This window comes from Hyperolius riggenbachi, chromosome 10, assembly GCF_040937935.1.
Source record: "Hyperolius riggenbachi isolate aHypRig1 chromosome 10, aHypRig1.pri, whole genome shotgun sequence".
Lineage (NCBI taxonomy): Eukaryota > Metazoa > Chordata > Amphibia > Anura > Hyperoliidae > Hyperolius > Hyperolius riggenbachi.
The window spans coordinates 291,880,422-292,168,779 of record NC_090655.1 but is presented as its reverse complement, the minus strand read 5'-3'; the positions used below and the strand labels follow the sequence as shown (position 1 = coordinate 292,168,779).

Below are 288,358 nucleotides of genomic sequence, written 5' to 3'. Positions count from 1 at the left end.
AGAGCAGAGGTCGGGGTGGACATACTTGTTATATATTGGGCAGAGCAGAGGTCGGGGTGGACATACTTGTTATATATTGGGCAGAGCAGAGGTCGGGGTGGACATACTTGTTATATATTGGGCAGAGCAGAGGTCGGGGTGGACATACTTGTTATATATTGGGCAGAGCAGAGGTCAGGGTGGACATACTTGTTATATATTGAGCAGAGCAGAGGTCGGGTGGACATACTTGTTATATATTGGGCAGAGCAGAGGTCAGGGTGGACATACTTGTTATATATTGGGCAGAGCAGAGGTCGGGGTGGACATACTTGTTATATATTGGGCAGAGCAGAGGTCGGGGTGGTCATACTTGTTATATATTGGGCAGAGCAGAGGTCGGGGTGGTCATACTTGTTATATATTGGGCAGAGCAGAGGTCGGGGTGGACATACTTGTTATATATTGGGCAGAGCAGAGGTTGGGGTGGGCATACTTGTTATATATTGGGCAGAGCAGAGGGCGGGGTGGGCATACTTGTTATATATTGGGCAGAGCAGAGGTCGGGGGGGACATACTTGTTATATATTGGGCAGAGCAGAGGTCGGGTGGACATACTTGTTATATATTGGGCAGAGCAGAGGTCGGGGTGGACATACTTGTTATATATTGGGCAGAGCAGAGGTCGGGGTGGACATACTTGTTATATATTGGGCAGGGCAGAGGTCGGGGTGGTCATACTTGTTATATATTGGGCAGAGCAGAGGTCGGGGTGGACATGCTTGTTATATATTGGGCAGAGCAGAGGTCGGGGTGGACATACTTGTTATATATTGAGCAGAGCAGAGGTCGGGTGGACATACTTGTTATATATTGGGCAGAGCAGAGGTCAGGGTGGACATACTTGTTATATATTGGGCGGAGCAGAGGTCGGGGTGGACATACTTGTTATATATTGGGCAGAGCAGAGGTCGGGGTGGTCATACTTGTTATATATTGGGCAGAGCAGAGGTCGGGGTGGTCATACTTGTTATATATTGGGCAGAGCAGAGGTCAGGGTGGTCATACTTGTTATATATTGGGCAGAGCAGAGGTCGGGGGGGACATACTTGTTATATATTGGGCAGAGCAGAGGTCGGGTGGACATACTTGTTATATATTGGGCAGAGCAGAGGTCGGGGTGGACATGCTTGTTATATATTGGGCAGAGCAGAGGTCGGGGTGGACATACTTGTTATATATTGGGCAGAGCAGAGGTCGGGGTGGACATACTTGTTATATATTGGGCAGGGCAGAGGTCGGGGGGGGGGACATACTTGTTATATATTGGGCAGAGCAGAGGTCAGGGTGGACATACTTGTTATATATTGGGCAGAGCAGAGGTCGGGGTGGACATGCTTGTTATATATTGGGCAGAGCAGAGGTCGGGGTGGACATGCTTGTTATATATTGGGCAGAGCAGAGGTCGGGGTGGACATACTTGTTATATATTGGGCAGAGCAGAGGTCGGGGTGGACATACTTGTTATATATTGGGCAGAGCAGAGGTCGGGGAGGACATACTTGTTATATATTGGGCAGAGCAGAGGTCAGGGTGGACATACTTGTTATATATTGGGCAGAGCAGAGGTCGGGGTGGACATGCTTGTTATATATTGGGCAGAGCAGAGGTCGGGGTGGACATACTTGTTATATATTGGGCAGAGCAGAGGTCGGGGTGGACATACTTGTTATATATTGGGCAGAGCAGAGGTCGGGGAGGACATACTTGTTATATATTGGGCAGAGCAGAGGTCGGGGTGGACATACTTGTTATATATTGGGCAGAGCAGAGGTCGGGGTGGACATACTTGTTATATATTGGGCAGAGCAGATGTCGGGGTGGACATACTTGTTATATATTGGGCAGAGCAGAGGTCGGGGTGGACATACATGTTATATATTGGGCAGAGCAGAGGTCGGGGTGGACATACTTGTTATATATTGGGCAGAGCAGAGGTCGGGGTGGACATACATGTTATATATTGGGCAGAGCAGAGGTCGGGGTGGACATACTTGTTATATATTGGGCCGAGCAGAGGTCGGGGTGGACATACTTGTTATATATTGGGCAGAGCAGAGGTTGGGGTGGGCATGCTTGTGATATATTGGGCAGAGCAGAGGTCGGGGTGGACATACTTGTTATATATTGGGCAGAGCAGAGGTCGGGGTAGACATACTTGTTGTATATTGGGCGGAGCAGAGGTCGGGGTGGACATACTTGTTATATATTGGGCAGGGCAGAGGTCGGGGTGGACATACTTGTTATATATTGGGCAGAGCAGAGGTCGGGGTGGACATACCTGTTATATATAGGGCAGAGCAGAGGTCGGGGTGGACATACTTGTTATATATTGGGCAGAGCAGAGGTCGGGGTGGTCATACTTGTTATATATTGGGCGGAGCAGAGGTCGGGGTGGACATACTTGTTATATATTGTGCAGAGCAGAGGTCGGGGTGGTCATACTTGTTATATATTGGGCAGGGCAGAGGTCGGGGTGGACCTACTTGTTATATATTGGGCAGAGCAGAGGTCGGGGTGGACATACTTGTTATATATTGGGCAGAGCAGAGGTCGGGGTGGGCGTACTTGTTATATTGGGCAGAGCAGAGGTCGGGGTGGACATACTTGTTATATATTGGGCAGGGCAGAGGTCGGGGTGGTCATACTTGTTATATATTGGGCAGGGCAGAGGTCGGGGTAGTCATACATGTTATATATTGGGCAGAGCAGAGGTCGGGGTGGACATACTTGTTATATATTAGGCAGAGCAGAGGTCGGGGTGGACATACTTGTTATATATTGGGCAGAGCAGAGGTCGGGGTGGTCATACATGTTATATATTGGGCAGGGCAGAGGTCGGGGTGGTCATACTTGTTATATATTGGGCAGAGCAGAGGTCGGGGTGGACCTACTTGTTATATATTGGGCAGAGCAGAGGTCGGGGTGGACATACTTGTTATATATTGGGCAGAGCAGAGGTCGGGGTGGTCATACATGTTATATATTGGGCAGGGCAGAGGTCGGGGTGGTCATACTTGTTATATATTGGGCAGAGCAGAGGTCGGGGTGGACATACTTGTTATATATTGGGCAGAGCAGAGGTCGGGGTGGACATTCTTGTTATATATTGGGCAGAGCAGAGGTCGGGGTGGTCATACATGTTATATATTGGGCAGGGCAGAGGTCGGGGTGGTCATACTTGTTATATATTGGGCAGAGCAGAGGTCGGGGTGGACATACTTGTTATATATTGGGCAGAGCAGAGGTCAGGGTGGTCATACTTGTTATATATTGGGCAGAGCAGAGGTCGGGGTGGACATACTTGTTGTATATTGGGCAGAGCAGAAGTCGGGGTGGACATACTTGTTATATATTGGGCAGAGCAGAGGTCGGGGTGGCCATACTTGTTATATATTGGGCAGAGCAGAGGTCGGGGTGGACATACTTGTTATATATTGGGCAGAGCAGAGGTCGGGGTGGACGTACTTGTTATATATTGGGCAGAGCAGAGGTCGGGGTGGACATACTTGTTATATATTGGGCAGAGCAGAGGTCGGGGTGGACATACTTGTTATATGTTGGGCAGAGCAGAGGTCGGGGTGGACATACCTGTTATATATTGGGCAGAGCAGAGGTCGGGGTGGACATACTTGTTATATATTGGGCAGAGCAGAGATTGGGGTGGGCATACTTGTTATATATTGGGCAGAGCAGAGGTCGGGGTGGACACACTTATTATATATTGGGCAGAGCAGAGGTCGGGGAGGACATACTTGTTATATATTGGGCAGGGCAGAGGTCGGGGTGGTCATACTTGTTATATATTGGGCAGGGGTCGGGGTGGACATACTTGTTATATATTGGGCAGAGCAGAGGTCGGGGTGGACATACTTGTTATATATTGGGCAGAGCAGAGGTCGGGGTGGACATACTTGTTATATATTGGGCAGAGCAGAGGCAGGGGTGGGCATACTTGTTATATATTGGGCAGAGCAGAGGTCGGGGTGGACATACTTGTTATATATCGGGCAGAGCAGAGGTCGGGGTGGACATACTTGTTATATATTGGGCGGAGCAGAGGTCGGGGTGGACATACTTGTTATATATTGGGCAGAGCAGAGGTCGGGGTGGACATACTTGTTATATATTGGGCAGAGCAGAGGTCGGGGTGGTCATACTTGTTATATATTGGGCAGAGCAGAGGTCGGGGTGGTCATACTTGTTATATATTGGGCAGAGCAGAGGTCAGGGTGGTCATACTTGTTATATATTGGGCAGAGCAGAGGTCGGGGTAGTCATACTTGTTATATATTGGGCAGAGCAGAGGTCAGGGTGGACATACTTGTTATATATTGGGCTGGGCAGAGGTCGGGGTGGACATACTTGTTATATATTGGGCAGAGCAGAGGTCGGGGTGGTCATACTTGTTATATATTGGGCAGAGCAGAGGTCGGGGTGGACATACTTGTTATATATTGGGCAGGGCAGAGGTCGGGGTGGACATACTTGTTATATATTGGGCAGAGCAGAGGTCGGGGGGGACATACTTGTTATATATTGGGCAGAGCAGAGGTCGGGGTGGACAAACTTGTTATATATTGTGCAGAGCAGAGGTCGGGGTGGACATACTTGTTATATATTGTGCAGAGCAGAGGTCGGGGTGGACATACTTGTTATATATTGTGCAGAGCAGAGGTCGGGGTGGACATACTTGTTATATATTGGGCAGAGCAGAGGTCGGGGTGGACATACATGTTATATATCGGGCAGAGCAGAGGTCAGGGTGGACATACTTGTTATATATTGGGCAGAGCAGAGGTCGTGGTGGACATACTTGTTATATATTGGGCAGAGCAGAGGTCGGGGAGGACATACTTGTTATATATTGGGCAGAGCAGAGGTCGGGGTGGTCATACTTGTTATATATTGGGCAGAGCAGAGGTCGGGGTGGACATACTTGTTATATATTGGGCAGAGCAGAGGTCGGAGTGGACATACTTGTTATATATTGGGCAGGGCAGAGGTCGGGGTGGGCATACTTGTTATATATTGGGCAGAGCAGAGGTCGGGGTGGACATACATGTTATATATCGGGCAGAGCAGAGGTCGGGGTGGACATACTTGTTATATATCGGGCAGAGCAGAGGTCAGGTGGTCATACTTGTTATATATTGGGCAGAGCAGAGGTCGGGGTGGTCATACATGTTATATATTGGGCAGAGCAGAGGTCGGGGTGGTCATACATGTTATATATTGAGCAGGGCAGAGGTCGGGGTGGACATACTTGTTATGTATTGGGCAGAGCAGAGGTCGGGGTGGACATACTTGTTATATATTGGGCAGAGCAGAGGTCGGGGTGGACATACTTGTTATATATTGGGCAGGGCAGAGGTCGGGGTGGACATACTTGTTATATATTGGGCAGAGCAGAGGTCGGGGTGGTCATACTTGTTATATATTGGGCAGAGCAGAGGTCGGGGTGGACATACTTGTTATATATTGGGCAGAGCAGAGGTCGGGGTGGACATACTTGTTATATATTGGGCAGAGCAGAGGTCGGGGTGGACATACTTGTTATATATTGGGCAGAGCAGAGGTCGGGGTGGACATACTTGTTATATATTGGGCAGAGCAGAGGTCGGGGTGGACATACTTGTTATATATTGGGCAGAGCAGAGGTCGGGGAGGACATACTTGTTATATATTGGGCAGAGCAGAGGTCGGGGTGGGCATACTTGTTATGTATTGGGCAGAGCAGAGGTCGGGGTGGACATACTTGTTATATATTGGGCAGAGCAGAGGTCGGGGTGGACATACTTGTTATGTATTGGGCAGAGCAGAGGTCGGGGGTGGACATACTTTGTTACAGAGGAGGTCAGTGTGGAGCTGTGATTGGCTGATCTTGTATGCCATGGAATACTGAGCCCATAAGATCCTCGTGGAGCAGCTCCCACCTCCAGCTGGTGCCTCACACATATGCACACTCTGTATTACCTTATCTCTGGATTTCTATTACTTCTTATACTATAAATCATTCATCTAAATACACCTGTTATCATCTGGGGTTATTACTACAGTCACAGGAGTTTTTATGTCCCGCAGTGGGAGAGGGTGGAGTCTGCACAAAGATGATGGCCGGTGGGTCACAGCTAAGGGGTGGAGCCAGGTAACAAGGGGCGTGGCTGGTAGGACAGTCAGAGAAGATGGAGGCTGCAGAAAGATGATGGCTGGTGGGTCACAGCTAGGGGGTGGAGCCAGGTAACTAGGGGCGTGGCTGGTAGGACAGGCAGAGAAGATGTAGGCTGCAGCTGGAGAGGGGTTGGGTGGCCTCTGCTGCTTTGGTCCTGGTATTGGCACTGTCCCAGCTGGGAGGGTTGTTGCTATGGCTCTTGGAGGGTTTGGGGTTAGTAGGTGATGGACAGGTGGGCTCAGGTATGGTCAGGATATTGAGCTGCAGTCCCCCTGCCTAGTTCATCAGGTGCCAGAGCTGTAAGTAATGATAATTTATAGCTAATTAGCTGCAGGCCTCTGCTCCTATCTCCCTCTGTCTCCAGCTGTTCTCTCCTCACATCCTCATCCATCTACCACTGCCGGCACTGCTGTACCCTCCCAGGAATGTGTGCATGGAGAGGAGGAGAGAAGCACCAGATGATGAGCAAGGCACACAGGAGAGAGGACTGTGGTACTGAATGTGCAGGAGACCACAGCTTATGGGAGATTATCACCCCTAGCAAATTATGTGCTTCTCTGTGCTCTGTGTATTACTGCTAATATCTCACTGCTATAATCTGTTATCCTTTACAGGACTGAGATCTGAGCTCAGAGAGCAAGAGAGGAGTGATCAGCAGTCTATGGAGGAGGGAGACATGATGAGGACATGTAAAGAGTAGGAAGAAGAGACGTATGTGAGGAGTGATCAGCAGTCTATGGGGGAAGGTGACATGAGGAGGACAAGTAAAGAGGAAGAAGAAGAGACGTATGTGAGGGGTGATCAGCAGTCTATGAAGGAGGGTGACATGATGAGGACAAGTAAAGAGGAAGAAGAGGAGACGTATGTGAGGAGTGATCAGCAATCTATGGAGGAGGGTGACATGATGAGGACAAGTAAAGAGGAAGAAGAAGAGACATATGTGAGGAGTGATCAGCAGTCTATGGAGGAGGGTGACATGATGAGGACAAGTAAAGAGGAAGAAGAAGAGATGTATGTGAGGAGTGATCAGCAGTCTATGGAGGAGGGTGACATGAAGAGGACAAGTAAAGAGGAAGAAGAAGAGACGTATGTGAGGAGTGATCAGCAGACTATGGAGGAGGGTGACATGATGAGGACAAGTAAAGATGAAGAAGAAGAGACGTATGTGAGGAGTGATCAGCAGTCTATGGAGGAGGGTGACATGATGAGGACATGTAAAGAGGAAGAAGAAGAGACATATGTGAGGAGGGATCAGCAGTCTATGGAGGAGGGTGACATGATCAGGACAATTAAAGAGGAAGAAGAAGAGACGTATGTGAGGAGTGATCAGCAGTCTATGGAGGAGGGAGACATGATGAGGACAAGTAAAGAGGAAGAAGAAGAGACACATGTGAGGAGTGATCGGCAGTCTATGGAGGAGAGTGACATGATGAGGACAAGTAAAGAGGAAGAAGAGGAGACGTATGTGAGGAGTGATCAGCAGTCTATGGAGGAGGGAGACATGATAAGGACAAGTAAAGAGGAAGAAGAAGAGACGTATGTGAGGAGTGATCAGCAATCTATGGAGGATGGAGACATGATAAGGACAAGTAAAGAGGAAGAAGAAGAGACGTATGTGAGGAGTGATCAGCAGTCTCTGGAGGAGGGAGACATGATAAGGACAAGTAAAGAGGAAGAAGAAGAGACGTATGTGAGGAGTGATCAGCAGTCTATGGAGGAGGGTGACATGATGAGGACAAGTAAAGAGGAGGACAATGTTACAGTGGGCAGAACAGGTGAGTAATCATTAAATGTTGAATATGTTTCTACACAGACTGGCCTATTTCGGGAATTGTCCTATGTACTTATGTTAATTTTTTGTCACCTAAATCTGTCATTTTTTGTTGTATTTGCTGAAAGTTTGCTTACAATAACAGTACAGACACCCTGATTGGAATTCCCTGTTCTGTTCTGTGGAGAGGGGAGGGGGTGATGGAGGGAGGAGCATCCGGCTACATCTCACAGCAGCAATACAGTGCTGATCAGCCGCAGGGCTTTCCAACTCTGAGAATCAGTCACTAAATTGTATTTATACCTCATTACACACCCCTATTACTTCTCACATTCCCCGTGTACATAGTGTGTTTATACCTCATTACAGGCACACTGTGCAGTCACATTACACATCACACCCCTATTACTTCTCACATTCCCTGTGTACATAGTGTGTTTATACCTCATTACAGGCACACTGTGCAGTCACATTACACACATCACACCCCTATTACTTCTCACATTCCCCGTGTACATAGTGTGTTTATACCTCATTACAGGCACACTGTGCAGTCACATTACACACATCACACCCCTATTACTTCTCACATTCCCCGTGTACATAGTGTGTTTATACCTCATTACAGGCACACTGTGCAGTCACATCACACACATCACACCCCTATTACTCCTCACATTCCCTGTGTACATAGTGTGTTTATACCTCATTACAGGCACACTGTGCAGTCACATTACACATCACACCCCTATTACTCCTCACATTCCCTGTGTACATAGTGTGTTTATACCTCATTACAGGCACACTGTGCAGTCACATTACACACATCACACCCCTATTACTCCTCACATTCCCTGTGTACATAGTGTGTTTATACCTCATTACAGGCACACTGTGCAGTCACATTACACACATCACACCCTATTACGTCTCACATTCCCTGTGTACATAGTGTGTTTATACCTCATTACAGGCACGCTGTGCAGTCACATTACACACATCACACCCCTATTACTTCTCACATTCCCTGTGTACATAGTGTGTTTATACCTCATTACAGGCACACTGTGCAGCCACATTACACATCACACCCCTATTACTTCTCACATTCCCTGTGTACATAGTGTGTTTATGCCATATTACAGGCATACCACAGGAAAGGGTTAAAGGACAACTGAAGAGAGAGGGATATGCAGACTGCCATATTTATTTCCTTTATAAACAATACCAGTTGCCTGGCAGCCCTGCTGGACTATTTGACTGCTGTAGTGTTTAATCTCACACCAGAAACAAGCTATCAATTGGAGGGGAGAAGTCAATGCACAGGACCATGACGTGGGGACGTTTGGAGTGCTGTAGCCCAATTAGTAGTCCATACATGTATTCAAAGAGGAAGAGTGGAGACGCACATCCAATGCAAAAAGCCATTTATTTCCACCGCTTAAAATAACAATTAAGCTACAGTACAATTTGCAGGAGACGAGTACGAGTCAGGAAGGGGGGGGGGGGGGGTCCTACTGACTTGTACTTCTCTCCTGTAAACTGTACCGTAGCCTAATTGTTATTTTAAGCGGTGGAAATAAATGGCTTTTTGCATTGGATGTGCGTCCCCACTCTTCCTCTTTGAATACATCACACCAGAAACTAGCATGCAGCTAATCTTATCAGATCTGACAATAATGTCTGAAACGCCTGATCTGCTGCATGCTTGTTCAGGGTCTATGGCTAATAGTATTAGAGGCAGAGGATGAGCAGGGCTGCCAGGCAACTAGTATTGCTTAAAAAGCAGATAAATATGGCAGCCTCCATATCCCTCTGACTTTAGGTTTCCTTTAAGGACCGGGCTCTTTTTGCCTGATCTGTGCAGCGCGGGTTCTCCAGCCAACAGCACAGATCAGGTTTGCAGCATTGCGATCAGACTTCCCCCCCCCCCTTTTTTCCCCACTAGGGGGATGTCCTGCTGGGGGGGTCTGATCGCCGCCGGCTGCCTGTGATTTCCGGGGGGAGGGCTCCTCAAAGCCCCCCTCCGCAGCGATTTCCGCCCTCTCTGCACTTACCTGCTTCTCGCACAGGCTATGGGCTGTGCAGGACTGATCTCCATCCTGCGCCGTCTAGGATAGTCTTCAGCCTATCAGATGCCGGCGATCCCCGGCCAATCAGAGGCCGGGGATCGCCGATCTCCTTTACGGCGCTGCCACGCAGCAGCGCCGTATGATGTAAAAAGCGGGGATTTGTTCCCCGCGTGTTTACATTTAGCCTGCGAGCCGCGATCGGCTCACAGACTGTTCACGGAGACACCCTCTGTGAACTGACATGGAACGGCCACTCGAACGAGCAGCCGGTTCCACGTAAAACCACTTACGACCAGCCGCCACCTATCGGCGTTAGGCGGTCGTTTAGTGGTTCCTTTCCAGTAACCACTTTCCACAGAACACAGAGATAATAAGCACAGTTCTCAGCAAATGGTCTTCCTGAGATCACCAGCACCCTGCTGACTAGAAACATCAGAAACTGTGGAAGGCCACTGGTCACTGTACATTACTGTACACAGATTGGTCACAGTAGGGGTGAGGTAGTGTTACCGGCCTGTAATAAGCTGATAATGGTCACTGTACATTACTGTACACAGATTGGTCACATTAGGGGTGACTTAGTGTTACCAGCCTGTAATAAGCTGATAATGGTCACTGTACATTACTGTACACAGATTGGTCACAGTAGGGGTGACTTAGTGTTACCGGCCTGTAATAAGCTGATAATTGTCACTGTACATTACTGTACACAGGTTGGTCACAGTAGAGGTGACTTAGTGTTACTGGCCTGTAATAAGCTGGTACTGGTTACTGTACATTACTGTACACAGATTGGTCACAGTAGGGGTGACTTAGTGTTACTGGCCTGTAATAAGCTGATAATGGTCACTGTACATTACTGTACACAGATTGGTCACAGTAGGTATGACTTAGTGTTACCGGCCTGTAATAAGCTGATAATGGTCACTGTACATTACTGTACACAGATTGGTCACAGTAGGGGTGACTTAGTGTTACTGGCCTGTAATAAGCTGATAATGGTCACTGTACATTACTGTACACAGATTGGCCACAGTAGGGGTGACTTAGTGTTACCGGCCTGTAATAATCTGATAATGGTCACTGTACATTACTGTACACAGATTGGTCACAGTAGGGGGTGACTTAGTGTTACTGGCCTGTAATAAGCTGATAATTGTCACTGTACATTACTGTACACAGATTGGTCACAGTAGGAGCTGACTTAGTGTTACCGGCCTGTAATAAACTGATAATGGTCACTGTACATTACTGTACACAGATTGGCCACAGTAGGGGTGACTTAGTGTTACCGGCCTGTAATAAGCTGATAATGGTCACTGTACATTACTGTACACAGATTGGCCACAGTAGGGGGTGACTTAGTGTTACCGGCCTGTAATAAGCTGATAATGGTCACTGTACATTACTGTACACAGATTGGTCACAGTAGGGGTGACTTAGTGTTACTGGCCTGTAATAAGCTGATAATGGTTACTGTACATTACTGTACACAGATTGGTCACAGTAGGGGTGACTTAGTGTTACCGGTCTGTAATAAGCTGATAATGGTCACTGTACATTACTGTACACAGATTGGTCACAGTAGGGGTGACTTAGTGTTACTGGCCTGTAATAAGCTGATAAAGGTTACTGTAAACAGATTGGTCACAGTAGGGGTAACTTAGTGTTACTGGCCTGTAATAAGCTGATAATGGTTACTGTACATTACTGTACACAGATTGGTCACAGTAGGGGTGACTTAGTGTTACTGGCCTGTAATAAGCTGATAATGGTCACTGTACATTACTGTACACAGATTGTTCACTGTAGGAGTGACTTAGTGTTACTGGCCTGTAATAAGCTGATAATGGTTACTGTACATTACTGTACACAGATTGGTCACAGTAGGGGTGACTTAGTGTTACCGGCCTGTAATAAGCTGATAATGGTCACTGTACATTACTGTACACAGATTGGTCACAGTAGGGGTGACTTAGTGTTACTGGCCTGTAATAAGCTGATAATGGTTACTGTACATTACTGTATACAGATTGGTCACGGTAGGGGTGACTTAATGTTACTGGCCTGTAAAAAGCTGATAATGGTCACTGTACATTACTGTACACAGATTGGTCACAGTAGGTATGACTTAGTGTTACCGGCCAGTAATAAGCTGATAATGGTCACTGTACATTACTGTACACAGATTGGTCCCAGTAGGAGCTGACTTAGTGTTACCGGCCTGTAATAAGCTGATAATGGTCACTGTACATTACTGTACACAGATTGGCCACAGTAGGGGGTGACTTAGTCTTACCGGCCTGTAATAAGCTGATAATGGTCACTGTACATTACTGTACACAGATTGGTCACAGTAGGGGTGACTTAGTGTTACCAGCCTGCAATAAGCTGATAATGGTCACTGTACATTACTGTACACAGATTGGTCACAGTAGGGGTGACTTAGTGTTACCAGCCTGCAATAAGCTGATAATGGTCACTGTACATTACTGTACACAGATTGGTCACAGTAGGGGTGACTTAGTGTTTCCAGCCTCCAATAAGCTGATAATGGTCACTGTACGTTACTGTACACAAATTGGTCACAGTAGGGGTGACTTAGTGTTACCAGCCTGTAATAAGCTGATAATGGTCACTGTACATTACTGTACACAGATTAGTCACAGTAGGGGTGACTTAGTGTTACCGGCCTGTAATAAGCTGATAATGGTCGCTGTACATTACTGTACACAGATTGGTCACAGTAGGGGTGACTTAGTGTTACTGGCCTGTAATAAGCTGATAATGGTCACTGTACATTACTGTACACAGATTGGTCACAGTAGGGGTGACTTAGTGTTACCGGCCTGTAATAAGCTGATAATGGTCACTGTACATTACCGTACACAGATTGGTCACAGTAGGGGTGACTTATGTGTTAGATTATATATATATATATGTATGTACATCCAGCTACAGAAGTATTAGTGGTTTGGGATCTCCGTGACATAAATGGATAATTCCTCCACCTCGCAGCTCCTATAATTTAGTGTTGTGTAACGTCACAATATCTTTATTTGCACAATTGGGGACAAGAGAGAGATAAAGGGACATTACAAGGGGCATATGAGTGACACGAGGATACAATGGTAATAAGAATGTGTAAGTGACACCACATTGCTCTACAAACATAACACAGATGTCTTGCTATAAGTACATAGAGGTCTGTTATCACAGGAGTAACACATTGCTGCCATTGTCTCATCAAGCTCTACAATGTACTGCTTTCCATGTATGGCCAATGCTTTAGCTGTAGGGAGGGTCAGTGACATGCAAATAACTCTGAGATGGTGCAAATTGTATGCAAACCTCTGCAGCTGCTGCATTTGGTCCATTTCCAATCTGCATAAACTTTGCATCAACTTGGAATTATCAGCAGCTCACTGACCCTCCCTAATGATAATTGTTCCTCCCCTCATAATTGTCTAACAGGAAGTGATGATCTTTCTCTATTTGCAGCGCGGAGTCCCGGCATCAGGAACCTCTCAGAGACTCGTCTCTCTGTATCCACGGACTGTACAGCGGATGATGATGTCACTGGACAAGAGTCTCCTGCAGATATCCTGGTGACCTCAAATATCCCCCCAGACTCTCCTCACCTGTCTAACCCCGAGGGGCCTCATACCCAGCACAGCTCTCCCTCTGCTGGAGGGTCTTATTCTTGTTCCATGTGTGGGAAATGTTTCGCATATAAATCATATCTTGTTATACATAAGAGATCTCACACTGGAGAGAAGCCCTATTTATGTGCTGAGTGTGGGAAATGTTTTGTACGGAAATTGCATCTTGTCATACATGAGAGATCTCACACTGGTAAAAAGCCCTATTCATGTGCTGAGTGTGGGAAATGTTTTGTGCAGAAAACACATCTTGTCAGTCATGAGAGATCTCACACTGGTGAGAAGCCATATTTATGTACAGAGTGTGGGAAATGTTTTGTACAGAAATCTCATCTTGTCATACACAAGAGATCTCACACTGGGGAGAAGCCCTATTCATGTGCGGAGTGTGGAAAATGTTTTGCGCATAAATCATATCTTGTCAGTCATGAGAAATCTCACACTGGTGAGAAGCCATATACATGTGCTGAGTGTGGGAAATGTTTTGCATGGAAATCACAGCTTGTCATACATGAGAGATGTCACACTGGTGAGAAGCCCTATTCATGTGCTGAGTGTGGGAAATGTTTTGTACATAAATTACAGCTTGTTAGACATGAGAGATCTCACACTGGTGGTAAGTAAGGGTCAGTGATAGCTTTGCCTTCAGTGAACCTGAAGTGGCCACAGCATACTGCTCTCCATCTCCCCAGCATAGCAGGCAGTAGGGAGGGGGGGTAGGGTGCAGCAGCCAATAACAGGCTTGTTCAGTTCCGCTCATCCCTCTCTCATCACTGGGAGAAGCTCTATTACTGCACTGAGTGTGGGAAATGTTCTGGCCATCAGTGTTGCTTGTATCTCTTGCTAGATACACATGGCAGCCTATTTACACACAATCCTGCTCAGTGCATTGGTTTGTAAAGCATTTTTTTTGTGCAATAATTTTTATAAAATGTTGTTTTCAAATATTAACCAACAATGTAATGACTGTGCATACACAAAAATAAAGCAATGCCTCACAACATTGCTAGAGTCGTTTGTGTAATAGTGTAACACAGTTGTCGTAAAAACAAAGTAAATAACACAAATGAATGAGGTCGCTTTGCAGCATGAAACAACAAGGGTTGCTGAAAGATATTGCAGGAACAGATTAGTATCTATAATAAAGGGGATATAGATCTAATTAATCACAGTAATTCTCACTCCTTGTGACAATAAAGAAGTTCAGCTTCCAGCTAATTTATTACATTTGTGAGAGTCTAATCTTTAAAGAGGAGCTGTCAGCCATACTACCTCAGGAAAAAAAACACTTATATAAATAGATAAATACTTGGTCTACTTAAAGAGACTCTGTAACAAATTGTTCAGCCTTAGTTCTTCTATCCTATAAGCAGGGCTGTGGAGTCGGTCCAAAAATCCACCGACTCCGACTCCGACTCCTCAGTTTAGGATTCCACCGACTCCGACTCCACGACTCCGACTCCTCTAATTTGCATATTACAATTTTGTTGATTAAAAGTATGTAACATGAAATTCGTCTCTTGACTGCCAACGCTTAGGAATTTTACAAGACAACTGAAGTGAGAAGGATATGTAGACTACTATATTTATTCCCTTTAGACTAAAACTAGTCTTTGGTAAGAGTACTTGTAAAAGGTACAAACCGGAACAAAGAACATCTATCAGGCCCTAGGCAATGTAAGTGTGGGTACATGTAAGAATGATGTGCAGGTACTCTGCAGGGGAATGAGGAGATTGTAAACAGACAACACCTCTGTGTTCAATGTGCACAGCATTCTCAGTGGATTCCCTGCAGCTCTGTGGGGAGTGCATATGTAGAGTATAGTACTACTGTGTAACAAAGTAAACCTGAGACAGATGAAATTAAAGTTTTATACATACCTGGGGCTTCCTCCAGCCGCCTTCTGGATAATCAGTCCCTCGTTGTCCTCCTCCACCACCTGGATCTTCTGCTATGAGTCCAGGTACTTGAGCCAGTCGGGCGTAGTGCGCATGCACACACTCCGCCGCCAGGAGCATACTACACCTGTGCAGCACAATTGCGCAGGTGCAGAATGTTCCTGGCTGTGGGAGCGGCATGCGGCCGGACAGCGCTGACTGGCTGAATTACCAGAACTCATAGCAGAAGATCCGGGTGTTGGAGGACAGCGAGGGACTGATTAGCCTGAAGGGGGCTGGAGGAAGCCCCAGGTATGTATAAAACTTTACTTTTCATCCGTCTCAGTTACCCTTTAATTTGTAGTCACTAAACCAAATTTTAACAACATATCACATTATTTGATTTCATCAGCAAAGGGAGTGCATACATTTGCATAAATCAGCATCAATGCAGAATTATTTCCATCTCATTGACCATCTCTATTAGTGACACAGCTACACATCAGGCTTTATTCTTACAGCATAGAAGTTATTTAGTATATATAAGAGATTCCTGTGTACACATCATATATACAGTCACAATCAGATATGTATATCTGACCTTAAAAATACGGGGACTGCTTTATTGAAGCAGCACAAGTAACTAATTTTGATTGTTTATTTCATTTTTGTGGACTAAGCACAGCTATTACTGTATATATACTGTATATATACATTATTTTTAATGACTATTATCTGAGAAATAGAACATTTTATCATATTTTCTATTTTAATTACAGTTACAAATTCATTAGGAGTCGGAGTCGGTGCATTTTTTCCCGACTCCGACTCCAGGCACCCAAAATTGCCCGACTCCACGACTCCGACTCCACGACTCCGACTCCACAGCCCTGCCTATAAGTTTCTATGCCTGTTCTAATGTGCTCTGGTTTACTGCAGCCTTTCCTAATTGCACTGTCTCTGTAACAAATCTTATCTCCTTTCCTCTGTCGTGTCTGTCGGGCTAAGGCTTGAATGTGAGGAATGTGCAGGGCTGCTTGTGATTGGATAGAAGCGATACACACCCTCTGCAGGCCCCCTGCACACTCTGTATTACTCACACACTCTGCTTATGTGAGCCTATCACAAGCTGGTTAATTTGTTTGTAAACACTGCCTAAAACTGTTAATTACAAGCCAGGATTGCAGCAGAGAGTGGCAGAAACCGCACAGAGGGGCCCAGGAGAAAATAAGGAATAGAATGGTATGCTTTTTAGTGTAAGAATATTAGAGTACAGATTCTCTTTACATAACAGATGTATTGCACTGAGCATGTTTTAATTTCAGCGAGTTTTATATAGTAAATAAAGAGTATTCTGTTTCTGACAGTTTCCATCTTAGAATCCCTGTGTCTGAAGCCAATCCTGATATCATTTCCTCCAGTAAGGGGCCCATACACTCATGAGATTTTTGGGCGATCGATCTATATCGATAGACCGATCGATCGCAAATCGATTGACCAATCGATCGATTTGCGGCCAATTTCTATCGATTACAGTCGATCTGACATGTTGGAAAAATTTGGCTTATCTCTGGAGATGGCTGATCATTTTGCTTTGGGCCTAATGGAAATCTGATAACAACGAAATTCCATCAGATCGATTTTCAATAGATTTCATACTGAAATCTATTGGAAATCTGACTGTTTCCTCTCCTCTGTCTGATTTAGTATGCATTGCCCACCGCCCTTTCAGTCTTCAGACCCTCTCACACAGCTCTGCAGTTAAGGTGCGTGCACACACACTATGTCCACCAATGACGGGTCCGTCAGACCCTCTCACACAGCTCTGCAGTTACGGTGCGTGCACACACACTATGTCCACCAATGACGGGTCCATCAGACCCTCTCACACAGCTCTGCAGTTACGGTGCGTGCACACACACTATGTCCACCAATGACGCGTCCGTCAGACACTCTCACACAGCTCTGCAGTTACGGTGCGTGCACACACACTATGTCCACCAATGACGGGTCCGTCAGACCCTCTCACACAGCTCTGCAGTTACGGTGCGTGCACACACACTATGTCCACCAATGACGGGTCCATCAGACCCTCTCACACAGCTCTGCAGTTACGGTGCGTGCACACACACTATGTCCACCTATGACGGGTCCGTCAGACCCTCTCACACAGCTCTGCAGTTACGGTGCGTGCACACACACTATGTCCACCAATGACGCGTCCGTCAGACACTCTCACACAGCTCTGCAGTTACGGTGCGTGCACACACACTATGTCCACCAATGACGGGTCCGTCAGACCCTCTCACACAGCTCTGCAGTTACGGTGCGTGCACACACACTATGTCCACCAATCACGGGTCCGTCAGACCCTCTCACACAGCTCTGCAGTTAAGGTGCGTGCGCACACACTATGTCCACCAATGATGGGTCCATCAGACCCTCTCACACAGCTCTGCAGTTACGGTGCGTGCACACACACTATGTCCACCTATGACGGGTCCATCAGACCCTCTCACACAGCTCTGCAGTTACGGTGCGTGCACACACACTATGTCCACCAATGACGCGTCCGTCAGACACTCTCACACAGCTCTGCAGTTACGGTGCGTGCACACACATTATGTCCACCAATCACGGGTCCGTCAGACTCTCTCACACAGCTCTGCAGTTACGGTGCGTGCACACACACTATGTCCACCAATGACGGGTCCGTCAGACCCTCTCACACAGCTCTGCAGTTACGGTGCGTGCACACACACTATGTCCACCAATCACGGGTCCGTCAGACCCTCTCACACAGCTCTGCAGTTAAGGTGCGTGCGCACACACTATGTCCACCAATGACGGGTCCGTCAGACCCTCTCACACAGCTCTGCAGTTAAGGTGCGTGCACACACACTATGTCCACCAATGACGGGTCCGTCAGACCCTCTCACACAGCTCTGCAGTTATGGTGCGTGCACACACACTATGTCCACCAATGACGGGTCCATCAGACCCTCTCACACAGCTCTGCAGTTACGGTGCGTGCACACACACTATGTCCACCTATGACGGGTCCGTCAGACCCTCTCACACAGCTCTGCAGTTACGGTGCGTGCACACACACTATGTCCACCAATGACGGGTCCGTCAGACCCTCTCACACAGCTCTGCAGTTACGGTGCGTGCACACACACTATGTCCACCTATGACGGGTCCGTCAGACCCTCTCACACAGCTCTGCAGTTACGGTGCGTGCACACACACTATGTCCACCAATGAGTCGTCCGTCAGACACTCTCACACAGCTCTGCAGTTACGGTGCGTGCACACACACTATGTCCAACAATGACGGGTCCGTCAGACCCTCTCACACAGCTCTGCAGTTACGGTGCGTGCACACACACTATGTCCACCAATCACGGGTCCGTCAGACCCTCTCACACAGCTCTGCAGTTAAGGTGCGTGCGCACACACTATGTCCACCAATGACTGGTCCGTCAGACCCTCTCACACAGCTCTGCAGTTACGGTGTATGCACACACACTATGTGCACCAATGACGGGTCCGTCACACCCTCCCGCTGAGCGGACGTTCTCCCGACAGTAGTGCGTGTGTACGCACTGTCGGCGGACTGATAGGGCTGTTTCTGAACGCACCCTAAGAGGTGCATCCTCACAAATCATTCTGTGACTTTGCAGAACTGGTTTATGGATCAGATTTCAGCTAAGTCACTTTCTCAGCTTCTCAGCACAATATATATTGGCCAATTAGAGAGGAACAGAGGGGTGGGAGGGGAAACGTGGAGTGAAAGAAACTTCAGCCAATCAGACTGCATTAGTTATGTATGGAGTATGGACAGAACAGGGGAGGAAAAAAAAACCAACCAGCATGCACTGCAACTTCTCTTTTGCTGCAGATGTACCATATAAGAGCCAGGAGACCTGGTAAATGATATTCTGAGAAGAAAACTAAGGCTCAACACACACCATACAATCTTGGTTGTTCAATCTTACTACTTTCATGTAGTATGAGAGTTTATGCAATCAATCATTTTCAATCAATCAGGTATTTTCAATCTGTTGGCCCTTATACTGCATAGATTTGGTAAATCTGTACAACCAAGTTTGTATGGTGTGTTGAGCTTAAGAGAGATTTTTAACTTTTGGATTGCCTGGTTAGCATCCTTATTATTTGTTTTCCAGATAAAAATAAAGTATTGATTTTTAATTTTATGCCAGATAGTTACTCTTTAAAGCATATTGTTGTTCAGCATGCATGGAAGCCAATCGTATTTATAATTTCAGCTATTATTATTATTACTATTTAGTATTTATATAGCGCCGACATATTACGCAGCGCTGTACAGTGTATATATATATATATATATATATATATATATATATCTTGTCACTAACTGTCCCTCAAAGGAGCTCACAATCTAATCCCTACCATTGCCATATGTCTATATTATGTAGTGTAAGTACTGTAGTTTAGGGCCAATTTTAGAGGGAGCCAATTAACGTATCTGTATGTTTTGGAATGTGGGAGGAAACCGGAGTGCCCGGAGGAAACCCATGCAGACACGGAGAGGACATACAAACTCTTTGCAGATAGTGCCCTGGCTGGGATTCGAACCAGGGACCCAGCGCTGCAAGGCGAGAGAGCTAACCACTACGCCACCGTGCTGCTATAGAGGTAATAACACACCTCGTCACTTGTCTATTAGTTACTGATGGACGTGAGGTGTATAAATTATCCATCCAGTAAAACAAGCATTGCTAGATATGTGTTACTATTCTTGTGTGCAACATACTACCAGGGATATCCCAGCATCCTCACTAATCCAGCCCTGCCAGGGATATCCCAGCATCCTCACTAATCCAGCCCCGCCAGGGATATTCCAGTATTCTCACTAATCCAGCCCTGCCAGGGATATTCCTTCAACCTCACTAATCCAGCCCCGCCAGGGAAATCCCAGTATCCTCACTAATCCAGCCCTGCCAGGGATATCCCAGTATTCTCACTAATCTAGCCCCGCCAGGGATATCCCAGTATCCTCACTAATCCAGCCCCGCCAGGCATATCCCAGTATCCTCACTAATCTAGCCCCGCCAGGGATATCCCAGTAGCCTCACTAATCCAGTCCTGCCAGGGATATCCCAGCATCCTCACTAATCTAGCCCTGCCAGGGATATCCCAGTAGCCTCACTAATCCAGCCCTGCCAGGGATATCCCAGCATCCTCACTAATCTAGCCCTGCCAGGGATATCCCAGCATCCTCACTAATCTAGCCCTGCCAGGGATATCCCAGCAGCCTCATTAATCCAGCCCCGCCAGGGATATCCCAGCAGCCTCACTAATCCAGCCCCGCCAGGATTATCCCAGTAACCTCACTAATCCAGCCCTGCCAGGCATATCCCAGTATCCTCACTAATCCAGCCCTGCCAGGGATATCCCAGCAGCCTCACCAATCCAGCCCTGCCAGGGATATCCCAGCATCCTCACTAATCTAGCCCTGCCAGGGATATCCCAGCAGCCTCACTAATCCAGCCCCGCCAGGGATATCCCAGCAGCCTCACTAATCCAGCCATGCCAGGGATATCCCAGTATCCTCACTAATCCAGCCATGCCAGGGATATCCCAGTATCCTCACTAATCCAGCCCTGTCAGGGATATCCCAATATATCCTCACTAATCCAGCCCCGCCAGGGATATCCCAGTAGCCTCACTAATCCAGCCCCGCCAGAGATATCCCAGCAGCCTCACTAATCCAGCCCCGCCAGGGATATCCCAGCAGCCTCACTAATCCAGCCCTGCCAGGTATATTCCAGTATCCTCACTAATCCAGCCCTGCCAGGGATATCCCAGCAGCCTCACTAATCCAGCCCTGCCAGGTATATTCCAGTATCCTCACTAATCCAGCCCTGCCAGGGATATCCCAGCATCCTCACTAATCCAGCCCCGCCAGGGATATCCCAGCATCCTCACTAATCTAGCCCTGCCAGGGATTTCCCAGCATCCTCACTAATCTAGCCCCGCCAGGGATATCCCAGCAGCCTCACTAATCCAGCCCCGCCAGGGATATCCCAGTAACCTCACTAATCCAGCCCTGCCAGGCATATCCCAGTATCCTCACTAATCCAGCCCTGCCAGGGATATCCCAGCAGCCTCACCAATCCAGCCCTGCCAGGGATATCCCAGCATCCTCACTAATCTAGCCCTGCCAGGGATATCCCAGCAGCCTCACTAATCCAGCCCCGCCAGGGATATCCCAGCAGCCTCACTAATCCAGCCCCGCCAGGGATATCCCAGTAACCTCACTAATCCCGCCCTGCCAGGCATATCCCTGTATCCTCACTAATCTAGCCCTGCCAGGGATATCCCAGCAGCCTCACTAATCCAGCCCTGCCAGGGATATCCCAGTATCCTCACTAATCCAGCCCTGCCAGGGATATCCCAGCGTCCTCACTAATCCAGCCCCGCAAGGGATATCCCAGTATCTTCACTAATCCAGCCCTGCCAGGGATATCCCAGCAGCCTCACTAATTCAGCCCTGCCAGGGATATCCCAGCAGCCTCACTAATCCAGCCCCGCCAGGGATATCCCAGCATCCTCACTAATCTAGCCCTGGCAGGGATATCCCAGCATCCTCACTAATCTAGCCCTGCCAGGGATATCCCAGCAGCCTCACTAATCCAGCCCCGCCAGGGATATCCCAGCAGCCTCACTAATCCAGCCCTGCCAGGCATATCCCAGTATCCTCACTAATCTAGCCCTGCCAGGGATATCCCAGCAGCCTCACTAATCCAGCCCTGCCAAGGATATCCCAGCATCCTCACTAATCCAGCCCCACCAGGGATATCCCAGCAGCCTCACTAATTCAGCCCTGCCAGGGATATCCCAGCATCCTCACTAATCCAGCCCTGCCAGGGATATCCCAGCATCCTCACTAATCCAGCCCTGCCAAGGATATCCCAGCATCCTCACTAATCCAGCCCCACCAGGGATATCCCAGCAGCCTCACTAATCCAGCCCTGCCAGGGATATCCCAGCAGCCTCACTAATTCAGCCCTGCCAGGGATATCCCAGCAGCCTCACTAATCCAGCCCCGCCAGGGATATCCCAGCATCCTCACTAATCTAGCCCTGGCAGGGATATCCCAGCATCCTCACTAATCTAGCCCTGCCAGGGATATCCCAGCAGCCTCACTAATCCAGCCCCGCCAGGGATATCCCAGCAGCCTCACTAATCCAGCCCCGCCAGGGATATCCCAGCAACCTCACTAATCCAGCCCTGCCAGGCATATCCCAGTATCCTCACTAATCTAGCCCTGCCAGGGATATCCCAGCAGCCTCACTAATCCAGCCCTGCCAAGGATATCCCAGCATCCTCACTAATCCAGCCCCACCAGGGATATCCCAGCAGCCTCACTAATCCAGCCCTGCCATGGATATCCCAGTATCCTCACTAATCCAGCCCTGCCAGGGATATCCCAGCAGCGTCACTAATCCAGCCCCGCCAGGGATATCCCAGCATCCTCACTAATCCAGCCCTGCCAGGGATATCCCAGTATTCTCACTAATCCAGCCCTGCCAGCATCCTCACTAATCCAGCCCCGCCAGGGATATCCCAGCAGCCTCACTAATCCAGCCCCGCCAGGGATATCCCAGTATCCTCACTAATCCATCCCCGCCAGGGATATCCCAGTATTCCAGTATTCTCACTAATCCAGCCCTGCCAGCATCCTCACTAATCCAGCCCCGCCAGGGATATCACAGCAGCCTTACTAATCCAGCCCCGCCTGGGATATCCCAGCAGCTTCACTAATCCAGCCCTGCTAGGAATATCACAGCAGCCTTACTAATCCAGCCCCGCCTGGGATATCCCAGCAGCTTCACTAATCCAGCCCTGCCAGGAATATCCCAGTATTCTCACTAATCCAGCCCCGCCAGGGATATCCCAGTATTCTCACTAATCCAGCCCTGCCAGGGATATCCAAGCATCCTCACTAATCCAGCCCCGCCAGGGATATCCCAGTATTCTCACTAATCCAGCCCCGCCAGGGATATCCAAGCATCCTCACTAATCCAGCCCTGCCAGGGATATCCCAATATCCTCAATAATCCAGCCCTGCCAGGGATACCCCAGTATCCTCACTAATCCAGCCCTGCCAGGGCAATCCCAGTATCCTCACTAATCCTGGCTCTGTCATGGATATCCAAGTAGTTCACTAAGCCAGCCGACTAGGGCTAATATAGGGGGAAGTCATTTAACTTATTATTATGTTTTGGTATGTGGGAGGAAACTGGAGTACCCAGAGAAAACCCGAGCAGACACAGGAATAACATACGACCTCTGTGCAGATAGTGACCTTACTGAGATAGGAAAACAGCGCTACAAGGCGAGAGCGCCAATCACTACAGCACCATGCTTACAAATTAAAGCTGTAATTATTGATCTATTTCTCAAGTGTTTTCTGTAAGAGGGGCAATTTCTCTACCTCCTTTTTTTAAAATAATTTGATTTCATTTTCGTGACTCTGATGGCTACTTTACAGCCGAGTGCAGGTAATTCCACAAATATAGGCTGCAGTTAGCCTATTCGCCACAAGATGGCGATCTCACCTCTCCTAGGTGGAAAGCATAGAGAGGACGAAATTAAACCAACTATAAGGAAGTGATGTAGCACAGAGAGGAAAGTTGTGTCACAGGCAGGAAGTGATGTAGCACGCAGGCAGGAAGTTATGTAGTACGCAAGGAGGAAGTGATTTTTCTGGTTAAAGAGCAGGAGGAGGAGTTGGGGGAAGTGGAGGAAACACACAGCTGTAAGAGGTAATTATGTGATTGCTGTTATATAATGAGCAGAGCAGAGGTTTGGGAGGGACACACTTTGTTACAGAGAAGGTCATAGTACACCTGTCACTATCCTTATCATCCTCCTTGAAGTAATTGAACTCTGGTCCCCTACCTTTTGTGTCCCACCTCTGCCTCTAGATTGTAAGCCTTCAGCATGGTCCTCCTTATGTCTCCTACTTGATCTCGCACCTCCATCACCGTACACCCATCCTATGGATCTGAGTGACTTGCCTAATCTCCATGCTCCCATCCAGTGACTAAGCATTACCTTGTACTCATACTGTGCTGTGTGATCTCCATGCTCCATACAGTTACTAAGCATTACCTTGTACTCATACTGTGCTGTGTGATCTCCATGCCCCATCCAGTGACTAAGCATTACCTTGTACTCATACTGTGCTGTGTGATCTCCATGCTTCCATCCAGTGACTAAGCATTACCTTGTACTCATACTGTGCTGTGTGATCTCCATGCTCCATCCAGTGACTAAGCATTACCTTGTACTCATACTGTGCTGTGTGATCTCCATGCTGCCATCCAGTGACTAAGCATTACCTTGTACTCATACTGTGCTGTGTGATCTCCATGCTCCATCCAGTGACTAAGCATTACCTTGTACTCATACTGTGCTATGTGATCTCCATGCTGCCATCCAGTGACTAAGCATTACCTTGTACTCATACTGTGCTGTGTGATCTCCATGCTCCCATCCAGTGACTAAGCATTACCTTGTACTCATACTGTGCTGTGTGATCTCCATGCTCCATCCAGTGACTAAGCATTACCTTGTACTCATACTGTGCTGTGTGATCCCCATGCTCCCCTCCAGTGACTAAGCATTACCTTGTACTCATACTGTGCTGTGTAATCTCCATGCTCCCCTCCAGTGACTGACTAAGCATTACCTTGTACTCATACTGTGCTGTGTGATCTCCATGCTTCATCCAGTAACTAAGCATTACCTTGTACTCATACTGTGCTGTGTGATCCCCATGCTCCCATCCAGTGACTGACTAAGCATTACCTTGTACTCATACTGTGTTGTGTGATCTCCATGCCCCATCCAGTGACTAAGCATTACCTTGTACTCAAACTGTGCTGTGTGATCTCCATGCCCCATCCAGTGACTAAGCATTACCTTGTACTCATACTGTGCTGTGTAATCTCCATGCTCCCCTCCAGTGACTGACTAAGCATTACCTTGTACTCATACTGTGCTGTGTGATCTCCATGCTTCATCCAGTAACTAAGCATTACCTTGTACTCATACTGTGCTGTGTAATCTCCATGCTCCCCTCCAGTGACTAAGCATTACCTTGCACTCATACTGTGCTGTGTGATCTCCATGCTCCCCTCCAGTGACTAAGCATTACCTGGTACTCATACTGTGCTGTGTGATCTCCATGCTCCCCTCCAGTGACTGACTAAGCATTACCTTGTACTCATACTGTGTTGTGTGATCTCCATGCCCCATCCAGTGACTAAGCATTACCTTGTACTCATACTGTGCTGTGTGATCTCCATGCCCCATCCAGTGACTAAGCATTACCTTGTACTCATACTGTGCTGTGTGATCTCCATGCCCCATCCAGTGACTAAGCATTACCTTGTACTCATACTGTGCTGTGTGATCTCCATGCTCCATCCAGTGACTAAGCATTACCTTGTACTCATACTGTGCTGTGTGATCTCCATGCTCCCATCCAGTGACTAAGCATTAATTTGTACTCATACTGTGCTGTGTGATCTCCATGCTCCATCCAGTGACTAAGCATTACCTTGTACTCATACTGTGCTGTGTGATCTCCATGCTCCCATCCAGTGACTAAGCATTAACTTGTAATCATACTGTGCTGTGTGATCCCCATGCTCCATCCAGTGACTAAGCATTACCTTGTACTCATACTGTGCTGTGTGATCTCCGAGCTCCATCCAGTGACTAAGCATTACCTTGTACTCATACTGTGCTGTGTGATCTCCATGCTCCATCCAGTGACTAAGCATTACCTTGTACTCATACTGTGCTGTGTGATCTCCATGCTCCCCTCCAGTGACTAAGCATTACCTGGTACTCATACTGTGCTGTGTGATCTCCATGCTCCATCCAGTGACTAAGCATTACCTTGTACTCATACTGTGCTGTGTGATCTCCGAGCTCCATCCAGTGACTAAGCATTAGGCTTGTACTCATACTGTGCTGTGTGGTCTGTGTAGAGTAGTAAAAGGAAGGATTACATTGGTTTATAGCTAGCTGTCACAGTGTCTGCCTCTCCTCATATCCTCATCCATCTACCACTCCCAGCACTGCTGTAACATCACAGGAATAGTAACAGTGGGAGGGGTTGCCTCAGTCTCCGCCTCTCCTCATATCCTCATCTATCTACCACTGCCAGCACTACTGTAACATCACAGAAATGGTAACAGTGGGAGAGGGGTGTGAGGAGAGAAGGCCAGCTGGAGTGGAGGCAGAGGGAGAACAGGACTGCAGCACGCTGTGAGTATAGTGCACAGGTAGCTATAAACCAGTTTATTATGCTTTCCTGCAATACTCTGCATGGCCCCACCTCCCACAAGTGACAGCAATGGTGAGTGCTGGGGGGAGGGGGATCCTGTATTGGTAGTTTCACCACTGAAAACTGTGCAGCCTGAATTATCCTACCCTTATTATCTATCCAAAGGCAGCAGCTTTCTGTACAGATCACATGACCACATCACTGAGGATGGAGGAGGACCAGAGTCACATGACTGAGAGGATATTCAACCTCACCCTGGAGATCAGCTGTCTGCTGACTGGAGAGGTGAGGAGGATTCTGGGAGGTCACATGACATCACTCCTATCTCTAGTAATATAACACACAGGTGACTGGAGAGGTGAGGGGGATTCTAGGAGGTCACATAACATTACTGTTGGTCTTTCTATACAGAGTTTTCCTCCAGTGAAGTCTGGTGATCATGTGACCATCACAGTGCCCCCATTTCACTCCCAGATATCTGATGAACACAACAAGCAGAAGATTCTGGAAATCACTGGGAAGATGATTGAGCTGCTGACAGGAGAGGTGAGCAGTGCTGGGAATTATGGGACATTATCCAGTAACAGCAAGGGACATATCTAGGTGTTGACTGTGTCATTGTGTCTGTCAGGTTCCTATAAGGTGTCAGGATGTCGCCATCTATTTCTCCATGGAGGAGTGGCAGTATATAGAAGGACACCATGACCTCTACAGGGACGCCATGATGGAGAATCAACCGCCCCTCACATCACCGGGTAAGAGGAGACTTTCATTTCTTGTACAGGAGAGAGCAGTACTTGGGGTCCACCTAGATCCCCCATCATCTGATAATCACATAGAGACAATGTATTCAGTCAGTGTGTGTGTTTCCTACAGATGTATCCAGTAACAGAAACCCACCAGAGAGATGTACAGGTCCTCTTTATTCCCAGGATTGTCCACCTAGATCCCCCATCATCTGATAATCACATAGAGACAATGTATTCAGTCAGTGTGTGTGTGTTTCCTACAGATGTATCCAGTAACAGAAACCCACCAGAGAGATGTACAGGTCCTCTTTATTCCCAGGATTGTCCACCTAGATCCCCCATCATCTGATAATCACATAGAGACAATGAATTCAGTCAGTGTGTGTGTGTTTCCTATGGATGTATCTAGTAACAGGAACCCACCAGAGAGATGTACAGGTCCTCTTTATTCCCAGGGTTGTCCACCTAAATCCCCCATCATCTGATAAACACATAGAGACAATGTATTCAGTCAGTGTGTGTGTTTCCTACAGATGTATCCAGTAACAGAAACCCACCAGAGAGATGTACAGGTCCTCTTTATTCCCTGGATTGTCCACCTAGATCCCCCATCATCTGATAATCACATAGAGACAATGTATTCAGTCAGTGTGTGTGTTTCCTGCAGGTGTATCCAGTAACAGAAACCCACCAGAGAGATGTACAGGTCCTCTTTATTCCCAGGATTGTCCACCTAGATCCCCATCATCTGATAAACACATAGAGACAATGTATTCAGTCAGTGTGTGTGTGTTTCCTACAGATGTATCCAGTAACAGAAACCCACCAGAGAGATGTACAGGTCCTCTTTATTCCCAGCATTGTCCACCTAGATCCCCCATCATCTGATAATCACATAGAGACAATGTTCAGTCAGTGTGTGTGTTTCCTACAGATGTATCCAGTAACAGAAACGCACCAGAGAGATTTACAGGTCCTCTTTATTCCCAGGATTGTTCACCTAGATCCCCATCATCTGATAAACACATAGAGACAATGTATTCAGTCAGTGTGTGTGTTTCCTACAGATGTATCCAGTAACAGAAACCCACCAGAGAGATGTACAAGTCCTCTTTATTCCCAGGATTGTTCACCTAGATCCCCCATCATCTGATAATCACATAGAGACAATGTATTCAGTCAGTGTGTGTGTTTCCTACAGATGTATCCAGTAACAGAGACCCACCAGAGAGATGTACAGGTCCTCTTTATTCCCTGGATTGTTCACCTAGATCCCCCATCATCTGATAATCACATAGAGACAATGTATTCAGTCAGTGTGTGTGTTTCCTACAGATGTATCCAGTAACAGAGACCCACCAGAGAGATGTACAAGTCCTCTTTATTCCCAGGATTGTCCACCTAGACCCCCATCATCTGATAATCACATAGAGACAATGTATTCAGTCAGTGTGTGTGTTTCCTACAGATGTATCCAGTAACAGAAACCCACCAGAGAGATGTACAGGTCCTCTTTATTCCCAGGATTGTCCACCTAGATCCCCCATCATCTGATAATCACATAGAGACAATGTATTCAGTCAGTGTGTGTGTGTTTCCTACAGATGTATCCAGTAACAGAAACCCACCAGAGAGATGTACAGGTCCTCTTTATTCCCAGGATTGTCCACCTAGATCCCCCATCATCTGATAATCACATAGAGACAATGTATTCAGTCAGTGTGTGTGTTTCCTACAGATGTATCCAGTAACAGAAACCCACCAGAGAGATGTACAGGTCCTCTTTATTCCCAGGATTGTCCACCTAGATCCCCCATCATCTGATAATCACATAGAGACAATGTATTCAGTCAGTGTGTGTGTTTCCTACAGATGTATCCAGTAACAGACACCCACCAGAGAGATGTACAGGTCCTCTTAATTCTCGGAATTGTCCACAGGAAGATCCCACCATCCCCCACCATTATCAGGTAGGTGGGACTGAGGATCCACTGAGACTCCAAACTCTGTGACATTGTTTGCTCCTGCATATGCTGTTATCAGTGTTCACATTTTAGTTTATCTCTCACTTTGTGCACTTAGGGTGGAGAACTTATACATGGAAGTGTTGTGGTTAAAGAGAAAGAAGAAGAGACGTATGTGAGGAGTGATCAGCAGTCTATGGAGGAGGGAGACATGATGAGGACATGTAAAGAGGAAGAAGAGACGTATATGAGGAGTGATCAGCAGTCTATGGAGGAGGGAGACATGATGAGGACAAGTAAAGAGGAAGAAGAAGATACGTATGTGAGGAGTGATCAGCAGTCTGTGGAGGAGGGTGACATGATGAGGACAAGTAAAGAGGAAGAAGAAGATACGTATGTGAGGAGTGATCAGCAGTCTGTGGAGGAGGGTGACATGATGAGGACAAGTAAAGAGGAAGAAGAAGAGAGGTATGTGAGGAGTGATCAGCAGTCTATGGAGGAGGGTGACATGATGAGGACAAGTAAAGAGGAAGAAGAAGATACGTATGTGAGGAGTGATCAGCAGTCTGTGGAGGAGGGTGACATGATGAGGACAAGTAAAGAGGAAGAAGAAGAGACGTATGTGAGGAGTGATCAGCAGTCTATGGAGGAGGGTGACATGATGAGGACAAGTAAAGAGGAGGAAGAAGAGACGTATGTGAGGAGTGATCAGCAGTCTGTGGAGGAGGGTGACATGATGGGGACAAGTAAAGAGGAGGAAGAAGAGACGTATGTGAGGAGTGATCAGCAGTGTATGGAGGAGGGTGACATGGTGAGGACAAGTAAAGAGGAAGAAGAGACGTATGTGAGGAGTGATCAGCAGTCTATGAAGGAGCGTGACATGATGAGGACAAGTAAAGAGGAAAAAGAAGAGACGTATGTGAGGATTGATCAGCAGACTATGGAGGAGGGTGTCATGATAAAAACAATTAAAGAGGAAGAAGAAGAGACATATGTGAGGAGTGATCAGCAGTCTATGGAGGAGGGTGACATGATGAGGACATGTAAAGAGGAAGAAGAAGAGACATATGTGAGGAGTGATCAGCAGTCTATTGAGGAGGGTGACATGATGAGGACAAGTAAAGAGGAAGAAGAAGAGACATATGTGAGGAGTGATCAGCAGTCTATGGAGGAGGGTGACATGAGGAGGACAAGTAAAGAGGAAGAAGAAGAGACATATGTGAGGAGTGATCAGCAGTCTATTGAGGAGGGTGACATGATGAGGACATGTAAAGAGGAAGACCATGTTACAGAGGGCAGAACAGGTGAGTATAAATGAATAGAAAAATACTAACAAAAAATTATTACAGCACATAGATTAGCTGGGAGTGACTTAGTGTTACTGGCCTGTAATAAGCTGATAATGGTCACGGTACATTACTGTACACATATTGGTCACAGTAGGGGTGACTTAGTGTTACCGTCCTGTAATAAGCTGATAATGGTCACTGTACATTACTGTACACAGATTGATCACAGTAGGGGTGACTTAGTGTTACTGGCCTGTAATAAGCTGATAATGGTCACTGTACATTACTGTACACAGATTGGTCACAGTAGGGGTGACTTAGTGTTACTGGCCTGCAATAAGCTGATAATGGTCACTGTACATTACTGTACACAGATTGGTCACAGTAGGGGGTGACTTAGTGTTACTGGCCTGTAATAAGCTGATAATGGTCACTGTACATTACTGTACACAGATTGGTCACAGTAGGGGGGAGTTAGTGTTACTGGCCTGTAATAAGCTGATAATGGTCACTGTACATTACTGTACACAGATTGGTCACAGTAGGGGGTGACTTAGTGTTACTGGCCTGTAATAAGCTGATAATGGTCACTGTACATTACTGTACACAGATTGGTCACAGTAGGGGGTGACTTAGTGTTACCGGCCTGTAATAAGCTGATAATGGTCACTGTACATTACTGTACACAGATTGGTCACAGTAGGGGGTGAGCTAGTGTTACTGGCCTGTAATAAGCTGATAATGGTCACTGTACAATACTGTACACAGATTGGTCACAGTAGGGGGTGACTTAGTGTTACTGGCCTGTAATAAGCTGATAATGGTCACTGTACATTACTGTACACAGATTGGTCACAGTAGGGGTGACTTAGTGTTATCAGCCTGTAATAAGCTGATAATGGTCACTGTACATTACAGTACACAGATTGGTCACAGTAGGGGTGACTTAGTGTTACAGGCCTGTAATAAGCTGATAATGGTCACTGTACATTACTGTACACAGATTGGTCACAGTAGGAGGTGACTTAGTGTTACCAGCCTGTAATAAGCTGATAATGGTCGCTGTACATTACTGTACACAGATTGGTCACAGTAGGGGGTGACTTAGTGTTACCAGCCTGTAATAAGCTGATAATGGTCACTGTACATTACTGTACACAGATTGGTCACAGTAGTTGTCACTTAGTGTTACTGGCCTGTAATAAGCTGATAATGGTCACTGTACATTACTGTACACAGATTGGTCACAGTAGGGGTGACTAAGTGTTACTGGCATGTAATAAGCTGATTAAGGTCATTGTACATTACTGTACACAGATTGGTCAAAGTAGTTGTCACTTAGTGTTACCAGCCTGTAATAAGCTGATAATGGTCACTGCGCATAACTGTACACAGATTGGTCACAGTAGGGGTGACTTAGTGTTACTGGCCTGTGATAAGCTGATAATGGTCACTGTACATTACTGTACACAGATTGGTCACAGTGGGGGTGACTTAGGGTTACCTGCCTGTAATAAGCTGATAATGGTCACTGTACATTACTGTACACAGATTGGTCACAGGGGTGACTTAGTGTTACTGACCTGTAATAAGCTGATAATGGTCACTGTACATTACTGTACACATATTCGTCACAGTAGGGGTGACTTAGTGTTTCCGGCCTGTAATAAGCTGATAATGGTCACTGTACATTACTGTACACAGATTGGTCACAGTAGTGGGGACTTAGTATTACCGGCCTGTAATAAGCTGATAATGGTCACTGTACATTACTGTACACAGATTGATCACAGTAGGGGGTGATTTAGTGTTACTGGCCTGTAATAAGCTGATAATGGTCACTGTACATTACTGTACACAGATTGGTCACAGTAGGGGGTGACTTAGTGTTACTGGCCTGTAATAAGCTGATAATGGTCACTGTACATTACTGTACACAGATTGGTCACAGTAGGGGTGACTTAGTGTTACTGCCCTGTAATAAGCTGATAATGGTCACTGTACATTACTGTACACAGATTGGTCACAGTAGGGGTGACTTAGTGTTACTGGCCTGTAATAAGCTGATAATGGTCATTGCACATTACTGTACACAGATTGGTCACAGTAGGGGTGACTTAGTGTTACTGGCCTGTAATCAGCTGATAATGGTCACTGTACATTACTGTACAGAGATTGGTCACAGTGGGGGTGACTTAGTGTTACTGGCATGTAATAAGCTGATAATGGTCACTGTACACAGATAGGTCACAGTAGGGGTGACTTGGTGTTACCCGCCTGTAATAAGCTGATAATGGTCACTGTACATTACTGTACACAGATAGGTCACAGTAGGGGTGACTTAGTGTTACTGGCCTGTAATAAGCTGATAATGGTCACTGTACATTACTGTACACAGATTGGTCACAGTAGGGGTGACTTAGTGTTACTGCCCTGTAATAAGCTGATAATGGTCACTGTACATTACTGTACACAGATTGGTCACAGTAGGGGTGACTTAGTGTTACTGCCCTGTAATAAGCTGATAATGGTCACTGTACATTACTGTACACAGATTGGTCACAGTAGGGGTGACTTAGTGTTACTGGCCTGTAATAAGCTGATAATGGTCATTGCACATTACTGTACACAGATTGGTCACAGTAGGGGTGACTTAGTGTTACTGGCCTGTAATCAGCTGATAATGGTCACTGTACATTACTGTACAGAGATTGGTCACAGTGGGGGTGACTTAGTGTTACTGGCATGTAATAAGCTGATAATGGTCACTGTACACAGATAGGTCACAGTAGGGGTGACTTGGTGTTACCCGCCTGTAATAAGCTGATAATGGTCACTGTACATTACTGTACACAGATTGGTCACAGTAGGGGTGACTTAGTGTTACCGGCCTGTAATAAGCTGATAATGGTCACTGTACATTACTGTACACAGATTGGTCACAGTAGGGGGTGACTTAGTGTTACTGGCCTGTAATAAGCTGATAATGGTCACTGTACATTACTGTACACAGATTGGTCACAATAGGGGTGACTTAGTGTTATCAGCCTGTAATAAGCTGATAATGGTCACTGTACATTACAGTACACAGATTGGTCACAGTAGGGGGTGACTTAGTGTTACCAGCCTGTAATAAGCTGATAATGGTCACTGTACATTACTGTACACAGATTGGTCACAGTAGTTGTCACTTAGTGTTACTGGCCTGTAATAAGCTGATAATGGTCACTGTACATTACTGTACACAGATTGGTCACAGTAGGGGTGACTTAGTGTTACTGGCCTGTGATAAGCTGATAATGGTCACTGTACATTACTGTACACAGATTGGTCACAGTAGGGGTGACTTAGTGTTACCGGCCTGTAATAAGCTGATAATGGTCACTGTACATTACTGTACACAGATTGGTCACAGGGGTGACTTAGTGTTACTGACCTGTAATAAGCTGATAATGGTCACTGTACATTACTGTACACATATTCGTCACAGTAGGGGTGACTTAGTGTTTCCGGCCTGTAATAAGCTGATAATGGTCACTGTACATTACTGTACACAGATTGGTCACAGTAGTGGGGACTTAGTATTACCGGCCTGTAATAAGCTGATAATGGTCACTGTACATTACTGTACACAGATTGATCACAGTAGGGGGTTATTTAGTGTTACTGGCCTGTAATAAGCTGATAATGGTCACTGTACATTACTGTACACAGATTGGTCACAGTAGGGGGTGACTTAGTGTTACTGGCCTGTAATAAGCTGATAATGGTCACTGTACATTATTGTACACAGATTGGTCACAGTAGGGGTGACTTAGTGTTACTGGCCTGTAATAAGCTGATAATGGTCACTATACATTACTGTACACAGATTGGTCACAGTAGGGGTGACTTAGTGTTACTGCCCTGTAATAAGCTGATAATGGTCACTGTACATTACTGTACACAGATTGGTCACAGTAGGGGTGACTTAGTGTTACTGGCCTGTAATAAGCTGATAATGGTCATTGCACATTACTGTACACAGATTGGTCACAGTAGGGGTGACTTAGTGTTACTGGCCTGTAATCAGCTGATAATGGTCACTGTACATTACTGTACAGAGATTGGTCACAGTGGGGGTGACTTAGTGTTACTGGCATGTAATAAGCTGATAATGGTCACTGTACACAGATAGGTCACAGTAGGGGTGACTTGGTGTTACCCGCCTGTAATAAGCTGATAATGGTCACTGTACATTACTGTACACAGATTGGTCACAGTAGGGGTGACTTAGTGTTACCGGCCTGTAATAAGCTGATAATGGTCACTGTACATTACTGTACACAGATTGGTCACAGTAGGGGGTGACTTAGTGTTACCAGCCTGTAATAAGCTGATAATGGTCGCTGTACATTACTGTACACAGATTGGTCACAGTAGGGGGTGACTTAGTGTTACCAGCCTGTAATAAGCTGATAATGGTCACTGTACATTACTGTACACAGATTGGTCACAGTAGGGGTGACTTAGTGTTACTGGCCTGTAATAAGCTGATAATGGTCACTGTACATTACTGTACACAGATTGGTCACAGTAGGGGTGACTTAGTTTTACTGCCCTGTAATAAGCTGATAATGGTCATTGCACATTACTGTACACAGATTGGTCACAGTAGGGGTGACTTAGTGTTACTGGCCTGTAATAAGCTGATAATGGTTACTGTACATTACTGTACACAGATTGGTCACAGTAGGGGTGACTTAGTGTTACTGGCCTGTAATCAGCTGATAATGGTCACTGTACATTACTGTACAGAGATTGTTCACAGTGGGGGTGACTTAGTGTTACTGGCCTGTAATAAGCTGATAATGGTTGCTGTACATTACTGTACACAGATTGGTCACAGTAGGGGTGACTTAGTGTTACTGGCCTGTAATCAACTGATAATGGTCACTGTACATTACTGTACAGAGATTGGTCACAGTGGGGGTGACTTAGTGTTACTGGCCTGTAATAAGCTGATAATGGTCACTGTGCATTACTGTACACAGATTGGTCACAGTAGGGGTGACTTAGTTTTACCGGCCTGTAATAAGCTGATAATGGTCGCTGTACACAGATTGGTCACAGTATGGGTGACTTAGTGTTACTGGCCTGTAATAAGCTGATAATGGTCACTGTACATTACTGTACACAGATTGGTCACAGTAGGGGTGACTTAGCGTTACTGGCCTGTAATAAGCTGATAATGGTCACTGTACATTACTGTACACAGATTGGTCACAGTAGGGATGACTTAGTGTTACCTGCCTGTAATAAGCTGATAATGGTCACTGTACATTACTGTACAGAGATTGGTCACAGTGGGGGTGACTTAGTGTTACTGGCCTGTAATAAGCTGATAATGGTTGCTGTACATTACTGTACACTGATTGGTCACAGTAGGGGTGACTTAGTGTTACTGGCCTGTAATCAACTGATAATGGTCACTGTACATTACTGTACAGAGATTGGTCACAGTGGGGGTGACTTAGTGTTACTAGCCTGTAATAAGCTGATAATGGTTGCTGTACATTACTGTACACAGATTGGTCACAGTAGGGGTGACTTAGTGTTCCTGGCCTGTAATAAGCTGATAATGGTCACTGTGCATTACTGTACACAGATTGGTCACAGTAGGGGTGACTTAGTTTTACCGGCCTGTAATAAGCTGATAATGGTCGCTGTACACAGATTGGTCACAGTAGGGGTGACTTATTGTTACTGGCCTGTAATAAGCTGATAATGGTCACTGTACATTACTGTACACAGATTGGTCACAGTAGGGGTGACTCAGTGTTGCTGGCCTGTAATAAGCTGATAATGGTCACTGTACATTACTGTACACAGATTGGTCACAGTAGGGGTGACTTAGTGTTACTGGCCTGTAATAAGCTGATAATGGTCACTGTACATTACTGTACACAGATTGGTCACAGTAGGGATGACTTAGTGTTACCTGCCTGTAATAAGCTGATAATGGTCACTGTACATTACTGTACACAGATTGGTCACAGTAGGGGGGAGTTAGTGTTACTGGCCTGTAATAAGCTGATAATGGTCACTGTACATTACTGTACACAGATTGGTCACAGTAGGGGGTGACTTAGTGTTACCGGCCTGTAATAAGCTGATAATGGTCACTGTACATTACTGTACACAGATTGGTCACAGTAGGGGGTGACTTAGTGTTACTGGCCTGTAATCAGCTGATAATGGTCACTGTACATTACTGTACACAGATCTTTGTAGGGCTTACTTGGTGATTTTAAATTTAGATCGTAGGAAAGAAATACGGTAGATGTTGTATATTTGAAATTTGCGAAAGCTTTTGACGCTGTTCCCACAATAGCCTGGTGCAGAAGCTGAGGATACAGGGACTAGGAGGAAGTGTGTGTGTGTGTGTGTGTGTGTGTGTGTGTGTGTGTGTGTGTGTGTGTGTGTGTGTGTGTGTGTGTGTGTGTGTGTGTGTGTGTGTGTGTGTGTGTGTGTGTGTGTGTGTGTGTGTGTGTGTGTGTGTGTGTGTGCGCGTGTGCGTGGGTGTGTGTGTGTGTGCTTGGGTGTTTGTGTTTGTGTACAGTGTGTGTATGTATGTGTGTGTACAGTGCGTGGTGTGTCTGTGTGTACAGTGTGTGTATGTATGTGTGTGTACAGTGTGTGGTGTGTCTGTGTGTACAGTGTGTGGTGTGTGTACAGTGTGTGGTGTGTGTACAGTGTGTGTATGTTTGTGTGGTGTTTGTACAGTGTGTGGTGTGTCTGTGTGTACAGTGTGTGGTTTGTATGTGTGTACAGTGTGTGGTGTGTGTACAGTGTGTGTATGTTTGTGTGGTGTTTGTACACTGTGTTGTGTGGTGTGTGTACAGTGTGTGGTTTGTATGTGTGTACAGTGTGTGGTGTGTACAGTGTGGTGTGTGTACTGTGTGTGGTGTGTCTGTGTGTACAGTGTGTGGTGTGTGTACAGTGTGTGGTGTGTGTGTGTGTGTGTGTGTACAGTGTGTGGTTTGTATGTGTGTACAGTGTGTGGTGTGTGTACAGTGTGGTGTGTGTACAGTGTGTGGTGTGTCTGTGTGTGGTGTGTGTACAGTGTGTGGTTTGTATGTTTGTACAGTGTGCGTGTGCTTGGTTGTGTGTGTGTGTGAGTGTGTACAGTGTGTGTGTGTGTACAATGTGTGTACAGTGTGTGGTGTGTGTACAGTGTGTGTTGTATCTGTGTGTCTGTGTGTACAGTGTGGTGTGTGTACAGTATGTGGTGTGTGGTGTGTGTACAGTGTGTGGTTTGTATGTGTGTACAGTGTGCGTGTGTGTGTGTGTGTGTACAGTGTGTGTGTGTACAGTGTGGGGTTTGTATGTGTGTACAGTGTGCGTGTGCTTGGTTGTGTGTGTGTGTGTGTGTGTGTGTGTAGGGGCTGGGCAAAGGGGGTGGGGTAACCCAACATAAACATGAGGACCTTTCCTGAGCGACAAGGGCGCCATAACCCAAACTCGATAGCTATGTTCCTGCACAAATACATCAGTAACCTAAAGGGGCGAGTCCAAATAACACCGCACTCGTCCCATATACGGGTTTCACCTATTTTCTCCATTTTTCTAGCAGAACCTGAATCTCCCAATGACTCCCTTTTTTTCTGAATGGGACCTATTACTAGCGGTATAAGCATTGTACATGTGGGAGAAGTATATATATATATTCCCACCTGACAAACCTACCAAACGAACTGAAGCAAATACAATCTATAGAACAGGCAGGACATATTCTGCCCTCCTACTCATTCTGTGCTCCCAAACCACCCCATTGGAGAGAACCAGAACAAGAGGTGAGTAGTTTCAGATAAATACCACTCTAAGGGTGCCCATATACTGCATCGAATTCCCGCCGATAGCAGATTTGATCACTGTGATCGAATCTGCTGTGAAATCGATATGCAAAACGCTGACCGATCGACCGATTTCTATCCGAAATTGATCGACCCATCTATATGTCCGCGCAGAAAATTTTGCTTGATCGCCGGCTGGTCAGGAGTGTGTCGATAGCGGCGTTCGAATGACTACCGCTAGTGGCAATACATTACCTGTTCCGCGTGTCCCCGCTGTCCCTCCTCCGCGCTGGTCTCCGGTCTGTCAAGGGAAGTTTAAACAGTAGAGCGCCCTCTACTTACTGTCGGGGGAAGTGTAAACCGTAAAGTGAAGCCAGAGCGGAGAAGAGACAGTGGAGACCAGGGGACTTGCGCCGGCCGGATCAGGTAATGTATGCGGGGGGGGACGTTGGCGGCAGCGGCAGCTCCACAGATTGTGAACCGGTTTCATTGTGAAATCGATTCAAAATCTGTTTGCAGTGTAGGTAGCCAATAGATCCCTCTGTGATCAGATTAGATCAGATAGGGATCTATCTCCTGGTCGATCTGGTGGCAATCGACCAGTGTATGGCTGCCATTAAGGTGGCCATATACTTAAAGATTTGCAGCAGATTCGACCATCAGATTGATTTCTGTCAGATACCTGTCAAGTGGAATCTGACAGGAATCTATCTGATGTGTGCCACACACTAGGAACAGATTTCCAATAGATTTCAGAATTAAATCTATTGGAAATCGCTCTAAATGCATTATTGGACCATTAGATCCAATGCAACTCTATGAGCCATCGATCTGCTGCCAGCAGCTGATCAACCTAGATTTTCCATCCTGTCAGATAGAGATAATCAAAATTCTATAGAATCGATCAATTGATGGCTGAAATCGACCAATGTATGGGCCCCTTTAAACACAATGACAAAATGTACCCCGGCAAGTGTCAGCTCAGCTCAAGTGGGGCTTATTTATTCACAAACTTGGAATATGTATGCCCCATACTCAGCATTTCAAATCTCACCAATCATCCCATTGTAAGGCCTGGCAGATCTCTCGTCTTCCTTCAGCCTCTGTGTCCCAGTCTAACTCCGCGGTCTTCACCCTATGTGGTGCGTCCCCTCCTGAATGGAAGGTGAGGAGAAAACACCTACCCGACTTCGGTTACACCCAGGCCTTAATATGCAAGTTATAGAGGCTGAGGCCGGGAAGACAAGAGTACTACCAGAGCCCACTAAGCAAGACAAATGTGGCTGGGTAATATCAGGAAATAGTGTGGGATGCACATGTGGAGAAGACTACACAGATCACAGCAGGAGTAGTAGACTAGAGACAGGGAGGAAGGTTGCTAAACGTGACCGCAGCTCTGAGCTTCCAATAACCGTCACAATAAACGAGACGCAATGGTTGCTCAGAGCGACCGCAGCTCTGAGCTTCTGTTGTCCACCACACTGAATAAGACAAGGACAGACAAACATCTGCCGCAGTGAAGGCTGTGTCCAAGCTAGCAGGACTGGAAGGACTCTACTGTTAATCCACGCAGAAACAGCAAACGTCCACAAGGAAGCAAGACAAGGTCATTCACAATCGAGACATGGGAACCAGCAAACAGCTATGGCAGAGCTGAACGCTATGACAGGCAAGGTGTGAGAGGGGAGGAGGAGGCTTTTCTATGGACATCACGTAATGACAGCAGAAATGCAAATTCCAACACAGCTGAATGGTAATCACTCAATCCTGTGTTACTCTGATTGGAGGCTGCAGGCTGATTGCAGATGGAAAGGACTCTCATTACAAATACATGCAACATACATTGTCCCGGTGGCATCACTCCTTAAACATTGTTTGGGGTATCACATTGTATATGTTGTTCCAGGGGTATAATTTCTTATACGTTGTTCCAGGGGCATCACTTCTTATGTTTTTCCAGGGGTATCACTTCTTATACATTGTTCCAGGGGCATCATTTCTTATACGTTGTTCCAGGGGCATCACTTCTTATATTCCAGGGGTATCACTTCTAATACATTGTTCCAGGGGTATCACTTCTTATATGTTGTTCCAGGGGTATCACTACTTATATGTTGTTCCAGGGGCATCACTTCTTATACGTTGTTCCAGGGGCATCACTTCTTATATGTTGTTCCAGGGGCATCACTTTTTATACGCTGTTCCAGGGGCATCACTTCTTATATGTTGTTCCAGGGGTATTACTTCTTATACGTTGTTCCAAGGGTATCACTTCTTATATGTTGTTCCAGGGGTATCACTTCTTATATGTTGTTCCAGGGGTATCACTTCTTATACGTTGTTCCAAAGGCATCACTTCTTATATGTTGTTCCAGGGGTATCAATTCTTATACGTTGTTCCAGGGGCATCACTTCTTATATGTTGTTCCAGGGGTATCACTTATACGTTGTTCTAGGGGCATCACTTCCTTTATGTTGTTCCAGGGGCATCACTTCTTATATGTTGTTCCAGGGGTATCACTTATACGTTGTTCTAGGGGCATCACTTCCTTTATGTTGTTCCAGGGGCATCACTTCTTATATGTTGTTACAGGGGCATCACTTTTTATACGCTGTTCCAGGGGCATCACTTCTTATATGTTGTTCCAGGGGCATCACTTTTTATACACTGTTCCAGGGGCATCACTTCTTATATGTTGTTCCAGGGGTATTACTTCTTATATGTTGTTCCAAGGGTATCACTTCTTATACGTTGTTCCAGGGGCATCACTTCTTATATGTTGTTCCAGGGGTATCACTTCTTATACGTTGTTCCAGGGGTATCACTTCTTATACGTTGTTCCAGGGGTATCACTTCTTATATGTTGTTCCAGGGGTATCACTTCTTATACGTTGTTCCAAAGGCATCACTTCTTATATGTTGTTCCAGGGGTATTACTTCTTATACGTTGTTCCAGGGGTATTACTTCTTATACTTTGTTCCAGGGGTATCACTTCTTATACGTTGTTCCAGGGGCATCACTTCTTATACGTTGTTCCAGGGGTATCACTTCTTATATGTTGTTCCAGGTGTATCACTTCTTATACGTTGTTCCAGGTGTATCACTTCTTATACGTTGTTCCTAAGGCATCACTTTTTATATGTTGTTCCAGGGGTATTACTTCTTATACGTTGTTCCAGGGGTATCACTTCTTATATGTTGTTCCAGGGGTATCACTTCTTATCCGTTGTTCCAGGGGCATCACTTCTTATATGTTGTTACAGGGGCATTACTTTTTATACGCTGTTCCAGGGGCATCACTTCTTATATGTTGTTACAGGGGCATCACTTTTTATACGCTGTTCCAGGGGTATCACTTCTTATGTTCCAGGGTTATCACTTCTTATATGTTGTTCCAGGTGCATCACTTCTTATATGTTGTTCCAGGGGCATCACTTCTTATGCGTTGTTCCAGGGGTATCACTTCTTATATGTTCCAGGGGCATTACTTTTTATACGCTGTTCCAGGGGCATCACTTCTTATACGCTGTTCCTGTGCATCACTTCTTATACGCTGTTCCTGTGCATCACTTCTTATACGTTGTCCCAGGGGTATCACTTCTTATATGTTCCAGGGGTATCACTTCTTATATGTTGTTCCAGGGGTATCACTTCTTATATGTTGTTCCAGGGGTATCACTTCTTATATGTTGTTCCAGGGGCATCACTTCTTATGCGTTGTTCCAGGGGCATCTTTTTTTATACGCTGTTCCTGGACATCACTTCTTATACGTTGTCCCAGGGGTATCACTTCTTATATGTTCCAGGGGTATCACTTCTTATAAAGACACAAGAGACGGCACACCACTGGCTGCAAACAATTTTGCTGTATTGGATCAAGTACACTACATGTTACGGATATTACATCCTTCCTCAGGGACACCTGAGGAAGGATGTAATATCCGTAACATGTAGTGTACTTGATCCAATACAGCAAAATTGTTTGCAGCCAGTGGTGTGCCGTCTCTTGTGTCTTTCTGGGTATTGCCTAAAGCCGTGGGAGCAATCCGGCTGGGACAAGGCACCGGCTTTAGTCACAGGTTTGTCTAAACCTGTTGGACGCGCTCTCCAGGCATCTACAGTGTGTGGATGTATCACTTCTTATATGTTGTTCCAGGGGCATCACTTCTTATGCTTTGTTCCAGGGGCATCACTTCTTATGCTTTGTTCCAGGGGCATCACTTCTTATACGTTGTTCCAGGGGCATCACTTCTTATATGCTGTTCCAGGGGTATTACTTCTTATACGTTGTTCCAGGGGTATCACTTATGCGTTGTTCCAGGGGTATCACTTATGCGTTGTTCCAGGGGCATCACTTTTTATACGCTGTTCCTGGGCATCACTCCTTAGAAGTTGTCCCAGGGGCATTAATGTTATTTGCTGTTTAGATTGATGTTTACCTCAGCTGTATAATTTGTTTTATCTGCTGTAACTCCTTGGGGTTAATTCATGATAAGAAATAACACGAGTAATGAATAATTAATAAATCAGTGTAACTATATTTTGTTTACCTTGCACACTGGTGGCCGTGTAGCGTGCGTAAATAAGCAACGTCTGCTGCCTACAAAAGCCGCATGGTAGTGATGTTAATTAACACAGTAGCGGCTGCGCTAGTGAAATATGGCGGTAGCGATGCATCACTTTCACGTGGCTTTTGTAAGCTGCGGCCCTTGCTCTGTTACGCTCACTACACTGCCACTAGCGCGCATAGCGTGCAGGGAAACAAAATACAGAAGGGTGGGAGGAGGAATACGGCTATACTGTGTATACGGCTATATATGTATGTATGTATATCCAGCTACAGCAGTATTAGTGGTTTGGGATCTCTGTGACATAAATGGATAATTCCTCCACCTCGCAGCTCCTATAATTTAGTGTTGTGTAACGTCACAATATCTTTATTTGCACAATTGGGGACAAGAGAGAGATAAAGGGACATTACAAGGGGCATATGAGTGACACGAGGATACAATGGTAATAAGAATGTGTAAGTGACACCACATTGCTCTACAAACATAACACAGATTTCTTGCTATAAGTACATAGAGGTCTGTTGTCACAGGAGTAACACATTGCTGCCATTGTCTCATCAAGCTCTACAATTTACTGCTTTCCTTGTATGGCCAATGCTTTAGCTGTAGAGAGGGTTAGTGACATGCAGAGAACTCTGAGATGGTGCAAATTGTATGCAGATAATCACGTCTCTACATTCCTAGCTCCATAAAATATTCAGGCAAGGCAAAGTTATTGTCATGTAATTGGCTGCCTTTAATGAGCACAACCATCTGCAATTCTCTGTCAGGCTGATAACTGATGATGGTCATTCACATACCAATATCTCTGAGATGGTGCAAATTGTATGCTAATTATATGTAAAGTTATGCAGCTGCTGCATTTGGGCCATTTCCAATCTGCATAAACTTTGCACCAACTTGGAATTATCAGCAGCTCACTGACCCTCCCTAATGATAATTGCTCCTCCCCCCAGAATTCTCTAACAGGAAGTGATGATGTTTCTCTATTTGCAGCGCGGAGTCCCAGCATCAGGAACCTCTCAGAGACTCGTCTCTCTGTATCCACAGACTGTACAGCGGATGATGATGTCACTGGACAAGAGTCTTCTGCAGATATCCTGGTGACCCCAAATATCCCCCCAGACTCTCCTCACTTGTCTAACCCTGAGGGGCCTCATACCCAGCACAGCTCTCTCCCTGCTGGAGGGTCTCATTCTTGTCCCACGTGTGGGAAATGTTTTGTATGGAAATCACAGCTTGTCAACCATGAGAGATCTCACACTGGTGATAAACCTTATTCATGTGCTGAGTGTGGGAAATGTTTTGTATGGAAATCACAGCTTGTCACCCATGAGAGATCTCACACTGGTGATAACCCTTATTCATGTACTGAGTGTGGGAAAGGTTTTGTATGGAAATCACAGCTTGTCATGCATGAGAGATCTCACACTGGTGAGAAGCCCTATTCATGTGCTGAGTGTGGGAAATGTTTTGTACGGAAAACAAGTCTTGTCAAACATGAGACATCTCACACTGGTGAGAAGCCCTATTCTTGTGCTGAGTGTGGGAACCGTTTTAGATATAAAGGAAACCTTGCTACACATATGAAATCTCACACTGATGACATGCCCTATTCATGTGCCGAGTGTGGGAAATGTTTTAGAGTGAAAGGAAACCTTATCAAACATTGGAGATCTCACACTGGTGAGATCTCATGTGCTGAGTGTGGGAAATGTTTTGGGCATAAATCGGAACTTGTCGTCCATGAGAGATCTCACACTGGCGAAAAGCCCTATTCATGTGCTGAGTGTAGGAAAGGTTTTGGACAGAAAGGAAGCCTTGTCAAACATGAGAGATCTCACACTGGTGAGAAGCCCTATTCATGTGCTGAGTGTGGGAAATGTTTTGTGCATAAATCAAATCTTATCAGACATGAGAGATCTCACAATGGTGGAAAGTTCTATGCCTGTGCTGAGTGTGGGGAATGTTTTGAGCATAAATCACAGGCTTTGAGACATATGTGCTGAGTGTGGGAAATGGTTTATGAACCATTTGGGGATAATCGCCACATTATTGTTGTTATGTTGGGTTTATTCCATCTATACTCACCTCAGGATTAGTTTTAGGTTTCCTGGATTTCATTGTTACCAAGAGTGGTGTCTTGCCACTTCTTTTATGTGAGTGTTTATATTATATTACCCTTGTTTCCTTGCTAATTATATCATTGCTATGTAGCCAATGTTATGTGATATGCCAATATCTGTAATAATCATTTTCTATACTGTAAACAAAATGCTGTTCAATAAAAAGAGTTAAAAGAAAAACAAAACAGGGGAACAAAAAAATGGGGAGACAAGGGAACATTGAGGGGGGCTGTCAAAAATGTAAGTGATTGTAAAAAATGTACTATATGTAACGATTGAAGAATTATTTCCGTGGTCAGCGCACAAGATGCGCGCTGACACTGCGGAAATCCCACACAAGCGTATAAAATAACCGAACCCAGCTGTGGTGCAATCCTCCTGTAGAGGGGAATTCCCACCAGCAGATGGAGCTGTGGAGTGCAGGGGAACACAGCCTCTGCACTGCCACAGATGCCAGATGGGGATTGTACGAATTGCAACAATGCAGGGCAAGATAGCCCTCAGAGAGAGAGTGTGAGCACAGCGACAGAATGTATGTGTGTCCACCAATATAGTCGCCCCCCGGCGACGGTGAACACACAACAACGGAAATCAAGTGGGAACGCATTCGCAAGAGTGGAGATTGCCAATAGTGACACAAGACCGAATAAAGACAGAGCACAAGTGTAGCAAGAAAGACACAGCAAATAACAATGATCAGAACGCAAAGGAAAATAACAAACGCACTCGCTAAGCACGGTCGCCACGCGAAAAGCATAACAGCGACAAAGCAGGCTAATGGCGCGGTCTCCGCACGAAAAGCACAACAGAGACAAAGCACACCAACCCTAACTAACCAATGTAACACAAAAACAAATAGAGAACACAAACGCTTGCTAAACGGTTACCTCACCGAGCCTACAGCAAGCGTTCGTTCCAGACAAGACAGACAGAAGGAGTAACCAGTAGCAACCTCAGCTCTGGTCTACACTCCCAGACAGAGTACAGAATGAACCACCGCCACTACCGCCAGGGCGAATGCGATCCCAACAGACAGAATGATTGCCTGTCGACCACCGCTGGCGACAAGACAATCACAACACATAGACAGCACAAGGCAAAACAGATAATACAACCTGACTACGCTAAATAGGAGTGCAAGGAGCACTCCCAAAGGGTAACTACTCTAAGCTAGCAATAATAGCCTACTATGAGTAGAGGGCTGAGACTTCCAGGCAAGTTAGCAGGAACAAACCATCATGACCAGCAGGGAATTCTGGGAAGAAATGGTATTTATACTGCAAGCCATCAGAGGAAGCAGCTAGGCAATTTGCATGACAAGTAGATGCAAATTCCTCACCAGCAGAGCAACTCTGAAACTTGCAGAGTGAAGACAGGTCTCTTTTCCAGAGACCTGCAGCACACAGACTTGCAAAATGGTCAAACAGCTGTCTGCCTGTGCAGACAGCAGAGCAGATCATTACACTATAGCAACCAAATAGGTATATAATGCAGGTAATTATGGCAGACAGCTAAAGTGCTGTATACAGTGGGTTGCAAAAGTATTCGGCCTCCTTAAAGTTTTCCACATTTTGTCATATTACTGTGTGAAGGAAAGTGGAGTCCGCTCAACCCCGATGGACGAGAGCAGAGCAGGAACCAGGCAACTCATACCCCGATAATGGACCACAGAAAGGTATGATTAAGGACCAGAGTGTGTCCGAAACATGTTAGCGAATCTTCAAGCTTTGTAACCTGTATTTAATAAAGATTTTGATACATTTGGAGCAATGAGCGGAACTTCACCTTTCTGTGGTCCATTGTCATATTACTGCCACAAACATGAATCAATTTTATTGGAATTCCACATGAAAGACCAATACAAAGTGGTGTACACGTGAGAAGTGGAACGAAAATCATACAGGATTCCAAACATTTTTTACAAATAAATAACTGCAAAGTGGTGTGTGCATATTTATTCGGCCCCCTTTGATCTGAGTGCAGTCAGTTGCCTATAGACATTGCCTGATGAGTGCTACTGACTAAATAGAGTGCACCTGTGTGTAATCTAATGTCAGTATAAATACAGCTGCTCTGTGAGGGCCTCAGAGGTTGTCTAAGAGAATCTTGACAGCAACAACACCGTGAAGTCCAAAGAGCACACCAGACAGGTCAGGGATAAAGTTATTAAGAAATTTAAAGCAGGCTTAGGCTACAAAAAGATTTCTAAAGCCTTGAACATCCCACGGAGCACTGTTCAAGCGATCATTCAGAAATGGAAGGAGTATGGCACAACTTTAAACCTACCAAGACAAGGCCGTCCACCTAAACTCACAGGCCGAACAAGGAGAGCGCTGATCAGAAATGCAGTCAAGAGGCCCATGGTGACTCTGGACGAACTGCTGAGATCTACAGCTCAGGTGGGGGAATCTGTCCATAGGACAACTATTAGTCGTGCACTGCACAAAGTTGGCCTTTATGGAAGAGTGACAAGAAGAAAGGCATTGCTAACAGAAAAGCATAAGAAGTCCCGTTTGCAGTTTGCCACAAGCCATGTGGGGGACACAGCAAACATGTGGAAGAAGGTGCTCTGGTCAGATGAGACCAAAATGGAACTTTTTGGCCAAAATGCAAAATGCTATGTGTGGCGGAAAACTAACACTGCACATCACTCAGAACACACCACCCCCACTGTCAAATATGGTGGTGGCAGCTTCATGCTCGGGGGGGTGCATCTCTTCAGCAGGGACAGGGAAGCTGGTCAGAGTTGATGGGAAGATGGATGGAGCCAAATACAGGGCAAACTTGGAAGAAAACCTCTTGGAGACTGCCAAAGACTTGAGACTGGGGCGGAGGTTCACCTTCCAGCAGGACAACGACCCTAAACATAAAGCCAGGGCAACAATGGAATGGTTTAAAACAAAACATATCTATGTGTTAGAATGGCCCAGTCAAAGTCCAGATCTAAATCCAATCAAGATCTGATAACTGCTGTTCACAAACGCGGTCCATCTATTCTGACTGAGCTGGAGCTGTTTTGCAAAGAAGAATGGGCAAGGATTTCAGTCTCCAGATGTGCAAAGTTGGTCGAGACATACCCTAAAAGACTGGCAGCTGTAATTGCAGCAAAAGGTGGTTCTACAAAGTATTGACTCAGGGGGGCTGAATAATTACGCACACCCCACTTTGCAGTTATTTATTTGTAAAAAATGTTTGGAATGATGTATGATTTTCGTTCCACTTCTCACGTGTACACCACTTTGTATTGGTCTTTCACATGGAATTCCAATAAAATTGATGCATGTTTGTGGCAGTAATGTGACAAAATGTGGAAAACTTCAAGGGGGCTGAATACTTTTGCAACCCACTGTATAACAATACACGAGGCCTTAATGTAAATGCATAGAATCAAAGTATACACCAATATATGTAAATAGCAATAGCTGATATAAATCATCCGGATAAGTGAAAAACCGCAGTAATATGATACAAAAAGTGCATAATGCAGTAATCATAATCGAAAAAATTCATGCAAGTGCATAGATAAATATCTTAAATACTGTACAGGGCAGGTACACAAGATCAGGTATAATGCACAAGAAAAGCACCACATGGACATCAATCAATCAATCAATAAAGTGCATAGTGCCATCCAACGTACCAACCCAATAACAATGTCAGCCTGGGAAGATATACACTGATCCGCTGCTGAAACAGTCAGTCTGCTCTACACCTGAAGCATCCCATATATACAGTGAGATGCAAAAGTTTAGGCAACCTTGTTAATCGTCATGATTTTCCTGTACAAATTGTTGGCTGTTACGATAAAAAATGTCAGTTAAATATATCATATAGGAGACACACACAGTGATATTTGAGAAGTGAAATTAAGTGTAACATCCTTACCTTCTAGCAGCAGGTCCTGCGACGTCTCCGGTGTGGTCCGGGCGAGCAGTGGGACTGCCGCGCTGGAATCCTCTCGCGGCTTCCCTCCGGCGGTGTCTTCCGGCTTGCGCGCGACCCGAAGGTTTCACCGCGTACGCGTGAGTTCGAGTGAGCCTTGTAGGCTCAGGAGAAGAATCTGAGGTGACGGCAGGTGATGTCACTGTGACATCACTGATTGGGGGGGTGGTTCTGGGGATTCAGGATCTGTACTTAAGGCTAGGGAGTTCAGTTGCTCACTGGCCTTGATACTAATCAGTTCGCTGGTTCTTGGCCTAGCTACCTTCCTGTGTTATTATTAATAGCTGTAATTGTAATTTCTCGTAATATCCTCTCTGATATTATAGAGTATTCTTTATTGTGATTTATCTGTGTACCGACTCTCTGCCTGTGTTCTGACCTCGCCTCTGTCTAGCCCTTTTGTACCGCAGCCATCTGACTCTAGTTACCGACTCGGCCTGTTCCTGACTCTGTTTCTGTCCGATCCTCGCAATACGACTGACATCTGATACACGTGTATGACCCTGCTCAAATTTGACTACGATTAAGCTTAACGATTCGGTACCACGATTTGTAAAACCTTTGCACAAGTTCTGACCAGACCACCTGACGCATTGTACTACTGTTTGTGTGTTTTCTAACGTAACCTCGTCACGCACCATTGTGATATTATCAAGGTTTCCCCGATAACATGGAGGCTATGCGTGAACAGATCCAGTCACTTGTTGGCGCGGTTAATCTTTTTACTGAGCAATTAAGTAATCAGCAAACACAGATCACTCAGTTGTCTAATGCTGTGGCTCAGATTAACATACACGCCAATGTTCAGCAAGTTCCTCCACCGGCTCTCGCTCCACCTATCATAGAGCCAAAAATGCCGTTACCAGAGAAATGTTCAAGAGCTCGGGCTGACTTCAATAATTTCCGCAATAGATGCATGTCATATTTTGAAGTCAGATCTAGGTCTTCTGGCACAGAAAAATACACACTGGTAAAAACATTATTGCAGGGAGACTCACAGACTTGGGCTTTTGGGTTGAGCGCTGAGGATGTGGCCCATACGTCTGTGGAAATTTTTCTTGATGCTATGGCAGTAATTTACGCTGATCCCAATATTTCGGCTACAGCTGTCCGAAAACTCAGGGATCTCAGTCAGGGTCGTAACACTGCTGAGGAATATGCGGCAGAATTTAGAAAGTGGTCTGTGTCAGTAAAACGGGGTGAGGCAGCACTGTTGGATCCATTTCTGTTGGGTTTATCGGACGCTGTTAACGATGTACTGATCAGTCATCCAGAACCTAAGACCTTGGAGGACGCTATCTCCTTGGCCATACGTGCAGAAAGGCGGATCAGATACCGCAGACAGGGGAAGACGTATCTCATTTAAGGGAAACATAACACCACACCTACTGTCTCAGCGGAAGAGCCCATGCAGCTCGGTCATTCCAAATTATCTCTTACTGAAAAATTGAGGAGAAAAAAGGAACATGTATGTATTGCTGTGAGAAGGGTCATTACGCTCAATCTTGTCCACTTAACCTCCCTGGCGTTCTATTAAAATCGCCAGGGAGGCTGCGGGAGGGTTTTTTTTTTTATTAAAAAAAAACTATTTCATGCAGCCAACTGAAAGTTGGCTGCATGAAAGCCCACTAGATGGCGCTCCGGAGGCGTTCTTCCGATCGCCTCTGGCGCCCAGAATAAACAAGGAAGGCCTTCCTTGTTTTGCTTCCCTCGTCGCCATAGCGACGAGCGGAGTGACGTCATGGACGTCAGCCGACGTCCTGACGTCAGCCGCCTCCGATCCAGCCCTTAGCGCTGGCCGGAACTATTTGTTCCGGCTGCGCAGGGCTTGGGCGGCTGGGGGGACCCTCTTTCGCCGCTGCTCGCGGCGGATCGCCGCAGAGCGGCGGCGATCAGGCAGCACACGCGGCTGACAAAGTGCCGGCTGCGTGTGCTGCTTTTTATTTGGCGCAAATCGGCCCAGCAGGGCCTGAGCGGCGACCTCCGGCGGTAATGGACGTGTATACTCGTCCATACCGCCAAGGAGGTTAGGGTTCCGGAAAACTCCAGCACCTAAGTGAAGTAAGGGGACTTCACTTGGGTGAGCAGTCTTCTCCCCTTATATGTAAAAAGATATTGTTGCCTGTGACTGTGTTCTCGAAAAACAAATCAGAACACTGTCAAGCTTTCCTGGATTCCGGAGCAGCCAGAAATATTATTGATTTTGCATTTGCTACTCAGCTGGGTATTCCGATTGAACCCTTAGAGAAAATATGTGTTGTTGCTATTGATGACACTCCTCTGCAACCTGAGACTCCCATTCACTTCTGAAATCTCAGTGCAGGTGGGGATCATGCATACCGAAGTCATGCAATTTTATGTTATCAGAATGCCATCCACTCCTCTGGTGCTGGGGTTGCCGTGGCTCGAACTCCACAGCCCGAGTATCGATTGGTCGTCCGGGCAGCTTACCAGTTGGTCTTCTTTTTGTCAGGGAAAATGTTTGAAGACGGTATCACTTTCAAGTTTAGGGGTGAAGTCTGACGAGATTCCACCTCATCTTGAATTCTCTGACGTTTTCTCTCCACAATCTGCAGATAAATTTCCACTGCATAGGCCTTACGATTGCCCTATAGAATTACTGCCCGGTACCATGCCTCCTCGAGGTCACTTATACAATCTGAATGGGCCTGAGAAACTGGCTATAAAACAGTACATTCAGGAGAATCTGGACAAGGGCTTTATACGACCTTCCACCTCACCAGCTGGGGCGGGGGGTTTTTTTTGTGGAGAAAAAAGACGGGAGTTTATATGCATCCTTGTGCGTATTTTTCCTAAAAATTTTCACCTGCTGTAAAAAATTATGATATAGGTAACCGAGAACTGTTGGCAATTAAGATGGCGTTTGAGGAGTGGAGGCATTGGCTGGAGGGTGCAAACCATCCAGTCATGGTGCATACAGACCATAAAAAGTATATAGAGGGGGCTAAGAGGTTGAATCCCAGGCAGGCACAATGGGCCATGTTCTTTTCTCGCTTCACCTGCATAATTACCTATAAATCAGGTTCTAAAAATATCAAAGCAGATGCCTTGTCACAAAGTTTTGCGGTAGAGAACACCATACCAGCCACACCAGAAACCATTTTACCTCCTAGTCGAATTCTTACAGCAGTACTCACTACAGAATTCCCTGACGTACACACTTTGCTTCAGCCATTCCAGACAGACAGTCCACTGGAAAGTAGATTTTGTTCCCTTGCACCTCCGTTTACAGGTTCTTCAGTTGTTTCATGAATCTAAGTCTGCAGGTCATCCGGAAGAGGCTACAAGCCTGGAATTACTGACTCGCCATGTGAGGTGGCCTTCCCTCAGAAAAGATTGTAAAGCTTTTGTGGCAGCATGTACTGCCTGTGCTAGGAATAAGGCCTCGCTAGGTCATCTCATGCCTCTACCTATTCCCTCTAAACCTTGGTCACATATTTCTATGGATTTTGTGGTCGATCTGCCTCCGTATGGAGGAAAAAGAGTAATCTGGGTGGTGGTGGATCGTTTTAGCAAAATGGCTCATTTTGTGCCTCTACCTGGCTTGCCCTCCGCCAAAGAACTGGCAAAATGATTCATGGTACATATATTTCGCTTGCACGGTATCCCTGATAACATAGTGTCCGATTGGGGAGTACAGTTTGTGTCTCATTTCTGGCGAGAGTTCAGCAAGGAATTGGATATCACGCTGTCTTATTCACCTGGATACCATCCAGAAACGAATGGCCAAACAGAAAGAACGAATCAATCTTTAGAACAGTTCTTACGTTGTTATGCTTCTGATTGTCAGGAACCTTGGTTTGCATTCCTTCCATTTGCAGAATTTGCTTTCAGTAATCTTCCTAATTACTCCACTAAAATGTCGCCATTCTGGATTGTTATTTGTTTCCCTTCCTCATCCTCTCCTTGTCCCGCCTTGGAGGAGTGGAGTGCACATGTGCAGCACATCTGGCCTCAGGTGCAACAAAATCTGCAACAAGCAGTGGCCCGACAGAAGTTTTATGCTGATGCCAGGCGCTCACCTGAAATTGAATTCGTCCCAGGAGATCTTGTTTGGGTCTCCACCCGTAACATTCCACTGCGACAACCATCGGCGAAATTGGGGCCGAGGTTTATCGGTCCTTACTCTGTTGCCAGAAAGATCAATGACGTTGCTTATCAGCTGACGTAAAACCTGTTGCTAGTATTGTCTCTACCTCTGCTCCTCCACCTCCTGTTGAGGTGGATGGAAAACCTGAATATGAAATAAACAGGATTCTTGACTCCAGAAAAGTTTGTAATTCTGTACAGCACCTGGTAGATCGGAAGGGGGGGGGTCGGGGGTAATGTAACATCCTTACCTTCTAGCAGCAGATCCCAAGGTGTCTCCACCGTGGTCCATGCGGGCGGCGGGACTGCCACGCTGCAATCCTCTGGCGGCATCCCCGACATCCCTCCGGCAGTGTCTTCTGGCTCGCGCGCGACCTGAAGGTCGCACCGCGCACGCGTGAGTTCGAGTGAGCCTTATAGGCTCAGGGGAAGAATCTGAGGTGACGGCAGGTGATGTCACTGTGACATCACTGATTGGGGGTGGTTCTGGGGATTCAGGATCTGTACTTAAAGAAACTCTGAAGTCTCTTTTTTTTCTTGTTTTTGTCATAAAATCCTGTTAAGCATGAATGCCTCGGAGCTCTGTAGGGCTATTTCAGTGTAATAAATCACCCAGTCGCCACAGGGATGTGGTGATTTTACTGGGGCATTGATGCTTCAGAGGTTTTTATGACAAAAAAAAAAAAAAGCAGTGTTCTCCCCAGGCTCTTTTAGCCAGGTGCTCCACCCGGCTAATTTTGGTGCGCACCCGGCTATCATCAGCTCCCCGCCTTATCCTCCTCCTATGCTGTTGCACAGTCTCAGCAGTCCCCTGGTTGCCTCACCACCCGTCTACTTTTTCATGCCACCCGGCTGGAAAAAAATTCTGGGGAGAACACTGAAGAGACTTCAGAGTCTCTTTAAGGTTAGGGAGTTCAGTTGCTCGCTGGCCTTGATACTAATCAGTTTGCTGGTTCTGGGCCTCGCTACCTTCCTGTGTTATTATTGATAGCTGTCATTTGTAATTTCTCGTAATATCCTCTCTGATATTATAGAGTATTGTTTATTGTGATTTATCTGTGTACCGACTCTCTGCCTGTGTTCTGACCTCGCCTCTGTCTAGCCCTTTTGTACCGCAGCCACCTGACTCTAGTTACTGACCCGGACTCTGTTTCTGTCCGATCCTCGCAATACGACTGACATCTGATACACGTGTATGACCCTGCTCGAATTTGACTACGATTAAGCTTAATGATTTAGTACCACAATTTGTAAAACTTGTGCACAAGTTCTGACCAGACTACTTGACGCATTGTACTACTGTTTGTGTGTTTTCTAACGTAACCTCGTCACGCACCAGTGTGATATTAAGTGTATTGCATTTACAGAAAGTGCGCAATAATTGTTTAAATACAATTAGACATAAATTTGGGCACTGTTGTCATTTTATTGATTCCAAAACCTTTATAACTAATTATTTGAACTCATATTGGCTTGGTAAGCTCAGTGACCCCTGACCTACATACACAGGTAAATCCAATTATGAGAAAGAGTATTTAAGGGGTCAATTGTAAGTTTCCCTCCTCTTTTAATTTTTCTGAAGAGTAGCAACATGAGGTCTCAAAACAACTCTCAAATGACCTGAAGACAAATATATTTCATCATCATGGTTTAGGGGAAGGATACAGAAAGCTTCAGCAGAGATTTCAGCTGTCTGTTTCCACAGTAAGGAACATATTGAGGAAATGGAAGACCACAGGCTCAGTTTAAGTTATGGCTTGAAGTGGCAGACCAAGAAAAATCTCGAATAGATGGAAGCGATGAATGGTGAGAACAGTCAGAGTCAACCCACAGACCAGCACCAAAGACCTACAACATCATCTTGCTGCAGATGTACTCACCGTGCATCGTTCAACCATTCAGCGCACTTTACACAAGGAGATGCTGTATGCGAGAGCAGTGTTGCTCGAATGCCCCCTAATCACGGATCCGCATGCGGCCGTGATTATTGGGGCCGCATCCGTATCAACCCGTGATCGCTTCCCGTGTTTTTTGCTGCGACCGGCTCCACTCGTCTTTCGCCGTGTTCAGTATTTTAAAAATCCGCAATGACGTGTCGTGACCCATAATTTTTCATGCGTATCGCCATGCCGCCATGCGTAGAAATGTACGTGTTAACAGCTGAGATTGCGCATGCGTATCGGTAGGCCATGCGTACATAAAAATCCGCATGTATGTACGTGTCGTAGTGGTCAATGCGTAATGGTGGGTGGGTACCCGTACTCACTCACTGCGCATGCGTAACTTCGGCTCATACACGTCAAAACGTACGTGTTCTCATGCGTGCTGGGCATGCGTAGAACTGTCTGGAATTTCAGCAGAGAAGCAAGTAGGTGCCCCAGGACTTGCAGAGACCCCCAGACAGACAGAAGGATGGCTCCCAAGATCCCCCTGAGATCAAAAGACTCATGATTGTTGTAAGTAATCAATATTAACAAAATGTATATTGCAGAGTGTTATTGAAAGTGATATATGGTGTACTTATATTGTAATGGTACTGTTAACTTTGGGAGGGGCAGGGCCGTAACAATAGGTGATTATGGCAGAGTGGTAGTGATGATATATATGATGCAGTTATATTGTAATGGCACCAGCGTCGGACAGGCCCAGCGGACCACCGTCATTAACCTCTTGACGACCAGCTAACGCCGATTGGCGTAAACTGGTTGTCTGTGGGTTTCCATGGAAACGGCTGCTCGTTCGAGCGGCCGTTCCATGTCAGTTCACGGAGGGTGTCTCTGTGAACTGCCTGCGAGCCTCCGATCGCGTCTCGCAGGCGAAATGTAAACACGCGGGGAAGAAATCCCCGGTGTTTTTCACTGCACAATAAGATAAGCGATCCCCGGCCTCTGATTGGCCAGGGATTGCCGCCGTCTGATAGGCTGAAGCCTATCAGAGGCGGTACAGGACGTATCGCCGTCCTGTACCGCCCACATTACGTCCTGTACCGCCCACAGAGCCAGGGAGAGGGAGGGAAGGAGAGGGAGGGGGGAATAGCGCTGCGGAGGGGGGCTTTGAGGAGCCCCCCCGCAAGGCACAGCAGAGTGGCAGCGATCAGACCCCCCCAGCAGGACATCCTCCTAGTGGGGAAAAAAGGGGGGGTCTGATCGCCCTGCCTGCAATACGATCTGTGCTGGGGGCTGAAGAGCCCACCCAGCACAGATCAATGGGAAACCACTTGGTCGGCAAGTGGTTAAAGGGCACTAGGGCAAAAAATTGTGAAATTTAAAATATGTGCAAACATATACAAATAGGAAGTACATTTCTCCCAGAGTAAAATGAGCCATAAATTACTTTTCTCCTATGCCGCTGCCACTTGCGGTAGCCGGTAAGTAGTAGAAATCTGACAGAAGCGACAGGTTTTGGACTAGTCCATCTCTTCATAGGGGGTTCTCAGCAAGGTTTTTATTCTTTATAAAGATATTCCCTAAAAAGATTTAAACAATGATGATGGCCAGCTTCCCTGTTTGCTACACAGTTTTTTGGCAGTTGGACAGAGCAACTGACATTCACTAAGTGTTTTAGAAAATAAATAAATCCCAGAGAATCCCCCATGAAGAGATGGACTAGTCCAAAACCTGTCGCTTCTGTCAGATTTCTACTACCTAATGTGACAGCGACATAGGAGAAAAGTAATTTATGGCTCATTTTACTCTGGGAAAACTGTACTTTTTATTTGTATGTGTTTGCACATATTTTACATGAAATCCATTTGGAGCAGGCACCACCAATGTAGATAATCATCACTTTATTAATCACATGAGTTAAAAGGCAGCAACACAACGACAGACCGCTGTTTCGAGCCTCCAGGAGGCTCGAAACAGCGGTCTGTCGTTGTGTTGCTGCCTTTTAACTCATGTGATTAATAAAGTGATGATTATCTACATTGGTGGTGCCTGCTCCAAATGGATTTCTTGAAGTGACAGCTCCAGTGGTGTGGAACGCTGCAAGCTTGGGCACACACTTCTCTCCTTTTATGGGTGCTGTTCCAAACCCCTACAGTGTTTATCACAGATTTTACATTTCACAATTTTTTGCCATAGTGCCCCTTTAAGTCTGGTCCCTCACGCGGCTCGCCTCTCCTCTCACTCTGGCCTCTGCGACTGGGATGATGACAGTGTGTGGAAATGACATTTGGCCAAAGGATGGGGGACCAGAGAAAGTCGGGTGATATCAGTACCAACCAATGCATATTCACTCACGTTTCAGCAGGGAGTTCACTGGTAATGATAACTGTCATTTTGAACTTGGTGTAATGTATCATGTGTGCCATACCTGGGGATTTGTACAGCCCACCGTAGGCCTGGAGGTCCCCCGACGTCGTCCTGGCTCCTCTTCGTGTTCCGCAGGCGGCTGCGGTAACCGGCGACACTCGGACCTAGTGTTGGGATGGTTACTTCCTGTTCTGAGGACGCTGGCCACTAGTACACGACACGTCATAGTGGTTGGCGGCCTGACACTCTGCACGGTTTACAGTTATAAAAACCGCGCACGCCTCAGACCAGGAATGAACCGTCCCGACGACAGTAGTCCCGAGTGTCGCCGGTTTCCAGAGTCGACATCAAGACCCAAAGAGAAGCCACGAAGACGCCGGGGGACCTCGTGGGCTGTAAGAAGCCCCAAGTAAGTGGTATTTTTTATTTTAAGTTGAATTCGGAATCCCTTTAATACTTTAATATTTCTTTTCCAGAACTTTGGGATTGGAAGATACGACCTCAGCACTGGGCCTGCCAAGAGGGACATAGTCTGCAGGGTCCAGGAGATCCTGCGGACTGAACACAACAAGGTCCTATCGACCCGGCAGGTCCAGATGCTGTGGTCGGACATGAAGAGGAGGGACCAGAACCTCATCAGGCGGGTGACAGAGGAGATAAGATGTAAGTCAGCAGACTATTAGTTGCTGTAGGTGTGTCTTGGGCTTAATATGCTGCATCTATTTATCCTATAAAAATGTCATGGGCTGTGTGAATAGTAGAGTTGTGTAGTATATACAGTAAAAGTATCAGTAAGGTATTCATTATCACAGCGCATCACTTTCCCAGAACGTCATTGGACAGCACCTCTGGTGAGACTTTTTTTTTCAAATTCTTTATTTATTAGAAAATTTTTCTTTCCATATAAAACTTCCATACACATTTTCTATATATATATACATCTGGGGAAAAAAAAAAAGGGTGCATAGGTTATCGATATTACATACATCGCATATATATATATATATATACATACGAAACTCCATTATATATCTCCAATAGGTTAATACCTTATCATATTCTCTTCTGCACTCCTTAGCCTCTGCTCATAAAACTTCAAAACCTAAACTCCATCATTCATCTCAGAGGTTTTACCTGGGGGCTTTTAACCTTACACATCCCCAAATTACCCATTCCTTCCCCCAATTACTCATGCATCCTCCATTCATTCTCACCCACATGGTCTTCTTTATATTTTGCTGTTCTATTCGCCCTTTCCCCCTCCTGCACCTTCCCCTGGACTTTTCCTTTTCTTTTCTCTTGTTCTCATATATATATTTGTCCCCTCTCTCAGTCTGTTTTCCCCCTTAATTGCCTTTATCCATCTTTATCCAGTTCCCATTACCTGTCTATATTCCGCAGTCTTGGTAAATTCATCCCACTTCTCCCAGCTCACTTTAAATTGTTCCTCTTCACCTTTCAATGTACATATCATCTTTTCCATGCGTTGAATAAACAGTATTTCCCGGAACCACTCAATTAAAGGGGGGGCTAGATGTGATTTCCAATGCCTAGCAATGATAATTCTAGCCGCATTTAAAAAGTGTCGGCATATTGATTTTCTATATTGCTTTCTCCCATAGTCATTATGATGTAGCAGGAAAAAAGCTGGATCATCTCCTGGAATTAGATCTGTCAATTCTACAATGTACCTTTTTACTTCCACCCAGAATCCCCTTATCCTTGAGCAGCTCCAAAAAATGTGCATAAATGTTCCCTCCTCAAACTGACATCTCCAGCATCTCCTATCGGAGTCCGCATATATCCCTCCCAGCCTGACCGGAGTCATATACCATCTTGTAAGAATTTTAAAGCCGGATTCTTGTATCCTTGCTGATATTGAAGTTTTGTATGATCTTTCTATTATTCTTCCCCATTGTATATCCGTAAACGTATATTCTAAATCCTCCTGCCATTTTTCTCTATAATGGGTTATCTGGTCCTCCCTGTTCACCAATTCCCCATATATCATAGTCAAAACTTTTTTTGGTCTTTGTTTCATAGCACATATTTTTTCAAATTTAGTTAACTCTCTACAGAATTCCTCTTTTTTCCCCTGGGACAAAACAAAATGATGGTACTGCATTAGTCTCCACCAATCCAGTCTCAGATCTCGGAACTCCTCTCTGATTTCATTTAGTGTTTTCCATTTCTTTCCGTTTAGTAGTGCACCAGTCCTAATCTCTATTTGAACACTTACCTCCTCCTTTATATTATTTCTGCAACCAGGTTCAAAGGCGGGATTATCTAAAATTGGCATAAGCGGGGAGGGACTAGGTGACAATTGCTGCTTTTCTTTGAATCTATTGTATATTGTTATTGTATGATTCACCAAAACACTGGCTGGGTGAGAACACCTGTACCTAGAACGGTACCATATTATATTATTTAATGGATATTCAGCCATATTTTGTTCTATCTCTACCCACATCTTCGTTCCACCACTACTATGCCAATCAATAGCTCTAGTTAAGACTGCTGCACTATAATACAGGTATGGGTCTGGCACTGCCAATCCTCCCCTTGCTCTACTTTGGATCATTATTGAGAATTTCAATCTAGGGGGCCTATCTTTCCAAATAAACCTCCCAAATTCCCTTCTCAATTCTTTAAAAAAACTCATAGGCACAGGAATAGGTACTGTCTGGCATACATAAAGAAACCTAGGCATAGCATTCATTTTTAGTGTGTTAATTCGGCCCAACATTGTAAGATTAAGCTTTCTCCATTTAAGGAGATCTCTCTTAAGGGTAAACAACAGGGAACAATAATTTAATTGGTACATTTTTTGAATATCCACCGTTATTTTAATCCCCAAGTATGTAAGGGCCTCCCCCTCCCACCTAAATGGGTAATTGGCTTTTATATTATCTACTTCTTTAGGTGCTATTTTAATTCCCATGGCCTGGCATTTATCCCAATTAATCCTCAAGTTTGATAATCTTCCATACCTCTCAAACTCCCGCATCAGGCAGGGTAGGGATATATGCGGACCCCTCAAATAAAAAAGCAGATCATCTGCGAATGCCGCTACCCGATGTTCCCTCTGCCCAATTTTCACCCCATTGATATCAGGATTATTCCTGATAATATTCAAAAAAGGTTCGAGGACCAGGGCGAATATCATCGGTGACAATGGGCATCCTTGGCGTACTCCATTCTGTATTGTCAGTGGTTCCGATAGGGTCCCATTGACCTTAACTCTAGCTGTTACCCCTCTATACAGGGCAAGGATCCATGCCTCCATATTCCCTCCCAGACCAATATGTTGTAATACCTTTCTCATGAAACCCCAGTCGACCCTGTCAAATGCCTTCTCCGCGTCTGTGGATAACAGCATGACAGGGTCGACCGAGGCCCCAGCCCACTGCACCACATCTATCGTCCTTATAGTATTATCTCGGGCCTCTCGCTCAGGAACAAATCCCACTTGATCTATATGAATAATACTACCCAACCATGGGGTCATCCGATTTGCCAATATTTTTGCATATACCTTTAAGTCAACATTGAGTAATGATATCGGCCTGTAATTTGCACACAAGGATGGATCCTTGCCCTGCTTATGTATCACCGCTATATGTGACTCCAGGGATTCTCTTCCCCATCTATTTCTTTCCTCCTCCCCCTCAATCAATGAATTCAATGTTATGACCCAATGATTTTCCAGTTCTGATAAGTATTGTTTATAATACTCCAGTGTGAACCCATCGGGGCCAGGCGCCTTCCCAATGGCCATGCCCTTTATTACAGTTCTTAATTCCCTTAAAGTTATCGGTGTTTCCATTCTATCTATGTCTTCCTTTGATATTTTCCCCAAACCCGATTTTTCTAAATAACTTAACATTTCTTCTTCTTTAATCTTTTCTGTTTTTAAATTATATAAAGTTTCATAAAACACTTTAAACACTTTTGCCTGTGCTTCACTAGAATGATGTTTCATCCCCATAGAGTCACATATGTACGGTGTGTAATTTGCTCTCTGTTGTTCCCTCAGGGCTCTTGCTAATGATTTACCCGCTTTGTCTCCATGTTCATAATAATACCTCTTACATCTTTGAGCTGCATATTGGGCCCTTCTAAACATCATAGACTTCAGTTGTTCTCTTTCAGCGGTCAGTTCTCCAAGAGTTTCTCTAGACAAAGTATTTTTATGTCTAATCTCCAGATCGGCTATTTTCGACAAACATTCCTCCGTTTCCCTCTCTTTTTCTTTTTTAATTCTGCTCCCCTCTTGTATCAATATCCCCCTAATCACACACTTATGAGCTTCCCATATGGTAGTTGGGGATACTACTGAATTATTAAGCTCAAAGTACTCTTTTATTTCTTTTGATATTCTCTTGGCCACATCTTCTCTACCTAAAAGGGAGACATTAAGTCGCCAATTATAGCTACTTTTGCCCTGGTTTCTACTCGCCACCCTCAGAAAAACAGGAGCATGGTCCGCTATTGTGGTTACCCCTATATCAGTGTGTATATCATCCGATATTAAACTATGTGATATCAAAAAATAGTCTAAGCGGGAATATGTACCTCGTGGGTTTGAATAGAAAGTATAATCTCTCTCCCTGGGATGTTGTATCCGCCAAATATCAACAAGTTGCGATTTTATTAACCTCTGTTTTGCCTTGCGAATAGCCCCAAGAGAGAGAGTTGATCTACCCCTTGATGTATCTAAATTGGGGTCCAAGGCAAAATTAAAATCGCCCGCTATGATCTTCGCCCCCTCTGCAAAATGTTCTAAAGTTCCCAGGGCCCCATCTAAGAAAGAGACCTGGGCAGAGTTTGGTCCATATATTGTTCCCAGCGTAAGTTTCTGGGCATTAAAAGTCCCCTTAATATACAAAAATCTACCCGCTTTATCAATACATTTTTCTATGTTTTCAATCTTAACCGACCTGGAGATCACAATTGCCACCCCTTTTGTCTTGGCTTCAAATGAGTTACTATAATAGGCATATGGGTATTTCTTATCAGTCAGTCTAGGATGTTTATCGCCCTTGAAATGCGTCTCCTGTATAAATGCTATATCTATATGCAGTTTATGCAAAAATTGTAAAAGCATGCTTCTCTTTTCAGGGATATTTAATCCACAGACATTGAGGGAGACAAATTTAATTTGACTCATTTTAATTTATAACATTTCTCCCCCCAAGGGCCTAGGATGGGGTACGGTCCTGCCTCTAGACCTTTTATGTGGGTACCATTCATCCAACATCACACATTCCAAAGTTCTCGATCTTGATCGAGTGAAAAAATCTTCCTGTGGGTGTTTCCCACTACGCCCTAAATTGGGCGTCCTGAGAATCCCTCTCTCTACTGAGGAGGTTATATCCCCCTCGTATCTACCATTTATCATGGATCCCGAGTTTGAAGTGCACTCATAAACTCGCTCCCTCCGCTATTACTCCCCCATCTCCCCTCCCCCCGCTTCTCTTCACCTTTAGTACATTCATACCACCCCCACTCTCCCCCCCCTACCCCCAAACAGCCCCCCCTCTCTACCATCCACCCACCTCCCCCCCCAAGCTCCCCCCCAGCAAAAGAGGGGGAGGGCGGCCCAGACACCACCGGGCCGGCAGGGGCCCGCCCACTCGGCGGGTAACCCCACCGACCCGCCAGCACGCCGGGCCCCCCTCCCCCCAGCAGGGGAAACCAGGGGTGGGCAGGATGGACAGGAGGGCAGCTCTCACTATACAACATATTTTTAGTCATTCATCAACATATCCCGGACTCAAGTCCATGACCATACCCGATCTCCCATAATCCAACCCCCACCCTACCAATCTCCCCCCCCCCCCCCCGGGCCCCCCCAGCAGAAAAGGGAGGGGGAGGGGGCGGCCCAGCCCGACACCGGGCCGGCAGGGGGCGCCCTCTGGCAGCTAGCCCCACCGGCCCGCCGACAGGCCACACCGCCCCCCCCCCCCCAGCCCGAGGGGGGGGGGGGGGGGGGAAGGAGAGGGAACACAGGGCTAATTCACCTTGTCAGTCATCTCCTGCTCATTAAAGTAACCTTGTAACTTAATTACCTCCTAATATCTCCCCCTTGTGCTTCACTTTCCATCTTTACCAACCGTTACAAAAATATATACTTCTTATATCATCTCTTATCTATCCATTTACCCAATATCCCTTCAACAATTATTTTCAGACAATGTTGTTTTTTTATGGTTCCTATATCAATACCTAAACACCGGCCCACCAACAGACCCAACCTCCCATTTTTCCCATATATCCACCCCCCCAGCCCCCCCCCCCCCCCCCCAAAAAAAAAAAAAAAAAAAAAAAAGGGGGGGGGAGGGCCGGGCCAGCCCGACACCAGACCAGCGGGGGCCGCCCCCTCGGCCGGCACCCCCGCGGGCCCAGCGGCAGGCTGGACCGCCCCCCCCACCCCCCAAAAAAAAGGGGGGACCAGGGGGGGAGGAAAGGACAAAGGGACATCCCCCACCGTGAACCATCCTTCACCTGTCAACAGACCCCAGATCCAGGTCCACACATCTACATATATCAATCAACCCTTAATCATTACTCTTATAGCTCTAATTTTTCTCTCAGTGCTTCCCGTTTGTGCATTACTTTCTACATTTACTTTACACTAATTCCAACCAAAAAATGTGCATCTTATACTTTGTATACCCTCATCCAACCTTTACAAACAACATTGCTTTTCATAGATTATACACCATCTTATGAAAGTGAGCTTAACCCCCACCCCATATTTTCACATTTCTTATCTCTTACACACGTGTAACCATAATCTTCACTGTGTTTTTAACTATACATTTTAGTGTCTTGATGAAGAAGGGGCATAAGTAATAGTAATAATAATAGAAAAAAAAGAAAGAAAAGAAAAAGAAAAAAGGGGGGATGATGGAACCACCCTTTCTGTTTCAAACGGTTGTTTTCATATCCAACATTAATTCCTTGATTTTTCTTATAGTTCATTAGAAGTCTTTTAATCCCATCAATCTCCCCCTATAATTACTAAACATTTTTAAGGTTTTATCCTGTGTTCAAAAAAAATTATGCAAATAGTGTAGCAGGGTAATCTGTCATAAAACTAACGGGCCTCATTTTTCCTTTCCATAAATATTTCTTCTGGGACCCAGTCCGGGAGTTCTATATCTGGCAGTTCCATAATCTTTATCATCTCCGGGAGGTCTCTTGGGTGCCTCAACATAAAGGACACCGGTCCCTTACGGGCAGTCAATGAGAACGGGAAACCCCATCTATAATTTATCTCATCTTTCTGCAAAGCCTGAATAAGTGGTCTCAAAGCTCTCCTCTGCCTCAAAGTCGCTGGGGACAAATCCTGGAACAAAGTCAAGGGTCTACCATCATATGCAAATGGGGTCTGTTTACGAGCCGCATTCATAATATCCTCCTTATCAGAAAAATAATGAAGACGACATATCACATCTCTCGGGCGCTCTGCATCTTTAAATGGTGGCTTCAGGGCACGGTGGGCTCTATCCATCCGTAATGGTTGATCTGGATCTCTCCCCAAAGCATTATTAAATACTGTCCGCAAAGTTTCCATTAGTGAGCCCGTATTCACCGTCTCTGACAGCCCCCTCACCCTTATATTATTTCTTCGGGATCGATTTTGGAGGTCCTCGATTTGCACACATAGGGCCCCTGTTGTTATTTGATATTTCTGACTCTCTTTACGGAGATCTGCCATATCCAGCTTAATTTGATTCAATTCTTTTTCTAATAGTGTAGTTTTAGACTTAGCCTCAGTCAGTTCTATTTTCATAGACTGGACCTCTTGCTTAGTGGCTACAAGGATTTTATCCATATGTTCAGCTAGGTCCTGTTTAGTCGGCAGGTTTTTCAAATAGTTCCAGATATCTTCCATATTGGAAGCCTGCTTAACTGACTGCACCTGTTTGGGTGACCCCCCAGTGTTTTGCACAGTTTTATCCATTGTTCTAGATAAGCTTGGAGCGTGCCCCGGGGAAAAATATTCAGCTGCAGAGCGTTGTGTGGGTTTCAGATTACTCACTGCTTGTTGTGGAGAGGCTGGCCCGGCACTTTCAGCTCCCTTTTTCCTGTTTTTCCCAGCCATCAGCTGTTTTCAGCAGCTCCTCTGGTCTCCCCCCCACAACTCCACGCCAGAATGCAGCACACTAATCCAGGGGCAGCAGTCAGGTCACAGACACAGTGCACAGGCCCAGCAGTCACGGCTCCAGTCCGGGGGCAGTCTGGGGGCACAGGGAGCAGCGGGTCAGAAGCGAGGGCGGCAGTCCATCATCAGTAAGCCGACAGACGCTGAGCCATTATACAGGTCTCCACTCCGTCAGCCAGAGGAGGGTCGGGTTGGGTCAGCGAGCACTAGCGTGGTTGCGTCTACGTCATGACGCACACTCCCACCTCCGAGCCTTTAGTCTTACCTTGAATGTATCTGTGTAAATCCAGAAACAGATGTATCTGCAGGTATGTCTGTCTTCTTCCACAGTTTGTGTTCCAATACACTGCTTCTTAAGAACAAGCGACACCCATGCTAACCTTTGAAATGATAAAGAGGAATTTGAAGGTCAGGTGGAAGATCAGGCGAGGAGGATTTATCCTGTATAATTTCCAGCAGTAACTCCAACATCCACCCTTCAGGAATGCACTTCACACCAGACCACACCTCTGGTGAGACTTGTCTCCCTCCCAATCGTGGACAGGAACTGCCAAAGAAAAGATTTGCATAACAAATAGGCAGCCATATATAAGCTACTAGCTTACCCTCAGTAACTCAGTTCAGTTTCCTGTCCCGGACGGGAATGCAGAGGAGAGGTCTGCAGGGTGCCATCCTTGACAGGTGATCAGGGGCAACGTCTTTCAGGGCTCCAGGTATGCTGTTCAGTGGACAGTGGGAGCCCTGCAGCGTGAAGGAGGCTTCTCCGTACGAGGCAGCAGAGATATAGCGCAGGCGCGCATTGGAACAGAGGTACTTCCGGGTCAACCCGGAAGTCGTCACGCGCGGCGTCCAGCGTGACTCTGATTGAGCGGCAGGGGCCGCGGCGGTGATTGCGAATCAGCAACAGCTGATTTGCTAAGGTAATGAGCGAATGTGCAGCAGGGGCTGCGGGGTAAATATGCTAATAAGCAGAACAATTATGCGGCAGATGCCGCGATGCAGTATCTCATTGAGGGCTTATGCAAAACAGGTTAATCATGCTAATGATTTGTTGATTCATGCGGCCGTGCTGCATCTAATCATGTGATGGTTTATCCTTATTTAAATCTTTTTCCCTAACTCACTCTGGTTGTTTAAGTGAGCATGGAGGACGCTTCTGGGTCAGCTCCTGCGCAGTCTGCCAGGCCAGCCCAAGATACCTCTCTGGCAAGTACCTATGGTATAATTATACAGTGTGTGTATATAAGTATAGATATACTAGAGAGGTTGCTAATGGTTGGCTTGTTATTATGTTTTATAGCCTGAAAAACATGAAAAGCATGACAAAACTGACAAATCTCAGAGTCAGCATGGATCTAGTAAATCTGTGAAGAAATGTGCTATTTGCTTCACTCGTCTGTCATCTTCCTCTTCTAAGAAGCTGTGCCAGGATTGTACAAATAAGCTGGTTAAAGATGAATCCCCAGTTATATTTAAGGATCTGATGGGCGGGATGAGGGCGGAAATGTCGTCAGCCATCAAAGAAATTAAAGACTCTGCTATTTCTTCTCAGGCTGTAGTTCCCAGCCCTGCTGATATGCCTGGCCCTTGCGGTGAAACCACGGTTATGCCTAATGTTAATGTCTTATCTTCTCCAATTCCGTTGTCACGTACTCCTGTGCAGGCTAGGAGAAGTAGAGAGAGTGATGTAGAGGGTTCACAACTTTCTGATGGAGAAATTTCTGCATTAGATGAAATATCTGAGGGTGAGGAGATGGATAAGGCTGAAAAACCACAAAAGTTTGCCTTTTCCACAGAGTTAATGAAGGATCTTTTATCATCCATGCATGAAACAATGGGTATTAGATTAGAACAAAAAATCTTGACACCCCTGGATCAGATGTATGAGGGTTTGGCGGACCCTCAATCCAGGTTCATCCCGGTCCATTCTACTCTTAAATCAGTGATTAAGAAGGAATAGGAAAATCCTGAGAAAAGGGCCTTTTGGCCCAAGTCATTATCTAAGCGTTACCCTTTTTCTCCGGATGACCAGGCTTGTTGGGGTCCTCCGCCTAAGCTGGATCCTTCTTTTTCTAGGGTGTCAAGAAAAACAGACCTTATCTTTGAAGATTTCGGTAACCTAAAAGACCCAATAGACAAGAAGATGGATAACGTTTTGCGTAGGGCTTGGGAGTCTGCTTCATTAATTTTCAAGCCGGCAGTGGCATTGACAGCTGTTGGTCGATCCCTAAAGACTTGGCTATCAGACTTAGTTTAAAATTGCCAATGGGGTTTCTAGGGAAGAAATCCTTAACGACTTTCCTAAAATTATGAATGCCTCAAATTACATGGTTGATGCAGCAGACGATACAGTAAAGTTGGCAGCCCGTACCACAGCGTTAGTCAACTCAGCTAGAAGAGGAGTGTGGGTAAAGACCTGGAATGGAAATAATTCATCGAGATCTAAGCTTTGTGGCATCCTCTGTGAAGGCAATCTGCTGTTTGGTTCTAGGCTAGACGATACACTGGATCGTACGGCAGACAATAAATGGTAATTCGTCAGGTTCCAGCATGTCAAAAAGAGCAGGGATTCTATTCCCCAGTCTTCCTGGTAAAAAAGCCCCAAGGAACCTATCGATTTATTCTAAACCTGAAAAAACTGAATCTGAAGGTCAAATACAGAAAACTCAGGATGGACAATATTCAATCTGTAGTTCATCTCTTACAGAAGGACGATTTTTTGGCATCTCTGGACCTGAAGGATGCGTATCTACATCTACCAATCCATTTATCCTGGCAGCAGTAGCTAAGGTTTGCGTGTGGATGGAGGGAGAGGTAAGACATTTTCAGTTTAACCTCCTGAGCGGTATGGACGAGCTCAGCTCGTCCATCACCGCCGGAGGCTGCCGCTCAGGCCCTGCTGGGCCGATTTTTATCAAATAAAGTGCAGCACACGCAGCCGGCACTTTGCCAGCCGCGTGTGCTGCCTGATCGCCGCCGCTCTGCGGCGATTCGCCGCGAGCAGCGGCGAAAGAGGGCCCCCCTAGCCGCCTGAGCCCTGCGCAGCCGGAACAAAAAGTTCCGGCCAGCGCTAAGGGCTGGATCGGAGGCGGCTGACGTCAGGACGTCGGCTGACGTCCATGACGTCACTCCGCTCGTCGCCATGGCGACGATCTAAGCAAAACAAGGAAGGCCGCTCATTGCGGCCTTCCTTGTTTATTATGGGCGCCGGAGGCGATCGGAAGAACGCCTCCGGAGCGCCCTCTAGTGGGCTTTCATGCAGCCAACTTTCAGTTGGCTGCATGAAATAGTTTTTTTTTAATTAAAAAAAAACCCTCCCGCAGCCTCCCTGGCGATCTCAATAGAACGCCGAGGAGGTTAATGCCTTGCCTTTCGGTCTATCTTCAGCTCCATGGCTATTTACCAAAGTTATGTCTGAGGTGCTAGCTCTTCTCAGATTAAGACAGGTTAATATTGTAGGTTACCTGGATGATTTTTTGTTATGGGGTCCTTCTGAGAAATCCGTTAGAGAGCAGATTTCTACAACTTTGGGCTTCCTCCAAAACTTAGGTTGGCTAATTAATTGGGAGAAGTCTTCCTTAGTTCCTTCCCAATGTTTAGAATTTGTAGGTTTCAATATTTCTACTAGAGAGGAGAAACTGTTGTTACCTAAAAGGAAGATCAGTGCTATTCTTAATAATATTTTCTCTTTTCAGAAATTGAGAAGCATATCGCTAAGGAAAGCCATGGCACTTCTAGGACTTCTAACTTCTTCCTTTCCGGCAATCCAGTGGGGACAATGTCATGCGAGATTCTTACAGATGTGGATTCTAAAATCTTGGAACAGGTCTCTGACTACACTGGACAAGAAGGTCATCATCCCACAAAGTACAAAGGCTTCTCTTCTTTGGTGGCAACAGCTGGATCATCTATCTCCAGGTCGTCTGTGGAATTATCCACAACAGAATACAATTACAACCGATGCCAGTTTGTGGGGTTGGGGAGCCCACTTCAACTCTCTGCCAGCTCAGGGAGCATGGTCTGGGACAATGAGTTCACAGTCATCGAACAACAGAGAACTTCAAGAAGTATGGCAGGCTTTACGACATTTCGGTCCCCAAATCAGAAACACTCATGTCAGGATAAGGACGGACAACAGGAGTGTTGCAGCTTTCCTAAACAGACAGGGGGGCACGAAGAGTCAATCTTTATGGGAAAAGACGACAAAAATCCTATTCTGGTCAGAAAGAAATCTTTCATCTCTGACAGCGATACACTTAAAGGGAACCTCAAACCAACTGGCAGTGGCAGACTACCTCAGCAGAAAGACGTTGGACTCGAACGAGTGGTCTCTAGATCAGGAAATGTTCCACCAGGTGACGTCACAATGGGGCTGTCCGAAGATAGACCTCTTTGCGAGGAGGGTGAATACGAAATGCCAACAATGTTGTGCCCTGTTTCCAGAAGATCTACCATGGAAAGTAGATGCCTGCTCGATCAATTGGGGAGAAGTAATGATGTATGCATTTCCTCCAATTCCACTACTACCACAAATGATAAAGAAGATTATACAGGACAAGGCTCGAGTGATCTTAATAGCTCCACTATGGCCGAAAAGACCATGGTTCACCTCACTAAAAGCACTAGCAGTTTCAGATCCGATAATCTTTCTTCTACCACACTTGCTATCCCAGGGTCCAGTGTGGCACCCGAATCTAAACAGGCTTCACCTTTCAGCTTGGAACCTGAGTGGGGCATCCTGAAGTCCAAGGGATTTTCAGATGAATTGTCAGAGACCTTGATACAAAGTAGGAAGAAGGTGACTAGGGTAATATACCAGAAAGCCTGGAGAGTATTTAACGACTGGTGTACGGAAAGAACTTGTAACAATACATCTCTTAGGTCTGTATTGGAATTTCTTCAGTGCGGATATAAAAAGGGTCTTAGTATCAGCACCCTGAAGGTACAAGTATCTGCTCTAAGCGGTTTTTTAGAAAGACGGTTAGCAGAAGAAAATCTAATTTTACGGTTCTTTCAGGCTCTAAAGAGACTTAAAACAACAATCAAATCTAAAGTACCCTCTTGGGATTTAAACACTGTTTTACAGAGGTTATGTGAAGCCCCATTTGAACCATTAACAGAGTTTTCAGATAAATTTCTTACCTTAAAAACCATTTTCCTGTTAGCTATTACTTCAGCAAGGAGAATAGGGGAATTACAATCATTATCAATTAGAGAACCTTACTGCATCATCTCAGAGGATAGAATTACATTACGCCCTGACGCAGCATTTCTACCCAAAGTAGTTTCCTCATTTCACAGGAATCAGGAGATTTTCCTACCCTCCTTTTGTGAGAATCCTAATAATGACAAAGAAAGGAAACTTCATTGCCTTGACAAAAGGAGATGTCTCATGCATTATATGAAGAGAACAAGTTCTTGGAGAAAAACTGACGCAATTTTCATTCTATTTGCTGGAAAACAAAGAGGCAACAAAGCTTCAAAGCAACTCTAGCACAATGGATCAAACAAGCTATCACATCGGCATATTCGGTTCAGGGGAAACTACTGAGTTCTTCGATTAGAGCTCATTCTACAAGAGGAATATCAACCTCCTGGGCGGAGAGGGCATGGGGCATCTATAGAACAGATATGCAGAGCTGCTACCTGGTCAAGTCAGAACACTTTTGTAAAACATTATCGCCTAAACATCTCGGCTGCAGCAGACTTATCATTTGGAAGGAAGGTGCTGCAGGCAGTGGTCCCTCCCTAGATCCTATATCTTGTACATCGTCTCACCAGGGGTGCTGTCCAATGACGTCCTGGGAAAGACAACTTTACTTACGGTAACGTCTTTTCCAGTAGTCAGGACAGCACCCCTGCAAACCAGTCCTATTTTGGGTGGAATAATAATTATGTAAGCAAGCATCTATGCGGTCCGTGTCATCTTTTGTATTAACTGAGTTACTGAGGGTAAGCTAGTGGCTTATATATGGCTGCCTATTTGTTATGCAAATCTTTTCTTTTGCAGTTCCTGTCCACGATTGGGAGGGAGACAAGTCTCACCAGGGGTGCTGTCCTGACTACTGGAAAAGACGTTACCGTAAGTAAAGTTGTCTTTTCCCACATTTTTTTATTGTTATGGACTTATCCCAAAATGGGTTTCCTAAATTATTTTTTGTGCTCCTGTGTGAGCATAGTGATGATATTTGTGCAGTATTTGCTAATTGTTAGTTTTTGAGAACCGCTGATGATCGATCACCAGGCTTTTTTAGAAAGATTTGATAGGTGGTATCCATCAGGACCCTAGATCTTCTCCAGGCCCTAAGCAACTGCCTAGGTTTGCCTTGTGGATGATTTGGTTCTGGTGCACATTTCAAGATCTCGCCAGTTATTCAATTTTATTGCTGCTTATGCTCTTGCTGGGCCACTCAAGGGCATACACAGAGTTGTCTCAAAGCCACTCATTTCATATCTTTGCTGTGTGGATTTAGACACAACTGTGTCTTCCTACAGCCCCATGGGCACGGATCGCTCTCACGCCACCATACTCAGTCTTTTCCATCTTCCATTACAAAATATTCACTTAACTGGATCTTCTACCAACCTTCTTGAAGATGTACGGTACAGGCACAGTACTTGACAATCCTTTAGTTCCCTGCCACTTCTGAGTGTTGCTTTCGAGCCACTGTGCATCCTCGCACCCGTCAATGTCCAGTGCACTGCGCAGGCACAGGTCGTTTTCAGGAGGCTGGTAAAACCCCCAGGTTATTTTTTTATTTTTTGCCACATTTAAGGTTCACTTTAAGTAGGGGTTTTTGAAACATTTTCAAATACACATCAAAATAACTGTAGTTTGAGTAAAGTGTTAAAAGTTTTGTACCCATTTTATGACCAATGTAGTTCAGATTACATTATGTATTTTTTTTGATTACAGCTGGCAATGCTCCTCCGCAACCAGGGGGCCCACAGCCGCGTCGCCCTGCGAGAGCCAGCTCCCGCTCATCCTCCCCGGGTTCCTCTCACACCACAGTGAGCGGATGCACGCCGCAAGACATCAGTGTGGTAAATATCTTGCACTGTTTAATGTATATCTCATATATATTAGGTTAACTGAAGTCCTGTTCCATTTCCATTACATCTGTACGATGCGGCACACCTCTGGTGTCCTGAAACCATTAAACGGCAATGGAATAGTTTCTATTGCGTGCAGGTTATGCGGGGCGGTGTAGACTCATCCAGTAATCTGCAGCATGCTGCAGATTCTCGCAGGACCCCATCCGCATCCTATCTCCTCTTTTTACTTATGCATCCAGACTCGGGAGATGCGGAATTGATGGCTGAAGGACAGCAGAAGCGATGCAATGCGGCAAGGTGGCCATCTTCGTATCACTTGTATAGTGGGACAGGGCCCAAAATGTTATTTTATAAGCTGTGCACAACATTACAGGTTTATTTTTATGTTTTTCCCCTCACACTTAAAAGGTTAACCTGATTGATAATACATATTTTCCCCATTCTTTCCATAGTTTCTCTCTGTACACATCTCCAGCTCCGGAGGGAAATGAGGTGGGAAGTGGAGAGGCTCACAGCCAGACTAAGGAGGCAGGAGCGGGGAGGAGTACCCATGCGTGACTTCAGGATCATGCAGCAGCAGATCCTGGAGCTCAGGGAGCGCTCGGCCCGGCAGGCTAAAGAAATTGCCCAGCTGAGGGGCACTGGAGGCAGACCGGAAGCCTAAAGAGGAACTCCAGCCTAAACAAACATACTGTCATTAAGTTACGTTATGTTAATTAAAATAGATAGGTAATATAATTTACCCACCCTGTTTTAACTTTATAGTCCCTTACACACCCCAATGAGTTCTGAGTCACCATGAGCTTGCTGGTTAGTCGGTACCTCTCGGTGTTACAAGCCCTACTGCATAGAGCCAAATTAATCCATGCCACTGATGAGGATCAAACAATCCGAAACAGTCTGTATGCATGTTGGATTATAGTCAATTTTAAAGTGCATCATTAAAACACTATTTTTATGACACCCTGAGTGAACATTCTATAAGGTAGGATCTTTCCATACCTTTGTTTCCTGTACCCTTAGTGGTTTTAGTAATTATTATTATATAGTCAGACGAGTACCCCAAGGGCGCCTCCTACCTTCCTCCATTGCCTCTCACCCCCCTGGATTGGGGGTCACTACCCAGACAGGTGGTCTCTTTTATAAGGAGCTGCGACCAACGAAGTGAAGCCACAAGGCCGAGTGGTAACGGTACTTCCCCACATGCAATACAGTGTGGTTGCGTTTTATGCAACCCGGTTTTGTGAATATATCTAAATACGTTTTAATATTTGCTCATCATACCTACGGTAATACACCAGATCGGGCTCCCGGTGTCCTCCCGTTCTTTTCTCTATATTTTCAGGTCACCGCGAGGGGCTTGTACTAGTTACTCTGCCAGGTCACAGCGACCCCAGTGGCTTGTACTAGTTACTCTGCCAGGTCACCGCGACCCCAGTGGCTTGTACTAGTTACTCTGCCAGGTCACAGCGACCCAAGTGGCTTGTACTAGTTACTCTGCCAGGTCACAGCGACCCCAGTGGCTTGCACTAGTTACTCTGCCAGGTCACAGCGACCCGCGTGGCTTGTACTAGTTACTCTGCCAGGTCACCCCGAGTGGCTTGTACTAGTTACTCTGCCAGGTCACAGCGACCCGCGTGGCTTGTCCTAGTTACTCTGCCAGGTCACCCCGAGTGGCTTGTACTAGTTACTCTGCCAGGTCACAGCGACCCGCGTGGCTTGTACTAGTTACTCTGCCAGGTCACAGCGACCCGCGTGGCTTGTCCTAGTTACTCTGCCAGGTCACCCCGAGTGGCTTGTACTAGTTACTCTGCCAGGTCACAGCGACCCGCGTGGCTTGTACTAGTTACTCTGCCAGGTCACAGCGACCCGAGTGGCTTGTACTAGTTACTCTGCCAGGTCACAGCGAGTGGCTTGTACTAGTTACTCTGCCAGGTCACAGCGAGTGGCTTGTACTAGTTACTCTGCCAGGTCACAGCGACCCCAGTGGCTTGTACTAGTTACTCTGCCAGGTCACAGCGAGTGGCTTGTACTAGTTACTCTGCCAGGTCACCGCGACCCCAGTGGCTTGTACTAGTTACTCTGCCAGGTCACAGCGAGGGGCTTGTACTAGTTACTCTGCCAGGTCACCGCGAGGGGCTTGTACTAGTTACTCTGCCAGGTAAAAGCGACCCGAGTGGCTTGTACTAGTTACTCTGCCAGGTCACAGCGACCCCAGTGGCTTGTACTAGTTACTCTGCCAGGTCACAGCGACCCCAGTGGCTTGTACTAGTTACTCTGCCAGGTCACAGCAACCCCAGTGGCTTGTACTAGTTACTCTGCCAGGTCACAGCGAGTGGCTTGTACTAGTTACTCTGCCAGGTCACAGCGACCCGAGTGGCTTGTACTAGTTACTCTGCCAGGTCACAGCGAGTGGCTTGTACTAGTTACTCTGCCAGGTCACTGCGAGTGGCTTGTACTAGTTACTCTGCCAGGTCACAGCGACCCGAGTGGCTTGTACTAGTTACTCTGCCAGGTCACAGCGACCCGAGTGGCTTGTACTAGTTACTCTGCCAGGTCACAGCGACCCGAGTGGCTTGTACTAGTTACTCTGCCAGGTCACAGCGACCCGAGTGGCTTGTACTAGTTACTCTGCCAGGTCACAGCGACCCGAGTGGCTTGTACTAGTTACTCTGCCAGGTCACAGCGACCCGAGTGGCTTGTACTAGTTACTCTGCCAGGTCACCCCGAGTGGCTTGTACTAGTTACTCTGCCAGGTCACAGCGAGTGGCTTGTACTAGTTACTCTGCCAGGTCACTGCGACCCGAGTGGCTTGTACTAGTTACTCTGCCAGGTCACAGCGACCCCAGTGGCTTGTACTAGTTACTCTGCCAGGTCACCGCGACCCCAGTAGCTTGTATTAGTTACTCTGCCAGGTCACCGCGAGTGGCTTGTACTAGTTACTCTGCCAGGTCACCGCGAGTGGCTTGTACTAGTTACTCTGCCAGGTCACAGCGAGTGGCTTGTACTAGTTACTCTGCCAGGTCACAGCGACCCAAGTGGCTTGTACTAGTTACTCTGCCAGGTCACCGCGACCCCAGTGGCTTGTACTAGTTACTCTGCCAGGTCACAGCGAGGGGCTTGTACTAGTTACTCTGCCAGGTCACCGCGAGGGGCTTGTACTAGTTACTCTGCCAGGTAAAAGCGACCCGAGTGGCTTGTACTAGTTACTCTGCCAGGTCACAGCGACCCCAGTGGCTTGTACTAGTTACTCTGCCAGGTCACAGCGACCCCAGTGGCTTGTACTAGTTACTCTGCCAGGTCACAGCAACCCCAGTGGCTTGTACTAGTTACTCTGCCAGGTCACAGCGAGTGGCTTGTACTAGTTACTCTGCCAGGTCACAGCGACCCGAGTGGCTTGTACTAGTTCCTCTGCCAGGTCACAGCGAGTGGCTTGTACTAGTTACTCTGCCAGGTCACTGCGAGTGGCTTGTACTAGTTACTCTGCCAGGTCACTGCGAGTGGCTTGTACTAGTTACTCTGCCAGGTCACAGCGAGTGGCTTGTACTAGTTACTCTGCCAGGTCACAGCGACCCGAGTGGCTTGTACTAGTTACTCTGCCAGGTCACAGCGACCCGAGTGGCTTGTACTAGTTACTCTGCCAGGTCACAGCGACCCGAGTGGCTTGTACTAGTTACTCTGCCAGGTCACAGCGACCCGAGTGGCTTGTACTAGTTACTCTGCCAGGTCACAGCGACCCGAGTGGCTTGTACTAGTTACTCTGCCAGGTAACCCCGAGTGGCTTGTACTAGTTACTCTGCCAGGTCACAGCGAGTGGCTTGTACTAGTTACTCTGCCAGGTCACAGCGACCCCAGTGGCTTGTACTAGTTACTCTGCCAGGTCACCGCGACCCCAGTAGCTTGTATTAGTTACTCTGCCAGGTCACCGCGAGTGGCTTGTACTAGTTACTCTGCCAGGTCACCGCGAGTGGCTTGTACTAGTTACTCTGCCAGGTCACAGCGAGTGGCTTGTACTAGTTACTCTGCCAGGTCACAGCGACCCAAGTGGCTTGTACTAGTTACTCTGCCAGGTCACAGCGACCCGAGTGGCTTGTACTAGTTACTCTGCCAGGTCACAGCGACCCCAGTGGCTTGTACTAGTTACTCTGCCAGGTCACCGCGACCCCAGTAGCTTGTATTAGTTACTCTGCCAGGTCACAGCTACCCGAGTGGCTTGTACTAGTTACTCTGCCAGGTCACAGCGACCCCAGTGGCTTGTACTAGTTACTCTGCCAGGTCACCGCGAGTGGCTTGTACTAGTTACTCTGCCAGGTCACCGCGAGTGGCTTGTACTAGTTACTCTGCCAGGTCACCCCGAGTGGCTTGTACTAGTTACTCTGCCAGGTCACCCCGAGTGGCTTGTACTAGTTACTCTGCCAGGTCACCGTGAGTGGCTTGTACAAGTTACTCTGCCAGGTCACCGCGACCCTAGTGGCTTGTACTAGTTACTCTGCCAGGTCACAGCGAGTGGCTTGTACTAGTTACTCTGCCAGGTCACAGCGAGTGGCTTGTACTAGTTACTCTGCCAGGTCACAGCGACCCCAGTGGCTTGTACTAGTTACTCTGCCAGGTCACAGCGAGTGGCTTGTACTAGTTACTGCCAGGTCACAGCGAGTGGCTTGTACTAGTTACTCTGCCAGGTCACAGCGAGTGGCTTGTACTAGTTACTCTGCCAGGTCACAGCGACCCGAGTGGCTTGTACTAGTTACTCTGCCAGGTCACAGCGAGTGGCTTGTACTAGTTACTCTGCCAGGTCACAGCGACCCGAGTGGCTTGTACTAGTTACTCTGCCAGGTCACAGCGACCCCAGTGGCTTGTACTAGTTACTCTGCCAGGTCACAGCGACCCAAGTGGCTTGTACTAGTTACTCTGCCAGGTCACAGCGAGTGGCTTGTACTAGTTACTCTGCCAGGTCACAACGACCCCAGTGGCTTGTACTAGTTACTCTGCCAGGTCACAGCGACCCAAGTGGCTTGTACTAGTTACTCTGCCAGGTCACAGCGACCCGAGTGGCTTGTACTAGTTACTCTGCCAGGTCACAGCGACCCAAGTGGCTTGTACTAGTTACTCTGCCAGGTCACAGCGAGTGGCTTGTACTAGTTACTCTGCCAGGTCACAGCGACCCGAGTGGCTTGTACTAGTTACTCTGCCAGGTCACAGCGAGTGGCTTGTACTAGTTACTCTGCCAGGTCACCGCGAGTGGCTTGTACTAGTTACTCTGCCAGGTCACAGCGAGTGGCTTGTACTAGTTACTCTGCCAGGTCACAGCGACCCCAGTGGCTTGTACTAGTTACTCTGCCAGGTCACAGCGACCCGAGTGGCTTGTACTAGTTACTCTGCCAGGTCACCGCGACCCGAGTGGCTTGTACTAGTTACTCTGCCAGGTCACAGCGAGTGGCTTGTACTAGTTACTCTGCCAGGTCACAGCGAGTGGCTTGTACTAGTTACTCTGCCAGGTCACCGCGACCCCAGTAGCTTGTATTAGTTACTCTGCCAGGTCACAGCTACCCGAGTGGCTTGTACTAGTTACTCTGCCAGGTCACAGCGACCCCAGTGGCTTGTACTAGTTACTCTGCCAGGTCACCGCGAGTGGCTTGTACTAGTTACTCTGCCAGGTCACAGCGACCCGAGTGGCTTGTACTAGTTACTCTGCCAGGTCACAGCGAGTGGCTTGTACTAGTTACTCTGCCAGGTCACAGCGACCCGAGTGGCTTGTACTAGTTACTCTGCCAGGTCACAGCGACCCCAGTGGCTTGTACTAGTTACTCTGCCAGGTCACAGCGACCCAAGTGGCTTGTACTAGTTACTCTGCCAGGTCACAGCGAGTGGCTTGTACTAGTTACTCTGCCAGGTCACAACGACCCCAGTGGCTTGTACTAGTTACTCTGCCAGGTCACAGCGACCCAAGTGGCTTGTACTAGTTACTCTGCCAGGTCACAGCGACCCGAGTGGCTTGTACTAGTTACTCTGCCAGGTCACCGCGACCCGAGTGGCTTGTACTAGTTACTCTGCCAGGTCACAGCGAGTGGCTTGTACTAGTTACTCTGCCAGGTCACAGCGAGTGGCTTGTACTAGTTACTCTGCCAGGTCACAGCGACCCCAGTGGCTTGTACTAGTTACTCTGCCAGGTCACAGCGACCCGAGTGGCTTGTACTAGTTACTGCCAGGTCACTGCGAGTGGCTTGTACTAGTTACTCTGCCAGGTCACCGTGAGTGGCTTGTACTAGTTACTCTGCCAGGTCACAGCGAGTGGCTTGTACTAGTTACTCTGCCAGGTCACAGCGAGTGGCTTGTACTAGTTACTCTGCCAGGTCACAGCGAGTGGCTTGTACTAGTTACTCTGCCAGGTCACAGCGAGTGGCTTGTACTAGTTACTCTGCCAGGTCACAGCGAGTGGCTTGTACTAGTTACTCTGCCAGGTCACAGCGACCCCAGTGGCTTGTACTAGTTACTCTGCCAGGTCACAGCGACCCGAGTGGCTTGTACTAGTTACTGCCAGGTCACTGCGAGTGGCTTGTACTAGTTACTCTGCCAGGTCACAGCGAGTGGCTTGTACTAGTTACTCTGCCAGGTCACAGCGACCCGAGTGGCTTGTACTAGTTACTCTGCCAGGTCACAGCGAGTGGCTTGTACTAGTTACTCTGCCAGGTCACAGCGACCCGAGTGGCTTGTACTAGTTACTGCAAGGTCACTGCGAGTGGCTTGTACTAGTTACTCTGCCAGGTCACCGCGACCCAAGTGGCTTGTACTAGTTACTCTGCCAGGTCACAGCGACCCGAGTGGCTTGTACTAGTTACTCTGCCAGGTCACAGCGAGTGGCTTGTACTAGTTACTCTGCCAGGTCACAGCGACCCGAGTGGCTTGTACTAGTTACTGCAAGGTCACTGCGAGTGGCTTGTACTAGTTACTCTGCCAGGTCACCGCGAGGGGCTTGTACTAGTTACTCTGCCAGGTCACAGCGAGTGGCTTGTACTAGTTACTCTGCCAGGTCACAGCGACCCGAGTGGCTTGTACTAGTTACTCTGCCAGGTCACCGTGAGTGGCTTGTACTAGTTACTCTGCCAGGTCACAGCGAGTGGCTTGTACTAGTTACTCTGCCAGGTCACAGCGACCCGAGTGGCTTGTACTAGTTACTCTGCCAGGTCACAGTGAGTGGCTTGTACTAGTTACTCTGCCAGGTCACAGCGAGTGGCTTGTACTAGTTACTCTGCCAGGTCACAGCGACCCGAGTGGCTTGTACTAGTTACTCTGCCAGGTCACCGTGAGTGGCTTGTACTAGTTACTCTGCCAGGTCACAACGAGTGGCTTGTACTAGTTACTCTGCCAGGTCACAGCGACCCGAGTGGCTTGTACTAGTTACTGCAAGGTCACTGCGAGTGGCTTGTACTAGTTACTCTGCCAGGTCACCGCGAGGGGCTTGTACTAGTTACTCTGCCAGGTCACAGCGAGTGGCTTGTACTAGTTACTCTGCCAGGTCACCGTGAGTGGCTTGTACTAGTTACTCTGCCAGGTCACAGCGACCCGAGTGGCTTGTACTAGTTACTCTGCCAGGTCACCGCGAGTGGCTTGTACTAGTTACTCTGCCAGGTCACAGCGACCCGAGTGGCTTGTACTAGTTACTCTGCCAGGTCACAGCGACCCGCGTGGCTTGTACTAGTTACTCTGCCAGGTCACAGCGACCCGAGTGGCTTGTACTAGTTACTCTGCCAGGTCACAGCGAGTGGCTTGTACTAGTTACTCTGCCAGGTCACAGCGAGTGGCTTGTACTAGTTACTCTGCCAGGTCACAGCGACCCCAGTGGCTTGTACTAGTTACTCTGCCAGGTCACCGCGAGTGGCTTGTACTGGTTACTCTGCCAGGTCACAGCGACCCGAGTGGCTTGTACTAGTTACTCTGCCAGGTCACCGCGACCCAAGTGGCTTGTACTAGTTACTCTGCCAGGTCACAGCGACCCGAGTGGCTTGTACTAGTTACTCTGCCAGGTCACAGCGAGTGGCTTGTACTAGTTACTCTGCCAGGTCACAGCGACCCGAGTGGCTTGTACTAGTTACTCTGCCAGGTCACAGCGACCCGAGTGGCTTGTACTAGTTACTCTGCCAGGTCACAGCGACCCGAGTGGCTTGTACTAGTTACTCTGCCAGGTCACAGCGACCCGAGTGGCTTGTACTAGTTACTCTGCCAGGTCACAGCGAGTGGCTTGTACTAGTTACTCTGCCAGGTCACAGCGACCCGCTTGTACTAGTTACTCTGCCAGGTCACAGCGACCCGCTTGTACTAGTTACTCTGCCAGGTCACAGCGACCCGAGTGGCTTGTACTAGTTACTGCCAGGTCACTGCGAGTGGCTTGTACTAGTTACTCTGCCAGGTCACAGCGACCCGAGTGGCTTGTACTAGTTACTGCCAGGTCACTGCGAGTGGCTTGTACTAGTTACTCTGCCAGGTCACTGCGACCCGAGTGGCTTGTACTAGTTACTCTGCCAGGTCACAGCGACCCGAGTGGCTTGTACTAGTTACTCTGCCAGGTCACAGCGACCCCAGTGGCTTGTACTAGTTACTCTGCCAGGTCACAGCGACCCGCTTGTACTAGTTACTCTGCCAGGTCACAGCGACCCGAGTGGCTTGTACTAGTTACTCTGCCAGGTCACCGCGACCCGAGTGGCTTGTACTAGTTACTCTGCCAGGTCACAGCGACCCGAGTGGCTTGTACTAGTTACTCTGCCAGGTCACAGCGACCCCAGTGGCTTGTACTAGTTACTCTGCCAGGTCACTGCGAGTGGCTTGTACTAGTTACTCTGCCAGGTCACAGCGACCCGAGTGGCTTGTACTAGTTACTCTGCCAGGTCACAGCGACCCGAGTGGCTTGTACTAGTTACTCTGCCAGGTCACCCCGAGTGGCTTGTACTAGTTACTCTGCCAGGTCACCGTGAGTGGCTTGTACTAGTTACTCTGCCAGGTCACAGCGAGTGGCTTGTACTAGTTACTTCTGCCAGGTCACAGCGAGTGGCTTGTACTAGTTACTCTGCCAGGTCACAGCGAGTGGCTTGTACTAGTTACTCTGCCAGGTCACAGCGAGTGGCTTGTACTAGTTACTCTGCCAGGTCACCGCGAGTGGCTTGTACTAGTTACTCTGCCAGGTCACAGCGACCCGAGTGGCTTGTACTAGTTACTCTGCCAGGTCACAGTGAGTGGCTTGTACTAGTTACTCTGCCAGGTCACAGCGAGTGGCTTGTACTAGTTACTCTGCCAGGTCACAGCGAGTGGCTTGTACTAGTTACTCTGCCAGGTCACCGTGAGTGGCTTGTACTAGTTACTCTGCCAGGTCACCCCGAGTGGCTTGTACTAGTTACTCTGCCAGGTCACCCCGAGTGGCTTGTACTAGTTACTCTGCCAGGTCACAGCGACCCGAGTGGCTTGTACTAGTTACTCTGCCAGGTCACAGCGACCCGAGTGGCTTGTACTAGTTACTCTGCCAGGTCACCGTGAGTGGCTTGTACTAGTTACTCTGCCAGGTCACAGCGACCCGCTTTGTACTAGTTACTCTGCCAGGTCACCGTGAGTGGCTTGTACTAGTTACTCTGCCAGGTCACAGCGAGTGGCTTGTACTAGTTACTCTGCCAGGTCACAGCGACCCGAGTGGCTTGTACTAGTTACTCTGCCAGGTCACCGTGAGTGGCTTGTACTAGTTACTCTGCCAGGTCACAGCGAGTGGCTTGTACTAGTTACTCTGCCAGGTCACAGCGAGTGGCTTGTACTAGTTACTCTGCCAGGTCACAGCGAGTGGCTTGTACTAGTTACTGCCAGGTCACAGCGAGTGGCTTGTACTAGTTACTCTGCCAGGTCACAGCGAGTGGCTTGTACTAGTTACTCTGCCAGGTCACAGCGACCCGAGTGGCTTGTACTAGTTACTCTGCCAGGTCACCGTGAGTGGCTTGTACTAGTTACTCTGCCAGGTCACAGCGAGTGGCTTGTACTAGTTACTCTGCCAGGTCACAGCGAGTGGCTTGTACTAGTTACTCTGCCAGGTCACAGCGAGTGGCTTGTACTAGTTACTCTGCCAGGTCACCGCGAGTGGCTTGTACTAGTTACTGCCAGGTCACAGCGAGTGGCTTGTACTAGTTACTCTGCCAGGTCACCGCGAGTGGCTTGTACTAGTTACTGCCAGGTCACAGCGAGTGGCTTGTACTAGTTACTCTGCCAGGTCACAGCGAGTGGCTTGTACTAGTTACTCTGCCAGGTCACAGCGACCCGAGTGGCTTGTACTAGTTACTCTGCCAGGTCACCGTGAGTGGCTTGTACTAGTTACTCTGCCAGGTCACAGCGAGTGGCTTGTACTAGTTACTCTGCCAGGTCACAGCGAGTGGCTTGTACTAGTTACTCTGCCAGGTCACAGCGAGTGGCTTGTACTAGTTACTCTGCCAGGTCACAGCGAGTGGCTTGTACTAGTTACTCTGCCAGGTCACAGCGAGTGGCTTGTACTAGTTACTCTGCCAGGTCACAGCGACCCGAGTGGCTTGTACTAGTTACTCTGCCAGGTCACAGCGACCCGAGTGGCTTGTACTAGTTACTCTGCCAGGTCACAGCGAGTGGCTTGTACTAGTTACTCTGCCAGGTCACAGCGACCCCAGTGGCTTGTACTAGTTACTCTGCCAGGTCACAGCGAGTGGCTTGTACTAGTTACTCTGCCAGGTCACAGCGAGTGGCTTGTACTAGTTACTCTGCCAGGTCACTGCGAGTGGCTTGTACTAGTTACTCTGCCAGGTCACCGCGACCCCAGTGGCTTGTACTAGTTACTGCCAGGTCACCGCGACCCCAGTGGCTTGTACTAGTTACTCTGCCAGGTCACAGCGAGTGGCTTGTACTAGTTACTCTGCCAGGTCACCGCGAGTGGCTTGTACTAGTTACTCTGCCAGGTCACCGCGACCCCAGTGGCTTGTACTAGTTACTCTGCCAGGTCACAGCGAGTGGCTTGTACTAGTTACTCTGCCAGGTCACAGCGAGTGGCTTGTACTAGTTACTCTGCCAGGTCACCGCGAGTGGCTTGTACTAGTTACTCTGCCAGGTCACCGCGACCCCAGTGGCTTGTACTAGTTACTCTGCCAGGTCACAGTGACCCGAGTGGCTTGTACTAGTTACTCTGCCAGGTCACCGCGAGTGGCTTGTACTAGTTACTCTGCCAGGTCACAGCGACCCAAGTGGCTTGTACTAGTTACTCTGCCAGGTCACAGCGAGTGGCTTGTACTAGTTACTCTGCCAGGTCACCGCGAGTGGCTTGTACTAGTTACTCTGCCAGGTCACCGCGACCCCAGTGGCTTGTACTAGTTACTCTGCCAGGTCACCGCGAGTGGCTTGTACTAGTTACTCTGCCAGGTCACCGCGAGTGGCTTGTACTAGTTACTCTGCCAGGTCACCGCGAGTGGCTTGTACTAGTTACTCTGCCAGGTCACCGCGAGTGGCTTGTACTAGTTACTCTGCCAGGTCACCGCGACCCGCTTGTACTAGTTACTCTGCCAGGTCACCGCGAGTGGCTTGTACTAGTTACTCTGCCAGGTCACAACGAGTGGCTTGTACTAGTTACTCTGCCAGGTCACCGCGAGTGGCTTGTACTAGTTACTCTGCCAGGTCACCGCGAGTGGCTTGTACTAGTTACTCTGCCAGGTCACCGTGACCCCAGTGGCTTGTACTAGTTACTCTGCCAGGTCACAGTGACCCGAGTGGCTTGTACTAGTTACTCTGCCAGGTCACCGCGAGTGGCTTGTACTAGTTACTCTGCCAGGTCACCGCGACCCCAGTGGCTTGCACTAGTTACTCTGCCAGGTCACCGCGACCCCAGTGGCTTGTACTAGTTACTCTGCCAGGTCACAGCGAGTGGCTTGTACTAGTTACTCTGCCAGGTCACAGCGAGTGGCTTGTACTAGTTACTCTGCCAGGTCACTGCGAGTGGCTTGTACTAGTTACTCTGCCAGGTCACTGCGAGTGGCTTGTACTAGTTACTCTGCCAGGTCACAGCGAGTGGCTTGTACTAGTTACTCTGCCAGGTCACAGCGAGTGGCTTGTACTAGTTACTCTGCCAGGTCACCGCGACCCCAGTGGCTTGTACTAGTTACTCTGCCAGGTCACCACGACCCCAGTGGCTTGTACTAGTTACTCTGCCAGGTCACCGCGAGTGGCTTGTACTAGTTACTCTGCCAGGTCACCGCGACCCCAGTGGCTTGTACTAGTTACTCTGCCAGGTCACCGCGAGTGGCTTGCACTAGTTACTCTGCCAGGTCACCGCGACCCCAGTGGCTTGCACTAGTTACTCTGCCAGGTCACAGCAACCCCAGTGGCTTGCACTAGTTACTCTGCCAGGTCACCGCGACCCCAGTGGCTTGTACTAGTTACTCTGCCAGGTCACAGCGAGTGGCTTGTACTAGTTACTCTGCCAGGTCACAGCGAGTGGCTTGTACTAGTTACTCTGCCAGGTCACCGCGAGTGGCTTGTACTAGTTACTCTGCCAGGTCACCGCGACCCCAGTGGCTTGTACTAGTTACTCTGCCAGGTCACAGTGACCCGAGTGGCTTGTACTAGTTACTCTGCCAGGTCACCGCGAGTGGCTTGTACTAGTTACTCTGCCAGGTCACAGCGACCCAAGTGGCTTGTACTAGTTACTCTGCCAGGTCACAGCGAGTGGCTTGTACTAGTTACTCTGCCAGGTCACCGCGAGTGGCTTGTACTAGTTACTCTGCCAGGTCACCGCGACCCCAGTGGCTTGTACTAGTTACTCTGCCAGGTCACCGCGACCCCAGTGGCTTGTACTAGTTACTCTGCCAGGTCACAGTGACCCGAGTGACTTGTACTAGTTACTCTGCCAGGTCACCGCGAGTGGCTTGTACTAGTTACTCTGCCAGGTCACCGCGACCCCAGTGGCTTGCACTAGTTACTCTGCCAGGTCACCGCGACCCCAGTGGCTTGTACTAGTTACTCTGCCAGGTCACAGCGAGTGGCTTGTACTAGTTACTCTGCCAGGTCACAGCGAGTGGCTTGTACTAGTTACTCTGCCAGGTCACCGCGAGTGGCTTGTACTAGTTACTCTGCCAGGTCACCGCGACCCCAGTGGCTTGTACTAGTTACTCTGCCAGGTCACCACGACCCCAGTGGCTTGTACTAGTTACTCTGCCAGGTCACCGCGAGTGGCTTGTACTAGTTACTCTGCCAGGTCACAGTGACCCGAGTGGCTTGTACTAGTTACTCTGCCAGGTCACCGCGAGTGGCTTGTACTAGTTACTCTGCCAGGTCACCGCGACCCCAGTGGCTTGCACTAGTTACTCTGCCAGGTCACAGCAACCCCAGTGGCTTGCACTAGTTACTCTGCCAGGTCACCGCGACCCCAGTGGCTTGTACTAGTTACTCTGCCAGGTCACAGCGAGTGGCTTGTACTAGTTACTCTGCCAGGTCACAGCGAGTGGCTTGTACTAGTTACTCTGCCAGGTCACCGCGAGTGGCTTGTACTAGTTACTCTGCCAGGTCACCGCGACCCCAGTGGCTTGTACTAGTTACTCTGCCAGGTCACAGTGACCCGAGTGGCTTGTACTAGTTACTCTGCCAGGTCACCGCGAGTGGCTTGTACTAGTTACTCTGCCAGGTCACAGCGACCCAAGTGGCTTGTACTAGTTACTCTGCCAGGTCACCGCGACCCCAGTGGCTTGTACTAGTTACTCTGCCAGGTCACCGCGAGTGGCTTGTACTAGTTACTGCCAGGTCACAGCGACCCACTGATGTGAGTTAACAGTTCATGCCTCAGGCCTACCCCCTTTTGAGCCTCACTACAATCTTTATACACAAACATGTACTCATCTAATTTCAATCTGCTTCGAACAAATTAGAGTACTGCGTGTACTGGTCTTTATTCCCAGAATTCCCTGGGTTTCCTATATGGATTAGTTAAGGGTCTGGTAGAACCTCAATCCCATCACTGGCCACTTACAGTACTGGTGGATCTCTGGGAAGTCCTCAAACCTTACCTGCATGTTCCAGAACCCATTCCTGGGCAATCTGCTACCTCATTCTACATTTATATCACCCCCTCAGGACCAGCATCCCAGTCCAGTGACCCCACCCCCCCTCAGGACCAACATCCCAGTCCAATGACCCTCCCCCCACCCCCCTCAGGACCAACATCCCAGTCCAATGCCCACACCCTTTCAGAACCAGAGTCCCAGTCTGTAGGAGTGACCCAGTCTAGTGACCACACCCCTCAGGACCAGAGTCCTAGTGCAATAACCACACTAGAGACAATGCTTTTATTGCAAGTTATTTTATTTCTTTAACATTGTGCAAATTTAGAATAAGTTGAGGAGTAATGAAGACAGTTCAGTAAATATCGGTCACCTGACCTTTGCTGGGTGAGGCTGGATACTGACAGAATTCTGAAGTAGACATGGCAGAACCATCTTCTAGTGCAATAGTCAACCTTCTAAATACTGCACAACTAGTGCAGGGCCAGGAGAGAACACCTAGAGAGAGTAAGGCCTCCAATATCATCCTATCACACAAGCTACACTGTCACCTGACCTGTCCTAACTGGGGGCTGGGGAGGATTAGACCACAAGGAAGCAGGACAGCCACCAGAGGAACCGGTTACGAAGTTAAGGTGCTTGGAGTCTTTGGTTAGAGGTTCCTGGCAGTTGAAGACATCTTGCAAACATGTTTCTTGGTTCAGGACATATTCCAGCTCAGACAGGAGTCGCCATGTTTCCTGCAGCCCAGGTGCCATACAGAATGCAGAAGTGAAAGTGAGGAAGTGTTCAAAGGGTCAAGTGTGAGAGGCCAATGGAACAGCAGCAGCTAGGTGTCCCTGGAAAACAAGATTACAAGTTATTGCTCCAACATCTGGCCTGAAACACTGGGTGTGGCTAACATTACAGAAAGTCGTGTGTATGGTCCCGCACCATCACGGTCAGTGCTGTGTAACTGTACAAGAAATTCCTTTCTCTTTTCCCCCCTCTGAGAGCATTGCAGAGAGTACAGAAACCTTCCCCCACATCCTGTGTCAGGTCAGCAAGGAGTTTCACGCCTGGCTGACTCACTGCCGAGGACCATTTCCTGCTTCAGCCTGCCCCCAAAAGAAAACCAGCTTGAAGCAGTAAGAAAAAGATTCCCTCCAAAATCAGATTCAAACAAAGAGAACTTTATTAATAATTCAAAATAAGTTTGGCACAGCAAGACAAAAATTTCCTGATACCTCGAAATCAGTTCTATCATTTACCTGAATTGCAATTTTCTAGCTATCAGGAATCAGTAGAGAAACCACTTTATCCGGCCTGTGCAGAGCGAACGCAATAGAATAGGCATGTATAGCCTCGTTCGATACAGGGTCGCAAGCCGCTTATGAATATAGTCTCGGATTTGCGATGCGCCAATCTGGGGCAGAGTCACACAGATTATTAATAATGGGTACATTTCTTGCTGAGTCTGGAGGTGGCAACCTGGCTTCCAGGAGATAACCTTGCCTTAAACACACCTACTTTCCAGGTAGTGACAGCCCCAAGACTCAGGTCCTATAAAAGTGGGGGTGGAACCAAACCTGCCCAGTTCTCCAAATTCCATCGATAAGGCAAGTCCAGGCAGGCGTTTAAGGAGAGCCGACGCCTGCAGTGCTCAAGGACTCTTAACCTGAATGCCTACTTTTAAACTGGACTCTTTCTTCATTCTTCAAATGGACTGTTCAGAAAATTTACTTAGTTATGCTGATTTTATTCCCTTTTATTTTTAAGCTCTGTGTGTATATGTTAATTGGTGTATATGAATTGTATGTGTGAGGTGAATATGTTGGCATCCGAACGCTCCATCCGCGAGTCAGTTCATCAAATTGCGAACTCTGGTTACCCTTTGTGATGAACAAAATGACCGTGTGAGGATTTCTGATGCTGATCGATTGCCCCATCCGCAGACTGGCCTTGCGGTCTATGACACTGGACCTCAATGTTCAGTTTCATGGCCAGTCCAAATCAGTTCCACCGACCTGCTCCAACCCCTGCAGGAGCCAAGTCTTGTCCTGACAACACAAGACTGAGAAGTGCACCAGGACAGGGGGACAAGCCAAACAGAAGTGCCCTGTATAGGTGCGTCTAATAAGGAAACAGAGTTCCCCTCACTTCATCCACCCACTGGAAGAGAGCTTACCCCATGTGACAGGTTTTCCCACTCCACAATGAATAGCCGGAGTTACCCCTTAGCAGGTCAGGCTGGATAATTACCTTCAGGTGTTCCTCCTGCAGGAGATGAAGAATCACTTCTGCTTCTTATACTTGAAGTAGATATAAGTACCGTCCTGTGTCCTGCAGAGACAGAAAGGAAACATAACTCAGTGTGAGGGGGTGTGTCCTGCAGAGGGGAAGGAAGCAGTGCTCAGTGAGGGGGTGTATCCTGTAGACAGGAAGCAGCTCAGTGTGAGGGGTGTGTCCTGCTGAGACAGAAAGGAAACAGTGTTCCGTGTTAGGGGGAGTGTCCTTCAGAGACAATGGTCACTGGTGGGAGTGGTGTGTCCTGCAGAGGAAGGAAGCATCCCTCAGTGTGAGGGGGCATGTAATGCAGAGACAATAGTCACTGATGTGAGGGGCGTGTCTTAAGAGAAGTGATTGGGGTAATTGTTGCACAATCTGGAGCCCCTCCCTTTTCACCTTCTGCACAATATGCTTAGGGTGAATATTATCACTCCTAACCCCTCCCAAGAAGTCAACTGTCCCCCTCCCCAAATCTTTGGCCACAGCTCCTTATGACGAGTGTGGGTCTAGTGCCCCCTATGGTGGCAGCAAGGTGTGGCAAGCCTATAATATTCCTATGCATTGTACAAATATGATATATTACAAAAACACTAGTCTGAGGCCGGCTAATATAATTAAGAGACTTGATTGTTGCTGCTCCAGATAGCTGGAAGTGCCACATGCTGAGTGTCTATAGATTTGTTTACTTATTGACAGTGGCCTTGCTGTAAACTTCTGTATCCTTAGATAAAGACTCATCTACACAGTACAATTTTCCAACCGAAAAAAATAAAAAACCAAATTTGGAAGTCTACACGCCTGGCAATTTATCACATCATCGGTCGATCTGACAGACAATTGCACCATGTAGAGGAGGCTTAAAGGGAACCAGAGATGAAAGAAGAGATTTTACACATGCCTGGGGCTTCCTCCAGCCCCATCTGCCTGGATCGCTCCCACGCCGTCTGAAACTACGAGAACCGGCTCCAGTCATGGGAGTCAGCTATGCAGGAGAAGTGCGCCCTCTACGTAGATCTCTCTCAAGCAGCTGCTAGAGATACGCAAAGAGCAAACTTCTACACTAGACTGGCTCTGACTGACGGAAGAGCGGGGAGCCGGTTCTCATAGCTGCGGGCAGCGGAGGACAGCGGCGTGGGAGTGATCTAGGCAGATGGGGCTGGAGGAAGCCCCAGGTATGTATAATCTTTTTTCGTCTCTGGTTCTCTTTAAGACCCATTGCGATTCAGGTGTTCCTGGAAGCTGCTTTAGAGTGAGAATTGTGCTGGGAATGAGCAGATCTGCTGTATATTCTTTCCATGGAGTGTTCGAGTGTTACTATATGATATGGACTAAAGGAGATTTCTTGGAACTATCGGTCTGCTTGCTGAGTTTGCACCCTCATCCCATCACACAAGGCTCTACAGACTAGAACAGGGGTAGGGAACCTATGGTTCAGGAGCCAGATGTGGCTCTTCTGATGGCTGCATCTGGCTCAGACAAACCAGTAGGGGTTGGTTCCCTAAGCTACATTGCTCAAGCAGCACAGCTTAGTTTGGCAGCATTAACAACATTTTTTCAAAGTAGGCACCCTACTGCTGTAGCATGCACTACTAACTTACTCGCGCTACCCCAAAATGGCCGCTTCAATTGTCTCACTCTGTATCCTGTCAGGTCCAGGGACTGAGATCCTCACACTTTGGCCCAATAGGCTGCCCCATCAAGTGACTGGCAGCCTATTGGGCTAAAGTGCAGGGATCTTGTCCTACAAAGTGAATGAACCCCCAAGCCAGCTAGTTAATTGTACAAGCTGTTAGTTTGCATTTCTCCTGTCTGGCTCTTGGGGAAATTGCTGATGTTGCTGAAACCCAAGAGAAGCTGAAGATGTGTCTGAAACTTCTGCTGCCTGGAGGTTCAGCTGTATACACATCACCAAGGCAACAGGGACTTGAGCCCTACTGTCCCAGTTTGAAACCTATGGTATGGCTCATGGAATTACATTTTAAAATATGGTGTTTATGGCTCTCAGCCAAAAAGGTTCCTGACCCCTGGACTAGAGACAGGAGCCACTTTGTGGCAGAGAATGGACAACCATGGCACTTACTCGTTCTTCTCCACAGTAGCTGCTGGGTGGTTGAACTTCTTGCAGAGGTCATCTAAGTCAGCAGGAGGCTCCTCCTCATAGCCGAAGGAGACATCCATCACCTTCAGGGTCTTGTTTGTATTGATGGTAGACAGGACCTCCTCTGCACATGTAGCTGTCATGGCACAATATCCCACCCTGAGGAAACAGCAAGTGTTACTGAATAATACAGACTGCAAGGCTCTGGCCAGGCCCAGCAAGGGTTCTGATACAGGCAGCAAGGCTCTGGCCAGGCCCAGCAAGGGTTACTGATACAGGCATCAAGGCTCTGGCCCAGCAAGGGTTACTGATACAGGCAGCAAGGCTCTGGCCCAGCAAGGGTTACCGATACAGGCATCACGGCTCTGGCCGGGCCCAAGACTTGAGGCCAACTTTTGCCAGTGGTTAGATAGCAGCCAGAGGTGGTCAATGGAGCCAAGTGAGAATTTCTCAGGTTTGGCCAGAAACTAGAGTTGCCCGATACATTTACCTCTGTCCAGGAGAAGTCAATTCAATCACTGTACAAAATAGCTGTGCTCCGCCTAATCAGACCATAAAGGGAGGGGCAACTGGGTGTGGCCAAATCAAAATTAATTCTTAATTAATCCTTGCAACAGACATTGCTTAACAAAATTGAGGGTTTTAATTTGACACTGCAGCATTTTTGGAGAAACCAACCCACCAAAGCTACTGAGGTTTCCTCTCCACGGGATTGGTCCACTGCTAGCAGCAGACAATTTATGCATACTACTAGAATTTTTTTTAAACATAGGGGGAATAGCTGTTTAGCTGCTCATCCTTATCAGGACATAAAGGAACATTTGCAGGTTTGAAGGTTTCTGGTGTGGCTAGGCTTCAGGTTAACTGAAGTTTGAGAACACCAGTTGCTACTAGTCCAAATAGCAAGTTAAACATGTAGACAGCTCTGTATACAAGTGGACCTTGTCTGCATGTGCTGGCCGCTTGCATGTTGGTATGAGTGGACCTTGTATACCCGAGCTGGCTGCTTGCACGTTGGGATGAGTGGACCTTGTATACCCGAGCTGGCGGCTTGCATGTTGGGATGAGTGGACCTTGTATACCCGAGCTGGCGGCTTGCATGTTGGGATGAGTGGACCTTGTATACCCGAGCTGGCGGCTTGCATGTTGGGATGAGTGGACCTTGTATACCCGAGCTGGCCGCTTGCATGTTGGGATGAGTGGACCTTGTATACCCGAGCTGGCCGCTTGCATGTTGGGATGAGTGGACCTTGTATACCCGAGCTGGCCGCTTGCATGTTGGGATGAGTGGACCTTGTATACCCGAGCTGGCCGCTTGCATGTTGGGATGAGTAGACCTTGTACACCCGAGCTGGCCGCTTGCATGTTGGGATGAGTGGACCTTGTATACCCGAGCTGGCGGCTTGCATGTTGGGATGAGTGGACCTTGTATACCCGAGCTGGCCGCTTGCATGTTGGGATGAGTGGACCTTGTATACCCGAGCTGGCCGCTTGCATGTTGGGATGAGTGGACCTTGTATACCCGAGCTGTCCGCTTGCATGTTGGGATGAGTGGACCTTGTATACCCGAGCTGGCCGCTTGCATGTTGGGATGAGTGGACCTTGTATACCCGAGCTGGCCGCTTGCATGTTGGGATGAGTGGACCTTGTATACCCGAGCTGGCCGCTTGCATGTTGGGATGAGTGGACCTTGTATACCTGAGCTGGCCGCTTGCACGTTGGGATGAGTGGACCTTGTATACCCGAGCTGGCCGCTTGCACATTGGGATGAGTGGACCTTGTATACCTGAGCTGGCTGCTTGCACGTTGGGATGAGTGGACCTTGTATACCAGAGCTGGCCGCTTGCATGTAGGGATGAGTGGACCTTGTATACCCGAGCTGGCCGCTTGCATGTTGGGATGAGTGGACCTTGTATACCCGAGCTGGCTGCTTGCACGTTGGGATGAGTGGACCTTGTATACCCGAGCTGGCCGCTTGCACATTGGGATGAGTGGACCTTGTATACCTGAGCTGGCTGCTTGCACGTTGGGATGAGTGGACCTTGTATACCCGAGCTGGCTGCTTGCACATTGGGATGAGTGGACCTTGTATACCCGAGCTGGCTGCTTGCACGTTGGGATGAGTGGACCTTGTATACCCGAGCTGGCTGCTTGCATGTTGGGATGAGTGGACCTTGATATTGATGGTTAGGCTTCATGTGAGAAAGCTGCAGTATTTTTGGAGAACTTACAGCCATAATTTTCTTCGTTTGGCAGGGTTTACTGCCGTTTGTCATGCATTGCTGCTAGATCAAGGGTTAAAACTACCACAAGAAGACAGAAAAAGGACACAGAGCCCAATATAGTAGTATGTGTAGTAGTATAGTATGCAAGAGTGGGTTACCACATAGGCAACCACTGTAAAGGTGGGTGGGGAGATTAAGATCTGACCCCACTCAGGTAAAAGGTACTCTGTTGTATTTTCATCATTGTCTAGTCCACCCTTGGAGGGGTGTTCCCCGTTCTATCTACAGAGGCACAAAGATGGGATAAAACCAGTTTAAAAAGGTGGCTTTATCCTAAATGGTTTTATCCCATCTTGGCACCTCTGTACAAGTATTTTCATGAAGGTTTAACACCAATTCATGTTTCCATCAGGGACAGAAAGAAATAGCACTGCCCCTCAGCCCGGTCTGTACTACCACACGCCACTTACCGGAACTCCTGCATGGAACATCCGGGGCTCCTCAGGGCCTCACATAAAGCCTTTGTCGCTTGGTCATCAAACTGGTTTCCAGACAGCTCCAGTTTGGTCAGAGTGTGGTTTGTGTGGATGACGGAGGCGAGGTCCTCACACACTGTCAGATCACATCCATACAACCTGGAGAAGACAGGACAACTCATTACTGTTTCCAGCTATAGGCAGAAGGCATCCTTGCACTGTGCCCCCCAATCTGTTCTGGCTGACAGGTATATTTATCTGTTGGTTGTAAATATAGCTGTATGTAGTTTAAGGATAACAGTTTTATCGTTCAGTCTTGTGCCCGTTCTGGTCATCTGAATAGGAATAGCTAGTGGGGGGGGGGGGGGGTCTCTTCCCTCCCTTCAGAACTGGAAGAGTGGTGGCAGTTAAATGACCCAGTTTCCAGTGTGTAATCAATTTTACCGATTGCACATGTAAGGGCACCACCAACCAATCTTTAATGATTTACTGTGCACACAGTGGATTTGCCTTCATAAGTCTCTAGTGCATGAGACCTGCATGGCAACCGTGGCCTAATACAGGATTGGTGTGTGGTTGTACCATTACCTTGTCGCGACCAATCTTTAGCGTCAGTTTGTTCACTGTATTTCACGCCATTGATGTGACCATTTCCCGGATAGTAACGGGAGCAGATTAGACAGGATGGGTGCATGTTCTCATGTTACGTGATGATCCAGCAAACTGTCTAATGTCAGACAGGATCGCGGGGCTGGATTGTCACACTAGTGTTACATTTATGCTACAACGGCCACCCCACCACTGATGGGGCAGAGTCCTCACCTTCTGCTCACGGCCACCCCACCACTGACGGGGCAGAGTCCTCACCTTCTGCTCATGGCCACCCCAGCTGGTACAGGGCACTGAAGCTGTGAGGGGGAAGTTCTATCACAACTCCCCTCTGTCCCTCTTGGGAACCAAATCCCTCTTTCAGAAATGTACAGATTTATGTATCTACTAAAAAAGACTTTTCATTGGCTATAAACTTAATACTCTTCAATTGAGTGTTTTCCCTTCATTGTAAAATAGGATGGTAGAGAGAGGACTAGTACGGTTAAGGATAAACATCTTTGGCTTCCACATGTGGTACAAGGGGTGTGGCAGTGGGTGTAATTACAGGCTAGGCAGGGGCGTGTCTTAAAGCATCTCTTATCTGAAAGTGTTGGGAGGTATGGTTCTATACATAGGGGTTCCTGCATGACAAGTCCATATGCTTGACCCAGGCTGGAGATCTGCAGATTACCTGGAGATTCTCCTCCCATAGGATAGTGAAGAGGAAATCTGCAGCTTATTGGGGAGGTTTTAGTCTACCCTAAGGCTATTTGATGTCCGTTAAGCCCCCTTTCTGTGGTTGGAGACAGAGCAGCCGAACGCTCAGAGGGTGGAGCAGTGTCACCCTCAGGGGGAGGAAAATGTCGAGCACCAGAACTCTGGATGTTAAGCTTGGAGATTTAGAGGCTCACCTCAGCTCTTTTAGGGTGCAGTTTGGATTCTTTAGGGCCTCACACAACACTTTGACTCCAGAGTCCTTGATACTGTTCCAGGTGAGATCCAGGTGGTGCAGAGATCGGTTGACCGTGATGACAGAGCCGATATCTTGGCAGGCGTCTGAAGACAGCTCGGTGTTCTGCAAGCTGGACAGAGGAGGACAAGGTTAGGCTGGCCAGTAAACCGTGCAGACTGAGGCTCATGTGGGCCTGTCTGAACCACTCACTTCAGTTCCTGCAGAGTGCAGGTCGGGTCCCTCATTGCCTCACACAGGATCTTCACTCCAGAGTCCTTCAAGCTATTGTAGGTCAGGTCCAGCATGGTCAGAGTGTGGTTCTTCAGAAGAACAGACTTGAAGTCCTCACAGGAATCTGAGGTTATTTTGTTCTCATTCAGCCTGCAGAGATCAAGACAGAATAGGAGTCCCTTTAGATCACTGGAAACACTGCCCCCCCCCCCTTCCAGGAGGTGACTGCCCCCATCCCATTGGCCAGTCCACCCCAGGAATGCAACCCATTCCATTGGCCAGTCTACCCCTAGCATGTGACTCCACCCTATTCCATTGGCCAGTCTACCCCTAGCATGTGACGCCACCCCATTCCATTGGCCAGTCCACCAAGCTTGTGTGACATTGACCTTACCTCAGTTCCTTCAGTGGACACCCAGGGTGTAGGAGGCCCTCACACAAGAGTTTAGCCCCGGCGTCCTTAATGTCATTATCCTTCATGTGCAGGACAGTGATGGAGCGGTTGGTCTTCAGGAGAGCCCCAATGTGCTCACAGCAGGAGGAAGTCAGATCAGAGAAGTCCAGCCTAGAGAAGACAGACAATGCATGACAGACCAATGCCAAGCTCTGTACAGCAAATCAAACTCCTGAGCATCGCAGCTCCCACCTACATGCAGCCTACACCACTGACCTACAGTAATCTCCAGTGTGTCTGAACCACTCCCATGTAACATGAGCCGGCTGACACCTCCAAGAGGAGGAGCCTGAGCACTGCAGCTCCACCTATAGTCTTCTCCAGTGCCTGAACCACTCCCATGTAACATGAACCGGCAGGAGACATGACCTGGCTGACACCTCCAAGGAGGAGGAGCCTGAGCACTGCAGCTCCACCTACAGTCCTCTCCAGCGTCTGAACCACTCATAGCAACATTTCCCCCCCCCCCCCATACCCTAAACAGTGCATGTTCTGCAGAAAACCAACATTCACAGGTGTATTGTCCCTGCAGAATGCATTAAAGGACAACTGAAGCAGCAGGTATATGGAGGCTGCCATATTTACCTTTCAATACCAGTTGCCTGGCTATCCTGCTGATTCTTCTGCCTCCAAATTCAGCCATAGCCCCTGAACAAGCATGCAGCAGATCAGATGTTTGACATTGACAGATCAGACAAGATTAGCTGCATGCTTGTTTTTGGTGTAAGTTAAACACTACTGCAGCCAAATAGACCAGCAGGACTGCCAGGCAACTGGTATTGTTTAAAAGGAAACAAAATATGGCAGCTTCTATATTCCTTTCAGGTTCAGAGGCAAGGTAACCCATATCCAAGCACAGGCATCACAGTCCCTGGTTAGGGAGGTCTTCAGATGTGGTAAATATCCCTGAAGGCTGGTATGGACTAGATAAAATGGTACTTAGTGTGGACTATATGAAGGCCTAACCAGGCTTATTACCTCACCCTGAACCCCCCCCCCCCCCCGTGCAGACCCCCATCTGCCCCCCACTCCCCTGCAGACCCTCAGCCCCCTCCCACCACTCCCCTGCAGACCTTCAGCCCTCACCTGAGATCCTGCAGGGTACATCCTGGCTCCTTCAGCCCCTCACACAGGAATTTGACACCAGCTTCCCCCGGGTTGTTCAGTGCAGTGTCCAGCTTGAGCAGAGAGCGGTTGATCTTGAGAGCAGAGCCCAGCTCTTCACAGCAGCTTGGAGTCAGGTTACAGTCATTCAATCTGTGGACAGAAATGACAAACATTTGGGGAAATGAATAAGCAAGCTAAGGGCCTGAGCACACTATGCACTGTGTCCACATAACACAAATGTTAGCTGAGAAGCAGACCAGACACAAGTGCCTTCAGGGCCAGATCACACTAGCACTCTGCCAGTGGTAAACAGCCTTGTGGCTAGAGGACACTCCATTGAAATGAATGGACAGCACAATCAGCTCAATGGAAATGTGTTATATCAGCAATGCTACATGCAGCATCCATGATCGCCTGTGCTGCACTCTGTGTCCCCTACAAGGTAGGAAGCACCACTAATGTTGCCAAAGTGAGATGCGTGTCTAAGGGTGCATACACACCAGACCATAGTCTTTTACCCTCTTCCATGTAGTATGAGAGCCATACCTACATAGTTTATTCTATTGAGCTAAACTCCATCAGATAGAAATCTTTGCAAGATACTGTACAGAAAGAGCCGTGCAGAGGAATGTCTGTTAAACAAGGTGTGTATGAGGATCTGCAGATCTCAGACTATATGAATACATTTTGCAGGAATGGATCTTTTGCAGCATCTTGCAAAGATTTCTGTCTGATGGGGAGTGCAGCTCCATAGAATAGACTGTGTAGGTATGGCTCTCATACTACATGGAAGGGGGTAAGATTTCTGTCTGATGGGGAGTGCAGCTCCATAGAATAGACTGTAGGTGTGGCTCTCATACTACATGGAAGGGGGTAAGATCTCTATCTGATGGGGGAGTGCAGCTCCATAGAATAGACTGTAGGTGTGGCTCTCATACTACATGGAAGGGGGTAAGATCTCTATCTGATGGGGAGTTCAGCTCCATAGAATAGACTGTGTAGGTGTGCCTCTCATACTACATGGAAGGGGGTGAGATTTCTGTCTGATGGGGAGTGCAGCTCCATAGAATAGACTGTAGGTGGGGCTCTCATACTACATGGAAGGGGGTAAGATTTCTGTCTGATGGGGAGTGCAGCTCCATAGAATAGACTGTAGGTGTGGCTCTCATACTACATGAAGGGTGGTAAAATTGGTCTGTGATCTTTCATTTTCCAAAGACTATGGTCTGAGGCGTGTATGCACCCTAACTGTCCAAGAGTCAAAAAGCCAGAGTTGTGCCCACAAAACATTTCTAAAAGCATCCTTTGCACACATTAAGAATGTGTCCCTCTCACATTATGGCTTCTATCTGTGCAGGTGGTCCATACTGGGACATCCCTGCCAACTGTTAGTAACTAGAGGTCTACCCCTTTCCAGGAGAGTCCAAGATCAATAAGGCAAGCTCCTTTCTCCACAGATATTCCTGTATAACACCACATTCTGAACAAGGCCAAGGAAGAGGACACCTTATAAAGCTAGCAGGTACTCAACAGGATGGGGTCCCCAAGCGATAAATCAAGACTTGTCTCATGACAACCCATCCTCCACCAGACCATGAGAATGACTCACATGAGTTCCTGCAGGATACAGTCTTGGTGGCGTAGACCATCACACAGAGCTTTCACAGCAGAGACCTCCAGGTTGTGGTGACTCAAGTGAAGTATAGTGAGAGATCGGCTGGTGGAGAGGAGAGAGGCGAGATCATTGAAGAAGGCTGGGGTGACCACACACACATGGAACCTGCAGGAAGAGGAGACAGTTCATGCTGTGTTCCTGCAACAAGGCTTCTCCCACCCAAGAGATATTGGCTAGAAAGGAGACTCAACTTACTCAAGTTCTTTGACTTTACTGTTTGTGTTGGACAACCATGAAGACTTTCCTGGCATCTCCAGGTCTTCAGCAAATCCACATCGTGTAAATCTAGGAGAAATAGGCAACACCAGAAGGGAAAAGTTCAGGCCTGAAACAGGTTTCCTAATCCATATAGAGTCTCTTCACTAGTTTAAACCATTAGTACAAAGTCACAAAAAAACCACCAATTTCCCATCAGGACAGACTGAGGGTTCTAATTACCCATCAGTTTGTTGCAGTCTGATTAATCCTGAGAGTAGTACAGAGTAAGGATATGCCAATAATTACTGCCACACAAACTATGGGTCAGGACAGGGCTGGCTGAGCTCAGGTTCTGTACAGACAAAGTTCTACCAAACACACTTAAATAGCACTCCTCCCTAGTCCTAACAGACAGACACAGAACATTTATATCGCGCTTTTCTCCTGTCGGACTCAAAGCGCCAGAGCTGCAGCCACTAGGATGCGCTCTATAGGCAGTAGCAGTGTTGGGGAGACTTGCCCAAGGTCTCCTACTGAATAGGTGCTGGCTTACTGAACAGGCAGAGCTGAGATTCGAACCCTGGTCTCCCATGTCAGAGGCAGAGCCCTTAACCATTACACTACCAGCACCTGTGACCAGCACATGGTGTTCCAGACAGGTGTAGAACAAATCCAGGCACATCACTGCAAAACAAGACATGTACATAAGCCATTAAGGAGGTGCTTAAGGGGTGGGGCCAGCAATATGGCAGGAGTGTAAACCCTTTACACTCATGCTCATACAAAAGCATTCACAGAAATCATCCAGGCACTACTGCTATCCCTACAGCCAAGGGAAAAACGAAGGTCTTTGTACAAGAGAATATATTATCTTATGTAGTCACCTACACTGTGCAGAGGTATCCCAATACTTGTAGGTGTCCTAACTCTAGCCCTGTAACATGCATAGTGCAGACATTCAAACATTGCATCAAAGCCATCTAAAGATTAGCATATCCTGACATCCTCTCCTAGAACTCAGTGCATCAGACCAAACAAAACTAACATGGAACAAAAACATGCAGCAGCCAAACAAGTAGCAAACTGGCATCCTCCTGCCTAAAAATTACAGACCGCCCCAGGTCCCGGACTACACACAAACCGCCCCAGGTCCCGGACTACACACAAACCGCCCCAGGTCCCCGGACTACACACAAACCGCCCCAGGTCCCGGACTACACACAAACCGCCCCAGGTCCCGGACTACACACAAACCGCCCCAGGTCCCGGACTACACACAAACCGCCCCAGGTCCCGGACTACACACAAACCGCCCCAGGTCCCGGACTACACACAAACCGCCCCAGGTCCCGGACTACACACAAACCGCCCCAGGTCCCGGACTACACACAAACCGCCCCAGGTCCCGGACTACACACAAACCGCCCCAGGTCCCGGACTACACACAAACCGCCCCAGGTCCCGGACTACACACAAACCGCCCCAGGTCCCGGACTACACACAAACCGCCCCAGGTCCCGGACTACACACAAACCGCCCCAGGTCCCGGACTACACACAAACCGCCCCAGGTCCCGGACTACACACAAACCGCCCCAGGTCCCGGACTACACACAAACCGCCCCAGGTCCCGGACTACACACAAACCGCCCCAGGTCCCGGACTACACACAAACCGCCCCAGGTCCCGGACTACACACAAACCGCCCCAGGTCCCGGACTACACACAAACCGCCCCAGGTCCCGGACTACTGCTCATTCCTGAGGCAATTCCTGCAGTCCCAACACCCAGCTGTGAAGCAAACCTCACTCAAGAGGGACCAGAGGTCAGCGTTCATTTAAGTACCAGTAAATATAAGCAAACTGATGTAACCATCTTCCCAATAGGAGGGTGCTGGAGCCAAATCTTTGGTTGGGATAAGGCGTATTATCGCTGCTGACAGTAAAATGATGTCACTGCACAGCCAGGCTGCACTAGAGCAGTTTATGGGTCAGGCTGCATTTTCTCCTCTGGCTGTCTCCATTGCCCCTTTTGCTCCCACTGCCTCTTGTCTGGCCTCACTTCCTTATTGGTCATTTGACCACCCAGAGCAGCCCTGGATACACTTCTAAACCGGCACTGGGAAATTGGGTGCAGAGCAAAGCAGAAAAAAAAAGTCTGTCCTCCAGCACAAGTCCCAGCAGCGTTACCATTTCTCCTCTGGGACACCATAGACTCAGGAGGAAAGATGCAATTTGGCTGCCAGCTATTGCTGGTGGCTAACCTACACCTTTTATTGGCAATTTGGGCTCAGTCTTCTCAAGGCACCCAAATTACTGTCTGCTAGAACGTTAACTAACATTGCAGCCTATGGTGTGCCCAAGATTCCCTATGCTGTCATTTTGAGCAACCCCTGTAGGAGAGCAATGGCACTCCCCATAAACCCCACAATGAAGGACCTGCAGGCATTTGACTACCGTTGGACATCAGTCACACACCAGAAATTGTGGCAATGAAGCAGGGCAGAGGCTGAAGCCCACAGCAGAAATGTGAGCTACTGTAACCCATGTGTGGTAGCTGTGAGAAGCTGGTGAACCATTGCCCCACCCGCGCTGGTGCAATCTGTGGACAGTGACATCTGGTCCATGTTGGGGTGAGGGCTTCATCTTGTGGCTACAGGGATTGCCTCTGGTCTAGTTTATGAAACACTGACTGATCCAGACTTTTCTTCATGTCTGAGAAGCTACACCTAAAAGCTCCCACCTCATCCCATCAGGGTCACGAGAATACTTACGAGAGCTTTGGAGCACCATGGAAGAGGGTGGACAGCAGCTGCAGGTCATTGGGTCTCATCAGAAAGTCTTCCAGGCTCATGGAGTTCTTGCCATCCTTGAAACAGTAGAGCAGTTCTCTGGTACAGATGTTCTCCATTGCCCCAGAGTAAAAACCCATTTCTAGCACAGGCTTTTCAGTGTTAAGCAATCTTCTGCATAGACCATCATCCTGCGCTTCATAGAGACAAGAAAGGGCAGCAATGGGAATTCTGGAGCACTTTCCACCAATCAGCCAGTTTTCCACAGCAGCTTTAGCCTTCAAGGAAGCATTACACCCAATGCTGCTTGCCAACTCCTTCAACTGACCATTGTGGAGAAGACCAGAGAGGAACCTTACAGGGGCAACCAAGAATGGGTGATTTTCTGCCAGATAACGGATGGATTTTTCCTTGCATACTCTTGGGAGGAAAGAGTCACCTTTCACACCACTGGTCTCCTTATCCTCAGCTTCTTGTCCCAACACGTAGTACAAGGCAGCAAAGAACTCCTGAAGACTGAGGTGAATGAAGCTGTACTTGGATAGGGCCTCCACATCCTGCTGAAAGAGGGTTGCATTTGGGAAGACAGAGGCTACATCTGTGATGGACAGTCCATGCCTACTTAGATCTTCCTCTTCAAACAATGTTTTGTGATTCAGGACCCCTTCATTGGCCAAGGCAGACAGTTTCTTCAGACAGGCCTCTACAGGCTTGCCACTGGCATGACCTTTCAGCAAGCTCTGGAGATAAAGCAGATAAACTGAAGTCAGGGTTTTACAGTTTGCAGAGGCTAGGTCCTCCTTCATTCCAGCCTTCAGGACAAAACAGACAAGCTGACAGGTCAAAGGTACAGCACAGAAGCTCCACAGAACCCCATTTTCTTTTAAGACAGAAAGAGCCTCATCTGCCTGATCTTTTTCAGGAAAAGCCTGGTGAAGATATTTCTCAATCTCATTCTCCGAGAGTCCCAAAAGTTCAATGGAACAAGGATCATTAACCACATCTTTGAGCTTTTTCAATGACAAGGATGATGAAGAGATGATCAGTGGGGTCTCACCAAGGACCTCTTTGTTGAACCAGCATCTCAGGAAAGTATCTTTGTGTGTCTCCAGGAAAGGGTCTTCATAGTCATCATAGTCGTCTTCCAGGTTCCAATGGAGCTCATCAAATCCATCAATCAGGACAAGAATCTTGGTGGGGTCTTCAAAAATGGACTTCATCACATCCTCTGGACAATCTAGCTTGCATGTTTTGGACACTAGTTTGGTAATGTTGATGCTGCCATCAATCTGATTGAGATCTTTGCTGCTCATATAGAACACAAAGTTAAACTTGTCCTTATATAGGACTCCAGAGACCCAGTCCAGCATGATCTTCTGTAAGGTGGTTGTCTTACCTATCCCATGAGGTCCAAACAAGACTATGTTCCTGGGGACGAAGCCAGTGCTGCCTGCAACAAGGAGGTCCTGGACAGAAGATGGGGAATATCGGTCTGAGGACTTTCTGACTTCAGCTTGTTCCAGCAGAGTGCCAGTATGAGGAATGGTTCGGCCTTCCTCTCGATTAACTTGAAAGGGTCGGAGTCTGGGATAGCTTTTCTCCAGCCCAGCAAACTGCTGGAGGCCACCCTTCACTGCCAGGAACTTCGATTTCCAGTCTAAGTATGAGAAAAAAACCTCTGAAGCAAAATTACGTGTTGCATACTCATTAAAATTTTCCAACAGAGTCACTGTCTACATGTCCTGAGGCAACCAAGGTGAGGAAGCACAACACATCTACAGCTAGCGGTACCGGGCATAGAGGGGCTATATGGCTACAGCCAGCAGTGCAGGGTATAGAGGGGCTATATGGCTACAGCCAGCAGCGCCGGGTATAGAGGGGCTATATGGCTACAGCCAGCAGTGCAGGGTATAGAGGGGCTATATGGCTACAGCTAGCAGTGCAGGGTATAGAGGGGCTATATGGCTACAGCTAGTGCAGGGCATAGCGGGGCTATATGGCTACAGCTAGTGCAGGGCATAGCGGGGCTATATGGCTACAGCTAGCAGTGCAGGGCATAGCGGGGCTATATGGCTACAGCTAGCAGTGCAGGGCATAGCGGGGCTATATGGCTACAGCTAGCAGTGCAGGGCATAGAGGGGCTATATGGCTACAGCTAGCAGTGCAGGGCATAGAGGGGCTATATGGCTACAGCTAGCAGCGACGGGTATAGAGGGGCTATATGGCTACAGCTAGCAGTGACGGGTATAGAGGGGCTATATGGCTACAGCTAGCAGTGCTGGGTATAGAGGGGCTATATGGCTACAGCTAGCAGTGGCTGGGGACATCATTGTGGCCACTTCAATCCTGGTTCTGCTGGGCCAACAGCAGCAAGACAGCGTCATAGATGGGAGTCTGAGCAGCCCCCCAGTAGGTGAACTAATCAATGATGCCCCCTACAGAGCACATTTACAAACCTCTAAAGGTTCTCAGATGCCCTTTAAGTGGACCTGAACTCTTGCACAGGACAGAAGGAAAACAGGGAAATACACCCTGTATGCATTGAGAGTTTAGCCTGTCTAATCACAAGTAGTAATTTGATCTCTCCCCTGTCACATGACTGCCTATGGCAGATAAGCCCACTTGAAAGCACAGGATGTTAATATGTCTGCTTCCATAAATCAGGAAGTAGGAAGTGCAGATTTTAGGATTTCTATCAGTGGTAACAAAAGTGTGTTTCTGTAAAGGTTCTGCTGTTGTGTCTCTTTTAAAGCCGAGGGGAAGTTCTGAGTTTAGGTCCACTTTAGTGACCTGTGAAAACCCATCTCTGACCTCACATGATCTGGTTTATCTCCAGTAATTGACCACCTACCCCATATTCCTAGTGACAAACCTTAGAGAGTCAGTGAGAGGCCATCTCAAGACTGCATCCAACTATAGTGGACCAACCAGGGGCACATCTGGTGGAATCTGATTGGTCCACATACAAGCAACATACGGCTTACATGAAAGCTGGACATATGGAATCTCATCTGGGCAAGAGAAGGTCAATGCTCCAGGCAAAGAGATAAGAACTGGATTACCTTTCACAGCAGCTTCTGCCATGGTGCTCAACCGAACTGATCGCAGGACTGAAGAAAGCACTGACCACACCTGGAACAGAAACAAAACAGTCACTGAGGGGGAATGTGAGGAACCTCAACACACCACAAGCAAGACAGCTCTTTATCCAGCAACCAACCCATTGCTAATCTTATACATCCTCTTGGCTGTACAGACCTCAGGCTGGTGGATGTGTAACACCACCGGCCAATATATCCCCCAGCCTGAGGTCTGTATAGCCAAGAGGATGTATCCCAACACTGGCCATTGGCCAATATATTCTCCAGCCTGGAAGTCTGTATAACAAAGAGGATGTATCCCAACACTGGCCAATATATCCTCCAGCCTGAGGTCTGTATAGCCAAGAGGATGTATCCCAGCACTGGCCAATATATCCCCCAGCCTGAGGTCTGTATAGCCAAGAGGATGTATCCCAACACTGGCCAATATATCCCCCAGCCTGAGGTCTGTATAGCCAAGAGGATGTATCCCAGCACCAGCCAATATATATGCCAGCCTGAGGTCTGTATAACCAAGAGGATGTATCCCAACACTGGCCAATATATCCCCCAGCCTGAGGTCTGTATAGCCAAGAGGATGTATCCCAGCACCAGCCAATATATCCCCCAGCCTGAGGTCTGTATAGCCAAGAGGATGTATCCCAACACTGGCCAATATATCCCCCAGCCTGAGGTCTGTACAACCAAGAAGATGTATCCCAGCACCGGCCAATATATCCCCCAGCCTGAGGTCTGTATAGCCAAGAGGATGTATCCCAGCACCGGCCAATATATCCCCCAGCCTGAGGTCTGTATAGCCAAGAGGATGTATCCCAGCACCGGCCAATATATATGCCAGCCTGAGGTCTGTATAACCAAGAGGATGTATCCCAACACTGGCCAATATATCCCCCAGCCTGAGGTCTGTATAGCCAAGAGGATGTATCCCAGCACTGGCCAATATATCCCCCAGCCTGAGGTCTGTATAGCCAAGAGGATGTATCCCAACACTGGCCAATATATCCTCCAGCCTGAGGTCTGTATAGCCAAGAGGATGTATCCCAGCACTGGCCAATATATCCCCCAGCCTGAGGTCTGTGTAGCCAAGAGGATGTATCCCAACACTGGCCAATATATCCCCCAGCCTGAGGTCTGTATAACCAAGAGGATGTATCCCAACACTGGCCAATACATCCCCAGCCTGAGGTCTGTATAGCCAAGAGGATGTATCCCAGCACCGGCCAATATATCCCCCAGCCTGAGGTCTGTACAGCCAAGAGGATGTATCCCAACACTGGCCAATATATCCCCCAGCCTGAGGTCTGTATAGCCAAGAGGATGTATCCCAGCACCAGCCAATATATCCCCCAGCCTGAGGTCTGTATAGCCAAGAGGATGTATCCCAACACTGGCCAATATATCCCCCAGCCTGAGGTCTGTGTAGCCAAGAGGATGTATCCCAACACTGGCCAATATATCCCCCAGCCTGAGGTCTGTGTAGCCAAGAGGATGTATCCCAGCACTGGCCAATATATCCCCCAGCCTGAGGTCTGTATAGCCAAGAGGATGTATCCCAACACTGGCCAATATATCCCCCAGCCTGAGGTCTGTATAGCCAAGAGGATGTATCCCAGCACTGGCCAATATATCCCCCAGCCTGAGGTCTGTATAGCCAAGAGGATATATGACAGCACTGGCCAATATATCCCCCAGCCTGAGGTCTGTATAGCCAAGAGGATGTATCCCAGCACTGGCCAATATATCCCCCAGCCTGAGGTCTGTATAGCCAAGAGGATGTATCCCAACACTGGCCAATATATCCCCCAGCCTGAGGTCTGTATAGCCAAGAGGATGTATCCCAGCACCAGCCAATATATATGCCAGCCTGAGGTCTGTATAACCAAGAGGATGTATCCCAACACTGGCCAATATATCCCCCAGCCTGAGGTCTGTATAGCCAAGAGGATGTATCCCAGCACCAGCCAATATCCCCCAGCCTGAGGTCTGTATAGCCAAGAGGATGTATCCCAACACTGGCCAATATATCCCCCAGCCTGAGGTCTGTATAGCCAAGAGGATGTATCCCAGCACCGGCCAATATATATGCCAGCCTGAGGTCTGTATAACCAAGAGGATGTATCCCAACACTGGCCAATATATCCCCCAGCCTGAGGTCTGTATAGCCAAGAGGATGTATCCCAGCACCAGCCAATATATCCCCCAGCCTGAGGTCTGTATAGCCAAGAGGATGTATCCCAACACTGGCCAATATATCCCCCAGCCTGAGGTCTGTATAACCAAGAGGATGTATCCCAACACTGGCCAATATATCCCCCAGCCTGAGGTCTGTATAGCCAAGAGGATGTATCCCAGCACCAGCCAATATATCCCCCAGCCTGAGGTCTGTATAGCCAAGAGGATGTATCCCAACACTGGCCAATATATCCCCCAGCCTGAGGTCTGTACAACCAAGAAGATGTATCCCAGCACCGGCCAATATATCCCCCAGCCTGAGGTCTGTATAGCCAAGAGGATGTATCCCAGCACCGGCCAATATATATGCCAGCCTGAGGTCTGTATAACCAAGAGGATGTATCCCAACACTGGCCAATATATCCCCCAGCCTGAGGTCTGTACAGCCAAGAGGATGTATTCCAACACTGGCCAATATATCCTCCAGCCTGAGGTCTGTATAGCCAAGAGGATGTATCCCAGCACTGGCCAATATATCCCCCAGCCTGAGGTATGTATAACCAACAGGATGTATCCCAGCACCGGCCAATATATCCCCCAGCCTGAGGTCTGTACAGCCAAGAGGATGTATCCCAACACTGGCCAATATATCCCCCAGCCTGAGGTCTGTACAGCCAAGAGGATGTATCCCAACACTGGCCAATATATCCCCCAGCCTGAGGTCTGTATAGCCAAGAGGATGTATCCCAGCACTGGCCAATATATCCCCCAGCCTGAGGTATGTATAACCAACAGGATGTATCCCAGCACCGGCCAATATATCCCCCAGCCTGAGGTCTGTACAGCCAAGAGGATGTATCCCAGCACTGGCCAATATATCCCCCAGCCTGAGGTCTGTATAGCCAAGAGGATGTATCCCAGCACCGGCCAATATATACGCCAGCCTGAGGTCTGTATAGCCAAGAGGATGTATCCCAACACTGGCCAATATATCCTCCAGCCTGAGGTCTGTATAGCCAAGAGGATGTATCCCAACACTGGCCAATACATCCACCAGCCTGAGGTCTGTATAGCCAAGAGGATGTATCCCAACACTGGCCAATATATCCCCCAGCCTGAGGTCTGTATAGCCAAGAGTATGTATCCCAGCACTGGCCAATATATCCCCCAGCCTGAGGATGTATCCCAGCACTGGCCAATATATCCCCCAGCCTGAGGTCTGTATAACCAAGAGGATGTATCCCAACACTGGCCAATATATCCCCCAGCCTGAGGTCTGTATAGCCAAGAGGATGTATCCCAGCACCGGCCAATATATCCCCCAGCCTGAGGTCTGTATAGCCAAGGGGATGTATCCCAACAGTGGCCAATATATCCTCCATCCTGGAGGTCTGTATAACCAAGAGGATATATGACAGCACTGGCCAATATATCCTCCAGCCTGAGGTCTATATAGCCAAGAGGATGTATCCCAGCACTGGCCAATATATCCTCCAGCCTGAGCTCTGTACAGCCAAGAGGATGTATCCCAGCACTGGCCAATATATCCCCCAGCCTGAGGTCTGTACAGCCAAGAGGATGTGTCCCAGCACCGGCCATTATATCCTCCAGCCTGAGGTCTGTATAGCCAAGAGGATGTATCCCTGCACTGCCCAATATATCCCCCAGCCTGAGGTCTGTACAGCCAAGAGGATGTATCCCAGCACTGGCCAATATATCCCCCAGCCTGAGGTCTGTATAGCCAAGAGGATGTATCCCAGCACTGGCCAATATATCCCCCAGCCTGAGGTCTGTATAGCCAAGAGGATGTATCCCAACACTGGCCAATATATCCCTCAGCCTGAGGTCTGTATAGCCAAGAGGATGTATCCCAACACTGGCCAATATATCCTCCAGCCTGAGGTCTGTATAGCCAAGAGGATGTATCCCACCACTGGCCAATATATCCACCAGCCTGAGGTCTGTATAGCCAAGAGGATGTATCCCAGCACTGGCCAATATATCCCCCAGCCTGAGGTCTATATAGCCAAGAGGATATATCCCAACACTGGCCAATATATCCCCCAGCCTGAGGTCTGTATAGCCAAGAGGATGTATCCCAGCACCGGCCAATATATCCCCCAGCCTGAGGTCTGTATAGCCAAGAGGATGTATCCCAACACTGGCCAATATATCCCCCAGCCTGAGTTCTGTATAGCCAAGAGGATGTATCCCACCACTGGCCAATATATCCCCCAGCCTGAGGTCTGTATAGCCAAGAGGATGTATCCCAACACTGGCCAATATATCCCCCAGCCTGAGGTCTGTATAGCCAAGAGGATGTATCCCAGCACCGGCCAATATATCCCCCAGCCTGAGGTATGTATAGCCAAGAGGATGTATCCCAACACTGGCCAATATATCCCCCAGCCTGAGGTCTGTACAGCCAAGAGGATGTATCCCAACACTGGCCAATATATCCCCCAGCCTGAGGTCTGTACAGCCAAGAGGATGTATCCCAACACTGGCCAATATATCCCCCAGCCTGAGGTCTGTATAGCCAAGAGGATGTATCCCAGCACTGGCCAATACATCCCCCAGCCTGAAGTCTGTATAGCCAAGAGGATGTATCCCAGCACTGGCCAATATATACACCAGCCTGAGGTCTGTATAGCCAAGAGGATGTATCCCACCACCGGCCAATATATCCCCCAGCCTGAGGTCTGTATAGCCAAGAGGATGTATCCCAACACTGGCCAATATATCCCCCAGCCTGAGGTCTATATAGCCAAGAGGATATATCCCAACACTGGCCAATATATCCCCCAGCCTGAGGTCTGTATAGCCAAGAGGATGTATCCCAGCACTGGCCAATATATCCCCAGCCTGAGGTCTGTATAACCAAGAGTTGTAGGTTGGCAATTGTAAAGCTACAGTCTCACAACGGCCAATATATACAGTGTAACTGGAATGAAAGTCATAAAACCATCTCAATGGCCATGTGTACAAGCAGCTTGACTATAGACCCATATGTAGGATCCCTGCAGGGCCAGCTTCTGTAGCTCTGTACACATTAATGCATTTCTAAACAAAAAACACTTAAGCCACCTACTACTGGCTACACCCATCCCTGGCCACCTACTACTGGCTACACCCATCCCTGGCCACCTATACTGTGGCCACACCTATCCCTGGCTACCTATGCTGTGGCCACCTACTACCGGCTACCTATACTGTGGCCACCTACTACTGGCTACACCCATCCCTGGCTACCTATACTGCGGGCACCTACTACTGGCTACACCTATCCCTGGCTGCCTATGCTGTGGCCACCTACTACACCTATCCCTGGCTACCTATCCTGCAGCCACCTACTGCTGGCTACACCTGTCCCTGGCTGCCTATGCTGTGGCCACCTACTACACCTATCCCTGGCTACCTATGCTGCAGCCACCTACTACTGGCTACACCTATCCCTGGCTACCTATTCTGCAGCCACCTACTACTAACTAAACCTATCCCTGGCTACCTATGCTGCAGCCACCTATTACTGGCTACACCTATCCCTTGCTACCTATCCTGCGGCCACCTATTACTGGCTACACCTCTAACGCCACCAGGACTTTTGCAGGAGCAGGGTGAGCCTTTTTATATAGTTTTACCCGGCGCCCCAAATTTCTCAGCAGTTTAACCATATGTATGCCGAGGGTGTGGGGCACCTGACACTGGGATGGGGGCACATTAGTGTAAGGGGTCCCTGCACCCGACACTGGGATGGGGGCACATTAGTGTAAGGGGTCCCTGGGTCCAAATAATTGGATGATACCATATACTGTAATATGGTCATATCATGGTACTGTTAGACATACTGTGGAATTTCATACCATTGAAACCCTAAAACCAACCAGCAGCTCTTCCTTCAGAGAGCCAGACTATCCCTGAAAGGGACAACCTGCTAGACAAGCATCCCAGGGAGCCAGTCTATCCCTGAAAGGGACAACCTGCTAGACAAGCATCCCAGGGAGCCAGACTATCCCTGAAAGGGACAACCTGCTAGACAAGCATCCCAGGGAGCCAGACTACCCCTGAAAGGGACAACCTGCTAGACAAGCATCCCAGGGAGCCAGACTATCCCTGAAAGGGACAACCGGCTAGACAAGCATCCCAGGGAGCCAGACTATCCCTGAAAGGGACAACCGGCTAGACAAGCATCCCAGGGAGCCAGACTATCCCTGAAAGGGACAACCTGCTAGACAAGCATCCCAGGGAGCCAGACTATCCCTGAAAGGGACAACCTGCTAGACAAGCATCCCAGGGAGCCAGACTATCCCTGAAAGGGACAACCTGCTAGACAAGCATCCCAGGGAGCCAGACTATCCCTGAAAGGGACAACCTGCTAGACAAGCATCCCAGGGAGCCAGACTATCCCTGAAAGGGACAACCTGCTAGACAAGCATCCCAGGAAGCCAGACTATCCCTGAAAGGGACAACCTGCTAGACAAGCATCCCAGGGAGCCAGACTATCCCTGAAAGGGACAACCTGCTAGACAAGCATCCCAGGGAGCCAGACTATCCCTGAAAGGGACAACCTGCTAGACAAGCATCCCAGGGAGCCAGACTATCCCTGAAAGGCACAACCTGCTAGACAAGCATCCCAGAGAGCCAGACTATCCCTGAAAGGGACAACCTGCTATACAAGCATCCCAGGGAGCCAGACTATCCCTGAAAGGGACAACCTGCTAGACAAGCATCCCAGAATTACTTTGTTGTATTACAGAGGACCTGAACTCAGGCCTTCCTCTCTGCTCTAAGACATGCAGCAGCAGAATAATAACCTTTTTAAGACAGACATCTGATACAAGTCCAGCAATAAATCTGCATTGTGCCCTTTCTCTCCCCCCCCCCAGATTCCATGCTGAACAGATACAGTAGAATCTCATTGGATGAAAGATTGGATCATTAGTGGCCACCATACCATGTATGACCAATTTGGATATAGTAAACTTCTGATATAAGTACTTTTCCTGGTCCCATGGACTTTGCTATAAATGGATTCTACTGCCACCCACATACAGACAGACAGGGCTATACACTAGACTGAATAGTATTGTCTCCAGGCATGCAGTTCCTGAACACTGGGGTCTGTGAGCAGAGGTATGGGGGCCCCTGGAACAGCCTAGAGTCTTGTGTGAGCCATGTCACAGGCATGGACATCTGAATAACAGGAGGGTCTGGGGTATGAGAAGCACTGGCAGGTACTCTTTAGAAGAAGAAGTGGTCAGTAGGCTTGTTACACACCAGAAGCAAGGCACCTCCTTACTATGAGAACACTGTACTCCAAGCCCTTCTGTATGAAGTAAGGTGGATCAGGCTCCACCCCCCTCTCCATTCTTCCTGCACAGACTGGCATGTCTTGTGGGAGGAGCCACCAACAGAGCTCACTGCCAGCTAACCACCTCCCTGGCACTAGAAGTGGTGGTAACTGCCAGTCTTGCTTTACTGTACATAACCCTGTTAAGGCAAAACATACAAGTCATCGCTAAACACACCCTTCTCTGAAGAACTAGTAATACACTGACAGCAGATCCGAGGGGGATCCCACCACAGGCCAGAGGCTGGGGAGACCTACTGTATGAGAAATGTACCTCCTCTATTACACCTAATGGCCCCCAACTCCTTTACAGCATGCATGACAACATGTGCACAACCAGAGGAAGGATAAGGGCTACAGATTGGGCAAGTATGAGGACCGTACAGAAACCCATGTTCCCCCATCCCTGGCCACAGAGCACTGACAACTCCCTTACATGGCCAGATGTTCTAGTTCCCCATAAGGCAAGCTGAAGGTTAGCAGAGATCAGTTACCTGGAGGGAGGAGGCCCCAGTGTGCTGTATATCTGCATTACACACTAGTACCCCTGCAGAGATCAGTTACCTGGAGGGAGCAGGCTGGAGAAGGCCCTAGTGTCCTGTATATCTGCATTACACACCAGTACCCCTGCAGAGATCAGTTACCTGGAGGGAGCAGGCTGGAGGAGGCCCCAGTGTCCTGTATATCTGCATCACACACCAGTACCCCTGCAAAGATCAGTTACCTGGAGGGAGCAGGCTGGAGGAGGCCTCAGTGTCCTGTAGATCTGCATTACACACTAGTACCCCTGCAGAGATCAGTTACCTGGAGGGAGCAGGCTGGAGGAGGCCCCAGTGTCCTGTATATCTGCATTACACACTAGTACCCCTGCAGAGATCAGTTACCTGGAGGGAGCAGGCTGAGGAGGCCCAGTGTCCTGTATATCTGCATTATACACTAGTACCCCTGCAGAGATCAGTTACCTGGAGGGAGCAGGCTGGAGGAGGCCCCAGTGTCCCGTATATCTGCATTACACACTAGTACCCCTGCAGAGATCAGTTACCTGGAGGGAGCAGGCTGGAGGAGGCCCCAGTGTGCTGTATATCTGCATTACACACTAGTACCCCTGCAGAGATCAGTTACCTGGAGGGAGCAGGCTGGAGAAGGGCCCAGTGTCCTGTATATCTGCATTACACAGTACCCCTGCAGAGATCAGTTACCTGGAGGGAGCAGGCTGGAGAAGGGCCCAGTGTCCTGTATATCTGCATTACACACTAGTACCCCTGCAGAGATCAGTTACCTGGAGGGAGCAGGCTGGAGGAGGCCCCAGTGTCCTGTATATCTGCATTACACACTAGTACCCCTGCAGAGATCAGTTACCTGGAGGGAGCAGGCTGGAGAAGGCCCCAGTGTCCTGTATATCTGCATTACACAGTACCCCTGCAGAGATCAGTTACCTGGAGGGAGCAGGCTGGAGGAGGCCCCAGTGTGCTGTATATCTGCATTACACACTAGTACCCCTGCAGAGATCAGTTACCTGGAGGGAGCAGGCTGGAGGAGGCCCCAGTGTCCTGTATATCTGCATTACACAGTACCCCTGCAGAGATCAGTTACCTGGAGGGAGCAGGCTGGAGGAGGCCCCAGTGTGCTGTATATCTGCATTACACACTAGTACCCCTGCAGAGATCAGTTACCTGGAGGGAGCAGGCCCCAGTGTCCTGTATATCTGCATTACACAGTACCCCTGCAGAGATCAGTTACCTGGAGGGAGCAGGCTGGAGGAGGCCCCAGTGTCCTGTATATCTGCATTACACACTAGTACCCCTGCAGAGATCAGTTACCTGGAGGGAGCAGGCTGAAGTAGGCCCCAGTGTCCCGTAGATCTTTGTTATACACTAGTCGTCCTGAAGGGCTAAAGTTCAGCCACAGACGGGTTACACCTTCCTCAGCACGCCACCCCTCCCAGCTTGTGGAAATGTTCCACATTAACCAGCTGACGACAGGACCTGTGGCACCGCCCAGAGGAGGAGGACTGGCAGACAGAATTTCCTAATTTTACATCAGCTGAATGCAAGTTAACTGAAAGCCATGACTCCTCTCTCCCACACAACCCCCCCTTACTTTACACAGAGAAGATGAAATCCGCACACCCGCAGGTAAAGTCCAAGGGTTTTTATTTGAATCCAACTCACAAATACAGTAAAACAGCTGACATGTTTCGGATCATATCCTTGCTCATAGCCTAAACACACTGACATCTTGGTGGAACATGTATACTGCTAGGACCGCCCATAAAGGGTGTATGCTCCTAAAGCAATGAAGGCAAAGCCTCAATTTGGATTTAAAGGTGCAGGACTAAAGCCTGCAGAAATATGTCCACCATCAAAAACAGATTACATTTGTAAATTATGTACATAGAAATTGCAAACTTGCAAAAACTAAAATTACAAAAATACAACACGATTAAAACTATATCAATATATAAAATTAATATCCCACCTAGCGTTCAGCCCATTTGGTTCCCATCTGCAAAATCCAAAATGCTCCTCATTCGCAATTTTTTGTATGCATGACCTCGTCTGAATGAAACAGTTACCTTCTCAATCCCTTGAAATGTAAAACCCCTCATGTTGCCACCATGCTTCTCCCTGAAATGTCTGGCCACATTGCTAATATCTGTCTTCCACAAGGCCCCATTGTAATGTTCTGAAATGCTTTGTCTTAAACAGCGTGTAGTGCATGTGACCACATAAATGACAGTTTTCGTATTACAATTAATAAATTGTCGTAAAGTAAACATTCTCTGATTAGCAATGGAAAAGACATCACGCGAGGGATGATGGCAAAACCAATAATTGCAAGAGGAGAAACCACACCTGTACGACCCAACAGTGGATAACCATGTGGACCACACAGGTGCAGCAGAGTAGAGGATTGGAAAAGACTGGGGGAAAGGGTGGACGCCAAGGATGGGGCCTTTCTGTAGTCAAACCTGCAACCTGGCTCAAGTACTTGTTGTAATTTATCATCAGCATATAGAACTGGGATATATCTCTTAATAACTCCTATAACTTTATCATATTGTTGGCTATACGTTGTTATAAAGTTCACAGAACTCGCATTGTGCTCCTGCGCTGATATAATATCGGGGTCAGTTTTCAGAAGTGTATCCCTATCCCTAGAAGCAGCAGTACTCTGGGCCCTATCTAGATCAGAGTCAGGGTAGCCTCTTAGTTTAAACCATGATCTGAGGGTGGAGAACTGTGATGTGAACTCATCTGTAGAGCAGTTGCTTCTCGCTCTGATATATTTGCCCACAGGGACACCCCTAAGGGTATGTTTTGGATGGCAACTGGTAGCTTGCAACAGAGAGTTCCCAGCACAGGACTTTCTGAAAGTCCTAGTTTCTATCCTGCCAGTTTCCCCAGATCCAAAAAGGGTGATGTCAAGAAAATCTGTGTATCACTAAATGTGTAGGTAAAAGATAAATTAAAATTATTTGTGTTGAGATATGACAAGAAGTGTCCCAGAGTCTCATCTGTCCCCTGCCAAATCATAAGAAGGTCATCAATAAAGCGACCACACCAGACAATGGAATCCAAAAAGGGGTTCATCTCCAAAAATGCGGAGCTCCTCCCACCACCCCATGTAGAGGTTCGCGAGGGCGAAAATTTCACCCCCATAGAAGCTCCGCACTTCTGGAGATAGAACCCCCCATCAAAAGAAATAATTGTGGGTAAGGAGTAACTTCGTCACCACCATAATATAGGCCTGTAATGAAGGCGAGAATGTACTATATCTGGAAAGATGAAACTCCAGGGCCACACTGGCCAAGTCATGGGGGATAGAAGAATATAGTGCTCTTACATCAAGAGACACCCACTTATATTGTGGCTTCCACTGTATATCATCAAGGCTGGCTAGAACATGTTTAGTATCCTTGATAAGACCAGGTAGTCTCAAGACCAATGGTTGCAGGTGGGAGTCCAGCCATTCCCCCAATCTCTCCCCAAGGGAGCCAATACCAGACACAATAGGCCTGCCCTCTGGTGGAGAGGCAGGCTTGTGCACCTTGGGGAGGTGATGAAAGATGGGAATGACTGGACTCTGAACCCTAAGAAAATCCGCCATATTCTTTTTAAGTAACCCCATAGATTCCCCTACAGAAATAAGCTGATCAAATTCAAGCTTAAAATCAAAAGTAGGGTCCGTAGGGAGGTGCATGTAGGTGTTCGGATCCCGGAGCTGGCACAAGGCCTCTGCCTTGTAGTCACTCGCATTAAGTACAACTACGCCCCCCCCCCCCCCCCCCCTTTATCCGCATTTCTAACAACAATGTCTGATCTGGATTTTAAATTATCCAGTGCCTATCGTTCCAAGGGGGTTAAGTTGTACTTAAAGAGAATCTGTATTGTTAAAAATCGCACAAAAGTAAACATACCAGTGTGTTAGGGGACATCTCCTATTCCCCTCTGTCACAATTTCGCCGCTCCCCGCCACATTAAAAGTAGTCAAAAACAGTTTTAAAAAGTTTGTTTGTAAACAAACAAAATGGCCACCAAAACAGGAAGTAGGTTGATGTACATTATGTCCACACATAGAAAATACATCCATACACAAGCAGGCTGTATACACCCTTCCTTTTCAATCTCAAGAGATCATTTGTGTGTTTCCCCCTGCAGCTCACTGAAGTTACAAGCTGATGGTTTACTTTTGCAGACAGCTCTGCCCGGTTGTCTGTAATTCTGCAGTATGTGACTCATCAGTATGTGAACAGAGGATTTATCCAGCTTGTAAAAGATGAGAGCAGAGAAAAGCTGGCTTATGTAAATAACACACACAGGGGAGTGTGCATAGAGGGGGCCTGCACTGGGGGCATGCATAGCAGATCACACTGAAGAGTTGGCAGCCTTCCAGACACAGGCTGACAAGTCCGACAGAGGAAAGATACATTGATTTATTACAGAGATGGTGATAGTATAAAGTGCTGCAGTAAGCCAGAGCACATTATAATAGGGTTAGGAACCTGTAGGATGGTAGAAAACACAACGACATTTTTGTTACAGAGTCCCTTTAATACTGGTTTCTGCTAGGGATTTCAGATCTTTTTCTACCAAATCCTGAAAAATTTCCAATGGTGAAGATCTACAATAAACTGGGTAATATTCACGATTAAGAGGGGTAGGTAAAACTGCATCATCTATGTTAATTAGGCCTGTACTCTCCGATACTAGTTGTTGTACCGTGACAAAGGTGCAAGTGTCCTGAAACAAGGAATTCCATGGTAACATGATCTAATGAATCTAATCGTTAATAGATTCATTAGATCACTTCTACTGAAAAAACACTTTATCACAGACCACATCTGTATACATTACCCCCTCATACCCCCACTCCCTGTACCACGGATTGCCTTGTTTCAGGACACTTGCACCTTTGCCACAGCACAACAACTAGCATCGGAGATTACAGGCCTAATTAATTTGCAGCCTACAATACGTGGGCTGCACTACACGCTGTTTAAGACAAAACATTTCAGAACATGACAATGGGGCCTCGTGGAAGACAGACAATATTAGCAATGTGGCGAGACCTTTCAGGGAGAAGCATGGTGGCAACATGAGGGGTTTTACATTTCAAGGGATTGAGAAGGTAACTTATTCAGACGAGGTCATGCATACAAGAAATTGTGAATAAGAAGCATTTTGGATTTTGCAGATGGGTACCAGGGAACCAAATGGGCTGAACGCTAGGTGGGATATTCATTTTATATATTGATATTGTTTTAATCGTGTTGTATTTTTGTAATTTTAGTTTTTGCAAGTTTGCAATTTCTATGTACATAATTTACAAATGTAATCGGTTTTTGATGGTGGACATATTTCTGCAGGCTTTAGTCCTGCACCTTTAAATCCAGATTGAGGCTTTGCCTTCATTGATTTAGAAGCATACACCCTTTATGGGCGGTCCTAGCAGTATATATGTTCCACTAAGATGTCAGTGTGTTTAGGCTATGAGTAAGGATATGATCCGAAACATGTCAGCTGTTTTACTGTATTTGTGAGTTGGATTCAAATAAAAACCCTTGGACTTTACCTGCGGGTTTGCGGATTTCATCTTCTCTGTGTGCCCGATTTGCTGTTTGGCTTCCAGCACAGCTATCAGAGGTAGAGCGGTTTTCCTTCCTACATCCCCCTTACTTTACACAGCACAGTTCATCAGAACCAGGGCTGTGGAGTCGGTCCAAAAATCCACCGACTCCGACGTTTAGGATTCCTCCGACTCCTCTAATTTGCATATTACAATTTTGTTGATTAAATGTAACATGAAATTCGTCTCTTAACTGGCAACGCTTAGGAATTTTACAAGCCAACTGAAGTGAGAAGATATGTAGACTACTATATTTATTCCCTTTAGACTAAAACTAGTCCTTGGTAAGAGTACTTGTAAAAGGTACAAACCGGAACAAAGAACATCTATCAGGCCCTAGGCAATGCAAGTGTGGGTACATGTAAGAATGATGTGCAGGTACCCTGCAGGGGAATGAGGAGATTCTTCCTCCATTACACATCTGAACATGGATCAGGCCCTAGGCAATGTGACTGTTGGTACTGTGGGTACTTCTTCCACTATTACACATTCTTCGTGCACAATCTTAACAAGGTTTATGGGTGACAGACAACACCTCTGTTCAATGTGCACAACATTCTCAGTGGATTCCCTGCAGCTCTGTGGAGAGTGCATATGTAGAGTATAGTACTACTGTGTAACAAAGTAAACCTGAGACAGATGAAATTTAAGTTTTATACATACCTGGGGCTTCCTCCAGCCGCCTTCAGGAAATTCAGTCCCTTGTTGTCCTCCACCACCTGGATCTTCTGCTATAAGTCCAGGTACTTGAGCCAGTCGGGCGTAGTGCGCATGCACACACTCCGCCGCCAGGAGCATACTACACCTGTGCAGCACTATTGCGCAGGTGCAGAATGTTCCTGGCTGTGGGAGCGGCATGCGGCCGGACAGCGCTGACTGGCTGAATTACCAGGACTCAGCAGAAGATCCGGGTGGTTGAGGATAGCGAGGGACTGATTAGCCTGAAGGGGGCTGGAGGAAGCCCCAGGTATGTATAAAACTACTTTTCATCCATCTCAGGTACCCTTTAATTTGTAGTCACCAAACCAAATTTTATCAACATATCAAATTATTTGATTTCATCAGCAAAGGGAGTGCATACATTTGCATAAATTAGCATCAGTGCAGAATTATTTCCATCTCATTGACCATCTCTATTAGTGACACAGCTACACATCAGGCTTTATTCTTACAGCATAGATGTTATTTAGTATATATAAGAGATTCCTGTGTACACATCATATATACAGTCACAATCAGATCTGTATATCTGACCTTAAAAATACGGGGACTGCTTTATTGAAGCAGCACAAGTAACTAATTTTGATTGGTTTATTTCATTTTTGTGGACTAAGCACAGCTATTACTGTATATATACATTATTTTTAATGACCATTATCTGAGAAAGAACATTTTATCATATTTTCTATTTTAATTACAGTTACAAATTCATTAGGAGTCGGAGCATTTTTTCCCGACTCCGACTCCAGGCACCCAAAATTGCTCCGACTCCACGACTCAACGACTCCACAGCCCTGATCAGAACCTCAGCTGGGCGTGTCAGGACCTCTAAATCTCTTCAACATGAGGTGTCCGGAAGCATAGCCAGCTTCACCAAGACCTGCCAGGAACCACGTCTGACCAGCTTAAGCCTTACAAAGAGGACCTGTCATAACCCACAACCAACTGACTACCCACCTAAATGCCAATTCTGAGAGGCTTTGCTTTCCATGTGAAACAAAATTCCCAACCACTACACCCCAGAGGTGATCCATGTACTTACCAAGGCCTTTGCCTGACCACCACACTACTGCCCACCCTCAAACCAATGCTGCCCAATACCCTTAAAAAACACTAGTGCCCAGCAACCCTTACCCATGCATCACTACTGTGCACCCCAAACAACTGCTGCCTAGCAACCCCCTTACCCAAACCCTGCACTGCTGCCTAGCAACCCCCTTACCCAAACCCTGCACTGCTGCCTAGCAACCTTACCCAAACCCTGCACTGCTGCCTAGCAACCTTACCCAAACCCTGCACTGCCGCCTAGCAACCTTACCCAAACCCTGCACTGCTGCCTAGCAACCTTACCCAAACCCTGCACTGCTGCCTAGCAACCTTACCCAAACCCTGCACTGCTGCCTAGCAACCTTACCCAAACCCTGCACTGCTGCCTAGCAACCTTACCCAAACCCTGCACTGCTGCCTAGCAACCTTACCCAAACCCTGCACTGCTGCCTAGCAACCTTACCAAAACCCTGCACTACTGCCTAGCAACCTTACCAAAACAGCATGCTGCGGTGAGAAATGAAAATTAGATATGAGAAATAGTGAATTTCTGTGAAGGGACAGTATTAGGCCATCAGCCAAGGACTATACTACAGGAGAACAGTTAAGCCAGACTAAACCATATGGCCAGTATTGGGCTATCAGGGACGGATCTAGACCAAGTTTCGCCTGGGGCAAGGTCAGATTTTGGCGCCTAAAGGTCAGGTTTTGGTGCCTAAACTGCCATTCATTTTGCCGCCTTTTTAAGAATTCAACAAACTGCGCCTGGGGCAAGAGACCCGCTTGCCCCCCCCCCCCCCCCCTAGATCCGTCCCTGGCTATCATACACAAGGAGGACCATACCACAGGGGGGGGGGGGGGGAAGTATAAGGCAGAGAGGGGAACAACATTGGGGTATACACATGGACCACACCACTGTATGAGTCTGCATACAGGCATGTGGCGGGACAGCTTTCCTCCTGGTGTAGCAGCAACAACTTGGAACTAAATGCTCTCAAAACTATGGAGATGATAATAGACTTTTGGAGATCTCTCCCTCCCCCCCCCCCCCCCAGCACCTCCCCTTAACCATAAATCGATCCACAATAACCCAAGTAGAGTCATTCAAGTTTCTTGGGTCCACGATCTCAAATGACTTAAAATGGGACAACAACACTGCCACTATTGTCAAGAAAGCACAACAGAGAATGTACCATCTACGGCAGTTGAAAAGGTTTGGCCTACCTCAAAATCTAATGGTGCAGTTCTACACTGCAATCATCGAATCCACCATATCATCATCTATGACTGTATGGTTCAGCTCCTGCTCAGCATTAGAAAAGGGGAGGCTGCAGCGCATCATCCGATCAGTGGAAAGGATAATTGGCTGTAGCTTACCTTCCCCTGCAGGATCTTTACACTAGCAGGTGCAGAAAGAGCAACCAAAATTGCCTCTGACCCCTCTCACCCAGCTCACTCCATCTTCCCAAGATTGCCTCTGACCCCTCTCACCCAGCTCACTCCATCTTCCAGCGCATGCCTTCAGGAGTACGAGTCCAGTCAATCGCTACCAAAACCTCCAGACACAGGAACAGCTTTTTTCCTGAAGCGGCAGCCATACTTAATGCTGAACCACGTTAGAGCTGCTAGGACTTGAAAGAAATCAGCACAGAACTGAAAATGAACAATTCTCACATTGCTTACTGCCACTACACTTAAAATGTCCTTAAAGAGACTGACGCGAGAATAAATCTCGCTTCAGAGATCATAGTTAGCAGGGGCACGTGTGCCCCTGCTAAACGGGGGTCCCTTACCTCACAAATCCCCTCTGAGCAGCCAGGGATCTCTTCAGGATTGAGGCAGGGCTAACCGCTGCAGCCCTGCCCCACGTGCATCTGTCAGCGCGTATCTCTGCCCCTCCCCTGCCCCTCAGTCTTCCTTAAAGCGGAATATAACCCTGCATTCCAACTTTGCTCTAACACATTTACAGCATATTATATGCAAAAAGCATTTTTTTTTTACTAGACCAGCATTGGAAGGGTTAAACACAGACGTTTCAAGTTCCGTGGAGAGATATGCAGAAGTTCAGATTGTTACATTCTATGTATCTGTTGATAAACAGTTACACACTCTTTGGCTGTCCAAGCTCCTTCTCAGTGAGAGAGATGAGTCACATTCAACACTTTATGTAAACAAAATGTATCTTTTTCAGGTTCGGATGCATCTGCAGAAATCTCAAGGAACTTTAAAGCCCTGTGTAACCCTTCCAATGCTGGTCTAGTAAAAAAAAAAAATGCTGGTTGCATATTATATACTGTAAATAATGTTTTAGAGCAAAGTTGAAATGCAGGGTTATATTCCGCTTTAACTGAGAGGGGTGGGGACACGACTAGAGGCACGGCTGCAGCCGTTAGCCCTGCCTCTAGGAGCAGCAAAATCTACGACCAATTTGGTCATTGATTTTGCAGGGGGGGGTTGGGGGTGAAGGGACCCCCGTTTAGCTGCAGGATAGCAGCGTTTTAGCAGGGGCACACTTGCCCCTGATAACTATGAGCTCTGAAGCGAGAATTATTCTCGCTTCAGTGTCTCTTTAACTTGTAATATTCACACTGTCCTTGTATTTTTTTGTTTGTGTTTGTTAAGCAACTGCCAAGACAAATTCCTTGTAGGTGCAAACTTACTTGGCAAAAAAATAAATGGATTCTGATTCTGTAGCAGCATAAGGAAGACAGGGCAACAGTATTGGGCTATCATACACAAGAACCATACCACTGGGGCAGTATTAGGGCATCATACCACTAGGGACATAAGGCAGACAGAGGTACACTATTGGGCTATTATAAGGCAGACAGGGGGAACAGTATTGGCCTATCATACATGAGGACCATACCACTAGGGGCAGTATAAGGCAGACAGGGGGAACAGTATTGGCCTATCATACATAAGGACCATACCACTAGGGGCAGTATAAGGCAGACAGGGGGAACAGTATTGGCCTATCATACATGAGGACCATACCACTAGGGGCAGTATAAGGCAGACAGGGGGAACAGTATAGGCCTATCATGCATAAGGAGGGCCGGCCTTAGGTTTCACAGCGCCCTGAGCGTAACCAGATTTTGGTGCCCCCCCCCACATTTATCCTCTTCGCGTGTGAGCACACAAACACATAATGGGGGGGGGCAGATCCCTCCTTTAGTGTATATAGGCTTAGGCTACTAGTCTTGCAGTCGCAGATCCCTTTTAGTGTATTTAGGCAGCAGATCCTCCCCAACCCCCCCCCCCCCCCCATTAGTGTATCTACTCTAGCAGCATAAGCATATTCCCCCCTTTAGCGTAGGGAGGTTGGGGAGCCTTACTTCTTGCTGGTCAGTCTTTTCTTCTTACTGTCTGCAGAGCAGTCTGCAGACTTAGTGTCAGTGTAGGTGACAGGATCCTGGGAGCAGGAGAGGACTCGTCGTCACTCAGGACATGCTGCACGCTTCTCTGCAGCAGCCTGAGGCTCAGCGCGCCTCCGTCCATCCTGATTCTGACATATAGCTATAAGTCCCCCCAGTATAGGTAGCCAGGCATAGGTTACCCAGTAAAGGTAGCCAGCTATAGATCCCCCCAGTATACAGTAGGTTAGCCAGGTAGGTGCCCACAGTATAGGTAGCCAGTATACTTGCCCCAGTATAGGTTAGGTAGGCATTTGTCCCAGCTATAGGTTAGATAGGTAGGTGCCCCCAGTACAGGTTAGATAGGTAGGTACCTGCAATATAGGTTAGATAGGTAACTGCCCCAGTATAGGTTAGATAGGTAGCTGCCCCAGTATAGATTACATAGGTAGCTGCCCCCAGTATAGATTAGATAGGTAGCTGCCCCCAGTATAGGTTAGATAGGTACCCGCAATAAAGGTTAGATAGGTAGCTGCCCCCCAGTATAGGTTAGATAGGTAGCTGCCCCCCAGTATAGGTTAGATAGGTAGCTGCCCCCCAGTATAGGTTAGATAGGTAGCTGCCCCCAGTATAGATTAGATAGGTAGCTGCCCCCAGTATAGATTAGATAGGTAGCTGCCCCCAGTATAGATTAGATAGGTAGCTGCCCCCAGTATAGATTAGATAGGTAGCTGCCCCCAGTATAGATTAGATAGGTAGCTGCCCCCAGTATAGGTTAGATAGATAGGTGCCCCCAGTATAGGTTAGATAGATAGGTGCCCCCAGTATAGGTTAGATAGATAGGTGCCCCCAGTATAGGTTAGATAGATAGGTGCCCCCAGTATAGGTTAGATAGATAGGTGCCCCCAGTATAGGTTAGATAGATAGGTGCCCCCAGTATAGGTTAGATAGATAGGTGCCCCCAGTATAGGTTAGATAGATAGGTGCCCCCAGTATAGGTTAGATAGATAGGTGCCCCCAGTATAGGTTAGATAGATAGGTGCCCCCAGTATAGGTTAGATAGATAGGTGCCCCCAGTATAGGTTAGATAGATAGGTGCCCCCAGTATAGGTTAGATAGATAGGTGCCCCCAGTATAGGTTAGATAGATAGGTGCCCCCAGTATAGGTTAGATAGATAGGTGCCCCCAGTATAGGTTAGATAGATAGGTGCCCCCAGTATAGGTTAGATAGATAGGTGCCCCCAGTATAGGTTAGATAGATAGGTGCCCCCAGTATAGGTTAGATAGATAGGTGCCCCCAGTATTGGCTAGATAGGTAGCTGCCCCCAGTATTGGCTAGATAGGTAGCTGCCCCCAGTATAGGTTAGATAGGTAGCTGCCCCCAGTATAGGTTAGATAGGTAGCTGCCCCCAGTATAGGTTAGATAGGTAGCTGCCCCCCAGTATAGGTTAGATAGGTAGCTGCCCCCCAGTATAGGTTAGATAGGTAGCTGCCCCCCAGTATAGGTTAGATAGGTAGCTGCCCCCCAGTATAGGTTAGATAGGTAGCTGCCCCCCAGTATAGGTTAGATAGGTAGCTGCCCCCCAGTATAGGTTAGATAGGTAGCTGCCCCCCAGTATAGGTTAGATAGGTAGCTGCCCCCCAGTATAGGTTAGATAGGTAGCTGCCCCCCAGTATAGGTTAGATAGGTAGCTGCCCCCCAGTATAGGTTAGATAGGTAGCTGCCCCCCAGTATAGGTTAGATAGGTAGCTGCCCCCCAGTATAGGTTAGATAGGTAGCTGCCCCCCAGTATAGGTTAGATAGGTAGCTGCCCCCCAGTATAGGTTAGATAGGTAGCTGCCCCCCAGTATAGGTTAGATAGGTAGCTGCCCCCCAGTATAGGTTAGATAGGTAGCTGCCCCCCAGTATAGGTTAGATAGGTAGCTGCCCCCCAGTATAGGTTAGATAGGTAGCTGCCCCCCAGTTTAGGTTAGATAGGTAGCTGCCCCCCAGTATAGATAGGTAGCTGCCCCCCCAGTATAGGTTAGATAGGTAGTTGCCCCCCAAGTATAGGTTAGATAAGTAGCTGCCCCCAGTATAGATTAGATAGGTAGCTGCCCCCAGTATAGGTTAGATAGGTAGCTGCCCCCAGTATAGATTAGAGTAGGTAGGTAGGTAGGTAGGTAGGTAGGTAGGTAGGTACCCCCCCCCCCCCTCCCTCATACTGGAGGTGGAGCCACGGGGAGGGCAGCCCAACCTCTCCCTCCCTTCCTCTCCAGGCCGCCCTCCATGCTCCCCCCTCCGATGCAGACTCAGCAAGTTATGCACAGAGAACTCACCTTCCTGGTTCCGATCGCCGGCGCCTCTCACTTCCCGCTGTTCACCTCTTCTACATTAGTTACTGATACACACTAAACTTCCTGGGGGCAGTATAAGTCAGACAGGGGGAACAGTGACATGTTAGTAGGTTGTTACACATGGTCTTTAAGTACAACACCCCCATCACACTCCATACAACTAGGGAGGGGCAAATACATGCAAGTCAGTCCAGGGATCATATCACCCACTTCATATAAATGCACATATTAAATAAGACACATCACCCACCCCATACACTTCCTATACATACAAACTCCATCCAAGACCCCCCCATACACATTAACTCTATTGAAGTCCCCCCCCCCCATATACATGTATTAAAACCTTATACATATCACTAACCTAATACACCCCATATGCAGAGAAACTCCCTCCAAGCTTCCCCCACCAGTGACAGCTGATATATACACATTACTATATGCTCACACTATTACATACACACAATGTTATATACAGTTATTGCTACACACACAGTATAAGCTATACACACCTACATACAACAGCAGCAGCCCCCCGCACCTCTGCACAATCTCCCCTCCACCGCTCTGCTGGGACTACCCGCCTCTCCCCACTATATATACCCCTCCTGACCACGCCCCCGCCCCCTACACTCCGACCTCCCAGCACATGGAGCGGCCACACCCTAACACGTCACCCGCAGCACGTGCTGCACCGAGACCAAACTACACCTCCCGGCATGCACCTGTGCTGACTGCCCGACTCCGCCCACCCGCCTGCGTCTCTGCAGACTTCATACTGCCCGACCGCAACCACCCACCGGCCTGACTCCACCCCTAGACTCCGCCCACCCGACTGTGTCTCTGCAGACTTCATACTGCCCTACCGCATCCACCCACCAGCCTGACTCCACCCCTAGACTCCGCCCACACGCCTGTATATCCACTGACCTCATACCACTTGACCCCGCCCCCTGTAGAGATGCGAAGTTCGGATCTTTTCAATGATCCGGATGATTCGAATCGGTTCATTGAAAAGATCCGGATCTTTGATCCGAATCTCGGATCATTTTACTAGGGAAGCATTCAGGGTTGAAATGAATAGCAGGGTAGGACTTTCCCTGCGGTGGACAGGAGAAGGGGAGGGGGGGTGGACACACAGAGAAGGGGAGAAGATGGACAGAGGGCAGGGAGTGGACAGAGAAGGGGAGGGGGGTGGACACACAGAGAAGGGGAGATGGTGGACAGAGGGCAGGGAGTGGACAGAGAAGGGGAGGGGGGTGGACACACAGAGAAGGGGAAATGGTGGACAGAGACGGGCAATGCAGAGAGATCAGACCTGACCGCGGTACTCTGCTGCTAGCCGCCTGTGCAGCAGCCACCTTGCTCTCTCTGCACGTTTGCATTGTGGCCGGCGGCTATGGACTTGGGCAGCATTGGAGATGGATAGGAAGAGAAATGAGTGACACTGATGGCTGCTGCAGTGTGAAAGCGAGCTGGCTGCCTATCAGTGTTGCCAACCACCCATAAATTTACAGGCAGTCCGTACATTTTGATACAAATTTAGCTGCACGTGAATTCCTGTGAGCAGGAGGGGAGCAGAGAAGAGGGAGAGCTGTGGGGACAGTGGGGAAGGGGGGCCATCTCCCTCCTCCTTCCCTCACCTTGGGGCTCTCCCTCCCTTGCTCTCCCCTCCAGAACTAAGTCTTGTGCGGGTGGCTGGCAGCGGGCGGAACTTACCTCCGTCTCTTTGCAGGCACGGGATGGATTTGCCGCTAGTCTGGTCTGGTTATGACCAGAGCAGCGGCACCAGAACTTCCGGCGCTTGGAGTGAGACGGAGGTAAGTTCCGCCCGCTGCCAGCCGCCACACAGGACTTAGTTCTGTCCCCACAGCTCTCCCTCTTCTCTGCGATGCTCCCCTCCTGCTGGGCACATATACCCCTGGCTATATATACTGGGCACATATACCCCTGCCTACATATACTGGGCACATATACCCCTGACTACATATACTGGGCACATATACCCCTGGCTACATATACTGGGCACATACTGTATACCCCTGGCTACATATACTGGGGACATAAACCCCTGACTACATATACTGGGGACATACACCCCCGCCTACATATACTGGGCACATATACCCCCTGGCTACATATACTGGGCACATATACCCCTGGCTACCTATTCTGGGGACATATACCCCTGACTACCTATACTGGGCACATATACCCCTGGCTACATATACTGGGGACATAAACCCCTGACTACATATACTGGGGACATATACCCCTGACTACATTTCCTGGGCACATATACCCCTGGCTACATATACTGGGCACATATACCCCTGGCTACATATACTGGGCAACTATACCTCTGGCTACATATACTGGGGACTACTATACTCATAGCTACTCATACTGGGACATATACCTCTGGCTACATATACTGGGACATATACCCCCTGACTACATATACTGGGCACATATACCCCTGACTACATATACTGGGCACATATACCCCTGGCTACATATACTGGCCACATATACCTCTGGCTAGTGGCTACATATACTGGGCAAAAATACCCCTGACTACATATACTGGGCACATATACCCCTGGCTACATATACTGGGCACATACTGTATACCCCTGGCTACATATACTGGGGACATAAACCCCTGACTACATATACTGGGGACATACACCCCCGCCTACATATACTGGGCACATATACCCCCTGGCTACATATACTGGGCACATATACCCCTGGCTACCTATTCTGGGGACATATACCCCTGACTACCTATACTGGGCACATATACCCCTGGCTACATATACTGGGGACATAAACCCCTGACTACATATACTGGGGACATATACCCCTGACTACATTTCCTGGGCACATATACCCCTGGCTACATATACTGGGCACATATACCCCTGGCTACATATACTGGGCAACTATACCTCTGGCTACATATACTGGGGACTACTATACTCATGGCTACTCATACTGGGACATATACCTCTGGCTACATATACTGGGACATATACCCCCTGACTACATATACTGGGCACATATACCCCTGACTACATATACTGGGCACATATACCCCTGGCTACATATACTGGGCACATATACCTCTGGCTAGTGGCTACATATACTGGGCAAAAATACCCCTGACTACATATACTGGGCACATATACCCCTGGCTACATATACTGGGGACATATACCCCTGGCTACATATACTGGGAACATATACCCCTGGCTACATATACTGGGCACATATACCCCTGGCTACATATACTGGGCAACTATACCTCTGGCTACATATACTGGGGACTACTATACTCATGGCTACTCATACTGGGACATATACCTCTGGCTACATATACTGGGACATATACCCCCTGACTACATATACTGGGCACATATACCCCTGACTACATATACTGGGCACATATACCTCTGACTACATATACTGGGCACATATACCCCTGGCTACATATACTGGGCACATATACCCCTGATTACATATACTGGGCACATATACCCCTGGCTACATATACTGGGCACATATACCCCTGCCTACATATACTGGGCACATATACCCCTGGCTACATATACTGGGCACATATACCCCTGGCTACATATATCGGGCACATATACCCCTGGCTACATATACTGGGCATATATACCCCTGCCTACATATACTGGGCACATATACCCCTGGCTACATATACTAGGCACATATACCCCTGGCTACATATACTGGGCACATATACCCCTGGCTACATATACTGGGCACATATACCCCTGGCTACATATACTGGGCACATATACCACTGGCTTCATATACTGGGAACATATACCCCTGGCTACATATACTGGGGACATATACCCCTGGCTACATATACTGGGCACATATACCCCTGGCTACACATACTGGGCAAATATACCCCTGGCTACATATACTGGGCACATGTACCCCTGGCTACATATACTGGGCACATGTACCCCTGGCTACATATACTGGGCACATGTACCCTTGGCTACATATACTGGGCACATATACCCCTGGCTACATATACTGGGCACATATACCCCTGGCTACATATACTGGGGACATATACCTCTGGCTACATATACTGGGGACATATACCCCTGCCTACATATACTGGGCACATATACCCCTGGCTACCTGTTCTGGGGACATCTCTACCCCTGGCTACCAGTTCTGGGGACATCTATACCGCTGGCCACCTATTCTAGGGACACATATAGACCTGGGGCTACCTATTTTTGGGGAACCACTGCTGTGAGATTAAGTGTATTTTGGGGAACTGCTGCCAGATTATGTGTATGTTGGGGGAATCGCTGCTGCCAGATTACATCTATTTTTAGGGAACCACTGCCATATTATCTGTATTTTTACGTATATTTTTGGTGAAATGCTGAAAGGTTACATGTATTTTTTTTTTGGGGGGGGGGGGGGAACTCTATGGCAGAGCTCAAACTTCCCTGGCAGACATTTTACAGCACTACTAAAATCATGTATATTTGGCCCCACCCATGACCACACCCACATTATGTTGCGTGACCACGCCCAGGGGATTTTGTCAGTAAATGTTTAGGTATTTGTCAGTAAAAAATAATGTGAAAGGTTGGCAACACTGCTGCCTATACTGAAAGGGGGGTGGGAAAAGGAGGGGTTAAGGGAGTCACCTGACTACCTATACTGGAGAGAAAGGGGGAAGGAGTCTTCTGGCTTACATACTAGAGGGAAGGGGGAGGGGTCATCTGGCTACCTATGCTAGAGCAGTGATGGCTAACCTTGGCACTCCAGCTGTGACAAAACTACAAATCCCATCATGCCTCTGCCTCACCTAAATTATGCTTAGAGGTGTCAGAGTATTGCAATGCCTCATGGGACTTGTAGTTCCACCACAGCTGGAGTGCCAAAGGTTAGCCATCACTGTACTAGAGGGAAGGGGGAGGGGTCATCTGTCTACCTATGCTGGAGGGAAGGGGAGGGGTCATCTGGCTACCTATACTAGAGGGAAGGGGGGAGGGGTCATCAGGCTACCTATGCTGACGGGAAGGGGGGAGGGGTCATCTGGCTACATATGCTGGAGGGAAGGGGAGGGGCCAACTGGCTACCTATACTAGAGGGAAGGGGGAAGGGGTCATCTGGCTACTTATGCTGGAGGGAAGGGGTCATCTGGCTACCTATACTAGAGGGAAGGGGGGAGGGGTCATCAGGCTACCTATGCTGGAGGGAAGGGGGGAGTGGTCATCTGGCTACATATGCTGGAGGGAAGGGGAGGGGTCATAAATTTACAGGCATTCCGTACATTTTGATACAAATTTCGCTGCACGTGAATTCCTGTGAGCAGGAGGGGAGCAGAGAAGAGGGAGAGCTGTGGGGACAGCGGGGAAGGGGGGCCATCTCCCTCTTCCTTCCCTCACCTTGAGGCTCTCCCTCCCTCGCTCTCCCCTCCAGTAATATTATACATGCAGACAGTGATTAGATCACGAAGCAATGGCTGGTCGGATGTGACCCCGCCCCCTATGTGACCGCGCCCCCTGGGCTGTGCTGGGGTACATACTGTCTGCAGGCTGTCAGTAATATTATACATGCAGACAGTGATTAGATCACGCAGCAATGGCTGGTCGGATGTAAATGGAATCAGCCACACACACAGTACATGACCTGGAATCACATATAGATTACTTTGTATCCCCATCACCACAAAGTGGGCGGAGACACATACACACATCACTGGGGATAATGTAACTGCAGCCCTTCTTACACTGTTACTGGAAGGGTTCTCACACTTTCCATTGTGGGTCACTGGGATTATTTATGGGTGGAGCCTACCACAGCCAATCAAACTTCACCTATTGATTTTCAAGGAGAATAATTACATTGCTGCCATTCTTGCACTGTTAATGGCACAAGCCTCAAACCTGGTACAGTTGGAAATTGGGTGACTGGGATTCAAATTCAATAAAGGGGCCGGAGCCACAGCCAATCAGATTTGTTTCATTTCAATACAAATTGACATGACTGTACCCTGTGTAGTGCTGCAGAAGATGTCAGTGCTATATAAATACATAATAATAATATGGTAGGACATTAGACTATGACTATGGTGAGGATTAGATTGTGAGCTCCTCTGGTGACAGTCAGTGACTTGACTCTGTACTCTGTAATGTGCTGCAGGAGATGTCAGTGCTATATAAATACATAATAATAATATGGTAGGACATTACACTATGACTATGGTAGGATTAGATTGTGAGCTCCTCTGAGGACAGTCAGTGACATGACTATGTACTCTGTAATGTGCTGCAGAAGATGTCAGTGCTATATAAATACATAATAATATGGTAGGACATTGGACTATGACTATGGTGAGGATTAGATTGTGAGCTCCTCTGAGGACAGCCAGTGACATGACTATGTACTCTGTAATGTGCTGCAGAAGATGTCAGTGCTATATAAATACATACTAATATGGTAGGACATTGGACTATGACTATGGTGAGGATTAGATTGTGAGCTCCTCTGAGGACAGTCAGTGACATGACTATGTACTCTGTAATGTGCTGCAGGAGATGTCAGTGCTATATAAATACATAATAATAATATGGTAGGACATTAGACTATGACTATGGTGAGGATTAGATTGTGAGCTCCTCTGAGGGCAGTCAGTGACATGACTATGTACTCTGTAATGTGCTGCAGGAGATGTCAGTGCTATATAAATACAGAATAATAATATGGTAGGACATTAGACTATGACTATGGTAGGATTAGAGTGTGAGCTCCTCTGAGGACAGTCAGTGATATGACTATGTACTCTGTAATGTGTTGCAGAAGATGTCAGTGCTATATAAATGCATAATAATAATATGGTAGGACATTACACTATGACTATGGTAGGATTAGATTGTGAGCTCCTCTGGGGACAGTCAGTGACATGACTATGTACTCTGTAATGTGCTGCAGAAGATGTCAGTGCTATATAAATACATACTAATAATATGGGAGGACATTAGACTGTGACTATGGGAGGATTAGAGTGTGAGCTCCCTGAGGACAGTCAGTGACATGACTATGTACTCTGTAATGTGCTGCAGAAGATGTCAGTGCTATATAAATACATAATAATAATATGGTAGGACATTAGACTATGACTATGGTAGGATTAGATTGTGAGCTCCTCTGAGGACAGTCAGTGACATGACTATGTACTCTGTAAAGTGCTGCAGGAGATGTCAGTGCTATATAAATACATAATAACAATAACAACAACAATAACAATAATATTTATATAGCGCTTTTCTCCCTGGGGACTCAAAGCGCTGTGACCCTGCATTATGCAGTCTCAAAGGCTCGGGAAAAGAGGTGAGTTTTTAGCCTTTTTTTAAAGCTGTCCAGAGAAGGAGCCTCTCGTACTGATTGTGGAAGTGAGTTCCATAGAGTAGGGGCTGCATAGGAAAAGGCCCGAGCACCAAATGTTAAGTGTATCCTGGGAATAACCAGCTTCATCTTGTTGGCAGAGCGGAGGGTGCGTGGAGGGGCATAAAGTTCCAATAGATCCGCTATGTATTTGGGTCCCATGTGGTGTAGAGCCTTGAATGTCAGCAGGCTGATCTTAAAATTGATTCTCCATTTTACTGGCAACCAGTGAAGAGTTTGCAGTACTGGGGTGATGTGTGAGCTGCGGGGGGCATTGCAGTACTGGGGTGATGTGTGAGCTGCAGGGGGCATTGCAGTACTGGGGAGATGTGTGAGCTGCAGGGGGCATTGCAGTACTGGGGAGATGTGGGAGCTGCGGGGGGCATTGCAGTACTGGGGTGATGTGTGAGCTGTGGGGGGCATTGCAGTACTGGGGTGATGTGTGAGCTGCGGGGGGCATTGCAGTACTGGGGTGATGTGTGAGCTGTGGGGGGCATTGCAGTACTGGGGTGATGTGTGAGCTACGGGGGGCATTGCAGTACTGGGGTGATGTGTGAGCTGTGGGGGGCATTGCAGTACTGGGGTGATGTGTGAGCTGCGGGGGGCATTGCAGTACTGGGGAGATGTGTGAGCTGCGGGGGGCATTGCAGTACTGGGGTGATGTGTGAGCTGCGGGGGGCATTGCAGTACTGGGGTGATGTGTGAGCTACGGGGGGCATTGCAGTACTGGGGTGATGTGTGAGCTACGGGGGGCATTGCAGTACTGGGGTGATGTGTGAGCTGCGGGGGGCATTGCAGTACTGGGGTGATGTGTGAGCTACGGGGGGCATTGCAGTACTGGGGAGATGTGTGAGCTGCAGGGGGCATTGCAGTACTGGGGAGATGTGGGAGCTGCGGGGGGCATTGCAGTACTGGGGTGATGTGTGAGCTGTGGGGGGCATTGCAGTACTGGGGTGATGTGTGAGCTGCGGGGGGCATTGCAGTACTGGGGAGATGTGTGAGCTGCGGGGGGCATTGCAGTACTGGGGTGATGTGTGAGCTGCGGGGGGCATTGCAGTACTGGGGTGATGTGTGAGCTACGGGGGGCATTGCAGTACTGAGGTGATGTGTGAGCTACGGGGGGCATTGCAGTACTGGGGTGATGTGTGAGCTGCGGGGGGCATTGCAGTACTGGGGTGATGTGTGAGCTACGGGGGGCATTGCAGTACTGGGGTGATGTGTGAGCTGCGGGGGGCATTGCAGTACTGGGGAGATGTGTGAGCTGCGGGGGGCATTGCAGTACTGGGGTGATGTGTGAGCTACGGGGGGCATTGCAGTACTGGGGTGATGTGTGAGCTGCGGGGGGCATTGCAGTACTGGGGTGATGTGTGAGCTGCGGGGGGCATTGCAGTACTGGGGTGATGTGTGAGCTGCGGGGGGCATTGGCTAGGAGTCTGGCTGCAGCATTCTGTACTAGCTGTAAGGGGCGCAGAACCTTATCTGTAGATCCGATGAACAGGGCGTTGCAGTAGTCTAGGCGGGAGGATACAAATGCATGAACCAGGGCAGGTAGGTCTTCAGCTGGGATAAGGTGTTTGATTTTCGCTATATTTCTTAGATGGAAGAAGGAAGACTTGACGACAGCTGATATCTGCTGTCTGAGTTTTAGATTTCCATCCAGGATCACCCCAAGGTTTCGCACAGAGTCTTTATACTGTACAGTATCTCCCCCAATCGCTAGTTTGAGGTGGTGAGCGTTTTGAACTTTATCCATCATGTGTGGACCACCTACCACCAACACCTCTGTTTTGTCAGAGTTCAGCCTCAGCCAGCTGGTGTTCATCCAATTTTGTAAATCCACTAGACACACATTTATGGATGCTGATGGGTCTTGGGTGCCAGGCTTGAAGGACAGATACAGTTGTGTGTCATCTGCATAACAATGGTATCCTAAACCATAGTTCTGGATTATTTTGCCCAGTGGGAGCATGTAGACTGCAAAGAGTAATGTATTAATAATTAATAATAATATGGTAGGACATTACACTATGACTATGGTAGGATTAGAGTGTGAGCCCCTCTGAGGACAGTCAGTGACATGACTATGTACTCTGTAACGTGCTGCAGGAGATGTCAGTGCTATATAAATACATAATAATAATATGGTAGGACATTAGACTATGACTATGGTAGGATTAGAGTGTGAGCTCCTCTGAGGACAGTCAGTGACATGACTATGTACTCTGTAATGTGCTGCAGGAGATGTCAGTGCTATATAAATACATAATAGTAATATGGTAGGACATTAGACTATGACTATGGTAGGATTAGAGTGTGAGCTCCTCTGAGGACAGTCAGTGACATGACTATGTACTCTGAAAAGTGCTGCAGGAGATGTCAGTGCTATATAAATACATAATAATAATATGGTAGGACATTACACTATGACTATGGTAGGATTAGAGTGTGAGCTCCTCTGGGGACAGTCAGTGACATGACTATGTACTCTGTAATGTGCTGCAGGAGATGTCAGTGCTATATAAATACATAATAATAATATGGTAGGACATTAGACTATGACTATGGTAGGATTAGAGTGTGAGCTCCTCTGAGGACAGTCAGTGACATGACTATGTACTCTGTAATGTGCTGCAGGAGATGTCAGTGCTATATAAATACATAATAATAATATGGTAGGACATTAGACTATGACTATGGTAGGATTAGACTGTGAGCTCCTCTGAGGACAGTCAGTGACATGACTATGTACTCTGTAATGTGCTGCAGAAGATGTCAGTGCTATATAAATACATAATAATAATAATATGGTAGGACATTAGACTATGACTATGGTAGGATTAGAGTGTGAGCTCCTCTGAGGACAGTCAGTGACATGGCTATGTACTCTGTAATGTGCTGCAGAAGGTGTCAGTGCTATATAAATACATAATAATAATATGGTAGGACATTAGACTATGACTATGGTAGGATTAGAGTGTGAGCTCCTCTGAGGACAGTCAGTGACATGACTATGTACTCTGTAATGTGCTGCAGAAGGTGTCAGTGCTATATAAATACATAATAATAATATGGTAGGACATTAGACTATGACTATGGTAGGATTAGAGTGTGAGCTCCTCTGAGGACAGTCAGTGACATGACGATGTACTCTGTAATGTGCTGCAGGAGATGTCAGTGCTATATAAATACATAATAATAATATGGTAGGACATTAGACTATGACTATGGTGAGGATTAGAGTGTGAGCTCCTCTGAGGACAGTCAGTGATATGACTATGTACTCTGTAATGTGCTGCAGGAGATGTCAGTGCTATATAAATACATAATAATAATATGGTAGGACATTAGGATATGGTAGGATTAGATTGTGAGCTCCTCTGAGGACAGTCAGTGACATGACTATGTACTCTGTAATGTGCTGCAGAAGATGTCAGTGCTATATAAATACATAATATTAATATGGTAGGACATTAGACTATGACTATGGTAGGATTAGAGTGTGAGCTCCTCTGAGGACAGTCAGTGACATGACTATGTACTCTGTAATGTGCTGCAGAAGATGTCAGTGCTATATAAATACATAATAATAATATGGTAGGACATTAGACTATGACTATGGTAGGATTAGATTGTGAGCTCCTCTGAGGACAGTCAGTGACATGACTATGTACTCTGTAATGTGCTGCAGGAGATGTCAGTGCTATATAAATACATAATAATAATATGGTAGGACATTAGGCTATGACTATGGTAGGATTAGATTGTGAGCTCCTCTGAGGACAGTCAGTGACATGACTATGTACTCTGTAATGTGCTGCAGGAGATGTCAGTGCTATATAAATACATAATAATAATATGGGAGGACATTAGACTATGACTATGGTAGGATTAGAGTGTGAGCTCCTCTGAGGACAGTCAGTGACATGACTATGTACTCTGTAATGTGCTGCAGGAGATGTCAGTGCTATATAAATACATAATAATAATATGGTAGGACATTAGACTATGACTATGGTAGGATTAGAGTGTGAGCTTCTCTGAGGACAGTCAGTGACATGACTCTGTACTCTGTAATGTGCTGCAGAAGATGTCAGTGCTATATAAATACATAATAATAATATGGTAGGACATTACACTATGACTATGGTGAGGATTAGATTGTGAGCTCCTCTGGGGACAGTCAGTGACATGACTATGTACTCTGTAATGTGCTGCAGAAGATGTAACTTCTATATAAATATATAATAATTATATGGTAGGACATTAGACTATGACTATGGTGAGGATTAGATTGTGAGCTCCTCTGGGGACAGTCAGTGACATGACTATGTACTCTGTAAAGTGCTGCAGAAGATGTCAGCGCTATATAAATACATAATAATAATATGGTAGGACATTAGACTATGACTATGGTGAGGATTAGATTGTGAGCTCCTCTGAGGACAGTCAGTGACATGACTATGTACTCTGTAAAGTGCTGCAGAAGATGTCAGTGCTATATAAATGCATAATAATAATATGGTAGGACATTAGGCTATGACTATGGTAGGATTAGATTGTGAGCTCCTCTGAGGACAGTCAGTGACATGACTATGTACTCTGTAATGTGCTGCAGGAGATGTCAGTGCTATATAAATACATAATAATAATATGGTAGGACATTAGACTATGACTATGGTAGGATTAGATTGTGAGCTCCTCTGAGGATAGTCAGTGACATGACTATGTACTCTGTACAGTGCTGCAGGAGATGTCAGAGCTATATAAATACATAATAATAATATGGTAGGACATTAGACTATGACTATGGTAGGATTAGAGTGTGAGCCCCTCTGAGGACAGTCAGTGACATGAATATGTACTCTGTAAGGTGCTGCAGAAGATGTCAGTGCTATATAAATACATAATAATAATATGGTAGGACATTACACTATGACTATGGTAGGATTAGAGTGTGAGCTCCTCTGAGGACAGTCAGTGACATGACTATGTACTCTGTAAAGTGCTGCAGGAGATGTCAGTGCTATATAAATACATAATAATAATATGGTAGGACATTAGACTATGACTATGGTAGGATTAGATTGTGAGCTCCTCTGGGGACAGTCAGTGACATGACTATGTACTCTGTAATGTGCTGCAGAAGATGTCAGTGCTATATAAATACATAATAATAATATGGTAGGACATTAGACTATGACTATGGTAGGATTAGATTGTGAGCTCCTCTGGGGACAGTCAGTGACATGACTCTGTACTCTGTAATGTGCTGCAGAAGATGTCAGTGCTATATAAATACATAATAATAATATGGTAGGACATTACACTATGACTATGGTGAGGATTAGATTGTGAGTTCCTCTGAGGACAGTCAGTGACATGACTGTACTCTGTAATGTGCTGCAGAAGATGTCAGTGCTATATAAATACATAATAATAATATGGTAGGACATTACACTATGACTATGGTGAGGATTAGATTGTGAGTTCCTCTGAGGACAGTCAGTGACATGACTGTACTCTGTAATGTGCTGCAGAAGGTGTCAGTGCTATATAAATACATAATAATAATAATATGCTAGGACAATAGACTATGACTATGGTAGGGATTAGATTGTGAGCTCCTCTGAGGACAGTCAGTGACATGACTATGTACTCTGTAAAGTGCTGCAGGAGATTTCAGTGCTATATAAATACATAATAATAATATGGTAGGACATTAGACTATGGCTATGGTAGGATTAGAGTGTGACCTCCTCTGAGGACAGTCAGTGACATGACTATGTACTCTGTAATGTGCTGCAGAAGATGTCAGTGCTATATAAATACATAATAATAATATGCTAGGACAATAGACTATGGTAGGGATTAGATTGTGAGCTCCTCTGAGGACAGTCAGTGACATGACTATGTACTCTGTAAAGTGCTGCAGGAGATGTCAGTGCTATATAAATACATAATAATAATATGCTAGGACAATAGACTATGACTATGGTAGGGATTAGATTGTGAGCTCCTCTGGGGACAGTCCGTGACATAACTATGTACTCTGTAAAGTGCTGCAGAAGATGTCAGCGCTATATAAATACATAATAATATGGTAGGACATTAGACTATGACTATAGTAGGATTAGAGTGTGAGCTCCTCTGAGGACAGTCAGTGACATGACTATGTACTCTGTAATGTGCTGCAGGAGATGTCAGTGCTATATAAATACACAATAATAATATGGTAGGACATTAGACTATGACTATGGAAGGATTAGAGTGTGAGATCCTCTGAGGACAGTCAGTGACATGACTATGTACTCTGTAATGTGCTGCAGAAGTTGTCAGTGCTATATAAATACATAATAATAATATGGTAGGACATTAGACTATGACTATGGAAGGATTAGAGTGTGAGATCCTCTGAGGACAGTCAGTGACATGACTATGTACTCTGTAATGTGCTGCAGAAGATGTCAGTGCTATATAAATACATAATAATAATATGGTAGGACATTAGACTATGACTATGGTAGGATTAGACTGTGAGCTCCTCTGAGGACAGTCAGTGACATGACTATGTACTCTGTAATGTGCTGCAGGAGATGTCAGTGCTATATAAATACACAATAATAATATGGTAGGACATTACACTATGACTATGGTAGGATTAGAGTGTGAGCTCCTCTGAGGACAGTCAGTGACATGACTATGTACTCTGTAATGTGCTGCAGAAGTTGTCAGTGCTATATAAATACATAATAATAATATGGTAGGACATTACACTATGACTATGGTAGGATCAGAGTGTGAGCTCCTCTGAGGACAGTCAGTGACATGACTATGTACTCTGTAATGTGCAGCAGGAGATGTCAGTGCTATATAAATACATAATAATAATATGGTAGGACATTAGACTATGACTATGGTAGGATTAGAGTGTGAGCTCCTCAGTCAGTAACATGACTATGGAGGCCTCAGCAGACTGTCATCTAGCATATTGCAGGTTCCTTATCTCAGCAGATATCCAGGGAGTTGCATCAGAAATATCCCAGCATTCCTCCTGTTGTCCTTCAGACATTAAGCCCCAAATCTCTATAGAAATTCCTGAGGGCTGAGACTCTTATGGGTATTGCTGACAATGCTCTGTTTGCTGGATAAACAGAACACTGCAGTATCAATGTGTGAATAGCAGAGACAACATGAGATGCCTCAGCCATGATATCACAGACGGCTTGACGGCCTTCCCCAGACACAAACACATCCAAGGAATGAGTCCACCACCTCACGGGGGATGAATTCTGCACAGGTGACCATACATCAGAAGATGGACCAAGAGACATGTCTTTCTCTGATCGGAGAGAGATCTGTCGGCTGCTGATACACCACAGGATGATTCCTGATCAATGTCATGATGAAATCGATCCAGAATTGGCTTTGTGAAGCTGCATTCGCTGGTCCGACACTGTACATTTCCTGTCCGGGTCCTCTGCTTGTCTGCCGTTGGCTCCAGGCAGGGCCGGTTCTCTCATGAAGCAGGGTGAAACATTTGCATCAGGCGCAGAGTTTACATGGGTAGCATTATGCCACAGCAGCAGCCACACAGCAGGCCGGTGGGGAGAACAACCCTTCAGGGATGCTCATCCGGATCCGGGTACCCGACCATTTTTACCCTATCCGGGTCGGATCCAGATCCAGATACCTGGGCCAGTATCTGGATAGCTCTATGCGGGTATCTGGGCGCATAATCCAGATACCTGCGGGTATCCGCGGATATCCGACGGATATCCAGATCTGGGTACTGTAACAAGGGAGATGATGTCATTGAGCCAATCAGAGGGCTCCCAGCCAATCAGAGGGCTCCCAGCAGAAGCCCTAGCAACCAATCACAGAGGGGAACTCTGGCCAGCCCCACCTGACCTTATTGAGCCAATCAGAGGCCTCCCAGCCTAAGCCCTGCCACCCAATCACAGAAGGGAACCCTGGCCAGCCCCCCTGTGTAATAAGAGGGCTGGCATGATGAGACAGATCGTCCTTGCTTGTGTTAGTGATGGGAATTCCGGCTCTTCTCAGGGAATCGGCTCTTCTGAATCGGCTCCCATTAAAGAGCCGGCTCTTACGGCTCTGAATCGGCTCTTCATTAAATATCACTAGACACCACTCAGAATCGGATTAAAAGCCCCGCCCCCGTCACCATGCCAACTCCAGACTACTTCTCTGACTGAGGCAATCCCTCCTGATACTGCTCTGCTCCGCCCCAAACACTCCTACAAGCTGCAAGAGGAGGACTACATCTCCCAGAATGCCTCAGCGCCCTTTATTACGGAGCAAAGCAGAGCTAAAAGGGGCGGCTGAGGCATCGGCTCTTCTCAGAGTGAGCATCGGCTCCTCTGATTCACTTCAAAGAGCCGGCTCTTAGAGCCGGCTCGTTTGCGAACGACCCATCACTAGCTTGTGTGGCTGGCTGGCTGGTCACTGACAGACTTGCTCCAGTGCTGTTGGCTTAGCAAGTGCTGCCTGTATACAGTGATAAACCTAAAGCTTTGAGTGCTAAACACCTTCACTACACTATTGTTCTATTTTTTTAGCTAACTAATGTAATCGTTTGATTTCATTCACTCAGTTAGGTCCTGTCTGTGTCTGTGTGTGCTGTGCAGGCCAGCAGGACAGTATATGGAATAGGAGGATTACTGTGTTATTGTATTGTAGTTAGTACTGCAGTTAGTTGTTAGAGTAGTACTGTGTTATCTTACTTCAGATTACTGCAGTGCTGCTGTGCTGAGCATTGTCAGTGTGACAGTTAGACAGATAGTGTGCACTGTCTGTCCTCTACTCTGCGGTCTGTCACTACTACTAAAGTAAAAGTACCCCACATCATCTGGTGACAGCATCACGTATAAGTTGTACTATGTCTGCTGACACAGGCAGCTGGGGGAGGGGCAGCAAGGGCAAGAGGACAGGGAGCAACATTACGGCCACCCTCAGAAGGTCTGCCGTGTCAGTGTCGATCCCAGCGGGCAGCCTACCCTCAGTTAGCGAGCGTTTCGCTCCAGACACCACAATTGAACTCAGGGCTGTTAGCCGCAAGGAGTTTGAGGAGGATGTTCTGAATTTTGAGGAGGGGGGGGGGGGGGGTATGATGATGATGATGGGATGAAGGACCGTGACTACCATCCACAGGATGGGGATGTCAGCTCTGACTCTGAGGAGGAGGATGCGTCGGTGGGTTTGGCACGGAGGATCAGCATTGCAGACAGTGGCCGTGGAATGCGGGACCCACCACATCCTTCTGCCGCTACCACCAGCCGCACCACTCAACCCCCACAGGGAGAAAAGCCGCAGCATCCCATTCAGGCCGCAGGGGAATCTTCACCTCCCCAATCTGGCGGTTTTTCACTCTGCCCTCATTGGACAGAAAGTTTGCCATATGCAATGTGTGCAAACTACAGATGAGCAGAGGTTGTGACCCCTACAAGTGTGGCACCTCCAGCTCCATCACCAGTCTGGCCAAAAAACATGTTGTTGAGCATAAGGAGTTCAAGAGGCTGAAGCAAGCTGGCGCTAGCACTCACCGCCATGGAGCCACAGGCCACTGCTGCTGATACCGCCACCTATATTCAACCCAAAACAAAATTGCGGTGTCATTTTTTGGAGGTGTCTGGGCTGAAAACTGTCATGTCCCAGTTGTGCGATTGGACTTTGGACACAATGTGGGCTGCACGACCGCTGTCTGGAACCTCGTCCTGATGTTAATTGATAGCTTTTTTTTTTTTTCATTTTATGTCCACTAAATAATAAATTAGTGTTTCCCTTTAAAAAAACATGATGCTACATGCATCATTTACCCTAAAAACCCTTTTTAAACCTATTTAAAGGGCACTTCCGTTTTTTCTATCCAGATACCCGAATAGGTCGGGTACCCGCGGGTAATTTGGTCGGATACCCGAAATCACTCGGGTATCCGCAAGGTCGGATCCGGGTACCCGAATCGGATCCAGATATCTGGGTACCCGGATCCGGATCCGCGCGGGTATTAAAAAGTACTACCCGAGCAACCCTGCAACCCTTATGCCACAGCAGCAGCCACACAGCAGACAGGTGGGGAGAACAACCCCTATGCCACAGCAGCAGCCACACAGCAGGCAGGTGGGGAGAACAACCCCTATGCCACAGCAGCAGCCACACAGCAGGCGGGTGGGGAGAACAACCCCTATGCCTCAGCAGCAGCCACACAGCAGGCAGGTGGGGAGAACAACCTCTATGCCACAGCACCAGCCACACAGCAGGAGGGTGGGGAGAACAACCCCTATGCCACAGCAGCAGCCACACAGCAGGCAGGCGAGGAGAACAACCCCTATGCCACAGCAGCAGCCACACAACAGGCAGGTGGGGAGAACAACCCCTATGCCACAGCAGCAGCCACACAACAGGCAGGTGGGGAGAACAACCCCTATGCCACAGCAGCAGCCACACAGCAGGCGGGTGGGGAGAACAACCCCTATGCCACAGCAGCAGCCACACAGCAGGCGGGTGGGGAGAACAACCCCTATACCACAGCAGCAGCCACACAGCAGGCAGGTGGGTGGGGAGAACAACCCCTATGCCACAGCAGCAGCCACACAGCAGGCGGGTGGGGAGAACAACCCCTATGCCACAGCAGCAGCCACACAGCAGGCAGGTGGGGAGAACAACCCCTATGCCACAGCAGCAGCCACACAGCAGGCAGGTGTGGAGAACAACCCCTATGCCACAGCAGCAGCCACACAGCAGGCGGGTGGGGAGAACAACCCCTATACCACAGCAGCAGCCACACAGCAGGCAGGTGGGGAGAACAACCCCTATGCCACAGCAGCAGCAGCCACACAGCAGGCAGGTGGGGAGAACAACCCTTATGCCACAGCAGCAGCCACACAGCAGGCGGGTGGGGAGAACAACCCCTATGCCACAGCACAGCAGCCACACAGCAGGCAGGTGGGGAGAACAACCCCTATGCCACAGCAGCAGCCACACAGCAGGCGGGTGGGGAGAACAACCCCTATGCCACAGCAGCAGCCACACAGCAGGCAGGTGGGGAGAACAACCTCTATGCCACAGCACCAGCCACACAGCAGGCAGGTGGGGAGAACAACCCCTATGCCACAGCAGCAGCCACACAGCAGGCGGGTGGGGAGAGCAACCCACATGCCACAGCAGCAGCAGCCACACAGCAGGCAGGTGGGGAGAACAACCCTTATGCCACAGCAGCAGCCACACAGCAGGCGGGTGGGGAGAACAACCCCTATGCCACAGCAGCAGCCACACAACAGGCCGGTGGGGAGAACAACACCTATGCCTCAGCAGCAGCCACACAGCAGGCGGGTGGGGAGAGCAACCCCTATGCCACAGCAGCAGCCACACAGCAGGCAGGTGGGGAGAACAACCTCTATGCCACAGCAGCAGCCACACAGCAGGCAGGTGGGGAGAACAACCCCTATGCCACAGCAGCAGCCACACAGCAGGCGGGTGGGGAGAGCAACCCATATGCCACAGCAGCAGCAGCCACACAGCAGGCAGGTGGGGAGAACAACCCCTATGCCACAGCAGCAGCCACACAGCAGGCAGCTGGGGAGAACAACCCCTATGCCACAGCAGCAGCCACACAGCAGGCAGGTGGGGAGAACAACCCCTATGCCACAGCAGCAGCCACACAGCAGGCAGCTGGGGAGAACAACCCCTATGCCACAGCAGCAGCCACACAGCAGGCAGCTGGGGAGAACAACCCCTATGCCACAGCAGCAGCCACACAGCAGGCAGCTGGGGAGAACAACCCCTATGCCACAGCAGCAGCCACACAGCAGGCAGGTGGGAAGAACAACCCCTATGCCACAGCAGCAGCCACACAGCAGGCAGGTGGGAAGAACAACCCCTATACCACAGCAGCAGCCACACAACAGGCCGGTGGGGAGAACAACACCTATGCCTCAGCAGCAGCCACACAGCAGGCGGGTGGGGAGAGCAACCCCTATGCCACAGCAGCAGCCACACAGCAGGCAGGTGGGGAGAACAACCCCTATGCCACAGCAGCAGCAACACAGCAGGTGGGGAGCACAACCCCTATGCCACAGCAGCAGCCACACAGCAGGCCGGTGGGGAGAACAACCCCTATGCCATAGCAGCAGCCACACAGCAGGCGGGTGGGGGGAACAACCCCTATGCCACACCAGCAGCGACACAGCAGGCAGGTGGGGAGAACAACCCCTATGCCACAGCAGCAGCAACACAGCAGGTGGGGAGCACAACCCCTATGCCACAGCAGCAGCCACACAGCAGGCAGGTGGGGAGAACAACCCCTATACCACAGCAGCAGCCACACAACAGGCCGGTGGGGAGAACAACACCTATGCCTCAGCAGCAGCCACACAGCAGGCAGGTGGGGAGCACAACCCCTATGCCACAGCAGCAGCCACACAGCAGGCGGGTGGGGAGAACAACCCCTATACCACAGCAGCAGCTACACAGCAGGTGGGGAGAACAACCCCTATGCCACAGCAGCAGCCACACAGCAGGCGGGTGGGGTGAACAACCCCTATACCACAGCAGCAGCCACACAGCAGGCGGGTGGAGAGAACAACCCCTATGCCACAGCAGCAGCCACACAGCAGGCAGGTGGGGAGAACAACCCCTATGCCAAAGCAGCAGCCACACAGCAGGCGGGTGGAGAGAACAACCCCTATGCCACAGCAGCAGCCACACAGCAGGCGGGTGGGGAGAACAACCCCTATGCCACAGCAGCAGCCACACAGCAGGCAGGTGGGGAGAACAACCCCTATGCCACAGCAGCAGCCACACAGCAGGGAGGTGGGGAGAACAACCCCTATGCCACAGCAGCAGCTACACAGCAGGCAGGTGGGGAGAACAACCCCAATGCCACAGCAGCAGCCACACAGCAGGCAGGTGGGGAGAACAACCCCTATGCCACAGCAGCAGCCACACAGCAGGCCGGTGGGGAGAACAACCCCTATGCCACAGCAGCAGCCACACAGCAGGCAGGTGGGGAGAACAACCCCTATGCCACAGCAGCAGCCACACAGCAGGCAGGTGGGGAGAACAACCCCTATGCCACAGCAGCAGCCACACAGCAGGCGGGTGGGGAGAACAACCCCTATGCCACAGCAGCAGCCACACAGCAGGCAGGTGGGGAGAACAACCCCAATGCCACAGCAGCAGCCACACAGCAGGCAGGTGGGGAGAACAACCCCTATGCCACAGCAGCAGCCACACAGCAGGCGGGTGGGGAGAACAACCCCTATGCCACAGCAGCAGCCACACAGCAGGCGGGTGGGGAGAACAACCCCTATGCCACAGCAGCAGCCACACAGCAGGCAGGTGGGGAGAACAACCCCTATGCCACAGCAGCAGCCACACAGCAGGCGGGTGGGGAGAACAACCCCTATGCCACAGCAGCAGCCACACAGCAGGCAGGTGGGGAGAACAACCCCTATGCCACAGCAGCAGCCACACAGCAGGCAGGTGTGGAGAACAACCCCTATGCCACAGCAGCAGCCACACAGCAGGCAGGTGGGGAGAACAACCCCTATGCCACAGCAGCAGCCACACAGCAGGCAGGTGGGGAGAACAACCCCTATGCCACAGCAGCAGCCACACAGCAGGCAGGTGGGGAGAACAACCCCTATGCCACAGCAGCAGCCACACAGCAGGCAGGTGGGGAGAACAACCCCTATGCCACAGCAGCAGCCACACAGCAGGCAGGTGGGGAGAACAACCCCAATGCCACAGCAGCAGCCACACAGCAGGCAGGTGGGGAGAACAACCCCTATGCCACAGCAGCAGCCACACAGCAGGCAGGTGTGGAGAACAACCCCTATGCCACAGCAGCAGCCACACAGCAGGCCGGTGGGGAGAACAACCCCTATGCCACAGCAGCAGCCACGCAGCAGGCGGGTGGGGAGAACAACCCCTATGCCACAGCAGCAGCCACACAGCAGGCGGGTGGAGAGAACAACCCCTATGCCACAGCAGCAGCCACACAGCAGGCGGGTGGGGAGAACAACCCCTATGCCACAGCAGCAGCCACACAGCAGGCAGGTGGGGAGACTTACCTGGGGCTTCCTCCAGCCCCTGACAGCCTATCTGTCCCTCGCCGCAGCTCCTCGGATCCCCTCCGTTGTAGATGCTGACCTCGCCAGGTCGCATACCTCCCAACTTTTTGAGATTATAAAGAGGGGCACTTAAGCCACGCCTATGCCACACCCCTGATCACGCCTCTGCCACACCCCTAGTCACGTATACCATAAAGATTTCATAAGAAAAATATGTTGTTTAATAATTCAAACCACACTGGTCTTTTCTCTCCTGGTTCATTTTCCTTTATATTAACATTTTAAAATTAGTAATATATCAATTTAAAGGATGGGAATAAAGTTTAGAGTCAATGAAACACATTTTTTAGTAGAGAAATATATATATTTACATAGAAAGAGGGACAGTCCTAAAAGAGGGACAAATGAGGAGGAAAGAGGGACAGTTGGGAGCTATGAGGTCGGCCTCTACTGCACCTCTACTGCACCTGCACAAAGTGCTCCAGGCTATGTGAGCGTGATCACCAGTGTAGTAGCTGTGCAGTCTCACAGGCGCAGTACATGCCGACCTGGCAGCGGAGGGTACCTGGGGACACCGGAGCTGCGGCCAGGGAGAGATAGGCTGCCAGGGGCTGGAGGAAGCACCAGGTAAGTAGATTTCCTTTTTTTTTGCTCAGACGTGTCCTTTAAAAATGATATAGAAAATCGCAGCATTAAAGGACAACTGAAGTAAGAGAAATATGGGGGCTGCCATATGTATTTCTTTTTAAGCAATGCTAGTTGCCTTGCTATCCTGCTGTTCCTCTGCCTATAATACGCTTTGCCATAGCCCCTGAACAAGCATGCAGCAGATCAGGTGTTTCTGACATTGTCAGATCTGACAAGATTAGCTGCATGCTTGTTTCTGGTGTGATTCAGACACAACTGCAGCCAAGTAGACCGTCAGGACTGCCAGGCAACTGGTATTGTTTAACAGGAAATAAATATGGCAGCCTCCATATTCTTCTAGTTTCAGTTGCCTTTTAATGTTCCAAATAACTCCTCTCACTGAGGCGCTGGGCTTACAGCTCTTTTTGAGATTTTGCTCCTACTTGACAGATGAACTGAGGACCTACTCCTGAGAAACGCATTGCATTCTATGAAAGCTGTTTTTTTTAAAACCATTATAGCTATAGTTATTTCTCTCATTTTCTTAGTTTTTCCCCCTGAGAGGAGGTAAGTTCATATCTACCTCCTCTTTTTAACTTTTTAAATTTCATTTTCATGCCTCTGATGGCTGCCTTTGGCTGCAGTTAGCATTTACACCACAAGATGGCGATCTCCCCTTTCCCAGGTGAAACGCAAAGAAGGGAATCAATTAAACCAAAGAAAGGAAATGATGTAACAGACAGGAAGTGATGTCAGAGCTGGAGGAAAAGTTGCAGGACAAAGCGAGGAGACATTGTTGGAAGGGTAATTGTATGATTTTTGTTGTATTTATGATAATATTGAGGTCGGGGGAGGGATACACTTTGTTACAGGGGAGGTCATAGTGCACCTGTCACTATCCTGATCATCCCCCTTGAAGTAACTGCCATACAAGAGACTTTTATATCACTGCTGTGACTTGTTTGCCAGTTATTTTGTTGGCAGACCCCGCCTTACACGCTCCATAGATTATGGTTGGCTTAAATTGTACCCGAGATGGAAAGTAAATAAAAATATATACATACCGGGTGCTTCCTCCAGCCCTATTCAGGCTTATTGGTCCCTCATCGTCTGTCTCCGCCTCCAGGATTCCCCGCAGTTTGGCCAGTCAGGGGCAGTCGGCGCTCCCCCATTGCGCTCTCCCCCGCCAGGAGCGTCCTGCGCTGTTTCCCCCGACTGCCTGAACTACTGGGCTAAACTGCATTAGATCCAGGAGGCGGAGGAGGACGGCGAGGGACTGATTAGCCTGTACAAGGCTGGAGGAAGCCCTGGGTATGTATACTATTATATACTTTATACCTCAGGTTTACTTTAACCTCCTATCAATAATTCAGGCAAATCAGCATACAGGGGCGTATCTAGGTAAAATAGCGCCCCCCACAGTGAGAACCCCTGAATAACAGCATCTACCTCACCCCCATTGGCAGAGCCACCTCTCCACACAATCCTCCAACTCCCCTCCCCTGTCCCAGTATAGCGCCAGTATAGTACAACGGGATGCGCTTACCATGTGGCAAGATTCCATTGCAGCATGAGGGAGGCATGGCGCCCATGGGACTGTGGTGCCCATAGCACGACCCATACCTGCACCCATCTAGATATGCCACTGTCACCATGTAACGCAAGTATAGCCATGTCCTCCCTGTGTCCCCAGCATTACTATTATCCTCCAGTATGTAATGTCCCCACCCCAGTAATGCCATTTCTCCCTCAGTATAGCCATGTCCCCTGTGTCCCCCAGCATTGCCATTATCCTCCAGTATGTAATGTCCCCACCCCAGTAATGCCATTTCTCCCTCAGTATAGCCATGTCCCCCTGTGTCCCCAGCATTGCCATTATCCTCCAGTATGTAATGTCCCCCACCCCAGTAATGCCATTTCTACCCTAGTATGGCCATGTCCCCCCAGTGTCCCCCAGCATTGCCATTATCCTCCAGTATGTAATGTCCCCCACCCCAGTAATGCCATTTCTGTCCCAGTATAGCCATGTCCCCCCTGTGTCCCCCAGCATTGCCATTATCCTCCAGTATGTAATGTCCCCACCCCAGTAATGCCATTTCTCCCCCAGTATAGCCATGTCCCCCCTGTGTCCCCCAGCATTGCCATTATCCTCCAGTATGTAATGTCCCCCACCCCAGTAATGCCATTTCTCCCCCAGTATAGCCATGTCCCCCTGTGTCCCCAGCATTGCCATTATCCTCCAGTATGTAATGTCCCCACCCCAGTAATGCAATTTCTCCTCTAGTATAGCCATGTCCCCCCTGTGTCCCCCAGCATTGCCATTATCCTCCAGTATGTAATGTCCCCACCCCAGTAATGCCATTTCTCCCCCAGTATAGCCATGTCCTCCTGTGTCCCCCAGCATTGCCATTATCTTCCAGTATGTAATGTCCCCATCCCAGTAATGCCATTTCTCCCCCAGTATAGCCATGTCCCCCTGTGTCCCCCAGCATTGCCATTATCCTCCAGTATGTAATGCCCCCACCCCAGTAATGCCATTTCTCCCCCAGTATAGCCATGTCCCCCCTGTGTCCCCCAGCATTGCCATTATCCTCCAGTATGTAATGTACCCACCCCAGTAATGCCATTTCTCCCCCAGTATAGCCATGCCCCCCCCTGTGTCCCCCAGCATTGCCATTATCCTCCAGTATGTAATGTCCCCACCCCAGTAATGCCATTTCTCCACCAGTATAGCCATGTCCCCCTGTGTCCCCCAGCATTGCCATTATCCCTCAGTATGTAATGTCCCCCACCCCAGTAATGCCATTTCTCCCCAGTATAGCCATGTCCCCCTGTGTCCCCCAGCATTGCCATTATCCTCCAGTATGTAATGTCCCCACCCCAGTAATGGCATTTCTCCCCCAGTATAGCCATGTCCCTCCTGTGTCCCCAGCATTGCCATTATCCCCCAGTATGTAATGTCCCCCACCCCAGTAATGGCATTTCTCCCCCAGTATAGCCATGTCCCCCCTGTGTCCCCCAGCATTGCCATTATCCTCCAGTATGTAATGCCCCCCACCCCAGTAATGTCATTTCTCCCCCAGTATAGCCATGTCCCCCCTGTGTCCCCCAGCATTGCCATTATCCTCCAGTATGTAATGTCCCCCACCCCAGTAATGCCATTTCTACCCCAGTATAGCCATGTCCCCCCTGTGTCCCCCAGCATTGCCATTATCCCCAGTATGTAATGTCCCCCTCCCCAGTAATGCCATTTCTCTCCCAGTATAGCCATGTCCCCCTGTGTCCTCCAGCATTGCCATTATCCCCCAGTATGTAATGTCCCCACCCCAGTAATGCCATTTCTCCCCCAGTATAGCCATGTCCTCCCTGTGTCCCCCAGCATTGCCATTATCCCTCAGTATGTAATGTCCCCCACCCCAGTAATGCCATTTCTCCCCAGTATAGCCATGTCCCCCTGTGTCCCCCAGCATTGCCATTATCCTCCAGTATGTAATGTCCCCCACCCCAGTAATGCCATTTCTCCCCCAGTATAGCCATGTCCCCCTGTGTCCCCCAGCATTGCCATTATCCTCCAGTATGTAATGTCCCCCACCCCAGTAATGCAATTTCTCCTCTAGTATAGCCCTGCCCTCCCTGTGTCCCCCAGCATTGCCATTATCCCCCAGTATGTAATGTCCCCCACCCCAGTAATGCCATTTCTCCCCCAGTACAGCCATGTCCCCCAGCATTGCCATTATCTTCCAGTATGTAATGTCCCCCACCCCAATAATGCCATTTCTCCCCCAGTATAGCTATGTCCCCCTGTGTCCCCCAGCATTGCCATTATCCTCCAGTATGTAATGTCCCCCACCCCAGTAATGCCATTTCTCCCCCAGTATAACCATGCCCACACTCCAGTATTGCTCCTTCCCCCACCTCCATGCAGAGCAGTAATAGGAAGGATTACATTGGTTTATAGCTAGCTGTCACAGTGTGCTCCAGTCCTCTTCTCCCATTAGCCTCAGTCTCTGCCTCTCCTCATATCCTCATCCATCTACCACTACCAGCACTGCTGTAACATCACAGGAATGGTAACAGTGGGAGGGGATGTGAGGAGAGAAGGCCAGCTGGAGAGGAGGCAGAGGGAGGACAGGACTGCAGCACGCTGTGAGTATAGTGCACAGGTAGCTATAAACCAGCTTATTATGCTTTCCTGCAATACTCTGCATGGCCCCACCACCCACAAGTGACAGCAATGGGGAGTGCTGGGGGGAGGGGGATCCTGTATTGGTAGTTTCACCACTGACAAAGGTGCAACCTAGATTACTCACCCCTTATTATCTATCCAAAGGCAGCAGCGTCCTGTACAGATCACATGACCACATCACTGAGGATGGAGGAGGACCAGAGTCACATGACTGAGAGGATATTCAACCTCACCCTGGAGATCATCTGTCTGCTGACTGGAGAGGTGAGGAGGATTCTGGGAGGTCCCATGACATCACTCTTATCTCTAGTAATATAACACAGGTGACCGGAGAGGTGAGGGGGATTCTGGGAGGTCACATGACATCACTCTTATCTCTAGTAATATAATGCTGGATACACACGGTGCGTTCGCGCACTCGATTTTCCCGTCGATTCGTTTATTTCCAACATGTCCGATTTGGATTTCGATGGATCGTTAGGTCGATTCACATGCAAAGTATGCCGAATCGACCTAACGATCCATCGAAATCCAAATCGGACATGTTGGAAATAAACGAATCGACGGGAATCGACGGGAAAATCGAGTGCGCGAACGCACCGTGTGTATCCAGCATTACACACAGGTGACCGGAGAGGTGAGGAGGATTCTGGGAGGTCACATGACGTCACCCTTATCTCTAGTAATATAACACACAGGTGACTGGAGAGGTGAGGGGATTCTGGGAGGTCACATGACATCACTCTTATCTCTAGTAATATAACACACAGGTGACTGGAGAGGTGAGGGGGATTCTGGGAGGTCATATGACATTACTGTTGGTTTTTCTATACAGAATTTTCCTCCAGTGAAGGCTGGTGATAATGTGACCATCACAGTGCCCCCATCTTACTCCCTGTTATCTGATGGACACAACAAGCAGAAGATTCTGGAAATCACTGGGAAGATGATTGAGCTGCTGACAGGAGAGGTGAGCAGTGCTGGGAATTATGGGAGATTATCCAGTAACACAAGGGGTGTGTCTGGGTGGTAACTGTATCATTGTGTGTGTCAGGTTCCTATAAGGTGTCAGGATGTCACCATCTATTTCTCCATGCAGGACTGGCAGTATATAGAAGGACACCAGGACCTCTACAAGGACGCCATGATGGAGAATCAACCACTCACATCACCGGGTAAGAGGAGACTTTCATGTTTTGTACAGGAGAGAGCAGTATTTGGGGTCCACCTAGATCCCCCATCATCTGATAATCACATAGAGACAATGTATTCAGTCAGTGTGTGTGTTTCCTACAGATGTATCCAGTAACAGAATCCCACCAGACAGATGTACAGGTCCTCTTTATTCCCAGGATTGTCCACCTAGATCCCCCCTCATCTGATAATCACATAGAGACAATGTATTCAGTCAGTGTGTGTGTTTCCTACAGATGTATCCAGTAACAGAGACCCACCAGAGAGATGTACAGGTCCTCTTTATTCCCCGGATTGTCCACCTAGATCCCCCATCATCTGATAAACACATAGAGACAATGTATTCAGTCAGTGTGTGTGTGTTTCCTACAGATGTATCCAGTAACAGAAACCCACCAGAGAGATGTACAGGTCCTCTTTATTCCCAGGATTGTCCACCTAGATCCCCCATCATCTGATAATCACATAGAGACAATGTATTCAGTCAGTGTGTGTTTCCTACAGATGTATCCAGTAACAGAAACCCACCAGAGAGATATACAGGTCCTCTTTATTCCCAGGATTCTCCACCTAGATCGCCCATCATCTGATAATCACATAGAGACAATGTATTCAGTGAGTGTGTGTGTTTCCTACAGATGTCTCCAGTAACAGAAACCCGCCAGAGAGATGTACAGGTCCTCTTTATTCCCAGGATTGCCCACCTAGATCCCCCATCATCTGATAAACACATAGAGACAATGTATTCAGTCAGTGTGTGTGTTTCCTACAGATGTATCCAGTAACAGAAACCCACCAGAGAGATGTACAGGTCCTCTTTTTCCCTGGGATTGTCCACAGGAAGATCCCACTATCCCCCACCATTATCAGGTAGGTGGGACTGAGGGTCCCTGGAGACCCCAAACTATGACACATTCTTTCTTCCTGTGTATGCTGTTATCTGTGTTCACATTTTACATTACAAACATTATCTCTCACTTTGTGCACTTAGGGTGGAGAACTTGCACATGAAAGTGCTGTGGTTAAAGAGGAAGAAGAAGAGATGTATGTGAGGAGTGATCAGCAGTCTATGGAGGAAGGTGACATGATGAGGACAAGTAAAAAGGAAGAAGAAGAGACGTATGTGAGGAGTGATCAGCAGTCTAGGGAGGAGGGTGACATTATGAGGACAAGTAAAGAGGAAGAAGAAGAGACATATGTGAGGAGTGATCAGCAGTCTATGGAGGAGGGTGACATGATGAGGACAAGTAAAGAGGAAGAAGAAGAGACATATGTGAGGAGTGATCAGCAGTCTATGGAGGAGGGTGACATGATGAGGACAAGTAAAGAGGAAGAAGAGACGTATGTGAGGAGTGATCAGCAGTCTATGGGGGAGGGTGACATGATGAGGACAAGTAAAGAGGAAGAAGAAGAGACATATGTGAGGAGTGATCAGCAGTCTAGGGAGGAGGGTGACATGATGAGGACAAGTAAAGAGGAAGAAGAAGAGACATATGTGAGGAGTGATCAGCAGTCTATGGAGGAGGGTGACATGAGGAGGACATGTAAAGAGGAAGAAGAGGAGACATATGTGAGGAGTGATCAGCAGTCTATGGAGGCGGGTGACATGAGGAGGACATGTAAAGAGGAAGAAGAAGAGACATATGTGAGGAGTGATCAGCAGTCTATGGAGGAGGGTGACATGATGAGGACAAGTAAAGAGGAAGAAGAGACGTATGTGAGGAGTGATCAGCAGTCTATGGAGGAGGGTGACATGATGAGGACAAGTAAAGAGGAAGAAGAGACATATGTGAGGAGTGATCAGCAGTCTATGGAGAAGGGAGACATGATGAGGACAAGTAAAGAGGAAGAAGAAGAGACGTATGTGAGGAGTGATCAGCAGTGTATGGAGAAGGGTGACATGATGAGGACAAGTAAAGAGGAGGGCAATGTTACAGAGGGCAGAACAGGTGAGTAATCAGCAGTGTATATAGAATACATGTGTATCTGTATTGCTGTGATGTCACTGCTCACAGACTGGCCATATTAGGGGTTATGCTATGTGCTCATGTTAGATTTTGCCATCTATAACTATTATGACAGTATATGGTGAACGCTTACTAACAATAGCAGTACAGACACCCTGAGGAAGGGAAGGTCTCTCTCTCACACTGGGCTGCCCTCCTTTCCTCTGACACTTTAGCAGGGGCCGCTTGCTGGTGTCAGCAGCACTGATTACCTAATAAAGTGTTACATTTCTGCTAATTACTTCCAGTGATGATGCCCTTATGTCATTGTTCAGCCACCTCTGTGCGATCTCTGGTTGCTTGGCAACCAAGAGGGGCGAGAGAAGAATTGTTGGACTATAATATAAAATAGATGAACCAACTATGGAGAATACTATACTCAATTAAGCGTCAGTTCTCCTGGAGTGGGTCAGATGGGCTGTATAGCCACTGTCATACCAACAATACTGTGGCTTGCAAAAGTATTCGGCCCCCTTGAAGTTTTCCACATTTTGTCACATTACTGCCACAAACATGCATCAATTTTATTGGAATTCCATGTGAAAGACCAACACAAAGGGGTGTACATGTGAGAAGTGGAACGAAAATCATACATGATTCCAAACATCTTTTACAAACCAATAACTGTAGAGTGGGGTGTGCGTAATTATTCAGCCCCCTGAGTCAATACTTTGTAGAACCACCTTTTGCTGCAATTACAGCTGCCAGTCTTTTAGGGTATGTCTCTACCAGCTTTGCACATCTAGAGACTGAAATCCTTGCCCATTCTTCTTTGTAAAACAGCTCCAGCTCAGTCAGATTAGATGGACAGCATTTGTGAACAGCAGTTTTCAGATCTTGCCACAGATTCTCGATTGGATTTAGATCTGGACTTTGACTCCGCCGTTCTAACACATGGATATGTTTTGTTTTAAACCATTCCATTGTTGCCCTGGCTTTATGTTTAGGGTCATTGTCCTGCTGGAAGGTGAACCTCCGCCCCAGTCTCAAGTCTTTTGCAGTCTCCAAGAGGTTTTCTTACAAGATTGCCCTGTATTTGGCTCCATCCATCTTCCCATCAACTCTGACCAGCTTCCCTGTCCCTGCTGAAGAGATGCACCCCCCGAGCATGATGCTGCCACTACCATATTTGACAGTGGGGATGGTGTGTTCAGAGTGATGTGCAGTGTTAGTTTTCCGCCACACATAGCATTTTGCATTTTGGCCAAAAAGTTCCATTTTGGTCTCATCTGACCAGAGCTCCTTCTTCCACATGTTTGCTGTGTCCCCCACATGGCTTGTGGCAAACTGCAACCGGGACTTCTAATGCTTTTCTGTTAACAATGGCTTTCTTCTTGCCACTCTTCCATAAAGGCCAACTTTGTACAGTGCATGACTAATAGTTGTCCTATGGACAGAGTCTCCCACCTGAGCTGTAGATCTCTGCAGCTCATCCAGAGTCACCATGGGCCTCTTGACTGCATTTCTGATCAGCGCTCTCCTTGTTCGGCCTGTGAGTTTAGGTGGAGGGCCTTGTCTTGGTAGGTTTACAGTTGTGCCATACTCCTTCCATTTCTGAATGATCACTTGAACAGTGCTCCGTGGGATGTTCAAGGCTTTGGAAATCTTTTTGTAGCCTAAGCCTGCTTTAAATTTCTCAATAACTTGATCCCTGACCTGTCTTGTGTGTTCTTTGGACTTCACGGAGTTCTTGCTCCCAATATTCTTTTACACAACCTCTGAGGCTGTCACAGAGCAGCTGTATTTGTACTGACATTAGATTACACACAGGTGCACTCTATTTAGTCATTCGCACTCATCAGGCAATGTCTATAGGCAACTGACTGCACTCAGATCAAAGGGGGCCGAATAATTACACACATCCCACTTTGCAGTTATTTATTTGTAAAAAATGTTTGGAATGATGTATGATTTTCGTTCCACTTCTGAGGTGTACACCACTTTGTATTGGTCTTTCACGTGGAATTCCAATAACATTGATTCATGTTTGTGGCAGTAATGTGACAAGATGTGGAAAACTTCAAGGGGGCCGAATACTTTTGCAAGCCACTGTATGTATTTGTCGTATCACAGATATCTCCATTGAAATAATAGAGTGTTAGACGTAGATCGTTTTTGTATAAAAATGTATTCTTGTAGTTTTATACAAACAATATACAAAATGACATAGAACAATGTTATAAGAAATATTGAAGTAACATAATAAATATCTAACCGCTTTGGTCATCTGAAGTACATGAATGAAAAAGCTACTTTACCAAACTCTCCTTCCTGGGTGTCCGATCCCACGACCCTGAGATAGTCCCGTTCTAAGCCATACGATATAGGGTGCCTCTGATGATACCAACTGAGCTTTCCAAGGCCATATTTATACTATTTGTTCCTTCAGGGTCACCAAAAGGCCAGACATGTCCCATCCACGTGATGAGTTTGGCCTTGAATCTGTGCCAACTTGGAATTTACAATCTGCAGGTGCATTAACTGTTTTCCTCAAAGTTCCAACTAAGTAGGTGAAAGGTATTCCCCAGTTCACAAGCAGTTCATATGGTTATTATAATTGACATCACACCAGATATACTAGGATTGTAGTAGTAGTGCACATGATATAATAATGCTAACAGATACATTAGTCCTATACCATAAGATATGCATATATATTTCTAGTTCTTACAGCTCACTTGATAGTACCTAATGACAACTTGATAATAAAGATCATTTTCTTGATAGAATCTCCTAGCTCCTATAGTGCATTAACCCTCTGTATTCATAAGTTGCACAATAAGTTGCACTTACATAGGTTTCAAAAGGAACCCACGTGTCCAGGGCCGGCTACGTCTGCTGCATCCGCCCCAAAGTCTGGCCGGGACCGGGGATTGCCATGGTGTCCTGGGAGTGTGGCTCCAGGAGGCATGGAAAAAGCAGGGGGGCATGTCCAGAACCACCCACGTCTGCTGCTGCATTCACCCTAAAGTCTGGCCCGGACCTGGGATTGCCATGGTGTCTCTGGGGTGTGGCTCCAGGAGCTGCGGGAGAAGCTGTGGGCGTGTCCAGGGCCGCCCACATCTGCTGCATCCACCCCAAGCAGAGGTAAAGGGAATACTACGAGATCCACACAGCCTAGTCCCTGTGCCACCATGCCTTTACCAGCCAGGGAATACTACGAGACCCACACAGCCTGGTCCCTGTGCCACCATGCCCTTACCAGCCAGGGAATACTACAGGACCCACACAGCCTAGTCCCTGTTCCACCATGCCCTTACCAGCCAGGGATACTACGAGACCCACACAGCCTGGTCTCTGTGCCACCATGCCCTTACCAGCCAGGGAATACTACAGGACCCACACAGCCTAGTCCCTGTTCCACCATGCCCTTACCAGCCAGGAAATACTACGGGACCCACACAGCATGGTCCTTGTGCCACCATGCCCTTACCAGCCAGGAGATACTACGAGACCCACACAGCCTAGTCCCTGTGCCACCATGCCCTTACCAGCCAGGGAATACTACGATGCCCACACAGCCTAGTCCCTGTGCCACCATGCCCTTCCAGCCAGGGAATACTACGGGACCCACAGAGCCTGGTCCCTGTGCCACCATGCCCTTACCAGCCAGGGAATACTACAGGACCCACACAGCCTGGTCCCTCTGCCACCATGCCCTTACCAGCCAGGGAATACTACGGGACCCACACAGCCCAGTCCCTGTGCCACCATGCTCTTACCAGCCAGGGAATACTACAGGACCCACACAGCCTGGTCCCTGTGCCACCATGCCCTTACCAGCCAGGGAATACTACGAGACCCACACAGCCTAGTCCCTGTGCCACCATGCCCTTACCAGCCAGGGAATACTACGATACCCACACAGCCTGGTCCCTGTGCCACCATGCCCTTACCAGCCAGGGAATACTACGGGACCCACACAGCCTGGTCCCTGTGCCACCATGCCCTTACCAGCCAGGGAATACTACGGGAGCCACACAGCCTGGTCCCTGTGCCACCATGCCCTTAATCAGCCAGGGAATACTACGAAACCCACACATCCTGGTCCCTGTGCCACCATGCCCTTACCAGCCAGGGAATACTACGATACCCACACAGCCTGGTCCTTGTGCCACCATGCCCTTACCAGCCAGGGAATTCTACAAGACCCACACAGCCTGGTCCCTGTGCCACCATGCCCTTACCAGCCAGGGAATACTACAGGACCCACACAGCCTAGTCCCTGTGCCACCATGCCCTTACCAGCCAGGGAATACTACAGGACCCACACAGCCTAGTCCCTGTGCCACCATGCCCTTACCAGCCAGGGAATACTACGAGACCCACACAGCCTGGTCCCTGTGCCACCATGCCCTTACCAGCCAGGGAATACTACGGGACCCACACAGCCTAGTCCCTGTGCCACCATGCCCTTACCAGCCAGGGAATACTACGGGACCCACACAGCCTGGTCCCTGTGCCACCATGCACTTACCAGCCAGGGAATACTACAGGACCCGCACAGCCTGGTCCCTGTGCCACCATGCCCTTACCAGCCAGGGAATACTACGGGACCCACACAGCCTGGTCCCTGTGCCACCATGCCCTTACCAGCCAGTGAATACTACGAGACCCACACAGCCTAGTCCCTGTGCCACCATGCCCTTACCAGCCAGGGAATATTACGAGACCCACACAGCCTAGTCCCTGTGCCACCATGCCCTTACCAGCCAGGGAATACTACGAGACCCACACAGCCTGGTCCCTGTGCCACCATGCCCTTACCAGCCAGGGAATACTACGGGACCCATACAGCCTGGTCCCTCTGCCACCATGCCCTTACCAGCCAGGGAATACTACGGGACCCACACAGCCTGGTCCCTGAGCCACCATGCCCTTACCCAGCCACGGAATACTACGGGACCCACACAGCCTGGTCCCTGTGCCACCATGCCCTTACCAGCCAGGGGATACTACGGGACCCACACAGCCTGGTCCCTGTGCCACCATGCCCTTACCCAGCCAGGGAATACTACGGGACCCACACAGCCTGGTCCCTGTGCCACCATGCCCTTACCAGCCAGGGAATACTACGGGACACACACAGCCTGGTCCCTGTGCCACCATGCCCTTACCAGCCAGGGAATACTACGGGACCCACACAGCCTGGTCCCTGTGCCACCATGCCCTTACCAGTCAGGGAATACTACGGGACCCACACAGCCTTGTCCCTGTGCCACCATGCCCTTACCAGCCAGGGAATACTACAGGACCCACACAGCCTAGTCCCTCTGCCACCATGCCCTTACCAGCCAGGGAATACTACGAGACCCACACAGCCTAGTCCCTGTGCCACCATGCCCTTACCAGCCAGGGAATACTACGAGACCCACACAGCCTGGTCCCTGTGCCACCATGCACTTACCAGCCAGGGAGTACTACGAGACCCACACAGCATAGTCCCTGTGCCGCCATGCCCTTACCAGCCAGGGAATACTACGGGACCCACACAGCCTGGTCCCTGTGCCACCATGCCCTTACCAGCCAGGGAATACTACGGGACCCACACAGCCTGGTCCCTGTGCCACCATGCCCTTACCAGCCAGGGAATACTACAGGACCCACACAGCCTGGTCCCTGTGCCACCATGCCCTTACCAGCCAGGGAATACTACGAGACCCACACAGCCTGGTCCCTGTGCCACCATGCCCTTACCAGCCAGGGAATACTACGGGACCCACACAGCATAGTCCCTGTGCCGCCATGCCCTTACCAGCCAGGGAATACTACGGGACCCACACAGCCTGGTCCCTGTGCCACCATGCCCTTACCAGCCAGGGAGTACTACGAGACCCACACAGCCTAGTCCCTGTGCCACCATGCCCTTACCAGCCAGGGAATACTACGACACCCACACAGCCTAGTCCCTGTGCCACCATGCCCTTACCAGCCAGGGGATACTACAAGACCCACACAGCCTGGTCCCTGTGCCACCATGGCCTTACCAGCCAGGGAATACTACGGGACCCACACAGCCTGGTCCCTGTGCCACCATGCGCTTACCCTGCCAGGGAATACTACGGGACCCACACAGCCTAGTCCCTGTGCCACCATGCCCTTACCAGCCAGGGAATACTACAGGACCCACACAGCCTGGTCCCTGTGCCACCATGCCCTTACCAGCCAGGGAATACTACGGGACCCACATAGCCTGGTCACTGTGCCACCATGCCCTTACCAGCCAGGGAATACTACGGGAGCCACACAGCCTGGTCCCTGTTCCACCATGCCCTTACCAGCCAGGGAATACTACGGGAGCCACACAGCCTGGTCCCTGTTCCACCATGCCCTTACCAGCCAGGGAATACTACGGGACCCACACAGCCTGGTCCCTGTGCCACCATGCCCTTACCAGCCAGGGAATACTACGGGACACACACAGCCTGGTCCCTGTGCCACCATGCCCTTAGCCTGCCAGGCTCTCCAGGACAGACAGAGGCAGGGAATACTACGAGACCCACACAGCCTGGTCCCTGTGCCACTATGCCCTTACCAGCCAGGGAATACTACGAGACCCACACAGCCTGGTCCCTGTGCCACCATGCCCTTACCAGCCAGGGAATACTACGGGACACACACAGCCTGGTCCCTGTGCCTCCATGCCCTTACCAGCCAGGGAATATTACTAGACCCACACAGTCTAGTCCCTGTGCCACCATGCCCTTACCAGCCAGGGGATACTACGGGACCCACACAGCCCAGTCCCTGCGCCACCATGCCCTTACCAGCCAGGGAATACTACGGGACCCACACAGCCTAGTCCCTGTGCCACCATGCCCTTACCAGCCAGGGGATACTACGGGACCCACACAGCCTGGTCCCTGTGCCACCATGCCCTTACCAGCCAGGGAATACTACGGGACCCACACAGCCTAGTCCCTGTGCCACCATGCCTTTACCAGCCAGGAAATACTACGAGACCCACACAGCCTGGTCCCTGTGCCACCATGCCCTTACCAGCCAGGGAATACTACGAGACCCACACAGCTTGGTCCCTGTGCCACCATGCCCTTACCAGCCAGGGAATAATACGAGACCCACACAGCCTGGTCCCTGTGCCACCATGCCCTTACCAGCCAGGAATACTACGGGACCCACACAGCCTAGTCACTGTGCCACCATGCCCTTACCAGCCAGGGAATACTACGGGACCCACACAGCCTGGTCCCTGTGCCACCATGCCCTTACCAGCCAGGGGATACTACGGGACCCACACAGCCTGGTCCCTGTGCCACCATGCCCTTACCAGCCAGGGAATACTATGAGACCCACACAGCCTGGTCCCTGTGCCACCATGCCCTTACCAGCCAGGGAATATTACTAGACCCACATAGCCTGGTCCCTGTGCCACCATGCCCTTACCAGCCAGGGAATACTACGGGACCCACACAGCCTAGTCCCTGTGCCACCATGCCCTTACCAGCCAGGGGATACTACGATACCCACACAGCCTGGTCCCTGTGCCACCATGCCCTTAACAGGCCAGGGAATACTACGGGACCCACACAGCCTGGTCCCTGTGCCACCATGCCCTTACCAGCCAGGGAATACTACGAGACCCACACAGCCTGGTCACTGTGCCACCATGCTCTTACCAGCCAGGGGATACTACGAGACCCACACAGCCTGGTCCCTGTGCCACCATGTGCTTACCAGCCAGGGGATACTACGGGACCCACACAGCCTGGTCCCTGTGCCACCATGCCCTTACCAGCCAGGGAATACTACGAGACCCACACAGCCTGGTCACTGTGCCACCATGCCCTTACCAGCCAGGGAATACTACGAGACCCACACAGCCTGGTCACTGTGCCACCATGCCCTTACCAGCCAGGGAATACTACGAGACCCACACAGCCTGGTTCCTGTGCCACCATTCCCTTACCAGCCAGGGAATACTATGAGACCCACACAGCCTAGTCCCTGTGCCACCATGCTCTTACCAGCCAGGGAATACTACGAGACCCACACAGCCTGGTCACTGTGCCACCATGCCCTTACCCAGCCAGGGAATACTACGGGACCCACACAGCCTGGTCCCTGTGCCACCATGCCCTTACCAGCCAGGGGATACTACGAGACCCACACAGCCTGGTCCCTGTGCCACCATGCTCTTACCAGCCAGGGGATACTACGAGACCCACACAGCCTGGTCCCTGTGCCACCATGCCCTTACCAGCCAGGGAATATTACTAGACCCACACAGTCTAGTCCCTGTGCCACCATGCCCTTACCAGCCAGGGGATACTACGGGACCCACACAGCCCAGTCCCTGTGCCACCATGCCCTTACCAGCCAGGGGATACTACGGGACCCACACAGCCTGGTCCCTGTGCCACCATGCCCTTACCAGCCAGGGAATACTACGGGACCCACACAGCCCAGTCCCTGTGCCACCATGCCCTTACCAGCCAGGGGATACTACGGGACCCACACAGCCTGGTCCCTGTGCCACCATGCCCTTACCAGCCAGGGGATACTACGGGACCCACACAGCCTGGTCCCTGTGCCACCATGCCCTTACCAGCTAGGGAATACTATGAGACCCACACAGCCTAGTCCCTGTGCCACCATGCCCTTACCAGCCAGGGATACTACGAGACCCACACAGCCTTGTCCCTGTGCCACCATGCCCTTACCAGCCAGGGAATACTACGAGACCCACACAGCCTGGTCACTGTGCCACCATGCCCTTACCAGCCAGGGAATACTACGAGACCCACACAGCCTAGTCCCTGTGCCACCATGCCCTTACCAGCCAGGAATACTACGAGACCTGCACAGCCTGGTCCCTGTGCCACCATGCCCTTACCAGCCAGGAATACTACGAGACCTGCACAGCCTAGTCCCTGTGCCACCATGCCCTTACCAGCCAGGGGATACTACGAGACCCACACAGTCTGGTCCCTGTGCCACCATGCCCTTACCAGCCAGGGAATATTACAGGACCCACACAGCCTGGTCCCTGTGCCACCATGCCCTTACCAGCCAGGGAACACTACGAGACCCACACAGCCTAGTCCCTGTGCCACCATGCCCTTACCAGCCAGGGAATACTACGAGACCCACACAGCCTGGTCCCTGTGCCACCATGCCCTTACCAGCCAGGGAATACTACGGGACCCACACAGCCTGGTCCCTGTGCCACCATGCCCTTACCAGCTAGGGAATACTACGAGACCCACACAGCCTAGTCCATGTGCCACCATGCCCTTACCAGCCAGGGAATACTACGGGACCCACACAGCCTGGTCCCTGTGGCACCATGCCCTTACCAGCCAGGGAATACTACGAGACCCACACAAACCCACACAGCATAGTCCCTGTGCCACCATGCCCTTACCATCTAGGGAATACTAAGAGACCCACACAGCCGGGTCCCTGTGCCACCATGCCCTTACCAGCCAGGGAATACTAAGAGACCCACACAGCCTGGTCCCTGTGCCACCATGCCCTTACCAGCCAGGGAATACTACGGGACCCACACAGCCTGGTCCCTGTGCCACCATGCCCTTACCAGCCAGGGAATACTACGGGACCCACACAGCCTGGTCCCTGTGCCACCATACCCTTACCAGCCAGGGAATACTACGGGACCCACATAGCCTAGTCACTGTGCCACCATGCCCTTTCCTGCCAGGGGATACTACGGGACCCACACAGCCCAGTCCCTGTGCCACCATGCCCTTACCAGCCAGGGAATACTACGAGACCCACACAGCCTGGTCCCTGTGCCACCATGCCCTTACCAGCCAGGAATACTACGGGACCCACACAGCCTGGTCCCTGTGCCACCATGCCCTTACCAGCCAGGAATACTACGGGACCCAAACAGCCTGGTCCCTGTGCCACCATGCCCTTACCAGCCAGGGAATACTATGGGACCCACACAGCTTGGCCCCTGTGCCACCATGCCCTTACCAGCCAGGGAATACTACGAGACCCACACAGCCTGGTCCCTGTTCCACCATGCCCTTACCAGCCAGGGAATACTAAGAGACCCACACAGCCTGGTCCCTGTGCCACCATGCCCTTACCAGCCAGGGAATACTAAGAGACCCACACAGCTTGGTCCCTGTGCCACCATGCCCTTACCAGCCAGGGAATACTAAGAGACCCACACAGCCTGGTCCCTGTGCCACCATGCCCTTACCAGCCAGGGAATACTACGGGACCCACACAGCCTAGTCCCTGTGCCACCATGCCCTTACCAGCCAGGGAATACTACGGGACCCACACAGCCTAGTCCCTGTGCCACCATGCCCTTACCAGCCAGGGAATACTACGAGACCCACACAGCCTAGTCCCTGTGCCACCATGCCCTTACCAGCCAGGGAATACTACAGGACCCACACAGCCTGGTCCCTGTGCCACCATGCCCTTACCAGCCAGGGGATACTACGAGACCCACACAGCCTGGTCCCTGTGCCACCATGCACTTACCAGCCAGGGAATACTACAGGACCCACACAGCCTAGTCCCTCTGCCACCATGCCCTTACCAGCCAGGGAATACTACGAGACCCGCACAGCCTAGTCCCTGTGCCACCATGCCCTTACCACCCAGGGAATACTACGAGACCCACACAGCCTGGTCCCTGTACCACCATGCCCTTACCAGCCAGGGAATACTACGGGACCCAAACAGCCTGGTCCCTGTGCCACCATGCCCTTACCAGCCAGGGAATACTACTAGACCCACACAGCATAGTCCATGTGCCACCATCACTTACCAGCCAGGGAATACTACAGGACCCACACAGTCTAGTCCCTGTGCCACCATGCCCTTACCAGCCAGGGAATACTACGAGACCCACACAGCCTAGTCCCTGTGCCACCATGCCCTTACCAGCCAGGGAATACTACTAGACCCACACAGCATAGTCCCTGTGCCACCATGCCCTTACCAGCCAGGGAATACTACAGGACCCACACAGCCCAGTCCCTGCGCCACCATGCCCTTACCAGCCAGGGAATACTACGAGACCCACACGGCCTGGTCCCTGTGCCACCATGCCCTTACCAGCCAGGGAATACTACGGGACCCACACAGCCTAGTCCCTGTGCCACCATGCCCTTACCAGCCAGGGGATACTACGAGACCCACACAGCCTGGTCCCTGTGCCACCATGCCCTTACCAGCCAGGGGATACTACAGGACCCACACAGCCTAGTCCCTGTGCCACCATGCCCTTACCAGCCAGGGAATACTACGGGACCCACACAGCCTGGTCCCTGTGCCACCATGCCCTTACCAGCCAGGAATACTACGGGACCCACACAGCCTGGTCCCTGTGCCACCATGCCCTTACCAGCCAGGGAATACTACGGGACCCACACAGCCTGGTCCCTGTGCCACCATGCCCTTACCAGCCAGGGAATACTACGGGACCCACACAGCCTGGTCACTGTGCCACCATGCCCTTACCAGCCAGGGAATACTACGAGACCCACACAGCCTGGTCCCTGTGCCACCATGCCCTTACCAGCCAGGAATACTACGAGACCCACACAGCCTGGTCCCTGTGCCACCATGCCCTTACCAGCCAGGGAATACTACGTGACCCACACAGCCTGGTCACTGTGCCACCATGCCCTTACCAGCCAGGGAATACTACGAGACCCACACAGCCTGGTCCCTGTGCCACCATGCCCTTACCAGCCAGGAATACTACGAGACCCACACAGCCTGGTCCCTGTGCCACCATGCCCTTACCAGCCAGGGAATACTACGTGACCCACACAGCCTGGTCACTGTGCCACCATGCCCTTACCAGCCAGGGAATACTACGAGACCCACACAGCCTGGTCCCTGTGCCACCATGCCCTTACCAGCCAGGGAATACTACGAGACCCACACAGCCTGGTCCCTGTGCCACCATGCCCTTACCAGCCAGGGGATACTACGGGACCCACACAGCCTAGTCCCTGTGCCACCATGCCCTTACCAGCCAGGGAATACTACCAGACCCACACAGCCTAGTCCCTGTGCCACCATGCCCTTACCAGCCAGGGAATACTACGAGACCCACACAGCCTAGTCCCTGTGCCACCATGCCCTTACCAGCCAGGGAATACTACGAGACCCACACAGCCTGGTCCCTGTGCCACCATGCCCTTACCAGCCAGGGAATACTACGAGACCCACACAGCATAGTCCCTCTGCCACCATGCCCTTACCAGCCAGGGAATACTACCAGACCCATACAGCCTGGTCCCTGTGCCACCATGCCCTTACCCAGCCAGGGAATACTACAAGACCCACACAGCCTAGTCCCTGTGCCACCATGCCCTTACCAGCCAGGGAATACTACAAGACCCACACAGCCTGGTCCCTGTGCCATCATGCCCTTACCAGCCAGGGAATACTACAGGACCCACACTGCCTGGTCCCTGTGCCACCATGCCCTTACCAGCCAGGGAATACTACAGGACCCGCCCAGCCTGGTCCCTGTGCCACCATGCCCTTACCAGCCAGGGAATACTACGAGACCCACACAGCCTGGTCCCTGTGCCACCATGCCCTTACCAGCCAGGGAATACTACGAGACCCACACAGCCTGGTCCCTGTGCCACCATGCCCTTACCAGCCAGGGAATACTACGGGACCCACACAGCCTAGTCCCTGTGCCACCATGCCCTTACCAGCCAGGGAATACTACGGGACCCACACAGCCTAGTCCCTCTGCCACCATGCCCTAACCCAGCCAGGGAATACTACGAGACCCACACAGCCTGGTCCCTGTGCCACCATGCCCTTACCTGCCAGGGAATACTATGGGACCCACACAGCCTAGTCCCTGTGCCATCATGCCCTTACCAGCCAGGGAATACTACGGGACCCACACAGCCTAGTCCCTGTGCCACCATGCCCTTACCAGCCAGGGAATACTACGGGACCCACACAGCCTAATCCCTGTGCCACCATGCCCTTACCAGCCAGGGGATACTACGAGACCCACACAGCCTAGTCCCTGTGCCACCATGCCCTTACCAGCCAGGGAATACTACAGGACCCACACAGCCTGGTCCCTGTGTCACCATGCCCTTACCAGCCAGGGAATACTACGGGACCCACACAGCCTGGTCCCTGTGCCACCATGCCCTTACCAGCCAGGGAATACTACGAGACCCACACAGCCTGGTCCCTGTGCCACCATGCCCTTACCAGCCAGGGAATACTACGAGACCCACACAGCCTGGTCCCTCTGCCACCATGCCCTTACCAGCCAGGGAATACTACGAGACCCACACAGCCTCGTCCCTGTGCCACCATGCCCTTACCAGCCAGGGAATACTACGAGACCCACACAGCCTGGTCCCTGTGCCACCATGCCCTTACCACCCAGGGAATACTACGAGACCCACACAGCCTGGTCCCTGTGCCACCATGCCCTTACCAGCCAGGGAATACTACGAGACCCACACAGCCTGGTCCCTGTGCCACCATGCCCTTACCAGCCAGGGAATACTACGAGACCCACACAGCCTGGTCCCTCTGCCACCATGCCCTTACCAGCCAGGGAATACTACGAGACCCACACAGCCTCGTCCCTGTGCCACCATGCCCTTACCAGCCAGGGAATACTACGAGACCCACACAGCCTGGTCCCTGTGCCACCATGCCCTTACCACCCAGGGAATACTACGAGACCCACACAGCCTGGTCCCTGTGCCACCATGCCCTTACCAGCCAGGGAATACTACGTGACCCACACAGCCTGGTCCCTGTGCCACCATGCCCTTACTAGCCAGGGAATACTACGAGACCCACACAGCCTGGTCCCTGTACCACCATGCCCTTACCAACCAGGGAATACTACAGGACCCACACAGCCTGGTCCCTGTGCCGCCATGCCCTTACCAGCCAGGTATACTACGAGACCCACACAGCCTGGTCCCTGTGCCACCATGCTCTTACCAGCCAGGGGATACTACAAGACCCACACAGCCTGGTCCCTGTGCCACCATGCCCTTACCAGCCAGGGAATACTACGGGACCCACACAGCCTGGTCCCTGTGCCACCATGCCCTTACCAGCCAGGGAATACTACAGGACCCACACAGCCTGGTCCCTGTGCCGCCATGCCCTTACCAGCCAGGTATACTACGAGACCCACACAGCCTGGTCCCTGTGCCACCATGCTCTTACCAGCCAGGGGATACTACAAGACCCACACAGCCTGGTCCCTGTGCCACCATGCCCTTACCAGCCAGGGAATACTACGGGACCCACACAGCCTAGTCCCTGTGCCACCATGCCCTTACCTGCCAGGGAATACTACAAGACCCACACAGCCTGGTCCCTGTGCCACCATGCCCTTACCAGCCAGGGAATATTACGGGACCCACACAGCCTGATCCCTGTGCCGCCATGCCCTTACCAGCCAGGGAATACTACGGGACCCACACAGCCTGATCCCTGTGCCGCCATGCCCTTACCAGCCAGGGAATACTACGGGACCCACACAGCCTGGTCCCTGTGCCACCATGCTCTTACCAGCCAGGGAATACTACGGGACCCACACAGCCTAGTCCCTGTGCCACCATGCCCTTACCTGCCAGGGAATACTACAAGACCCACACAGCCTGGTCCCTGTGCCACCATGCCCTTACCAGCCAGGGAATATTACGGGACCCACACAGCCTGGTCCCTGTGCCGCCATGCCCTTACCAGCCAGGGAATACTACGGGACCCACACAGCCTGATCCCTGTGCCGCCATGCCCTTACCAGCCAGGGAATACTACGGGACCCACACAGCCTGGTCCCTGTGCCACCATGCTCTTACCAGCCAGGGAATACTACGGGACCCACACAGCCTAGTCCCTGTGCCACCATGCCCTTACCAGCCAGGGAATACTACGAGACCCACACAGCCTGGTCCCTGTGCCACCATGCCCTTACCAGCCAGGGAATACTACAGGACCCACACAGCCTGGTCCCTGTGCCGCCATGCCCTTACCAGCCAGGGAATACTACGGGACCCACACAGCGTAGTCCCTGTGCCACCATGCCCTTACCAGCCAGGGAATACTACGGGACCCACACAGCCTGGTCCCTGTGCCACCATGCTCTTACCAGCCAGGGAATACTACGGGACCCACACAGCCTTGTCCCTGTGCCACCATGCCCTTACCAGCCAGGGAATACTACGGGACACACACAGCCTGGTCCCTGTGCCACCATGCCCTTACCAGCCAGGGAATACTACGAGACCCACACAGCCTGGTCCCTGTGCCACCATGCCCTTACCAGCCAGGGAATACTACAGGACCCACACAGCCTAGTCCCTGTGCCACCATGCCCTTACCAGCCAGGGAATACTACGAGACCCACACAGCCTGATCCCTGTGCCACCATGCCCTTACCAGCCAGGGGATACTACGGGACCCACACAGCCTAGTCCCTGTGCCACCATGCCCTTACCAGCCAGGGGATACTACGGGACCCACACAGCCTGGTCCCTGTGCCACCATGCCCTTACCAGCCAGGGAATACTACGAGACCCACACAGCCTGGTCTCTGTGCCACCATGCCCTTACCAGCCAGGGAATACTACGGGACACACACAGCCTGGTCCCTGTGCCACCATGCCCTTACCAGCCAGGGAATACTACGAGACCCACACAGCCTGGTCCCTGTGCCACCATGCCCTTACCAGCCAGGTATACTACGGGACACACACAGCATGGTCCCTGTGCCACCATGCTCTTACCAGCCAGGGGATACTACAAGACCCACACAGCCTGGTCCCTGTGCCACCATGCCCTTACCAGCCAGGGAATACTACGGGACCCACACAGCCTGGTCCCTGTGCCACCATGCCCTTACCAGCCAGGGAATACTACAGGACCCACACAGCCTGGTCCCTGTGCCGCCATGCCCTTACCAGCCAGGTATACTACGAGACCCACACAGCCTCGTCCCTGTGCCACCATGCTCTTACCAGCCAGGGGATACTACAAGACCCACACAGCCTGGTCCCTGTGCCACCATGCCCTTACCAGCCAGGGAATACTACGGGACCCACACAGCCTAGTCCCTGTGCCACCATGCCCTTACCTGCCAGGGAATACTACAAGACCCACACAGCCTGGTCCCTGTGCCACCATGCCCTTACCAGCCAGGGAATATTACGGGACCCACACAGCCTGATCCCTGTGCCGCCATGCCCTTACCAGCCAGGGAATACTACGGGACCCACACAGCCTGATCCCTGTGCCGCCATGCCCTTACCAGCCAGGTATACTACGAGACCCACACAGCCTGGTCCCTGTGCCACCATGCCCTTACCAGCCAGGGAATACTACGGGACCCACACAGCCTAGTCCCTGTGCCACCATGCCCTTACCAGCCAGGGAATACTACGGGACCCACACAGCCTGGTCCCTGTGCCACCATGCTCTTACCAGCCAGGGAATACTACGGGACCCACACAGCCTGGTCCCTGTGCCACTATGCCCTTACCAGCCAGGGAATACTACGGGACACACACAGCCTGGTCCCTGTGCCACCATGCCCTTACCAGCCAGGGAATACTACGAGACCCACACAGCCTGGTCCCTGTGCCACCATGCCCTTACCAGCCAGGGAATACTACAGGACCCACACAGCCTAGTCCCTGTGCCACCATGCCCTTACCAGCCAGGGAATACTACGAGACCCACACAGCCTGATCCCTGTGCCACCATGCCCTTACCAGCCAGGGGATACTACGGGACCCACACAGCCTAGTCCCTGTGCCACCATGCCCTTAACAGCCAGGGGATACTACGGGACCCACACAGCCTGGTCCCTGTGCCACCATGCCCTTACCAGCCAGGGAATACTACGAGACCCACACAGCCTGGTCTCTGTGCCACCATGCCCTTACCAGCCAGGGAATACTACGGGACACACACAGCCTGGTCCCTGTGCCACCATGCCCTTACCAGCCAGGGAATACTACGAGACCCACACAGCCTGGTCCCTGTGCCACCATGCCCTTACCAGCCAGGGAATACTACGGGACACACACAGCATGGTCCTTGTGCCACCATGCCCTTACCAGCCAGGGGATACTACGAGACCCACACAGCCTAGTCCCTGTGCCACCATGCCCTTAACAGCCAGGGAATACTACGAGACCCACACAGCCTGGTCCCTGTGCCACCATGCCCTTACCAGCCAGGGGATACTACGGGAGCCACACAGCCTAGTCCCTCTGCCACCATGCCCTTACCACCCAGGGAATACTACGAGACCCACACAGCCTGGTCCCTGTGCCACCATGCCCTTACCAGCCAGGGAATACTACGAGACCCACACAGCCTGGTCCCTGTGCCTCCATGCCCTTACCAGCCAGGGAATAATACGGGACCCACACAGCCTAGTCCCTCTGCCACCATGCCCTTACCAGCCAGGGAATACTACGGGACCCACACAGCCTGGTCCCTGTGCCACCATGCCCTTACCAGCCAGGGAATACTACGAGACCCACACAGCTTAGTCCCTGTGCCACCATGCCCTTACCAGCCAGGGAATACTACAGGACCCACACAGCCTGGTCCCTGTGCCACCATGCCCTTACCAGCCAGGGAATACTATGAGACCCACACAGCCTGGTCCCTGTGCCACCATGCCCTTACCCAGCCAGGGAATACTACGAGACCTGCACAGCCTGGTCCCTGTGCCACCATGCCCTTACCAGCCAGTGAATACTACAGGACCCACACAGCCTAGTCCCTGTGCCACCATGCCCTTACCAGCCAGGGAATACTACGAGACCCACACAGCCTGGTCCCTGTGCCACCATGCCCTTACCAGCCAGGGAATACTACGGGACTCACACAGCCTAATCCCTGTGCCACCATGCCCTTACCAGCCAGGGAATACTACGGGACCCACACAGCCTAGTCCCTGTGCCACCATGCCCTTACCAGCCAGGGAATACTACAGGACCCACACAGCCTGGTCCCTGTGCCACCATGCCCTTACCAGCCAGGTATACTACGGGACGCACACAGCCTGGTCCCTGTGCCACCATGCCCTTACCAGCCAGGGAGTACTACGAGACCCACACAGCCTAGTCCCTGTGCCACCATGCCCTTACCAGCCAGGGGATACTACGGGACCCACACAGCCTAGTCCCTGCGCCACCATGCCCTTACCAGCCAGGGAATACTACGAGACCCACACAGCCTGGTCCCTCTGCCACCATGCCCTTACCAGCCAGGGAATAATACGAGACCCACACAGCCTGGTCCCTGTGCCACCATGCCCTTACCACCCAGGGAATACTACGAGACCCACACAGCCTGGTCCCTGTGCCACCATGCCCTTACCAGCCAGGGAATACTACGGGACCCACACAGCCTGGTCCCTGTCCACCATGCCCTTACCAGCCAGGGAATACTATGAGACCCACACAGCCTGGTATCTGTGCCACCATGCCCTTACTAGCCAGGGAATACTACGAGACCCACACAGCCTGGTCCCTGTGCCACCATGCCCTTACCACCCAGGGAATACTACGAGACCCACACAGCCTGGTTCCTGTGCCACCATGCCCTTACCAGCCAGGGAATACTACGAGACCCACACAGCCTGGTCCCTGTGCCACCATGCCCTTACCAGCCAGGGAATACTACGAGACCCACACAGCCTGGTCCCTGTGCCACCATGCCCTTACCAGCCAGGGAATACTACGGGACCCACACAGCCTGGTCCCTGTGCCACCATGTCCCTACCAGCCAGGGAATACTACGAGACCCACACAGCCTGGTCCCTGTGCCACCATGCCCTTACCAGCCAGGGAATACTACGGGACCCACACAGCCTGGTCCCTGTGCCACCATGCCCTTACTAGCCAGGGAATACTACGAGACCCACACAGCCTGGTCCCTGTACCACCATGCCCTTACCAACCAGGGAATACTACAGGACCCACACAGCCTGGTCCCTGTGCCACCATGTCCCTACCAGCCAGGGAATACTACGAGACCCACACAGCCTGGTCCCTGTGCCACCATGCTCTTACCAGCCAGGGAATACTACGGGACCCACACAGCCTGATCCCTGTGCCGCCATGCCCTTACCAGCCAGGGAATACTACGAGACCCACACAGCCTGGTCCCTGTGCCACCATGCCCTTACCAGCCAGGTATACTACGAGACCCACACAGCCTGGTCCCTGTGCCACCATGCTCTTACCAGCCAGGGAATACTACGGGACCCACACAGCCTGGTCCCTGTGCCACCATGCCCTTACCCAGCCAGGGAATACTACGAGACCCACACAGCCTGGTCCCTGTGCCACCATGCCCTTACCAGCCAGGGAATACTACGAGACCCACACAGCCTAGTCCCTGTGCCACCATGCCCTTACCAGCCAGGGAATACTATGAGACCCACACAGCCTGGTCCCTGTGCCACCATGCCCTTACCCAGCCAGGGAATACTACGAGACCTGCACAGCCTGGTCCCTGTGCCACCATGCCCTTACCAGCCAGTGAATACTACAGGACCCACACAGCCTGGTCCCTGTGCCACCATGCCCTTACCAGCCAGGGAATACTACGGGACCCACACAGCCTGGTCCCTGTGCCACCATGCCCTTACCAGCCAGGGAATACTACGGGACCCACACAGCCTAGTCCCTGTGCCATCATGCCCTTACCAGCCAGGGAATACTACAGGACCCACACAGCCTAGTCCCTGTGCCACCATGCCCTTACCAGCCAGGGAATATTACGAGACCCACACAGCATCGTCCCTGTGCCACCATACCCTTACCAGCCAGGGAATACTACGGGACCCACACAGCCTGGTCCCTGTGCCACCATGCCCTTACCAGCCAGGGAATACTACGAGACCCACACAGCCTGGTCCCTGTGCCACCATGCCCTTACCAGCCAGGGAATACTACAAGACCCACACAGCCTGGTCCCTGTGCCACCATGCCCTTACCAGCCAGGGAATACTACGAGACCCACACAGCCTAGTCCCTGTGCCACCATGCCCTTACCAGCCAGGGAATACTACGAGACCCACACAGCCTGGTCCCTGTGCCACCATGCCCTTACCAGCCAGGGAATACTACAGGACCCACATAGCCTAGTCCCTGTGCCACCATGCCCTTACCAGCCAGGGAATACTATGAGACCCACACAGCCTGGTCCCTGTGCCTCCATGCCCTTACCCAGCCAGGGAATACTACGAGACCCACACAGCCTGGTCCCTGTGCCACCATGCCCTTACCAGCCAGGGAATACTACGAGACCCACTCAGCCTAGTCCCTGTGCCACCATGCCCTTACCAGCCAGGGAATATTACTAGACCCACACAGCCTGGTCCCTGTGCCACCATGCCCTTACCAGCCAGGGAATATTACGAGACCCACACAGCATAGTCCCTGTGCCACCATGCCCTTACCAGCCAGGGAATACTACGAGACCCACACAGCCTAGTCCCTGTGCCACCATGCCCTTACCACCCAGGGAATACTACGAGACCCACACAGCCTAGTCCCTGTGCCACCATGCCCTTACCAGCCAGGGGATACTACGGGACCCACACAGCCTAGTCCCTGTGCCACCATGCCCTTACCAGCCAGGGAATATTACGAGACCCACACAGCCTAGTCCCTGTGCCACCATGCCCTTACCAGCCAGGGAATACTACAGGACCCACACAGCCTAGTCCCTGTGCCACCATGCCCTTACCAGCCAGGGAATATTACGAGACCCACACAGCCTAGTCCCTGTGCCACCATGCCCTTACCAGCCAGGGAATACTACGGGACCCACACAGCCTAGTCCCTGTGCCACCATACCCTTACCAGCCAGGGAATACTACGGGAGCCACACTGCCTGGTCCCTGTGCCACCATGCCCTTACCAGCCAGGGAATACTACGAGACCCACACAGCCTAGTCCCTGTGCCACCATGCCCTTACCAGCCAGGGAATACTACGAGACCCACACAGCCTAGTCCCTGTGCCACCATGCCCTTACCAGCCAGGGAATACTACGAGACCCACACAGCCTGGTCCCTGTGCCACCATGCCCTTACCAGCCAGGGGATACTACAGGCCCCACACAGCCTGGTCCCTGTGCCACCATGCCCTTACTAGCCAGGGAATACTACGAGACCCACACAGCCTGGTCCCTGTGCCGCCAATGCCCTTACCAGCCAGGGAATACTACGAGACCCACACAGCCTAGTCCCTGTGCCGCCATGCCCTTACCAGCCAGGGAATACTACGTGACCCACACAGCCTAGTCCCTGTGCCACCATGCCCTTACCAGCCAGGGAATACTACGTGACCCACACAGCCTAGTCCCTGTGCCACCATGCCCTTACCAGCCAGGGAATACTACGAGACCCACACAGCCTGGTCCCTGTGCCACCATGCCCTTACCAGCCAGGGAATATTACGAGACCCACACAGCATAGTCCCTGTGCCACCATGCCCTTACCAGCCAGGGAATACTACGGGACCCACACATCCTGGTCCCTGTGCCACCATGCCCTTACCAGCCAGGGAATATTACGAGACCCACACAGCCTAGTCCCTGTGCCACCATGCCCTTACCCAGCCAGGGAATACTACGGGACCCACACAGCCTGGTCCCTGTGCACCATGCCCTTACCAGCCAGGGAATACTACGGGACCCACACAGCCTAGTCCCTGTGCCACCATGCCCTTACCAGCCAGGGAATACTACGAGACCCACACAGCCTGGTCCCTGTGCCACCATGCCCTTACCAGCCAGGGATACTACGAGACCCACACAGCCTGGTCCCTGTGCCACCATGCCCTTTCCAGCCAGGGAATACTACAGGCCCCACACAGCCTGGTCCCTGTGCCACCATGCCCTTACTAGCCAGGGAATACTACGAGACCTGCACAGCCTGGTCCCTGTGCCACCATGCCCTTACCAGCCAGGGATACTACGAGACCCACACAGCCTGGTCCCTGTGCCACCATGCCCTTTCCAGCCAGGGAATACTACAGGCCCCACACAGCCTGGTCCCTGTGCCACCATGCCCTTACCAGCCAGGGAATACTACGAGACCCACACAGCCTGGTCCCTGTGCCACCATGCCCTTACCAGCCAGGGATACTACGAGACCCACACAGCCTGGTCCCTGTGCCACCATGTCCTTACCAGCCAGGGAATACTACGGGACCCACACAGCCTGATCCCTGTGCCACCATGCCCTTAGCAGCCAGGGAATACTATGAGACCCACACAGCCTGGTCCCTGTGCCACCATGCCCTTACCAGCTAGGGAATACTACGAGACCCACACAGCCTAGTCCATGTGCCACCATGCCCTTACCAGCCAGGGAATACTACGGGACCCACACAGCCTGGTCCCTGTGGCACCATGCCCTTACCAGCCAGGGAATACTACGAGACCCACACAAACCCACACAGCATAGTCCCTGTGCCACCATGCCCTTACCATCTAGGGAATACTAAGAGACCCACACAGCCGGGTCCCTGTGCCACCATGCCCTTACCAGCCAGGGAATACTAAGAGACCCACACAGCCTGGTCCCTGTGCCACCATGCCCTTACCAGCCAGGGAATACTACGGGACCCACACAGCCTGGTCCCTGTGCCACCATGCCCTTACCAGCCAGGGAATACTACGGGACCCACACAGCCTGGTCCCTGTGCCACCATACCCTTACCAGCCAGGGAATACTACGGGACCCACATAGCCTAGTCACTGTGCCACCATGCCCTTTCCTGCCAGGGGATACTACGGGACCCACACAGCCCAGTCCCTGTGCCACCATGCCCTTACCAGCCAGGGAATACTACGGGACCCGCACAGCCTAGTCCCTGTGCCACCATGCCCTTACCAGCCAGGGAATACTACTAGACCCACACAGCATAGTCCCTGTGCCACCATGCCCTTACCAGCCAGGGAATACTACGGGACCCACACAGCCTAGTCCCTGTGCCACCATGCCCTTACCAGCCAGGGGATACTACGGGACCCACACAGCATAGTCCCTGTGCCACCATGCCCTTACCAGCCAGGGAATACTACGAGACCCACACAGTCTAGTCCCTGTGCCACCATGCCCTTACCAGCCAGGGAATACTACGAGACCCACACAGCCTGGTCCCTGTGCCACCATGCCCTTACCCAGCCAGGGAATACTACGAGACCCACACAGCCTAGTCCCTGTGCCACCATGCCCTTACCAGCCAGGGAATACTACGGGACCCACACAGCCTGGTCCCTGTGCCACCATGCCCTTACCAGCCAGGGAATACTACGGGACCCACACAGCCTGGTCCCTGTGCCACCATGCCCTTACCAGCCAGGGAATACTACGGGACCCACATAGCCTAGTCCCTGTGCCACCATGCCCTTACCAGCCAGGGAATACTATGAGACCCACACAGCCTAGTCCCTGTGCCACCATGCCCTTACCAGCCAGGGAATACTACGAGACCCACACAGCCTGGTCCCTGTGCCACCATGCCCTTACCAGCCAGGAATACTACGGGACCCACACAGCCTGGTCCCTGTGCCACCATGCCCTTACCAGCCAGGAATACTACGGGACCCAAACAGCCTGGTCCCTGTGCCACCATGCCCTTACCAGCCAGGGAATACTATGGGACCCACACAGCTTGGCCCCTGTGCCACCATGCCCTTACCAGCCAGGGAATACTACGAGACCCACACAGCCTGGTCCCTGTTCCACCATGCCCTTACCAGCCAGGGAATACTAAGAGACCCACACAGCCTGGTCCCTGTGCCACCATGCCCTTACCAGCCAGGGAATACTAAGAGACCCACACAGCTTGGTCCCTGTGCCACCATGCCCTTACCAGCCAGGGAATACTAAGAGACCCACACAGCCTGGTCCCTGTGCCACCATGCCCTTACCAGCCAGGGAATACTACGGGACCCACACAGCCTAGTCCCTGTGCCACCATGCCCTTACCAGCCAGGGAATACTACGGGACCCACACAGCCTAGTCCCTGTGCCACCATGCCCTTACCAGCCAGGGAATACTACGAGACCCACACAGCCTAGTCCCTGTGCCACCATGCCCTTACCAGCCAGGGAATACTACAGGACCCACACAGCCTGGTCCCTGTGCCACCATGCCCTTACCAGCCAGGGGATACTACGAGACCCACACAGCCTGGTCCCTGTGCCACCATGCACTTACCAGCCAGGGAATACTACAGGACCCACACAGCCTAGTCCCTCTGCCACCATGCCCTTACCAGCCAGGGAATACTACGAGACCCGCACAGCCTAGTCCCTGTGCCACCATGCCCTTACCACCCAGGGAATACTACGAGACCCACACAGCCTGGTCCCTGTACCACCATGCCCTTACCAGCCAGGGAATACTACGGGACCCAAACAGCCTGGTCCCTGTGCCACCATGCCCTTACCAGCCAGGGAATACTACTAGACCCACACAGCATAGTCCATGTGCCACCATCACTTACCAGCCAGGGAATACTACAGGACCCACACAGTCTAGTCCCTGTGCCACCATGCCCTTACCAGCCAGGGAATACTACGAGACCCACACAGCCTAGTCCCTGTGCCACCATGCCCTTACCAGCCAGGGAATACTACTAGACCCACACAGCATAGTCCCTGTGCCACCATGCCCTTACCAGCCAGGGAATACTACAGGACCCACACAGCCCAGTCCCTGCGCCACCATGCCCTTACCAGCCAGGGAATACTACGAGACCCACACGGCCTGGTCCCTGTGCCACCATGCCCTTACCAGCCAGGGAATACTACGGGACCCACACAGCCTAGTCCCTGTGCCACCATGCCCTTACCAGCCAGGGGATACTACGAGACCCACACAGCCTGGTCCCTGTGCCACCATGCCCTTACCAGCCAGGGGATACTACAGGACCCACACAGCCTAGTCCCTGTGCCACCATGCCCTTACCAGCCAGGGAATACTACGGGACCCACACAGCCTGGTCCCTGTGCCACCATGCCCTTACCAGCCAGGAATACTACGGGACCCACACAGCCTGGTCCCTGTGCCACCATGCCCTTACCAGCCAGGGAATACTACGGGACCCACACAGCCTGGTCCCTGTGCCACCATGCCCTTACCAGCCAGGGAATACTACGGGACCCACACAGCCTGGTCACTGTGCCACCATGCCCTTACCAGCCAGGGAATACTACGAGACCCACACAGCCTGGTCCCTGTGCCACCATGCCCTTACCAGCCAGGAATACTACGAGACCCACACAGCCTGGTCCCTGTGCCACCATGCCCTTACCAGCCAGGGAATACTACGTGACCCACACAGCCTGGTCACTGTGCCACCATGCCCTTACCAGCCAGGGAATACTACGAGACCCACACAGCCTGGTCCCTGTGCCACCATGCCCTTACCAGCCAGGAATACTACGAGACCCACACAGCCTGGTCCCTGTGCCACCATGCCCTTACCAGCCAGGGAATACTACGTGACCCACACAGCCTGGTCACTGTGCCACCATGCCCTTACCAGCCAGGGAATACTACGAGACCCACACAGCCTGGTCCCTGTGCCACCATGCCCTTACCAGCCAGGGAATACTACGAGACCCACACAGCCTGGTCCCTGTGCCACCATGCCCTTACCAGCCAGGGGATACTACGGGACCCACACAGCCTAGTCCCTGTGCCACCATGCCCTTACCAGCCAGGGAATACTACCAGACCCACACAGCCTAGTCCCTGTGCCACCATGCCCTTACCAGCCAGGGAATACTACGAGACCCACACAGCCTAGTCCCTGTGCCACCATGCCCTTACCAGCCAGGGAATACTACGAGACCCACACAGCCTGGTCCCTGTGCCACCATGCCCTTACCAGCCAGGGAATACTACGAGACCCACACAGCATAGTCCCTCTGCCACCATGCCCTTACCAGCCAGGGAATACTACCAGACCCATACAGCCTGGTCCCTGTGCCACCATGCCCTTACCCAGCCAGGGAATACTACAAGACCCACACAGCCTAGTCCCTGTGCCACCATGCCCTTACCAGCCAGGGAATACTACAAGACCCACACAGCCTGGTCCCTGTGCCATCATGCCCTTACCAGCCAGGGAATACTACAGGACCCACACTGCCTGGTCCCTGTGCCACCATGCCCTTACCAGCCAGGGAATACTACAGGACCCGCCCAGCCTGGTCCCTGTGCCACCATGCCCTTACCAGCCAGGGAATACTACGAGACCCACACAGCCTGGTCCCTGTGCCACCATGCCCTTACCAGCCAGGGAATACTACGAGACCCACACAGCCTGGTCCCTGTGCCACCATGCCCTTACCAGCCAGGGAATACTACGGGACCCACACAGCCTAGTCCCTGTGCCACCATGCCCTTACCAGCCAGGGAATACTACGGGACCCACACAGCCTAGTCCCTCTGCCACCATGCCCTAACCCAGCCAGGGAATACTACGAGACCCACACAGCCTGGTCCCTGTGCCACCATGCCCTTACCTGCCAGGGAATACTATGGGACCCACACAGCCTAGTCCCTGTGCCATCATGCCCTTACCAGCCAGGGAATACTACGGGACCCACACAGCCTAGTCCCTGTGCCACCATGCCCTTACCAGCCAGGGAATACTACGGGACCCACACAGCCTAATCCCTGTGCCACCATGCCCTTACCAGCCAGGGGATACTACGAGACCCACACAGCCTAGTCCCTGTGCCACCATGCCCTTACCAGCCAGGGAATACTACAGGACCCACACAGCCTGGTCCCTGTGTCACCATGCCCTTACCAGCCAGGGAATACTACGGGACCCACACAGCCTGGTCCCTGTGCCACCATGCCCTTACCAGCCAGGGAATACTACGAGACCCACACAGCCTGGTCCCTGTGCCACCATGCCCTTACCAGCCAGGGAATACTACGAGACCCACACAGCCTGGTCCCTCTGCCACCATGCCCTTACCAGCCAGGGAATACTACGAGACCCACACAGCCTCGTCCCTGTGCCACCATGCCCTTACCAGCCAGGGAATACTACGAGACCCACACAGCCTGGTCCCTGTGCCACCATGCCCTTACCACCCAGGGAATACTACGAGACCCACACAGCCTGGTCCCTGTGCCACCATGCCCTTACCAGCCAGGGAATACTACGAGACCCACACAGCCTGGTCCCTGTGCCACCATGCCCTTACCAGCCAGGGAATACTACGAGACCCACACAGCCTGGTCCCTCTGCCACCATGCCCTTACCAGCCAGGGAATACTACGAGACCCACACAGCCTCGTCCCTGTGCCACCATGCCCTTACCAGCCAGGGAATACTACGAGACCCACACAGCCTGGTCCCTGTGCCACCATGCCCTTACCACCCAGGGAATACTACGAGACCCACACAGCCTGGTCCCTGTGCCACCATGCCCTTACCAGCCAGGGAATACTACGTGACCCACACAGCCTGGTCCCTGTGCCACCATGCCCTTACTAGCCAGGGAATACTACGAGACCCACACAGCCTGGTCCCTGTACCACCATGCCCTTACCAACCAGGGAATACTACAGGACCCACACAGCCTGGTCCCTGTGCCGCCATGCCCTTACCAGCCAGGTATACTACGAGACCCACACAGCCTGGTCCCTGTGCCACCATGCTCTTACCAGCCAGGGGATACTACAAGACCCACACAGCCTGGTCCCTGTGCCACCATGCCCTTACCAGCCAGGGAATACTACGGGACCCACACAGCCTGGTCCCTGTGCCACCATGCCCTTACCAGCCAGGGAATACTACAGGACCCACACAGCCTGGTCCCTGTGCCGCCATGCCCTTACCAGCCAGGTATACTACGAGACCCACACAGCCTGGTCCCTGTGCCACCATGCTCTTACCAGCCAGGGGATACTACAAGACCCACACAGCCTGGTCCCTGTGCCACCATGCCCTTACCAGCCAGGGAATACTACGGGACCCACACAGCCTAGTCCCTGTGCCACCATGCCCTTACCTGCCAGGGAATACTACAAGACCCACACAGCCTGGTCCCTGTGCCACCATGCCCTTACCAGCCAGGGAATATTACGGGACCCACACAGCCTGATCCCTGTGCCGCCATGCCCTTACCAGCCAGGGAATACTACGGGACCCACACAGCCTGATCCCTGTGCCGCCATGCCCTTACCAGCCAGGGAATACTACGGGACCCACACAGCCTGGTCCCTGTGCCACCATGCTCTTACCAGCCAGGGAATACTACGGGACCCACACAGCCTAGTCCCTGTGCCACCATGCCCTTACCTGCCAGGGAATACTACAAGACCCACACAGCCTGGTCCCTGTGCCACCATGCCCTTACCAGCCAGGGAATATTACGGGACCCACACAGCCTGGTCCCTGTGCCGCCATGCCCTTACCAGCCAGGGAATACTACGGGACCCACACAGCCTGATCCCTGTGCCGCCATGCCCTTACCAGCCAGGGAATACTACGGGACCCACACAGCCTGGTCCCTGTGCCACCATGCTCTTACCAGCCAGGGAATACTACGGGACCCACACAGCCTAGTCCCTGTGCCACCATGCCCTTACCAGCCAGGGAATACTACGAGACCCACACAGCCTGGTCCCTGTGCCACCATGCCCTTACCAGCCAGGGAATACTACAGGACCCACACAGCCTGGTCCCTGTGCCGCCATGCCCTTACCAGCCAGGGAATACTACGGGACCCACACAGCGTAGTCCCTGTGCCACCATGCCCTTACCAGCCAGGGAATACTACGGGACCCACACAGCCTGGTCCCTGTGCCACCATGCTCTTACCAGCCAGGGAATACTACGGGACCCACACAGCCTTGTCCCTGTGCCACCATGCCCTTACCAGCCAGGGAATACTACGGGACACACACAGCCTGGTCCCTGTGCCACCATGCCCTTACCAGCCAGGGAATACTACGAGACCCACACAGCCTGGTCCCTGTGCCACCATGCCCTTACCAGCCAGGGAATACTACAGGACCCACACAGCCTAGTCCCTGTGCCACCATGCCCTTACCAGCCAGGGAATACTACGAGACCCACACAGCCTGATCCCTGTGCCACCATGCCCTTACCAGCCAGGGGATACTACGGGACCCACACAGCCTAGTCCCTGTGCCACCATGCCCTTACCAGCCAGGGGATACTACGGGACCCACACAGCCTGGTCCCTGTGCCACCATGCCCTTACCAGCCAGGGAATACTACGAGACCCACACAGCCTGGTCTCTGTGCCACCATGCCCTTACCAGCCAGGGAATACTACGGGACACACACAGCCTGGTCCCTGTGCCACCATGCCCTTACCAGCCAGGGAATACTACGAGACCCACACAGCCTGGTCCCTGTGCCACCATGCCCTTACCAGCCAGGTATACTACGGGACACACACAGCATGGTCCCTGTGCCACCATGCTCTTACCAGCCAGGGGATACTACAAGACCCACACAGCCTGGTCCCTGTGCCACCATGCCCTTACCAGCCAGGGAATACTACGGGACCCACACAGCCTGGTCCCTGTGCCACCATGCCCTTACCAGCCAGGGAATACTACAGGACCCACACAGCCTGGTCCCTGTGCCGCCATGCCCTTACCAGCCAGGTATACTACGAGACCCACACAGCCTCGTCCCTGTGCCACCATGCTCTTACCAGCCAGGGGATACTACAAGACCCACACAGCCTGGTCCCTGTGCCACCATGCCCTTACCAGCCAGGGAATACTACGGGACCCACACAGCCTAGTCCCTGTGCCACCATGCCCTTACCTGCCAGGGAATACTACAAGACCCACACAGCCTGGTCCCTGTGCCACCATGCCCTTACCAGCCAGGGAATATTACGGGACCCACACAGCCTGATCCCTGTGCCGCCATGCCCTTACCAGCCAGGGAATACTACGGGACCCACACAGCCTGATCCCTGTGCCGCCATGCCCTTACCAGCCAGGTATACTACGAGACCCACACAGCCTGGTCCCTGTGCCACCATGCCCTTACCAGCCAGGGAATACTACGGGACCCACACAGCCTAGTCCCTGTGCCACCATGCCCTTACCAGCCAGGGAATACTACGGGACCCACACAGCCTGGTCCCTGTGCCACCATGCTCTTACCAGCCAGGGAATACTACGGGACCCACACAGCCTGGTCCCTGTGCCACTATGCCCTTACCAGCCAGGGAATACTACGGGACACACACAGCCTGGTCCCTGTGCCACCATGCCCTTACCAGCCAGGGAATACTACGAGACCCACACAGCCTGGTCCCTGTGCCACCATGCCCTTACCAGCCAGGGAATACTACAGGACCCACACAGCCTAGTCCCTGTGCCACCATGCCCTTACCAGCCAGGGAATACTACGAGACCCACACAGCCTGATCCCTGTGCCACCATGCCCTTACCAGCCAGGGGATACTACGGGACCCACACAGCCTAGTCCCTGTGCCACCATGCCCTTAACAGCCAGGGGATACTACGGGACCCACACAGCCTGGTCCCTGTGCCACCATGCCCTTACCAGCCAGGGAATACTACGAGACCCACACAGCCTGGTCTCTGTGCCACCATGCCCTTACCAGCCAGGGAATACTACGGGACACACACAGCCTGGTCCCTGTGCCACCATGCCCTTACCAGCCAGGGAATACTACGAGACCCACACAGCCTGGTCCCTGTGCCACCATGCCCTTACCAGCCAGGGAATACTACGGGACACACACAGCATGGTCCTTGTGCCACCATGCCCTTACCAGCCAGGGGATACTACGAGACCCACACAGCCTAGTCCCTGTGCCACCATGCCCTTAACAGCCAGGGAATACTACGAGACCCACACAGCCTGGTCCCTGTGCCACCATGCCCTTACCAGCCAGGGGATACTACGGGAGCCACACAGCCTAGTCCCTCTGCCACCATGCCCTTACCACCCAGGGAATACTACGAGACCCACACAGCCTGGTCCCTGTGCCACCATGCCCTTACCAGCCAGGGAATACTACGAGACCCACACAGCCTGGTCCCTGTGCCTCCATGCCCTTACCAGCCAGGGAATAATACGGGACCCACACAGCCTAGTCCCTCTGCCACCATGCCCTTACCAGCCAGGGAATACTACGGGACCCACACAGCCTGGTCCCTGTGCCACCATGCCCTTACCAGCCAGGGAATACTACGAGACCCACACAGCTTAGTCCCTGTGCCACCATGCCCTTACCAGCCAGGGAATACTACAGGACCCACACAGCCTGGTCCCTGTGCCACCATGCCCTTACCAGCCAGGGAATACTATGAGACCCACACAGCCTGGTCCCTGTGCCACCATGCCCTTACCCAGCCAGGGAATACTACGAGACCTGCACAGCCTGGTCCCTGTGCCACCATGCCCTTACCAGCCAGTGAATACTACAGGACCCACACAGCCTAGTCCCTGTGCCACCATGCCCTTACCAGCCAGGGAATACTACGAGACCCACACAGCCTGGTCCCTGTGCCACCATGCCCTTACCAGCCAGGGAATACTACGGGACTCACACAGCCTAATCCCTGTGCCACCATGCCCTTACCAGCCAGGGAATACTACGGGACCCACACAGCCTAGTCCCTGTGCCACCATGCCCTTACCAGCCAGGGAATACTACAGGACCCACACAGCCTGGTCCCTGTGCCACCATGCCCTTACCAGCCAGGTATACTACGGGACGCACACAGCCTGGTCCCTGTGCCACCATGCCCTTACCAGCCAGGGAGTACTACGAGACCCACACAGCCTAGTCCCTGTGCCACCATGCCCTTACCAGCCAGGGGATACTACGGGACCCACACAGCCTAGTCCCTGCGCCACCATGCCCTTACCAGCCAGGGAATACTACGAGACCCACACAGCCTGGTCCCTCTGCCACCATGCCCTTACCAGCCAGGGAATAATACGAGACCCACACAGCCTGGTCCCTGTGCCACCATGCCCTTACCACCCAGGGAATACTACGAGACCCACACAGCCTGGTCCCTGTGCCACCATGCCCTTACCAGCCAGGGAATACTACGGGACCCACACAGCCTGGTCCCTGTCCACCATGCCCTTACCAGCCAGGGAATACTATGAGACCCACACAGCCTGGTATCTGTGCCACCATGCCCTTACTAGCCAGGGAATACTACGAGACCCACACAGCCTGGTCCCTGTGCCACCATGCCCTTACCACCCAGGGAATACTACGAGACCCACACAGCCTGGTTCCTGTGCCACCATGCCCTTACCAGCCAGGGAATACTACGAGACCCACACAGCCTGGTCCCTGTGCCACCATGCCCTTACCAGCCAGGGAATACTACGAGACCCACACAGCCTGGTCCCTGTGCCACCATGCCCTTACCAGCCAGGGAATACTACGGGACCCACACAGCCTGGTCCCTGTGCCACCATGTCCCTACCAGCCAGGGAATACTACGAGACCCACACAGCCTGGTCCCTGTGCCACCATGCCCTTACCAGCCAGGGAATACTACGGGACCCACACAGCCTGGTCCCTGTGCCACCATGCCCTTACTAGCCAGGGAATACTACGAGACCCACACAGCCTGGTCCCTGTACCACCATGCCCTTACCAACCAGGGAATACTACAGGACCCACACAGCCTGGTCCCTGTGCCACCATGTCCCTACCAGCCAGGGAATACTACGAGACCCACACAGCCTGGTCCCTGTGCCACCATGCTCTTACCAGCCAGGGAATACTACGGGACCCACACAGCCTGATCCCTGTGCCGCCATGCCCTTACCAGCCAGGGAATACTACGAGACCCACACAGCCTGGTCCCTGTGCCACCATGCCCTTACCAGCCAGGTATACTACGAGACCCACACAGCCTGGTCCCTGTGCCACCATGCTCTTACCAGCCAGGGAATACTACGGGACCCACACAGCCTGGTCCCTGTGCCACCATGCCCTTACCCAGCCAGGGAATACTACGAGACCCACACAGCCTGGTCCCTGTGCCACCATGCCCTTACCAGCCAGGGAATACTACGAGACCCACACAGCCTAGTCCCTGTGCCACCATGCCCTTACCAGCCAGGGAATACTATGAGACCCACACAGCCTGGTCCCTGTGCCACCATGCCCTTACCCAGCCAGGGAATACTACGAGACCTGCACAGCCTGGTCCCTGTGCCACCATGCCCTTACCAGCCAGTGAATACTACAGGACCCACACAGCCTGGTCCCTGTGCCACCATGCCCTTACCAGCCAGGGAATACTACGGGACCCACACAGCCTGGTCCCTGTGCCACCATGCCCTTACCAGCCAGGGAATACTACGGGACCCACACAGCCTAGTCCCTGTGCCATCATGCCCTTACCAGCCAGGGAATACTACAGGACCCACACAGCCTAGTCCCTGTGCCACCATGCCCTTACCAGCCAGGGAATATTACGAGACCCACACAGCATCGTCCCTGTGCCACCATACCCTTACCAGCCAGGGAATACTACGGGACCCACACAGCCTGGTCCCTGTGCCACCATGCCCTTACCAGCCAGGGAATACTACGAGACCCACACAGCCTGGTCCCTGTGCCACCATGCCCTTACCAGCCAGGGAATACTACAAGACCCACACAGCCTGGTCCCTGTGCCACCATGCCCTTACCAGCCAGGGAATACTACGAGACCCACACAGCCTAGTCCCTGTGCCACCATGCCCTTACCAGCCAGGGAATACTACGGGACCCACACAGCCTAGTCCCTGTGCCACCATGCCCTTACCAGCCAGGGAATACTACGAGACCCACACAGCCTGGTCCCTGTGCCACCATGCCCTTACCAGCCAGGGAATACTACAGGACCCACATAGCCTAGTCCCTGTGCCACCATGCCCTTACCAGCCAGGGAATACTATGAGACCCACACAGCCTGGTCCCTGTGCCTCCATGCCCTTACCCAGCCAGGGAATACTACGAGACCCACACAGCCTGGTCCCTGTGCCACCATGCCCTTACCAGCCAGGGAATACTACGAGACCCACTCAGCCTAGTCCCTGTGCCACCATGCCCTTACCAGCCAGGGGATACTACGGGACCCACACAGCCTAGTCCCTGTGCCACCATGCCCTTACCAGCCAGGGAATATTACGAGACCCACACAGCCTAGTCCCTGTGCCACCATGCCCTTACCAGCCAGGGAATACTACGGGACCCACACAGCCTAGTCCCTGTGCCACCATGCCCTTACCAGCCAGGGAATATTACGAGACCCACACAGCCTAGTCCCTGTGCCACCATGCCCTTACCAGCCAGGGAATACTACGGGACCCACACAGCCTAGTCCCTGTGCCACCATACCCTTACCAGCCAGGGAATACTACGGGAGCCACACTGCCTGGTCCCTGTGCCACCATGCCCTTACCAGCCAGGGAATACTACGAGACCCACACAGCCTAGTCCCTGTGCCACCATGCCCTTACCAGCCAGGGAATACTACGAGACCCACACAGCCTAGTCCCTGTGCCACCATGCCCTTACCAGCCAGGGAATACTACGAGACCCACACAGCCTGGTCCCTGTGCCACCATGCCCTTACCAGCCAGGGGATACTACAGGCCCCACACAGCCTGGTCCCTGTGCCACCATGCCCTTACTAGCCAGGGAATACTACGAGACCCACACAGCCTGGTCCCTGTGCCGCCAATGCCCTTACCAGCCAGGGAATACTACGAGACCCACACAGCCTAGTCCCTGTGCCGCCATGCCCTTACCAGCCAGGGAATACTACGTGACCCACACAGCCTAGTCCCTGTGCCACCATGCCCTTACCAGCCAGGGAATACTACGTGACCCACACAGCCTAGTCCCTGTGCCACCATGCCCTTACCAGCCAGGGAATACTACGAGACCCACACAGCCTGGTCCCTGTGCCACCATGCCCTTACCAGCCAGGGAATATTACGAGACCCACACAGCATAGTCCCTGTGCCACCATGCCCTTACCAGCCAGGGAATACTACGGGACCCACACATCCTGGTCCCTGTGCCACCATGCCCTTACCAGCCAGGGAATATTACGAGACCCACACAGCCTAGTCCCTGTGCCACCATGCCCTTACCCAGCCAGGGAATACTACGGGACCCACACAGCCTGGTCCCTGTGCACCATGCCCTTACCAGCCAGGGAATACTACGGGACCCACACAGCCTAGTCCCTGTGCCACCATGCCCTTACCAGCCAGGGAATACTACGAGACCCACACAGCCTGGTCCCTGTGCCACCATGCCCTTACCAGCCAGGGATACTACGAGACCCACACAGCCTGGTCCCTGTGCCACCATGCCCTTTCCAGCCAGGGAATACTACAGGCCCCACACAGCCTGGTCCCTGTGCCACCATGCCCTTACTAGCCAGGGAATACTACGAGACCTGCACAGCCTGGTCCCTGTGCCACCATGCCCTTACCAGCCAGGGATACTACGAGACCCACACAGCCTGGTCCCTGTGCCACCATGCCCTTTCCAGCCAGGGAATACTACAGGCCCCACACAGCCTGGTCCCTGTGCCACCATGCCCTTACCAGCCAGGGAATACTACGAGACCCACACAGCCTGGTCCCTGTGCCACCATGCCCTTACCAGCCAGGGATACTACGAGACCCACACAGCCTGGTCCCTGTGCCACCATGTCCTTACCAGCCAGGGAATACTACGGGACCCACACAGCCTGATCCCTGTGCCACCATGCCCTTAGCAGCCAGGGAATACTATGAGACCCACACAGCCTGGTCCCTGTGCCACCATGCCCTTACCAGCCAGGGAATACTACGAGACCCACACAGCCCAGTCCCTGTGCCACCATGCCCTTTCCAGCCAGGGAATACTACGGGACCCACACAGCCTGGTCCCTGTGCCACCATGCCCTTACCAGCCAGGGAATATTACGGGACCCACACAGCATAGTCCCTGTGCCACCATGCCCTTACCAGCCAGGGAATACTACAGGACCCACACAGCCTAGTCCCTATGCCACCATGCCCTTACCAGCCAGGGAATACTACAGGACCCACACAGCCTGGTCCCTGTGCCACCATGCCCTTACCAGCCAGGGAATACTACGAGACCCACACAGCCTGGTCCCTGTGCCACCATGCCCTTACCAGCCAGGGAATACTACAGGACCCACACAGCCTGGTCCCTGTGCCACCATGCCCTTACCAGCCAGGGAATACTACGAGACCCACACAGCCTGGTCCCTGTGCCACCATGCCCTTACCAGCCAGGGAATACTATGAGACCCACACAGCCTGGTCCCTGTGCCACCATGCCCTTACCAGCCAGGGAATATTACGAGACCCACACAGCCTGGTCCCTGTGCCACCATGCCCTTACCAGCCAGGGGATACTACGGGACCCACACAGCCTGGTCCCTGTGCCGCCATGCCCTTACCCAGCCAGGGAATACTACGAGACCCACACAGCCTGGTCCCTGTGCCACCATGCCCTTACCAGCAAGGGAATACTACGGGACCCACACAGCCTAGTCCCTGTGCCACCATGCCCTTACCAGCCAGGGAATACTACGAGACCCACACAGCCTAGTCCCTGTGCCACCATGCTCTTACCAGCCAGGGAATATTACGAGACCCACACAGCCTGGTCCCTGTGCCGCCATGCCCTTACCAGCCAGGGAATACTACGGGACCCACACAGCCTGGTCCCTGTGCCGCCATGCCCTTACCAGCCAGGTATACTACGAGACCCACACAGCCTGGTCCCTGTGCCACCATGCCCTTACCAGCCAGGGAATACTACAGGACCCACACAGCCTAGTCCCTGTGCCACCATGCCCTTACCAGCCAGGGAATACTACGGGACCCGCACAGCCTAGTCCCTGTGCCACCATGCCCTTACCAGCCAGGGAATACTACGATACCCACACAGCCCAGTCCCTGTGCCACCATGCCCTTACCAGCCAGGGAATACTACGGGACCCACACAGCCTGGTCCCTGTGCCACCATGCCCTTACCAGCCAGGGAATACTACGAGACCCACACAGCCTGGTCCCTGTGCCGCCATGCCCTTACCAGCCAGGGAATACTACGAGACCCACACAGCATAGTCCCTGTGCCACCATGCCCTTACCAGCCAGGGAATACTACGGGACCCACACAGCCTGGTCCCTGTGCCACCATGCCCTTACCAGCCAGGGAATACTACGAGACCCACACAGCCTGGTTCCTGTGCCACCATGCCCTTACCAGTCAGGGAATACTACGGGACCCACACAGCATAGTCCCTGTGCCACCATGCCCTTACCAGCCAGGGAATACTACGAGACCCACACAGCCTAGTCCCTGTGCCACCATGCCCTTACCAGCCAGGGAATATTACGAGACCCACACAGCCTTGTCCCTGTGCCACCATGCCCTTACCAGCCAGGGAATACTACGAGACCTGCACAGCCTGGTCCCTGTGCCACCATGCCCTTACCAGCCAGCGAATACTACGAGACCCACATAGCCTAGTCCCTGTGCCACCATGCCCTTACCAGCCAGGGAATACTACAGGACCCACACAGCCTGGTCCCTGCGCCACCATGCCCTTACCAGCCAGGGAATATTACGAGACCCTCACAGCATAGTCCTTGTGCCACCATGCCCTTACCAGCCAGGGAATACTACGGGACCCACACAGCCTAGTCCCTGTGCCACCATGCCCTTACCAGCCAGGGGATACTACGAGACCCACACAGCCTGGTCCCTGTGCCACCATGCCCTTACCAGCCAGGGAATACTACAGGACCCACACAGCCTGGTCCCTGCGCCACCATGCCCTTACCAGCCAGGGAATATTACGAGACCCACACAGCATAGTCCCTGTGCCACCATGCCCTTACCAGCCAGGGAATACTACGGGACCCACACAGCCTAGTCCCTGTGCCACCATGCCCTTACCAGCCAGGGGATACTACGAGACCCACACAGCCTGGTCCCTGTGCCACCATGCCCTTACCAGCCAGGGAATATTACGAGACCCACACAGCCTGGTCCCTGTGCCACCATGCCCTTACCAGCCAGGGAATACTACGAGACCCACACAGCCTGGTCCCTGTGCCACCATGCCCTTACCAGCCAGGGGATACTACGAGACCCACACAGCCTGGTCCCTGTGCCACCATGCCCTTACCAGTCAGGGAATACTACGGGACCCACACAGCATAGTCCCTGTGCCACCATGCCCTTACCAGCCAGGGAATACTACGAGACCCACACAGCCTAGTCCCTGTGCCACCATGCCCTTACCAGCCAGGGAATACTACGGGACCCACACAGCCTAGTCCCTGTGCCACCATGCCCTTACCCAGCCAGGGAATACTACAGGACCCACACAGCCTAGTCCCTGTGCCACCATGCCCTTACCAGCCAGGCTCTCCAGGACAGAAGCACAAATAGAGAGACCTTTTCCGGGGACAGGAAACATCCACACTGCTGGACACCTGCTGGTGATTTACATTTATAGAGATCCCTTTGTGTGATGTTTCCTGGGAGCAGTCGGGTCTCGAAGTGTACCTGTTCTGATGGGGTTACTTAAAGGACAACTGTAGGGAGCAGAATATGGAGGCTGCCATATAGATTTCATTTTGAACAATACCAATTACTTGGCAGCCCTGCTGATCTATTTGGCTGCAGTAGTGCCTGCATGACTCCAGAAACAAGCATACAGCTAATCTTGTCAGATCTGACAATAGTAACATCTGATCTGCTGCATGCTTGTTCAGGGGCTATGGCTAAAGTATTAGATACAGAGGAACAGCATGACAGCCATGCAACTGGTATGGCTTAAATGACAACTGTAACAAGAGGGATATGGGGGTTGCCATATTGATTTCCTTTGAAGCAATCCCAGTTGCCTGGCTATCCTGCTAATCCTCTGCCTCTAATACTTACAGCCATAGCCCCTGAACAAGCATGCCGCAGATCATGTGTTTTTGACATTATTGTCAGATCTGACAAGATTAGCTGCATACTTGTTTCTGGTGTGATTCAGTCACTACTGCAGCCAAATAGATCAGCAAGGCTGCCTGGCAACTAGTATTGTTTAATAGGAAATAAATATGGCAGCCTCCATATCACTCTCATTACAGTTGTCCTTTAAAATAACATTACCATGTTTGCTAATCCCTAGTTTTGAAAGTTCACCTTCAAGTCAGGTGTGACAGGCATTTCTTCCCTACGGGCCACACCTCCATAAAGGAAATATTCCTGGCAGCCATTTTACTGTAGGGCTAGAATCGGTGTAGAGAATCTGTGCTGCTGATTGAGTGACAGAGAGATAGCTTGCCGACATTGTTCTGTGTTATTCAGGGCTGTGTAGCTGTGTGCCTGGAGTCAGTGTAGGGGGAGCTGTGCTGCTGATTGAGGGACAGAGAGATAGCTTGCTGACAGTGTTCTGTGTTATTCAGTGCTGTGTAGCTGTGTGCCTGGAGTCAGTGTAGGGGGAGCTGTGCTGCTGATTGAGGGACAGAGAGATAGCTTGCCGACATTGTTCTGTGTTATTCAGGGCTGTGTAGCTGTGTGCCTGGAGTCAGTGTAGGGAGAGCTGTGCTGCTGATTGGGGGACAGAGAGATAGCTTGCTGACAGTGTTCTGTGTTATCCAGTGCTGTGTAGCTTTGTGCCGTCAGTCAGTGTAGGGGGAGCTCTGCTGCTGATTGAGGGACAGAGAGATAGCTTGCTGACAGTGTTCAGTGTTATTCAGTGCTGTGTAGCTGTGTGCCTGGGGTCAGTGTAGGGAGAGCTGTGCTGCTGATTGAGGGACAGAGAGATAGCTTGCTGACATTGTTCTGTGTTATTCAGGGCTGTGTAGCTGTGTGCCTGGGGTCAGTGTAGGGGGAGCTCTGCTGCTGATTGAGGGACAGAGATATAGCTTGCTGACAGTGTTCTGTGTTATTCAGTGCTGTGTAGCTGTGTGCCTTCAGTCAGTGTATGGAGAGCTGTGCTACTGGTTGAGGGACAGAGAGATAGCTTGCTGACAGTGTTCAGTGTTATTCAGTGCTGTGTAGCTGTGTGCCTGGAGTCAGTGTAGGGAGAGCTGTGCTGCTGATTGAGGGACAGAGAGATAGCTTGCTGACAGTGTTCTGTGTTATTCAGTGCTGTGTAGCTGTGTGCCTGGAGTCAGTGTAGGGAGAGCTGTGCTGCTGAGTGAGGGACAGAGAGATAGCTTGCTGACAGTGTTCTGTGTTATTCAGTGCTGTGTAGCTGTGTGCCTTCAGTCAGTGTATGGAGAGCTGTGCTACTGGTTGAGGGACAGAGAGATTGCTTGCTGACATTGTTTTGTGTAGGGCTGCACGATTTTAGGGAAAAATTGAAAATGCGATTTTTCACTCAGAAATTGTGATTTCGATTTTTTTTACGATTTTTTTTTTTCAAAGCAAGCTTTAGCACTAAATTGCACATATATGCAGGTGGGGCCTTCTGTGAGGACGCTGGGCTGGGGGCAGTTAACAATGGGCGGCGTATTGCGGAGTGCTTGAGCCGGGCAGCGGTTTCGGTTTTGAACCGCAAAACCGTGCAGCCCTAACACACGCTCTGACACACTCAGGCACACGCTCTAACAGAGACACGCGCAGACAGAGACACGCACAGACAGAGACACGCACAGACAGAGACTTCGGTCCAACAACTTGCAGCATGCGCGGTCAGCCATGTGACCAATTTCTGTCCCGAAATTGGTGACTTTGTCAGTCGGGCGTGTACTTGGTGGCACCGATTTTCATCCAATTCGATAATAATCTAATTGGATGGTTAATCGACCGCCGAGTTGCCTGATGTATGGCCACCTGTAGTGGTTTTAAGTATCCATGATATCAATAGATAATTCCTCCACCTCGCAGCTCCTATAATTTAGTGTTGTGTAACGTCACAATATCTTTATTTGCACAATTGGGGACAAGAGAGAGATAAAGGGACATTACAAGGGGCATATGAGTGACACGAGGATACAATGGTAATAAGAATGTGTAAGTGACACCACATTGCTCTACAAACATAACACAGATGTCTTGCTATAAGTACATAGAGGTCTGTTGTCACAGGAGTCACACATTGCTGCCATTGTCTCATCAAGCTCTACAATTTACTGCTTTCCATGTATGGCCAATGCTTTAGCTGTAGGGAAGGGCAAGACATGCAAATAACCCTGACTTGTATGCAGATATAATGCAAATTGTATGCAGATAATCACATTTCTCAGGAAATTCATTTTATTGTCCAAATTCCAGGATGCAGAGAATATGCATGCAATGCAAAGTTATTGTCCTGTGATTGCCTGTCTGTAAACAGCACAACCTTCTGCAATTCTCTGTCAGGCTGATAGCTAGCGATGGTCAGTGACATGCCAATATCTCTGAGATGGTGAAAATTATGTTTTATTATATGCAGAGTTATGCAGCTGCTGCATCTGGTCCATTTCCAATCTGCATCATCGTTGCATCAACTTGGAATTATCAGCAGCTCACTGACCGCCCCTAATGATAATTGCTCCTCCCCTCAGAATTCTCTAACAGGAAGTGATGATGTTTCTCTATTTGCAGCACGGAGTCCCGGCAACAGGAACCTCTCAGAGACTCGTCTCTCTGTATCCACAGACTGTACAACGGATGATGATGTCACTGGACAAGAGTCTCCTGCAGATATCCTGGTGACCCCAAATATTCCCCCAGACTCCCCTCACCTGTCTAACCCTGAGGGGCCTCATACCCAGCACAGCTCTCGCCCTGCTGGAGGGTCTTATTGCTGCTCCAAGTGTGGGAAATGTTTTGTACGGAAATCACGTCTTGTCACTCATGAGAGATCGCACACTGGTGAGAAGCCCTATTCATGTGCTGAGTGTGGGAAATGTTTTGTATGGAAATCACATCTTGTCAGACACGAGAGAACTCACACTGGTGAGAAGCCCTATTCATGTGCTGAGTGTGGGCTACGTTTTTCATGGAAATCGCACCTTGTCAGACATGAGAGATCTCACACTGGTGAGAAGCCCTATTCATGTGCTGAGTGTGGGAAATGTTTTGTATGGAAATCAAATCTTGTCATACATGAGAGATCGCACACTGGTGAGAAGCCCTATTCATGTGCTGAATGTGGGAAATGTTTTGTACAAAAATCATACCTTGTCATTCATGAGAGATCTCACACTAGTTCGAAGCCCTATTCATGTGCTGAGTGTGGGAAATGTTTTGGGCGTAAATCACACCTTGTCATACATGAGAGATGTCACACTGGAGAGAAGCCCTATTCATGTGCTGAATGTGGGAAATGTTTTGGGCAGAAAACAGACCTTGTCAGACATGAGAGATGTCACACTGGTGAGAAGCCCTATTCATGTGCTGAGTGTGGGAAATGTTTTGGAAGGAAATCAAATCTCCTTACACATGAGAGATCTCACACTGGTGAGAAGCCCTTTTCATGTGCTGAGTGTGGGAAATGTTTTGGGCAGAAATCAGACCTTGTCAGACATGAGAGATCTCACACTAGTGCGATGCCCTATTCATGTGCTGAGTGTAGGAAATGTTTTGGGCGTAAATCACACCTTGTCATACATGAGAGATCTCACACTGGAGAGAAGCCTTATTCATGTGCTACGTGTGGGAAATGTTTTGGATTGAAAGGAAACATTGTCATACATGAGAGATCTCACACTGGTGAGAAGCCCTATTCATGTGCTGAGTGTGGGAAATGTTTTGCATGGAAATCAGCCCATGTCAGACATGAGAGATCTCACGCTGGTGAGAAGCCCTATTCATGTGCTGAGTGTGGGAAATGTTTTGCATGGAAATCAGCCCATGTCAGACATGAGAGATCTCACACTAGTGCGAAGCCCTATTCATGTGCTGAGTGTAGGAAATGTTTTGGGCGTAAATCACACCTTGTCATACATGAGAGATCTCACACTGGTGAGAAGCCCTATTCATGTGCTGAGTGTGGGAAATGTTTTGGATTGAAAGGAAACCTTGTCATACATGAGAGATCTCACACTGGTGAAAAGCCCTATTCATGTGCTGAGTGTGGGAAATGTTTTGCATGGAAATCAGCCCATGTCAGACATGAGAGATCTCACACTAGTGCGAAGCCCTATTCATGTTCTGAGTGTAGGAAATGTTTTGGGCGTAAATCACATCTTGTCATACATGAGAGATCTCACACTGGAGAGAAGCCCTATTCATGTGCTGAGTGTGGGAAATGTTTTGTGCAGAAAACAGACCTTGTCAGACATGAGAGATCTCACACTGGTGAGAAGCCCTATTCATGTGCTGAGTGTGGGAAATGTTTTGGACGGAAATCACGCCTTGTCATACATGAGAGATCTCACACTGGAGAGAAGCCATTTTAATGAGCTGAGGGTGGGAAATGGTTTGAGCATAAATCACAGCTTGTGAGACATATGTGTTGAGTGTGGGAAATGGTTTGAGCATAAATTGCTGCTTGTGAGACATTTGTGTTGAGTGTGGGAAATGGTTTGGCCATTAGTGTTCTTTTCCAATGTTTCTTTTATCTCTTGCACAGCGCACATGGCAGCATTGTTACACTGAATCCTCAGGATGCTTTCATGCTGCTCAGTGCATTATTGCTGCTCTTTGTCTATATCAGACTCCTCCAGTTCCTCCAGCAGTTGCATGCGTTTGTAGGCGTTGGTCATTAGCGTACATCAGGCATTTTCCAGGTTGGGGCATTGGCTGGTTAAACGCTCTGCTACCATATATTGTGCGTTTGTTGAGATGTTACTTAGCGTTTAATAGACATTTTGACAGAAAGCCAAAAGAACCTGGGAATCCTGCATATAATACAGATCCCGGGGGTGACATCACTAGCTGGCCTGTACAGATGTGTGTGAGCCAGGGGCGGATCCCCGGGGGTGACATCACTAGCTGGCCTGTACAGATGCGTGCGAGCCAGGGGCAGATCCCCGGGGGTGACATCACTAGCTGGCCTGTACAGATGCGTGTGAGCCAGGGGCGGATCCCCAGGGGTGACATCACTAGCTGGCCTGTACAGATGTGTGTGAGCCAGGGGCGGATCCCCGGGGGTGACATCACTAGCTGGCCTGTACAGATGCGTGCGAGCCAGGGGCAGATCCCCGGGGGTGACATCACTAGCTGGCCTGTACAGATGCGTGTGAGCCAGGGGCGGATCCCCAGGGGTGACATCACTAGCTGGCCTGTACAGATGCGTGTGAGCCAGGGGCGGATCCCCGGGGGTGACATCACTAGCTGGCCTGTACAGATGTGTGTGAGCCAGGGGCGGATCCCCGGGGGTGACATCACTAGCTGGCCTGTACAGATGCGTGTGAGCCAGGGGCGGATCCCCGGGGGTGACATCACTAGCTGGCCTGTACAGATGTGTGTGAGCCAGGGGCGGATCCCCGGGGTGACATCACTAGCTGGCCTGTACAGATGCGTGTGAGCCAGGGGCGGATCCCCGGGGGTGACATCACTAGCTGGCCTGTACAGATGCGTGTGAGCCAGGGGCGGATCCCCGGGGGTGACATCACTAGCTGGCCTGTACAGATGCGTGTGAGCCAGGGGCGGATCCCCGGGGGTGACATCACTAGCTGGCCTGTACAGATGCGTGTGAGCCAGGGGCGGATCCCCGGGGGTGACATCACTAGCTGGCCTGTACAGATGCGTGTGAGCCAGGGGCGGATCCCCGGGGTGACATCACTAGCTGGCCTGTACAGATGCGTGTGAGCCAGGGGCGGATCCCCGGGGGTGACATCACTAGCTGGCCTGTACAGATGTGTGTGAGCCAGGGGCGGATCCCCGGTGGTGACATCGCTAGCTGGCCTGTACAGATGTGTGTGAGCCAGGGGGCGGATCCCCGGGGGTGACATCGCTAGCTGGCCTGTACAGATGCGTATCCCCGGGGGTGACATCACTAGCTGGCCTGTACAGATGTGTGTGAGCCAGGGGGCGGATCCCCGGGGGTGACATCGCTAGCTGGCCTGTACAGATGTGTGTGAGCCAGGGGCGGATCCCCGGGGGTGACATCACTAGCTGGCCTGTACAGATGTGTGTGAGCCAGGGGGCGGATCCCCGGGGGTGACATCGCTAGCTGGCCTGTACAGATGCGTGTGAGCCAGGGGCGGATCCCTGGGGGTGACATAACTAGCTGGCCTGTACAGATGTGTGTGAGCCAGGGGCGGATCCCCGGGGGTGACATCACTAGCTGCCCTGTACAGATGCGTGTGAGCCAGGGGCGGATCCCCAGGGGTGACATCACTAGCTGGCCTGTACAGATGCGTATCCCCGGGGGTGACATCGCTAGTTGGCCTGTACAGATGTGTGTGAGCCGGGGGCGGATCCCCGGGGGTGACATCACTAGCTGGCCTGTACAGATGCGTGTGAGCCAGGGGCGGATCCCCGGGGGTGACATCACTAGCTGGCCTGTACAGATGTGTGTGAGCCAGGGGCGGATCCCCGGGGGTGACATCACTAGCTGGCCTGTACAGATGCGTGTGAGCCAGGGGCGGATCCCCGGGGGTGACATCACTAGCTGGCCTGTACAGATGCGTGTGAGCCAGGAGCGGATCCCCGGGGGTGACATCACTAGCTGGCCTGTACAGATGCGTGTGAGCCAGGGGCGGATCCCCGGGTGGTGACATCACTAGCTGGCCTGTACAGATGCGTGTGAGCCAGGGGCGGATCCCAGGGGGTGACATCACTAGCTGGCCTGTACAGATGTGTGTGAGCCAGGGGCGGATCCCCAGGGGTGACATCACTAGCTGGCCTGTACAGATGTGTGTGAGACCTGGGGGCGGATCCCCGGGGGTGACATCGCTAGCTGGCCTGTACAGATGTGTGTGAGCCAGGGGCGGATCCCCGGGGGGTGACATCACTAGCTGGCCTGTACAGATGCGTGGGACGCCAGGGGCGGATCCCAGGGGGTGACATCACTAGCTGGCCTGTACAGATGTGTGTGAGACCTGGGGGCGGATCCCCGGGGGTGACATCGCTAGCTGGCCTGTACAGATGTGTGTGAGCCAGGGGCGGATCCCTGGGGGTGACATCACTAGCTGGCCTGTACAGATGCGTGTGAGCCAGGGGCGGATCCCCGGGGGTGACATCACTAGCTGGCCTGTACAGATGCGTGTGAGCCAGGGGAGGATCCCCGGGGGTGACATCACTAGCTGGCCTGTACAGATGTGTGTGAGCCAGGGGCGGATCCCCGGTGGTGACATCACTAGCTGGCCGGTACAGATGCGTGTGAGCCAGGGGGCGGATCCCCGGGGGTGACATCACTAGCTGGCCTGTACAGATGTGTGTGAGCCAGGGGCGGATCCCCGGGGGTGACATCGCTAGCTGCCCTGTACAGATGCGTGTGAGCCAGGGGCGGATCCCCGGGGGTGACATCACTAGCTGGCCTGTACAGATGCGTGTGAGCTAGGGGCGGATCCCCGGGGGTGACATCACTAGCTGGCCTGTACAGATGTGTGTGAGGCGGGGGCGGATCCCCGGGCATGACATCACTAGCTGGCCTGTACAGATGCGTTTGAGCCAGGGGCGGATCCCCGGGGGTGACATCGCTAGCTGGCCTGTACAGATGCGTGTGAGCCAGGGGCGGATCCCCGGGGGTGACATCGCTAGCTGGCCTGTACAGATGCGTGTGAGCCAGGGGCGGATCCCCGGGGGTGACATCGCTAGCTGGCCTGTACAGATGCGTGTGAGCCAGGGGCGGATCCCTGGGGGTGACATCACTAGCTGGCCTGTACAGATGCGTGTGAGCCAGGGGCGGATCCCCGGGGGTGACATCACTAGCTGGCCTGTACAGATGTGTGTGAGCCAGGGGCTGATCCCGGGGGTGACATCACTAGCTGGCCTGTACAGATGTGTGTGAGCCGGGGGCGGATCCCCGGGGGTGACATCACTAGCTGGCCTGTACAGATGCGTGTGAGCCAGGGGGCGAATCCCCGGGGGTGACATCACTAGCTGGCCTGTACAGATGCGTGTGAGCCAGGGGCGGATCCCCGGGGGTGACATCACTAGCTGGCCTGTACAGATGCGTGTGAGCCAGGGGCGGATCCTGGGGGAGACATCACTAGCTGGCCTGTACAGATGCGTGTGAGCCAGGGGCGGATCCCCGGGGGTGACATCACTAGCTGGCCTGTACAGATGCGTGTGAGCCAGGGGCGGATCCCCGGGGGTGACATCACTAGCTGGCCTGTACAGATGTGTGTGAGCCAGGGGCGGATCCCCCGGGGTGACATCACTAGCTGGCCTGTACAGATGTGTGTGAGCCAGGGGCGGATCCCCGGGGGTGACATCACTAGCTGGCCTGTACAGATGCGTGTGAGCCAGGGGCGGATCCCCGGGGGAGACATCACTAGCTGGCCTTTACAGATGCGTGTGAGCCAGGGGCGGATCCCCGGGGGTGACATCACTAACTGGCCTGTACAGATGTGTGTGAGCCAGGGGCGGATCCCCGGGGGTGACATCACTAGCCGGCCTGTACAGATGTGTGTGAGCCAGGGGCGGATCCCCGGGGGTGACATCACTAGCTGGCCTGTACAGATGTGTGTGAGCCGGGGGCGGATCCCCTGGGGTGACATCACTAGCTGGCCTGTACAGATGTGTGTGAGCCAGGGCGGATCCCCGGGGGTGACATCACTAGCTGGCCTGTACAGATGCGTGTAAGCCAGGGACGGTTCCCCGGGGGTGACATCACTAGCTGGCCTGTGCAGATGTGTTTGTGCCGGGGGCGGATCCCCGGGGGTGACATCACTAGCTGCCCTGTACAGATGTGTGTGAGCCAGGGGCGGATCCCCGGGGGTGACATCACTAGCTGGCCTGTACAGATGCGTGTAAGCCAGGGGCGGATCCCCGGGGGTGACATCACTAGCTGGCCTGTACAGATGCGTGTGAGCCAGGGGCGGTTCCCTGGGGGTGACATCACTAGCTGGCCTGTACAGATGTGTGTGAGCCAGGGGCGGATCCCTGGGGGTGACATCACTAGCTGGCCTGTACAGATGTGTGTGAGCCAGGGGCGGATCCCTGGGGGTGACATCACTAGCTGGCCTGTACAGCTGCGTGTGAGCCAGGGGCGGATCCCCGGGGGTGACATCACTAACTGGCCTGTACAGATGTGTGTGAGCCAGGGGCGGATCCCCGGGGGTGACATCACTAGCTGGCCTGTACAGATGCGTGTGAGCCAGGGGTGGATCCCCGGGGGTGACATCACTAGCCGGCCTGTACAGATGTGTGTGAGCCAGGGGCGGATCCCCGGGGGTGACATCACTAGCTGGCCTGTACAGATGTGTGTGAGCCAGGGGCGGATCCCCGGGGGTGACATCACTAGCTGGCCTGTACAGATGCGTGTGAGCCAGGGGCGGATCCCCGGGGGTGACATCACTAGCTGGCCTGTACAGATGTGTGTGAGCCAGGGGCGGATCCCTGGGGGTGACATCACTAGCTGGCCTGTACAGATGTGTGTGAGCCAGGGGCGGATCCCTGGGGGTGACATCACTAGCTGGCCTGTACAGATGTGTGTGAGCCAGGGGCGGATCCCCGGGGGTGACATCACTAGCTGGCCTGTACAGATGCGTGTGAGCCAGGGGTGGATCCCCGGGGGTTACATCACTAGCTGGCCTGTACAGATGTGTGTGAGCCAGGGGAGGATCCCCGGGGGTGACATTGCTAGCTGGCCTGTACAGATGTGTGTGAGCCAGGGGCGGATCCCCGGGGGTGACATCACTAGCTGGCCTGTACAGATGCGTGTGAGCCAGGGGTGGATCCCCGGGGGTTACATCACTAGCTTGCCAGTACAGATGCGTGTGAGCTGTGTAGATGACATCACATTCTGTAGCTATGCGGACATCTGACTGAGGGGAGCGGCACAGACCATGTGATCGGCCATCGCGGGGGTGAGTAGATCCGCCAGGCACATGACTTAGGGGTCGGGAGCCGCTGTACACAGGCCTGACTATCGGCTGAGGTGGTCGGTTATTGGCCGCCTTAGTCAGGCCTGTATACAGCCTCAATGCAACCTGTTGGGTTTGGGAGTTTTGTTGTGTCATTGAAGGCAAAGAATGGATTAACATCACTTCTGCATTTATCCTGTTTTCAGCTTAAGGTCTCAAATAGGCTTTTTGTTGCCTGTGTTTGAGGATTAGAGACTATTGTATTTTGTGGGCTTAGTAAATCATTTTGAACACTAAACAATGGTGTTGTCTTTTGTACTACATTACAGTATACGTTGTCTTCCCTGACTGAACAATTAGGCTGCCCATCTGTGTCAGAGCCGTGTGTTGTCTGATCCTCTCCTGTCAGTTTTGGTTTCTTTACAAGCTTAATATTTGTAATGACTCCATTTACACCACAGGACACTTCCACAGTGTTTGTTCCCATCACATTCCCTTTGCTTTGTGTTCCCATCACTGGAGGGCAGTGGCCGGCTGTGCAAGAGGAGTGAATGGGAGGCTGAGAGGAGTGAAGATTGTTGTGTGAAATGAGAGTAATTTCTCAAGTATCATTTATAAAGAAGTGATGATGGAGAATAGGGAATTCAAGGATCAGCCGCTGAGATAAGAGGCAGCATAACATTTTACACAAGCTCAGCTGCTGCCAGTCCTGATTATCTTTTTGGCTGCAGTACAGTCTGCCCGGTCATTGTCATGCAGGAGGCGCAGAATGACGGCTGACCATGCTGCACAAATTGGGGGGTGATAAATACAGTTCTGTCTCTAAGCCGTAGCAGCTCAGAGGGAGACAGGATTTGGGGTCCGGCAATTGCGGATTCCTGAATTATCCTTGTGTGGACTACAGCATTACTGCTATAACCGCGTCACGCTGTGGCAAAAAGCCCTGTCTCTTGACTCGTCCTCCTGGAACATGCATGCACGTAATCTTCTCATAGTTTTATAAGCCAAAATTAATCTGAATGCTTGTTGAGGGTCTACAGCAAGAATGATCAGCGGTAGAGGATGAGCAGGATAGCCAGGCAACTGGTATTGTTAAAAAGGAATAGGGGGGCGGAGCTCAGATGGTGAGTAGGTCGCACACAGCAGGAGCTCCAGGCATACCACCACCAGCGTTACCAACCGTTTGCCGCAGAGCCAATCCATTGGGTTACCGGACGGCACTGAGCGCACTAAACCTGAAGAGTTTATTGAGACTTGGACAATCGATCAGTCCTAAACTGTTGTATTAGCCAAAACCTTTGCAGTTGAACAAGCGCATAGGATGCTGCCCAGCCGTCCACAGCCTGGTGCTCCGCCACGTGCATTTCTAGCTCCGATTGTAAACAGTAGAGATGGAGATGCTATACTGCTCCTGGTGCGCGTCAGTGGTGATCTAAAGGTGGACAATACCAGAGTTATGGTTCCTGATTACTCCATTGCATTGCATAAGAAAGTGCCTCTTTTACGTGGTGCTTGAAGGGAGTGACTATTCCCCATTCCAGGCAGTTCCCGGCTAAGCTACGTATTCTAGACGGTGACAATATGTTACACTTAGGCCTATATACAGCATGACATTACAGGAAGGGAGTGACTATTTCCCATTCCATGCAGTTCCCGGCTAAGTTATGTATTCTAGGCGGTGACAATATGTTGCACTTAGGCCTATATACAGCGTGACATTACAGGAAGGGAGTGACTATTCCCCATTCCAGGCAGTTCCCGGCTAAGCTACGTATTCTAGGCGGTGACAATATGTTACACTTAGGCCTATATACAGCATGACATTACAGGAAGGGAGTGACTATTACCCATTTCAGGCAGTTCCCGGCTAAGCTACGTATTCTAGATGGTGACCATATGTTGCACTTAGGCCTATATACAGCGTGACATTACAGGAAGGGAGTGACTATTCCCCATTCCAGGCAGTTCCTGGCTAAGCTACGTATTCTAGGCGGTGACAATATGTTGCACTTAGGCCTATATACAGCGTGACATTACAGGAAGGGAGTGACTATTCCCCATTCCAGGCAGTTCCTGGCTAAGCTACGTATTCTAGACGGTGACAATATGTTACACTTAGGCCTATATACAGCGTGACATTACAGGAAGGGAGTGACTATTCCCCATTCCAGGCAGTTCCCGGCTAAGCTACGTATTCTAGGCGGTGACAATATGTTACACTTAGGCCTATATACAGCATGACATTACAGGAAGGGAGTGACTATTCCCCATTCCAGGCAGTTCCCGGCTAAGCTACGTATTCTAGATGGTGACAATATGTTACACTTAGGCCTATATACAGCGTGACATTACAGGAAGGGAGTGACTATTCCCCATTCCAGGCAGTTCCCGGCTAAGCTACATATTCTAGACGGTGACAATATGTTACACTTAGGCCTATATACAGCGTGACATTACAGGAAGGGAGTGACTATTCCCCATTCCAGGCAGTTCCCGGCTAAGCTACGTATTCTAGATGGTGACAATATGTTGCACTTAGGCCTATATACAGCGTGACATTACAGGAAGGGAGTGACTATTCCCCATCCCAGGCAGCTCCTGGCTAAGCTACATATTCTAGACGGTGACAATATGTTGCACTTAGGCCTATATACAGCGTGACATTACAGGAAGGGAGTGACTATTCCCCATTCCAGGCAGTTCCAAGCTAAGCTACGTATTCTAGGCGGTGACAATATGTTACACTTAGGCCTATATACAGCGTGACATTACAGGAAGGGAGTGACTATTCCCCATTCCAGGCAGTTCCCGGCTAAGCTACGTATTCTAGACGGTGACAATATGTTGCACTTAGGCCTATATACAGCATGACATTACAGGAAGGGAGTGACTATTCCCCATTCCAGGCAGTTCCCAGCTAAGCTACGTATTCTAGGCGGTGACAATATGTTACACTTAGGCCTATATACAGCGTGACATTACAGGAAGGGAGTGACTATTCCCCATTCCAGGCAGTTCCCGGCTAAGCTACGTATTCTAGGCTGTGACAATATGTTGCACTTAGGCCTATATACAGCATGACATTACAGGAAGGGAGTGACTATTCCCCATTCCAGGCAGTTCCCGGCTAAGCTACGTATTCTAGACGGTGACAATATGTTACACTTAGGCCTATATACAGCGTGACATTACAGGAAGGGAGTGACTATTCCCCATTCCAGGCAGTTCCAGGCTAAGCTACGTATTCTAGACGGTGACAATATGTTGCACTTAGGCCTATATACAGCACGACATTACAGGAAGGGAGTGACTATTCCCCATTCTAGGCAGTTCCCGGCTAAGCTACGTATTCTAGATGGTGACAATATGTTGCACTTAGGCCTATATACAGCGTGACATTACAGGAAGGGAGTGACTATTCCCCATTCCAGGCAGTTCCCGGCTAAGCTACGTATTCTAGGCGGTGACAATATGTTACACTTAGGCCTATATACAGCATGACATTACAGGAAGGGAGTGACTATTCCCCATTCCAGGCAGTTCCTGGCTAAGCTACATATTCTAGACGGTGACAATATGTTGCACTTAGGCCTATATACAGCGTGACATTACAGGAAGGGAGTGACTATTCCCCATTCCAGGCAGTTCCCGGCTAAGCTACGTATTCTAGACGGTGACAATATGTTACACTTAGGCCTATATACAGCGTGACATTACAGGAAGGGAGTGACTATTCCCCATTCCAGGCAGTTCCCGGCTAAGCTACGTATTCTAGGCGGTGACAATATGTTACACTTAGGCCTATATACAGCATGACATTACAGGAAGGGAGTGACTATTCCCCATTCCAGGCAGTTCCTGGCTAAGCTACATATTCTAGACGGTGACAATATGTTGCACTTAGGCCTATATACAGCGTGACATTACAGGAAGGGAGTGACTATTCCCCATTCCAGGCAGTTCCCGGCTAAGCTACGTATTCTAGACGGTGACAATATGTTACACTTAGGCCTATATACAGCGTGACATTACAGGAAGGGAGTGACTATTCCCCATTCTAGGCAGTTCCCGGCTAAGCTACGTATTCTAGGCGGTGACAATATGTTGCACTTAGGCCTATATACAGCATGACATTACAGGAAGGGAGTGACTATTCCCCATTCCAGGCAGTTCCAAGCTAAGCTACGTATTCTAGGCGGTGACAATATGTTACACTTAGGCCTATATACAGCGTGACATTACAGGAAGGGAGTGACTATTCCCCATTCCAGGCAGTTCCCGGCTAAGCTACGTATTCTAGGCGGTGACAATATGTTACACTTAGGCCTATATACAGCGTGACATTACAGGAAGGGAGTGACTATTCCCCATTCCAGGCAGTTCCCGGCTAAGCTACGTATTCTAGATGGTGACAATATGTTACACTTAGGCCTATATACAGCATGACATTACAGGAAGGGAGTGACTATTCCCCATTCCAGGCAGTTCCCGGCTACCCTACGTATTCTAGGCGGTGACAATATGTTACACTTAGGCCTATATACAGCGTGACATTACAGGAAGGGAGTGACTATTCCCCATTCCAGGCAGTTCCCGGCTAAGCTACGTATTCTAGATGGTGACAATATGTTACACTTAGGCCTATATACAGCATGACATTACAGGAAGGGAGTGACTATTCCCCATTCCAGGCAGTTCCCGGCTACCCTACGTATTCTAGGCGGTGACAATATGTTACACTTAGGCCTATATACAGCGTGACATTACAGGAAGGGAGTGACTATTCCCCATTCCAGGCAGTTCCCGGCTAAGCTACGTATTTTAGATGGTGACAATATGTTACACTTAGGCCTATATACAGCATGACATTACAGGAAGGGAGTGACTATTCCCCATTCCAGGCAGTTCCCGGCTAAGCTACGTATTCTAGATGGTGACAATATGTTGCACTTAGGCCTATATACAGCGTGACATTACAGGAAGGGAGTGACTATTCCCCATCCCAGGCAGCTCCTGGCTAAGCTACATATTCTAGACGGTGACAATATGTTGCACTTAGGCCTATATACAGCATGACATTACAGGAAGGGAGTGACTATTCCCCATTCCAGGCAGTTCCCGGCTAAGCTACGTATTCTAGGTGGTGACAATATGTTGCACTTAGGCCTATATACAGCATGACATTACAGGAAGGGAGTGACTATTCCCCATTCCAGGCAGTTCCTGGCTAAGCTACGTATTCTAGGCGGTGACAATATGTTACACTTAGGCCTATATACAGCGTGACATTACAGGAAGGGAGTGACTATTCCCCATTCCAGGCAGTTCCCGGCTAAGCTACGTATTCTAGGCGGTGACAATATGTTACACTTAGGCCTATATACAGCGTGACATTACAGGAAGGGAGTGACTATTCCCCATTCCAGGCAGTTCCCGGCTAAGCTACGTATTCTAGGCTGTGACAATATGTTGCACTTAGGCCTATATACAGCATGACATTACAGGAAGGGAGTGACTATTCCCCATTCCAGGCAGTTCCCGGCTAAGCTACGTATTCTAGACGGTGACAATATGTTACACTTAGGCCTATATACAGCGTAACATTACAGGAAGGGAGTGACTATTCCCCATTCCAGGCAGTTCCAGGCTAAGCTACGTATTCTAGACGGTGACAATATGTTGCACTTAGGCCTATATACAGCACGACATTACAGGAAGGGAGTGACTATTCCCCATTCTAGGCAGTTCCCGGCTAAGCTACGTATTCTAGATGGTGACAATATGTTGCACTTAGGCCTATATACAGCGTGACATTACAGGAAGGGAGTGACTATTCCCCATTCCAGGCAGTTCCCGGCTAAGCTACGTATTCTAGGCGGTGACAATATGTTACACTTAGGCCTATATACAGCATGACATTACAGGAAGGGAGTGACTATTCCCCATTCCAGGCAGTTCCTGGCTACCCTACGTATTCTAGGTGGTGACAATATGTTGCACTTAGGCCTATATACAGCGTGACATTACAGGAAGGGAGTGACTATTCCCCATTCTAGGCAGTTCCCGGCTAAGCTACGTATTCTAGACGGTGACAATATGTTACACTTAGGCCTATATACAGCGTGACATTACAGGAAGGGAGTGACTATTCCCCATTCCAGGCAGTTCCCGGCTAAGCTACGTATTCTAGACGGTGACAATATGTTACACTTAGGCCTATATACAGCGTGACATTACAGGAAGGGAGTGACTATTCCCCATTCCAGGCAGTTCCCGGCTAAGCTACGTATTCTAGGCGGTGACAATATGTTGCACTTAGGCCTATATACAGCATGACATTACAGGAAGGGAGTGACTATTCCCCATTCCAGGCAGTTCCAAGCTAAGCTACGTATTCTAGGCGGTGACAATATGTTACACTTAGGCCTATATACAGCGTGACATTACAGGAAGGGAGTGACTATTCCCCATTCCAGTCAGTTCCCGGCTAAGCTACGTATTCTAGGCGGTGACAATATGTTACACTTAGGCCTATATACAGCGTGACATTACAGGAAGGGAGTGACTATTCCCCATTCCAGGCAGTTCCCGGCTAAGCTACGTATTCTAGATGGTGACAATATGTTACACTTAGGCCTATATACAGCGTGACATTACAGGAAGGGAGTGACTATTCCCCATTCCAGGCAGTTCCCGGCTAAGCTACGTATTCTAGGCGGTGACAATATGTTACACTTAGGCCTATATACAGCATGACATTACAGGAAGGGAGTGACTATTCCCCATTCCAGGCAGTTCCCGGCTAAGCTACATATTCTAGACGGTGACAATATGTTACACTTAGGCCTATATACAGCATGACATTACAGGAAGGGAGTGACTATTCCCCATTCCAGGCAGTTCCCGGCTAAGCTACGTATTCTAGGTGGTGACAATATGTTACACTTAGGCCTATATACAGCGTGACATTACAGGAAGGGAGTGACTATTCCCCATTCCAGGCAGTTCCTGGCTAAGCTACGTATTCTAGACGGTGACAATATGTTGCACTTAGGCCTATATACAGCGTGACATTACAGGAAGGGAGTGACTATTCCCCATTCCAGGCAGTTCCTGGCTAAGCTACGTATTCTAGACGGTGACAATATGTTACACTTAGGCCTATATACAGCGTGACATTACAGGAAGGGAGTGACTATTCCCCATTCCAGGCAGTTCCCGGCTAAGCTACGTATTCTAGACGGTGACAATATGTTGCACTTAGGCCTATATACAGCATGACATTACAGGAAGGGAGTGACTATTCCCCATTCCAGGCAGTTCCCGGCTAAGCTACATATTCTAGACGGTGACAATATGTTACACTTAGGCCTATATACAGCGTGACATTACAGGAAGGGAGTGACTATTCCCCATTCCAGGCAGTTCCCGGCTAAGCTATGTATTCTAGACGGTGACAATATGTTACACTTAGGCCTATATACAGCGTGACATTACAGGAAGGGAGTGACTATTCCCCATTCCAGGCAGTTCCCGGCTAAGCTACGTATTCTAGGCGGGGACAATATGTTACACTTAGGCCTATATACAGCATGACATTACAGGAAGGGAGTGACTATTCCCCATTCCAGGCAGTTCCCAGCTAAGCTACGTATTCTAGACGGTGACAATATGTAGCACTTAGGCCTATATACAGCGTGACATTACAGGAAGGGAGTGACTATTCCCCATTCCAGGCAGTTCCCGGCTAAGCTACGTATTCTAGGCGGTGACAATATGTTGCACTTAGGCCTATATACAGCATGACATTACAGGAAGGGAGTGACTATTCCCCATTCCAGGCAGTTCCCGGCTAAGCTACGTATTCTAGATGGTGACAATATGTTACACTTAGGCCTATATACAGCGTGACATTACAGGAAGGGAGTGACTATTCCCCATTCCAGGCAGTTCCCGGCTAAGCTACGTATTCTAGACGGTGACAATATGCTGCACTTAGGCCTATATACAGCGTGACATTACAGGAAGGGGGTGACTATTCCCCATTCCAGGCAGTTCCCGGCTAAGCTACGTATTCTAGGCGGTGACAATATGTTACACTTAGGCCTATATACAGCGTGACATTACAGGAAGGGAGTGACTATTCCCCATTCCAGGCAGTTCCCGGCTAAGCTACATATTCTAGACGGTGACAATATGTTGCACTTAGGCCTATATACAGCGTGACATTACAGGAAGGGAGTGACTATTCCCCATTCCAGGCAGTTCCCGGCTACCCTACGTATTCTAGGTGGTGACAATATGTTGCACTTAGGCCTATATACAGCGTGACATTACAGGAAGGGAGTGACTATTCCCCATTCCAGGCAGTTCCCGGCTAAGCTATGTATTCTAGACGGTGACAATATGTTACACTTAGGCCTATATACAGCGTGACATTACAGGAAGGGAGTGACTATTCCCCATTCCAGGCAGTTCCCGGCTAAGCTACGTATTCTAGGCGGGGACAATATGTTACACTTAGGCCTATATACAGCATGACATTACAGGAAGGGAGTGACTATTCCCCATTCCAGGCAGTTCCCAGCTAAGCTACGTATTCTAGACGGTGACAATATGTAGCACTTAGGCCTATATACAGCGTGACATTACAGGAAGGGAGTGACTATTCCCCATTCCAGGCAGTTCCCGGCTAAGCTACGTATTCTAGGCGGTGACAATATGTTGCACTTAGGCCTATATACAGCATGACATTACAGGAAGGGAGTGACTATTCCCCATTCCAGGCAGTTCCCGGCTAAGCTACGTATTCTAGATGGTGACAATATGTTACACTTAGGCCTATATACAGCGTGACATTACAGGAAGGGAGTGACTATTCCCCATTCCAGGCAGTTCCCGGCTAAGCTACGTATTCTAGACGGTGACAATATGCTGCACTTAGGCCTATATACAGCATGACATTACAGGAAGGGAGTGACTATTCCCCATTCCAGGCAGTTCCCGGCTAAGCTACGTATTCTAGATAGTGACAATATGCTGCACTTAGGCCTATATACAGCGTGACATTACAGGAAGGGGGTGACTATTCCCCATTCCAGGCAGTTCCCGGCTAAGCTACGTATTCTAGGCGGTGACAATATGTTACACTTAGGCCTATATACAGCGTGACATTACAGGAAGGGAGTGACTATTCCCCATTCCAGGCAGTTCCCGGCTAAGCTACATATTCTAGACGGTGACAATATGTTGCACTTAGGCCTATATACAGCGTGACATTACAGGAAGGGAGTGACTATTCCCCATTCCAGGCAGTTCCCGGCTACCCTACGTATTCTAGGTGGTGACAATATGTTGCACTTAGGCCTATATACAGCGTGACATTACAGGAAGGGAGTGACTATTCCCCATTCTAGGCAGTTCCCGGCTAAGCTACATATTCTAGACGGTGACAAAACTCTATTGTGCCAAGACTCCAAGAAAGTGCTGCACTGGTTAGATAGTAGACCTCATCATAACTGAACATTACATCTATACTCACCTTTTTGATGTCACTGTGTTTGATTTAGCTATGTGTAGCTATGCCTAGCTTATCTATATTGTTTGTAAGTTTACAGATACCTATGCAATTGTTCTATTTCTCTTTCAAAATTTTTATTGAGATTTTTACACGACAATATATCATCTGTTGCAGGCTTAGCACAGAATGAACTGAACATAAAGACGTACAAATTATACATTGGTAAACCAGCACAATAGTCTAGCCTAAGGCTCACAACTACACTAAAGTTACATCAACTGACAAAGTGCTGTTTTCTATCAATTTTTAAAATGAACATGACTTAATCGGGCGCTTGAACCCGCAGATATAGATTGAAGGGGAGAGGTCCCTTCTAGGTAGAAGGAAAGAAGACAGGAAAGTAGGAAAAAAAAAAGCGGGAAAGAAGAAAGAAGAGATGAGGATGTCTGGGGCCCTCTTTTAGCCTCTTATCTATTGCAAGAAAGCAATGAGCATTAGGGTAAGCAGTGGTTGCCTAAATTATTTGAGGCAAGCCTATATATAAGCGCCAAGGATTCCATATTTTATAATGTCTCTCCACCTTGTCTTCCAGTACTCCAGCCATCTGTTCTTGGGTCATAAAGTTTGTTACTCTGCTTTTCAGTTCTTCAAATGAAACAAACTGAGTCCTCCATGCTCGTGCTATTACTTGAGAGACTGCTACAAAAATAAAGTTAGCCAGGATGTTTTGAGATTTATTGAGTGTTTCTAGTCTGGAGTGCAGAAGAGCAGACCATGGATCTTTAGCTATTGGTTTGTTAAATAATGATCTGAGCAGTCTATACACCCGAGACCAGAACCTTGAGAGCATGGGGCATTGCCAAAAAGTGTGTAGCATATCGCCTTTAGTATCACAACCTCGAAAACAATTACCAGTGTTAGATTGGGAAAGGTGACGGAGTCTAGAGGGTACCCAGTACCATCGTAGCATCACTTTATAGGCTGATTCAACCAATGCTAGGTTGAGAGATAGTTTAGGGACCGTGTCCCATATCTTTCCCCATTCTTCTTTAGTTTTTGTGCTACCCAAATCAGATTCCCATCTTTGTACATATCCATGGCGGAAGGATTGGGGTGGCAATTGTTCTATTTCTAATGGAGTAGAAAGTGGTATACTGGCTTGGCAGTAGGCCTCACCATAACTGCATTTACCCCTACATTCATCTTTATAATGCTGCTACATTTCATCCAGATATGCTTCGTTTCTGTTTGGACCGCTTGCAAGTTCAGTCTCTAGATACCCATGCAGCAGCTGTTATATGTGTGACGTTTTCTAGAGCAATGTTTATATGAGACTACGGTCATTTCTTAACATGGACCTGATCTCTTGCACAGGACACAAGGAAAACACAGAGAAATGCACCCTGTATGTATTTAGAGAGTTTAGCCTGTGTAATTCCCCCTCATCTGTGTCTAATCACTAGTTGTAATTTGATCTCCCCCCATGTCACATGACTGCAGATAAGCTCATGTGAAAGCACAGCCTGTAAACAACATGTCTGCTTCCATGAATCAGGAAGTGGAAACTGCAGATTTATATTAGGATTTGGATCAGCTGTAACTAGGAAATAATTTTTGTGTAAAGGTTATGATGCTGTTATGTATGTTATAGAGCAGAGAGGCGTTCTGAGTTCAGGTCCCCTTTAACAGTTAGATTCTGCGGCACACACACCCTGCAATGTGCTGAACCCAGATCCACTTGACTGCTTGGTCTCCATAAGAGTATTCCGCTAATGCTGATCTCTTGTCCTGTTATTAATATCTGGGGTATAAGCCCTGCTGCTTTGTTTATAGGTTCTTGTTTAGCATTGTGGGTAGGGCTTCAAGGTTTGGAATATTTGAATGCACAATTGAATATTGAATTTATGCTATTGCAACCAGAGAGTATTTTCGATACCGGTAACCACTGTAGGTACACGTATATGTGACTAGACAAATTGAAATGTACAGTACAGAGCAAAAGTTTGGACACACCTTCTCATTCAAAGAGTTCTCTTTATTTTCATGACTATAAACATTGTAGATTCACACTGAAGGCATCCAAACTATGAATTAACACATGTGGAAATATAGTACATAACCAAAAAGTGTGACACAACTGAAAATATGTCATATTCTAGGTTCTTCAAAGTAGCCACCTTTTGCTTTGATTACTGCTTTGCACACTCTTGTCATTTTCTTCATGAGCTTCAAGAGGTAGTCACCTGAAATGGTCTTCCAACAGTCTTGAAGGAGTTCCCAGAGATGCTTAGCACTTGTTGGCCCTTTTGCCTTCACTCTGCGGTCCAGCTCACCCCAAACCATCTCGATTGGGTTCAGGTCTGGTGACTGTGGAGGCCAGGTCATCTGGCACAGCACCCCATCACTCTCCTTCCTGGTCAAATAGCCCTTACGCAGCGTGGAGGTGTGTTTGGGGTCATTGTCCTGTTGAAAAATAAATGATGGTCCAACTAAACGCCAACCGGATGGAATAGCATGGCGCTGCAAGATGCTGTGGTGGCCATGCTGGTTCAGTATGCCTTCAATTATGAATAAATCCCCAACAGTGTCACCAGCAAAGCACCCACACACCATCACACCACCTCATCCATGCTTCATGGTAGGAACCAGGCATGTAGAGACCATCCGTTCACCTTTTCTGCGTCGCACAAAGACATGGGGCTTGATTCACAAAGCGGTGCTAACCTACTTAGCACGTCTAAAGTCTTTAGACGTGCTAACCAGGGTGCTAAGTAGGTTAGCACCGGATTTCTCAATTGAGAAAACCGGTGCTAACCTACTTAGCACCCTGGTTAGCACGCCTTAAGACTTTGGACGTGCTAAGTAGGTTAGCACCGCTTTGTGAATCAAGCCCATGGTGGTTGGAACCAAAATTCTCAAATTTGGACTCATCAGACCAAAGCACAGATTTCCACTGGTCTAATGTCCATTCCTTGTGTTCTTTAGCCCAAACAAGTCTCTTCTGCTTGTTGCCTGTCCTTAGCAGTGGTTTCCTAGCAGATATTCTACCATGAAGGCCTGATTCACACAGTCTCCTCTTATCAGTTGTTCTAGAGATGTGTCTGCTGCTAGAACTCTGTGTGGCATTGACCTGGTCTCTAATCTGAGCTGCTGTTAACCTGCGATTTCTGAGGCTGATGACTCGGATGAACTTATCCTCCGCAGCAGAGGTGATTCTTGGTCTTCCTTTCCTGGGGCGGTCCGCATGTGAGCCAGTTTCTTTGTAGCGTTTGATGGTTTTTGAGACTGCACTTGGGGACACTTTAAAAGTTTTCCCAATTTTTCGGACTGACTGACCTGCATTTCTTAAAGTAATGATGGCCACTCGTTTTTCTTTACTTAGCTACTTTTTTCTTGCCATAATACAAATTCTAACAGTCTATTCAGTAGGACTATCAGCTGTGTATCCACCTGACTTCTCCACAACACAACTGATGGTCCTAACCCCATTTATAAGGCAAGAAATCCCACTTCTTAAACCTGACAGGGCGGGGGGGTGACTGGAAGTCGGTATGTGAAGAAGCTTCTCCGGAGAGCTCCCGCACAGGTCACACAAAATCCTGCTTAAACTACTGCAATTTTCCTTCTTTCTGGACAAAACCTGCACCTGCTTACTCCTTATCTTCTCCTGAACACTTTGATACCCAGATGTCTCGGATTAGAAACACAGAAGCGGCCTCCAAGCTGCAAAAGTTCAGGAGAGGTGACCAAGAGGAAGAAGAATCCTCTGATGAAGAACAGCCCGCGCCATCGCTGCAGCAGATAATGGAAGCGATCTCATGCTGCCAAGCCAGTCTCATGGTAATTACTACCACACTTGGAGAAGTAAAATCAGATGTATCCCTCCTGCGCCAAGACATGAACAATCTCCGGTCTCGTGAAACCGAAAGCCGCATCAGCACATTGGAGGACGAGTTCAGGCCTATCCCGCCCAAAGTACCCGTACTGCAACGTGAAGTAAAATCAGAAAATAACAGACAAGAAGATATTGAGAATTGCAATCGCAGGTCTAATATCCGCATCGTTGGGCTTCCAGAAAAAGTAGAAGGCACAGCCCCCAAAGACTTCACCGAAAAGCTGCTTATTAATATTTTCGGCCGTGATGCATTCTCCTTTATTATAGAAAGGGCGCATTGGATATCCCCAAGAATGCCCGCTCTGGGCCTACCTCCACAGATCTTCATCTTTAAAGTCCTCATTTACCGAGATCGCGATGCACTCCTAAAAGCTGCTGGGGAAAAGGGTGATATCTCCTATCAAAATGCCCGGATCCCCTTTTAGCCGGATTACTCAGCATCAGTACAGAAGCAACGGGCACAGTTCACCGCAGTGAAGACATCGCTCAGAGAAGCCTCCTATCCCTGTGCCATGCTTTTCCCGCTAAACTCCACGTGGTAGCAGACGGGCAAACTCACTTCTTTGAAAACCCTAAGAAGGTCCTGACCTGGCTAGAAGCGAAGCCTAAATCTCACCGTTCCTTCTCGGAACAAGCCGACGGTTGAACTGTGCCCGCATACCATCTAACTGTGAGTTGTCCCCATCTGCACACATTTATCACTTTCATGCCTATTTTTGGAACTCACGGTCCTCTTGAGTAGCCTATGTCCCCTTCACCTAAAACTCGTCTTTCTTCTTCTCCATCCATAACTATGGACAGTGCGAGGTACTCATGGTTCCGCACAAGATCATCATTGATTCAACTTCTTCTCCTCTGAAAGACGCTACCCCCTTTGTTAATTGAATGCATCTGACAGGCGAGCTATCATCAAACCTCAGGGACTCATTTATGGTTGAAATACTTGTGCACTCAGTGAACTTGGAATGTAGTAAAGTACTAAATCTGCACATGCGGTTACTCAGTGCAATGCATGCAGTTCTCTGTGGACACTTTACAACACTTTCGGTAGCATTGCACTGATATGTTATTTTCACGGGACCGCAGGTTTATATGCTTTATATGGCTCATATCCTGTACCCCTGAACCATTATATATGCCACGCTTCATGTTGTCTACGCTGGTAGTTATACGCACATCAGACAGTTAAATATGTGATAGGCTGCACTTTTTGCCTCCCTCTGTATTTTTCCCCTTAGTCTCCCCTAGTTTCCCCTTCCAATTGCCTACACCGCAGAGTAATTTCAATACTCTCACCGTCACTGGGCCCCTCATCCCTCCATCCATTTGTGTCTGTAGCTCTGAGTATCTAAATACCCTGGTACTCCCCCCCCCCCCCCCCCCTTGTCCATTACCCTTCTCCTCTTATCCTACAAACACTGTCCCTCCCCTCTCCCCTTCTGTCCTGTGTTGGTAGAGTGTCATCTGTACCCTCCATTTATATCTCTATGCAAAGTTTAGCACAGAGCGGAGCTGCAGATGTCACACATCGCCCAGTTCCCCAGCAGCTGCCTACAGTAGTAACTTTGCACCTGATGAAAATACCTGTTTTGAGTCTGAGCAGGGTGGGTTCGGGATGGGTTATGTTCATTTTATATTACTTTTTGAAAGGCGTATTTCGGTTAGATGTACTAAGCATCGCTGTTTCTATTTTCACTAAACTGCGAGGAGATCCAACACCACTTCTTATCTCATCCCAAAATGACGCAGTTACTTAACTTCGTTACATGGAACGTTCGGGGACTCAATGACAAAATCAGTGACAATCAATGACAAAATCAAAAGGAGTGCTGTTATGCAATATTTAAAGGGCCACAAGCCAGATATTGTAATCCTCACTGAAACTCATCTCACTGGCACTAAACTGCTCTCTCTAATTCTGGACATACACGAGTCGATCCGGTGTCCGATTCGCTGCCATATCGACTCCCGCTGCTCGTCCGCGCGTGCACCCGAATCGATTCCCGCTCATCCCCGCCAGCGCTTCTTATCTCCTGCTTGATTCGCCGCTATTGTCCGCCCGCGGTCATGTCGGATATTATCAATATTATCAATATCCGCGGTCAATTATCAATCGAGCCATCAGCGGCTCGATTGATAAGCCTGCGTCGAGCCGTGTCTGCCCAGCATTAGACGTGGCTGGATAGGATGCTCATACCACGCCTCCTATTCTCAATATTCCCGAGGCGTCTCCATTCTCATTAGCAGGAGCATACATTTTAAAGCCCTTGAAGTAGTGGCGGATCCCCTTGGCAGGTATGTCTTTGTACACTGTACAATTGCCAGTGAACAGCTCCTCCTACTGGCAATCTACATCCCTCCCCCATACTCCTCCCTGATACTGAAGGAAGGTCTGAAATTTTCGCTTAAATATCCGGGAGTACCTGCAGTATGGGCGGGAGATTTCAGCAATGTATGCAATCCAGCATTGGATAGATCCCCGCTCCAAACTGACAAACAACATTCTCCCAGCTGCTAACTGAAACAGACCTAACTGACATATGGAGAATTCGTCACCCAAGCTCCCCGGGGGAAAACATGTGAATCCTCAACATACAACACCTTCTCTCGATTAGATATGTTCCTCCTCTCCAGACACCTTTCCCCATTGGTGTCAGATATCTCTATCCTGCCACGCTTGGTTTCGGACCACTCTCCCCTCAGCCTTACATTGCAGCTAGGTATTAAACCCTCGTTTACATTTTGGAACGTTAACCCTTTTTGGCTAAGTTTACATCCTGCTGATGATTGCCTCTCCAAGCAAATCACCGAATTCTTCTTTATTCACAGAGATGATGACGATAAACCTTTAGTGTGGGAGACATTTAGGCTACTTGCACAACAAGATGTTGCGTTAGGTGCTACGTTAAGGTCGCATAACGTGCCCCTAACGCAACGCCTGGTGCTCTCTGATGTGGACGTCAGAGTGAGCCGCGTTGTGCAGCTCACTCTGGCGTCCGTGATGTGTACTCTTGGACGCATGCGGCATCACATGGTCCCGCCGGCCAATCGCTGCACAGAGCGGCCGCACCAGGAAGTAAATACTGCACGTCACATTGTGCAGTGAATATTAATTAGCCATGTGCCTGGCCGCTCTCCGCTCCTCCCCAACATGACTGAGCATGTGCAAACAGTCTAACCGTAGCATGCTGCACTTTCGGCAGAACGTGCAGCGTTACATGTAACGCAACGTGGGCAGTGTGAACAGCCCACTTGTGTTACATTGCTGTGCATTGGGAGAGCGTTACAGGCTGCACTAACGTGCGCCTGTAACGTCCCGGTGTGTAAACAGCCTTAAAGCCTACTTGAGGGGTATCCTAATCCAAGCAGTGGCTAGATGTAAGGGTGACGCTAAGGCCCGCCTTGAAACACTTGCTAAGCAAGTGTCGCAGGCAGAAGCACTTTACCACTTAAAGCAATCACCCACAACTAAGCAAGCATGGAAATCCACGCAGGCTGCCCACCGTGAACTAGTTGAGGAGATTACACTTAGTAAACTATTTTTTAACAAGCAATCGGTATATGAGCAGGGGGAAAAGGCGGGTACTCTACTTGCAAAGATGGCTAAAACGTATTCATCCCCTCCTGTTATCTTACAAATTAACTCTTCCTCAGGCCACACTGTTTATACCCCGCAAGAAATCAATGATACATTTGCCAAATACTATGGACAACTATATACTAGTCAAACTCATGCCTCCCAAACAGACTCTGAGATATTTCTGGCAGAAGTAAATCTACCTAGACTATCAGATAGTCAACGATCACAACTAGATAAACCCATCACCCTTGATGAAATAGAAATGGCAATCGCTACTTCTCCAAATAAGAAAGCCCCCGGTCTAGACGGTATCCCATTAGATTTATACAAAAAATTCTCGGACCAACTTGCAGATCCCCTACTTGACGTACTCCTTGATGTCTTTGAAAAGCAAAAGCTTCCCTCCTCCATGAACAAGGCCTTGATAGTTGATCCCCAAACCTGGAAAGGACCCGTTACTCTGTGATTCATACAGACCAATTCCCTTCTGCCCACAGACATCAAAATTCTAGCTAAAGTCCTGGCAATGCGTCTAAATAAAGTCATTCTGACCTTAATTCACCAGACAGGATTTATGCCTGGGAAAAACACGGCAATAAATATCAGGAGGTTATTTACTAAAATTCAAGCCCCCCATTTAAATTGTGGATCCCGTGCTATTGCATCACTTGACATGGCTAAGGCCTTTGATACGGTCGAGTGGCCCTTATATGCGGTCCTTTCCAGGTTCGACATAGGAGAACATTTTCAAAGATTTGTAGGTTTGTATACTATACTCCCAGCCCACGGCCAGGGTTAGTACCAACTCATGGATTTCTCCCTCCTTTCCTTTGGGTAGGGGCACGAGACAGGAAAGCCCACTATCTCCATTGCTATATGCCTTAGTTGCAGAACCCCTGGCCTGTCGTATTTGGAGCTCACCTGAAATGATAGGATTTAAAACTAAATCATCTGAAGATAAAATCAGTCTCTATGCAGACGACACGATCTTATATCTTGCGGATTCTGGCCCATCCCGGTCTCGTGCCCTTGAAGTTATAGAAGAATCCCGCTTTTATTCCGGACTACAAGTAAGCCGATCCAAGTCAGTTCTTCTGCCTTTAGACCCCCTGCCCACTACATCAGTTGATAATTCCCCTCCGCTACAAATTGTCAATGCCTTCAAATATCTTGGAGTCCTGATACAAGCTGACCCCTCTCAATACCTTATACAGGACGTAGATCCCCTACTCTCTAACACACTCACGGTGTAATACTTGGGCAAAGCTACCCCTAACGATAATCGGCAGGAATAGTTTAATTAAAATGATACTCCTCCCCAAAGTCTTATACATTATTCACCATTCCCTGATATATATTCCATGCGCCTTTTTTATTAAACTGAAGTCAGCACTTCTAAGCTTCCTGTGGGGTAAAGGAAGGGCTAAGCTGAAGCACTCACTTCTACAAAACCCGACCAACTTAGGTGGCATTGCCTTCCCCGTGTTCCAGAAATATTATTTGGCTGCACAACTACAACACATCTCAGCCTGGTTCCTGGTCCCTCCCTCCACAAACGTTGAGTCCCTGGGTTATCCATCTGATCCTACAATTGAAAGACCAGCCTTAGATACCCTCAAATGCTTTATTGCCAACGAGAAAAAACACAATACTATTCTGATGCAGGCTGCACAAGTATGGAAATGTGTTAATAAAATATATAGTGACAAAGGCACTGGGAATCATACCCCCCTCTGGAATAACCCTGACCTGCTAGAATTTAGATCAGTGCCTGACCCCTTCTTTTGGATAAGCAAGGGAGTGATTTTCCTTGGGCATATTGCCTCAAAAGGACAGTTCCTTCCTTTCTCCGCTATCGCAGCTGCCTATTCCATCCCCCTAAATTAAGAATTCAGATATTGGCAAATTAGGCACGCTTTCCAGAAACAATTCCGCACAACCCCAGTTCAGATGTACAACTCCCCTATCGTAGAGATGATTAAAAATGGGCCTATCAGACACATGGTCGGTGAAATATATAAGACACTCCTAGAATATGGTGCAGAGGAACTTACTACACCCTCACGGAATTAATGGGAAGCTTGTGGTTTAGACTTCCAAGATGACGATTGGGATGAAGCACTCTCTGCCCCCAAAAGGGCCTCTCCTTGTATACGCGGACGCATTTCACAAATTTATATACTCTATCAATACATGCCACAACAATCTGACCTATGTCCCAAATGTCAAGCCACCTACCCAAATTTTTTCCATTTGATATGGGAATGCCCATCCATTCTGCCCTTCTGGGCTCAAATCACCAAATTTCTACATGATAAAATGGGCTGCCCCCTGAACTCTGACCCTATTCTCCGCCTCTTTGGTGCAATACAAGACGAGGCCCTTGACAACTTGTTAAAGGCTCATACACATGGGGTACGGCTGTTGCTGCAACCACGTGGCACGCGCGTGTTGCGGCGACAGGTCGCCCGTGTGTATGATGCGCGTGCCCCGAACCGTCGCTACTCCGAGCTGTCACCAGGCGATTGACTTGTTCGATCGCCAGCAACAGCTGTCGCCGCAACTGTCGCTAGTCCACGTGTGTATGCAGACTTGCGACAGGAGACCCAATGCAAGTGAATGGAGCATTCGGCTGGGGGATGCTCCATTCACAGACAGCTTACGCCGCGTCTCTGCCTTTCTGGCGAGACGTGTAGATGGCTGTCGCCGCTTGTAGCCATGCAACAGGGACAATTGTGCCCCGTGTGTATGTAGCTTAAAAGTTTTCTTATCTGAAGTCCTCTTTATGGCCAGACAAGAAGTGGCACTCAGATGGTTATCCCCAGTAGCACCCTCTTTTGAAAACTGGGTTAAAAGAGTAAGCAACGCCATTCCATACAAAAAACTTGTATATTTGCACAGAGGTTCAAGCAAGAAATTTCACTTGGTTTGGGACAGGTGGAAAAATTGGTAATGCATATATTTTCAATGCTAAGAATTGTAATTAAGGACACAGGTTATGTCTCTGTTTACCTTACAATGTTTGTTGATCTTCATTCGCAAGCCCTGTTATCCCCTATAAAGTTTATATCTTCCATTGCTCTCCTACAAATGGACAACTGCAACATTCTCATGTACCTGTAATACAGCCATGCTTCTATCTGTAAGATTTATGCACATATATATATGCCTTGTACAATGCAAAATCCTGTACAATAAACTTCTTTTTGTTTAAAAAAATAAAAACTGATGGCACACCTGTGAAGTGAAGACCATTTCAGGTGACTACCTCTTGAAGCTCATCAAGAGAAAACCAAGAGTGTGCAAAGCAGTAATCAAAGCAAAAGGTGGCTACTTTGCAGAACCTAGAATATGACATATTTTCAGTTGTTTCACACTTTTTGGTTATGTACTATACTTCCACATGTGTTAATTCATAGGGCTTGATTCACAAAGCGGTGCTAACCTACTTAGCACGTCTAAAGTCTTTAGATGTGCTAACCAGGGTGCCAAGTAGGTTAGCACTGGATTTCTCAATCAGATCGCGCGCAAAGTCCTATGCGCGCGCTAAATCCCATAGGCTTTAATGGGCACTTCGTGCGGAGCGCCCTGCGCTCTGTGCAGTGCGCGCATAAAGTTTTGCGCGCAAAAAGCTTGTTTAGACGTGCTAAGGGGGGTTTTCACAGGCAGGCTAACAGAACCGCTTTGTGAATCAAGCCCATAGTTTGGATGCCTTCAGTGTGAATCTACAATGTTCATAGTCATGAAAATAAAGAAAACTCTTTGAATGAGAAGGTGTGTCCAAACTTTTGCTCTGTACTGTGTATATATATATATATATAGAGAGAGAGAGAGAGAAAGACGAGAGGACGCAGCATAAAGAATAATAGTGCACCTTCTGGACAGGTGAGAAGTCTATGCTTTGCGCAGTTTGAATGAAAGGCAGGTTTGTGGCCCCTTGTTCCATTGGTTTGGGGGTGGGGGATACAGACAGCAACTGATACAACTAATCGGGGTGAGGGGGGCTAATAAAGTTTGCCCAGCCCAATTTACTTTGTTTAATATGCTCTTTGTAGCTGCACTTTTTCTACAAGTTGTCCCTTTCACCTCACCTAGCTGGAAGCAGCAGGCTGTAGGTTATTCCTTCAGGCAGCAAAGGCTGTATTCTGAGTATGCCTCTCCATGCTCTCTCCACATGGTGTCACAGCCCCTCCCGTCAGTGACTGAGGCCCGGTGCACACCAAAAACCGCTAGCAGATCCGCAAAATGCTAGCAGATTTTGAAACGCCTTTTCTTCTTTTTCTGTAGCGTTTCAGCTAGCGTTTTGCGGTTTTGTGTAGCGGTTTTGGTGTAGTAGATTTAACATATTGTTACAGTAAAGCTGTTACTGAACAGCTACTGTAACAAAACCGCCTGGCAAACCGCTCTGAAGTGCCTATACTTAACATTGGAGGCAGAAACGCCTCCGCAATCCAAAATCTGCAGCAGCCCGGGAGTATGCGTTTCTGCAAAACGCCTCCCGCTCTGGTGTGCACCAGCCCATTGAAATACATTACCCAAGCGTATCCGCACCCGCAAGCGGATCACAAAACGCTGCCGAACCGCTCTGGTGTGCACTAGGCCTGAGAGGCGGGGGCAGGGAGCAGATGCCTGTAACTGGAAAACAGCACAGACAGACACACTACAATGCAGCCGGTGCTGCTGGAGGGGTTAATTTAAAAAGCCTCTCTGCTTCCAGCTGTGATCAGTGTCATTTGCCAGGGCCAGGCACTGCTAAGTGTGAGTGTGATTACCCTCCTGATGGGAGGAAGAAAGAGAAACAGTAAAGGGCCTGATTACATGCTGATGGGGCCCATTAAACTCTGACTGAGGCCCCAAGGAGCTGCTTGAGGCGCTTAGTGGGTTAATCCAGCGCTGTTTCAGGGAAATGTGATGCAAGAACAGGAAGTACAATGACGCCAGTACATCGTTCAGGACGGAGCTGGCTGCCTGCAAGTGAGTATTTGTATCCCCGCCGCTGTTCGTGTGCTCGCCGCTGCTTCGCATACCCCCCGCCAGAGGTGCGCACCGACAGGTCGTGATCATGAGTTGCCGACCATTTTTCAGCTATCCGCCACGGACTTTTGTCACCGTGGACCAATTTTCATTCACTAAAAGCCGCTTCGGCAGACCGTGAATGCGTACATGCGAACGCATTCACACTCGTGAAAACGGCGCAGAAGTCGTGGTTAGGGCGTGAATAGCAGAAGTAGGCGGAAGTATCTTCCCTGGCGCCAATCAGAGGCCCTAGCAACCAATCACAGGAGGGGATTAGGGGTGTAGAGGCTCTCGACATCCAGCGTGTGTGTGGGCGGGTATTGTATATATGTAGCGGTGGGATTTTACTTGTGTTTGTATGCTGGATGGAAAAAGGGCAGGCGCCCGAAACAGCAGATTGTCGATATCCCTCTGCATTATGTTTTTATTTTTTTTGATACAATAAAGTCTTGATAACTTAAGAAGATGGTGCAGACCTCAATCTCTCTCTGAATGCTTTGTGGACCATGGCGGTACCCAGGTGAAAGGCCCTGCAGGTCTGACCCTCTGTTAAGGGCATGGCCTATTGAGTGTGGTTCCATTACTACAAAAAACAAAACAGGGGAACAAAAAAATGGGGAGACGAGGGGAAATTGAGGGGGCTGAAAAAAATGTAAGCGATTTGAAAAATATGTAGAGGGGAGGTGAAAAAATGTACTATAGCAACCAAATAGGTATATAATGCAGGTAATTATGGCAGACAGCTTAAAGCGGAATATAACCCTGCATTTCAACTTTGCTCTAAAACATTATTTACAGCATATTATATGCAACCAGCATTTTTTTTTTACTAGACCAGCATTGGAAGGGTTACACACAGAGCTTTAAAGTTCCGTGGAGAGAAAAGCTGGAGCAGCCGAAGTTTAGATAAGTAAACACAATGTAACAAGTGAGGAATGTGACTCACTCTCTCTCTGTGTCCGGGAGCTCCTGCACAGTCAGAGTGTAGTAAACATTCCATACTTGTTACATTGTGTTTACTTAAATATATCTATCTAAACTTCAGATGCGGCAGCATTTCTCTCCACGGAACTTTAAAGGGGAACTGAAGAGAGAGGTATATGGAGGCTGTCATGTTTATTTCCTTTTAGACCATACCAGTTGCCTGGCAGCCCTGCTGGTCTATTTTTTTTGCAGTAGTATCTGATTAAAACCAGAAACAAGCATGCAGCTAGTCTTGTCAGATCAGACTTATAAGTCTGAACCCCTGAAACACCTGATCTGCTGCATGCTTGTTCAGGGGCTATGGCTAATAGTATTAGAGGCAGAGGATCAGCAGGGCTGCCAGGCAACTGGTATTGTCTAAAAGGAAATAAACATGACAGCCTCCATATACCTCTGTCTTCAGTTCCCCTTTAAAGCTCTGTGTGTAACCCTTCCAATGCTGGTCTAGTAAAAAAAAAAATGCTGGTTGCATATAATATGCTGTAAATAATGTTTTAGAGCTAAGTTGAAATGCAGGGTTATATTCCGCTTTAAGTGCTGTATATAATAATATACTAGGTTCTAATGTAAATGCATAGAATCAAAGTACACACCAATATAAATATAAAATATAATAAATATTGTAAATAGCAATAGCTGACATAAATCATCTGGATAAGTGCAAACCACAATAATTTGATACACAAAGTGCATAATGCAGTAATAATAAATAATCTAAAAAATTCATCCTAGTGCACAGATAAATATAAATACAGTGCAGGTACACAAAATCAGGTATAATGTATAAGAAAAACACCACATAGGCATCAATCAATCAATCAATCAATCAATAAAGTGCATTATATATATACAGGGCAGGTACACAGGATCAGGTATAATGTATATAAAAAGCACCACATAGGCATGGACTTTAATCAATCAATAAAGTGCGTAGTGCCATCCAACATACCAACCCAATAACAATGTCAGCCTGCGAAGATATACACTGATCCGCTGCTGAAACAGTCAGTCTGCTCTGCACCTGAAGCTTCCCAGAAATAATTCACAGCCTGCAAAGACCTGAGCACCAGATCAGTGAGGGAATTATACCGCCATATTACCTGCCGTCCTCCCCATTCCGAAACAGCACAGCCACCCCCAAGGCCTAACCTGGTGTGTCACGGGAAACCCGCCTCCTCAGAGACCACACCCCCTGTTGTGTTTCTCAGCAAAGCCCAGAGTGTCCCCTAAAGCCCTTACTAATAAGATATACTTGTTCCCACAAACTTTCCCTGATGGCTGTCGTGGTCCTTCCCACATATTTCAGGCCACGAGGGCATGCAAGTAAGTAGAGCAAATTCACTATCACACGTAAAAAAGGTTTTTAGTCAGAAAATAATGTGTAGTGGCTTTTCTTGTAAAGGTTGTGGCCTCCTCGGCATAGATTTACCTAACAGCCCTTACATTCCACACATCTATAAACACCTGGCAGTGGTAACACTTGGACCAGAGTGTTATTTTGGTTAGTGAATCAACCCGTATGCCACAGCAGCAGCCACACAGCAGGCAGGTGGGGAGAACAACCCCTATGCCACAGCAGCAGCCACACAGCAGGCAGGTGGGGAGAGCAACCCCTATGCCACAGCAGCAGCCACACAGCAGGCAGGTGGGGAGAACAACCCCTATGCCACAGCAGCAGCCACACAGCAGGCAGGTGGGGAGAACAACCCCTATGCCACAGCAGCAGCCACACAGCAGGCAGGTGGGGAGAACAACCCCTATGCCACAGCAGCAGCCACACAGCAGGCAGGTGTGGAGAACAACCCCTATGCCACAGCAGCAGCCACACAGCAGGCAGGTGGGGAGAATAATCCCTATGCCACAGCAGCAGCCACACAGCAGGCGGGTGGGGAGAACAACCCCTATGCCACAGCAGCAGCCACACAGCAGGCAGGTGGGGAGAACAACCCCTATGCCACAGCAGCAGCCACACAGCAGGTGGGTGGGGAGAACAACCCCTATGCCACAGCAGCAGGCAGGTGGGGAGAACAACCCCTATGCCACAGCAGCAGCCACACAGCAGGCAGGTGGGGAGAACAACCCCTATGCCACAGCAGCAGCCACACAGCAGGCGGGTGGGGAGTACAACCCCTATGCCACAGCAGCAGCCACACAGCAGGCAGGTGGGGAGAACAACCCCTATGCCACAGCAGCAGCCACACAGCAGGCAGGTGGGGAGAACAACCCCTATGCCACAGCAGCAGCCACACAGCAGGCGGGTGGGGAGAACAACCCCTATGCCACACCAGCAGCCACACAGCAGGCGGGTGGGGAGAACAACCCCTATACCACAGCAGCAGCCACACAGCAGGCAGGTGGGGAGAACAACCCCTATGCCACAGCAGCAGCCACACAGCAGGCAGGTGGGGGGAACAACCCCTATGCCTCAGCAGCAGCAACACAGCAGGCAGGTGGGGAGAACAACCCCTATGCCACAGCAGCAGCCACACAGCAAGCCGGTGGGGAGAACAACCCCTATGCCACAGCAGCAGCCACACAGCAGGCAGGTGGGGAGAACAACCCCTATGCCACAGCAGCAGCCACACAGCAGGCAGGTGGGGAGAACAACCCCTATGCCACAGCAGCAGCCACACAGCAGGCAGGTGGGGGGAACAACCCCTATGCCACAGCAGCAGCCACACAGCAGGCAGGTGGGGAGAACAACCCCTATGCCACAGCAGCAGCCACACAGCAGGCAGGTGGGGAGAACAACCCCTATGCCACAGCAGCAGCCACACAGCAGGCAGGAGGGGAGAACAACCCCTATGCCACAGCAACAGCCACACAGCAGGGAGGTGGGGAGAACAACCCCTATGCCACAGCAGCAGCCACACAGCAGGCAGGTGGGGAGAATAACCCCTATGCCACAGCAGCAGCCACACAGCAGGCAGGTGGGGAGAACAACCCCTATGTCACAGCAGCAGCCACACAGCAGGCAGGTGGGGAGAACAACCCCTATGCCACAGCAGCAGCCACACAGCCGGCAGGTGGGGGGAACAACCCATATGCCACAGCAGCAGCCACACAGCAGGCGGGTGTGGAGAACAACCCCTATGCCACAGCAGCAGCCACACAGCAGGCGGGTGGGGAGAACAACCTCTATGCCACAGAAGCAGCCACACAGCAGGCGGGTGGGGAGAACAACCCCTATGCCACAGCAGCAGCTGCCACACAGCAGGCAGGTGGGAAGAACAACCCCTATGCCACAGCAGCAGCCACACAGCAGGCGGGTGGGGAGAACAACCCCTATGCCACAGCAGCAGCTGCCACACAGCAGGCAGGTGGGAAGAACAACCCCTATGCCACAGCAGCAGCCACACAGCAGGCAGGTGGGGAGAACAACCCCTATGCCACAGCAGCAGCCACACAGCAGGCAGGTGGGGAGAACAACCCCTATGCCACAGCAGCAGCCACACCGCTGGAGGGTGGGGAGAACAACCCCTATGCCACAGCAGCCACACAGCAGGCAGGTGGGGAGAACAACCCCTATGCCACAGCAACAGCCACAAAGCAGGCAGGTGGGGGGAACAACCCCTATGCCACAGCAGCAGCCACACAGCAGGCAGGTGGGGAGAACAACCCCTATGCCACAGCAGCAGACACACAGCAGGCAGGTGGGGAGAACAACCCCTATGCCACAGCAGCATCCACACAGCAGGCGGGTGGGGAGAACAACCCCTATGCCACAGCAGCAGCCACACAGCAGGCAGGTGGGGAGAACAACCCCTATGCCACAGCAGCATCCACACAGCAGGCGGGTGGGGAGAACAACCCCTATGCCACATCAGCAGCCACACAGCAGGCGGGTGGGGAGAACAACCCCTATGCCACAGCAGCAGCAACACAGCAGGCAGGTGTGGAGAACAACCCCTATGCCACAACAGCAGCCACACAGCAGGCAGGTGTGGAGAACAACCCCTATGCCACAGCAGCAGCCACACAGCAGGCTGGTGGGGAGAACAACCCCTATGCCACAGCAGCAGCCACACAGCAGGCAGGTGGGGAGTACAACCCCTATGCCACAGCAGCAGCCACACAGCAGGCAGGTGGGGAGAACAACCCCTATGCCACAGCAGCAGCCACACAGCAGGCAGGGGGGGAGAACAACCCCTATGCCACAGCAGAAGCCACACAGCAGGCAGGTGAGGAGAACAACCCCTATGCCACAGCAGCAGCCACACAGCAGGCGGGTGGGGAGAACAACCCCTATGCCACAGCAGCCACACAGCATGCGGGTGGGGAGAACAACCCCTATGCCACAGCAGCAGCCACACAGCAGGCGGGTGGGGAGAACAACCCCTATGCCACAGCAGCAGCCACACAGCAGGCAGGTGGGGAGCACAACCCCTATGCCACAGCAGCAGCCACACAGCAGGCAGGTGGGGAGTACAACCCCTATGCCACAGCAGCAGCCACACAGCAGGCAGGTTTGGAGCACAACCCCTATGCCACAGCAGCAGCCACACAGCAGGCAGGTGGGGGAGAACAACCCCTATGCCACAGCAGCAGCCACACAGCAGGCGGGTGAGGAGAACAACCCCTATGCCACAGCAGCAGCCACACAGCAGGCGGGTGAGGAGAACAACCCCTATGCCACCGCAGCAGCCACACAGCAGGCAGGTGGGGGAGAACAACCCCTATGCCACAGCAGCAGCCACACAGCAGGCAGGTGGGGAGAACAACCCCTATGCCACAGCAGCAGCCACACAGCAGGCAGGTGGGGAGTACAACCCCTATGCCACAGCAGCAGCCACACAGCAGGCAGGTTTGGAGCACAACCCCTATGCCACAGCAGCAGCCACACAGCAGGCAGGTGGGGAGCACAACCCCTATGCCACAGCAGCAGCCACACAGCAGGCGGGTGGGGAGAACAACCCCTATGCCACAGCAGCAGCCACACAGCAGGCAGGTGGGGGGAACAACCCCTATGCCACATCAGCAGCCACACAGCAGGCAGGTGGGGAGAACAACCCCTATGCCACAGCAGCAGCCACACAGCAGGCAGGGGGGGAGAACAACCCCTATGCCACAGCAGCAGCCACACAACAGGCAGGTGGGGAGAACAACCCCTATGCCACAGCAGCTGCCACACAGCAGGCCGGTGGGGAGAACAACCCCTATGCCACAGCAGCAGCCACACAGCAGGCAGGTGGGGAGAATAACCCCTATGCCACAGCAGCAGCCACACAGCAGGCAGGTGGGGAGAACAACCCCTATGCCACAGCAGCAGCTGCCACACAGCAGGCAGGTGGGTAGAATAACCCCTATGCCACAGCAGCAGCCACACAGCAGGCAGGTGGGGAGAACAACCCCTATGCCACAGCAGCAGCTGCCACACAGCAGGCAGGTGGGGAGAACAACCCCTATGCCACAGCAGCAGCCATACAGCAGACAGGTGGGGAGAACAACCCCTATGCCACAGCAGCAGCCACACAGCAGGCAGGTGAGGAGAATAACCCCTATGCCACAGCAGCAGCCACACAGCAGGCAGGTGGGGAGCACAACCCCTATGCCACAGCAGCAGCCACACAGCAGGCAGGTGGGGAGAACAACCCCTATGCCACAGCAGCAGCCACACAGCAGGCAGGTGGGGAGAACAACCCCTATGCCACAGCAGCAGCTGCCACACAGCAGGCAGGTGGGTAGAATAACCCCTATGCCACAGCAGCAGCCACACAGCAGGCAGGTGGGGAGAACAACCCCTATGCCACAGCAGCAGCTGCCACACAGCAGGCAGGTGGGGAGAACAACCCCTATGCCACAGCAGCAGCCACACAGCAGGCAGGTGGGGAGAACAACCCCTATGCCACAGCAGCAGCCACACAGCAGGCAGGTGAGGAGAATAACCCCTATGCAACAGCAGCAGCCACACAGCAGGCAGGTGGGGAGCACAACCCCTATGCCACAGCAGCAGCCACACAGCAGGCAGGGGGGGAGAACAACCCCTATGCCACAGCAGCAGCCACACAGCAGGCAGGTGGGGAGAACAACCCCTATGCCACAGCAGCAGCCACACAGCAGGCAGGTGGGGAGAACAACCCCTATGCCACAGCAGCAGCCGCCACACAGCAGGCGGGTGGGGAGAACAACCCCTATGCCACAGCAGCAGCCACACAGCAGGTGGGTGGGGAGAACAACACCTATGCCACAGCAGCAGCCACACAGCAGGTGGGTGGGGAGAACAACCCCTATGCCACAGCACAGCAGCCACACAGCAGGCGGGTGGGGAGAACAACCCCTATGCCACAGCAGCAGCCACACAGCAGGCGGGTGGGGAGAACAACCCCTATGCCACAGCAGCAACCACACACCAGGCAGGTGGGGAGAACAACCCCTATGCCACAGCAGCAGCCACATAGCAGGCGGGTGTGGAGAACAACCCCTATGCCACAGCAGCAGCCACACAGCAGGCGGGTGTGGAGAACAACCCCTATGCCACAGCAGCAGCCACACAGCAGGCAGGTGGGGAGAACAGCCCCTATGCCACAGCAGCAGCCACACAGTAGGCAGGTGGGGAGAACAACCCCTATGCCACAGCAGCAGCCACACAGCAGACAGGGGGGGAGAACAACCCCTATGCCACAGCAGCAGCCACACAACAGGCAGGTGGGGAGAACAACCCCTATGCCACAGCAGCAGCCACACAGCAGGCAGGTGGGGAGAACAACACCTATGCCACAGCAGCAGCCACACAGCAGGCAGGTGGGGAGAACAACCCCTATGCCACAGCAGCAGCCACACAGCAGGCAGGTGGGGAGAACAACCCCTATGCCACAGCAGCAGCCACACAGCAGGCAGGTGGGGAGAACACCCCCTATGCCACAGCAGCAGCCACATAGCAGGCAGGTGGGGAGAACAACCCCTATACCACAGCAGCAGCCACACAGCAGGCAGGTGGGGGGAACACCCCCTATGCCACAGCAGCAGCCACATAGCAGGCAGGTGGGGAGAACAACCCCTATACCACAGCAGCAGCCACACAGCAGGCAGGTGGGGGGAACAACCCCTATGCCACAGCAGCAGCCACACAGCAGGCAGGTGGGGAGAACTACCCCTATGCCACAGCAGCAGCCACACAGCAGGCAGGTGGGGATCACAACCCCTATGCCACAGCAGCAGCCACACAGCAGGCAGGTGGGGAGAACAACCCCTATGGCACAGCAGCAGCCACACAGCAGGCAGGTGGGGAGAACAACCCCTATGCCACAGCAGCAGCCACACAGCAGGCGGGTGGGGAGAACAACCCCTATGCCACAGCAGCAGCCACACAGCAGGCAGGTGGGGAGAACAACCCCTATGCCACAGCAGCAGCCACACAGCAGGCAGGTGGGTGGAGAGAACAACCCCTATGCCACAGCAGCAGCCACACAGCAGGCGGCTGGGGGAGAAAAACCCCTATGCCACAGCAGCAGCCACACAGCAGGCAGGTGGGGAGCACAACCCCTATGCCACAGCAGCAGCCACACAGCAGGCAGGTGGGGAGAACAACCCCTATGCCACAGCAGCAGCCACACAGCAGGCAGGTGGGGAGCACAACCCCTATGCCACAGCATTAGCCACACAGCAGGCAGGGGGGGAGAACAACCCCTATGCCACAGCAGCAGCCACACAGCAGGCAGGTGGAGAGAACAACCCCTATGCCACAGCAGCAGCCACACAGCAGGCAGGTGGGGAGAACAACCCCTATGCCACAGCAGCAGCCACACAGCAGGCAGGTGGAGAGAACAACCCCTATGCCACAGCAGCAGCCACACAGCAGGCAGGGGGGGAGAACAACCCCTATGCCACAGCAGCAGACACACAGCAGGCCGGTGGGGAGAACAACCCCTATGCCACAGCAGCAGCCACACACAGCAGGCAGGGGGGGAGAACAACCCCTATGCCACAGCAGCAGCCACACAGCAGGCAGGCAGGGAGAATAACCCCTATGCCACAGCAGCAGACACACAGCAGGCCAGTGGGGAGAACAACCCCTATGCCACAGCAGCAGCCACACAGCAGGCAGGTGGGGAGAACAACCCCTATGCCACAGCAGCAGCCACACAGCAGGCAGGTGGGGGGAACAACCCCTATGCCACAGCAGCAGCCACACAGCAGGCAGGTGGGGAGAACAACCCCTATGCCACAGCAGCAGCCACGCAGCAGGCAGGTGGGGAGAACAACCCCTATGCCACAGCAGCAGCCACACAGCAGGCGGGTGGGGAGAACAACCCCTATGCCACAGCAGCAACCACACAGCAGGCAGGTGGGGGGAACAACCCCTATGCCACAGCAGCAGCTGCCACACAGCAGGCAGGTGGGGAGAACAACCCCTATGCCACAGCAGCTGCCACACAGCAGGCAGGTGGGGAGAACAACCCCTATGCCACAGCAGCAGCCACACAGCAGGCAGGTGGGGAGAACAACCCCTATGCCACATCAGCAGCAGCCACACAGCAGGCAGGTGGGGAGAACAACCCCTATGCCACAGCAGCAGCCACACAGCAGGGAGGTGGGGAGAATAACCCCTATGCCACAGCAGCAGCCACACAGCAGGCAGGTGGGGAGAACAACCCCTATGCCACAGCAGCAGCCTCACAGCAGGCAGGTGGGGAGAACAACCCCTATGCCACAGCAGCAGCCACACAGCAAGCAGGTGGGGAGAATAACCCCTATGCCACAGCAGCAGCCACACAGCAGGCGGGTGGGGAGAACAACCCCTATGCCACTGCAGCAGCCACACAGCAGGCAGGTGGGGAGAACAACCCCTATGCCACAGCAGCAGCCACACAGCAGGCAGGTGGGGGGAACAACCCCTATGCCACAGCAGCAGCCACACAGCAGGCAGGTGAGGAGAACAACCCCTATGCCACAGCAGCAGCCACACAGCAGGCTGGTGGGGAGAACAACCCCTATGCCACAGCAGCAGCCACACAGCAGGCAGGTGGGGGGAACAACCCCTATGCCACAGCAGCAGCCTCACAGCAGGAAGGTGGGGAGAACAACCCCTATGCCACAGCAGCAGCCACACAGTAGGCCGGTGGGGAGAACAACCCCTATGCCACAGCAGCAGCCACACAGCAGGCACGTAGGGAGAACAACCGATTTGCCACAGCAGCAGTCACACTGCAGGCAGGTGGGGGAGAACATCCCCTATGCCACAGCAGCAGCCACACAGCAGGTGGGTGGAGAGAACAACCCCTATGCCACAGCAGTAGCCACACAGCAAGCAGGTGAGGAGAACAAACCCTATGCCACAGCAGCAGCCACACAGCAGGCTGGTGGGGAGATCAACCCCTATGCCACAGCAGCAGCCACACAGCAGGCAGGTGGGGGGAACAACCCCTATGCCACAGCAGCAGCCACACAGCAGGCAGGTGGGGGGAACAACCCCTGTGCCACAGCAGCAGCCACACAGCAGGCGGGTGGGGAGAACAAGCCCTATGCCACAGCAGCAGCCACACAGCAGGCAGGTGGGGGGAACAATCCCTATGCCACAGCAGCAGCCACACAGCAGGCGGGTGGGGAGAACAACCTCTCTGCCACAGCAGCAGCCACACAGCAGGCGGGTGGGGAGAACAACCTCTATGCCACAGCAGCAGCCACACAGCAGGCGGGTGTGGAGAACAACCCCTATGCCACAGCAGCAGCCACACAGCAGGCGGGTGTGGAGAACAACCCTTATGCCACAGCAGCAGCCACACAGCAGGCAGGTGGGGGGAACCATCCCTATTCCACAGCAGCAGCCACACAGCAGGCGGGTGGGGAGAACAACCCGTATGCCACAGCAGCAGCCAAACAGCAGGCAGGTTGGGATAAAATGGGCGTGGCCATGACATTATATGGGTGGAGCTAACATAATGATGTAACAGGGAGGCATAAGAAAGCAGTGTTTACGCCATGATGTGGTCAAATGAGGTTTCACATCATGGGTGTGCAGAAACTGTGTGATGCTGTTTAATAATAACCCCAAAGCAGCAAACATAGCCAACTATTTCAGCACAAAATAAACGCATTGTGGGCAACATGTCAGTACAAAATAAATGCATTGTGGGCAACATGTCAGTAGAAAATAAACGCAATTTGGGCAACATGTCAGTACAAAATAAACACAATGTGAGCAACACGTCAGTACAAAATAAACGTATTGTGGGCAACATGTCAGTACAAATTAAACGCAATTTGGGCAACATGTCAGTACAAAATAAACGCAATGTGGGCAACATGTCAGTACAAAATAAATGCATTGTGGGCAACATGTCAGTGCAAAATAAAACGCAATTTGGGCAACATAACACCTGAAAAAAAAAAAGCATTTACTCACCTGGCAGAAGTCTCCTCTCGCTCCTGGCCGGCCTCTGGCGCGCTGCTCCTGGGATCGTCTTGCTCCTCCTGCAGTCTCCCGCACTGACAGGCAGAGCAGGGCTACGGCAAGATGGTGCCCGAAGCCCTGTACTGGAGAGACAAATAGTCTCCAGTACAGGGCTTCGGCAGCCATCTTCCCGTAGCCCTTCTCGCCTGCCAGTGTCGGAACACCGGAAGACTAAGGAGGCTGGAGTGGGGCTGCAGGCAATGAACTGGCACGGCGTCTATAGACGCCGCTGCCGGCTCATGCAGATACAGTGGCCAGAGTCCCGAGGTCAGGACGTCCCGCTGCTAAAAGCAGGATATTTCCCGGGACTCCATGCAGCCTGGGACAGGGGACCCCGAATCCGGGACCTGTCTCGAGTAATCCGGGACGTCTGGTCACTCTACTTAAAATGAACCTGTAATAAACAAAGTGCCCCTATCGGATACTTACCTCACGGTCTTCCTCCCTCCTCTTCATTCTCTGAAAATCCCCCAACAAGTACCGACAAGCTGTGCGCAGGCGCAGTAGTGCGAGGCAATATTTACATTCTGCTCTCCTGCACAGGCGCAGTAACTGCATTCCGATCAGGATCAAACAGAAATAGCTGAGCCCGATTGGGTCTGCTCTACTGCGCAGGCCTGAGGCCAATCGGAAAGCTGATACTGGGCCTGTGCAGGAGCGCAGAATGTAAATATTACCACACGTGGTGTTCGAGGGCGGCCAGCGCTGGATCCCAGAGGGGGAAGAGGATGCAGAAGCCTCATTAGTATCCAGAGGCTTCCCCCCTCCCAGGTAAGTACCCCTTGGGGCCCCCTTTTATTTATTACAGATTCTCTTTAAGTTTCACTGCCACCAAAAGGAAATCAATTATTTAAGAAGAGTTAAAAAAGAGTAGGAAGACATAAACTTACCTCCTCTCAGGGAAACATGTCAGTGCAATAAGATATTCTTACCTGGGGCTTCCTCCAGCCCCTGACAGCCTATCTGTCCCTCGCCGCAGCTCCTCGGATCCCCTCCATTGCAGATGTGACCTTGCCAGTGCGACCTCTACTGCACCTGCGCAAAGTGCTCCAGGCTATGTGAGCATGATCACCAGTGTAGCGGCTGTGCAGTCTCACAGGCGCAGTACATGCCGACCTGGCAGCGGGGGGTACCTGGGGACACCGGAGCTGTGGCGAGGGAGAGATAGGCTCCCAGGGGCTGGAGGAAGCCCCAGGTAAGTAGATTTCCTTTTTTTTTTGCTCATACGTGTCCTTTAAAAATGATATAGATAATCGCAGCAATAATGGACAACTGAAGTAAGAGGGATATGGGGGCTGCCATATTTATTTCCTTTTAAGCAATGCTAGTTTCCTGGCTGTCCTGCTGATCCTCTGACTATATCAGATCAGGTGTTTCTGACATTATTGTCAGATCTGACAAGATTTAGCTGCATGCTTGTTTCTGGTGTGATTCACACTACTGCAGGCAAATAGACCGTCAGGACTGCCAGGCAACTGGCATTGTTTAACAGGAAATAAATATGGCAGCCTCCATATTCTTCTAGTTTCAGTTCCAAATAACTCCTCTCACTGAGGCGCTAGGCTCTAAATTTTGCTCTCGTTACTTGACTGATGAACTAAGGACCTACTCCTGAGAAACGCATTGCATTCTATGAAAGCTATAGTTATTTATCTCATTTTTGAGGTTTTTTTTTTCCTCTGAGAGGAGGTAAGTTCATATCTACCTCTTCCTAAACTGATTTTAACTTTTGGCTGCAGTTAGCCGTTACACCACAAGATGGCGATCTCACCTCTCCCAGGTGAAACGCAAAGAAAGGAAGCAATTAAACCAAAGAAAGGAAGTGATGTCAGAGCAGGAGGAAAAGTTGCAGGACAAAGCGAGGAGACATTGTTGGAAGGGTAATTGTATGATTTTTGTTGTATTTATGATAATATTGAGGTCGGGGGATGGATACACTTTGTTACAGAGGAGGTCATAGTGCACCTGTCACTATCCTGATCATCCCCCTTGAAGTAACTGCCATACAAGAGACTTTTATATCACTGCTGTGACTTGTTTGCCAGTTATTTTGTCGGCAGCTCCCGCCTTACATGCTCCATAGATTACGGTTGGCTTAAATTGTACCTGAGATGGAAAGTAAATAAAAATATATACATACCTGGGGCTTCCTCCAGCCCTGTTCAGGCTTATTGGTCCCTCGCTGTCATTCTCCACCTCCACACTTCACCGCAGTTTGGCCAGTCAGGGGCAGTTGGCGCTCCCCCATTGCGCTCCCCCCCCCCCCCCCCGTCAGGAGCGTCCTGCGCTGTTTCCTCCGACTGCCTGAAGTACTGGGCTAAACTGCATTAAATCCAGGAGGTGGAGGGCGAGGGACTGATTCGACCCATACCTGCACCCATCTAGATATGCCACTGTCAACATGTAATGCAAGTATAGCCATGTCCACCTGTGTCACCCAGCATTACTATTATCCTCCAGTATGTAATGTCCCCCCACCCCAGTAATTCCATTTCTCCCCCAGTATAGCCATGTCCTCCCTGTGTCCCCCAGCATTGCCATTATCCCCCAGCATGTAATGTACCCCCACCCCAGTAATGGCATTTCTCCCCCAGTATAGCCATGTCCTCCCTGTGTCCCCCAGCATTGCCATTATCCCCCAGTATGTAATGTCCCCACCCCAGTAATGCCATTTCTCCCCAGTATAGCCATGTCCCCCCTGTGTCCCCCAACATTGCCATTATCCTCCAGTATGTAATGTCCCCACCCCAGTAATGCCATTTCTCCCCCAGTATTGCCATGTCCCCTCTGTGCCCCCCAACATTGCCATTATCCTCCAGTATGTAATGTCCCCCACCCCAGTAATGCCATTTCTCCCCCAGTATAGCCATGTCCTCCCTGTGTCCCCCAGCATTGCCATTATCCTCCAGTATGTAATGTCCCCCACCCCAGTAATGCCATTTCTCCCCCAATATAGCCATGTCCCTTCTGTGTCCCCCAGCATTGCCATTATCCTCCAGTATGTAATGTCCCCACCCCAGTAATGCCATTTCTACCCAGTATAGCCATGTCCCCCCTGTGTCCCCCAACATTGCCATTATCCTCCAGTATGTAATGTCCCCACCCCAGTAATGCCATTTCTCCCCAGTATAGCCATGTCCCCTCTGTGTCCCCCAGCATTGCCATTATCCTCCAGTATGTAATGTCCCCACCCCAGTAATGCCATTTTTTTCTCAGTATAGCCATGTCCCCCCTGTTTCCCCAGCATTACCATTATCCCCAGTATGTAATGTCCCCCACCCCAGAAATGCCATTTCTCCCCAGTATAGCCATGTCCCCTCTGTGTCCCCCAGCATTGCCATTATCCTCCAGTATGTAATGTCCTCACCCCAGTATTGCCATTTCTCTCCCAGTATAGCCATGTCCCCCCTGTGTCCCCCAGCATTGCTATTATCCTTCAGTATGTAATGTCCCCACCCCAGTAATGCCATTTCTTTCCCATTATAGCCATGTCCTTCCTGTGTCCCCCAGCATTGCCATTATCCTCCAGTATGTAATGTCCCACACCCCAGTAATGCCATTTCTCCCCCAGCATAGCCATGTCCCCCCTTTGTCCCCCAGCATTGCCATTATCCCCCAGTATGTAATGCCCCCCACCCCAGTAATGCCATTTCTCCCCCAGTATATCCATGTCCCCCCTGTGTCCCCCAGTATTGCCATTATCCTCCAGTATGTAATGTCCCCACTCCAGTAATGCCATTTCTTTCCCAGTATAGCCATGTCCCCCCTGTGTCCCCCAGCATTGCCATTATCCTCCAGTATGTAATGTCCCCCATCCCAGTAATGCCATTTCTCCCCCAGTATAGCCATGTCCCCCCTGTAACCCCCAGCATTGCCATTATCCTCCAGTATGTAATGTCCCCACCCCAGTAATGCCATTTCTCCCCCAGTATAGCCATGTCCCCCCTTTGTCCCCCAGCATTGCCATTATCCCCCAGTATGTAATGCCCCCCACCCCAGTAATGCCATTTCTTTCCCAGTATAGCCATGTCCCCCCTGTGTCCCCCAGCATTGCCATTATCCTCCAGTATGTAATGTCCCCCACCCCAGTAATGCCATTTCTCCCCCAGTATAGCCATGTCCCCCCTGTAACCCCCAGCATTGCCATTATCCTCCAGTATGTAACGTCCCCACCCCAGTAATGCCATTTCTACCCCAGTATAGCCATGTCCCCCACCCCAGTAATGTAATTTCTCCCCCAGTATAGCCATGTCCCCCTGTGTCCCCCAACATTGCCATTATCCTCCAGTATGTAATGTCCCCCACCCCAGTAATGCCATTTCTCCCCCAGTATAGCCATGTCCTACCTGTGTCCCCAGCATTGCCATTATCCTCTAGTATGTAATGTCTCCCTCCCCAGTAATGCCATTTATCCCCCAGTACAGCCAAGTCTCCGCTGTGTCCCCCAGCATTGCCATTATCCTCCAGTATGTAATGTCCCCACCCCAGTAATGCCATTTTTACAATGTATTCAGTCAGTGTATGTGTTTCCTACAGATGTCTCCAGTAACAGAAACCCACCAAGAGAGATGTACAGGTCCTCTTTATTCCCAGGATTGTCTACAGGAAGATCTCACCATCTCCCACCATTATCAGGTAGGTGGGAATAAGCTTCCCCAGAGAGTCCAAACTGTTTGACAGTGTTTCCTCCTGCATATGCTGTTAACACTGTTTGCATTTTACATTATCTCTCACTTTGTGCACTTAGGGCGGAGAACTGATAAATGTAAATGCTGTGGTTAAAGAGGAAGAAGAAGAGATGTATGTGAGGAGTGATCAGCAGTCTATGGAGGAGGGTGACATGATGAGGACAAGTAAACAGGAAGAAAAAGAGACGTATGTGAGGAGTGATCAGCAGTCTATGGAGGAGGGTGACATGATGGGGACATGTAAAGAGGAAGAAGAAGAGACGTATGTGAGGAGTGATCAGCAGTCTATGGAGGAGGGTGACATGATGAGGACAGGTAAAAAGGAAGAAGAAGAGACGTATGTGAGGAGTGATCAGCAGTCTATGGAGGAGGGTGACATGATGAGGACAAGTAAAGAGGAAGAAGAGGAGACATATGTGAGGAGTGATCAGCAGTCTATGGAGGAGGGTGTCATGATGGTGAAGATTAAAGAGGAAGAAGAAGAGACGTATGTGAGGAGTGATCAGCAGTCTATGGAGGAGAGTGACATGATGAGGACAAGTAAAGAGGAAGAAGAGACATATGTGAGGAGTGATCAGCAGTCTATGGAGGAGGGTGACATGATGAGGACAAGTAAAGAGGAAGAAGAAGAGACGTATGTGAGGAATGATCAGCAGTCTATGGAGGAGGGTGACATGATGAGGACATGTAAAGTGGAAGAAGAAGAGACATATGTGAGGAGTGATCAGCAGTCTATGGAGGAGGGTGACATGATGAGGACAAGTAAAGAGGAAGAAGAGACGTATGTGAGGAGTGATCAGCAGTCTATGGAGGAGGGTGACATGATGAGGACAAGTAAAGAGGAAGAAGAAGAGACGTATGTGAGGAATGATCAGCAGTCTATGGAGGAGGGTGACATGATGAGGACATGTAAAGTGGAAGAAGAAGAGACATATGTGAGGAGTGATCAGCAGTCTATGGAGGAGGGTGACATGATGAGGACAAGTAAAGAGGAAGAAGAGACGTATGTGAGGAGTGATCAGCAGTCTATGGAGGAGGGTGACATGATGAGGACAAGTAAAGAGGAAGAAGAAGAGACGTATGTGAGGAATGATCAGCAGTCTATGGAGAGTGACATGATGAGGACAAGTAACGAGGAAGAAGAAGAGACATATGTGAGGAGTGATCAGCAGTCTATGGAGGAGAGTGACATGATGAGGACAAGTAAAGAGGAAGAAGAAGAGACATATGTGAGGAGTGATCAGCAGTGTATGGAGGAGGGTGACATGATGAGGACAAGTAAAGAGGAAGAAGAAGAGACGTATGTGAGGAATGATCAGCAGTCTATGGAGAGTGACATGATGAGGACAAGTAACGAGGAAGAAGAAGAGACGTATGTGAGGAGTGATCAGCAGTCTATGGAGGAGGGTGACATGATGAGGACAAGTAAAGAGGAAGAAGAAGAGACGTATGTGAGGAATGATCAGCAGTCTATGGAGAGTGACATGATGAGGACAAGTAACGAGGAAGAAGAAGAGACATATGTGAGGAGTGATCAGCAGTCTATGGAGGAGAGTGACATGATGAGGACAAGTAAAGAGGAAGAAGAAGAGACGTATGTGAGGAGTGATCAGCAGTCTATGGAGGAGGGTGACATGATGAGGACATATAAAGAGGAAGAAGAAGAGACGTATGTGAGGAGTGATCAGCAGTCTATGGAGGAGGGTGTCATGATGAGGACAAGTAAAGAGGAAGAAGAAGAGACATATGTGAGGAGTGATCAGCAGTCTATGGAGGAGGGTGACATGATGAGGACAAGTAAAGAGGAGGACAATGTTACAGAGGGCAGAACAGGTGAGTAATCAATCAGCAGTGTATATAGAATAAATGTGTATCTGTATTGCTGTGATGTCACTGCTCACAGACTGGCCATATTAGGGATTATGCTATGTGTTTGTTAGATTCTTAAAACTATCATTCAACCAAGGACATTATCTATGGGGAATTTCCTGCATCTCCGCTCTTCCCATGTGTCTAACACGGCTTGAGACGCACGGCCTTACACCTAGAGGTTGAGTATCGTGATGTCACTTGTGAGCATGCAGCACTGGGTATAAATACCCAGAAGTATGGCTATACTGGGACATAGCCTCGGAAGAAGAGGCCGCCAGTATGAAACTGCTGAGAGGCTTGCTTTAGTGCCCTGCACCCACTGCCTGACTCCTCCCATCACCTCAGTATGTCAGGCTTGCTTTACTACCCTGCACCCACTGCCTGACTCCTCCCATCCCTCCAGTATGTCATGCTTGCTTTACTACCCTGCACCCACTGCTTGACTCCTCCCATCACCTCAGTATGTCAGGCTTGCTTTAGTGCCCTGCACCCACTGCTTGACTCCTCCCATCACCTCGGTATGTCTGGCTTGCTTTAGTGCCCTGCACCCACTGCCTGACTCCTCCCATCTCCTCTGTATGTCAGGCTTGCTTTACTACCCTGCACCCACTGCCTCACTCCTCCTATCACCTCATTATGTCAGGCTTGCTTTACTACCCTGCACCCACTGCCTGACTCCTCCCATCACCTCAGTATGTCAGGCTTGCTTTACTACCCTGCACCCACTGCCTGACTCCTCCCATCACCTCAGTATGTAAGGCTTGCTTTACTACCCTGCACCCACTGCCTGACTCCTCTCATCTCCTCAGTATGTCAGGCTTGCTTTACTGCCCTGCCCCCACTGCCTGACTCCTCCCATCACCTCAGTATGTCAGGCTTGCTTTAGTGCCCTGCACCCACTGCCTGACTCCTCCCATCACCTCAGTATGTCAGGCTTGCTTTACTACCCTGCACCCACTGCCTGACTCCTCCCATCATCTCAGTATGTCAGGCTTGCTTTACTACCCTGCACCCACTGCCTAACTCCTCCCATCTCCTCACTATGTCAGGCTTGCTTTACTACCCTGCACCCACTGCCTGACTCCTCCCATCATCTCAGTATGTCAGGCTTGCTTTACTGCCCTGCACCCACTGCCTGACTCCTCCCATCACCTCAGTATGTCAGGCTTGCTTTACTGCCCTGCACCCACTGCCTGACTCCTCTCATCACCTCGGTATGTCAGGCTTGCTTTACTGCCCTGCACCCACTGCCTGACTCCTCCCATCACCTCAGTATGTCAGGCTTGCTTTAGTGCCCTGCACCCACTGCCTGACTCCTCCCATCACCTCAGTATGTCAGGCTTGCTTTACTACCCTGCACCCACTGCCTGACTCCTCCCATCACCTCAGTATGTCAGGCTTGCTTTACTACCCTGCACCCACTGCCTGACTCCTCCCATCACCTCAGTATGTCAGGCTTGCTTTACTGCCCTGCACCCACTGCCTGACTCCTCCCATCACCTCAGTATGTCAGGCTTGCTTTAGTGCCCTGCACCCACTGCCTGATTCCTCCCATCACCTCAGTATGTCAGGCTTGCTTTACTACCCTGCCCCCACTGCCTGATTCCTCCCATCACCTCAGTATGTCAGGCTTGCTTTAGTGCCCTGCACCCACTGCCTGACTCTTCCCATCACCTCAGTATATCAGGCTTGCTTTACTACCCTGCACCCACTGCCTGACTCCTCCCATCACCTCAGTATGTCAGGATTGCTGTAGTGCCCTGCACCCACTGCCTGACTCCTCCCATCACCTCAGTATGTCAGGCTTGCTTTACTGCCCTGCACCCACTGCCTGACTCCTCTCATCACCTCGGTATGTCAGGCTTGCTTTACTGCCCTGCACCCACTGCCTGACTCCTCCCATCACCTCAGTATGTCAGGCTTGCTTTACTGCCCTGCACCCACTGCCTGACTCCTCTCATCACCTCGGTATGTCAGGCTTGCTTTACTGCCCTGCACCCACTGCCTGACTCCTCCCATCACCTCAGTATGTCAGGCTTGCTTTAGTGCCCTGCACCCACTGCCTGACTTCTCCCATCACCTCAGTATGTCAGGCTTGCTTTACTACCCTGCACCCACTGCCTGACTCCTCCCATCACCTCAGTATGTCAGGCTTGCTTTACTACCCTGCACCCACTGCCTGACTCCTCCCATCACCTCAGTATGTCAGGCTTGCTTTACTGCCCTGCACCCACTGCTTGACTCCTCCCATCACCTCAGTATGTCAGGCTTGCTTTAGTGCCCTGCACCCACTGCCTGATTCCTCCCATCACCTCAGTATGTCAGGCTTGCTTTACTACCCTGCCCCCACTGCCTGACTCCTCCCATCACCTCAGTATGTCAGGCTTGCTTTAGTGCCCTGCACCCACTGCCTGACTCTTCCCATCACCTCAGTATATCAGGCTTGCTTTACTACCCTGCACCCACTGCCTGACTCCTCCCATCACCTCAGTATGTCAGGATTGCTGTAGTGCCCTGCACCCACTGCCTGACTCCTCCCATCACCTCAGTATGTCAGGCTTGCTTTACTACCCTGCACCCACTGCCTGACTCCTCCCATCACCTCAGTATGTCAGGCTTGCTTTAGTGCCCTGCACCCATTGCCTGACTCCTCCCATCACCTCAGTATGTCAGGATTGCTGTAGTGCCCTGCACCCACTGCCTGACTCCTCCCATCACCTCAGTATGTCAGGATTGCTGTAGTGCCCTCCACCCACTGCCTGACTCCTCCCATCACCTCAGTATGTCAGGCTTGCTTTACTACCCTGCACCCACTGCCTGACTCCTCCCATCACCTCAGTATGTCAGGATTGCTGTAGTGCCCTGCATCCACTGCCTGACTCCTCCCATCACCTCAGTATGTCAGGCTTGCTTTACTACCCTGCACCCACTGCCTGACTCCTCCCATCACCTCAGTATGTCAGGCTTGCTTTAGTGCCCTGCACCCATTGCCTGACTCCTCCCATCACCTCAGTATGTCAGGCTTGCTTTAGTACCCTGCACCCACTGCCTGACTCCTCCCATCACCTCAGTATGTCAGGCTTGCTTTAGTGCCCTGCACCCACTGCCTGACTCCTCCCATCATCTCAGTATGTCAGGCTTGCTTTACTACCCTGCACCCACTGCCTGACTCCTCCCATCACCTCAGTATGTCAGGCTTGCTTTACTACCCTGCCCCCACTGCCTGACTCCTCCCATCACCTCAGTATGTCAGGCTTGCTTTAGTGCCCTGCACCCACTGCCTGACTCCTCCCATCACCTCAGTATGTCAGGCTTGCTTTACTACCCTGCACCCACTGCCTGACTCCTTCCATCACCTCAGTATGTCAGGCTTGCTTTACTACCCTGCACCCACTGCCTGACTCCTCCCATCACCTCAGTATATCAGGCTTGCTTTACTACCCTGCGCCCACTGCCTGACTCCTCCCATCACTCCAGTATGTCATGCTTGCTTTACTACCCTGCACCCACTGCCTGACTCCTCCCATCACCTCAGTATGTCAGGATTGCTGTAGTGCCCTGCACCCACTGCCTGACTCCTCCCATCACCTCAGTATGTCAGGCTTGCTTTACTACCCTGCACCCACTGCCTGACTCCTCCCATCACCTCAGTATGTCAGGCTTGCTTTACTACCCTGCACCCACTGCCTGACTCCTCCCATCACCTCAGTATGTCAGGCTTGCTTTACTACCCTGCACCCACTGCCTGACTCCTTCCATCACCTCAGTATGTCAGGCTTGCTTTAGTGCCCTGCACCCACTGCCTGACTTCTCCCATCACCTCGGTATATCAGGCTTGCCTTACTACCCTGCACCCACTGCCTGACTCCTCCCATCACCTCAGTATGTCAGGCTTGCTTTAGTGCCCTGCACCCACTGCCTGACTCCTCCCATCACCTCAGTATGTCAGGCTTGCTTTAGTGCCCTGCACCCACTGCCTGACTCCTCCCATCACCTCAGTATGTCAGGCTTCACTCACTGCCTGACTCCTTCCATCACCTCAGTATGTCAGGCTTGCTTTAGTGCCCTGCACCCACTGCCTGACTCCTCCCATTACCTCAGTATGTCAGGCTTGCTTTACTGCCCTGCACCCACTGCCTGACTCCTCCCATCACTTCAGTATGTCAGGCTTGCTTTAGTGCCCTGCACCCACTGCCTGACTCCTCCCATCACCTCAGTATGTCAGGCTTCACTCACTGCCTGACTCCTCCCATCACCTCAGTATGCCAGGCTTGCTTTACTGCCCTGCACCCACAGCCTGACTCCTCCCATCACCTCAGTATGTCAGGCTTGCTTTAGTGCCCTGCACCCACTGCCTGACTCCTCCCATCACCTCAGTATGTCAGGCTTGCTTTAGTGCCCTGCACCCACTGCCTGACTCCTCCCATCACCTCAGTATGTCAGGCTTGCTTTAGTGCCCTGTACCCAATGCCTGACTCCTCCCATCACCTCAGTATGTCAGGCTTGCTTTACTACCCTGCACCCTCTGCCCGACTCCTCCCATCACCTCAGTGTATCAGGCTTGCTTCACTACCATGCACCCACTGCCTGACTCCTCCCATCACCTCAGTATGTCAGGCTTGCTTTACTACCCTGCACCCACTGCCTGACTCCTCCCAACACCTCAGTATGTCAGGCTTGCTTTACTACCCTGCACCCACTGCCTGACTCCTCCCATCACCTCAGTATGTCAGGCTTGCTTTAGTGCCCTGCACCCACTGCCTTACTCCTCCCATCACCTCAGTATGTCAGGCTTGCTTTACTACCCTGCACCCACTGCCTGACTTCTCCCATCACCTCAGTATGTCAGGCTTGCTTTACTACCCTGCACCCACTGCCTGACTCCTCCCATCACCTCAGTATGTCAGGCTTGCTTTGGTGCCCTGCACCCACTGCCTGTCTCCTTCCATCTCCACAGTATGTCAGGCTTGCTTTACTACCCTGCACCCACTGCCTGACTCTTCCCATCACCTCAGTATGTCAGGCTTGCTTTACTACCCTGCACCCACTGCCTTACTCCTCCCATCACCTCAGTATGTCAGGCTTGCTTTACTACCCTGCACCCACTGCCTAACTCCTCCCATCACCTCAGTATGTCAGGCTTGCTTTAGTGCCCTGCACCCACTGCCTGACTCCTCCCATCACCTCAGTATGTCAGGCTTGCTTTAGTGCCCTGCACCCACTGCCTGACTCCTCCCATCACCTCAGTATGTCAGGCTTGCTTTAGTGCCCTGTACCCAATGCCTGACACCTCCCATCACCTCAGTATGTCAGGCTTGCTTTACTACCCTGCACCCTCTGCCTGACTCCTCCCATCACCTCAGTGTATCATTCTTGCTTCACTACCCTGCACCCACTGCCTGATTCCTCCCATCACCTCAGTATGTCAGGCTTGCTTTAGTACCCTGCACCCACTGCCTTACTCCTCCCATCACCTCAGTATGTCAGGCTTGCTTTACTACCCTGCACCCACTGCCTAACTCCTCCCATCACCTCGGTATATCAGGCTTGCTTTACTACCCTGCCCCCACTGCCTGACTCCTCCCATCACCTCAGTATGTCAGGCTTGCTTTAGTGTCCTGCATCCACTGACTGACTCCTCCCATCACCTCAGTATGTCAGGCTTGCTTTACTACCCTGCACCCACTGCCTGACTCCTCCCATCACCTCAGTCTGTCAGGCTTGCTTTACTACCCTGCCCCCACTGCCTGACTCCTCCCATCACCTCAGTATGTCAGGATTGCTGTAGTGCCCTGCACCCACTGCCTGACTCCTCCCATCACCTCAGTATGTCAGGCTTGCTTTACTACCCTGCACCCACTGCGTGACTCCTCCCATCACCACAGTATGTCAGGCTTGCTTTAGTGCCCTGCACCCACTGCCTGACTCCTCCCATCACCTCAGTATGTCAGGCTTGCTTCACTACCCTGCACCCACTGCCTGACTCCTCCCATTACCTCAGTATGTCAGGCTTGCTTTACTACCCTGCCCCCACTGCCTGACTCCTCCCATCACCTCAGTATGTCAGGCTTGCTTTAGTGCCCTGAACCCACTTCCTGACTCCTCCCATCACCTCAGTATGTCAGGCTTGCTTTACTACCCTGCACCCACTGCCTGACTCCTCCCATCACCTCAGTATGTCAGGCTTGCTTTAGTGCCCTGCACCCACTGCCTTACTCCTCCCATCACCTCAGTATGTCAGGCTTGCTTTACTACCCTGCACCCACTGCCTGACTTCTCCCATCACCTCAGTATGTCAGGCTTGCTTTACTACCCTGCACCCACTGCCTGACTCCTCCCATCACCTCAGTATGTCAGGCTTGCTTTGGTGCCCTGCACCCACTGCCTGTCTCCTTCCATCTCCACAGTATGTCAGGCTTGCTTTACTACCCTGCACCCACTGCCTGACTCTTCCCATCACCTCAGTATGTCAGGCTTGCTTTACTACCCTGCACCCACTGCCTTACTCCTCCCATCACCTCAGTATGTCAGGCTTGCTTTACTACCCTGCACCCACTGCCTAACTCCTCCCATCACCTCAGTATGTCAGGCTTGCTTTAGTGCCCTGCACCCACTGCCTGACTCCTCCCATCACCTCAGTATGTCAGGCTTGCTTTAGTGCCCTGCACCCACTGCCTAACTCCTCCCATCACCTCAGTATGTCAGGCTTGCTTTAGTGCCCTGTACCCAATGCCTGACTCCTCCCATCACCTCAGTATGTCAGGCTTGCTTTACTACCCTGCACCCTCTGCCTGACTCCTCCCATCACCTCAGTGTATCATTCTTGCTTCACTACCCTGCACCCACTGCCTGATTCCTCCCATCACCTCAGTATGTCAGGCTTGCTTTAGTACCCTGCACCCACTGCCTTACTCCTCCCATCACCTCAGTATGTCAGGCTTGCTTTACTACCCTGCACCCACTGCCTAACTCCTCCCATCACCTCGGTATATCAGGCTTGCTTTACTACCCTGCCCCCACTGCCTGACTCCTCCCATCACCTCAGTATGTCAGGCTTGCTTTAGTGTCCTGCATCCACTGACTGACTCCTCCCATCACCTCAGTATGTCAGGCTTGCTTTACTACCCTGCACCCACTGCCTGACTCCTCCCATCACCTCAGTCTGTCAGGCTTGCTTTACTACCCTGCCCCCACTGCCTGACTCCTCCCATCACCTCAGTATGTCAGGATTGCTGTAGTGCCCTGCACCCACTGCCTGACTCCTCCCATCACCTCAGTATGTCAGGCTTGCTTTACTACCCTGCACCCACTGCGTGACTCCTCCCATCACCACAGTATGTCAGGCTTGCTTTAGTGCCCTGCACCCACTGCCTGACTCCTCCCATCACCTCAGTATGTCAGGCTTGCTTCACTACCCTGCACCCACTGCCTGACTCCTCCCATTACCTCAGTATGTCAGGCTTGCTTTACTACCCTGCCCCCACTGCCTGACTCCTCCCATCACCTCAGTATGTCAGGCTTGCTTTAGTGCCCTGAACCCACTTCCTGACTCCTCCCATCACCTCAGTATGTCAGGCTTGCTTTAGTGTCCTGCACCCACTGACTGACTCCTCCCATCACCTCAGTATGTCAGGCTTGCTTTAGTGCCCTGCACCCAGTGCCTAACTCATCCCATCACCTCAGTATGTCAGGCTTACTTTAGTGTCCTGCACCCACTGACTGACTCCTCCCATCACCTCAGTATGTCAGGCTTGCTTTACTAGCCTGCACCCACTGCCTGACTCCTCCCATCACCTCAGTATGTCAGGCTTGCTTTAGTGCCCTGCACTCACTGCTTGACTCCTCCCATCACATCAGTATGTCAGGCTTGCTTTAGTGCCCTGCACCCACTGACTGACTCCTCCCATCTCCTCTGTATGTCAGGCTTGCTTTAATGCCCTGCACCCACTGCCTGACTCCTCCCATCACCTCAGTATGTCAGGATTGCTGTAGTGCCCTGCACCCACTGCCTGACTCCTCCCATTACCTCAGTATGTCAGGCTTGCTTTACTACCCTGCACCCACTGACTGACTCCTCCCATCACCTCAGTATGTCAGGCTTGCTTTACTAGCCTGCACCCACTGCCTGACTCCTCCCATCACCTCGGTATATCAGGCTTGCTTTACTACCCTGCATCCACTGCCTGACTCATCCCATCACCTCAGTATGTCAGGCTTTCTTTACTACCCTGCCCCCACTGCCTGACTCCTCCCATCACCTCGGTATGTCAGGCTTGCTTTACTACCCTGCACCCACTGCCTGACTCCTCCCATCACCTCAGTATGTCAGGCTTGCTTTAGTGCCCTGCACCCACTGCCTGACTCCTCCCATCACCTCAGTATGTCAGGCTTGCTTTAGTGCCCTGCACCCACTGCCTGACTCCTCCCATCACCTCAGTATGTCAGGCTTGCTTTAGTGCCCTGCACCCACTGCCTTACTCCTCCCATCACCTCAGTATGTCAGGCTTGCTTTACTACCCTGCACCCACTGCCTGACTCCTCCCATCACCTCAGTATGTCAGGCTTGCTTTACTACCCTGCACCCACTGCCTGACTTCTCCCATCACCTCAGTATGTCAGGCTTGCTTTACTACCCTGCACCCACTGCCTGACTCCTCCCATCACCTCAGTATGTCAGGCTTGCTTTAGTGCCTTGCACCCACTGCCTGACTCCTCCCATCACCTCAGTATGTCAGGCTTGCTTTAGTGCCCTGCACCCACTGCCTAACTCCTCCCATCACCTCAGTATGTCAGGCTTGCTTTAGTACCCTGCACCCACTGCCTTACTCCTCCCATCACCTCAGTATGTCAGGCTTGCTTTACTACCCTGCACCCACTGCCTAACTCCTCCCATCACCTCAGTATGTCAGGCTTGCTTTAGTGCCCTGCACCCACTGCCTGACTCCTCCCATCACCTCGGTATATCAGGCTTGCTTTACTACCCTGCCCCCACTGCCTGACTCCTCCCATCACCTCAGTCTGTCAGGCTTGCTTTACTACCCTGCCCCCACTGCCTGACTCCTCCCATCACCTCAGTATGTCAGGATTGCTGTAGTGCCCTGCACCCACTGCCTGACTCCTTCCATCACCTCAGTATGTCAGGCTTGCTTTAGTGCCCTGCACCCACTGCCTGACTCCTCCCATCACCTCAGTATGTCAGGCTTGCTTTAGTGCCCTGCACCCACTGCCTAACTCCTCCCATCACCTCAGTATGTCAGGCTTGCTTTAGTACCCTGCACCCACTGCCTTACTCCTCCCATCACCTCAGTATGTCAGGCTTGCTTTACTACCCTGCACCCACTGCCTAACTCCTCCCATCACCTCAGTATGTCAGGCTTGCTTTAGTGCCCTGCACCCACTGCCTGACTCCTCCCATCACCTCGGTATATCAGGCTTGCTTTACTACCCTGCCCCCACTGCCTGACTCCTCCCATCACCTCAGTCTGTCAGGCTTGCTTTACTACCCTGCCCCCACTGCCTGACTCCTCCCATCACCTCAGTATGTCAGGATTGCTGTAGTGCCCTGCACCCACTGCCTGACTCCTTCCATCACCTCAGTATGTCAGGCTTGCTTTAGTGCCCTGCACCCACTGCCTGACTCCTCCCATCACCTCAGTATGTCAGGCTTGCTTTACTACCCTGCACCCACTGCGTGACTCCTCCCATCACCACAGTATGTCATGCTTGCTTTAGTGCCCTGCACCCACTGCCTGACTCCTCCCATCACCTCAGTATGTCAGGCTTGCTTCACTACCCTGCACCCACTGCCTGACTCCTCCCATTACCTCAGTATGTCAGGCTTGCTTTACTACCCTGCCCCCACTGCCTGACTCCTCCCATCACCTCAGTATGTCAGGCTTGCTTTAGTGCCCTGAACCCACTTCCTGACTCATCCCATCACCTCAGTATGTCAGGCTTGCTTTAGTGTCCTGCACCCACTGACTGACTCCTCCCATCACCTCAGTATGTCAGGCTTGCTTTAGTGCCCTGCACCCAGTGCCTAACTCCTCCCATCACCTCAGTATGTCAGGCTTGCTTTAGTGTCCTGCACCCACTGACTGACTCCTCCCATCACCTCAGTATGTCAGGCTTGCTTTACTAGCCTGCACCCACTGCCTGACTCCTCCCATCACCTCAGTATGTCAGGCTTGCTTTAGTGCCCTGCACTCACTGCCTGACTCCTCCCATCACATCAGTATGTCAGGCTTGCTTTAGTGCCCTGCACCCACTGCCTGACTCCTCCCATCTCCTCTGTATGTCAGGCTTGCTTTAATGCCCTGCACCCACTGCCTGACTCCTCCCATCACCTCAGTATGTCAGGATTGCTGTAGTGCCCTGCACCCACTGCCTGACTCCTCCCATCACCTCAGTATGTCAGGCTTGCTTTACTACCCTGCACCCACTGACTGACTCCTCCCATCACCTCAGTATGTCAGGCTTGCTTTACTTCCCTGCACCCACTGCCTGACTCCTCCCATCACCTCGGTATATCAGGCTTGCTTTACTACCCTGCCCCCACTGCCTGACTCCTCCCATCACCACAGTATGTCAGGCTTGCTTTAGTGCCCTGCACCCACTGCCTGACTCCTCCCATCACCTCAGTATGTCATGCTTGCTTTAGTGCCCTGCACCCACTGCCTGACTCCTCCCATCACCTCAGTATGTCAGGCTTGCTTTACTTCCCTGCACCCACTGCCTGACTCCTCCCATCACCTCGGTATATCAGGCTTGCTTTACTACCCTGCCCCCACTGCCTGACTCCTCCCATCACCTCAGTATGTCAGGCTTGCTTTAGTGCCCTGCACCCTCTGCCTGACTCCTCCCATCACCTCAGTATGTCAGGCTTGCTTTACTTCCCTGCACCCACAGCCTGACTCCTCCCATCACCTCGGTATATCAGGCTTGCTTTACTACCCTGCCCCCACTGCCTGACTCTTCCCATCACCTCAGTATGTCAGGCTTGCTTTAGTGCCCTGCACCCACTGCCTGACTCCTCCCATTACCTCAGTATGTCAGGCTTGCTTTAGTGCCCTGCACCCACTGCCTGACTCCTCCCATCACCTCAGTATGTCAGTCTTTCTTTAGTGCCCTGCACCCACTGCCTGACTCCTCCCATCACCTCAATATGTCAGAATTGCTGTAGTGCCCTGCACCCACTGACTGACTTCCCCCATCACCTCGGTATATCAGCCTTGCTTTACTACCCTGCACCCACTGCCTGACTCCTCCCATCACCTCAGTATGTCAGGCTTGCTTTACTTCCCTGCACCCACTGACTGACTCCTCCCATCACCTCAGTATGTCAGGCTTGCTTTACTTCCCTGCACCCACTGCCTGACTCCTCCCATCACCTCGGTATATCAGGCTTGCTTTACTACCCTGCCCCCACTGCCTGACTCCTCCCATCACCACAGTATGTCAGGCTTGCTTTAGTGCCCTGCACCCACTGCCTGACTCCTCCCATCACCTCAGTATGTCATGCTTGCTTTAGTGCCCTGCACCCACTGCCTGACTCCTCCCATCACCTCAGTATGTCAGGCTTGCTTTACTTCCCTGCACCCACTGCCTGACTCCTCCCATCACCTCGGTATATCAGGCTTGCTTTACTACCCTGCCCCCACTGCCTGACTCCTCCCATCACCTCAGTATGTCAGGCTTGCTTTAGTGCCCTGCACCCTCTGCCTGACTCCTCCCATCACCTCAGTATGTCAGGCTTGCTTTACTTCCCTGCACCCACAGCCTGACTCCTCCCATCACCTCGGTATATCAGGCTTGCTTTACTACCCTGCACCCACTGCCTGACTCCTCCCATCACCTCAGTATTCCAGGCTTGCTTTAGTGCCCTGCACCCACAGCCTGACTCCTCCCATCACCTCGGTATATCAGGCTTGCTTTACTACCCTGCCCCCACTGCCTGACTCTTCCCATCACCTCAGTATGTCAGGCTTGCTTTAGTGCCCTGCACCCACTGCCTGACTCCTCCCATTACCTCAGTATGTCAGGCTTGCTTTAGTGCCCTGCACCCACTGCCTGACTCCTCCCATCACCTCAGTATGTCAGTCTTTCTTTAGTGCCCTGCACCCACTGTCTGACTCCTCCCATCACCTCAATATGTCAGAATTGCTGTAGTGCCCTGCACCCACTGACTGACTTCCCCCATCACCTCGGTATATCAGCCTTGCTTTACTACCCTGCACCCACTGCCTGACTCCTCCCATCACCTCAGTATGTCAGGCTTGCTTTTCTGCCCTGCACCCACTGCCTGACTCCTCCCATCACATCAGTATGGCAGGCTTTGCCTTCACATTTCAAAGCATTTGTAGTTGCTCCGGTAACCAGCCACTGGGACACAGGAAGAAGCGGTAAGGCTCTCACTAAACCTGAAACCAGCGAATGGACATGTCAAAAAATCCTGTGCTAAGCAAGTTCTGACTAGTGATGGCCTGCAGGTCACATCTGTGGACAATTCATAGCAAACATTTGCCATTTGTATTTACTGCAAGCTTTATGCTCATTGTATTTCCCCCAAGTCAGGTGGGGCAGGACAGCCAAATAAGTATTGTTATGGGCTACACACGCCTGTAAAAGAAATTAATCTGGCAGCCATTTTATAGTCAGGCTGGAGTCAGTGTAGGGAGAGCTGTGCTGCTGATTGAGGGACAGAGAGATAGCTTGCTGACAGTGTTCAGTGTTATTCAGTGCTGTGTAGCTGTGTGCCTGGAGTCAGTGTAGGGAGAGCTGTGCTGCTGATTGAGGGACAGAGAGATAGCTTGCTGACAGTGTTCAGTGTTATTCAGTGCTGTGTAGCTGTGTGCCTGGAGTCAGTGTAGGGAGAGCTGTGCTGCTGATTGAGGGACAGAGAGATAGCTTGCTGACAGTGTTCTGTGTTATTCAGTGCTGTGTAGCTGTGTGCCTGGAGTCAGTGTAGGGAGAGCTGTGCTGCTGATTGAGGGACAGAGAGATAGCTTGCTGACAGTGTTCTGTGTTATTCAGTGCTGTGTAGCTGTGTGCCTGGAGTCAGTGTAGGGAGAGCTGTGCTGCTGATTGAGGGACAGAGAGATAGCTTGCTGACAGTGTTCTCTGTTATTCAGTGCTGTGTAGCTGTGTGCCTGGAGTCAGTGTAGGGAGAGCTGTGCTGCTGATTGAGGGACAGAGAGATAGCTTGCTGACAGTGTTCTGTGTTATTCAGTGCTGTGTAGCTGTGTGCCTGGAGTCAGTGTAGGGAGAGCTGTGCTGCTGATTGAGGGACAGAGAGATAGCTTGCTGACAGTGTTCTGTGTTATTCAGTGCTGTGTAGCTGTGTGCCTGGAGTCAGTGTAGGGAGAGCTGTGCTGCTGATTGAGGGACAGAGAGATAGCTTGCTGACAGTGTTCTGTGTTATTCAGTGCTGTGTAGCTGTGTGCCTGGAGTCAGTGTAGGGGGAGCTGTGCTGCTGATGGGGGGACAGAGAGATAGCTTGCTGACAGTGTTCAGTGTTATTCAGTGCTGTGTAGCTGTGTGTCTTCAGTCAGTGTAGGGAGAGCTGTGCTGCTGATTGAGGGACAGAGAGATAGCTTGCTGACAGTGTTCTGCGTTATTCAGTGCTGTGTAGCTGTGTGCCTTCAGTCAGTGTAGGGGGAGCTGTGCTGCTGATTGAGGGACAGAGAGATAGCTTGCAGACAGTGTTCTGTGTTATTCAGTGCTGTGTAGCTGTGTGCCTGGAGTCAGTGTAGGGAGAGCTGTGCTGCTGATTGAGGGACAGAGAGATAGCTTGCTGACAGTGTTCTGTGTTATTCAGTGCTGTGTAGCTGTGTGCCTGGAGTCAGTGTAGGGAGAGCTGTGCTGCTGATTGAGGGACAGAGAGATAGCTTGCTGACAGTGTTCTGTGTTATTCAGTGCTGTGTAGCTGTGTGCCTGGAGTCAGTGTAGGGGGAGCTGTGCTGCTGATGGGGGGACAGAGAGATAGCTTGCTGACAGTGTTCAGTGTTATTCATGCTGTGTAGCTGTGTGTCTTCAGTCAGTGTAGGGAGAGCTGTGCTGCTGATTGAGGGACAGAGAGATAGCTTGCTGACAGTGTTCTGTGTTATTCAGTGCTGTGTAGCTGTGTGCCTTCAGTCAGTGTAGGGGGAGCTGTGCTGCTGATTGAGGGACAGAGAGATAGCTTGCAGACAGTGTTCTGTGTTATTCAGTGCTGTGTAGCTGTGTGCCTTCAGTCAGTGTAGGGGAGGCTGTGCTGCTGATTGAGGGACAGAGAGATAGCTTGCTGACAGTGTTCTGTGTTATTCAGTGCTGTGTAGCTGTGTGCCTTCAGTCCGTGTAGGGAAAGATGTGCTGCTGATTGAGGGACAGAGCGATAGCTTGCTGACAGTGTTCTGTGTTATTCAGTGCTGTGTAGCAGTGTGCTTTCAGTCAGTGTAGGGAGAGCTGTGCTGCTGATTGGGGGACAGAGAGATAGCTTGCTGATAGTGTTCTGTGTTAGTCAGTGCTGTGTAGCTGTGTGCCTTCAGTAAGTGTAGGGAGAGCTGTGCTGCTGATTCGGGGACAGAGAGATAGCTTGCTGACAGTGTTCTGTGTTATTCAGTGCTGTGTAGCTGTGTGCCTTCAGTCAGTGTAGGGAGAGCTGTGCTGCTGATTGAGGGACAGAGAGATAGCTTGCTGACATTGTTCTGTGTTATTCAGTGCTGTGTAGCTGTGTGCCTGGAGTCAGTGTAGGGAGAGCTGTGCTGGTGATTGAGGGACAGAGAGATAGATTGCTGGCAGTGTTCTGTGTTATTCAGTGCTGTGTAGCTGTGTTCCTGGAGTCAGTGTAGGGGAGCTGTGCTGCTGATTGGGGGACAGAGAGATAGCTTGCTGACAGTGTTCTGTGTTATTCAGTGCTGTGTAGCTGTGTGCCTTCAGTCAGTGTAGGGGGAGCTGTGCTGCTGACTGAGGGACAGAGAGATAGCTTGCTGACAGTGTTCAGTGGTATTCAGTGCTGTGTAGCTGTGTGCCTTCAGTCAGTGTAGGGAGAGCTGTGCTGCTGATTCGGGGACAGAGAGATAGCTTGCTGACAGTGTTCTGTGTTATTCAGTGCTGTGTGTCTGGAGTCAGTGTAGGGAGAGCTGTGCTGCTGACTGAGGGACAGAGATATAGCTTGCTGACAGTGTTCTGTGTTATTCATTGCTGTGTGCCTTCAGTCAGTGTAGGGAGAGCTGTGCTGCTGATTGAGGGACAGGGAGATAGCTTTCTGACTTTGTTCTGTGTTATTCAGTGCTGTGTAGCTGTGTGCCTTCAGTCAGTGTAGGGGGAGCTGTGCTGCTGATTGAGAGACAGAGAGATAGCTTGCTGACAGTGTTCTGTGTTATTCAGTGCCGTGTAGCTGTGTGCCTTCAGTCAGTGTAGGGAGAGCTATGCTGGTGATTCGGGGACAGAGAGATAGCTTGCTGACAGTGTTCTGTGGTGTTCAGTGCTGTGTAGCTGTGTGCCTGGAGTCAGTGTAGGGAGAGCTGTGCTGCTGATTGAGGGACAGAGAGATAGCTTGCTGACAGTGTTCTGTGTTATTCAGTGCTGTGTAGCTGTGTGCCTGGAGTCAGTGTAGGGAGAGCTGTGCTGCTGATTGAGGGACAGAGAGATAGCTTGCTGACAGTGTTCTGTGGTGTTCTGTGCTGTGTAGCTGTGTGCCTGGAGTCAGTGTAGGGGGAGCTGTGCTGCTGACTGAGGGTCAGAGAGATAGGTTGCTGACAGTGTTCTGTGTTATTCAGTGCTGTGTAGCTGTGTGCCTGGAGTCAGTGTAGGGGGAGCTGTGCTGCTGATTGGGGGACAGAGAGATAGCTTGCTGACATTGTTCTGTGTTGTTCAGTGCTGTGTAGCTGTGTGCCTTCAGTCAGTGTAGTTAGAGCTGTGCTGGTGATTGAGGGACAGAGAGAAAGCTTGCTGACCGTGTTCTGTGTTATTCAGTGCTGTGTAGCTGTGTGCCTGGAGTCAGTGTAGGGAGAGCTGTGCTGGTGATTGAGGGACAGAGAGAAAGCTTGCTGACAGTGTTCTGTGTTATTCAGTGCTGTGTAGCTGTGTGCCTTCAGTCAGTGTAGGGAGAGCTGTGCTGCTGATTGAGGGACAGAGAGATAGCTTGCTGAGAGTGTTCTGTGTTATTCCGTGCAGTGTAGCTGTGTGCCTTCAATCAGTGTAGGGAGAGCTGTGCTGCTGATTGGGGGACAGAGAGATAGCTTGCTGACAGTGTTCTGTGTTATTCAGTGCTGTGTAGCTGTGTGCCTTCAGTCAGTGTAGGGGGAGCTGTGCTGGTGATTGAGGGACAGAGAGAAAGCTTGCTGACAGTGTTCTGTGTTATTCAGTGCTGTGTGCCTTCAGTCAGTGTAGGGAGAGCTGTGCTGCTGACTGAGGGACAGAGAGATAGCTTGCTGACAGTGTTCAGTGTTATTCAGTGCTGTGTAGCTGTGTGCCTTCAGTCAGTGTAGGGGGAGCTGTGCTGGTGATTGAGGGACAGAGAGAAAGCTTGCTGACAGTGTTCTGTGTTATTCAGTGCTGTGTAGCTGTGTGCCTGGAGTCAGTGTAGGGAGAGCTGTGCTGGTGATTGAGGGACAGAGAGATAGATTGCTGGCAGTGTTCTGTGTTATTCAGTGCTGTGTAGCTGTGTGCCTGGAGTCAGTGTAGGGGAGCTGTGCTGCTGATTGGGGGACAGAGAGATAGCTTGCTGACAGTGTTCTGTGGTGTTCAGTGCTGTGTAGCTGTGTGCCTGGAGTCAGTGTAGGGAGAGCTGTGCTGCTGACTGAGGGACAGAGAGAGAGCTTGCTGACATTGTTCTGTGTTATTCAGTGCTGTGTAGCTGTGTGCCTTCAGTCAGTGTAGTTAGAGCTGTGCTGGTGATTGAGGGACAGAGAGAAAGCTTGCTGACAGTGTTCTGTGTTATTCAGTGCAGTGTAGCTGTGTGCCTTTAGTCAGTGTAGGGGGAGCTGTGCTGCTGATTGAGGGACAGAGAGATAGCTTGCTGACAGTGTTCAGTGGTATTCAGTGCTGTGTAGCTGTGTGCCTTCAGTCAGTGTAGGGAGAGCTGTGCTGCTGATTGAGGGACAGAGCGATAGCTTGCTGACAGTGTTCTGTGTTATTCAGTGCTGTGTAGCTGTGTGCCTTTAGTCAGTGTAGGGGGAGCTGTGCTGCTGATTGAGGGACAGAGAGATAGCTTGCTGACAGTGTTCTGTGTTATTCAGTGTTGTGTAGCTGTGTGCTTGGAGTCAGTGTAGGGAGAGCTGTGCTGCAGACTGAGGGACAGAGAGATAGCTTGCTGACAGTGTTCTGTGTTATTCAGTGCTGTGTAGCTGTGTGCCTTCAGTCAGTGTAGGGAGAGCTGTGCTGCTGATTGAGGGACAGAGAGATAGCTTGCTGACAGTGTTCTGTGTTATTCAGTGCTGTGTAGCTGCTTCCATAGGTGTTCTGCTCCTTGCAGATCACCAACTAGGGACCCCAAAAATCCTGATCCTGCTGTTATTTTCTGTTGTTGTTGTTTGTGGTTTGCTGTGTAGCTTATATACATCTCCTGTTTAGTATAGTGTAGTGTGTGGCTGTTGCAGCCCGTCACTGTGCTAAAATAAAGTGACTGAGTGACTGTATTGCACTGTAAACATGTTGTGTCACCTGACGTTATCACACAAAGCCTTCCACATCACTGTGGAGCCTGTAGTCCAGTGTTAGGCCCACACTGCACAGGCAGCATATTGTGTGACTGCAGTGTACTTTAAAAATTAGGCAGGAATATGCCAAATATTTAAAGCCTCGGCTACAGTGGCTGCAAAAAACAATTTTTAAGCAGGGAAACACAGCGGCCAGTCTAAAAAAAAAACCGTTCTTGTGTTTACACATAAAAAATCCTCTGTGTAAAATACATATGTTTGGAGGTAAATGTTGCCAATGATCCCCTCTGCCATGCCACTGCCCAGGGTTTTTGGACAGTTTTGACACCTTTTGAAAATAAATTGTGGCCTTAAATATGCCCTGAAGGATTTTGCAGTTCACCTGCCAGTAAAGTCAGTGGGGTCCCCCGGTAACATTCGGTTTGTGAATAGTCTGTGAACGTTCATCCGCGATGTTCGTCCATCAGTAGTGTAGAGATGTATGCTGTGCCCATCGCAGTGACAGAAATCAGGCGTGGCATAGATAGCCATGACAAGGACAGGAAGTCACAGCACGTGTTACATCACATCCGCTGTCCTCCTGTTACTCCAGCTCACATTTACAGATTACCCAGCAAGCTCATGGTGAATCACAACTCCCAGGAGCTTGGAAGAAAAAAGAGAAATCGAGAGCCCAATATGGTGTAGTATTGTTAACTTGGTTGTGGTTTAAAGCAAAATATTTAGAAATACTCACAAACATGGGTTACCCATAGGCAACCACTTCAAGTGCAGGTGGGGAGTATTAGAACCTGACCCCACTCAGGTTATTAAGATGTCGCTCTCTGTAGATAGGAAACTGGGTAGCACCCCTCCACCGAGGGTGGAGTCAAGATTTCAGCAAGGCTTGGTGTACAGAGGCACCAGAGTAGAATAAAAAGGTTTAAAAACGTCTAAAAGAGGTTTCAGGTGTTCAGGTGGACTTATCTCCCTCAAAAATATAGAACTCAATTGAGTCACAATATATCAATACAAAAAACGTTTTATGTAACTCCACTTAGTGCAACGCGTTTCGCAGGTGTGGTCCTGCTTCATCAGGCAAACAGGAGTATAACTATAGTTTGTTTGTATAGTTTGTTTTATAGTTATACTCCTGTTTGCCTGATGAAGCAGGATCACGCCTGCGAAACGCGTTGCACTAAGTGGAGTTACATAAAACGTTTTTTGTATTGATATATTGTGACTCAATTGAGTTCTATATTTTTGAGGGAGGTAAGTCCACCTGAACATCCCCCTCTTTTAGACTTTTTTTTAAACATTTTTATTCTACTCTGGCGCCTCTGCACACCAAGCCTTGCTGACAACTCCCAGGAGTGTGTAAGGGGCTACAAAGGACCAACACGCCCTCTTACTAAAATGCTATGCAAAAGAGAAACTTGCCTTCATAACACAGAAGGTATTTGTGATTATACAGGATAGAGTAAATCTATGATGTCTCCCACAATGCACCACTGCTGAATATGAAAATTGTGCCTTTGTTGTCCCTGAAAGCTAAAACAAGAGGGCACATCTTTGCATTCCAGCAGTTCTGGAAGTGTGATTTGATTTCAGGGACAACAAATGGATGATTTGCATATTTAACAGTGATGCTTTGGGGGAGGTATCATATGCTCACTCCAATAACTACAAAAATAAGGTTTCCTTTAAAGGGTGTAGAAAGCCTGGCACTCCCACAGGAGGCATTCCAGGGGGCTTTCACACAGGTACGGAGGAGTCACTGAAATACATGTGTGTGGGGGGAGGGGCATGCGGGGCACTGATAGAGGAAGACGAAGCACAACTTTGTGGACATCACTAATCAATTCATACAATAAAAATCAGGTCCCGACAGGTTTGTTACAAAGGTGGAGGGGGTATCCCAAGTTTTATAGGGTGGTCCAGTGATTTCTAGCCACACCCCTTCCCCACCCCCACTGATCTCCTGTCCAATAGGAGCTGCAGTGTGCAGCAGTTTGGTTCCTCATTGGACAGAAGGATGGGAGGAGAGATACGGCTATACTGTGTATATATAGGAGTATATATGTATGTATGTATATCCAGCTACAGCAGTATTAGTGGTTTGGGATCTCTATGGGATCTCCATGACATAAATAGATAATTCCTCCACCTCGCAGCTCCTGTAATTTAGTGTTGTGTAACGTCACAATATCTTTATTTGCACAATTGGGGACAAGAGAGAGATAAAGGGACATTACAAGGGGCATATGAGTGACACGAGGATACAATGGTAATAAGAATGTGTAAGTGACACCACATTGCTCTACAAACATAACACAGATCTCTTGCTATAAGTACATAGAGGTCTGTTGTCACAGGAGTAACACATTGCTGCCATTGTCTCATCAAGCTCTACAATTTACTGCTTTCCATGTATGGCCAATGCTATAGCTGTAGGGAGGGTCAGTGACATGCAAATAACTCTGAGATGGTGCAAATTGTATGCAAACCTCTGCAGCTGCTGCATTTGGTCCATTTCCAATCTGCATAAACTTTGCATCAACTTGGAATTCTCAGCAGCTCACTGACCCTCCCTAATGATAATTGCTCCTCCCCTCAGAATTCTCTAACAGGAAGTGATGATTTTTCTCTATTTGCAGTGCGGAGTCCCGGCATCAGGAACCTCTCAGAGACTCGTCTCTCTGTATCCACAGACTGTACAATGGATGATGATGTCACTGGACAAGAGTCTCCTGCAGATATCCTGGTGACCCCAAATATTCCCCCAGACTCCCCTCACCTGTCTAACCCTGAGGGGCCTCATACCCAGCACAGCTCCCCCCCTGCTGGAGGGTCTTATTCCTGTTCCATGTGTTGGAAAGGATTTGTACGGAAATCACAACTTGTCATTCATATGAGAATTCACACCGGTGAGAAGCCCTATTCTTGTGCTGAGTGTGGGAAATGTTTTGGAGAGAAAGGAAACCTTGTCAAACATGAGAGATCTCACACTGGTGAGAAGCCTTATTCATGTGCTGAGTGTGGGAAATGCTTTCGACAGAAATCGCAGCTTGCCACACATGAGCGATCTCACACTGGTGAGAAGCCGTTTTCATGTGCTGAATGTGGGAAATGTTTTGCACATAAAAAAAACCTCGACAGACATGAGAGATTGCACACAGGTGAGAAGCCCTATTCATGTGCAGAGTGTGGGAAATGTTTTGGGCAGAAATCACAGCTTGCCGTGCATGAGAGAACTCACACTGGTGAGAAGCCCTATTCATGTGCAGAGTGTGGGAAATGTTTTGGGCAGAAATCACAGCTTGCCGTGCATGAGAGATCTCACACTGGTGAGAAGCCCTATTCATGTGCTGAGTGTGGGAAATGTTTTGGACAGAAATCGCAACTTGTCATACATGACAGATCTCACACTGGTGAGAAACCTTATTCGTGTGCTGAGTGTGGGAAATGTTTTGGACAGAAAGAAAACCTTGTCAAACATGAGAGCTGTCACACTGGTGAGAAGCCCTATTCATGTGCTGAGTGTGGGAAATGTTTTGGACAAAAAGGAAACCTTAACAGACATGAGATGTCACACTGGTGAGAAGCTCTATTTATGTGCTGAGTGTGGGAAATGTTTTGGAGCACGAATCAATGCTTGTGCGCAGGGATGCTTATCAAGAGTAAACATGAGTAACGAGCAGTGATTACTCGTGATTCAAATGAAGATTAATTGCTGCAGGTGTGTGGCGGGGATATAAGATGTTAATTACCCATAATTCTCCTTTCCGTCCTTCGTTCCGAAGAGGCTTCAAGCGTCCTATTGGATGCATTGCAAGCCTCACTACGGGCACTTCCTCCTTCAAGCCTCACTACGGGCACTTCCTCCTTCAAGCCTCACTACGGGCACTTCCTCCTCCAAGCCTCACTACGGGCACTTCCTCCTCCAAGCCTCACTACGGGCACTTCCTCCTTCAAACCTCACTACGGGCACTTCCTCCTTCAAACCTCACTACGGGCACTTCCTCCTTCAAACCTCACTACGGGCACTTCCTCCTTCAAGCCTCACTACGGGCACTTCCTCCTTCAAGCCTCACTACGGGCACTTCCTCCTTCAAGCCTCACTACGGGCACTTCCTCCTCCAAGCCTCACTACGGGCACTTCCTCCTCCAAGCCTCACTACGGGCACTTCCTCCTTCAAACCTCACTACGGACACTTCCTCCTTCAAGCCTCACTACGGGCGCTTCCTTCTTCAAGCCTCACTACGGGCGCTTCCTCCTTCAAGCCTCACTACGGGCGCTTCCTCCTTCAAGCCTCACTACGGGCGCTTCCTCCTTCAAGCCTCACTACGGGCGCTTCCTCCTCCAAGCCTCACTACGGGCCCTTCCTCCTCCAAGCCTTACTACGGACACTTCCTCCTCCAAGCCTCACTACGGGCGCTTCCTCTTTCAAGCCTCACTACGGGCGCTTCCTCTTTCAAGCCTCACTACGGACACTTCCTCCTTCAAGCCTCACTACGGGCGCTTCCTCCTTCAAGCCTCACTACGGGCACTTCCTCCTTCAAGCCTCACTGCGGGCGCTTCCTCCTTCAAGCCTCACTACTGGCGCTTCCTCCTTCAAGCCTCACTACGGGCGCTTCCTCCTTCAAGCCTCACTACGGGCGCTTCCTCCTTCAAGCCTCACTACGGGCGCTTCCTCCTTCAAGCCTCACTACGGGCGCTTCCTCCTTCAAGCCTCACTACGGGCACTTCCTCCTTCAAGCCTCACTACGGGCACTTCCTCCTTCAAGCCTCACTACGGGCACTTCCTCCTTCAAGCCTCACTACGGACACTTCCTCCTTCAAGCCTCACTACGGACACTTCCTCCTTCAAGCCTCACTACGGACACTTCCTCCTTCATGCCTCACTACGGGCACCTCCTCCTTCAAGCCTCACTACGGGCACCTCCTCCTTCAAGCCTCACTACGGGCACCTCCTCCTTCCATCCTCACTACGGGCACCTCCTCCAAGCCTCACTACGGACACTTCCTCCTTCAAGCCTCACTGCGGGCACTTCCTCCTTCAAGCCTCACTGCGGGCACTTCCTCCTTCAAGCCTCACTGCGGGCACTTCCTCCTTCAAGCCTCACTGCGGGCACTTCCTCCTTCAAGCCTCACTGCGGGCACTTCCTCCTTCAAGCCTCACTGCGGGCACTTCCTCCTTCAAGCCTCACTGCGGGCACTTCCTCCTTCAAGCCTCACTGCGGGCACTTCCTCCTTCAAGCCTCACTACGGACACTTCCTCCTTCAAGCCTCACTACGGACACTTCCTCCTTCAAGCCTCACTACGGGCACTTCCTCCTTCAAGCCTCACTACGGGCACTTCCTCCTTCAATCCTCACTACGGACACTTCCTCCTTCAAGCCTCACTACGGACACTTCCTCCTTCAAGCCTCACTACGGGCACTTCCTCCTTCAAGCCTCACTACGGGCACTTCCTCCTTCAAGCCTCACTGCGGGCGCTTCCTCCTTCAAGCCTCACTACTGGCGCTTCCTCCTTCAAGCCTCACTACGGGCGCTTCCTCCTTCAATCCTCACTACGGGCACTTCCTCCAAGCCTCACTACGGACACTCCCTCCTTCAAGCCTCACTACGGACACTTCCTCCTTCAAGCCTAACTACGGGCACCTCCTCCTTCAAGCCTCACTACGGACACTTCCTCCTTCAAGCCTCACTACGGGCACTTCCTCCTTCAAGCCTCACTACGGACACATCCTCCTTCAAGCCTCACTACGGACACCTCCTCCTTCAAGCCTCACTACGGACACCTCCTCCTTCAAGCCTCACTACGGACACCTCCTCCTTCAAGCCTCACTACGGACACCTCCTCCTTCAAGCCTCACTACGGACACTTCCTCCTTCAAGCCTCACTACGGGCACTTCCTCCTTCAAGCCTCACTGCGGGCACTTCCTCCTTTAAGCCTCACTGCGGGCACTTCCTCCTTTAAGCCTCACTGCGGGCACTTCCTCCTTCAAGCCTCACTACGGGCACTTCCTCCTTCAAGCCTCACTACGGACACTTCCTCCTTCAAGCCTCACTACGGACACTTCCTCCTTCAAGCCTCACTACGGGCACTTCCTCCTTCAAGCCTCACTACGGGCACTTCCTCCTTCAAGCCTCACTACGGACACTTCCTCCTTCAAGCCTCACTACGGACACTTACTCCTTCAAGCCTCACTACGGACACTTACTCCTTCAAGCCTCACTACGGGCACTTCCTCCTTGAAGCCTCACTACGGACACTTCCTCCTTCAAGCCTCACTACGGGCACTTCCTCCTTCAAGCCTCACTACGGGCACCTCCTCCTTCCATCCTCACTACGGGCACCTCCTCCAAGCCTCACTACGGGCACTTCCTCCTTCAAGCCTCACTACGGGCACTTCCTCCTTCAAGCCTCACTGCGGGCACTTCCTCCTTTAAGCCTCACTGCGGGCACTTCCTCCTTTAAGCCTCACTGCGGGCACTTCCTCCTTCAAGCCTCACTACGGGCACTTCCTCCTTCAAGCCTCACTACGGACACTTCCTCCTTCAAGCCTCACTACGGACACTTCCTCCTTCAAGCCTCACTACGGGCACTTCCTCCTTCAAGCCTCACTACGGGCACTTCCTCCTTCAAGCCTCACTACGGACACTTCCTCCTTCAAGCCTCACTACGGACACTTACTCCTTCAAGCCTCACTACGGACACTTACTCCTTCAAGCCTCACTACGGGCACCTCCTCCTTCAAGCCTCACTACGGGCACCTCCTCCAAGCCTCACTACGGACACTTCCTCCTTCAAGCCTCACTGCGGGCACTTCCTCCTTCAAGCCTCACTACGGGCACTTCCTCCTTCAAGCCTCACTGCGGGCACTTCCTCCTTCAAGCCTCACTGCGGGCACTTCCTCCTTCAAGCCTCACTACGGGCACTTCCTCCTTCAAGCCTCACTGCGGGCGCTTCCTCCTTCAAGCCTCACTACGGGCACTTCCTCCTTCAAGCCTCACTACGGGCACTTCCTCCTTCAAGCCTCACTACGGGCGCCTCCTCCTTCAAGCCTCACTGCGGGCGCTTCCTCCTTCAAGCCTCACTACGGGCACTTCCTCCTTGAAGCCTCACTGCGGGCACTTCCTCCTTCAAGCCTCACTGCGGGCACTTCCTCCTTCAAGCCTCACTGCGGGCGCTTCCTCCTTCAAGCCTCACTACGGGCACTTCCTCCTTCAAGCCTCACTACGGGCACTTCCTCCTTGAAGCCTCACTACGGGCACTTCCTCCTTCAAGCCTCACTACGGGCACCTCCTCCTTCAAGCCTCACTACGGGCACCTCCTCCTTCAAGCCTCACTGCGGGCACCTCCTCCTTCAAGCCTCACTACGGGCACCTCCTCCTTCAAGCCTCACTACGGGCACTTCCTCCTTCAAGCCTCACTACGGCACTTCCTCCTTCAAGCCTCACTACGGCACTTCCTCCTTCAAGCCTCAGTATGGGCCCTTCCTCCTTCAAGCCTCACTACGGGCACCTCCTTCTTCAAGCCTCACTGCGGGCACCTCCTCCTTCAAGCCTCACTACGGGCACCTCCTTCTTCAAGGCTCACTACGGGCACTTCCTCCTTCAAGCCTCACTGCGGGCACCTCCTCCTTCAAGCCTCACTACGGGCACCTCCTCCAAGCCTCACTACGGGCACTTCCTCCTTCAAGCCTCACTGCGGGCACCTCCTCCTTCAAGCCTCACTGCGGGCACCTCCTCCTTCAAGCCTCACTACGGGCACTTCCTCCTTCAAGCCTCACTGCGGGCACCTCCTCCTTCAAGCCTCACTGCGGGCACCTCCTCCAAGCCTCACTACGGGCACTTCCTCCTTCAAGCCTCACTGCGGGCACCTCCTCCTTCAAGCCTCACTGCGGGCACCTCCTCCTTCAAGCCTCACTGCGGGCACCTCCTCCTTCAAGCCTCACTACGGGCACCTCCTCCAAGCCTCACTACGGGCGCTTCCTCCTCCAAGCCTCACTACGGACACTTCCTTCTTCAAGCCTTACTGCGGGCACCTCCTCCTTCAAGCCTCACTGCGGGCACCTCCTCCTTCAAGCCTCACTACGGGCACCTCCTTTTTCAAGCCTCACTGCGGGCACTTCCTCCTTCAAGCCTCACTGCTGGCACTTCCTCCTTCAAGCCTCACTGCGGGCACTTCCTCCTTCAAGCCTCACTACGGGCACTTCCTCCTTCAAGCCTCACTACGGACACTTCCTCCTTCAAACCTCACTACGGGCACTTCCTCCTTCAAGCCTCACTGCGGGCACTTCCTCCTTCAAGCCTCACTACGGGCACTTCCTCCTTCAAGCCTCACTACGGACACTTCCTCCTTCAAACCTCACTACGGACACTTCCTCCTTCAAGCCTCACTACGGTCACTTCCTCCTTCAAGCCTCACTACGGTCACTTCCTCCTTCAAGCCTCACTACGGGCACTTCCTCCTTCAAGCCTCACTGCGGGCACCTCCTCCTTCAAGCCTCACTACGGGCACCTCCTCCTTCAATCCTCACTACGGACACTTCCTCCTTCAAGCCTCACTACGGGCACTTCCTCCTTCAAGCCTCACTGCGGGCACCTCCTCCTTCAAGCCTCACTACGGTCACTTCCTCCTTCAAGCCTCACTACGGTCACTTCCTCCTTCAAGCCTCACTACGGCACTTCCTCCTTCAAACCTCACTACGGGCACTTCCTCCTTCAAGCCTCACTACGGACACTTCCTCCTTCAAGCCTCACTACGGGCACTTCCTCCTTCCATCCTCACTACGGGCACCTCCTCCAAGCCTCACTACGGACACTTCCTCCTTCAAGCCTCACTACGGACGCTTCCTCCTTCAAGCCTCACTACGGCACTTCCTCCTTCAAACCTCACTACGGGCACTTCCTCCTTCAAGCCTCACTACGGACACTTCCTCCTTCAAGCCTCACTACGGGCACTTCCTCCTTCAAGCCGGAAGGAGGAAGTGTGCTGGTGTGAGGCTTGCAACGCGACCAATAGGACGTTTGTAGCCTCTTTGGTACGCAGGGCAGACAGCGGAATTATAGGTAATTAACACTTTGTATCCTCCACCGCGCACCTGCAGCCATTAATATTAATTTGAATCATGAGTAACCACTGGTGGTTACTCATGATGAACATCCCTGCTTGTGAGACATTTGTGCTGAGTGTGGGAAATGTTTTGAGCATACATCCCTGCTTGTGAGACATTTGTGCTGAGTGTGGGAAATGTTTTGAGCATACATCCCTGCTTGTGAGACATTTGTGCTGAGTGTGGGAAATGTTTTGTCCATAGGTGTTCTTTTCCATTTTACTTCTTGCTAGATGCACATGGCAGCATTTTACACTGAATCCCAAGGACTCTCATGCTGCTCAGTACATTGGATTATTGCTGCTCTGTACATTGGATTATTGCTGCTTAGTGCATTGTTGCTGCTCTTCGGTTGTCCTTATCAAACGCTCTCAGTTCCTCCAGCAGTTGCATTGCTATTCCTTTAGGCGTTGGTCCCTGGGGTATGTCAGGCATTTTCCAGGTTGTGGCATTGGCTTGTTGGGAGTTTACTTGGCGTTTAATAGAAAGCCAAAGGAACCTGGAACCTTTCTTCTACTGTGCGGAGAATAAGAATAAAAAACATTTATTTAGACCAGTGATCTGCAAACTCGGCCCTCCAGCTGTTATGGAACTACAAGTCCCACAATGCATTTGCCTTTAAGAATCATGACTGTGGCTGTCAGACTCCCACAATGCAGTGTGGGACTTGTAGTTCCTTAACAGCTGGAGGGGGCCGAGTTTGCAGGTCACTGAATTAGTCTGTTGTTTATGCCAAAAAGTCCATTGCTCTAGAGTGGAACAAACTCCTGAATCCCTCTCGCTTCACGGATGCATCTAATTAAAACTTCTCTCCTGTTATATAAACTGACCTGGTTGGTGAGAGGGGCGGACTTCACATTCCATAAGGTCTGGAAGCCCTGTTTGCAATGTACTGGTTCAGCCATTAAAGGATACCCGAAGTGACATGTGACATGGTGACATAGACATGGGTATGTACAGTGCCTAGCACACAAATAACTAGGCTGTGTTCCTTTTTTTCTTTCTTTGCCTGAAAGAGTTAAATATCAGGTATGTAAGTGGCTGACTCAGTCCTGACTCAGACAGGAAGTGACTACAGTGTGACCCTCACTGATAGGAAATTCCAACTATAAAAACACTTTCCTAGCAGAAAATGGCTTCTGAGAGCAGGAAAGAGATAAAAAGGGTCAATAGTTTATAGATTTTAGCTCTGGCATACTTCAATTAATGTGTCATTGAGTAAAAACAATAAAACAGTTAAAACTTAAAAAGTAGATTTTACTGCTTGTCGACTGCTCCACGCCGATTGGTGTGAATGCAGCGGCAGCCCCAGGACTGCTCCACGCCGATTGGTGTGAATGCAGCGGCAGCCCCAGGACTGCTCCACGCCGATTGGTGTGAATGCAGCGGCAGCCCCAGGACTGCTCCACGCCGATTGGTATGAATGCAGCTGCAGCTCCAGGACCACTCAACGCCGATTGGTGTGAATGCAGCGGCAGCCCCAGAACCGCTCAACGCCGATTGGTGTGAATGCAGCTGCAGCTCCAGGACCGCTCCACGCCGATTGGTGTGAATGCAGCGGCAGCCCCAAGAGTGCTCCACGCCGATTGGTGTGAATGCAGCGGCAGCCCCAAGAGTGCTCCACGCTGATTGGTGTGAATGCAGCGGCAGCCCCAAGAGTGCTCCACGCTGATTGGTGTGAATGCAGCGGCAGCCCCAGGAGTGCTCCACGCCGATAGATGTGAACGGCTTCCTATGGGGCAAGCAGGAAATCATGTGTGCTGATGCGCGCATCTCCGTTTGGAGACTGTTAGATGGCGAATCCGCCGTCTAATTAGGCTGTACAGCGCTGCGATCTAATGCACAGCTGTCCCCTTTGTAGTGCAGGAAGTGATTGGCTGTCATAGGCTGAAGCCGATCACGCTGATTGGCTGGCGGGGGGAGGGAGGGTGCCCTGGGAGCAAAAATGTAAAAAATAAAATAAGCAATTTTATTGAAAAAATAATAAAATACATATTGATTACAAAAAAACCAACAACTGGGAAGCAATCAGACCCCCACCACCAGAGAGCTCTGTTGGTGGGGAGAGAAGGGGGGGGCGGGAATCACTTGTGTGCTGAGCTGTGCAGCCCTGCAGCTAGCCCTTAAAGCTACAGTGGCCTATTTACAGAAAAATGGTCTGGTCTTTAGGGGGGTTTAACACTGTGGTCCTCAAGTGGTTAAACATAAAATAAAACTCTGGAATATATTAACCACCTGAGCGGTCTGGACGAGCTCAGCTCATCCAACACCGCCGGAGGGTGCCGCTCAGGCCCTGCTGGGCCGATTTACATCAAATAAAAAGCAGCACACGCAGCCGGCACTTTGCCAGCCGCGTGTGCTGCCTGATCGCCGCCGCTCTGCGGCGATCCGCCGCGAGCAGCGGCGAAAGAGGGTCCCCCCAGCCGCCTGAGCCCAGCGTAGCCGGAACAAAAAGTTCCGGCCAGCGCTAAGGGCTGGATCGGAGGCGGCTGACGTCAGGACGTCGGCTGACGTCCATGACGTCACTCCGCTCGTCGCCATGGCGACGATATAAGCAAAACAAGGAAGGCCGCTCATTGCGGCCTTCCTTGTTTATTCTGGGCGCCGGAGGCGATCGGAAGATTGCCTCCGGAGCGCCCTCTAGTGGGCTTTCATGCAGCCAACTTTCAGTTGGCTGCATGAAATAGTTTTTTTTTTATTTAAAAAAAACCCTCCCGCAGCCACCCTGGCGATTTAATCAGAACGCCAGGGTGGTTAAAAAGTCATTTTTAGGAGAAGGATGGATACAATAATTTGTTTCATTAGTTTATTTTCACCCCGGGTGTCCTTTAATAATGTAGATGTTTCTCCCAGCATTGCGGACTCCCTCTGATAGATGTTGGGATATTTGCTTGTGGTTCCTCCACACCTCTGTGTAGCTTGGTGCAGCCGTGGTCCGGGATTTCATGCTGGTCAATAGATTTTCTGTGTATGACTTGTTCCTGTATGTTCTTCATGCTGCTAAATGGCTAAATGTCTATTTACTTGACTTTGTCTAATCTTTGATATCTCTGTGATGTGGCCGGATGTAACCTAAATATGTCTTGCACAGGCAGTGTGAGGTTTTCTGTTGTAGTTGTGTATTTTGATAAACAATAAAAAGATTTTTAAGAAATAAAAAAAATCAACAGTTTTGGTCAATGATGGTTTCAAACATTTGGCACATCAACTCATTTGTATTGATAATAAAAACATAAATCACCAGACCTGGGGAATACTTGGAAACAAACGCCAAGGGATAAGGTTCCATGTCTTCTTTTGTTCAAAACAACTTGCTTCATAGGAAAGTGTATTTGCTGCTGTACAGTGTTGCCAACCGCCCGGGCATACCGTAAATTTTGTTTGAAATTTAGCTGCCCGTGAATTCCGTAAGGAATTCAGCAGCGTCCGTAAGGGCGGCCAATCATCCGCCCTGTGAGCAGGAGGGGAGCAGAGAAGAGGGAGAGCTGTGGGGACAGCGGGGAAGGGGGGATGTCTCCCCCCTCCTTCCCTCACCTTGGGGCTCTCCCTCCCTCGCTCTCCCCTCCAGAACTAAGTGTGGTGTGGCAGCTGGCAGCGGGCGGAACTTACCTCCGTCTCACTCCAAGCGCCGGAAGTTTTGGTGCCGTTGCTCTGGTCTGCTTCAGACCAGACTAGCAGCAAATCTATTCAACCATCCCACGCCTGCAACGAGACGGAGGTAAGTTCCGCCCGCTGCCAGCCGCCACACAGCACTTAGTTCTGGAGGGGAGAGCGAGGGATGGAGAGCACCAAGGTGAGGGAAGGAGGGGGGAGATGGCCCCCCTTCCCCGCTGTCCCCACAGCTCTCCCTCTTCTCTGCGCTGCTCCTCTCCTGCTGGGGGAACACCTGGCTACATATACTGGGCACATATACACCTGGCTACATATACTGGGCACTTATAACCCTGACTACATATACTGGGGACATATACCTCTGGCTATATATACTGGGGACATATACCTCTGGCTATATATACTGGGGACATATACCTCTGGCTATATATACTGGGGACATATACCTCTGGCTATATATACTGGGGACATATACCTCTGGCTATATATACTGGGAACATATACCCCTGCCTAAAAATACTGAGGACGTATACCTCTGGCTTCATATACTGGGGACATATACCTCTGGCTACATATACTGGGGACATATACCCCTGGCTACATATACTGGGGACATATACCTCTGGCTATATATACTGGGAACATATACCCCTGCCTATATATACTGAGGACGTATACCTCTGGCTTCATATACTGGGGACATATACCTCTGGCTACATATACTGGGGACATATACCTCTGGCTACATATACTGGGCACATATACCTCTGACTACATATACCTCTGGCTATATATACTGGGGACATATACACCTGCCTACATATACTGGGGACATATACACCTGTCTACATATACTGGGGACATATACACCTGTCTACATATACTGGGGACATATACAACTGCCTACATATACTGGGGACATATACAACTGCCTACATATACTGGGCACATATACAACTGCCTACATATACTGGGCACATATACCTCTGACTACATATACTGGAGACATATACCTCTGGCTATATATACTGGGCACATATACAGCTGGCTACATATACTGGGGACATACACCCCTGCCTACATATACTGGGGACATATACACCTGCCTACATATACTGGGGACATATACTCTTGCCTACATATACTGGGGACATATACCCCTGCCTACATATACTGGGGACATATACACCTGTCTACATATACTGGGGACATATACACCTGTCTACATATACTGGGGACATATACAACTGCCTACATATACTGGGGACATATACAACTGCCTACATATACTGGGCACATATACCTCTGACTACATATACTGGAGACATATACCTTTGGCTATATATACTGGGCACATATACAGCTGGCTACATATACTGGGGACATACACCCCTGCCTACATATACTGGGGACATATACACCTGCCTACATATACTGGGGACATATACTCTTGCCTACATATACTGGGGACATATACCCCTGCCTACATATACTGGGGACATATACCCCTGCCTACATATACTGGGGACATATACCCCTGCCTTCATATACTGGGGACATATACCCCTGCCTACATAAACTGGGGACATATACCCCTGCCTTCATATACTGGGGACATATACCCCTGCCTACATAAACTGGGGACATATACTCCTGCCTACATATACTGGGGACATATACCCCTGCCTACATATACTGGGCACGTATACCCCTGACTACATATACTGGGCACATATACCCCTGACTACATATACTGGGCACATATACCTCTGACTACATATACTTGGAGCATATACCTCTGGCTATATACACTGGGCACATATACCCCTGCCTGCATATTCTGGGGTCATATACCTCTGGCTATATATACTGGGCACATATACACCTGCCTACATATACTGGGGACCTATACCCCCCGACTACATATACTGGGCACATATACCCCCGACTACATATACTGGGAACATATACCCCCGACTACATATACTGTGCACATATACCCCTGCCTACATATACTGGGGACATATACCCCTGCCTACATATACTGGGGACATATACCCCTGCCTACATATACTGGAGACATATACCCCTGCCTACATATACTGGGGACATATACTCCTGCCTACATATACTGGGGACATATACCCCTGCCTACATATACTGGGGACATATACCCCTGCCTACATATACTGGGGACATATACCTCTGGTTTCATATACTGGGGATGTATACCCCTGCCTACATATACTGGGGACATATACCTCTGGTTTCATATACTGGGGATGTATACCCCTGCCTACATCAGTGTTCTCCCCAGAAATTTTTTCCAGCCGGGTGGTATGAAAAAGTAGCCGGGTGGGGAATGTTATGCTGGGTGGCATTAGGTGGGAAATTGCGTGTGCATTACCCCCCCCCCCCCCCCAGATATCCCCACTTACACCACCAATATATATAGGAAACATGGGGGGGAATATTGTTGGTTTCACTTTCAAAACTGCAGATTGAACCTGGCTGCAGTTTCTAATGTGACACTGTCAGTCACACAGGAAATTGTTGGCTGTGGCTGTAAAGGGGCCTGGGTGTCTCACTAATCACCCTGTGTCTCTGTCTGCAGTTGCCCTGGGTGGTGGCCATCTGCACACAGGCTCACTCTCCTCTCCCCCCAAGCTGCAGCTCTTTTACACCAGTGACACTTCTGGCGTTAATCAGGGCTGGGAAAAGCAGCGGCAGGACAGGATAATCATGGGGTAAAGGGGTCAAGTATCCTTAAGTTCTGACTGGCAGAAGTTGAGTTAGAAGCTCCCCTCCTCCATTAGACACCAGCGAGACTCACAACACACACAAACACGCTGCGGCTGGACCAGTATAGGGAGAGGACAGCGTCTGGCAAAACATTCCACAAAGATCAGAGCTGTGTGCTCTCTCATTTGAGCTGCGAGTACAGTGAGCAGGGGGGCAGCGTCTGGCTGAACATTCAGAGCCGTGCTTCCTCTCTTCAGAGCTCATAGGAGCTGTGTGACGTCTCCTGCATTCCCCGCCCCTCCACACAACTGCCGGGAGCTGAGGAGGAGGGCGGAGATAGCGTCTCTGAGTGACAGCGGCTGGCTGCACTGATACGGCCGACGCTGATCACTAAGAAATGCAAAGAGCAGGGCTAATTTACCCGAGCGCTCAGAGGAGATCAGCCGGGCGCTCAGAGGAGATCAGCCGGGCGGCGCGCCCTGGTAAATGGCTCTGGGGAGAACACTGTACATATCCTGGGCACGTATACCCCTGACTACATATCCTGGGCACATATACCCCTTACTACATATACTGGGCACATATACCTCTGACTACATATACTTGGAGCATATACCTCTGGCTATATATATTGAGCACATATACCCCTGCCTGCATATTCTGGGGTCATATACCTCTGGCTATATATACTGGGCACATATACACCTGCCTACATATACTGGGGACATATACCCCCGACTACATATACTGGGCACATATACCCCCGACTACATATAATGGGGACATATACCCCTGCCTACATATACTGGGGACATATACCCCTGCCTACATATACTGGGGACATATACCCCTGCCTACATATACTGGGGAGGTATACCCCTGCCTACATATGCTGGGGACATATACCCCTTCCTACATATACTTGGGACATATACCCCTGCCTACATATACTGGGGACGTATACCTCTGGCTTCATATACTGGGGACATATACCCCTGGCTACATATACTGGGCACATATACCCCTGGCTACATATACTGGGCACATATACCCCTGACTACATATACTGGGCACATATACCCCTGACTACATATACTGGGAACATATACCCCTGACTACATATACTGGGCACATATACCTCTGATTACATATACTGGGAGCATATACCTCTGGCTATATATACTGGACACATATACCCCTGCCTACATATACTGGGGACATATACCCCTTCCTACATATACTTGGGACATATACCCCTGCCTACATATACTGGGGACGTATACCTCTGGCTTCATATACTGGGGACATATACCCCTGGCTACATATACTGGGCACATATACCCCTGGCTACATATACTGGGCACATATACCCCTGACTACATATACTGGGCACGTATACCCCTGACTACATATACTGGGAACATATACCCCTGACTACATATACTGGGCACATATACCTCTGATTACATATACTGGGAGCATATACCTCTGGCTATATATACTGGACACATATACCCCTGCCTGCATATTCTGGGAACATATACCTCTGGCTACATATACTGGGCACATATACCCCTGGCTACATATACTGGGGACATATACCCCAGGATACATATACTGGGGACATATACCCCTGGCTACATATACTGGGCACATATACCCCTGGCTACATATACTGGGCAAATATACCCCTGGCTACATATACTGGGGACATATACCCCTGGCTACATATACTGGGCACATATACCCCTGACTACATATACTGGGCACATATACCCCTGGCTACATATACTGGGCACATATACCCCTGGCTACATATACTGGGGACATATACCCCTGGCTACATATACTGGGACATATACCCCTGACTACATATACTGGGCACGTATACCTCCTGGCTTCATATACTGGGCACGTATACCCCTGGCTACATATACTGGGCACATATACCTCTGGCTACATATACTGGGGACATATACCCCTGGCTACATATACTGGGCACATATACCCCTGGCTACATATACTGGGCACATATACCCCTGGCTACATATACTGGGCACATTTACCCCTGCCTACATATACTGGGCACATGTACCCCTGGCTACATATACTGGGGACATATACCCCTGGCTACATATACTGGGCACATATATCTCTGGCTACATATACTGGGCAAATATACCCCTGGCTCCATATACTGGGCACATATACCCCTGGCTCCATATACTGGGCACATATACCCCTGGCTACATATACTGGGCACATATACCCCTGGCTACATATACTGGGCACATATACCCCTGGCTACATATACTGGGCACATATACCCCTGGCTACATATACTGGGCACATATACCTCTGGCTACATATACCGGGCACATATACTGGGGACATATACCTCTGGCTACATATACTGGGACATATACCCCTGGCTACATATACTGGGGTTATATACCCCTGGCTACATATACTGGGCACATATACCTCTGGCTACATATACTGGGCACATATACCCCTGGCTACATATACTGGGCACATATACCCCTGGCTACATATACTGGGGACATATACCCCAGGATACATATACTGGGGACATATACCCCTGGCTACATATACTGGGGACATATACCCCTGGCTACATATACTGGGCACATATACCTCTGACTACATATACTGGGCACATATACCCCTGGCTACATATACTGGGCACATATACCCCAGGATTGCATTTATGCATTGCACATGAAACAACATGGGCAACGCACAAGATGCCATAATGCAGGAAATGTCACTGATGAGGAAAAACTGAGAGATCAAGCCAGGAATAAATGAATAAGGTAATTTATTAACAAATGCAAGGAACATAAATTAGTTGCATGCATAAACCTCATGCACTTCAACAAACATGCAAGAATATACAAGAAGTAAAATGAGACAATCTCCCTGTAAGCAAGTGCATTAAATCCATACACATGCAATCTGAGATATGCAATACAAGACAATCTCCCTGTAAGCAAGTGCATTCAATCCATACACATGCAATCTGAGATATGCAATACAAGACAATCTCCCTGTAAGCAAGTGCATTCAATCCATACACATGCAATCTGAGATATGCAATACAAGACAATCTCCCTGTAAGCAAATGTATTCTAAGCATACACTTGCAACCTGGAGTACATACAATTAGCCTACTCTGCATAGGGAAACAATGCAGAGTAACCCAGTGTATATACAAATGTGTGCACACAGATCCCAAACCCAGGATGATATATACAAGCAATATACAGATTATATACAAATTATATACAATACACAGATAATTTGCAGTACTAAAGGCAACAGGCAAACGGATGGTCATACAATCAGAATATAAACCAGGAGATCATTATGGCCAGAGTGTAGGCCATGGCGGTTTTCAAGCCCATATGGTCGTCGGGCTGAGGTAGCTCAATGACAGAACAACAGTGACTGTCCAGCTGATCGAATTTGGTCTGTCCACAATGAAGCAACGACCTTATTACCTTGGGTGTGCCCCCCGAGACACTCATATAGCCAGTGGTCATTGCTTCATTGTGATACACAAGCCCCTTAACCGCGGCAAGGCAATGATCACGAAGGGGAATTGACACATGTACATGCCTTTTGTTTTGTTGTTGCAGCCAGAAAAACTAGGCAGGCATGTACACACCCCAGAAAAATTATTATAGCGGCCGCTGCTAGCAGGGGCCTTAAAAATTCAGGAATCAGCTTGGAGTCCTGGACCCTGTTGGTGGTGGCGGAGAAGGCAAGCGGCCTGCAGGAAGAGATGCTGTGTGTGGGGACTGACTTAGTCTTGGGGCAGGCAGTCACACAGCGTGCAGGCAGAGATGCTGTGTGTGGGGACTGACTTAGTCTTGGGGCAGGCAGTCACACGGCGTGCAGGCAGAGATGCTGTGTGTGGGGACTGACTTAGTCTTGGGGCAGCCAGTCACACGGTGTGTAGGCAGAGATGCTGTGTGTGGGGACTGACTTAGTCTTGGGGCAGCCAGTCACACGGCCTGCAGGCAGAGATGCTGTGCATGGGGACTGACTTAGTCTTGGGGCAGGCAGTCACACGGCGTGCAGGCAGAGATACTGTGCGTGGGGACTGACTTAGTCTTGGGGCAGCCAGTCACACGGCGTGCAGGCAGAGATGCTGTGTGTGGGGACTGACTTAGTCTTGGGGCAGCCAGTCACACGGCCTGCAGGCAGAGATGCTGTGCATGGGGACTGACTTAGTCTTGGGGCAGGCAGTCACACAGCGAGCAGGCAGAGATACTGTGCGTGGGGACTGACTTAGTCTTGGGGCAGCCAGTCACACGGCGTGCAGGCAGAGATGCTGTGTGTGGGGACTGACTTAGTCTTGGGGCAGCCAGTCACACGGTGTGTAGGCAGAGATGCTGTGTGTGTGGACTGACTTAGTCTTGGGGCAGGCAGTCACACGGCGTGCAGGCAGAGATGCTGTGCGTGGGGACTGACTTAGTCTTGGGGCAGGCAGTCACACGGCCTGCAGGAAGAGATGCTGTGTGTGGGGAGTGACTTAGTCTTGGGGCAGGCAGTCACACGGCGTGCAGGCAGAGATGCTGTGCGTGGGGACTGACTTAGTCTTGGGGCAGGCAGTCACACGGCGTGCAGGCAGAGATGCTGTGCGTGGGGACTGACTTAGTCTTGGGGCAGGCAGTCACACGGCGTGCAGGCAGAGATGCTGTGCGTGGGGACTGACTTAGTCTTGGGGCAGGCAGTCACACGGCGTGCAGGCAGAGATGCTGTGCGTGGGGACTGACTTAGTCTTGGAACAAAAATCCGGAAGGTCCGCACACTCAGATAAACCAAAATCCAGTTTTTTTCAAACAAAGTGACACAAGTCCACTCCATATACCGACGACTCGTTTCGGGGCCCCGTGGGGTCCCCTTTGTCAAGGTAACACAATACAGAATGGTAACATTCTGTATTGTGTTACTTTGACAAAGGGGGCCCCGAAACGAGTCGTCGGTATATGGAGTGGACTTGTGTCACTTTGTTTGAAAAAAACTGGATTTTGGTTTATCTGAGTGTGCGGACCTTCCGGATTTTTGTTGCAACATTTATTGGTCCAGCACCTCCACAGTGGTGTGCGATTCTCTTTTTGATTCTTTGACTTAGTCTTGGGGCGGGCAGTAGCCCTCCGGGATCCATGCCTCATTCATCTTGATAAAGGTGAGGTACTGAACACTTTTGTGACTTAGGTGACTTTTCTTCTCAGTGACAATGCCTCCAGCTGTACTGAAGGTCCTTTCTGACAGGACGCTTGCAGTAGGGCAAGACAGAAGTTGGATGGCAAATTGTGGCAGCTCTGGCCACAAGTCAAGTCTGTGCACCCAGTAGTCCAGGGTTCATCGCTGCTCACAGTGTCTACATCCACACTTAAGGCCAGGTAGTCGCCTACCTGCCAGTCGAGGCGTTGGTGGATCTGGAAGGGCTAAGGACTAAAGAATGTCCGCATGTCCGACATCAAAATGAGATCGCTAGAGCGTCCTGTCCTTGCCTGCATGGACATACAGTAGGAGAAGGATTACTGGCAGTGGTACCTTTATTCTGTTGTGCTGTGACATCACCTTTAAACACACTGTAAAGCATCATTGGCCAGCTTGTTCTGCATGTGCAGCATCCTTTCTGCCTTCAGGTGAGTTGGTAACATCTCCGCCACTTTGTGCCTATACTGAGGGTCTAGTAGCGTGGCCACCCAATACAGCTCATTCCCCTTGAGTTTTTTTATACGGGGGTCCTTCAACAGGCTGGACAGCATGAAAGATGCGATCTGCACAAATTTGGATCCAGACATACTATCCATGTCCTCTTCCTCCCCCCAGTCGCAAACAATACCACGGGAACATTGAGCAGCACAAGCCCCCTGCGACGCCTGCTGCGGTTGTCTGCCGCCTCCTCCAAAAAAAACAACATTATCTGACTCCTCTTTCCCCACAGGAATCTTCCTCCTCCTCCTCCCCCCTCTGTGCTGCCGCAGGTGTTGAGGAAACATCTGGTTCTGATGAGAATTGATCCCACAACAGTTCCTCCTGTAACTGTTCCTGTTCACGCTCCTCCACAGCTTGAACCACCACTCTACGCACGGCATGCTCCAGGAAGAAAGCGTACGGGATCAAGTCGCTGATGGCGCCTTCACTGCGACTCACCAGGTTGGTCACCTCCTCAAACGGCCGCATGAGCCTGCAGGCATTTTGCATGAGTGTCCAATACTTCAGCCAGAACATCCCCATCTCCCCAGAGCATGTCCTTCTACTGTAGTTGTAGAGATACTGTTTGGCTTTCTCCTGTTGTAGCAGGCGGTTGAACATCAGGAGGGTCAAATTCCAATGAGTCGGGCTATCGCAAATCAAGCGTCTCACCGGCAAGTTGTTTCTCCGCTGAATATCGACCAAGAGTGCCATGGCCGTGTAAGACCGCCTGAAATGCCCACACACCTTCCTGGCCTGCTTCAGGACATCCTGTAAGCCTGGGTACTTAGACACAAATCTCTGAATTATGAGATTCAGCACATGTGCCATGCAGGGTACATGTGTCAACTTTCCCAAATTCAAAGCTGAAATGAGATTGCTGCCGTTGTCACACACCACGTTGCCGATCTCAAGCTTGTGCGGGGTCAGCCACTGATCCACCTGTTTGTTCAGAGCAGCCAGGAGAGCTGCTCCAGTGTGACTCTCCGCTTTGAGGCAAGACATGTCTAAGATGGCGTGACATCGTCGTACCTGGCATGCAGCATAGGCCCTGGGGAGATGGGGCTGTGTAGCTGGAGAGGAGATCACGGCACCACTAGAGTTGAACTGCCACTCAGCCAAGGAGGAGGAGGATGATGACAGTGAAGAGGATGTAGCAGGAGGAGAGGAGGTTGCTGGAGGCCTGCCTGCAAGCCGTGGAGGTGTCACAACTAGGTCCGCTGCACAGCCACATACTCCCCGCTTGCCATCGTTCACCAGGTTGACCCAATGGGCTGTGTAAGTAATGTACCCACCCTGACCGTGCTTGGCAGACCAGGCATCCGTGGTCAGATGGACCCTTGACCCAACGCTGTGTGCCAGAGATGACACCACTTGCCTTTCAACTTCATGGTACAGTTTGGGTATTGCCCTTTTGGAAAAATAATTGTGGCCTGGTACCTTCCACTGCGGTGTCCCAATGGCCACACATTTTTGGAAGGCCTCAGAGTCCACCAGCTGGTATGGTAACAGCTGCCGAGCTAACAGTTCCGCCAAGCCAGCTGTCAGACGCCGGGCAAGGGGGTGACTGGCAGACATTGTCTTCTTCCGCTCAAAGATTTCCCTCACGGACACCTGGCTGCTGCTGTGGACAGAGGAGCAGGAACCACTCAAGATGAGATGCAGAGTGGAGGAGGGTGGCTGTGATTGTGAAGGTGCAAGGGAGAAAGCTGCTGAAGATGCTGCATCTGAAGGAGGAAGAGGAGAAGGAGGGTGACTTTTCTTTTGCGTGCTGCTTTTCCTCTGCTGCTCTTCCCATTGCAGTTTGTGCCTTTTCTCCAGGTGCCTTCGTAAGGCACTTGTCCCTAGGCCGCTGTTGGCCTTTCCACGGCCCAATTTTTGGTGGCAGAGAGAACAGATGCCATTGCTCCGATCTAAGGTAGACACACAAAAAAATGTCCAAACCGCTGAGCCCCCCTGGGGTGATGGCACTATGGTGGCCACATCAGCTGATGTTGAAGGGCATGTTGGCTGGCTTTCCATAGGTGGTGATACATGGCGCCGGACACTGCCACCAGCTGTTTCTGAAGACGAGCTCCCCCTGCTTCTTTCAGGAACTCATCTCCTCCTACTACTCTCTGACTCCCTCTCTGAACTGTCCCCTTGGTCTTCTTGTCTCTTAGGAACCCACGTGGCATCCATATCATCATATCATCCTCCCCAGTTTCGCTTGCCTCAGACACAGCAACAGCAGGTACTTCATCATCCTCCTCCTCACACCTTACATCCATAGTGTCGCCTAACTCAGACATATGAGGTGCTGTAACTTGCTTAGCGCCTTCATCTTGTTGTAGCAATAATGTCTGTGAATCAGTTAATTCCCCATCAAATAACTCCTGCGAAAAGTAAAATGTAGCGGATGTGGTGCTTGTAGTAGTGCTGGTGGCTGCGGAAGATGAGGTGTTCTGTGTTAAATAGTCAACCACTTCCTGACAATTTTGGGAGTTGATGAGACGTGCCTTCTTCTGAGCACTGTACTTTGGGCCAGGGCAGCACAAAATCACATCAGCACTACCTCGAACAGACCCACGACCTTGAACAGACCTGCCGTGTGGCCTGCCTCTGGGTCTGCCCCTGCCTCTACCTGTTTTGTCCATATTGGGGAGGATGAAGTGAAAGGTATGCACTGACTTGACTAATACAATGTGCAGTCACACAGGTGCAGTGAAAGGTATGCAGTAACTGGTATCACAATACAATGTGCAGCTGTCACATAGGTGCAGATAACAGGTATGCACGGAGTGGTATATTATACAGCGTGCAGTCACACAGGTACTGTGAACAATTATGCAATGACTGGTATTACAAATTTGCAGCAGTCACACACACAGGTACTGTGAACAGGTGCAGTGACACTGTGTGCACTCACGTAGGTAGGTGGGTGCACTGAACAGGTAGGTATATGCAGTGATGGGTATGATAAATGTGCAGCTGCCTGTCACACACACAGGTAGTTACTGAATGTGCTAGGGCCTGGCAGTGGCATAGTAGGAATTACCAAGGGGCCAAGGTCCTACCAGCAGCTAAGACTGACTGACAGGGCTGTATATGCAACACAAGTGTCAGTGGGACACACACACAAAAAAAAAATAGATCACAAAAACAACATTAACTCTCAAAAGAGCTGTTGAGGATGAGGAGTGCTTTTTAGCAATAAGTATCAGCAAGAAACAGCAACCTAACAAGCCTAACTGTAGCCTAACTAAGCTTTCCCTAATGTCTCTGCAGCACCTCTCCGTTCTCTAATTACTGCAGCCACATGAGTGAGTGAAATGGCTGACACTGCCTGCTTTTTAGGGGGGGGGGGGGGGGGGCTCCAGGAGGGAGTGTAGCCTGATTGGCTACCCTGTGTCTGCTGACTGTGATGTAAAGGGTCAAAGTTGACCCTAATGATGTAGTATAGGGGGCAGGTCAAACTCGCATATAGTTCGCGGTTCACCGCGAATGCGAACCACCGGAGTTTGCGCAAATAAGTTCCGGCCATCTCTACTGGAGGCCCTCCTAACCTGTCCACGTCCGCCATTGGTTCCGGGCTCTGTCCTTGCTCCATACACGCTCCCCAGTTGCCCAGTGCACTGTACATTACCTGTCCGCATCCGCCATTGCCTCTGGGCTCTGTCCTTGCTCCATACACGCACCCCCGGTGCCCGGTGCACTGTACATTACCTGCCCACGTCCGCCATTGGCTCCGGGCTCTGTCCTTGCTCCATACACGCTCCCCCGGTGCCCAGTGCACTGTACATTACCTGTCCACGTCCGCCATTGGCTCCGGGCTCTGTCCTTGCTCCATACACACTCCCCCGGTGCCCAGTGCACTGTACATTACCTGTCCGCATCCGCCATTGGCTCCGGGCTCTGTCCTTGCTCCATACACGCACCCCCGGTGCCCGGTGCACTGTACATTACCTGCCTACGTCCGCCATTGGCTCCGGGCTCTGTCCTTGCTCCATACACGCTCCCCCGGTGCCCGGTGCACTGTACATTACCTGTCCACGTCCGCCATTGGCTCCGGGCTCTGTCCTTGCTCCATACACGCACCCCCGGTGCCCGGTGCACTGTACATTACCTGTCCACGTCCGCCATTGGCTTCGGGCTCTGTCCTTGGTCCATACATGCTCCCCCGGTGCCCAGTGCACTGTACATTACCTGTCCACGTCCACCATTGGCTCTGGGCTCTGTCCTTGGTCCATACATGCTCCCCCGGTGCCCAGTGCACTGTACATTACCTGTCCACGTCCGCCATTGGCTCCGGGCTCTGTCCTTGCTCCATACACGCTCCCCCGGTGCCCAGTGCACTGTACATTACCTGTCCACGTCCGCCATTGGCTCCGGGCTCTGTCCTTGGTCCATACACGCTCCCCCGGTGCCCAGTGCACTGTACACTACCTGTCTATGTCCGCCATTGGCTCCGGGCTCTGTCCTTGCTCCATACACGCACCCCCGGTGCCCAGTGCACTGTACATTACCTGTCCACGTCCGCCATTGGCTCCGGGCTCTGTCCTTGCTCCATACACACGCTCCCCCAGTGCCCAGTGCACTGTACATTACCTGTCCACGTCCGCCATTGGCTCCGGGCTCTGTCCTTGCTCCATACACGCTCCCCCGGTGCCCAGTGCACTGTACACTACCTGTCTATGTCCGCCATTGGCTCCGGGCTCTGTCCTTGCT

The 288,358-nt window shown here is 50.4% G+C and overlaps 4 protein-coding genes across 4 annotated transcripts in view; 3 read left to right on the top strand and 1 right to left on the bottom strand.

The window, feature by feature from the left end:
- LOC137535606 (zinc finger protein with KRAB and SCAN domains 8-like) overlaps positions 1–14,663 on the top strand; it is a 15,890-nt gene extending 1,227 nt beyond the window's left edge. Inside the window, exons 2-3 of the mRNA XM_068257462.1 lie at positions 6,826–7,986; positions 13,556–14,663. Of these exons, the coding sequence (XP_068113563.1) occupies positions 6,948–7,986; positions 13,556–14,340 (1,824 nt within the window). The 5' untranslated portion in view covers positions 6,826–6,947 and the 3' untranslated portion in view covers positions 14,341–14,663. The remainder of the gene's footprint in view (positions 1–6,825; positions 7,987–13,555) is intronic.
- Positions 14,664–30,408: 15,745 nt separating this feature from the next.
- Positions 30,409–45,630, top strand: LOC137535608 (zinc finger protein 260-like). Its single transcript, XM_068257464.1, has 2 exons — positions 30,409–30,967; positions 44,357–45,630. Exons 1-2 carry the CDS (start codon positions 30,457–30,459, stop codon positions 45,367–45,369), a joined length of 1,524 nt encoding a protein of 507 aa, XP_068113565.1. The 5' UTR covers positions 30,409–30,456; the 3' UTR covers positions 45,370–45,630.
- A 41,706-nt stretch (positions 45,631–87,336) lies between these two features.
- LOC137535599 (NACHT, LRR and PYD domains-containing protein 14-like) lies at positions 87,337–113,415 on the bottom strand. The gene is made up of 13 exons (XM_068257451.1): positions 113,386–113,415; positions 105,181–105,250; positions 102,101–103,775; positions 99,326–99,415; positions 99,065–99,235; positions 97,435–97,605; positions 96,289–96,459; positions 95,874–96,044; positions 95,623–95,793; positions 94,115–94,279; positions 91,402–91,578; positions 89,295–89,375; positions 87,337–87,892 (listed from the first exon to the last, which is right to left on the bottom strand). The coding sequence occupies exons 2-12, from the start codon at positions 105,200–105,202 to the stop codon at positions 89,327–89,329; spliced, it is 3,033 nt and encodes a 1,010-aa protein (XP_068113552.1). The 5' UTR covers positions 105,203–105,250; positions 113,386–113,415; the 3' UTR covers positions 87,337–87,892; positions 89,295–89,326.
- Positions 113,416–149,263: 35,848 nt separating this feature from the next.
- Positions 149,264–266,153, top strand: LOC137537301 (zinc finger protein 585A-like). Its single transcript, XM_068259377.1, has 12 exons — positions 149,264–149,306; positions 152,833–152,952; positions 153,524–153,658; positions 153,788–153,863; positions 154,655–154,752; positions 154,874–154,961; positions 197,553–197,609; positions 197,682–198,895; positions 218,079–218,673; positions 221,941–222,174; positions 222,752–222,936; positions 265,103–266,153. The coding sequence occupies exons 2-12, from the start codon at positions 152,857–152,859 to the stop codon at positions 266,033–266,035; spliced, it is 3,711 nt and encodes a 1,236-aa protein (XP_068115478.1). The 5' UTR covers positions 149,264–149,306; positions 152,833–152,856; the 3' UTR covers positions 266,036–266,153.
- The last annotated feature ends 22,205 nt before the right edge of the window (positions 266,154–288,358 follow it).

Excerpts from the sequence above, each read along its gene's own strand:
- LOC137535608 (XM_068257464.1), top strand. The coding sequence starts at position 30,457 with ATGGAGGAGGGTGACATGGTGAGGACAAGTAAAGAGGAAGAAGAGACG. Across the intron at positions 30,968-44,356 it reads TGTTACAGAGGGCAGAACAG|CGCGGAGTCCCAGCATCAGG; the intron begins GTGAGTATAAAT and ends CTCTATTTGCAG.
- LOC137535599 (XM_068257451.1), bottom strand. The coding sequence starts at position 105,202 with ATGGCAGAAGCTGCTGTGAAAG. Across the intron at positions 99,416-102,100 it reads CATGGTGCTCCAAAGCTCTC|ATTTACACGATGTGGATTTG; the intron begins GTAAGTATTCTC and ends TATTTCTCCTAG. Across the intron at positions 94,280-95,622 it reads TGCACCCTAAAAGAGCTGAG|GTTGTATGGATGTGATCTGA; the intron begins GTGAGCCTCTAA and ends TGTCTTCTCCAG.
- LOC137537301 (XM_068259377.1), top strand. The coding sequence starts at position 152,857 with ATGACCACATCACTGAGGATGGAGGAGGACCAGAGTCACATGACTGAG. Across the intron at positions 222,175-222,751 it reads GAAAGCCCCCGGTCTAGACG|TTGCAGAACCCCTGGCCTGT; the intron begins GTATCCCATTAG and ends TATATGCCTTAG. Across the intron at positions 222,937-265,102 it reads GCTTTTATTCCGGACTACAA|GGCATCAGGAACCTCTCAGA; the intron begins GTAAGCCGATCC and ends GTGCGGAGTCCC.